Below are 288,358 nucleotides of genomic sequence, written 5' to 3'. Positions count from 1 at the left end.
TCAAGTGTCTTTATTAAAGCCATATTATCAACGGAACCTGTAAAACTTTGTCTATTTTCCATTGTATTTTTAGTAGTAGCACTTTCCTTTTTCTTTTTCTTTGAGGGAAAATAATATAGAGGAAAAAAAGGGAATGGAAAGGAATATTGGTGTCGTTGATTGAAGACGAGATGAAATAAGTTGCGAATCCCTTGGAGACGTGAGGACGTTTAATCTCAATTTTCCCTTGGCCACCTGGCATTAACTCATGGAAGTATTAAATGAATTGCGTGAAATAGACTGATTGATTCAGCGTGACATTGATAATGAAAATACAGAGCCTCTGATTGAGGTGGACTGCATTTTATAGTGCATTGTTAAAACTGTTTTTGTAACTACGTACGTAATAGGCATATTCCTAGTTTTAGTTAGATTTTAGGTCCTTTAGTATTTAGCAGTGCGCGCACTTTAGATTTAAGGGTGCGAACCTCGCTTTAAAGTGTGTCTCATTGTCTGATCAACAAGAATAGACACAGTTTAAAAGGGGGCAGTGAGATGATGGGCCATGCTAAAATGGCATGTTCATAATGATGATGTTTCCCGTATTGCAAAGAGCTTGTATCAACTTCAGCTCGATTAAGTTAAGTGTTTACTTGATTATACCAGAGAGGGCAGTTTCCTCGGTCATGAGAACCAAAGATAATTCTTTCGGCGAGAATGTAGCCTTTATCTCCTTGGAGCGATGTTTTCGCATTGTTATGTGTGTGGAATATAAATATGGACCCCACACAGATTGGAGTGACGTTTTTATGACATAGATGGGTTTTTAATAGATTTAAACTGGACCCATACTACCATCCTTCTTGTTGTTTTGAGTATTGATACTACAGGTATGGTAATTCTTGTTTTATATAGGTTCTACGGTGCCATTATGAAATTTTTCGCCATCATTCATAGCTGATTGATTCGCATCCTTCTGCTCGGCTGCGTGAATGGGCTGTGTGTTGGTTATTTTTATTGCTATTGAATTATGATGTTAGCTGGGTCTCTGATTGATTTTAATTATGTGCACTGCACTCCAAAGTGTTACGCCATCGAATGAGTGTGTGCCCTGTGTGTCGACGCAGAGATCCACTCGTGTCGTACGGAGTGCGTAAGCTGATGGGTTTGTGCGTGACTACTGGATCCCTATTCTCCTACTACTAATTGTCTGCCCGGTGCACGCTATCTGACATATGTGAGACCTATGTTTGTGACCATGAGAGTCATACTATATGACTTTGTGTTCAACTTATTAACTGGAGCAACTGCTCGTAATTTTGCCGATACCGGCAATGTCAGAATGTTTGAGTGTGTGTTTATGAGTGAAAGGAGAGGAAAGAATGACGTATCGGTTAGCTCTATTTGTATTTTCCGAGCCTCATGTTTGTTACCGGCACGCTGCTATTAATGTTGCTTTGGTCTCCGTCACGGCCTTTTGCCTGCCCCCGAGGCCGCCTTGTTTGTTTATTTATATTCAGGTTATATGTTTGCCTGTGATTCCCTTTGGGTTTGAATTTTGTTTCTTTGGTCCAGAGATGTTTCTCTCTGTGTTACGTGATGATCCTTCTCCTTTTATTATTATTTTTCCTGCTCTGGGTTTTTCCTCTTTCTTTTCCTTCTCCTTGCCGCGTGGGAGCTGTTGATCTGTGGTCATTGTTGTGACGATGTGGAAGTTAAATAGACTCGTATGTTAAATTTTTAATTAATCTCGCAGAAGGAATGACCGAGCTGATCCGTGTGGATTATATTCCTATTACCATATTATGTAGCAAAATTGTATTTGAGACGGTGGTCCCGTCGCACGAACAATTTATGCTTGGTTTCTTGAAAAGCTGTGCGCAGGCATGAATATCAGCTCGCCAATTGGATAAAGAGTACACAAGTACGTATTCGTGTTGTTTTTAATTGCTGGCTAAATCTTTTGGTTTCATTTGAATTTAATTATATCAATAAACCCTCATTTAAATTTATTTTGAATTTTAATGCTAGTAGTTTTAGTTCTCATTCCTGTTCCTTTTGAAATGAGGGACGTTTCTCTAAGATACTGTACCTTCCCTGAGTGTCAGTCGTTATATTGAGGATTTAAATCCAATGGGTTTCAGGTTATTTTCAAACTGTAGTATCACAGCCCACACCTCTAGGTCTACAAATAATACTAACTGGCGATTAGGATTAAACGGCTGCCACTAAATCCCCCTCACATTGTTGAAAGTGCCTAACAGTTCCATATGTCCGATTTATTTTTGTATTGTATTCTTTTGTATTCTCCTTGAACCTTATAAAATGTTATTTAGTCAGCTTGATTGTTAGCTGAATTCTTGATCTATCTCCTGTAAAATTTCCGAAGTCTGAGGAACTTCAAGGAATACATTTCGTAATTAATGCATGTTGTCAACCTGAACAAGATAGGTGTAAACAATTGGGAAACTCAACCTGTACAATATTATTCCTTTCTATTTTATTCTAAAAGGGGACATGTTTCGTCCCTTCCATGGGAGACATCTTTAACCAAAATATAATTGCAATTAAAATCACATGATATTCTTGGTAACACTAAAACAATGACTCGTAGTTTTTATTAAAACGTATTTAGTCTGAAGATGTCTCACATGGAAGGGACGAAATATGTCCGTTTTCAAAATAAAATTGAAAGGAATAATATTGTACAGTATTATAAAAGTGGAGTTACTCAATCATTAAGACCAGTCTGAGGAAGTTTGTAATTTTGGTTTGTGTGCCAGTTGATAACGCAAGAATTGAATTTCCTTTACTCCTAACCTTGATATACTTAAATTACTTAACTTACTAGCGTGGGTTGACGACCATAAGGCTCTCATCTGAGTCCTGACATTGCTTCCGCTTACTTTTACCAGGCTTCTCACTTTCATATACCCTATCCGATCTCCCTTGATCAACTCTTGTTCTTTTCTAACACCGGCCGTAGCAGAACACTCTAAGGCTAGGGAGTCTTTCATTTTCATGCCATTTATTGCCCTTGCCTTTCTTTTGCCGATATCTTAATTTTTGGAAATGTCGGATCCCTTCCATTCTTACTCTCTGATTAGAGTTCTATAGAAAATGGTTGCCGAGATGCACTTCCTCTTAGAACAATAACCACCACCACAAGCAGCAGACCAGAGCCATGTAACCAAACTCAAATGTTCAACATGATGTTCTGGGGTTTCTGATGATATTAGGATGTCACCAATATAAGCAAAACTGAAATGTAGCCCTTGTATGACTCCATTAATAAACCTCTAAAAAGATGATGGGGCGTTTCTAAGCCCATACGGATTGTAGTTGAATTGAAATTGTCTAAAAGGGGCGATTACGGCTGAGTTAACCTTATCTTCATCTGCTAAAAATACCTGACGGGTGGCTTGCCACATGTCTAATATAAAAATCACTATTTTACATTGAAGAATATAACTGAAGTCATCAGTGTGAGGCATGGTACACTCGTTGAGTCTGCGATAATTACCACACACACACATGAGGTTAACTCGTCAAATCGCAAACATATTGTACGAAATAGATCTATGTATTTACTTTTAAATTATGTTAGCTACATTACAAAAATCAATGCAAAACTCCGAATCTAGATGAAACGTGTTCCGCAATAAGTATACAGGGGTGCCACCTGTATGTGACAATGGTCAGCATTGTTACAGTTTGCAGCCTGCTCTAGCCTACTTTCAAGTGAGAAGACCACTGCTGCTCCTGACGCATATTGGATTGTCATGGATGCTCAAAGACTACGAGGTAACCAAATCGCGTAGAAGCTTACTACAGTTTAAGGCCGAACCTTAGACGTTTCCCTCTGCTTGGTGCTGTGACGGCAGTAATAGGAAACCATTGCTTCATCCACTGCAAGGTCACTTGGACAGTTTTCCTCAAATTACTGCCCAAAGTTATGATTTAGAAATTTGAAGTTTCTTGTACCTTGCCAAGTTCGTTATTGAGGGGGAGATTCATGTTATCCGAAGGATGAAAATAATGAAGAATTTCTGGAAATATATTTCTTCTCATGCTGTTGGAAACTATGTTATTTTAAACATCCATTTTTATTTCCAAAAACATTCTTATGTTTTCAGATTCGATTTGCCAGTCAAGAATAGTGCAGTGATATAAACACTTATGTCATCTGAATTTATGTCTAACATATGGTTCCTGTGCACAACGTATAACTTTGGCATTTTCACTATGAGGTTCTTCTTTTTCAATGAACTGTAACTCAAAACATTGAACTGGAGGCTGTTGCGGTCCGTCATATTCAGAAGGTTCCTCATGCACGTCACCTCACCCAACCGGAAAATAAAATTCCCCTCTGTAGCTACCCACAACTTATTGTATTTTTTCTTAGAATACGCTGGTTCATATATCCCAAAGAACCAGGCGCCTGCTGTATTTCATTAGAAGGTACCGGCTTACCATCATCTGCTGATATCACATTTATTTCCACTGAAACGCTCAACATTCTAACGGGATAGGGATTCAGATCGACAGAATTAGTTGCATCATCACCACTTTCCTCATTCGTAAAATATCCGACATTTGGCAGATTTATAGTAATATCATCTATAGATCTATAGATCTTCCAACATTTCTTGTACCTCATCCAATGTCGGAATGAAAAGGGAGAGAAACGTGACATGAAGATCAGGTACTATTCATAACAGAAATTGGACAAACAGGCCTTCTTTAAGTGACCAATGTTACCTACAGGTGACATCGTGCCTTTCCTTTCAATAACACATGCATGGTCCGACTCGTTGGCTGAACGGCCAGCGTACTGGCCTTCGGTTCAGAGGGTCCCGGGTTCGATTCCCGGCTGGGTCGGGGATTTTAACCTTAATTGGTTAATTCCTACGGCACGGGGACTGGGTGTATGTGCTGTCTTCATCATCATTTCATCCTCATCACGACGCGCAGGTCACCTACGGGTGTCAAGTAGAAAGACCTGCAACTGGCGAGCCGAACCCGTCCTGGGATATCCCGGCACTAAAAGCCATACGCCATTTCATTTTCAACACATGCATGAATTATAATATTATGCTTAAGAATGTATCACTTTCATTTCTGACCCTTTAAGGAGTATACAAGCATAAACTGCAAAATATAATTGCTTTTTATTACACGCTTTCGACGCCACAATAACGCGCAGTTGCTTCTCCGCGTCAATCCAGTCTGTTTCCTCTTTTACTTGAGAGCGACCTGACTGACCAGTGCAGGCTGCGAATATAAAAATTGTCTATTTTAAATTGCAAGACCTTTCTTTGAGTACTTCCGACAGGCAGAGAAGTTCAAGCAGGGAATATGATTAATATTAGGTGTCACCTATAGGTAACATTGTGATTTGACAGGTTAAGAAATGATTTCAGCTTCGTCATTCCAAAAGGAGAAATGCCTTTTCCTGAATGATTTTTAATAGCTCATTGACATCTTGCTACACAATCCGTTACTCCAAATGCAGTATACAGGAACGGACAGCCTCAAGCTTGATACGCAGTGTAGCTTCTTTCTTCGCTTTTGAAGAGAATTTGATGATACGCACTTTCTATGTCAGCGGGATGGGTTTCAGACGGCGATACCGTCACTTGGTTCATAACCAAAATTGCCGAGATATGAATGTCTGTGGTGTATGGTAAGAATTAGGAGATGAAAAATTGGGTACGTGTTGTTGAAACCGACATAAATCTGTAGCTCTCAAGGTACAGGTATACTGAAATTCAGGTTAAGAGCTTAGGAAAAGTATCCTTCCGCACGTGAGCACGTCCCTTCCCCCTTCCCTTCCCGTCGCCGTCACCGCCATATCAGCTTATTATTAACGTCGTGCGTCTATCTCACAAGTACTTCATTCTCAAATAGAAAAGCATGAAAAGAAACCAACTTCCTTTCACAAAGCTGTATTCGGATAACGTACCATACCAATTTATTCCTTTATTGACCATGTAAAACCTACAGATTACTGACGAATACCGAGGCAAGAGAAGCAAGGTTTATATTTATTTCATAATGCAATTTGTGTGAGGCACATGGGGACTTACAACATACTGTAAGTATACGATTCCACTCTCGTGAAACGACTGTCAGTGGCAGTTTCTCACACCTGTGAGTGGGTTTGCAAAATACAATGTTTCCAGGAATGTTGTAAATATTGCAGTCTCGTCATTCGGAAGGTAAAAACGAACTCACGATCCCCTCATGACAACATTTCTGCAGGTAGAGGGCGGTTACGAATATAAAGTAAAGTAAAAATTATTTATTATTATTATTATTATTATTATTATTATTATTATTATTATTATTATTATTATTATTATTATTATTATTATTACTATTATTATCCTATTCCCATACCGTGTTAAGGCCCTTTCTGTTTTATTTACGGCGAGTGCATAGTTCGAACTGAGCCTACTGACGAGCAGCCAAACACATGTGGCATGCAGCTTATTTGAGTGACTTTTTTTTTCCTTCACCTTGATTGCTTGTTTACATATTGAGATACTTTCTTAAAACTAAAATTCAGCGATTTTAGGGAAACGTGTGATCAGAAACACTCACAACATATATAAACAGCCACAGGAGAGCATACGATATAGCACCACAAGAAAACATAAGAATTCCCTTAAGACAATATATGATTTGTATTGAAAACAATATAACTTACGAGTGACGTAGCTAATCTCCATCCATTTCTTCTATTCCGCTGAGACTACCGCTCGACGATTCATTGTCACTATCAACGCTGATCACAAACCTATCTTCCTCTGCATCCATTAGGAAGTCCAGGTTCCACAATTTCGTCTCTTCTCCCATAATGTGACGGACGCAGTTCGCTCACTTTTCGGGTGTAACTTCGGCGATTCCTTCCTGTAGTAACATTTCGACATCATCAAGTTTAAAAGTGGTGTTGTTCAGGGCAACGTAACCCTTGACCTGGCTCCATATTAGCTCTATCAGGTTCAGTTCACAGCGATATGGAGGTAAACGAAGCACAGTATATCCAGCCAGTTCAGCAATGCTGTCAAAACGGTAACCTTCACTCTTATGTTTCACAGTTTGAATTAAACCCATGAGTTCTGCTTTTGTCCAGCTATCCTCGAAGTACACTCCCTTCTCCCTTAGGACCTTCTGCATGTCAATTTTCTGGGAAGACAATGTAGGGATCCTTTCACGCTTGACAGAGTGATAACTGGCGTTGTCCATCACAATCACACTATTCGGCTGAAGTTTCGGCAGTAGTTCTTTAAACCAAGCTTCGAACCTGGGACCTCCATTTCCTGGTGATAATCGCCACTGGACTTTCTGGCTCTAAATACAAGTCCCGCACCATCAACGAAACCGTTCTCGTTCCCACAATGTACTATGATCACACGACCCCCTTTTCCACTTGGGGCTTTCAACCCGGTACTTACACCACTAATGAAAGCCTGGCGTTTGCTTTTAATAGTACTGTCCTGCCATCCAGTAGTATAATAGGACAGTTCGGCGGCCACCTCCACCTCAGGCTCTCGGGAGAGGCCTCCACCTCCCGCGGGAAATTTGAATTTTGGTGAGAAATTTGAATTTTGGCGCGAGATTTGAATTTGTAAACAAAGCCACGTGCTTTTTGACAGCTGTCATCGACAACAACGCATCGCTAATCTCACTGCTGCCATCTTGACGGGCCTAAACCTCAGTAGTACCAACTTAACCTCACAAGCGCGAGATTTGAATTTGTAAACAAATCCACGTGTTTTTTGACAGCCACGTGCTTTTTGACAGACAACAACGTATTGCAAACCTCAGTGCAGCCATCTTGACGGGCCTAAACATCAGTGCTACCAACTTAACCTCACTAGCGCGAGATTTGAATTTGTAAACAAATCCACGTGCTTTTTGACAGCTGTCATCCGCCATCTTTAAACTACAGAGCACCGTGCTGCCCTCTTTAGCTAGATCCCTGTGGTGGCAGGCAATTCTACGTGACAGCAGCCATCTTTGAGCACAGTGTTGCCCTCTTTGTGGTGGCGGCAAATTCCACGTGCTCTACAAATTCACGTGCTTTTTTCTAGCAGCTGTCATCCGCCATCTTGCATCACAAACCCCAGTGCTGCACTCTTTAGCTAGATACCTTTGAAATGTGGTGGCGGCAAATTCCACGTGTTTTACAAACCTATGTGCTTTTCTGACAGCTGCCATCCGCCAAGCTGTCGTCCGCTATCTTTAATCTAGAGAGCACCGTGCTGCCCTCTATGTGGTGGCGGCAAATTCTACATGTTCTTGTTTGGAAACAAACCTATACGCTTTTTGACAGCTGTCATCCACCATCTTTAATCTACAGAGCACCGTGCCGCACTCTTGCGACCGCTATCTTTAATCTACAGAGCACCGGGACGCACTCTTTTTGGTGGCAGCAAATTCCACATCCACCATCTGAGAGCATTGTGACGCACTCTTTGTAGTGGCGGACAATTTGAAAGAACATGTCAAGGAATACCTTTGTTCTAAGAGAAAACAGGACTACAGTTCTGAACAGCTTGCATATGATAACGATTGTTATAACCTCCTTTACTTTGCTAAGGTATAGCTTTATCGAACATACAACGCGATCTTACACATAAGACAGCACGCATATCGCGTACCTACATGTTTAGACTTGAACACATACTACTATTTGTAGTTCGACGTTGTTGAACACTGCATTGTATGTCTAGAATCGAGCACTGTTTAGAAAGAAAAAATTATCTTCTCAACATACTTACTAAGCTGCTCTTCTTCCTCTATCAAGGTACATCTCTATAGAACGTGCATCGCAAAAGCAAGAGTATTGCAAGTTTAGACTTGAACACATACTAGAGTTCGATGTTGCTGATATTGCTCTTCTCAACATGAGATAGACGATAACATACTTACGAATCTGCTCATCACCTTTTTTCTTGACATACTTACTCTTCTTCCTTGACTGATATGCTATTGAACAAAACTCTATCTTGCAAATAAGGAGCGGGAGGAAGGAAATTCCTAATCTAAAATAAAAGAATATGCCAATTCTACATTATTTATTTACATCTTGTATGTACAAGTTTTGTCTCGAATCATTTTACCCTAGTGATGTTTGCGTACTTCTCCCATTCTCGACACAATTCTTGTATGTACAAGTTTAAACTTGCCGTACTACGCTCTCAGCGTACTTCTTATTATCTTTATACAATATGTAGAGTGAATTGTGATGTAAGACAGCTTAACGTATATATTACAAAGTACACACCTCTAGCATAATATTTACACACACACACACACACACACACATCCGCTTTAGGTAAAGTAGTACCCAGCAATACTACTATGCCCCCAGGCTAGAGTGTTGGTAGAATTTGGAATGACAAACCGTTTGCAATCATCATTATTAAGGGCTACCTTACTAATTAAATGAGTGTATAACTGGTGCTTCTTGCTTCTAATGACAGACATTTGCTTATGCAAAACAGGTGGATTACTTTTAATGCAATTGTTATAGTTTTCAAAACTTAGCTGATTCTGAACGACATTCTTTTTAACCCCCTTCAATCTCTTTATTTGTAGTTCATTTAAGAGTTTTATGCAATATGACTTGGATTTAGTACCTACAAATGAATGGATAATATTTCCAGCACATTCATCTTTCATTTTACCTAGAACCTTTTTGTTCACTAGCGGTAGATGATATTGATTATTTGCAGGATAGTTACTTGTATCAAACCTACCCAAGTCTGGCTTTATATCATTGTAATAGTCATCAGTTTTGATTTGATAAATAAGCGAATCGGTATCTGTGTAGAGCAAATGCACATTACGCACGTACTTCTTCATCATATAATGGTAATGGAATTCATACATGAGTGTTTTAGCCGATTCAAGTACTGCAAAGGCGACGTAGGTAGGTTTGTCATACTTAACCTTAACACGATTCATCTGTATAATAACTAAATTCTCATGTATGATAGTGCAGCTGTGGAAATTTGGTTTACTTATTAAATAGTTAGCACCATACCTTTTCTTAATATTTTCCCAGTATGTAATCAATTTTACATCAACGCGTTTGTCAACATTTTCCATAGTCTTACCAAACACACTGTTATTCATGAGCTTGTAGAAATCTTTTTCAAACTCGTTAACCGCATTCGTTCTTAAATTATTGTTCAGCCACGGTGGCTGATTAAATTCTAGTACGCGATGAATTTTGGATAACTTCAAACCATGCTGCAAACACTGTTTTAAATTTCGGTAATGAATGATATACTTAGATTTATCACACAAATTAGCAATTAGCATTTTCGTCGTTGATGCGATGTACGGGGGCTTCATATTTTCAAGGCAGAACGGTAAGTCATTATGAGAAGTGTGTAACTCTTTAGGATACTGTAAGTCAACTTCAAGGAAATAACCTTTATCAGCTTCATCGCCTAGGGCGTGCAGCTGTAAAGCATCAATTTCGCACTGCGTTAGCCAGCGGAAACCACTCACCTGTAGATGCTGACTCATCGCCCACCCATACTGATTATTAGCATCGAGATAAACGATATACTGAGATTCCTGACTAGAATCGAAACTCGGCATGTACTTATTTGCCTTGGAATACCGCCCACTGCACTGACTTAGACCGCCTCGAATAGACGATTTTATAAAGTGCACTATATCAATATCAGTTAGCAGTTCCAAATTCACCTGCGCGTATTTTAACATCGCATCCAAACTTAACCCAGGCGTAGTAAAATACTGACATGGGTCAAGGCTGTATGTTTTCTTGCAAACACAGCGAACATTTTCGAAAACATCAGCTAACAAAAGTACATCCGTCTTTAAATATAAGTCGGAGTATTCATCTAGCGTTTGAATGTGGAACTGCTCCCAGATATGTTGTTCATGTAAATAGTCATCGTCACTAATATCCGCTGAATTCAGCGAGCTGTAAAAGGATTGTTTCGATGGTAAAGGACGTTCTTCGAGGCGTTCTAAGCAGTCAAGATATTCATAACAAAAACAACCTTACGCCAAAGTAAATTAAACTGCGCTTCTTCAGGAAAAACGCGTCGAATTTCCGTAAATTGTTCTGGCTGTAAATGACTAGAAAGTTTATCGAGGCTACTCGCCATAAAGCGAAACGAGTCAAGGAATCTCAGTTTTATAGAATGCTCCTCATCTAATTTTACAGACCTTGCAAATGCAATGTACCGCTCTTTATTCTGAGGGATTATATCTACTTTTTCATCTGAAGCTCCAAATTGTGAAATGATGAAATGTGAGTCGTAACCAGATAAGTTATGAAAAATTACAGGGAAAAATTTAGGAACTCTGTACTTAAGATTACAGCTATTATGAGCGGCACATCTGTAGATACCAGTTAAATGATCATGATCAAAGACTTTAGGGTCATTTTCGGAAAATTTCCCATCACAAATGCTACATTTTGTAACACGTTCATGATCATTTAACTGAATTTCGGTGAGTGGCTTCATAGGAATATTACTATTTTGAATACGACCAAGACGAACTGCATCACTTTCAAGTCTTTCTAAAAATACTTCAGCAGCATCAGATCCTCGATACAGCTCTAACTTGTTAAGCGTACTATCATAACTACACTTGATGTAATACGCGAAGCTATACGGGACATGCATGTGCGTATTATTAGTGAAAGTGTTGCCAGGATTAGGTGAGCATGTGTTGCATGGCGTGAGAATGGCTTCAAAGTCTGCATAAATCACGAAAGGTACCCACATCTGCTTGTGAAAATTTGTTAATTTTAAAACATTATTGCCAGTAGTAGGTATCTCTGTATATACATGATTGCAGTCATTCCTGGAATGCTTCGTTAACTGATCTTCAGTTTTAAAATACTGCAAACATCCATCACATAGCCACTATTTACCATCATGTTTTGACAACTGACTACCAACAAGTCTACTCAGATTTTTTATCCAGCAAAAGTGGCTATTTTCACTGTTTTCGATATAGAGTAAGTTAACATGAGTACTCTTCTTATGACATGTATAATACAGAGGGCCTACAACAGACTTTTTCTCTACACCATACACATTAATGCTAATGTTATTTAGTTCCTCAAAGCGCTTAATATCCTTTAACTGCACAGGAAATTCTATACTATCGAAATTTAGCTGCGTTGAATAGTGTGGATATGATGATATTCTCTTAGCTACGTCTGATTTCGCAGGATTTAAAGCCGACATCACCGCGCATGCAAAACATGCTTCGTCGTTGTTTTGGATGTTTACAACAGCTTCTTTTCGCTGAATCCATGTCGGCAGCTCGATGTGCGATGAACCTCGCATGGGATTGTACTTATTGATGTTAACTTCTAGATACATTATTTCAACTAAAGCCCACCCTGATTCCTTTTCCTGAAATTCCTCGCTCTTAGTTGAAATAATGTTCGAGATATCCCTAAGTACATCACCAAAATTAGTTGACTGACTTATGACGAAATTTTTCGTATTAAATAATTTAATGTCCGTTATTTCCGATTCATCCGTGCTTTTAATGTACAAGGCGAAAAGTTCAAAATTAACTTTAAATACATTTTGATTGGACAAAGTTTTAGCGAGAAGCTGTTGTACATCCGGTTGAACACAATTTAAAAAGTTTGAAATGCTCTGAAACTTTTGACTGGCACGAATTCTACAACTAAAAATCCTGCTTTTAAATGCAGTATTAATTTCCTCGATGTTTGCATTACAGCCACTTCTACTAGCATTATTTTTATGCTCATTACTGCGTAAGTGCCCCTGAAAATGCGAAGATGGTACATCAGTGTTACAGTGCTCGCAGTGAATGGTTTGAAGTTCATGATTTTTTCTAGGTTTTTTACTACTAGTACTTTCTACAGCTACAGCAGTAGCTGTACGCTTTTTCCCTACTACTACCTGAGGGCAAGTAGATACTTGATGTACTTCTGCTAAGTGAGCCTGGTATTGCTCTACATTAGCGAAGTACAGCCCGCAAATATTACATAAAGTGGATGTTATGCTAGGGTGTTTTGATTTAACATGACGCGCGAGGTTATCTTCTCTCGTAAACGTTACGTGACACTGCTCGCAGTGTAACGTATTGGATGCCTTACTATCTTTTATTTTTAAATGGCGTGTAAGGGTATCTGCGAGCAGGGAAACATGTTGACTTCAAGTCCTGAAAAGAGAACAACCTTTTATGAATAGACTAAAGTTGCAACGTGCGGAAGAAAACCAAGTTTTAACTTATAGAAGTCAGACATAGTCGTAAATTTTAAAAAAGCAGGCAGACAGACATAAATTTTTTATACCTAACAAAGCAGAAGCACTTTTGTTCTTAAAACTATAGTAACTTATTGTCCTTTCCTCGAGTCGCAATGAAGATAACAAAAATTTAATTAATAACGATCAACCAGCATGAAAGATTGAAGAGAACAACTATTTATGAATGGAGATTAGCCTAAAGTTGCAACGTGCGGAAGAAACCAAGTTTCAACCTATAGAGGTCAGACATTTTTGTAATGTTTTAAAAGCAAACAGAAAGAGATAAATGTTCTATACCTAACAAAGTCGAAGCACTCTTGTTGTTAAAAATATAGTAACTCAATATCCTTTCCTCGAGTCGCAAAGAAAAAACGAAAATTTAATTACTAACGATTAACGAGCATGTAGGATTAAAGAGAACAACTGTTCATCAATAGAGATTAGACTAAATTTGCTATGCTCGGAAGAAACCAAGTTTCAACCTATTGAGTTCGGACATTGCTGAAAGTTTGAAATTATAAGATTAACCTCTTCTACAGCATGCTGATTGAAGAGAATAACTATTTATCATTAGACTAAAGTTACGATGTTCGGGAGAAACCAAGTTTCAACCTATTGTGGTCGGACATTGTTGAAAGTTTGAAGTTAGAAGATTAACCTCTTCTACAGCATGCTGATTGAAGAGAATAACTATTTATCATTAGACTAAAGTTATGATGTTCGGAAGAAACCAAGTTTCAACCTATAGAGGTCAGACATGGCTGTAAGTTTGAAATTATAAGATTAATCTCTTCTATAGCATGAGGATTGAACAAATATTTATCAATAGACAAAAGTTGCAATGCTCGGAAGAAACCAAGTTTCAACCTATAGAGGACAGACATTGCTGTGAGTTTGAAATTATAAGATTAACCTCTTCTAAAGCGTGCGGATTGAAGAAAACAACTATTTATCAATAGAGATTAGACTAAAGTTGCGATAGAAAAAGTTCGAAACATACCTTAAAATGTACGTGCTGCAAACTGTTACTCAGATGAATAAAATGCGTGCGTTCAAGCCTGAAACTCGAGCGATAATATTCTGGTCGTACCTAAAAAGTACAAACATATATGAATGTAGTGTAGGGTACGTCAGCTAGCCTAGCTATCTTTACAACTCAAAGTTCGAAACATACCTTAAAAATGCACGTGCTGCAGACTGTTACTCGGATGAATGAAATGCGTGCGTTCAAGCCTGAAACTCGGATGATAATATTCTGGTCGTACCTAAAAGAACAAACATATATGAATGTAGTGTAGGAATATATAAAAGGGTACATCAGCTAGCCTACCTACCTTTACAACTCAAAGTTCGAAACATACCTTAAAATATTCGCGCTGCAGACTGTTACTCGGATGAATAAAATGCGTACTTTCAAGCCTGTAACTCGAATGATAATATTCTACTTGTACCTAAAAATAAAATAAAATATATGAATGTAGATGTTTATTACCTAGCGTAGAAGTTACTTTGCAAACAGTAACTAACAGTTCAGGCTTACCTTAAGTTGAAGGCTGAAGAATAATATTCACAGCAGATAGTACTTAGACGGGGGATGTGCACGTAATAAACACACACAAAGAACTGTGAGCGCTTCACGCAGACTGCAGCGAGTAAATATGCTGCTTGTTACCAAGCGGATGTGAAAGTCGCTGACAACTGCAGTACAGTTAGAACTAAATGTTTATGCAATAAGAGCTCTCCTGAGGGTCTTACGCTGAGTTCTGCAGGCTGACGTATTTAAGCCGGGATCGAACCTGCTGTTGATGCCGAGGTGTCAGAATTTAAGAGTTCTGCAGTGGATCGAGCCTTGGAAAGTTAGCGCGCGATCCTCGACCTCTGGACTTAAACGGGAGGGTACTAAGCTATGCAAGAAGCCGACATCCGCGGTATTCCTTACCTGTAGGCACTTAAAGGTATTGAGCTAAGACCACGTCCGGCTAGATCATGTAATTACACGTTATGACAATCGCGCAGGTCCCTTGCTAGCATTTGCTATTTTTAGGGCTTCCGACAGTAGGGGTTCGAACCCGCTATCTCCCGAAGTAGCGAGAATGATTGCGGGTACAAGAGTGTTGAGGGTTATTCATCTGTCGGATGGAGGCGATCCTACTGTTACATATTACATTCTCAGGTAGTTTCGAATAACCAGAGGGCGTGCAAAAAAGCCAGCATTAAGTAAGGGCATATAACGCTGTTGATGGGGACGTTAAACCTTGTGCAGGCTCCTTCGAAAATGATTGTGAGTACAAGATGTTGATGGTGATTCATCTGTCGGATGGAGGTGATAAGCTATGTCAGGCTTCTTCGGTAGGAGTAGGCTATGTGCCAGCACCGAGTTTTACCCTCTCCCTACTGTTGTATATTACATTCTTAGGCAGTTTCGAATAACCAGAGGGTGTGAAAAAAGCTAGCATTAAGTAAGGGTATATAACGCTGTTGATGGGGGCGTTAAACCTTGTGCAGACTCCTTCGAAAATGATTGTGAGTACAAGAAGTTGATGGTGATTATCTGTCGGATGGAGGCGATAAGCTGTGTGCAGGCTTCATCGGTAGGAGTAGGCTATGTGCCGGCACCGGGTTTTACCCTCGCCCTACTATTGTATATTACATTCTTAGGCAGTTTCGAATAACCAGAGGGTGTGCAAAAAGCCAGCATTAAGTAAGGGTATATAACGCTGTTGATGGGGGCGTTAAACCTTGTACAGGCTCCTTCAACGGGAGTAGCCTATGTGCCGGCGCCGTGCAGGCTCTTTCGATAGGGGTACGCCATGTGCTGGTACTGGGTTTTAACATCTCCGTACAATCATAATATTGTATCTTAGGAACTTACACCAGCTAAATGCTACACGGCTAAGAAAACGCTCTTTGAGTTACAAGTAGCTTATCAGCACGCAGTGTCCTCGCTGTTCGTTCAAGGTTACTACAGCCGGATGACGAGTGTACAATTTCAGTCAACGCATGCATTCCTTACCTCGCTCTGACTGACTGCGCCGATACAACTTCAAAGACAGTGTTCTAAGCGGCGGAACAAAAAATGTAACCTGGTGTGAGCACATAGCCTACTCCTGAAGCTTAACACTGTAAATGTTAGGAGCTCCTTCTTTACAGCTCGATGTGGTTCCTAACGTAACAGGGCCGGGATAAAATATGTTTTACAGACGAGTGGCCCCTCCTGACGCAAGAGTTTAAATCGCAAGAATCTGTTTTACGGCCGATTGCCCCTCCTTACGCTGAAAGACCAGGATTTAGCCAGTTACCCTTCCTGATGTAACAAGACTAGGATTTATTTTTAGACTGCACTTGGCTAGAAATAGCTACACGAAATTATTATATAGAAAGAGAATTACCAGCTCCTACGGTTTAGTTTAGTCTGCTTGCCCCTCATCCGGCAGTCTCGTGTTCGATTCTCTTAGAACGAAGGTGCACCCCAAACACATCATTCAATCTTCTGATCATATGTTATATCGAGTAGAGTGTTCGATTATATTCTTAATCACTTATTTTGTAATATAATCTTCAAGTATTCGATAAAGCTATGCCTTAACAGAGCAGGGAAAAGGAGGTTATAACAATCGCTATCATACGCAAGCTGTTCAGAACTGTAGTCCTGTTTTCTCTTAGAACAAAGGTATTCCTTGACATGTTCTTTCAAATTGTCCGCCACAACAAAGAGTGCGTCACGATGCTCTCAGATGGTGGATGTGGAATTTGCTGCCACCACAAAGAGTGCGTCCCGGTGCTCTGTAGATTAAAGGTGGCGGTCGAAAGTGTGCGGCACGGTGCACTGTAGATTAAAGATGGCCGATGACAGCTGTCATAAAAGCGTATAGGTTTGTTTCCAAACAAGAACATGTAGAATTTGCCGCCACCACATAGAGGGCAGCACGGTGCTCTCTAGATTAAAGATGGCGGACGACAGCTTGGCGGATGACAGCTGCCAGAAAAGCACATAGGTTTGTAAAACACGTGGAATTTGCCGCCAACACATTTCAAAGGTATCTAGCTAAAGAGTGCAGCACTGGGGTTTGTGATGCAAAATGGCGGATGACAGCTGTTAGAGAAAAGCACGTGAGTTTGTAGAGCACGTGGAATTTGCCGCCACCACAAAGAGGGCAGCACTGTGCTCAAAGATGGCTGCTGTCACGTAGAATTGCCTGCCACCACAGGTATCTAGCTAAAGAGGGCAGCACGGTGCTCTGTAGTTTAAAGATGACGGATGACAGCTGTCAAAAAGCGCGTGGATTTGTTCACAAATTCAAATCTCGCGCTAGTGAGGTTAAGTTGGTAGCACTGAGGTTTAGGCCCGTCAAGATGGCTGCACTGAGGTTTGCGATACGTTGTTGTCTGTCAAAAAGCACGTGGCTGTCAGAAACACGTGGATTTGTTTACTAATTGAAATCTCGCGCTTGTGAGGTTAAGTTGGTACTACTGAACTTTAGGCCCGTCAAGATCTCGCGCCAAAATTCAAATTTCTCACCAAAATTCAAATTTCCCATGGGAGGTGGAGGCCTCTCCCGAGAGCCTGAGGTGGAGGTGGCCGCCGAACTGTCCTATTATACTACTCATACCTTAGATGGTGTATGTCCAGCGTTACACCAAGTTTCGTCAAGGTAATAAACCGTGCTCTTCTGTTTACGATAATCCTTGATTGACCTTAGGTACTTGTGACGCCACTGAATTAAATCCGCTCGTTCCAATACAGCTCAGGCACTATTCCGCCTCTTAAAGACAAATCCTAAATCCGTCATCAACCTCCGAATTGTACTCTCACTGAAATTAGGTAACTCGATATCCCTATTTACTGCAGTTGTCACTTTCTTAACAGTCGGAATTTCATTCTTAAGAAAAAAACAGTGCACTTTTCTCCGAACACCACTTAAAACAAAATCAGAATATTATAACACACGAACATTCTTCCCTTTGGACGCCGGTCGACCTTCCGCTGGAGACTTCGATTTTCCGTGGAGTTTAAATTCCGCACGAGCGGCGTAAACACTGTACACAGAAACACCAGCCAGCTGCGCGGTCTTTTTCACCATGTCTTCCACAGTCTACAGCGGATTCTCATCTCGTAGGCTACTGTATACATTTAAAACAATTTGTTTAGATTTCCTACTTAATTTTTCTCCAGTTTTATTTGCCTTAAAGTATTTCACAGGGGACTCCAGCGTCACTGCATCACACACGTCTTGCTCACAACTGGCAGCCATTATGAATACTGAACATGCTGTTGCATTGCAGCCAGAATTGCCAACTGTTTTCTTGGATCCATCTTCAACGTCGCAAATAGTATACGAACTTATCAGCAATGAAATGAACTCGAACAAAGCTTACTAAGTGCACAGTGCAATAAGATATCAATCTCATGTTAAATAATTATTATTTTGCTACATACACCACTTAGAACAGTAACTATTCATAGCTGTCTATGTATCAAATATAAGAGTTGGTAACGAGCCCGAATGGCACACAATCTGTGATATATTTTCCATACTTATACAGGGCAAAAATTTTTAATTCGTCAAGTCAGTTCACCAGATTATCTAACCAAACTGAAGGAAGCTCCTGACTTCAGGAACAAGTAACAAACCTAGGGAACTATTTGGCGCTGATGAAGCCTTTTCACCTACCAGAAGTCTGACTAACATCAAAGGAACCGCTAAGGTCTTGAGCTGACTCTCAGTATAGTGAAGTGAAAAGTGAGAGGGAAATGTTTATACACACTGTTCGTATAGAAGGCAAGTGGCCAATGCAAAAGTCTGTCCTAGTAAAAAAGTATTCACTAACATTTGCAAAATTTGTAAACTTTCAAGCATTGAGAAAGAGTCAAGAACAATAGCCATCACCAAAAATTTATGATAAATTTAATCAATTTTTCACATAAATATATAAGATTAGTTAAGTGCATGTAGTACTACGCATGTAGTGGAGCAAGCAGGGAATATGTATAATTAAAATAAAAAATGGGTAATGGTCACTCCTTTCACCAAAAACAATCAGATACGTAAAAGTCTAACATCGTCACCCTAAATGGAATTGGTGAGAGGAGATCGATTTGGCTACATTTGACGAGGGGAAGAGATAGAATGATAGACACCCAGCACTTGTTCAGCAAGTAGGGGCAGGATAGGCCAATGTGTGAATATGACAAGCAGATTAGAACAAACGTAGGAAGCAGCAGTTACCTAGAATTAAAATATTAATACAGGATAGGGTTGCATGGAAAGGTACATCAAGCACTGACCGATGACTCAAACAAGAACAACAAAAATAGAACAGCATGGCAGTCTTGCCGGCACATTTATTGAGAATTGCAGGTGACATATTCAGAAATTATGGAGGACTCCAGCCCAATGGTTTTGTGGCTACCTGGGCTCAGCCTATCCAGACCAGTGGTCTTGTCACTAGTCATAGCAGTGGTCTTGTCACTAGCCAGAGCAGTGGTTTTGTCAGCAGCGGTTATCTACGCTAAAATAGAAGGCCTGGACAAGCCGACAAATTTCTGGTGAACAAAGTTGTTCAGGCAATGGCCGCTTGGATCGCGTTTATGTTCTGTCGTTCTCATGTTCTCTTTATATCCTTGTATTGAAGATTCATACAATAACGCGAAATAATACATTTTAATTATCATTATGCCCGGTGTGAATCAGATATAAGTATATAAAACAACTTAGAACACACTACACTTCGTAGATTTCTTTCGTTTTGCACTTGTTTATCACACAATAATAAAGAATAGAGAAATAGGCCTAAATAGAAGTACTCACCCGATTTTCCCCTATTTCTACAATTTCAACACTTTCCTGCTCAGAGGCTTGCTCTTGAATTTGTTTAATAAATCACAGTTATTAGTCACTTTCTTTGCATTATTATCAAGAACAGGCCTGAAAACTAATGTAAGTATAACGTATGTGATGTGTGCTTGATCACAGTCGCGGCACTGAAACGTCTCTTTAAACTTTGGAGCGGTAAGGAATTTTAGCTTTCGGACAAGGTTACATTTTCCGAGATATCCTAACGCCCGCGTTGTAAGTATTAATACATTTTTAGGAAAAAGACGAATTTAAGTCGGCTCTATGTCGGGGAGCAGAATTCCCTTCAGAGCAGTTACACTGTAATCTGATTCGACAAAGTGCAAGCTACATATTCTGGAGTTATCATTAGGTGCCCAAAGATATCATTTTCTGCTGCCCTGTCGAGAAATAGCAAGCCTTCATTTCTCACGTAAACTCGGATCTTTAGGAAAAGATGAAAATATATATTTGTGTATATTTCTTCGCTGTGTCAGATGTGCACGCAACAATAAACCATCTTAACCTACAGAATGGAAAGAGAAACTTGATATTAATTGGCCCCAGTAGCTCTGAAATTTGGGGCGGTGGTTGCGACCACGGGCCCTTAGCTGAGTCCTGGCATTCTTCCACTTACTTGTGCTAGACGCCTCAGTTTCATCTATGCTATCCGAACTTCCTTGGACAACACTAGTTCTTTGCCTACCCCGAAGCTGTTAGGTTTCCAATGGCTAGGCAGTCTAATTTTCACGCCCTTCGTGGCCCTTGTCTTCCTTTGGCCGATACTTTCATTTTTCGAAGTGTCGGGCCCCTTCCAGTTTTTCCCTATGATTAGTGTTATATAGAGGATGGTTGCCTAGTTGTACTTCCTCTTAAAACAATAATCACCACCTCCACCTTGAGGGTCATTTGGAAGCACGTAACTAAACAAATGTTAAATGCATCGCAGCAACCATCCACATATTGCAAATCGTGAGACCAAATAAATTTTAAAAACGACAAAACCCTTCATATTTCATGTTAGATAAGGCCTTGCCTTATAAAATGAATTTTAATACGGTATGTCATTTCCTCTCTTAAAACATGTTGCAGTAATACACGCAATCATGGAATTTACGCCAAACCACGAGGTGGCGGCCTCGAGTTGACTGTCGCAATATTAGCGCCGAGAGGAACGACAACGCTGCCAACTGTTAGTTGTTGGTTTCATATGGTTATGCGGACAGCATTCGCCGCGGCGATAGAAAACGGCCTTTGGAAGGGAGTGTGGCCCCGAACGTATGCCTCGAGATTAGAGGACGATTTCAGGAAAGTAAAGTTATCGTACGCACCGTGAACCTTTTAAACTTCGCTGGCCAGTTCATAACTTTTTTATTCTGCACTGGACGGTAACAAGATCTCGGCATCATCCTAGGTATTAATGACGTCATCATCTTCCATACGTGAAACTATCACCGTTATAAGCAATAGGGTAAGGCGTGGAAAACAGTACTTTTGGTTGTAACAGTAAATGTACCTCTATGGTCGGGCGAGTTGGTCTCTGGAAAGCGTATTGTCTCTTCCACAGTCATTTTTAGGTGAGAACAGCAACGTTTAAAGTAACATGTCATGTAATAATCCTTGCGGCCCTCTGTAAATATCCACCTTGGTTTATTTTACGCATGTTTGCATAATATAGGTAATTTGCTTTTTGATAACTTTATTTATATTATTGACTTAATTCTAGGAATCTGAATGACAACAAAATATGTACCCTCGCAAATTCCTTCACACGCTAATAATATATGTACCGGGAGGTCCACCCTCCCCATTTATTTAAATGAAGCGCCTTGAGGAATGTCATATGATATACGAAGGTTGAAACAACTAGTGCAAAAGTTTGTACTTTTCTCTACAGATGTCTCTCCCAAGAAACTTATGTTATGCCCTCTAGTGTGAAAAGGAACTACTAAAATACTAAAGTATTTTTTATTTTAAGGTTTCCTAAACTCAGTTAATTATTCTTTGTTTTTTTGTGTATCACAGTTTGCGACACTTCTGTCTCTTCTCGCCAACTTGATATGATAGCCAATAAAAAATTTTGTGTATCTAATTTTCAACCAATCACCGTTTTCTTGTGCCTTCTACCTATTTAATTATCGACTAAAATTTGGAGGAATGTTGGGTCTTAACCCAGAGCTCTCTAGAACCTTCCTCTCAGGTATAAAAGCTAGCACGTTTTCGAGCTTCTTTGTCTTATTTATCGCCCAGGCTACTGTGTGTGTGTGTGTGTGTGTGTGTGTGTGTGTGTGTGTGTGTGTGTGTGTGTGTGTGTGTGTGTGTGTTAATACAGTTGGTGATGGCGTCTCGCCCATCATCGAGTACCCCCGCAGATTAAGGTAATGGCAGCTATTTTATAGCTATGTGATAGCCTCTAAAAGCTAGCTATCTTTCATAATGTAACGTTAAATTTCCAATATTTAGTAATGTAAATTTCATCTTCTAATGTAACTTTCAAACAAGCCTAAGAAACTTAGCCGAAATTCGGGAATAAGGAGTGTGACACACACAACTTGAATTCGAGTTGACTAGGTTTTTGTATCAGTTTTCTGTCTGTAGCTTTTGCGACTTAAATTTTCTTCAACTGGTCACCTCAGTAGTATAGGCTTAGCCTCTGTAACGTCGGGCCAAGAACCCAAATAGGGTTTTAATATTGTAATAGCGAATTTTAAGGAGTGCAAGTTTCAGCCTCCGTCTCATTTTGAATTTGAGCCTGTAACTTTAGCCTGTAGTTTTTTGTACTAAGGCCCAGTATAATGGGTACTTGATACCCCGGTATCATTTCTTTTGTGTATATAGGCAGACTATTGAGGCTAGAAAACAGCTAACACTATCTTATTAAATGTAGTTTGGGCCTAGAGAGGCCTGGGAAGTGTAAATGTTGTTGAGCAAAAATGCTCTGGTTATAGATGTAAAAATTTGAAGGTTGCCTTGAGAAGGCTGTAATTGTATAAGGTTTGGAACGCAGTCTCCTAGAAAAAGTTATTGAGCACAGATGGTTTTTCTATTCATGTAGTGATGTTAATGTGAACATTTGAATGGTACCCTTTGGAAGGCGTAACGTTGTGGTCTCCTAGATAATTTAGTGCTCTTGGAAGATTGTACATTGTGAATGCTCTATAAATGAAAATGCGAGACCTGTCTTCTTAACTATTGAGTGGATGGGGCAATAGTGCTCATGTAACATTTGTAAAATTGAGAGCTTTAAGCTCACATTGTTAATTGGCAACTGTTGTTGATTTTTCTGATTTTGTACCTAAAGTAACGATCTAGTTCTGTACATGAAGTGTTGTTCTGTCGCTGAGCGAATTGTTTTATTCAAATCCAGCGTCTGAAAGCAACGGCAGAAAAAGGAATATAGCTCTGATTTCAAAATATGAAATTAATATTTTAATTGCCGCTTATAGACCCATTCATGCCAGCAACTTCTTTCACCTCTGCGTTCCACAAAATTCCCGGATCAATATGCATTCATGAAACTCACCGAAACTAGAATCTTCGCCGTCCAAACATCAAGGGCATGCGTTTAGTGGTTGAACACCCTCAGTGCTATCCAACATCCAGATCCTCTCCCGTGATCACATTGAAACTCTCACAGTATAGATCAATTAATAAGCCACCTGGTACTGTATTTAGATTTGTGGAGCCTTCCAACATCCATATATGAAGTTTGTGGTTGGTGATTTCAACAGTCATAATACAACATGGCGCTACCCAGGTACCGACAAAAGCTGAGAGGCTGGGGTAAAATGGGCAGATTCGTGTGATCTAATTCTACAACACGATAAACATTCAGCATCATTCAACATTGCGAGATGGATGCATGGATATAATCCAGATATTAACTTACGGTATCTGCGTAAGCAAAAACATATCTCAGTTATCAGCGAAATCGTTTGGGGAAGCAATCCCTCATCGTCCTGTTATATGCCAGATATATGCTGCAATCTGACCGCCGACAGTTCCTTTTCATACATACATCTTCATTACAGACTGTTATGCTTTTCACCGTTCATTCTGCGACCCTCTGTGAATTTACTAAACGCCACCACAATCCTCCATTTACAAATAGTTCTGTGGCCTCGTCTTACAGTAGATCTATACGTCTTATCTTTAAATCATTATAATCCGAGTACCTTTTCGAAGAAGATATCATGTTATGAAGGATATTCGGGAGAAATTTGCCATTTCACTGGATGAGAACATTCTGAATATAGAGCATTTTCCTGAATCATATGATGATTATGTAAATATTGTGAAGAATTGTTCTCGTTTGTCAGTTCCATAAGGCTGCACACGATATACAGAAACTAGGGATATATTGAGAAATATTGTTCTCTTTGACAACGATCCTTTGAGTTCCGATACCGTCCAAACTGTGAAATGTGTCTTAAAAGCCATATCTAATAACAGGAGCGATTGAGGAGACTGATCTAAGGAAGCGTAGCCAGGAAGCTTGGGGCTTTCTTAAGTGTCTGAGTTATGACCCACCAACTAGAGAGGGTCATGCGAATGTAACAGCTAAACAGATTGTCTGCCAGCTCGTGGAAAATGGTAAACCTCACCATCGGTCTTCAAAATTTTACGGTTAGGAGATTTAGAGTCTAGTCATCTTATGCGGCTTTTTCCATGGCAGCCATTTACGGTTGTAAGAACAATAAGCCAGGAGGGATAGACGACAGCAGATTAACCACGAACCTACTACGTTGTCGTAGCAGGGGGATAGGTGATACTCCCACTTGCCCGTCCCAGCTGGCGGGTAGGTGGGTCCTACCTGGTTTTCCGGCCGACTTGAGCGAAGTAGAATGCTGTAGCTCCCGCAGATCAAACACACAAACCTCTTTGGGTAGTGGACGAATCCAAGGGCTGCTGAATTTTAAACCAAGTTACCTATGTTTAGTCCCATCATACTTGTGATTAGTACCACAAGCCGAGAAATACCATGGGTCTGTTGGAGGATCACTATGGGTTTACAGTACACCTGTATAGTGTCCATCACTCTGACGGAGGTTAACACTTGACCCCGATTCGGTTGAAAAATTCTAGGGAGATAAAAAGAGGATAACCTCGCTCGGTTGTTCCAGCATATGGTTTTGGACATCATGGATCTGCATTCCAAGGAACAACACGGGATAGTACGGTTCCCTGAGATTTGTACAACTTTGTGAGGATTACCGCGGGTTTGTACGGGTCCTGAGGTTAGTAGAACTGTGTGAGGAATACCACGGAATAGTACGGTTCCCTGAGATTTGTGCAACTATGTGAGGAACACCATGGGTTTGCGTTCGAGGAACACCACGGTATTGTACGGGCCCCCCGAGATATGTACAATTATGTGACGAACACCACGGAATAGTACCAGACCCTGTGATTAGTACCGCTAAATAAGTGCGTCCTGAGGAGCACCAGGGGTCTATGTTTTACCCGTCATTAGTACCCACTATTTGAGGAACACCACAGGTGATACGGGTCCCGATGATCTGTACCACCATGTGAGGAACACAACGGTATAGTACAGGTCCCTGAGATCAGTACCCCTATGCGAGGAACTCCACAGGATAGTAAGAGTCCCTGTGATTAGTGCTCACTATGTGAGGAACACCGTGGTATAGTACGGGTCCCTGAGACTTGTACAACTACGTGACGAGCACCATGGGTTTCGCTTCAAGGAACAGCACGGGGCTGGGTTTTACCCGTGATTAGTACCCACTATGTGGGAAACACCACGGGATACTACGGGTTCCTGTGATAAGTGCACTTATGTGAGGAGCACCATGGGATAGTACGGGTCCGTGAGACATGTAAAATTATGTGACGAGCACCACGGTTTTGCGTTCCGTGGAACACCACTGATCTGGGGTTTAACTGTCATTAGTACCCACCATGTTAGGGACACCACGGGATAGTATGGGTCCCTGAGATGTGTACAACTCTGTAAGGAACACAACGTGTTTGCATTCCAAGGAAAACCAGGGGTCTGGGGTTTACATACATGTCATTAATACCCACTGTGTGAGAAACACCACGGGATAGTACGGGTCCCGGTGATTAGTAGCCACCATGTTAGGAACACCACGGGAGAGTACGAGTCCCGATGATTAGTACCCACTATGTGAGGTACACCACGGGAGAGTACGAGTCCCGATGATTAGTACCCACTATGTGAGGAACACCGCGGGATAATACGGGTCCCTGTGATTAGAACCACCATGTGAGGAACATCATGTATCCGCGTTCCGAGGATCACCACGGTTCTGGGTTTTACGTGCGATTACTACCCACTATGTGATGAACACCATGGAATAGTGCGGGTGCCTCTGATTAGTACCACTATGTGAGGAACACCATGTATTTGCGTTCCGGGGAACACCACGGTCTGGAGCTTTCCTGTGGTTAGTAACTACTATGCGAGGAACTCCATCTGATAGTACGGGTGTGTCTGATAAGTACCACTTTTTGAGGAACACCATGGGAAATTGCGGGTTCCAGAAGTAAGTACCCACTATGTGACGAACAGCATGGGATTGCGTTCTGAGGAACATCACGGGTCTCGGTTTTACCTGTCATTATTTTTCCGGTGTCTGTGTGGATCACAGAGGTGGAAGAAGGTGCGGGCATGAATGGGTGGATGTGCAAAAATCTAAAGATGGATTTAAAACTTTAAAATTTGTAGATTCATTTCCTCTTTCTGAGCTTTCCTTTTTTAAAACTTAATATCTTGCCTACTAGCTCGAGAGTTAGCGTAACTTAGAGGATACAACAATTTACTTTATGAGCCGGAAGCTCCTTGTTTACAAATATTACATCAGCAAAACCTCTCCCTTTAACAAACAATCAAGGAGGCGGTTCTCCCAATGTTTACATCAGAATGAAGAGCATCCTTGCTCTACAAATTTATCCTTAGGAATCCGTTTTCGAAATTTCACATTTTCCAAGCCTATGAAAGGCACGCCCTACATTTTAAAAAATCCAACATTTTTCACTGTTGTAAGAGCTTTACAGTCTAATATATTTAGCATGAAAAGATTTAAGTTCAACAGGGGTACAAAGTATCCATTCTACGAGGTCTTGTTGGTAAAAACAAAAGTTTATGGTTACTGGCCCCAAAACAAAAATGATGAGGAGGCGAACGCTTGCACTCCTTAGACTTTACATTAAATACATAAAGCCCTATCGGGCTTACGGCCCGACGTTACAGAGGCTCAGCCTATACTACGGAAGTGATTACATGGAGAAAAATATTTACGTTACAGGAATTACAAGACAGATTTTAAAGGTAATGTACCAAGAGGAACTCTCCTTCGTCATGAACTTTTAAATTTACAATTCATACAGATCGATCTGCATATATTATATCTTTGTAACATGTGTGTTTTTTCTTCCTATCTTAATAAAGTACAAATGTTGTCCCGTTCCCTTATGGCCCCGGGGAAATGCGAAATTATTTCCGCCCTGGTGGCACCCTCCAAATTGTGTTGGCAAGCCTTCCTCCGACCTGCGCACTTGTCGTGTTCTCTCTCCACCTTGCCCCTCCTCGCCTCTGCCGAGGGATGGCACGGTGCTCGTAGTAAACTTCGTTCAGTTCGCTTGGAGCGAGCAAGCAGCTTGGTCATCCAGCCGCGAGCGTGGAGGTAGGAAAGCTTACCAACCAACGTTAGGCTTAGGGAGAGAGTTGCCTTATATTGAGAATGTAACGTGTTTGTTCTCTTGTTAATAGAGGCTAAGGGCCTCAGTAAATAGTAAGAGGGTTTGCTTTTGTAAAAGTTAATGTGTTAACGGGGTTTCTTTTAATTCAACATGTTGTCACTAAAAGGAGTTTGTTAAGAATTGAGAATTGAGAGTTGTAATATTTGAATTGTTGGAGGGCAGGTCCCCCAAATGAATACGGACTTTATTTGTGCGCACTTGTTATTGTAATAAATGTTTAGCATTACAACGACTCGGTTTTCGCTGACTGCGTTATGGCTCTCCTTGCCCGTCACTGGTATTCAGCCTTCGGTCTTGAAGCCCGCACCTTCCTTATTTCCACATCGCTGCCAATTTTACTTGGTGCAGCAGTCTGGTAGCAGAGCGTTTATTTGTGCTCCTACCAGTTCTTTCGGACAATTTTGAGTGTGCGCGGTCTCTCTCTCTCTCTTTCGATTACGGTGTTTCTCGTTCAGCTTGGTGGCCGGCGATATTTTTACCATGGCTACTCGAGACGTGGCATATCCTGGGTCTCTTAGAAAAGAAGAGTTGTTATACGAACTGTCAATTCGTAATGTAGAGTCTAAAGGGACAGTTAAAGCGGATGAGTTATTATTACGAACTAATTTAGATAAAATTGTTGTGGTACCCAAGCTCTCTGACGGTGAGGCTGCGAGTGTGGCGTCCCTTATTCAGGCCAATTTGACTGAAATATCCTCAATTATGGATTTTTAGAGAACGATGTAGCGTGTCTCCATCAGTTAAAACGAGTCCAAGGGCGTTTAACCCATTATGTTTATCGGACGGAAGATTTACTCTCCTTAGAATTAAAGGAGGAACTAGTAAGTCAAATTGGAGCTTTGAAGGACAAGGCGGTCCAACATTTAGGAAAGGTTGAGGCTTGGTTGGCCGCACTCTCCATTAAATCTAAACCTGTCACTCCTTCTGTTAATCGGGTTGACGAGGAACCCTATAAGGTTATTGCTAATCCTGAGTTGGATGGTGTGCAAGGCTTGCTGGAATCGCAGCAAGGTTCTTTACCTAGGATTCTCCCCCAGGCTAATCTTCCAGTTCAGCAATCGATCTTGCCTTCTGTGAATTTGCCCTTTTCTAGTATCCCTCACCCGTTAAGTAGTATGTTGAAAAACGTTCCTCGTTATTCGGTAAATTCTGCCGATGATGTAGTTACCTTTTTGCGATTTTTTGTGGAATTTCAGGATCATGCTCTTGTGTTCGGGCTAACTCACGTTCAAATATTGCAAATTCTTTATCCGTATACTACAGGGGTGCTTTCCAATAAAATAGTTAGTGCTATTTCTGATCAGTTGTCACTTCAGCAGTTTCATGCTTATTTGCTTACTCATTTTATTCCGGCTAGGGCTCTCAGCTCTCTAGTGCTGAAATTCTATTTCAGGGTTCAACGCTCGGACGAGCCTTTAACAGAATATGTTGCTGATGTTAAATTTTACGCTAGGGTGTTTGCGTTACATTATACAGAAGAGGAGATCGTTCTCACGATCGTAGAGGGCATTTCCCCGTTATACCGCTCCTGTCTTTGTTTTGCTGCTCAACCTCACAGTTTTGCGGAGCTCGAAGCGATAGTGGTATCGGCTGAAGGTGTTCGCCATGCGGACTCACTTCGTATTGCTAGTTTGCCCCCGGTTGGTTCTAATGACAGGGAGTCTGTGGTGGTTCGTAAGCCTAACTTATTAAGAAAGTGTTATAATTGTGGTGCTTCTAATCATTTGCGTAATAAATGCCCCTCTCGGTCTCGTAACAACAGTCAGGGTGCTAGTGCTGGTTCTCTGGTAGAGGTTCCGCCCAGAACCAGTAATATTGTATGCTTTCGGTGCGGGGTCGCAGGTCATCTTGCGCGACATTGTACCACCCATTCAAATAGCTCCTGACTACAGCGGGAGGTGGTGCAGGACAATGGTACCGCCTCGCCTTCCCCTGTTATTAATCAAACATCTTGTTCGTTTGGTGAACCGTCTCCTATTTGCCCTGTGGGCTGTTTAGAGATATGTACGGAAATTAAAGGTTTGAGTCCGTTGGTTGAGGTTGAAATAAACAATGAGCCCGTTTCGGCCCTTCTTGATTCTGGTAGTGTGGTGTCATTTATTAGTGAAAGATGGTTTGCCTTACATAAAGCTGTCGGTAAATTTCCTCATTTATCTCCGGTTTTGCATTCGTTTGCATCAGCCAACTCTTCCAGAATTGAAGTCCTGGGACTGGTAAAATGTAAAATTCGTCTTTCCAATTTTACTTGGAAATTTTCCTTGTATGTTGCGAGTAATTTACCGTATCCTGTCATTCTTGGTTCAAATTTTTTCGAACATTCTGGTTTAGTCTTAGATATTCAGGAGCGTTCATGTTGGTTTAAGTTTTCACAAATGAATAAAATACCTTTGCACATTAGTAATTCTGCTTCAGCGTCGTCGGTATCGCCGCCTCAGGACGAAGTGGTGTCAGATCTTAGCCATTTGACTGAGGATGAGGCGCAGCGTATTAGGGAGTTGTGCGAGGCCTACCCGGATGTGTTTACTGAGAAATTGGGGATGACGAATATCTTAGAGTATAAAATAGAGGTCACGGATTCGGTCCCTGTCAGATTTCCGCCCTGCCGTTTATCTCCTCCTAAGGTGCAGGCATTAAAGGGGATCATTAATAATATGCTTGAGGAAGGGATCATCCGGCCCTCTACTTCGGCTTACTCTTCCCCCATTTTCCTGGTGCCCAAGCCCCAGGGTGGTTATAGGCCTGTTTTGGATTACAGGGCTCTTAATCGTAAAGTGGTCTTTAAGTCTGTCCCGCTCCCGGATTTACATACGTGTTTTTCATGGTTCAAGAGGGCGAGGTACTTCACTGTCCTGGACCTCAATCAAGCTTATTACCAGATTCCGCTCGCGGAGGAGTCTCGTCATCTGACGGCCTTCGCGACGGACTGGAACCTTTATGAATTTTGCCGGCTGCCTTTTGTAATCTCGACAGGCGCCGCCGTTCTCACGAGACTCCTTGATCAGTTGTTTTCCGACATTAAATTTGATTTCCTTTATCACTATCTTGATGACGTAGTTTTGTATTCGGAGACGTTCGAGGATCATCTCCAGCACCTCGATGAAGTATTGTCACGCCTGAGGAAGGCTGGCTTGACAGTCAAATTGTCCAAGGTCTCGTTCGCCAAACCTCAGATGTCCTTTTTGGGGCATATTGTATCCTCTAACGGTGTCTCGGTCGATCACTCCCGCACTCAGGCCATTCAGGATTTTCCTCCTCCGCAGGATGTGAAAGGTGTGTCCCGCTTTGTCGGAATGGTTAACTTCTTCCGAAAATTCGTCCCGAATTTTGCCAGTCGTGCGGCCCCTCTTAATGCACTCCGGCGTAAGGGAGTAAGGTTTCAGTGGGGAGCTTCTCAGCAGGCTGCCTTTGACGATCTTAAGCTGGCCATTTCTAACGCTCCGGTGTTAGCTATGCCGGATTTCACTAAGGTCTTCATAGTGCAAACCGACGCTTCTTCGTCAGCTGTCGCAGCCGTTTTGCTCCAGGAATCTGAGTTAGGGAGACGCCCCATTGCTTATGCTTCACGGGCTCTTACCCCTTTAGAGGCTAAGTACTCCGTGTACGAGCTTGAAGGCTTGGCTGTTCTTTTTGCTCTAGAACGCTTTCGTGTGTACCTAGAGCATGTTAAGTTTGAGCTTGAAACTGACAACCAGGCGTTAAGTTGGGTGCTTGGGAAACCACGGAAAACTGGTCGCTTGGCTCGTTGGGCCATTAGAATTTCCGCCTTTCAATTCAACGTCCGTCATATTCGGGGCTCTGAGAACGTTGTAGCGGATACTCTCAGCAGGATGTTTTCTGAACAACCTATTCTTGATGACGAACCAGGTCCTTCTGAGTCCTCTCTAGCAATATCCTTGGTTGGAGCGATTTTATCTGATACCCCTCTCTTGTATCACGATATAGGTAAATTTCAATTGGAAGATCCGCTCTTGGCTCCTATCGTCCAAGACTTGAAGGATGGGAAAATTGTCGATCCGTATGTATTGAGGAACGGAGTTCTTTGTTGCCCCTCCCGTCATGATCGTAAGATGAAGGTTGTAATTCCATCTGTGTTGGTCCCTATGATCTTTAAGTATTTTCATGAAACACCCCTCGCAGATCATCAGGGAGTATTTAAAACAAGGGAGAAGATCAGAGAAAATTTCATCTGGAAGGGAATGGACGGAGACGTTCGCGAACTTGTTAAGGCTTGTAAGATTTGTAGGATTAGTAAGCCATGTGTTAATTCTCGGGTTGGGTTGCTATCCTCTACCCATGCTACCCGTCCTATGCAACGTCTATATATTGATTTCGTAGGACCTCTCCCGAGATCGAAATCTGAATCAAATAGGTTTATATTGGTCTGCGTGGATGCCTTCACTCGTTTTACATGGTTATTTCCGACGAGGATGGCCAACGCTGAAACAACCATTTGATGTTTAAAAACCATATTTTCATCATTTGGTCCTAGCCAGTATTTGGTTTCAGACAATGCTAAAGCCTTTACGTCTAATCTATTCAAGAACTTCTGTTTTAGCCTGTCGATTACTCACGTCACGACTTCCCCTTATCACCCCCAGCCTTCGTACGCGGAGAGAGTTAATAGGAATTTACGCTCGGCCCTCATTGCTTTCCATCACCACGATGTTCAGAGGTGGGACACCACCTTGCCGTGGCTGGCTTATGCTTTTAATACTGCGGTGCATGAGGCGCACCAGTTTCCCCCTTTCTCTCTCATGTTTTCGTTTCTTCCGAACTCGCCGCTTTCCAATTTGTGGCATATTGATGATTTGTTGCCTGAGAGGGTAGATCCTCTTAATATTCGCGCGAACTGGAAGAAAGCTAAAGAGAATCTTCAGGTCTCCTACCAGAGGAAGAAGGAGCGCTACGATAAGGGGCGTCAGCCTACCAGCCTGGCTGTCGTGGATGAGGTATTCATTAAGAATTTTGTTCCCTCTGGGAAGTTGGCACCCAGGTTTCGTGGTCCTTTTCGGATTATTGATTTTCTTACCCCGGTCACCCTGTTGGTGAGAGACCCCGCGACCGAGGGAGTTTTTCGTTTTCATCTTTCTCAGCTTCAATCTGCTCAATGAACTTTTTGCTTTAATTGGTTGGCGAGAACCGATACGTCTGCGGTGTTCATGTTTGCGGGGTTTGTTCCCCTGTTGTTTTGCTAACTTCTGTATTTCATAGGGAGTTGTATTTTACTTAATCTGTAAGAGTTTTTAAATTTGGTTTGTGAGCCCTCCTGCAGCCCTACCTAGCCTCCTACCTCCACGCCCGGCGCGCTGACCCGGGATTGTCTTCCTCCACCTTGACTCTTACATCCTATCGGCTCTTGTGAAGACAAAACTGCTGGCCTTAAACTTGTATGTTTCAGCATTATGGAGGTTCCATCTTCGCCGTCGCTCCGTGAGAAGGGCCCCTCATGTGGGCGTGTTTTGACATGCGCTGACTCCATCGGCCGTCCTTCCGGGCCGTTTTTCTGCATGTTGTATGTTTGGCGCTGGCTAGCATTCGCCGCCAGTTGTGGCACGCATCGTCCATCTGGCTTATTGCATCTTGGTGTGCCTGGTTGCCGTGTGTTCGGCATTCGTCATTAATTTCGAGCTATGCCAGTTTCGTCCTCACTTGGACTTGCAAGCCAGTAGCTCGCCCGGCGATTCTCCTTCAACTTATTCTAAACTTCGAGATGTGCATCTTGAAATATGGATTTTCACGGACTGGCTTTTATTGCCTTTCGTCAAGCTAAAAGGTGTTTACCTAATGAAATGTTAGGCCAGTTGTTGGTGTATCCTAAGCAAAGACTCTTTCTCCAAGTGTTTTTAATTGCTTAAGCAAACTGTTATTTATTTGTTTGGAAAAAAGAACCTTTTATCAAGAGCTCTTGTGATGTCTAAAGTAGAAGAAGAAAGACTTTTTCCAACCTGGTTGGAAACTTAGGGAGAGAGGTCTGTACCAAGAGGAACTCTCCTTCGTCATGAACTTTTAAATTTACAATTCATACAGATCGATCTGCATATATTATATCTTTGTAACATGTGTGTTTTTTCTTCCTATCTTAATAAAGTACAAATGTTGTCCCGTTCCCTTATGGCCCCAGGGAAATGCGAAATTATTTCCGCCCTGGTGGCACCCTCCAAATTGTGTTGGCAAGCCTTCCTCCGACCTGCGCACTTGTCGTGTTCTCTCTCCACCTTGCCCCTCCTCGCCTCTGCCGAGGGATGGCACGGTGCTCGTAGTAAACTTCGTTCAGTTCGCTTGGAGCGAGCAAGCAGCTTGGTCATCCAGCCGCGGGCGTGGAGGTAGGAAAGCTTACCAACCAACGTTAGGCTTAGGGAGAGAGTTGCCTTATATTGAGAATGTAACGTGTTTGTTCTCTTGTTAATAGAGGCTAAGGGCCTCAGTAAATAGTAAGAGGGTTTGCTTTTGTAAAAGTTAATGTGTTAACGGGGTTTCTTTTAATTCAACATGTTGTCACTAAAAGGAGTTTGTTAAGAATTGAGAATTGAGAGTTGTAATATTTGAATTGTTGGAGGGCAGGTCCCCCAAATGAATACGGACTTTATTTGTGCGCACTTGTTATTGTAATAAATGTTTAGCATTACAACGACTCGGTTTTCGCTGACTGCGTTATGGCTCTCCTTGCCCGTCACTGGTATTCAGCCTTCGGTCTTGAAGCCCGCACCTTCCTTATTTCCACATCGCTGCCAATTTTACTTGGTGCAGCAGGTAACAAAATCATAGTCACCTCAAGATCAAGTTGAGAGGGAACACGAGATAGTACCTCACTCTCTGTTCCCTGATTTCATGAAAGTTCTTTTGGCTTGATTGAAATTTACATTTAAGTTTGAAATCTACATTTTAGAAAATTTAAGTTGCATTACTGAAGATTGGAAACCTTCCCCTCGAACTGGCTTTAAAAGGCTATCACATAGTTAATTTTGAAATGCTATTACTTTGAGCTAGTAACCTCTGTAAGATGGACGAGACACTCGCCTCCTTTATCGACAAACACTCTAGACTGCAGTGATGAATAAGACAGCTTGGTACGAAAATGTGCCGGCATTTATACCCCCGAGGGGAAAGTTTCATTACACTCTGCGCTAAGTCCCGACACACCCCCAATCAAACAAATACCAGAAAATTTCCGACTGGTACGAAAATAAATGTACAAAATATTTCATTGGCCCACATCTTCAGTTGGCGGGAAGAGATGGTAGTGTTGTACATTTTAATACACTGAAAAGAAAGAATAAACAATTCTATTTAATAAACCTTAACGTACATAATTATTCTAAAATTTTAATAGTTCATCTTCACACCAGAGGGCATATCATAAGTTTATAGTAGCGACATCTGTTGAGAAAAGCCCAAACTTTTTGCGCTAGTTGTTGCAAATTTTTTATTACAGATAGCATTCTCCAAGGCTCTTAATTTAAATGTAAGGGGCGGGTGTACCTTCGATACATACCTCCCTCCCCCAAAAGTTCTTCCTTGGGTGAGAGTTTGACATTTTGCTTTTTTTAGAAAAATTAGAAGCTGAAGTTTACAGACAGAAAACTTCTTGATGAAAGTTCATTTGTAAATAATCATGTCGAAAACAAGCCTTGAAGTCTTTCTCAAGGCGTAGATATCCGGGATGTACCGTTCGCGTTTGACGGCAAGAGCAGCCGCCACAGCCGATACCCGGGTGGTGTCCCCCGGACCCCCCAATTGCCCTCAGTTACTCATCTCCGCTACCATGAGAGGGGTAGCCACGGTGATGGTCGCCACAGACCAGATATACAGACACTGCTCAAAGATGAAGTGGGCGATTGAGTTACCACACCTCAGCCCTTGCTGCAAAGGATGGTGCTCCAGCATGCCGTCATGAAGTAGACTGGGCCAGAGCACGGTTGGCCATTACCGCACACCATCATCACTTGCCAGATGTTGAGACATGACCACAGATGACAAAGAGGGCACTGAAACAATAATTTACTGGGCGACAGTAGTTTTTTATGGAAAGAGCGAATTGGTTTATATTTAATCTGCAGGTACAGATGAGGCGGGCGTCATCGAGAATAAGTGTGTGAAATCCAGGCTTGGTTTAGGAGGCGTGGAATGTAATAGCAGCCAGGCAACGGTATAACATAAACCTATTCTAGGGCAAGCTGTGTACACAGGTGGAACAATAAAAGGTATTACATTAGATTAGTGCGACAGAAGGCCTCAACTTTTCAATCTACAATTTTACGAATCTGAGCTGTTAAGGAAATAATTGTAACTACTTCCTCACTGCCATAACTTAGTGGCCTATACAGCAAACCAAGAGATTTATACCAGTTTAATTTTGGAGAGAGACACTAAATATTCGGTCAGTGGCTGGATTGCTCACAGAAATAATGACCGGTGTTAAGAAATTCAGAGTAACTCATGGCCAGTGAAATCTGAAGGTAAGCTTGGCTGCTGGTATAAAATTCTGAACAACGACCTGATCTCCGACATTTAAATTGTGGACCTCTGTCCACGATCATATCAATACTCAAATTTTTCATGAGAATTCTTGAGGCTACTTTTTCTTTGCTCGACAGGTCCCTGATATTATCGGGATCTATTGTCTCTGGCAATATCTCGTTGATGGACCGAAATTTTGACAACGGCGTGTTAGGTACAAATTTTAACATGGGCGAAGCAGGAGTAAACATTTGGGATTCATGAAGGCCGAATTTAGAGCAAAATGTAGCCAGTGTAGATAAGTATCCCGCCTATAATGATCTTCATGATGAAAATCTATCAGAGCAGATCGAAGATTAAGATTAACACGCTCAGCCAGAGATTGCTGAGGTAATAAGCAGAAGTAGTTACATGGGGTATGGATAAATCAAACAGAATTTTTGGAATAAGTTAGATGTGAAGACCTTTGTATTGTCAGAAACTATATATTGACAAAGACCAAAAGAATCAAAGGTAATATTAAGGCAAGAAATGGTAGACTGAGCGGTAGTCAGCTTAGTCGGAAATAACCATGATAATCTAGTGAAGCCATCTACACATACAAGGATGACCTTATTCCCGTACCCCTTCGACTGAGGGAAAGGGCCGACGTAATCAATATTCAAACGCTCCATGGGGCGAAATGTTGGAGGGGATGACAATAGCCCTAGCTTAGTAGACAATGTGGGCTTTCTAAGCAAGCAAGATTTATAAACTTTAACCATTTTTCTGATTTCGCCGTCCATACTCTTCCGGATAAACATTTCTCTGATTTTCTCTGTTGCTTTGAACATGCCTAAATGTCCCCTAATTGGGTCTCATGATAGTATTTGAAGATCAAGGGCTCGAGAACAGAATGAACAACTACTTTCATCTTCTGGTCGTGCCTCGTAGGGCAGCACAGAACCCCCTTCCTCAACACATAAGGGAAAGTAAGTTCCCCAGAAGAAAGGGTTTCCATTACAGGAGCCTGCACTGGAAATTTCCTTTGATATTTCTCGATATCACAAAACAACGTAGGGGTCCGTCAAAATTGCAATAACACAAGAAGGTATGGAAGTGGAAGGAGAAGAACTTCCCACCTGTTCACTGGTCTGAACATCACTAGAAAATATGCGGCTTAGTTTAATTAGTTTAGTAATGTTTTATTTTACCTGGCAAGATTAAGGCCTTCAGGCCTTCTCTTCCATCTAACCAGGAACTTAAATATACATATATTACATTGTATTACTTACAATAACTAGATCTAATACAAAGTAAATTAATAATAATACAAGGATGGTGAGATTGCATTAAGATGAAATAAATCAGATATAATAAAAGGATAAATTCTTAAAACTAATATCCTACATGTAAAAAAAGTGGCAGTACATAAAATTTGATTTTATAAACAAATCGGATAAGAATTTTAGACTCTCTATCAGGACATCCATAACAATAGAATGGTTGTAAGTAGCAGCATCAAGGTTACAGATTATCCTTACTGGTGCATAAAATGTCTCCAAAGTGCTTCCTTGAAAGTGCGAATAGAGCTTAACCCCCTGATACTTTCGGGAAGGAGGTTCCACTCACGGCAGGCAATTACTGTGAATGATTTATCGTAGATGGCAGTTCTATGGGTATGTACAGTAAAGCAAGGATGGAATTATTAGCAGATATGGTGTTAAGACTGTGATAAGAGGATAGGTATTTGAAATATGAAGTAAGGTAAAATGGCTGTGAAATATGAAGGATTTTATGGAGATGGCATAGGGTATGCACAGTGCGACGGATTTCTAGTCGGGGCCAAGATAGGTGGTTGTGTGAAGGAGTTACGTGGTCATAGTACCGTAGGTTACAGACGTATCTCACACATGGATTTTGACCCCGTTGTAATCTGCTCAAAAACTTGCGCCGAGCGTCTCTGTAAATCGCGTCACAATAGTAGAAATGAAGGAAAACCAGAGCTTCTACCAGTATTTTTTTTAGTTTTTCAGGAAGTAAGTATTTATACGCGCGCAGCATGTGCAAAGCAGAGAATGTTTTCTGAGTGATGTTCCTAATATGCGTTTTCCATGACTTTTACTGATGACATGAATGGTATGTTAGTATTACACAACCTTATAGATGGAATCTCTGGTCGATTGACCTTCGCGAGTAGTTTCGGGTGTCCAAGGATGATGGCTTGCGTTTTTGCTTGGTTTAAGCTAAGACCACATCTCAAAGACCAAGAAGAAAACGATGTTAGATACTGATTGATTTTGTCTATGGCCGAAAATATTAGATTTGGGGATGTATGGAGGTATATTTGTACATCATCAGCATAAATATGGTACTTGCAGTGCGTTAGGGTTTGGGAGACATCATTAATGTAAATAGAAAAAGGAAGGGGCCCTAACACCGACCCTTGGAGCACACCACACTGCACAGACCGCCAAGTTGATTTGTTTATTCTAAATGTACCACACTGCGGACGGCCATACAGGTAGGAATGAAACCAAAGGAGGGCGCTGTCCGAAAAATGGAGGGAATGCAACTTCGAGAGCATAATGTCAATGTCAACAGAGTCAAAAGCTTTGCTCAAGTCTAGGAGTATTAAAACTGTCACTTCCTTGTTGTCTATAGCTTCTCGGATGTCTTCTGTGACCTTCAGTAGTGCCGTTAGCGTTTCTAATCTGTTGGGTCGTAGCGTTTCTCAGCCTCTTATAGTTCAGTAGATTGTCAGGAGTGCAATGTTTCTTAACTCGTCTATAAGCAACATCGCGTTCAGCCATTAGTGCTCTAATCCCATCTGAGAGCGAGGGAGCTGGCTTCCGCGTAACACGAGCCTTATTTTCAGGGGCATGTCTATCGTACAGTTCAGTCATATGTTGATTGAAGAGTGTCACTTTGTCATTTATGTCTTTAAGTTTAAATACACTGACTGACAGAGCGAATGCAACACCAAGAAGGAGTGGTCAGAACTTTATGCCAATTTCAGGGTAGACTGACGTCACTGAGGTATGCTCATGATGTGAAATGCGCCGCTGTGCTGCGCACGTAGCGAACGATAAATGGGACACGGCGTTGGCGAATGGCCCACTTCGTACCGTGATTTCTCAGCCGACAGTCATTGTAGAACGTGTTGTCGTGTGCCACAGGACACGTGTATAGCTAAGAATGCCAGGCCGCCGTCAACGGAGGCATTTCCAGCAGACAGACGACTTTACGAGGGGTATGGTGATCGGGCTGAGAAGGGCAGGTTGGTCGCTTCGTCAAATCGCAGCCTATACCCATAGGGATGTGTCCATGGTGCAGCGCCTGTGGCGAAGATGGTTGGCGCAGGGACATGTGGCACGTGCGAGGGGTCCAGGCGCAGCCCGAGTGACGTCAGCACGCGAGGATCGGCGCATCCTCCGCCAAGCGGTGGCAGCCCCGCACGCCACGTCAACCGCCATTCTTCAGCATGTGCAAGACACCCTGGCTGTTCCAATATCGACCAGAACAATTTCCCGTCGATTGGTTGAAGGAGGCCTGCACTCCCGGCGTCCGCTCAGAAGACTACCATTGACTCCACAGCATAGACGTGCACGCCTGGCATGGTGCCGGGCTAGAGCGACTTGGATGAGGGAATGGCGGAACGTCGTGTTCTCCGATGAGTCACGCTTCTGTTCTGTCAGTGATAGTCACCGCAGACGAGTGTGGCGTCGGAGTGGAGAAAGGTCAAATCCGGCAGTAACTGTGGAGCGCCCTACCGCTAGACAACGCGGCATCATGGTTTGGGGCGCTATTGCGTATGATTCCACGTCACCTCTAGTGCGTATTCAAGGCACGTTAAGTGCCCACCGCTACGTGCAGCATGTGCTGCGGCCGGTGGCACTCCCGTACCTTCAGGGGCTGCCCAATGCTCTGTTTCAGCAGGATAATGCCCGCCCACACACTGCTCGCATCTCCCAACAGGCTCTACGAGGTGTACAGATGCTTCCGTGGCCAGCGTACTCTCCGGATCTCTCACCAATCGAACACGTGTGGGATCTCATTGGACGCCGTTTGCAAACTCTGCCCCAGCCTCGTACGGACGACCAACTGTGGCAAATGGTTGACAGAGAATGGAGAACCATCCCTCAGGACACCATCCGCACTCTTATTGACTCTGTACCTCGACGTGTTTCAGCGTGCATCGCCGCTCGCGGTGGTTCTACATCCTACTGAGTCGATGCCGTGCGCATTGTGTAACCTGCATATCGGTTTGAAATAAACATCAATTATTCGTCCGTGCCGTCTCTGTTTTTTCCCCAACTTTCATCCCTTTCGAACCACTCCTTCTTGGTGTTGCATTTACTCGTCAGTCAGAGTATGTCCTGCCATGCCACTGCAACTGCGTCTTGTAAAAGTTTATTCTTATCAATTCTTCGTAGATCTCTATATGAAATTATTTTCGGTTTGAACTTGGGACTTTTAAGAGAATAGGCCGTAAATATAGCATCATGTCGCGATATACCTGGGACACTAACTTGACCGTGATGAAGAACTAATTCAGGTTGGTTAGTGGCAATGAGATCAATTGAAGTGTGTGATGTGTAGCGTTGTGAGGGAGAAACGTTAAATTGCAAGCTTTAAATGAAGTTAAAAGTTGGGTTGTCTGAGGAGAGTTAGGTTCAGGAAGGTTTATGTTCATATCGCCCATTATAATTATATTTTAGTAATCTGTGACTAAATCTTGTATTTGAGTCTCTAGATCGCATAAAACCCGCTTTCGGTGGCTTATATACTACACCCAGAAGACATTTTACTTCACTCACAGTTATTTCCAGGAACATGAACTCAGGTTTTCGCTCGTACGGACCTGGAGACCTACAGATTATTTTAGGGTCATAACATATGCGGCAGTACCCACGGAGGGCTCATTTAATCTGTCGGATCTAAGAAATGTATAACTCGCCATCTGCATTCTTTCTATTGCGTGGTGCGGTTTTAACCAAGATTCAGATATTAATATTGCGTGGAAACTGGGAGGCATAAATAGGGCTTTTATTTCGTCCATTCGCGCCTCCGCAAGGAGGCTTTGAGCGTTTATATGGCAAATCTTACAGCATTACTGTACGGAAATGACATGAAATGTCGTATGGCTTTTAGTGCCGGCATATCGCAAGACGGGTTTGGCTCGCCAGGTGCAGGTCTTTCTATTTGACTCCTGTAGGCGACCTGCGCGTTGTGATGAGGATGAAATGATGATGAAGACAACACATACACCCAGCCCCCGTGCCATTGGAATTAACCAATTAAGGTTAAAATCCCCGACCCGGCCGGGAATCGAACCCGGGACCCTCTGAACCGAAGGCCAGTACGCTGACCATTCAGCCAACGAGTCGGACACTGTACGGAGAAAGCTGGTGGTTAATGATGTCCCTTGTCGACTGGGAATGGCAAGAAAGCTCAGATGACAATAGGTGTGTGTTGCCTGCACAGCTGGTTCCAGCGACATTCCTTCTGTGACTACATTTTCTGATACTCTAATATACCACACGTCGAATTGAAGGCTGAAATTCTGATAGCACGACTGGCGATACGTCCGATACTACGAGGCCTAGCTAAAACACAACTTAAAGCTTGGTTGTCTGTTTCTAATTCAAATTTGATATGCTCCAAATAAGGGCGGAACTTCTCCAAGGCAAAGTGGACGCCAGACCTTCTAATTCGTAGATGGAGTACATGGGTTCTCGAACCGATAAATTCCTAGACGCATAGGCATTAGGTCGCCTTCCGAGTTCCGTTTCTTGACGGAGGACAGCAGCAACAGTAGATGAGAAATCAGGCATGGCCAATACTGGGGGATTAAAAAAAGCTAACTTAATATCTTCAAAAGCAGCTTGCTGCGATGGCCCCCATACGAACTTGACACCTTTCCTACAGATTTGGTTTAGGGGCGCCGCCCTATTAGAGAAGTTAGGAATAAATTTCCTGAAAAAATTTACCATGCCGGTGGACCTAGCAATCCTTTGACGTCCTTAGGCTACTTGAAGTCACGAATAGCCTCTGTTCCCGAATGGTCCATAGCATCATCATCAGGTGACAGAATGTGCCCTAAGAATGACATAAGAGGCTTAGCAAAAGCTTCCATAGATAATGTAACCGTCAACCCAGCCTTACAAAGGCGATTGAGAAGTTCCTTCAGATGATCTAAGTGTTCTTCAAAGGTCTCCGAAAACACAACGACATCGTTGAAATAATGATAAAGATATTCAAGTTTGATGACGGAGAAGAACATATCCAGCAGTCTATTAAGGACATCCACGGCCGCGGGGAGTCCGAAATGCAGGGAGTTGTATTCATACAAATTCAAATCAGTGGCGAAACCCGTTAGATGTATGGATTCTTCTGCCAGAGGTATCTGATTATATGCTTGGTTCAAATCTATGTTGGTAAAGAACTTAGCCTTGCGAAACCATGATAAACAAGAATGAAGATCAGGAAGGGGCACTGATTGTAATAAGACCTTACGGTATGAAGCCCTGTAATGAGTGACAGGTGTGAAATCACCTTGAGGTTTCGGTACAAGGATATTAGGAGATGAATACGCCGACTTTGAAAGTCGAATAATACCGTCCTTTAACATTTGATCGATGATCTCTTTAAGAGCCTTCATTTTAGGTGGATATATCCTATATGGAGGAAATCGTACAGGAATCGAATCCGTTACCTCAATCTTATATTCAGTAAGGTCAGTGACTGAAAGGATTTCTGAAAATACGTCAGGAAAAGACAGACACAACCTTCTAATACTTTCAGCCTGGTCCTCTGGTAGATGCCTAAGATCTAACGACATCTCACTCTGGATAGGCGAAATAGATGGAAACGACAGAATTACAAAAGAAAAATACTAACGTTACTATCAAATTTGAATGTACACGACTTGCTTTGAATGTCGAGCACAAGTCCTGAATGAGACATTAAATCGGCTCCCAATATTACCGGGCAAGACAACTGCTTAGCCGCAAACAACTTATTTTTCCATGTAAATTTTGAGATACGAACTTGAGGAAAATTTGAGATATTAACTTTAGCAAAAACAAAGCCTAAAATTTCTGACGGTGTCGTATTTGCCGAATCACCTTTAATACAAGACAAACAATAGTCTGGAAATTTACTACAGGCTATGCACTTAGAGTACCACTTCTCAGAAATCATGGAGCTAACGCTTCCTGAATCAAATAGCGCAGTGCCATATTCTTTATTTACCTACATTTTCAGATATTGCACGAATTTTGCTGTCTCAGAAGCAATTTTAGGGCATTCCCTATGGCCTTCAAATGATAAATTACTGGAGGTTTCGTCCTTGAAGGATTCGTTGCCTAATTTAACGGGAGCTGAGCCTCGGGAATCTGAACATTGTGACACAGCCGATGACCCTAGCCACTTGCTATCACGTGAGTTATTAGAGGTAGCACAAGAAGTTGAACGGGATGGTGTGCTGTGTAGAGAATTGCAATTATTTGCTAGATGGGAAAACGATCCTTACTTAAAGCAACCTTGAGACGAGACTGCTCTGTTCCTAGTTCCGCTACATTTTACAAAGGGATACTTATTCCTAAGGTGTTCAGTCGATCCGCACACAAACGCATGCGTGTGTGGAAGGTTCGGCGAGGTGGTGGCCGAAAGCTCTTGGATAACGAATGGGTCTCTCTGGCCCAAGTTCGAAAAAGGTTTGAGGTATTGAAGATAAACTTAAGGACGACCTGTGAGCAGGAGAAGTTCCTTCGAAAATGGTTTGCACAATTTGATCCTCGGGAAATGAAGAGCGAGTACACTAGTATAAAATTTAATGTCCAACCTCTGTACTATGAAATAGTACTTCCGTATTAGGGATGACATTGCCCTAACTGGAATAAAATTAGCCAAAGATGGGCAAAGTAAATCTTCAATAGAACATCGGTCTGGTATTGTTTTCACAATTTTGTCCGAGAGGACACCTACAGAATATGGGCAAATAATGTGTAGAGAAAAAACCAAAGCATGGTCTTGAAATTGAACTAGGAACCTTGAAAAGAATATCACCTCATTAGTTGAATTAATTGAACACTTGGAGATGCCCTTAAGCAGCATGCCACGGGGTGGCGCAAGCTACTAAACCCTGTAGAAATAGTAGGTGACGGCATTAGAGATTGAAAGTTGGAAGTTGTTTTAGATGTTCATATGCTTGTTCCGATGGGGCCGACGTTTGTTGTGTAGCTACCGATTTCCTACTCTCAGCAGACCTACAAGAGTCATCTGGTGTTGTTAAGTTGACACTCTAAACATGGTCACATTTAGCACTAGCGGCCCCGGACAGCAATTGTCAGACAGGTGTTCGACTAAGTTACTAGCTTCATTAGCATGGCCATCCTTCAAATTTAGAGACAATAGGTCCTTATCACTATTGTAAAACTGAAATGGTCTAGCTTGAACTCTCGTAAATTGATTAGTAGGAGGGTCACTTACTTCATAGAAACTTACAACTGACTCTAGTTCTGTGTTATTACCAGTGATAGCGAACAGGGCCTCATTAATGTCCTTCTCCGCAAATAGGGGCCTACTGGGATACAAATGGGAAACTCTAAAGATTCTTTAAGCTTGTAAATATCTGCCGCAACCGAAGCACGAGACTGGACCTTCCTAATTAGAAGTTCATGAATCAATTCATCTTTTAGCAGGTACCCATGTGCAAGGACTTCAAGAGAACCAGACGTAGTGATAGTTGGTCTAACAAAATTTGAAAAATTCCAGCAACCAAGGAAATTTTCTAGATTTCGTTATCGATTTCTATGAGTAGCTGTCAAAAGGGGCTTTATCCAGACCCATTTAACCACGCTCTACTTCCACTTTTTCAGCGAATTGTGTGAATTACAGAGGTGAAAGAAGGTGCGTGCATGAATGGGTGGATATGCGAAAATCGAAAGATTGAATAAAACTTTATAATTTGCAATTTAATTTCATTTCTTAAGCTTCCCTTTTTGAAAAGTTACTACTTTGCCAAGTAATTAACAATAGATCAGGTACAATTCTATACCTCGAGAGCTTGCGACACAGATTTAGAAGGAACAACAAATTATATCATGAGCCAGAAGTTCCTAATTTACAAATTTTTTCATCAGCACAACTGCTCCCTTTAACAAACAATCAAGGATAAGGATCTCTCAATTTTTAGATCAGAAATTTAACCTTAGGGATCTATTTCCAAAATTTCAATCTTCGAGGCCTATCCAAGGCACAACCTATAACTAACAAAATCCAGCACCAATCACTGTCGTAAAAGCTCAACAGTCTAATATCATTAACCTGAAAGAATTAAGTTCAACAAGGGTAACAGGTACCCATTTTACGAGGCCTTTGGGTAAAACCAAAAGTTAATGGTTACTGGCCCTAAAACTAAAATGCTGAGGAGGCAAACTTGACTTCACATTAAATACATAAAACCCTATTTGGGCTTACGGCCCGACGTTACAGAGGCTAAGCCTATACTACTGAGGTGGCTAGATGGTGAAAAACATTTAAGTTACAGAAATTACAAAATACATTTTAAAGGTCACAAAATCATAGTGACCTCAGGTTCAAGTTGCGAGGGAGCACCTCACCCTCAATTCCCTAATTTTGGCTAAGTTCTATCGGCTAATTTGGGCGAAAGTCTGCAAAATGCAAACGGCCTAACCACCCAAAAGCTGGTTCTTTTCATGTGATTGTAAGATCTGCGACCGTGAAAGCCAATTTTGATATTCTATCTCAATGGGGAGTAATATTTTTGGAAACGGAGAATTCATTCTCCTTTAGCAGGTTAGCAATCCCTATTTGCTAACACGGCTGGACCATGCGCTTGGTCTGCCACTGCTGAGCAGAGTCCTGGAGGGGCGTGCCAATACAGCTAATGAGCCCAAATGGCAAGTCAGGGCGAAACTCTGCAAAATGTACACGGCCTAACCACACAAAAGCTGGTTCTATTCATGTGATTGTAAAATCTGCGGCCGTGAAAGCCAATTTTGATATTCTAACTCAATGGGGAGTAATATTTTTGGAAACGGAGAATTCACTTTCCTTTAGCAGGTTAGCAATCCCTATTTGCTAACACGGCGGGAACATGAGCTTGGTCTGCCACTGCTAAGCAGAGTCCTGGAGGGGCGTGCCAGTCCAGCAGATGAGCCCAAATGGCACGTCTGGGCGAAACTCTGCAAAATGCACACGGCCTAACCACCCAAAAGCTGGTTCTATTCATGTGATTGTAAGGTCTGCGGCCGTGAAAGACAATTTTGATACTCTAAATCCATGGGGACTAATATTTTTGGAAACGGAGAATTCATTTCTCCTTTAGCACGTTAGCAATCCCTATTTGCTAACACGGTGGGACCATGCGCTTGGTCTGTAATTGCTAAGCAGAGTCCTGGAGGGGCCTGCCAATCCAGCTGATGAGCCCAAATGGCACGTCTGTGCGAAACTCTGCAAAATTCACACAGCCTAACCGCCCAAAAGCTGGATCTATTGATGTGATTGTAAGATCTGCGGCCGTGAATGCTAATTTTGATATTCTAACTCCATGGGGAGTAATATTTTTGGATATGGTGAATTTACTTCTCCTTTAGCAGGTTAGCAGTCCCTATTTGCTAACATGGCGGAACCATGCGCTTGGTCTGTAGCTGCTAAGCAGATTCCTGGAGGGGCGTGCCAATCCAGCTGATGAGCCCAAATGGAACGTCTGGGCGAAACTCTGCAAAATTCACACGGCCTAACTACCCAAAAACTGGTTCTATTCATGTGATTGTAAAATCTGCGGCCGTGAAAGCCAATTTTGATTATCTGTCCTTTCTTCACTCTAATTGATAAATCGTTTTTTCCTGCCTTGCACCTCTTTCCTAAACTCCTTTATTGTCTGTTATTGTGGGCAGTAACAATACTTCCTTTTCACCATTAAAGGCACATGCCTGTTTCTAAACACATCGAAAATTGCTTTGAGTCCATCTCATAGGCCGTTTATATTTTTATTTACCTTTTCCACTGATCAGAATTGCTTCATAAATACTTCCTCGTGCTTCTATTTTCTACTATTTGATACTGCTTAGTAGTCTGGTCGGGGGGCGACTCCCAACACAGAAGGAGCAGAATTCCCCTCGCCGAAGACCGGGATAGGCAATATGCATGTCATCAACCTGGTCGACTGAGCTACTTTAGTGTTATGTAGTGATCGGCTTTCCTCCCCCTCTCTTCCTCTACACCACTTATCAGCTTATCCGGAACCTCGACACTTGGTTGGACAGAGTGGATAGCTTAACGTCCGGCTGTCTTTGGTGTACACTGAGCGAACCTCAGGGCCATGTGCACCTCCAGAAAGGGAAATCTTCTTCGACTTCCTGATCAGGAATCGAACCGACGTTCTTCCGGGTAATCCGACCACACCCTCGACAAGGCTGCCCCTATTGTTGAGCTGCTCACCAGTTAACACATTACTTATTTAATTTGTTTCTCGACTATTGAGAGGACTGTTAATTTAACACGTTGAGTGCCAGACCGATTTTCATAGGATTGCCGTCTAGTGCCGTGAGCTAATAACATCGAGTTACTCCCTGGTGCCAAAACGTTCACAGGCTTAACCAAGCAAATGATCGCTGAAAAGAGGATGTATTTATGATATATTAGGTTAAATTATTATGTATATTAGGTAAAATATTGCGACCCCATATGCGGTCGTATTGGTCATTACAAACTGTACACGTATACGCGCCCCCATATGGGGTCGTACTTATACAGTAGTTACTGACACGAACCTCGGTAATATTTACCTTTTCCTTTGCAGGGACGCGTTAAATGCTGTTGATTTTGAGAGACGTGTTAGCTTGTTCATACTGGAGCCGTAAAAATGTACGATCTCCGATTTTAGGTCAGGAAATGTTTGTAAATGACGATCTTCCGATTTTAGGTTAGGAAATTTTCGTATAGAATATAGTTATATAAAGTAATGAAAATCATGTGAATTTGATAAATTAGGATGTAACAGAATAATATTATAAGAAGAATTAGTAGTTTAGTAATACTGAACAAGTATATAATTTTGTTTGTATAAATTTTAATTTGAGTAAGAGAACCTAGCAGCGATGATTGTGCAACAAGGGACTATGACTATATCGTTGAAGACGGTCATAATTTTTGCAACAGAAACCCGGATTACAGTGGGGATACGTATGCTGAAGACAGTAACATCAATGTGGATGAACGTGCTCTGTACTGGGTTCAAAATCACTGTAACTATATACTTCGTCTACATCATCATTGTCCGACTTGTTCGATATATCGTCCAGACTATCCGCACTAAATCTTTTACTGTTCGATTTACTCGTAAAGACTTAAAAAAGAAAAGGAAACTCACAGCTCTGCACACTTACATAAACAATCCGTGCGCGAGATAGACAATGATTTTGTCACCCTACAAAGCACTTTGACGTACCCATATGGGGTCGTGCCAAAACAGAAATTGAGAAATGGAAGGTGGACTATGCACGTACTTAAATAGGCGACCAGCAGATGGCAGGAAGAGACTTTATAGAGCTTCGAAACACATACGTACTGCGCACCCAAAGGGTTCGCACAGTTCTCGAGTTAGAACGAACGTACGACCCCATATGGGGACGTGAAGTTCAAAAACTTGACTACTCTCACGTACCCAAATGGGGTCGCATGGCACTCAACGTGTTAATAGTACTTAATACTTTTCAGACAAAATATGGTGTGTATTACTTTTAGTCACTGTTCGACCTCCAAAATATGGAAGATATGTACGTCCCTCTACGAAAGAGAAATCAAGTTTATGTTTCCCTGCTGAAGTTGGCGTGCATCAAGATTCAGCCTTGATCCCAACACAATTCATCACTGTCCTAACAGAGCAGCTGATGTCAGAACTGCCATGGACTGGTTTGATGGCGATAATGGCATAGGAAAGGACTAGGAGTGGAAAGGAAGCGACCGTAGTCTTAATTAAGGTACATCCCCAGCATTTGCCTATTGTGTAAATGGGCAACCACGGAAAACCCTTTTCTGTGCTGCGGACTTTGAACCTATTATCACCCGAATACAAGTTGACAGCTATGCGACTCGTTCGGTACGCTCTAACTATGTTTATCGGTCTTGCTGATAAACGGTGCATAACTTTTATACAAGGTTTATGCACCGGTGATGTGCAATTTGTTACTAAAATCCGTGTGCAACATTCCTGTGTATACGTCTGTTATAGTTATTCGCTGAATTACTTATGCAGACCAGGACCCTGCACAGCAGCGAGTGACGAAAAAGGAACGAGTAATCAGTTATTTTAGTGACATTTACTGTCTGCAGTAATATAATCGTGTTGAAATATCCGAATTATCCATTGAGCACACATTGAAAGAACGGAAAATAACGTTGATGATCTCCACGATATTTTAATATAAAGTAAGGACACCACACCTTCTTTCACCCCTGTCCACCACGGACTCTTCGTAACAAGTGGTAGCAGAGCGTGGTTGACTGTTTATAGATAAAGCCCCTTTTGACGGCTGAACATACAAAACTACACCGAACTCTAAACTGGAAATTTTCAAAATTGTTAAAATCGAGCTCGATAGCTGCAGTCGCTTAAGTGCGGCTAGTATCCAGTATTCGGTATATAGTAGGTTCGAACCCCACTGTCGACAGCCCTGAAGATGGTTTTCCGTTGTTTCCCATTTTCACACCAAGCAAATGTTGGGCTGTGCCTTAATTAAGCCAAGGCCGCTTTCTTCCCACTCCTAGCCCTTTCCTGTCTCGTCGTCGCCATAAGACCTATATGTGTCAGTGCGACGTAAAGCAACTAGCAAAAAATTGTTAAATTTTTATCACCATGTCTGGTTTTCGTGAAGTCCTTGCACACGGGCATTAGCGCAAGGAGGAATTGATTTATGAACTTCAAAATAGGAAGGTCCAATCTGGAGGCACGGTTGTGACAGACATTGCCGAACTAAAGGAATCTTTAAAACTTCCTCTTTGTATCCCGGTATTTGGGAAGAAAGAAATTGATCAGGCTCTATCCACTATCACGAATAATACCACTGTGTTAACTTCGGCAGTTAGTTTATTTGAAGTAAGCGATCCTTCGAATAACCAACTTAAAAGTGTTGAGACTAGGCTATCTATTTCTATAATAGGGCTACAGACCTATTTTCTCTAATGCTAAAGGATGATCATGCGAAGGGGCTAGCAATTTGGTCGAACATCTCTCAGACAGGGTTAGTCATTTGTTGCCCGGGGCCGCTACGCCAGAAAACGAACAGGTTTCAATGTAAACTTGTCTACGGAGGACGAACCTAGTAGGCCGATTGAAAGTAGGAAATCGGTTGCCGCTCAACAAACTTCTGCTCCATCGGAAGTTAGCCAGGAGACAATATTCACCTATCTTTTTTAAGTACCGCAGCGTTTGAGCCTTCTCAACCTACAATGCCGTCCCCTATTATGTCTCCCGGCTTCAGCTGTTTGTTTCACCCATTGGCCATGTTGCTTAAAGGCATTCCAAGTTCTTACTAAATTCCACTAAAGAAGTACCTTAATTCCTAGGAATCTTAGTGGAGTTTGAAGATCATGCTTTAGTCTTTGCTTTGTCTCATTCTCAAATACTCCAAATTATTTACACTTATTCTGAAGGCGTCCTACCGGACAAAATAGTTACAGCAATAGCAGATCTATCATGGTTAGAAGATTTCCACGCCCACCTCCTGGCTAACTTTACTGTAACCCGGCTAGAACTACGTCATCTTTGATTCAGAAGTACCACTTTAGAGTACAGAGGTTGGATGAGAAACTTGCAGACTTTATTCAAGATATAAAGTTTTATACAAGATTATTTGCCCTTTATTTCCCAGAAGACCAAATTGTGCAAACGATTGTAGAAGGAATCCCGTCGTCTTATAGGTCATACCTATGTTTTGCATCTCGGCCTAAAACTTTCTCAGAATTGGAGGCAATGTCAGTATCAGCCGAAGGAGTAAGGTACGCCGAAACCTTACGAGTTGCCAGGGAGCTCCCTCCGTCATCTAACACTTCTCGGCTATCACCTCGCCGAACTTTTCCTACACGCAAGTGTTTTGCATGTGGAGTGGTGGAACACCTTAGCAACAAATGTCCCTTGGTAAAATTGAGCGGAACTAGGAACGGAACTGGTCGGTCCCATGGTTGGTCAAAGCGCTGGTCGTTTTCACATCCTGCTAAGAGTTGCACTTCAAGTAACAGTACCCTATCTTGTTCAACTTCTGGTGCTGCCTCCACTAATACAAGTGATAGAAAGTGAATAGTATCACTGGCTGAGTCACAGTGTTCATGTTCCAGAGGCTCAGCCCCGGTTGAAGTAGGCAACGAACACTTCAAGTATAAAACTTCATCTAACTTATCATTTGAAGGCCCTAGGGAATGCCTTAGAATTGCTCCCGAGACTCCAGGATTTCTACCATCTCAAAATCAAAGTAAATAACGAACCCGTCACGGCTCTATTAGACTCAGAAACACGAGTTCCATCATTTCCGAAGAGTGGTATTCTAAATTAAATACCTGTTCCAAATTTCCTGACTGTTGTTCCTCTTCTGTTAAATGTGTTTCGGCAAATTTTCACCATTATAAAATTTTGGCTTAATCCTTGCTTAAGTTCATATTACAAAATTCACTTGGAAAATTAAGTTACGTGTTGCTAAATAGTTGTCTTGCCCTGTAATGCTGGAGGCCGATTTTATGCCTCATTCAGGCCTTGTGCTCGACCTTCAGAGCAAGTCGTGAATATTCAAGTTTGCTAGTAACCTTAGAATTCCTCTGTTGAAATGTAATTCTGTACCATTTGTACCTATTTTGCCTACCCAGAGAGAGATGTCATTAGATCTTACGCATCTTCCTGAGGACCAGGCGGAAAGTATTTGAAGGCGGTGTCAGTCTTTTCCTTATGTATTTTCAGAAAACTTTGGCGTCAATGGCCTTACTGAATATGAAATTGAACTAACCGAATCTATTCCAGTGAGGTTTCCTCCCTATAGGCTATCTCCACAGAAAATGTAAGCCATTAAGGGAATCATTGATCAGATGCTGAAGGATGGTATTATTTGCCCTTCGAAGTCGGCGTTTTCATCGCCCATTTATCTCGTACCGAAACCTCAATGTGCTTTCAGGCTTGTCATTGACTACAGGGCTTTAAACCGTAAAATTGTGTAACAATGTGTGCCCCTTCCGGATCATCATTCTCGTTTTTCGTGGTTTCGCAAGGATAAGTTCGTTACCATCTTGGATCTTAACCAGACATATAATCAGATAACTCTGGCAGAAGAATTCAAACATCTGACGGATTTTGCCACTGATTGGAATTTGTATGAATACAACCGCGTGCCTTTCGGCTCCCATGGGTGCAGCTGTCCTTCCTAGACTGCTGAAGAGGGTCTTCTCCGACATCAAATTTGAATATCTGTATCATTACCTCAATGATGTCGTCGTGTTTTCAGTGATCTTCGAAGAGCAGTTAGATCATCTGAAGTAAGTCCTCAACCGCCCTCGGAAGGCTGGGTTGTCTGTTAAATTATATAAGGTAGCTTGTGATAAGCCTTCTGTGTCATTCTTAGGGCATATTGTGTCACCCGATGGCGTTTCTATAGACCAATCCACAACACAGGCTATTCGTGACTTCAAGCCTTCTAAGGACATCAAAGGAATCGCCAGATTCATAGGCGTAGTGAATTTCTTCAGAAAATTTATTCCTAACATAGCAAATAAGGCAGTGCCCCTGAACCTACTTCTTAGGAGAGGTGTCAAATTCGAATGGGGACCGTCGCAGCAAGCAGGTTTTGAAGACCATAAATCAGCTCTTTTTATCGCCCCTGTATTAGCCATGCCCGATTTCTCGAAGAAATTTGTTGTCCAAACTGATGTTTCTTCTTCTGCTGTGGCTGCTGTCCTTCTTCAAGAAACCGAACTCGGAGGGCGCCTATGCGCGTAGGACTTTATCCACTCAAGAAGCCAGTTATTCCATCTATGAATTAGAGGGTTTGGCGGTCTTGTTTGCACTGGAGAATTTTCGCCTTTATCTGGAAAATGTCAAATTTGAAATTAGACACTGATGACAAAGCCTTAAGTTGGGTTTTAGCTAGGCCTCGTCGTACAGGACGTATCGCCCGGTGGGCTATCAGGATATATGCATTCCAATTTGATGTACGACACATTAGGGGATCTGAAAATGTTGTTGCTGACGGACTCAGCCGTATGTTCTCTTATGATGTTGAGCCCAGTGAACAGGAAAATAATTCTTCTATTTCCCTAACCATACCTCCTAGTATTAATGCTATCTTGACGGATGACCCTATGCTATTTCGTGACATTGAGAAATATCAACGAGAAGATCCTGTGCTGGCCCCTCTAATTGAAACCCTTTCCTCTGGGGAACAGGTTGTCCCTTATGTGTTGAGGAATGAGGTTTTGTGTTGCCCTCCGAGGCACGATCAGAAGATGAAAATAGTTGTTCCAGCTGTGCTTGTACCGATGATCTTCAAGTACTATCATGAGACCCCATTAAGGGGACATTTAGGCATCTTCAAAACCAGAGAAGAAAGAAGAGAGATGTTTATTTCGAAGAGTATGGACGGTGAAATGAGAGAAATGATTAAAGCTTGTAAATCTCGCTTGCGTAGTAAGCCCGCCATGTCTACTGAGCTAGAACTATTGTCATCGCATCAAGCATCTCGCCCCATGGAGCGGGTGTACAGTGACTATATCGGGCCCTTCCCTCAATCAAAGGGGAATGGAAATAAATTATTTCTTGTATGTGTAGATAGCTTAACTAGATTTTCATGGTTATGTCCGACTAAGCTGGCTACCACTCAGTCTACCATTTCTTGTCTTAATACTATCTTTGCTTCTTTTGATCCCTGTCATTATATAATTTCTGATTATGCAAAGGCGTTCACGTCTAACTTATTCCGAAAATCTTGTTTCGTCTCTGTCCATATCCCATGTAACAACTTCTGATTTTTACCCTCAACCATCTCTGGCTGAGTGGGTCAATCGTAATCTTCGATCTGCGTCGATCGCTTTACATCATGAAGATCATTCAAGGTGTGAAACAACCCTGCATTGGTTATATTTTGCTTTAAATTCAGTCTCCATGAGTCCCATAAGTTCACTCCTTCGTCTCTCTTGTTCAAATTTATTTCCAGTACGCCGCTGTCTAATGTTTGGTCACTCAACGACATATTGCTAGAGACAATAGACCCAGATAATATCAGAGACCTGTAGAAGAAGGCTAGAAGTAATCTTAAGGATTCTCATCAAAAGGTTAGAGAGAGATATGATCGTGGAGAGTCCCACCAATTTAAATGTCTGAGATCAGGTTATGGTTGAGGATTTCGTACCTGCAGGCAAGCTTGCCCCCAGATTTCATGGGCCATTTATTATTTTGGACTTCTCAACTGGCGTCACTCTTCTGGTCAGCAACTCAGCCACGGAGAGGATATCTGGAGTACAACTTTCGCAAATCAAACCGGTATAATCTTTTGCTTTGCAATATAGGCCACTGAGATTTGGCAGCAAGGAATAATTTATATTTCGTTTGGGTGAAGTTCAATAAACAAATTGTTTTTATCATGTTTTAAGGTATATGGGGAGGCAATCCGCCCATATCCATTTCAGGGCATTATTTTAATTATGTACTTAACCTTGTACAACAGTCCCCTCTAGTAAAGTTTACCTTATACCGTCGCCTGGCTGCCATTATCGTGTCCCCCGCCTTCAACACCAAGCCTGCAATCACACACTCATCCTCTGTGCAGCCCGCCTCATCTGTACTCGCCGCTGAGAAAAATACACAACTGTCACTCTCCACAAAAACAATCTCTGTCGCTAAGTAAATTACTGATTCAGTACCCTCTCTGATATCTGCGGCGCGTCTCAACATCTGGCGAGGGATGACTGCGCGGATTAAGGGCCCACTATGCTCAGGCCCTGTCTCCTTCATTACGGCGTGCTGGAGCACCATCTTTTCCGGCGAGGGCTAAGGTGCGGTAACATAACCGCCCACATCATCTTGGAGCAGTGTGTCCATGCCTGCTCAGTCGCGACCATCAACATGGCTACACCTCCCATAGTAGCGGGAGATGTGTATCTGAGGGTTTCGGGGGGTCCTGGGACCCCACCAGTGTATCGGCTTCGGCGGCCGCTCTTGCCGTCAAAAACCTGAACTGTTCATCTTGTACCGGTACGGCTGCAAGAAGACTTCAAGACTGGTTTTCGACGTACTGTAATTTCTTAAAAATGAAATTTTCTAGAGAAATTCTGTCTGTACAACTTACTTTTTTAACAAGCAAATTTCATATTTTCACCATAAGGAGAGTCTTTAAGGGGGTGGTCTGTTCCGAGAAGTACACCAATCCCGTGCATTCAAATCAAGCGTCTTGTAAAATGATATCTTACACTTGAAACTTGAACCAACTAGTGCAAGAAGTTTGGACTTTGGTCAACATATGTCTCTACTAAAGTGATAATGTAATTTTGTATTTCTAGATTTCATAAACTGAGTCGATTGGGTTTCGTTTTGATTTTCAAGAGTTTACAACACTTCTTACTCTTCCCGCCAACTTCACATTTTGGCCAGTAGCAGATTTTGTGTATTTAATTTTCAACCAATGATCTTCTTCTTCTAGGTATTTTATTAACCAATTAAAATTGGGGGTGTGCCGGGATTTAGCCCAGAGCTCTCTGGAACCTTCCTCTCGGGTATAAAAGGTGGCTCATTTCTCAACTAGGTTGTCTTATTGATCGTCCAGTCGATTGAATGTGTGTTAAGTGGTGATGCGGGGGCGTCATTTATACTCTCCTTTATTGGTTCTAAGTTTGAATAGCGCAAAGACGCTCTTTGCCTTGTGATGGTTAAATGATGCCTTTTGGAAGGCGGTAACTTTGTGATGGAGCAAAAGTGCTCTTGGAAGAATTGTAGCTTGTAAAAGAAAATTGGGAAATCTGCCTCCTGGACTATTGAGTGGATGGAGCAACAGGGCTCAAGTAACATTTTTAAAAGTTGGGAGATTTAAACTCAGATTGTTGACTTGTCGATTTTTCTGATTTCTTCAAACTTGTAACTAAGCTAACAATCTAATTCTGTATGGCACCTGAAATCTTGTTCTGTCGCTGAGCGACTTGGTTTGTTAATATTTTGCATTTGATAAAAACCAGCCCAAAAGAAATATAACTTTAATTTTGAGGCTTTTAAATAATCCTTTTATTGTAGTAGGTAGACCTCTACATGCTTGCACCTCACCTCTGTGATGCAAAAGAATCCGGCAACAATTATTATTATTTATTCAAAATAAACTCCACACATGACCCAAACATGGGAATACGTCGTTGCTAGTGGTGGCTTGCATGACTTTGCATGTTTAGTACTTACTCCTTGTTTATAATAATCTATTTATATAATACAATAGAAAATCACTAAACGTTTGAAGAGATTCCCTTCTTATTATTATTTATCTATGAAAGTACTGAGTGTTTAGTGGAATGTTGATACCGGTAGTCATATAATAATTATAATTCTAAACAGTTTATTATTCATGAAAATGTATGAAACTGTAAATGTTAGTCCGGTTCTCACTTCTCGCTTTACTGCACAATTTAAACTCTTCTTTTTTGTTTCATATATTTAAGAAAATAAGTTCCCCGCCCCTTCAGGGAATCCTGGATCCGCCTCTGATCACCGCTCCCTAGTTCAACGTATTTCTCTGAATGTACCTCCCTATAACCCTCATGAACAATCCCCACTAGGTAACTTATACGTAGGTCTACGATTGCGGTACAAGTTAAGGCCATCTGAGCTCAAACCCCCATCTTCTACCCACCCAGTAGGACCTTCAAATCTCACTTCCAATTTCCTGCATACCCATTCCATAATCTCATTCATTTCCCCAATCATACTCCATTCATTATTCCTCCTACACAATATTCCACTAATAACTACGGTATCTCCGCTTCCTTAAAATTCTTGAAAACTACCGCCGTCTCCTTATCCTCCACCCGCACTTCTATTTTCCTCAGCATCTGCCTTAATAGAAAACTCGCCGGGCTGAGTGGCTCAGACGGTTAAGGCGCTGGCCTTCTAACCCCAACTTGGCAGGTTCGATCCTGGCTCAGTCCGGTGGTATTTGAAGGTGCTCAAATACGGCAGCCCCGTATCGGTAGATTTACTGGCACGTAAAAGAACTCCTGCGGGACTAAATTCCGGCACCTCGTCGTCTCCGAAGACCTTAAAAAGTAGTTAGTGGGACGTAAAGCAAATAACATTATTATTAATAGAAAACTCCGTTTCCCTTTCCTCTTGCACCACCCTGTAGCACTTCCCTGATCTCCATCATCTCTCCGCTGATCTTCCTGCAGAGACTCAACCCAACATCCCGTGGGCCCACTCCCTAAGGATAACCCATCGCCATCGTTTTCCTTGATTTTAAGATATTAGCCCATTTTTCATTCCTTCCCTTTTGCCTGCCTACCTGCTCTCTGAGGATCAACGACACCCACAGCATAGTTTGTCCGGGAGGGTGGGGGGTGGGGGATAGGCCTGGGGTATGTAGTATTTTTAATATTTTGGAAGATGAGTGGTGACTTGTATTCCACGGAAGAATACCACCCATGGTGTCCCCTACCACTTGTAGGTAATGCAGACTTTTAAATCATTTTCTTGAAAGAAAAACACCTTACTACCGGTACATTAGACTTTTCCCTTGCTTTGAGAGCTAGAGGAAGGGGGGCTGTGCACCCCCGTTGCCCACGGGCATGGGCGCCCTTGCTAAGGATCGGAAGAGCCAACGCGGGAGTGTCCGTTATGGGCTCATAGGCGGCCAGGAAACAAGAATAGGAAAAAGAAAATGAAGTTAATCTACTGAGCCTTGAACATTACCGACAATATGTAATTTTTTCAACTTAGCTCGGCTGTATCTGAGGTAGCTGGAGTGACCAAGGCCGGGGGTTCAGGACCGGATGCCGCGTGATTTTTTAGATTAAAATCCCAACGCAGTATCGACGGGGATTCGATCCTCAGTTTTTCCAGGTGGGAAGCCAACAGCTAAGCCACTGAGTTAATCACACCCACAATAATAATAATAATAATAATAATAATAATAATAATAATAATAATAATAATAATAATAATAATAATAATAAAACGGTACGATTTTATTTCTGTTATACGAAGATATGGATCGTAAAATTCAGTCAGTTGATTCCCCCTTCCATGGCTGTCCAGATACACGACGACTTATGGACCTGCTGTCGTATTCTTTTTCGCCCCTGAAGCAACTGACATCGAAGTTGTGTATGCCCGTCTGTTTATACCGGAGCTGTCTCGTATGTCCTCTTCGGCTAAACATTGCACCCAGTGCTCTTTTCAATAAAGGTTGTGCACGCTACTCTGGAGTTGTCACTGGTAATTCGACCTTTCCAGAATTCAGCCTGTTCTACCGACTGATACAAATCTAAGCTGTTTATGAGGAGTTCTTCTAAGTGATTTAACTACATTAAAATATCAGGTTTTGTCTTGAAGTGTGAGGTATGTTGTTATGTAAGTAGCGTATTAGCCAGTTGTACACCCAACGAGCTAGAAAGAGGACTATAGAGTGGCTATTCGACCGCCATATTTGAATCTTCTTGAACGCCGCGTCCGCCATATTATTAGCGATCAAAACAAGTGGGCGTGGCGATCGAGCTACAACTCGTTGGTGATTGAGAACACAAAGTGCACGAAAAGTAATCGTCACAATTTCTTCATTGCGAAAGTACTCAAAGGAGCATAATGTATTCTGCAAGTGCATACATAATTACGCATTAAACAAAGAAGAGAAATCAATGAATTTCCAGTACGCTTCCATAATTACAATAGGAATCAGATTAGGCCTACACTGTCATTAAGCATTACAACGCACGGAGAATGAAAATAATAGAACAAAAAATCACTGAAGGTACGAAATAGATAAACTCTAAATGTACATTAGCTGCAATAAAACCTTTTTTTGCTAGTGGCTTTACGTCGCACCGACACAGATAGGTCTTATGGCGACGATGGGACAGGAAAGGCCTAGGAGTTGGAAGGAAGCGGCCGTGGTCTTAATTAAGGTACAGCCCAGCATTTACCTAGTGTGAACATGGAAAAACCATCTTCAGGACTGCTGACAGTGGTATTCGAACCCCCTATCTCCCGGATACAAGCTCACAGCCGCGCGCCCCGCAATAAACCTATTACCGGTATTAAATGTACATTAGGCCAGCCCAACGATTTAGAAAGAAGACACCTCTTGATACCTCGTGCCTGTCAATAACCGACTCGTAAATGTATTTTTATTTTACAAAATATGGAATATACTTTCTTCTTCGCAAGTAAAACTGGCGTTTCATGTTCATTTTAAAGTTCTCCAGAAAAATGGTTTTATATTTAACTCTATTAAACAGACATAGGCCTATCTTTTAAAACATTATAAATTGCCTGGTCATGATTTAGGTGGTTTATTACAAAGGCAACCTTTTGTCGCTCATACATTCAAAGTTGTGAAATTTGCGGCACATTAGGACTCGGGCAAAAGGGAAATGTTCCATAAATTTCCAAGTTTTTTGAAAACATTGGACAAATGGCTAGGTATACTATTGATAGGGAAGCTGCCATTTGGGCGATCTAACACCTTCACTCACGTGCATCTCTGATGATCCTGATGGAATATGGTGGCAGTAGCATGGGCATATGACATGCTGAAAGCAACAAATACCGATTCTTCCAGCGAGTTGTTTCACTTTGTCGACCAGCAACAGTTTATTTCTCCCTGAAACTTTTTAAAATTTTGAAGAAATCACTCTCACTCACTCGAACACTAGCGACACACACTTTCACATCCGTGTCACAATTTGAATATGATCAGTAGCAGAAATGGGTACTCTTGCCATGCTTACCCAAGTCCTACACGTGCTGTCTATATACCACCAACCTTACAAGCGATGATGTTGAACTGATGGACAAGACAAATGCCTATCAGACAAATATCAAACCTGATCTGGGGTTAGATTCTCAGTGTATCTCAGATATTGGCCTATAGTACATACTGTAAATACGTCCCAGGTACCATGACATTTTTACCATGTTAAATCAATGTAAAACCATTTTGAGCCATGAACAAAAATTCCTTCATCTATAGTTCTTTTTGGTAGGCTACATTTATTTCAATGCAATACAGATCATGATGAACCAATCCAACTACTGGTGTGCTAGCTGTGGAGACCTTAATTTCAATCATCATTAATTTGCATTTAGAGCAGTTTATATGTTGAGTGAGGGCATATGATTCTGCTGATGGTGACTCATCTGTTGGATGGGGATGTCAGGCTTGCTCAGACCCCTTGATAGGAGTAAGATAAGTGCCAACACCGGGTTTCATCCTATCCCTACCTTCGTCATACGCATATGCACAAGTCGCCCATGAGCATAAGCTAGAAAGTCCTGCCTGCTTCTGGCCTCTCCAGAGACCACATAACATCATGTAATGGATTAGAATGAATTCCAATTTCATCCCCAGTGAAAGCATGGTGCCTTTATAATAATCTGCTAATACATTGACTGTTTCCTTCCTACTACTTACCCTAGTTAACTGCAAATACCAAACCACTTAAGCAGAAGTCATCAGACTGATGGCCATAATTGTAACATATTTATAATTTCATATTTTATAGCTTTGTACCGGCACTGTTTATCGTAGTGACATGCTGCTCATTTTGAGCCTTGCCTGTTGGCTCAGTTTTGACATAAGTTTTTCACTCACCTTTGCAGCTGCCCTTCAAATCTTGAGCCAGTAACATGCAAGATTTTGAATGAAACTGTAGCTTGATGATCTTGAAATCATGAGATTTAGAGTCTTGTGAAATTTTTACATTTTCTGTGTTGATCAATATGCTTTAATGTAATGTATTAAGGAGAAAGTAAGTCAGTCAGCTTGTGTTCTTATAACTGACACATCTGTCTGCATGTATGTATAAATATTAATAAAGAGATGCAGTTTTATTTGGTACACCTATCTAGTACTTCAACAAGATACTGCTAGTTTTACATAGAGAATGTCACAGAGACAGTCAATGTCCAAGCAAAAAGTACTTTTCAGAAAGAGGAAGATATTTGCTTGCTTCATATTGCAAATTCCAAGACAGGTGTTAGTTGGACCGTGAACTTATTTCAAAGTAAAATGTGAATTACAACAGTAGTAAAATGACTGGAATCTACTGAACGAAGGTTATGAACTTTAATCCTGATTCTGACACTGTGAAACAGTTGACAACCTACCCACACGCACAGGCTCATCAGTATTTTAAGGACCTAAAACAAATGGGTGTGGTGATGAATCAAGGACACAAGGTGCAGGAAAAATGAACAGTACAAAATTTTCTTCATTAGGAAAACAGTAAAGTCTCTAATATATTTTTAGAAAGCAGTAACAATACAAAATTGCTTATTACATAAAGGAAAAAAAATCATAATATACTCATCAAAAATGTTAAGGATATTTGCAGTTTACCTACCAATTTATGCTGTATTTATGGTTAGACTGGAATACATTGTGAAGAAGATTCAGTAAAAATTGTGACTGGCAATGGATTGTCCAGCTCCATGACTAAATAGTTAGCATGGTCCAAAGGGTCCGGGGTGTTCACCTTCAACAGTTAATTCCCATGATTCGGGGGATGGGCATGTGTGTGCCATCTCTAGCATTAGAATTCATCATAGGTAAGGCCCCATTCTTGCAGACACGCGAATCGCCTAACAGGCATCAAGTTAAAAGACCTGCATCAGGCCTCTTCGGAGGTCACACAACATAATTATTATAACGTACATTATTTAAATCATCAGAGGTGCCAACTTTGAAGTGGATTATCAGTAATTGCCCTCCGCCCCCAAGAAAAATTTCGAGTCAAGTCCAAAGCATACGCCTTCCTTCTTGATAATGACACACCCCTTTTGCCCTTCCCTCTAGCAATCTATCGAAAAGTATATCATATTACACAATAACATTTGCACGCAACCTGTTGGTTCTATGATAAAACATTCCTTGTAGTTTGTTTCTCACGCAGCAGCTGCTTTTCAGTGTAGTTTTTCTTGAAGCATCCTTCCAACTGTGATGACATTTTCGTTTTCTGAACCATAAGCGATACCAGTGCAGTGCAGATCTTTCTGTCAACTGTCAGGTACACTTAACACAGCAAATACAACATTACTGAAGGATTTGTAGAGGAGCTCCTTCATTCACAATTAATTTTACAACGCTTATGGGTAGCAAAAGGAAGTCACGATCGAATAAGTAACGTTGCCAACTCACAAGCACTGAAATAAAGTCGATTTAGGAGAAAGGCTCGAAAGGACTCAAAATTTTTCCTTTTCTTTTGTTTCCGTCAAAAAGTATTTTTTCGTCATAATGTCAGCTTTTCCGTAATTATTTCCCCTTTGACGGTAACTCCGTTATTGTGAGGTGAAATCCGTAATAATTACGGACAATCCGAAATAGTTGGCACCTCTGAATCATGGCAGCCCTGCCTTCTTCACAGCTAGGGGCATTTGACTAAGAATTGGTAAACAAACCCAGTACACTAGAACTGAAGTGGCGTACAAGCAAACTTGTCAGTGTGACTCGCTTTTATGAACTGAAATACCTCATCCTACACTGTCTACGGCAGATCGTATCACACTAGATAAGCTGATGATAACATTGTTGACATGAATCAAAGTGTTGGTTCCAAGTTGCGAGAAAAGTTCCAAGACCCCCATTCAGTAACAGATGGGCACTGCGCAGGCCATTCATGCAAATACCACCACCTCAAGAGCAATATATATGAATTTAAGCATGGAAACACCGTATACACACAGCTGCTACTCTGTGACACGAGCTTTGAGACAACAGAAGAGTTATTATAAGTACCCACACTGTGCACAAGACTCCATGGTGGGGAACTAATCAAGATAACCCCCTCAGGACTCCTCCACATGGTGGATTGCATTCGATGGGCTAAAGCACATCAGACTTGGGCACGAGATCAATGATCCAGAATGTGGTTCACTGATGAAGTGAGAATTGGTTTACACCCTGATGATACCTCCCCGCGTGTGTGGAGGGCAAGAGAGGAATGTTACAATGAATGATTCTCGGTAGAATGTCACCAACATCTTGGAGGTTCGGCGCTATCCTGGACAGGCATTGTTTCACCGCTGGTTCACGTTCTACGTGACGGCTGATGTGTACAATGCAACACACTCCAACCCATAGCAAGTCATTTTGCAGAGACTGTAGGAGATGTATTTACTCTATAAGACGATAATGCTTGTCCACATCGTGCAGCAGCTGTGAACATAGCTGGAAGGATATGTGATCGGCAGAATGGACTGGCCAGCGTCTTCCCTGGACAGGAACTGCATAAAGCATGCGTGATCCCTTCTTAGAGTAGGAATTTCAAACCATCAACATCCACCACTAACGATTCAGGTCATAAAACATGCTGCCATCAAGAGGTGGGATTGTTTGCCTCAAGAAATGTTCAATAATTTGGTAGTGAACATGTCCCGCTGCATTCAAGAGTGCCACAGGGTTTGTAGAGGACAAACACTCTATTGACTTGTGGATGCATTAAAAACTATCTTTAATTTGTGGGGTTTAGTTACAGACCAAGTGTTTTAATTTTCACTGGATCCTAAGTTATTGAGTATATTTTCATTGTACTTATTATTCTATGTTTCACATGAAGCAATATGATATCGGTTCTACTTGAAAGCAACAGAATCTGGTATATACTGAATATTTTTTGATTGGTGTGTATTTTTACACAGACGTTAACTATATATATACATAATAATTAATTACAAAAGCAATCAGAATACTCTAGCATTAAGTACATTCAGCAATAAAATATTTACAGAGAATGAAAATATTACAGCAAACATGAAAGTTCAAATATACATACACTAAATTTACAAACAAAAAATTATATTACACCTGCCAATAACCAACTGTTAAATGCACACGTGGAGCGAACATTCAAATAATATTTTCTCCCAAAAATATTATTTGAAAAAAAAAAAAGTAATGTACAGCAAGCATTATTTTCAGCTTATTAAGGACTTTCAACTTGTGAGGTTACTTTGATTTTAAACATGATTCTTCACTAGAAAATCAAGTAAAGGCAATATTTCAATCAAACAGGCATGTTTTCGGTTACACTTGGCTTTGAGGTAACAGTCTTTTCGACTGCAATTAGATGACCACATTGTGGCAATGACGTGCCTGGTGTCCAGGCTACTTGAAATTTCTGCTCTTGTTTTAATAAGTGAAGCTAATACAGGAAGCACGAAAAGGAAAAAGGGACTGAGCAAGTTGGCCGTGCGGTTAGGGGCGCGCAGCTGTGAGCTTGCATTTGGGGGGTAGTGGGTTCAAACTTTACTGCTGGCAGCCCACAAGATGGTTTTTCTCTTGTTTTCTTTTTTCTTTTTTTTTGCTATGGGCTTTACGTCGCACCGACACAGATAGGTCTTATGGCGACGATGGGATGAGAAGGGCCTAGGAGTTGGAAGGAAGCGGCCGTGGCCTTAATTAAGGTACAGCCCCAGCATTTGCCTGGTGTGAAAATGGGAAACCACGGAAAACCATCTTCAGGGCTGCCGATAGTGGGATTCGAACCTACTATCTCCCGGATGCAAGCTCACAGCCGCGTGCCTCTACCCTTTCCTATCCCATCGTCGCCAAAAGGCCTATCTGTGTCGGTGTGACAAAGGCAATCGAAAAAAGAGGAAAAGGTCAGGTGGTGACAGACATACAATAGCCAGTTATTCAGCTCCTCATGGGTGCAATGTTTTTCATTCCCTGCAAGCATTCTGGTAAGACTTTATACTGCTGCCAGGCAATGCCTATGGAATGTAAATACATGAGATACACCATAGGGTGGTCAAAAACAACATGAACCGGGAACATGAGCATTTGAATGTTGGTCAACCTGATAAATATTTTGAAAAAAGTAATTCAGTATCTCACGTAGTCCTTTTATCAGCTGTTGAAGGTCACTTCGCAAGCAAATTCAAATGGGCTATGCGAGGCAGTCGCTAAATCTCCACACAACTTGATACTGCTTGAAAGCACCAATCGAAGAAAAAAATTTGCTAGGGGAGGAATTAGACCCTGAAACTCTGAGCGGACAGTATCGCACCATAGCAACTATGCTAAAGTGACACCAGCTGAATCCATGGTGTGTGTCTTTGATGATGATTTCTCATCACTGGTACCTGAGGGGCAATAGAAAATGTTCATTAAGCAGTAGTGGACATGGACTCGCACTGTAACGCAAACCTAGTCAGTATCGACCGCCGTCCTGTCAGCATCGATTCATCAACTGGTGCTGTCAAACTGGTCTTAACCATGTGCAGATTTAGTAACACCTTCTCCTAAAGCCCATTTGAATTTGCCCATGACGTGATTGATTTGCTAATTTCGGCAGCTGCTAAACTGACAACAGTGAGGAATATGGAATTATTTATCAGTATGGCCAATACTATAATGCTAATGCACCTGGTTCACTTTGTTAACAACCACCCTATATATTCAAAAGCCAATTAAATCCACTTATCCTCAGCATAATACTCCGTATAACTCTCAAAGGCAACAATAATTTAAGTGTGAAAATCAACTTGTTGGAATAACAAAAACATGCCAAAGTAGTCGCAGAACATTGCCAATAAAAGTGCATGAAAGTGCTAAGAGAGTTGCAAAGAAACACACAATCGGTTTCTCAATCAGCTGAATCTCAAAGTTTGACTATTAGAAATCTAGAGCAGTTTCTAATTTCACACACATTACGGTCAAGGAAATGAACAGGTACTGTGTTAATGTGTATGGTTTAAGAAACTACAGATTCAAAGATGAAAGTGAGCAAAAACATGAGTCTCTGTTAAAAAAGGGCATGAGAAGTAAACACATTCGCTCTACTGAATTGATGGAGCCATTATTGATTCAAAGTATTTCAAAAGATAAATAATGTTATAAACATAACCATGTTTTTAGGAAAGGCCTTGTACATGAATTTATTCTTATAAAATAATAAAATCTATTTCCAGCCACAAGTTTTCTTAAATGATTTACTCCCCTATGTATTTCAAAGACTGAGCAAATCTTTTCAGAGTGAGGGGTCCAGAAAAATGTAGACACTCTTTGATAGTCAATATTAATGAACAAAATGACACACCTTACAATCCTTGCATGGAGGTAAGTTCATTTTCCGGGTTCAAATTGACCCCCATTACCAGCCAAACAACGTCGATGCCACTGAACTGCTGACCGAACTACGGCCGTCAGGGTTGCCAGTCTGATAGCCACACAGGATGAGGAAGCCTCGATGGCTTCTCGTAGCTCGTTCAGTATAGTTGGCTTCTATCGATAAACTTCATTTTTCAACATCCCCCATATGCAGAAGAGTTGTAAGGTCTGAAGGCCGTGGTGAGTACTCAATACTCCAAGTAGGCTCTGACATCTCTGTGGTAGTAAGGTGGAGCGCCATCTTGTTGTAGGTAATATCTTTCATTTCCAAACACCTCTTGGAAGGCAGGCAAAATTGATGTTCGTAGCACATGAAGATACACCTCACCAGTTACGGTACGTTGAAAGAAGAACAGGCCAATCAAACCGCGCAATGACAGACCATACCACACATTAACACCAGGTAGATTAACATGTTGTCCACGTGAACGTGAGGATTTTCAGAAGCACAGTACACGCAGTTGTGGCGGTTTACAGTACCGTTCAGTTTGAATTGCGCCTCATCTGACAAGACAATCATCCCTGCAAACCGTTTATCTTCATGAAGCATGCCTTCAAACCACTCGCAGTACTCCATCGTTCAATCCGGGTCGTCCTCGTTCATAGCGTGCAACGATCTTGGAACGTACACTTTCCACTTTACAGCCTTCAGAATTCATCGCACGGTTAATCGGCTTACCCTGCCTTCACGTGCACCCTGATTCACAGATTTTTTACGTGATCTGGTAAAATGTTGCAACACAGCAGCGCTGGAAGCTGGATTTGTTGATGTTTTCGGTCAGCCAGACCTTTTCTTATGCACATCCTGAACAGTACCGTCGGCTTCAAATTTATCCCAAATAAGATAAATTGCTGTACATGTTGGTGGCCGAGTACGCCATTGCCGCTGTACCTCCATGTTTTCATACTTCCAGTACCACTTCAATATGGCTTTGCGTTGTTCAAACGACAATCTTACTTCATTCATTGCTGCACTGTCATCTGCTGGAAAACGCAAGCCAAGATTGTTGCGCCATTCTGTTGAGAATACAATGGACTACGCTACTGTACAAGAATCGCAATGATATGTCATTTGTTCCAAAGATATTAACTATCAAAGTGTCTACATTTTTTTGGATCCCTCTGTAGAACTTGTGACTGGTAACAGTTTATTTCATAAAGAATTAATAAACTTTGCCTGTATTTTGACAAAGATTGGAAAAGCCTAGAAGATATTACAGAAAAAGAAAATCTCTCTCATTTCACATGGTACAGGTCAAGCTACTGCCCTTTAAATAATATTAATTTAGTAAACATCTGTCTCACTTGCTTTCCTCCTTCCTTCTCAGATCTGCTTCTACAAACATGATGCAGTCTACAGGTAAAATACTGATGTAAAATTAATTTAATGAGCGAGGCATAATGAGATTCCTCACCTGGTTCCACGGCAGTGAACAAATGATCAAATTCAAAAAATAAACAATTCGGCAACAAACTTAACACCTCAGTCTGAAGTTTTAACATTACTTTTCTTTCATGCTTTCCCAGTAGTTCATAATTATTTCTAAAAACTTTTTCAGCAATTTTACATAGTTTTACTACATCCTGAGATGGATTCACAAGAGAACCATTCACATTCTTTTCTACTGCTAATCTGCTTCCGTATGCACTGCTATTAGCCAATAGAACCTCCAAACATTGTAAACATTTCAACTTCTTAGATGCCTGACGAACTACACTCCCTGCAATGTACTCAACTACATTATCAACATATATACTAATAGAATCATAGTTACGACTAAAATAGTCGTGATCCAGTTCCAGTGCATTTAACATAAATCTGTTGTCGATTGTATTCTGAAGAGAACTGATACCACTGGCAGGGACAAGGACATCACAGTCAGAAAGTTCACAATTTGCACTTTCAGATGGCTGCACACGTGCAATCAAACATTTCCTGTACGCCGACCTAAACTGCAAAGCATTTGGATTATTCCTGTTCCCACCTCTAGAGCGTAAAGAAGAAAAAAATAATTCCAAATGATCTTGGCTCAACCTACGCGTCAGAAAATATTTCATAATAGGGTCATCATTCCAAACATATGCCTCAGCCAACTCCTTAACAGCCACAAGATCAACAATGAGCCCATGAATTGGCATTTTCCTATTTGAGTTGCAAACAAGTGTTCCATCTGAAAGTTTCAGGTGTTGTAGATAATTGATACAGTCCTTAATTTGATTGCAGACAGTTACTCTGTTCTTTCTGGAAATAGGAGATTTTGTGCCTTTACCCAATGGATGACAGGAATTCAAAATATCAAATATTAAATCAATAATCTTAACAAATTTAACAGTGGGTTCACATCCTGCAAATTCCTGAAACCCTAATGCATTACAGAAAGACATAGCACAACCCACTGACCTGCTAAATGTCTGAGCAGCAAGGGCAACTTTCATTTTTTGGGTTTCATAGTAGATATGTCGCCGTCTCAGTTTATTTGCAGCATGTAAACCCTCGTTTTCCTGGAGAGTAACTAGACTACAAAAATACTCCCATTTAATCTTATTTTCGTCACCGCCTTGAATAGTGCCATCAACAAGAACTTCCCTTTCTGCCAGCAAGTTCCGCATTAACTTTAACATATGTGCAGCGTCAAAAATACAATACACTTTTCTCTGCTGAAAAGATGGGTGAGGGAACCAGCACTGTACGTTATCACCAGAAAAAGTTACACCTAATTTCTGCATAACAGATTTATTTGTAGGTGTTCCATCACAGACTACACTTACTATACTGACTCCTGTTTCATGCAGTTTCCTAAGATACTGCTCTATTAAATTAGCTTTCATAGAAGCTGATGTGCCGTCTACAAGGCAATAACCAACAGGTATCTTCCAGTTACGATTTAAAGCCGTAACCATAAAAACAAGAGCTTCCCTGGCCAAGGGACAGTCATCACTTCCAATAAAACCCTGTCCTAAATTTACATAACCACAAATTTGATTACCGTCCCACACAAGATCTTTCTTTATTGCCATTTCATCAAACATTAGAGATGCAAGGATAGGCTCGGCACTTCCCTCTACCTCCTGTGTAATTTTCCTGAAACTTTCCTCTGTGAAGCCTGGATTACCATCCAGAACTGATGCCCAACGACGGAGAGTCCTTGGATGAGGAAGTTTAACGTGTTTCCTGAGGTACTGATAGGCTCGTGAGGAATAAAAATGTAGCGTCAAAGCAAATCTTCTTATCTCCTCAGTATAATTCTGTCCACAACCCTTGATCTGAAGTTCTAGAAGTTCCTTCAGTACACCTGTAAAACATTTGTCTAAAATTTCAGAGCCAGATTCACACAGTCTTTTATTAAGTCCTGAAATTAGCTGCTGGTAATTAATTATTTTACTCCTCTTTCTATTAATGTTCTGTTGAAGACATTTAATTTTTTTCTTTAAATTGGCATTTACTTCCATTGCATTGTCATACATTCTTTTCATTTTGCGTGGACTAGGGACACAGTACGCATGATCATTTCCTATGATCTTCAGTTCAGCACTTCCTGAAAAGAGGAGAAAAAAGTAAAAGTGAAACAAACGAATAAACACAATCCACTGTTACCAGTAGCATTACTATAGACAAATAAGGACTAGATCTTTCTACAAGGAAAAAATTGTCAATTTACTGGATATAGCAGCATTCCGAGAGACTACATCTCTGATGACTTGAAACATGCTAAAGGAAAGCTATACAGTATTCAGACTTTACAAAAGCATTTGAAAGTATTAACAGACAATACATTAAAACCATGATGATACGAAAGGACCACATATTGGTAATTACTAAAATAGTTAGCCTACCGTATTTTCTCATGTATTAGACCCCTTCGCGTATTACATCCCCCTTGGCTTTTCGAGACGAAGAAAATGAAAAAATAAAACTTGCACACAAGAACCCCCCCAGATCCCCTTTGCCTGTCCCTATATCACTGGTTTTGTCCAGGTCCTATCCTAATGTCCGCACGGCAAGAACAACTCCTCACGAATCGTGCAACAATAATCACTACCACCAGCTATCGAAGCACCACTCACTCATCAGTTCCTAAGTACAGAGGTTGACAGTAGGCTACAGAGCACCGCTTGGCAACACCCTTCCTGAGAAGGCCGCGAGCATGTAAACAAACGACAGTCGTTATGCGGGTGTGAAAGTCTTGTCAACCGGGCTGGAGTAATGATGAGCTCACATCTTGTGCAAGTACAGGGCTGCCATATTCGCTAAAAGTGAGAGAACCATCAATTTCACTCTCGCTTCTTGAAATTTTTATCTAACATATCCAGACCAATGGTTTTGTCACTATCTTACCGTAACCTATCCAGATCAATGGTGGTGTCACGCAGGGTACTAAAGGCCTAAGGGCTGGTAAGTGACTCTAACCTGCACGTCCCCCGGCCAATGGTCTAGTAACTAGCCGGACCTATCCAATCCAGACCAATGGTTTTGTCGCTCCTCGGACATAACCCATCCAGCCCAATGGTCTTGTCACTAAGATTGTGTAAGTTGGCAAGCCTGCCGAGTGTTACATGTGCCATCTCTAACCTCACTTTTACACACCGGTTATAGAAGTTTTACACCGAATACTGTAACAAACCATCCCATAGCGATAATGATGATAGGCCTAGACCGAACACTTCGTACTTTAAACCATTTGAAATAATTATTGTGTTAATGTCAATTATGTTAAATCGCATAGTTACCTGAATTGTTCAATTCCATATTTGTGGACGAAGATTCGAATAGTGGCGGCGTAGGACTGGAGGCTCTCGTATTGTTTCGTATCGTAGGTGGAGGTCTAGTACGCTGTATTTTCATAAGGTGACTCGGAAAATCAAAAACTGTAGGGATGGCTCTGGACAGCAAGCGTCTTCTATCATTGTTGATCACTATGTATTTTTCTTCAAAATGTCGTGAACACAGGAAACTGTGCTTTGTCGGAAACCATTTATCACGTTTCATATTTATTACCCATTGTTTCGTGAGTTCCTTATCTTTCAGAGGGAACCTAGAGAGAAAAGCATAGATTGATTTACAAACACTGACAACGGGGAAACATACTCTGCTAATGACCAAACATTGCATTCTTTACTAAAAAAAGCTTACCTGAAATATGATATATCCTTTGAGCTGCCTCTACGGAACGTGCAGTTGATTGCTGCACATATAGGCGGCATAATTTATGCAGTTAATTTATCAGATTCAGTGCAAATAAACCACGATAAGAACACACAATAACCAGAATAAACCGTAAAACACGGGCGGATATAATATGGCGTCGCTATTTTGCCTTGGCACCGCCTAGAGCGCTGTAGCAGACGTGTTAGCCACTCTATAGTCCTCTTTCTAGCTCGTTGTGTACACCTTATTTCGTTAATTGTGTTACAGATTTTCTTCATTGAGAATTGTGATTTCAATCACTTTACACTGTGTCCGCAACCTCTAACATATTGTCGGTAATGTTCAAGTTTCAGTAATTTACTTTTGCCGAACTTATAGATCTCAATTGAGAACCGTAAAAAGTTAATACGAATCTTTCTCAGTTTCAGCATTCTACATATTTTGAATATTTAATATTTTTAATTTTCTTAAATTTTAATATTACTTGAGCATTAAAAACGTATACCGTACGCGTATAACTAGCTTTCTTTCTGAAAACTTGTGGCCTTTGCGTTACAAGGGCCGGCAAATCTGTCCCTCGTGTTGTAGCAATTTATAGGAATGAGGAATTTTTCTGAAGGGCTACGCAGGCGAAAAATTGCGGATATTAGTTTCAGAAAGGAATTACAAGATGCAGTGTACCGGTTTGATTTTTAATTATTGTGTTGATGTGACGCTGTGAATGTTGTGTTGGCTTTACACTGTAGGCTGCGAAAGTTTGTAGTAGTGTTTGAAATCTTGAGTTGTTCCGTCTAGGATATCTGTAAGATTATCTGCATACGTAGAATTCTCGGTATATCAGTGATGTTATGGAGATTCTTCTGTATTACATTACTACACTACAACAGCTATATCCGGTATTTACTCCTGATATTTTAGTCAACAGTAGACTGCCTCTCTTTCGTAAACTTCCTAATTTATTGGTGTATAAAAGATCTTCTTCAGGGGCGTGTGGCGGTGAGTTTGCATGGGTTCGAATCCCATGATAGGTAGCCCTGAAAATCTAGTCCCTGGTTTCCCCATTTTCTTGTTAATTATCTTAATTACGCGAGTAGCAGGAATGGAAGAAAAACATTCAGGAATACATTCTGGCTCTGGAAATTGTAAAGAGTACCATAGTTACTTCAAAGTAAAATCAATAATATATTCATAGAATAAACAGTGATGGCCAGAATAAGTAGTGTCCCCTATGTTGCAATATACAAAATACAATTGATCATAGTTTCCTTAATAGATATATGTTTACATAGAAACATGTTTCCTGGCAATGAGTAAGAATCGACTCAATTGGCCGTAGGAACGAAGCTTGTGCATTACGTTTACTTTTATAGTAAAATATCACAAATTGACTAACATGCACTGTTATTGGCTGAAATGAATTCAGCGAGGCACCACTCGAGGTATTCAACAGAGACTAGTTTCTTACCACATGGGGAACAATAAAAACTGCTAAACATTTAAACCAGTTGTTTGACACAACTCCCTTCAATGCACACTCTGCTAAGTGACCCTCGATTGTGCCATTATACATGACAGGCACAGAAAAATAAAGAAAGTAAAGGTTGGTAGCATTGTTAGATGAAATGAGCTAATAGAAGTATTGTATAAATTTTTGCCTTCAGTTCAGCAGATTCTTCTTCTTCATTTTCTATTTCCAGTCTTTTGGGTAGAGTTATGAATTAACGACCTCCTCAGTTTTCTACCTCTCCACCACTCCCTTCCTTCCAATATTTTTTCTGCTTTTACTCCTCTCTTCTTGGTACTCACCTACTCCGTATCCATCCACCTCTTTTTGGGCATTCCCCTGATGTCTTCCTACTATTATTTTCTCTGTAATCTCTCGCTGATACTCTACCCTTTTACAGTATCATCATATGCCCATACCATTTCATCTTGCTGGTCTCTGTCTTGTCTTGCATGTTAGGGAATCCAATTTTCTCTCGATTTCTATGTTTCTGATATTATCTCTTCATATCCTCCCTGTTATTCCTGTAAGGAATTTCATCTTGGCCTCCTGGATTCTGCTTTCATCATTTTTTGCTGTTGTCCATGTGCCTGCTGTATATGCCAAAATTGGTGTGTAATACATTGGGTGCAAAATTTTCTTGCATACCTTTGGGACGTCCCAGTTCCATACAATAGACCTCACACATTAATAAAACCCCTTGGCTTGTTCAATTTTCTTTCCAGTTTCTTTATTTTTTCCTATCTTCTGCAATTACTCTCCCCAAATACTTGAAACTTTCCACAACTTCTAGTGGACTTCCATTTACTTCAATATTCCCACTTCCTTCTCTATTACCTTTCATCACCACGACTATCATAATACTTTTCTACACTTATTTTCATTCCATATTCCTCTGTCTCCTAATTCTGTACAGTATCTTGTTCCTGTACTTTCATTTAACTTTCTGCCCATATTACTATGTCATCTGCAAAGAGTAAGGCCTTTGTCTCTTTGCTTTCCATTTTTTGTTGTATACTCTTGCAGATATCATCCATGCTTGTAATTAAGAGTAGAGGGGATAGTTGGACCATTATTGGTCTGGATAGACAGGCTTGACTGACAAATCCTTGTTGGAGTCCTGTTTCTACTTTCAACCAGTTTGTTTGTATTACCATAGTCTCCATACTACTTATCCACTTTTCGTTTATGGCATCTATAATTGGTTCTTCTCCTCTCCCTGCCTTCTTTTTTATCAACGCATCCAAGACTACTTGTCATGGTACACTGTCATATGCCTTCTCAAGATCTATAAATATCACCACTAAATCCTGCCTAAATTCCCATCTTTTCTCCATCATGTTCTTTAAATTCAATGTATTGACAAACTTACAAATTATGTTACACTGAGTGTGGAGTAGTGCACTGTATGGAAGTGAAACATGGATAATAACTGGTGCCGAGAAAAACAGAGTTTGGGCCTTTCAAATGCTGTGTTATCAGAAGTTGTTGAAGATCAGATGGATAGAACAGGTCTCAAGTAAGAGACAGTGAATCAGCTTGATGAGATGAGAATGATTTGAGGGAATTTGATCCTAAGAAGGAAAATTTTGATAGAACATATCTCATGGCACTGTGAACTTGTTCACTTAGTTTTGAAGCGAAGTGTAAATGATAACAATGGTAGGAAGGTTACAAAATATGGGCCCGGTTGATCAGAGTGATGTGCAAATGGAATAGTCACTGAATTTTCAAGAAGTTTTGTGCATTTTGATCACAATCGTAGTAGGTTGCTGTGGTTTCAGTTCCATATAAAACTGTACGTTATATAGCTATGAATACGATATATGGTTTTACTAGGTATCCTTTGACTATGATCGCATTATCAATATATATGTTAAGTTAGATATCCTATGGAAGTGATCACTGTATTAGAAGTCATGTAAAACTGGAGGTCCTTAGCTATGATCATGGTATTAGTCATAGAAAACTTGAGGTCCTACCGGTATAATCATGAAATCAACGGGGACGTTAAATTTTGGGGCTTTTTGGTATGACCATAATATTGACAGTCATGTAAAATTACAAGCTTGTTGCTTAGTCTGTTGACAAATAACCTAATTAGCAATAAGGTAATATATTTTTCTGGCCTGTGTTTCAGTGTAAGGTGATTGGAAGTAATCAATATCCCCAGTACCTTCTAACTTCTTCAGTTACAGTGTGAAATGGACCTGGAAGTAAAGTTCAAAGGGGAACCAGCGTGGCTTGAAGGAACAACAAATGCGTCACTTGTAAGTCTCATTCTAGATAACTTTATAGAGATCAGAATTTAACCCTTATTAGATGAATAATTTTTTTTAATTTTTTTTTTTGCTAGTTGTTTTACGTCGCACCGACACAGATAGGTCTTACGGCGACATGAATAAGTTTGGCTGGCACATAATTTGCTATGTGCTTCCCCAATATTGACACCGGCAGTCACCCTTTGCTGCATGGGCATCTAAGTATGGTATGTCTCTGTTTTGTTTCTTTTTCTGGGAATATGTTATAGCGAACTACGCTAAACAGCCAACACTTAGGAACTAAAAACAACAGTATCTATGGGTCCAGCTAATGACAAAAACATTGTTCATCGGACAAGGAAAGGGGTTCTGGTGGCATAAGCCCCCAGGGTATAAGTCCAGAATCCGCCGGCACGGGCGAGCACGGGCTCCGCGGCCGCTGCTTGTGCGTCTATATGACGTGTTTGGCGAGCTGATGTTTGTAAACATGGCGGATAATTCGAAGGGACTTGTAGCGGCCGCTAAATGTAAGAATTAATGGTCTGTTATATTTAGCTGTTTGAGACTGCGTAACTCAATTTACAGGCACTAGACTGGGTTACAACTTGACTAGTTGGTTCGTGAAATAGGTATTAACGGTACGATATGATGGGGCTGACTTGATGTCGCGAAAACTTTTGGAGTATTAAGCACGTCCGGCAAGTACGAAAAGCATTGGTCTCGTTTGGTTAGGTCCGGCTAGTGGCAAAACCATCGGTCTGGGGACAAACAACGGGAAGCCCCCAGGTTAGAACCGCGAAGAGACCAACAGGTCTCTAGCATCCCTTACGAAAGCAATTGTGTTTCACCGAATACCACTGATAGTTTCAGGTTAGGTAGTGATCCACCGAAAACCACTGGTAGTGACAGGTTAGGTTGTGATCCACCAAAAACCACTGGTAGTGACACGTTAGGTTAGGTTTGGTTAGGTGCGACAGCATTGCTAATTGAACGGAGTGATCCACCGAAAACCACTGATGGTGAAGGTTAGGTTGTGATCCACCAAAAACCACTGATAGTGACAGGTTAGGTTGTGATCCACCGAAAACCACTGGTAGTGACACGTTAGGTTATTTTTGGTTAGGCGCGACAGCATTGCTAATTGAACGGGGTGATCCACCGAAAACCACTGATAGTGACACGTTAGGTTAGGTTTGGTTAGGTGCGACAGCATTGCTAATTGAACGGAGTGATCCACCGAAAACCACTGATAGTGACAGGTTAGGTTGTTATCCACAGAAAACCACTGGTAGTGACACGTTAGGTTAGGTTTGGTTAGGTGCGACAGCATTGCTAATTGAACGGAGTGATCCACGGAAAACCACTGATAGTGACAGGTTAGGTTGTGATCCACCAAAAACCACTGATAGTGACAGGTTAGGTTGTGATCCACAGAAAACCACTGGTAGTGACACGTTAGGTTAGGTTTGGTTAGGTGCGGCAGCGTTGCTAGTTGAACGGAGTGATCCACGGAAAACCACTGATAGTGACAGGTTAGGTTGTGATCCAAAGAAAACCACTGGTAGTGACACGTTAGGTTAGGTTCGGTTAGGTGCGATAGCGTTGCTAATTGAACGGAGTGATCCACGGAAAACCACTAATAGTGACAGGTTAGGTTGTGATCCAAAGAAAACCACTGGTAGTGAGAGGTTAGGTTAGGTTCGGTTAGGTGCGACAGCATTGCTAATTCAGCGACTGTTGTTGGAAGTACACTTTTGGTGATCACGTCACGAATGGGAAGGCGACACTATACATACGAGTATACTGCAATCACTGAGACAGGATATGAATATATGGGTACTCACCATAAGTTGACAGAGGAGTGGACAGAAGATGGACTTCTTGTGTTTACGTAGATGTACTCCCCTTAAAATTATAATTACTAGTATGGATACAGCACCAAACAGGAGTTGTTTTGGCTAGTTGTACTTCGTCTTAAAACAATAATCACGACTATGACAGAGCTGGACACACAACTCAATTGCTTTCTTCTAGTTGTAAGCCTACTTCCTCTTAAGACAGTAATCACGACTATAACATAGCTGGAGACACGACACACGACTGGTTTGTTTTCATCTGTTATTTAGTTGTACTCCCTCTTCAAACAATAATCACAGTGCCGGTATTGAAACTCGTGATTTGAGTTTGATGTATTCTTGTTCCTCGTAGAAGTTAAGTTGGCAACAGTTGAGAGAGAGACGACTGAGTCATCTTTTGGGGGTAATTATTAATTACTTTGCAATGCCATCTCTATTACTGGTAATGTACTATATGTATCTCTATATACATTGTTTACACCTCAAATTATCAAGTAACATGTTAGCTGAGTGGATAAGCTGATGGACTACGGAGTTGGAGATCGCTGGTTCAAGACGACCTATCGCCAGGAATTTATGACAGGTAAACTTAAGTAAAATGAGTATAGTATGCGAATATGTAAGTGGAATAAGTACGTATAAATTAGGTTAAATGGACGCCGGTGAAATACAGGCGGGAGTTGAAAGAAGGTGAAGACATAGAAAGTAAATGCGAAATATCTTCAGTATGTTTTGATTTCTCCCCACCCGAAACCCCTCCTACCCAGGAGGTCCCGTAAGTATGTCGTCATAGCTGTGCCGGCGAATTCTGGCCTTGTTCCAGCCCCCAGATAAGTGCCGCTGAGGGGCAATTAATTGGCGTCTAGCATTAGTAGGGAAACGGCAGTGCATTCTATGTTTGATAGTGGCAAACTGCTGAATTAATGTTGTAAACTTGATAGTGAAGGAATCTTGGTTAGGTCCATCTAGTGATGAAGTTGTGATAGGCAGTGTCTCAAGAGGCTCAGGACATTTCATGTGTTAAGTAACCATTGACGACTGTCTGTTTTAAAATGATTACCCCTGTTATTGACATTTATTTTAGGAGAGTGTGTGGTCATGTATTTATTCTGCTTGGTTTGGTATTGGCATCTTCATGGGATTGATGTCATTTCCTATGTCAGCCAATTGCAGTGCTAGTAGTTGCTGAAGTGATGGAAAATGGTGGGTGCTAGATTGAATTAGGTTATGGCCAGTAGGTCCCTGGCTCTCATGGAGAACATATGTTTTTCTCCAAATGAAATTGCAGGTAAGATTTTCATCATTTAAACAATCTTTACCTTGTCACTAATGTTAGGTGAGCACATATTAAAATTCTGCCTTGGCCATTTACTGTGAGTATAGCTCATCTAAAGCAGACACCCTGATGAAGGTGGAGATGAAGTGGAATATTTTTGAGAAGAAGCATGATTTGTTCACCATTTTTCCTTGCTCTGTCTGTTGCTACTCTAATCACAGTCCATTGCAATCTTCTGAGTGTAGGACTTTCGGTTCAGTGGCTCTTCATCTGATAGCTCCGTGGGTAAACGGATGACATACTAATTTCATGTTAGCAAGTGTGATTCGGGTTCGGTCTAGAGGTATTTGAAAAAGCTGAATTACCACAGCACATGTCTGTAATTATATTGGCATTAAAGTGAATTCCTGCACATCATTCTGGCACCTCAGAGTCTTTGAAAACCTTGAATGTTGGAAGAGAGATGTTCAATGAAAAACTGTGACTTGACAGTAATATTCTATTGCAAAAACTGTGAACTGCTAATTTATGGTTGAGATATTGCCCAAAAATAGCTTAAAGCTAAAATTCTGCAATTAATGCCTGCTGTTCTTTGAATAAATGTGTGCTTGTTGAGTTCTAATTTAAAGTGACTACGGAAGAGAATGGTGTCTGAATATATCCAAGATGCGAATGGACTGCTATTCAAGATCTCTGTCCTTGATATTTCTTGTCATTTTCCGTTTCAAACTTGAACCTTGATGTATAAGCACGTTTCTGATCAAGAACTCTAGGTTTGAGATTTCTTATAATGCTACTGCCTCAAACTTGTACTGATATCAAAATTATGTTAAAGAAATGTGTGCCGATATTGGAAAATGTTAGCGAGTGTGTTTAGGTTGGGGTTGGATTGGTCAGTACTTTTTACTATCAGTATCAAAATTACTTTGGTTTAGGGGTTGTGCCTTCTATTTTTCACCCCTGATTATAATGGAGGATGGTTGGCCCATTGTACTTTAAAAAAAAATGGTAATATCTTCCAACACTATTGCACCACCATTAGCACCACATGTTCAAAATTATTACTCCTATCGTAATTAGTGTTGAAGAAGATAAATCACAAATCTTTCATGGGTGTTTTTGAGACTGGATAAACCAGTCTACCACCCCCTGTGGGTGGGTGACACCAATGAACAATACACCCACGGTATACTCTGCCTGTCGTAAGAGACGACTAAAGGGGGTCCCAAGTGCTGTCAACGTGAGAGCATGGGTTGGTGACCACAGGGTCCTTAGCTGAGTCCTGACATTGCTTATAATTACTTGTGCCAGGCTCCTCACTTCCATTTATCCTGTCCGACCTCCCTTGTTCGACTCTTGTTCTTGTATGATTCTGACAGTATTAGAGCATTCGAGGCCTAGGGCATCTTCCATTTTTGGGCCCTTCGTGCCCCTTGCATTTCTTCCTCCATTACTTCAATTTTTGAAGTGACAGATCCCTTCTTTTTCTTCTTCTTTGTTTGCAAAGCAAAACCACGGTGCACCTCACATAGGTGTAATAATTACAGAGACTCATACTATCCCATGATGTTCCTCAAATAAGGGGTACAAATCACAGGCAATGCAGCCAACAGTGACTCTCATATAGCGGTACTATATGAGTGGGGACACAGACGAAGAATACACCCACAGTTTCCCCTGCCTCTCATAAGAGGTGACTAAAAGTGGTGACCAAGGGATGATTGAATCAGAACCATGAAACTACTTGTGATTACTACCACTGCACAGCGAAAGGCATGGGTCTCCTTCAATTGCGAGTAGTACCACTGTGTTAGGCACACAATAGGTTTGTGATTAGTAGCAGCAGAGAGCAGGTCACTTTTTTTTCCGGTACCTGTTATTAATACCACTATATACGGAACACCACGGGTTTACGTTGTCTGTGATTTGTACTATTATGTAAGAAACATCGTGGGTCTGGGCATGCCTGTGATCAGTACCACTATATGAGCATCACTGTTGGTCTGCATTGCCTGTGATTTATACCCATTATGTGAGGTGCACCATGGGTTTACGTTGCCTATGAGTGGCGCCATTATGTGAGAAACACCGTAGGTCTATTTTACCTTACGACGTACAATACCTGTGAGTAGTACCATAATGTTTGGAACACCGTGAGTTTATGCTACCTTTGATTAGTACTGCAACTTGAGAAATACCATTGTTCTACTTCACTAGCATTAAATGCCATTATGAGGGACCGTTGACCTGGATTTAGAACCCCTTTAGACAACAAATATCATCGATTCAGGATTGTGCTTTGAAAGCAGTCCCTTGGTCGGTAATATAGTTTTTGGGTCGAATCCACTGATTGTTTTAAATTCATATTCATCCATTCATTCTTCATCATGTTTTGGATTCTGGTCAGTGGATAAATTTTGTACTTTTAAATTGTCATTGCATTTTTTCTCTTTGGTTCCATTAGGGGCCCATGGCCTAGACGTTAGGCCCCTTTAAACAACAGGCATCATCATCATCATCGAACCAGTCCACTAAACAGAATGTCAACACAGGTGTGATTACTTTCTGTTATACTCACATCCACAATGTGCCAGAAGATATGTGTGTTAAGGAAAGAGCAGATTTGACTTGGCATACAAGAGATAAAAATAGCTCAAAATCAGAATGTAATGTCTCTCAAAATGAGTATTTTGCTCAGACATTGAATTCATTTAGAAAGGATGAATAGTGATTAGCTCATTTTATTCCTCAAATACAGGTCTGTGTCTATGTTACATATAGAACCATGTATAATGTGTCTAGAAAACATGATTTCTGAGAAAATTTTCTTCAATATACCCCTTCCTAGTGGGCTCTGGCACTTTGAGGATGTAAGGCACATTAAAAATTAACTTTTCTCTCCTGTTTTTCATTATTTCATTGTGTCATTTTGTGCATCATTTTTCATCCTTTCCTTCGTTCAGCTACTGTTCACTTTCTTCTATGTGGAATGGGTTATGTCAGTATATTCTAGAAATGTATCTCTTAATTCATTTTTATTAGTAAATTAACATATTAGAATGTAAGCTCTTGATCACAGTCCATCCCCCACCCCTTTAGTGCAAACAAGATTTTATGAATCCAAGTGAAACTGCAGATTTACACTCTAACACTGCTGACTCTCCGTTGATGGTGTTCTCATCGCCACAGTTCTTCACAGAATACTACATAATGTCCTGTTAGTAGTGCAACATTTTATTTGTTGTTGCTTTGAGTATGGGCTACATCATATCTTTCCCTGGTGTATGATTGTGATAAGCCTGCTTCTTTCATGTTTGTTTTTTTATTTTATAATTGGAGGCATTGAAATATGCTGTTTGAAACAGAACTACTTTAATGCTTTATGTAGCCCCTCTGAGCTTGGCAAAACCGGAGTAGAGTATGTGATTCACATATTTCAAGGTATTTTAGTATGTCTGTAAAGAGACTCTATGTTGAGAAGAAAAAAAATTAGAACAGTTTTAACACCTGGAAGTGATTCAAATAACCTCTTAAGATTTGATTGATGTAATAGGACATATGAAAATAGTTCATACGATGTAGTGTTTATGTCTGTGGTAGCTTCCTTCCAAATTCTGTGTGAGATGGCCCCAGTTCCATGCCCGGTAGTATATCTTCTGATATGGCTAGATATTGTTTCTCATTTTATATTTGATTCTCAGTCTCATCCTTTCTCTGACATTAGGCGTGAGCAAGAATAGTACCAACATTCTCAGTATACCCTTTGATTTTAAGAATCCCCTGCTGGTAGAAATTTTCCTTGAACATCAGTGAAATTTGGAAAGTAACTGTAATACTGGCAGGTAATGAATTGTCATGTTCATTTGTGAGCCGCACCCCCCCCTTACTATCGATAACACACCTACGCATAAAACAGCATCAGTGGGTAGGGTCTGACACATCCTACTCTGACGAGTCTAGTGTCAGACCTAAGACGAAACGCTGGTTAATAGAGCAAACGCTGGAAGAACCCTACATCTAATTTTTGATCTGATTTTTAAAACAGACATGTCGAAAATTCGAGGCCTGGACCCCGACTAGGAAAGGCTGAACACAGCCTTAAACTGGAAATGGTGCTCATATCAAAAAAAAAGACAGGAATAACACTAAGCTACTAGCAATAAAATGCCAAGTAAATTTAAATGAGGGCTTATTGTAACAATAAATTCAAGAAGGAAAAAGCAAAAAAAAGCCAGCAATTATAAAAATAATAATAATTAGTACCTTCATGTGCACATTCCGTCCAGTGGAAGTCATAACGTTAATGCCGTAAGCACAAACCTTTCAAACATCAAACTCAAAACATTCATAACATCGGCTCACCGTTGTATTCTCAAACTTGCTACATAAACTGGTGATGCGAATACAATCAGTACAGATCATTTCGGTCATTCTTTCCCGCGAGATTAATGAAATTTATTATGCACTTATCCATTATATTTCCACATCCATAACAATTACCACACACATCAAAGCTTTAACGCGGCATGGAGGGCAAAAGTTCAGAGAAAGCTGAGCAAAGATGCCAGAGATGGCAACGTAACAATGGAGAAACATCTCTGGAGCAAAGAAGCATAATTTAAAATCAAGGAGCTTCCCAGGCATGCGCCTGGCCTGAACAAGAAAAGAAAATGACGGCATCCTAGGCAAGCAACGGCCGCGATTGGAACTAAAGGGAAAATAAAAAATACCGTGCCGCAAACAAACATGAGGCACCGAAAGAAGATTGAAATATAAAATAAGCAGTTCGATACGTCATCATTTCTCCCCCATTCACTCACAAGCACGCTCGAAACATTCATACATTGCCGGAACGGCAAACAATCTGAGCATTAGCTCTCGTTAATAGGTTGAACACAATCCTTATTAGTATGACTCTCACAGTCACAAATCAGCGTCTCACATATTTCGGACATGAGGTGCACGGCACAGACAAACAGCAGTAAGATAATATATAGACCCTGTGGCCACACATAAACCATCTTCTCACACACTACATACGGCATGAATGGATCTCCATCCCGACACGCAGGGTGTGCATTCATTGACGGCTAGACACAATACCATGTTGTGCACCAAAGTAATTAGAGACCCATTTATTAACACATAGCAATCACATAGCATATTAACACTGCACACATGCGGCCCATTCACACAGCAGAGTACAAGGATGCATATCAACCGGCTATCGTTAGAAGAGGCGGAGGGCACTATTCATACATAGTAATAAAATAATACAAAATTTACCATACCTGCAATATCAGTATTCAAGACAACAAGAAGAATAGTAGTACGAGACATGTTTAAATCTGTTAAAGATCCATTTGTGGCATAAAAATGCCACTCCAATTTGCATTAGGTCCATGTTTTTACATTTCACACACTTAACAATGCAAGGCAAAGCTCCAAAGAGATAAACCCATTCTCTCACTGAAAGAATGATCTTCCGTGCTCGCAACAGATTTTTGATACAAACACGGAAACACTTATTGAATTGAGGTGAGGCCAATACAAGTTCTTTGCATTACGGGAAACATCATTAGAATGAAAATGCTATGTTAGTATGGTTCATTTGTTGATGACTAATTTGTAGGTATCTGTTGTGTGCATACCTAAATGTATCTTATTTTCACAGGAAAATATTGAACATGTACTATCAGAAGTGGTAGTTCTCAAAAATGAAGCCAAATCAGAGTTAACAGAGCCAGGGCCAACGGAGGAAAACTCTCTTCAGGTAATGTGCATAATTTGATAAGCCATCGTCAGATAATGAAAATAATTAGGAAATGGCTCAACAGACATCAGTGGCTGACTCTTCATTTCAATGCATACAATTGATAGTCATATGGAAAATATACCTTTTTATGATATTGACTGTTTACTTACCTAATTTTAACTTTTCCTTCAAGTTATTCCACGATCTTGTGTTATGTATTGTGTAGCAGTTAGGGTTGCTCCAAAAACCTCTACTCTATATCATTTGGGAGCTGGTATCATTCCTACTGATACTGTTGACTTCGTAAATATTTTCGAACACAGAGTTGCTATAACATACATTATTTTGTTACTGTTACAGGATATTTTACTAGTTGCTTCTAAATTGTAAGTTTATTGGTTATATTCATTATTGATTTCTAGATAATATAATTATTTGTAGATACAAGTTGAAGGTGATATGCTTGCTTACTGTGAGTGTTCTCTTATACACAAAACACATTGTAGCCATCATGTGGCTGATTCAAAATCAAGGACTTCTTATACAGCAATGTCATCCACATCACTCAAATCACCGACTGAATCTAACAAACTTTCGTCAGAACCACTCAGCTGTTCTGAAACATCCTCTATTTCCACACTCGATAACCCGCACTTGCATGATGAAGCCATCTCCACTCATGACTGACGAAATTCAAGACAGCGTTTGTTAGGGAAAAGGGACAGGAAATAACAGTCTCAAGAGAGCCCTGAATAGATTACATTTATGATTCTGTTGACAGCCAGGTTGTTTCTTGTGAGAAAATGAGGGTATAATGTAAGAAGTGCGTATAGTAGTCGTCAGATAGCAGACGAAAACAGTGCTGCACTGGTGGCAGAGATAAACATTCCCTGAAATATCACTTGAATTTTAGTGACAAAACACTATCAAAATAGTGATCAAAGTATATTCTTTGAAAGTTCGAAATGTTCGGTTCAAGGAGAAATGTGTTAAAACACAATCGGCTTTGATCGTAACCACTCTATTGCGGTAATGTACATGCATGTAGCTTGCGGGCAGTGCTGGTCACTACACCGTAGGCGATATTCACTGCATGACGAGCAGTGCTCAACACTCCCTGCTGACAAGTTAATACTTGCAAACTTATTAATTGTCAATACTTGCTAATATTATTATCACTAAACTCTCTTTCATTGACAAGTTTATGCAATGTAAACAAGACTGTACATATTTATGCATGTTTTATGCAAATTGATAGAAGCTGAGGATGTTCTTATAGAATAAATCATGCCATTTTTTGTATAATGGTGTGTATTTTTTGACAGGTATGTTTATGGTGTTGTAATTTATATTGAAATTATTGTGTGTTTGACAGACTGGAAAGTTTTTACGTTACATTTAACTAACAAGGGGGCATTCCCTACTCATCACCACCGATTTCGTTCAAATTTATAAAACATGCAGGGCCTGGCTAGAAATGAAAGTACCCGAAAAATAAAAATGTTGACGCTGCTCTCGCACCGTATAAGCCACTTAAGTTAGTGCGCACACCGGGCAGTATTGTGCGTAGCGGTATGAGCTCGGACTAGTAATTCGATGGTCGTGCATTCAACTCCCCGTGTGGAGACTTTGTGTTTTCTCAATTTTTGTATTATACCTTTATTTTAATTTTTTATTTTTATTTATATGCAAAAGGCATACACGACGTCATTTTTTAATGAGCGCATAATCGTAGAAAATGTGGAGTTGCAAACGTTTCCGACGTGTTCAAACAGAAATTCTTCTTTTTTCTCTTTTATTGGTTATCTTCCCTCTTTGGGGAATGTGCCATAAACGTGTATAGTCGTTTCACTGTAAGATTAGTTTTCACCTGAAGGTTGCTCCTGGGGGCTGTACACAAACAATAGGTTCTTGGCGCAGGTAGAAAAAAGATGTCCCTGACCGTTCGGGATGACACTTTTCTTTGCATTTTCTATGCCTTTTGCGTATAAATAAATAAATAAATAAATAAATAAATAAATAAATAAAATGAATTATTTGCCTCTTTGCTTAATTGAAAAATGAATAATATAAAAGTTGAGGGGAAAAGAAAACAACAAAGTCTCCACACGGGGAGTCGAACCCACGACCATCGAATTACTAGTCTGAGTTCTTACCGCTACACCAACTACTGCTCAGCGAGCACACAAACCTAAGTGGCTTATACCGTGCGAGAGCCACATCAACATTTTTATTTTTATTTTTATTTTCTATACGTTTGGCCATCTGGAGTTCCCACTTTGGGCAATTTCATTTCTGGCCAAGCCCTGCATGTTCTATAAATTTGAGCACAATCGGTGGTGACGAGTAGGGAATGTCCCCTTGTAAGTCTACAATTGAAAGTATAGCTTCATTCTTAACAAACTCCCCATTTTTTGCATCATTTTTTCTTCCTTTCCATAGTTAGGCTACCGTTTGCTTTTTTTCTGTACTGTATGGGATAGTTTGGTATATTCTAGAATTTCAAACTTTAATTAAATTTTATTAGCAAACTAGCAGATGTACCCACACTTCGCTATGGTATTCTATATTGTTTACAGATATTGAAGTAAATTACTGTACTTGCAGTGAATAAGATTTTTTAAAATTCCATGTCTCTTAGCATTATCCGAGAAACAGCATCAGGAATTCCACATACGTTGTTTCCAAAGTAGTGCGAGTTGCAAAGTTGTTACTATAACGGCAGGTCCACTTGCCTGCCACCATTCGCAATTGAGTTGGTAATTTTCATTATAATGGCAGGCCCCATTGCCTGTTGCACAGTCATAATCAATCTGGGGAGATTTTGTTGCAATGTTAGCCCCATTTCCTACTTCCCATAGATAACAATTGAGGAATTTTTATTATAATGGCAGGCACCTTCGCTACTACCCGTCAAATTTGAGTTGTGCTGTTATCAATATAATGACAGGCCCTTTTCCTAATGGCAGTAAGCTTACTGAATTGGTGAGTCTCCATTAAAATAGCAGGCCACTATGCCTAATGTCAGTCACATTTTAGATGGGTAGATTTGTTTATAATGGCAGGCACCATTGCCTACTGCCAAACACAATTGAATAAAAGAGTTTTGAAAAAATCTGCATGCACCCTAGCCTTCTGCCAGTGAAATCGAGAAGGGAATATTTAATTACGATGGTACAGAGTCAATGTGGGGAGTACTGATTACAATACTAGATGCCCTCCTGCTCAGAGTCATTATCGATTTGTAAAGTATTAATTACAAAGGCAGACACAGCCCTTCTAGATTACCAGAAATTGACTTCAGTGAATAAAGATAGATCAGGATACGAAAGTATGTGCTTTTATACTTTCATTTGAAGATTTACTGCTCTAAACTGTACATCATATCATCAAAGGGATTGTACGATAAGACGCCACATGTAACTTTCTAAATGGCCGGTCCTATGATGTTTTCGTATCTCATCAATTTATGGGTATGATTAGGTTAGAAATGTTGAATAGAGTGGCATTTGGGTAAGGCTTCCTCACAGGGCATTATTTTTCGTATACATATGTGACAGCTGCAAGCAGCGAATTTGGCTCACATATAGCTACTGGGTGGGCCAACGTTTGCTTAGAATTTGATGATCCTTTCTTTCAGATAAGTGAATCAAACTACCAATTACACTAGTAAAAAGTGCAAAATTTACATACAATCCTGAAATGGAACCAAATTTAACGTTTTAGTGATAGAGATACTACATACAAAATCATAGGACCAAAGCTGTAGATCACTCAAAATTGAGCAGAGATTGTGCCATCCGATTTTGTGATATGACACTGTTTAGCCACCAAATACCATCATTAAAGTTGCCCCCAAATTTTAATAATTTTTGGGGGTAAAAATGAAAAATTTAAACAATTTGAACTTGTCATAATTTTTCCGTCAGTTACAGGCTAAAAGCTATAAGTTTGCCAAAGTTCAATTTTCTAGCTTGTCTGGCAGATTGATTTGGGGGAGGGGTTTAAAAATAAGAACATTCAGGAAACTTTTGAGCATGTGAAACTTATAGGTTATCATTTTGGATAAATATATCCAACTGCGTTCCTTAGCTGAGCCCCAAATTTGAGACTCCCAGCAAGGCTCCCTCGGGGTATTTGGAAATTATTTGATTTTTTAGGGATCCTGAAGTCATCAGCTTTTCTGGTACCAAGTTTTAAGTTTCTAAGATGCCTGGAAATGCCTCATTAATTCACGTCTATTTTAATTTTTATACCTTCCCTTTATTATTATAGATCATGTTTCACCTCCTCCACTAGGGTTTCTAGGGGCGTCTTGCCCACACTGTACATTTTCTAGGTAGTAGGTAATATTTTTACACCTCCCACCACAAAGCATCCTGAACTTGTACTTTAAAAATATCCAGAGTGACACTATTCATCTCAGCAACCCCGGAAACTAGGGATCAATAACACCGAGCTTGATAGCTGCAGTCGCTTAAGTGCAGCCAGCATCCAGTATTCGGGAGATAGTAGGTTCGAACCCCGCTGTCGGCAGTCCTGAAAATGGTTTTCTGTGGTTTCCCATTTTCACACCTGACAATTGCTGGGGCTGTACCTTAATTAAGGCCACGGCCGCTTCCTTCCCACTCTTAGCCCTTCCCTGTCCCATCGTCGCCATGAGACCTATCTGTGTCGGTGCGACGTAAAGCAACTAGCAAAAAAAAATAGCATTCTTCCTCCCGTCTCAATGGAGTCTGAACGTGGACTTAAACGGTACTCAAAGCATCACAATTCATCTCAGCGATACATAAACATTGGTTTAGACTTTGACATCGGTTATTTTCTATTATTTTCAAATGCCATCCCGTCCCATTCCTCACCCCCAGGAGGGGTTGGTATGTTTTATCTCCATAGTGTTATTCTTCCAGATGGTAAATCATATGTGTACCAAGATTCGTTGAGAGTTATTCAGGAACATACCCACATACACCCATATGTAAGACTTAACCATCCAGAGTATCACAGTTCAACTCAGCGACCTCGTAAACGATGGTATTCGACATTAATATCAGTCATTTTAGTTTATTTTCATATTGCACCACCTCCACTAGGAGGGCTAGGGATGTTTTACACAACAGTATTTTTTTAGGTAGTAAGAAATATGTGTACCAATTGTTTATGTGGGGATGTTGGAAGAAACACGTATACATCCATAATTTCGGTTGTTTTGGGCAATTTCCTTTCCATCCCTTCTCATCTCCATGCCGATGTGGGCTAAAGATGGACTTCGGCAACGTCCGGAGTGTCACTATTCTTTTTAGCGACCACGAAAACTATGGATTCGACAGTATTTTCGATTATTTTTACATCTCAGCCCCTTCTACCCCACCCCTAGGGGTGCTTGGGTTACCATACCACCTCGCAGTTTGTCTCCTGGAAGTAAGTCATAAGTGTGCTGTGTTTGGTTGAAATCTCTCCTGTCGTCCAGAGAAGTATGGATTCAACACTAATATAGGTCATTTTTAGTTATAATTATATTTCGCCCCCTTCTTTAGGGCTTCTAGGGGTACCTTGCCCCCACAGTATTTTTTCCAGATAGTCGGCAATATTTTTACCAAGTTTAGTTGACACATATGCTGGAACAACATATAAACATCCATAATATGTGGTCATTTGGACATTTTTATTTCTTCGTCTGTTCTCTTTCCACTGCTGGTTGGAGCTTAACTTGGACTTATATGACGTTCGGAGTGTCACTATTTATCTCAGCGACCACGGAAACTACGGATTCGACACTATTTTAGATTATTTTTATGTGTCACTCCCCCGTCTCCCCCCACCCCAGAGGGTGCTGAATATGGACTGCAGAAAACCCAGTGTGTAACTATTCATCTCAGTTACCCCAAAAACTGTGGATTCAAAACTATTTTCGACTAATTTATACCTCTCCCCTTCCACAACCCCTATCTGTAAGAGATAAAAAGTCCGGAGTGTCACTATTCATCTCAGTGCCCCCAAGAACTATGGATTCGACAATATTTTTGATTATTTTTATGTCTGATTCCCCACTGGCCCCCACCCCAAAGGGGGCTGAAATTGGACTTTAAAAAATCCGAAGTGTCACTATTCATTTCAGTGACCCCGAAAACTATGGATTCAAAACTATTTACAGTACTATTATTTGTATATCTCACTCCTCCTTGCCCCCACCCTAAACGAGGTTGAAATCTGACTTTAACAAATCCGAAGTGTCGCTATTCATCTCAGCGGCCCAAATAACTGTGGATTCGACACTATTTTTGATTATATTTATCACATTCCCACCCTCGCCCCCACTTCAAACGGGGCTGAACTTGGATTTTTAAAAATCCGGAATTACACTATTCACCTCAGCGGCCGCGAAAGCTATAGATTCAACACTATTTTCGATTACTTTCATATCACCTCCTTCGACCTCCACCCATAAGTGATAAAAAGTCCGGAGTGTCACTGTTCATCTCAGTGACCCCGAGAACAATGGATTCAACACTATTTTCAATTACTTTTATATCTCACTCCCCCTTCCCCAGCCCAAAGGGGGCTGAAATAGGACTTTAATAAATCCGCAGTGTCACTATTCATCTCTGTGACCCCAAAAACTATGGATGCGACACTACTTTCTATTATTTTTATATCTCACTCGTCCCCGCACCAAACGGGGCTAAAACTGGACTTTCAAAATCCAGAGTGTAACTGTTCATCTCAGCCACCCCAAAAGCAATTGATTAAACACTATCTTCGATTATTTTTAGATCTTCCCCTCGACTCCCACCCCTAAGGGATACAAAATCTGGAGTGTCACTATTCATCACGGCGACCCCGAGAGCTATGGATTCGACGCTACTTTCGATTATTTTATATCTCACTTCCCCTCCCCGACACCATAGGGGGCTGAACTTGGACTTTCAAATATCTGGAGTGTCACTATTCATCACAGTGACCCCAAATATGGATTCAATGCTATTATCGATTATTTTTATAAATCAGCCCCTAGCCCCCCCCCACTCGCATTTAAGTGTGCTTGTGGTGTCTTTGCCCCACGAAGTTTGTCTTCTGATACACTAAGTCACAAGTGTACCAAGTTTGATTGAAATCGCTCCAGTGATTTAGGAGATGTAATACATAAATATCCACATACAGTGACATTGCTGTATATAGATCTGTAGATAGATTACATGGACTCGCCTTTGGTCATTGGGAACCCCCAGTTGCTCTTCGTTAGGAATGGGTGATAACTCGTGTCATTCCACTCTTGATATTCTATATGTTTCACAGTTTCGTAAATATTTTACACGTCTAATAGAGAGCTACATTCTTCAAACTGGGCAGACCTATCAAAGTTGATCCTATATATTGAAAGTACATCTCGATCACAGCTTGTTGGTTTGCTATTTTCAAATAACAGCCACGGTCATTCATGAAGCTCCTAGCAAGGGATGGTACTTTATAAACCATGGTGACATATTCCCATCCTCCTATATACAGCATTTCTTAACGGACTATCAGGATATAGTGTAAGATGCTGTTGCCTAGCAACAATTTGTCCATAAGTCGATTCAATCTTGGTGCGGCTTTGCAATTTAATAAAATTACATAAAATTACTCATAATAATAAAACTACCTATCGGATTTCGTTGAAAGCACTTCATAATCCCTCTCAGATGTAATAAGAACAAACTGTGAAAATTTCAGCGAAATCGGTCCAGTAGTTTTTGAGTCTATTAATTACAAATATACCAACATCCAATTTTATATATATAGATTAACTTATATTAGTATGTACGCTTTTGACCACAGGCCTTCCCCCACCCCTTTAGTGCAAACAAAGTTTTATGAATCCAAGTGAGAAATTTAAAGGTCTCGTGGTAGATCATGAAGGAGCTTCTGAAACTGCGGATGTACACTCCAACACTGCTGACTCTCCACTGATGGTGTTCTCATCCCCACAGTTCTTGACAGAACACTACATAACATCCTTGTAGTAGTAAAAGATTTCATTTGTGGTTGCTTTGAGCTTGGCCTACATCAGATCTTTCTTTGGTATATGACTGTAATAAGTCTGCTTCTTTCATTTTCGTGTATTATTTATACATTTGGAAACATTGAAATATGCTGTTTGAAACAGAACTGTCTGAATGCAATATAAAGCCCCTGTGAGTTTTGCAAAACCAAAGTAGAGAGTGTGATTGAAATATTTCAACAGATTTTAAACTCTCTGTAAATAAACTCTATGCTGAAAACATAGTATTAATATTTCTCACTATATGGCAAAAAAATTTGAACAGTTTCAACACTTGGAAGTAGTTCAACCAACCTCTATGCTTTAATTGATATGATTGGGCATATGAAAACAGTTAATATAATTTAGTGTTTATGTCTGTAGCAGCTTCCATCCAAAATTCTGTGCGAGATGGTCCCAATTTCATTTCAGGTAGGATATCTTCTGATATGGCTAGAAAATATTTTCCAATTTATGTTTGGTTCTCAGTCTTGTCCTTTCTGTGACTTTATGTGTGAGCAAGGATATTAACACAAATCCCAGTAGAGTTTTGGGTTTTAACAATCCGCTGCAGATTGAAATCTTTCTTAAACATTAGTGAAATTCTGAAAGTAACTTTAATTCTGGCAAGTAATGAATTATCATGCTCATTTGTAGGTCACTGTATTTGTTATGTGCATACCTAATATATCTTATTTTCCATAGGAAAATATTGAACATGTAACAGAAGTGATAGCTCTGAAAAAAGAAGGCAAATCAGAGTTAATAGAGCCGGGACCAAAGCAGGAAAACTCTCTTCAGGTAATGTATTTAATTTGATAAGCCATTGTCAGATAATGAAAATAGTTAGAAAATGGCTCAACAGATATCAGTGGTTGGCCCTTCATTTCAATGCATAGAATTTATAGTCCTGCAGAAAATACACCTCTTCATGAGATTGACTGTTTACTTACCTAATTTTCACTTTTCCTTCAAGTTGTTCCAAGATCTTGCATTATGTATATTGTAGCATTTGGAATAGCACTGAAGACCTCTACTGTATACCAATTAGGAGCTGGTATAATTGCTACTAATACTTTTGACTTCATAAATATTTTCAAACACATAGTTTCTATAATATACATTATTTTGTTACTGGTCCTGGATATTTTAGTAGTTGCTTCTAACTTGTTACCATGTTTTTGTAGAACGCAGAGGTGAAAGAGTTCGGGCGTGAATGGGTCTAACTACTGCAATCAAAAGTATAATTAAAAGCTTTAAAAATCAAAGTTATATTTCTTTTGGACTGTTTTTGTTTTGTTCAAATTTCATATTTTAATAACCAGTCACTCAGTGACAATACAGAATTTGATATACAGAATTACTTTGTGAGTTTAGTTACAAGTTTGGGGAAATCAGAAAAATTAACAAGACAACAATTTGAGATTAAAGCTCGCAACTTTTACAAGTTTTACTTGAGCTCCGTCCACTCAATAGTCCAGGAGACAGATCTCCCAATTTTCTTTTACAAGCTCTAATTCATCCAAGAGCACTTTTGCTCAACCATAAAGTTACCGCCTTCCAAAAGGCATCATTTAACCATCACAATACAAAGAGCGTCTTTGCTCACTGACGTTTATATTTTCCGGACCTCTCGAGGAATAATCTACATTAAATAATTCAAACAGAATTCACTGTCTTAAGCTCTAATGGTCAGACCATCTTACAGAAGACCAAGTTTTACAGGAGTATCGAATACTCATTCCACTTGGACTTTGTAGGTAGAAAAACATGTTAATGTTATTGACCCAAAAATCAAAATGCCGCGGAGGCAGACACTTGCACATCTTGAACTGACACTTAGAAGTTTAAAACCCTATTTGGGCTCACTGCCCTACGTTGCGGAGGCTAATCCCATTCTACTGAGGTAACTAGAAAGATACAAATTTAGGTTACAAGGCTACAGATAGAAAATGGTTACAAAACCTGTCACTTCAAAAACAAATTGTGTCACACTCTCTATTCTTGAACTTCAGCTAAGATCCTAGGCTAGTTTTGAGATTTATATTTATGAGATGGAGTTTCAATTATTGAAGATTGGCAATTAAAGGTTACATAATTAAGGACAAGAAACCTTCCCCTCGAGGTAGCTTCAGAGGCTGTCACGTAGTTAATAAATGGCTCCTATGACCTTATTTTGCTGGACTGCTCAATGAAGGGTGAAATGCCTCTACCTCCACTATTAGCACACACTGAGTACACTGGATGATAAAGAAGACAAGTTAGCTCGAAAAATTGCCAGGTTTTATACCCGAGAGGAAGGTTCAAGGGAGATCTGGGCTAAATCCCGACATACCTCCACCTTCCTATTGGCTAGTTATATGTACAAGAAAGCTCTGATTGGATGAAAATCAAATACATTAATTTTGCAATTGGTTTCTTTTGAAGTTCGCAGAAAGAGATTGAAGTGTTGACAACTGTGATACACCAAAAAACAAACAACAATCAACTCAGTGTGATAAACCTAGGAATAGAGAATTACTTTATCACGTCAGTGGCAACATCTGTGGACCAAAGTCCAAACTTTTTTCACTAGTAGTTTCAAGTTTTAGGAGTAAGATGCCATTTAACAAGGTGCTTGATTTGAATGTACGAGGTGGGTATACCCTCTCAGTACACAAATGAAACACCTTTGTAATTTTATTGATTATATTAATTATTGATTTTTAGATAATACAATTATTTGTAGATAGAAGTTGCAGGTGATTTGCTTGCTTATTGTGAGCGTTCACTTATATACAACACACGTTGTAGCCATCTTGTTGCAAGTGAAAAACTTTTTATTCTTCCTAATGTGGTCTGTGTTGTTACTAGCCTATTGTGATTTACAATATTACTTAAACTTGCAATGAATAAAGAAGACCTTCATGAGTGATCTTGCCTTTCTCTTTCATACTTCGTAAGGGACAGTGTTTGTGAATAGGCCTTGTATGTTCACCGTTACTTAACTGAACTTTCGTTACATGGATGAATCCATCACTACCAGGATTCACATTTAATCACTGCCATTGTCCACTGCATAACATGTGTGTCTTCTTCTTTGAGTGTGACTATGTTACTGTGGGGTGTTTAATTGGCCATTTACGGAGATATCCGTTTGACGATCTCTTCCAGGAGTTCTGGGTTACCTGCTGAAAATATAGACATCTGGGTGATGGGTGGGGAAATATAATCATGGTCAGGAGTGTTGTAATTGACTCTCCTATAAGGAAAAGGGATGTATTTGGGTAAGAATTGTCAAAAGATCATCATTTAACTTTAGTGAGGGGATGTGAGTATGTGTTGTAAGAGTGGTCCATTCTTTGCTTGTAAAGCAATAAGAATCCATCCCTCTTCTTAGGTGATATATCAGACTCTTGACAGCTGCTTCCCAGATTCCACCAATGTGTGCTGCTGCAGAAGGGATGAAATGCCATGTCAGTCCCATGTCTGCAGTTGCCGTGAAGAGTTTCAGAAAAGCCTTGATTTCTTTAGCTGCTCCAAAGAAGATTGTGCCATTATCACTGTAAATATTCAAGGGTTGACCTGTGTGGGAACTAATTCGACAAGAAGAGGTGAGAAATGTAGTTTTGTTGAGATCAGGTTTTATGTCTATGTAGAGTGACTTGGTAGATAGGCAGCCTCGTCTTGTTTGATTTCATGCCGTATTTTATGAGAATTGGGCTAACATAGTCTATTCTAGTGTTAAGGAATGGGTATGTCACTGTTACATGCACCTTTAATGTATTTCACAAACATCTGCATTCAACTTACAACACTTGAGACGTATAAGTGTGCGGCTTCTTTAATCTCGCCCTAGATGATGGGATCCAAAACTTCTCTCTCTGAGATGTATTTAAGAGTTGAGTGCCAAGTTGAAGTAGTCAAAGGTGTTCCGCCATCATAACTAGATTTGTGAGGTGATGATATGTATACAGAATGATCTAATATTTCTGCTCCAATAGAATTAGGGTATTGTACAGTCTTCTGCCGACAAGAAGATTGCCTTTGTGTTCTATCATTAGATTTATAGTCTGAATATGAGTTTATAGTTTCCTACACAACATTAATGCAACATTTGAGGGCAGGGTTCAACTACAACATGAACAGGGATCTTGAATTTCACACCGTGGTTTGTTTACAACAATCTGAGATAATTTGCAAACAATATGCAGCCACAATATGTACCTCACTTATTCTTCATACTTTTGTTATGAATAGATCATCATGCATGGCTGTAAGAAGTATTAGTGGCATAATTTTTTATTTGAGAGATTAATTTTTACATGTTTTCATTTTGCAGTACTCAAGGGATCTTGATTCTGCCATCTAGGACCATGCCAACAAGCTGTATTGTTGATGATTGTGTTCATTTGAAGTTGTCTGGACACTAAGTCTGCAGCTTTCTCCTTTGACTGAACATGGTGCCTCGCATTTGTATCTTTAGCAAGTTCAAAGTCAGAGCCTTTAATATTCCTTTTGTAGTCTTGTCAAGAGAAAGGCTCCACAAATCTTGCACATTGAAGGGAGAGTTTTTTAGCTGTGCTAACTTGCATTTTATATACAGTAACATTTTTGTCACTCGAATTCCATTGCTAAATAGTCTGACATACACACATAAATGCTATTTGTCATGCCCGCAATCAGATGATTATGGAGAAATAATGTTTTTGAATAGATGGCCCTACATGGTGGATGTAGTTGAGACTTATACCATTGTTAGTCTTGACAGAAGCATTGAAAACAAGTGCTCTTGTTGTTGACATTGACTGCTTTATGACAGGGTGATGTGGAATTTAATAGTGATTTTCTTCCTCTAAGGTTTCACATTCATTTCTTTAATGTGGTCAAGTGACTCAAATTCTCACAGGAATTTAATATATTCCTGGCAAAACTTTTCATTTCGTTTCAGTCTTTTTTTTTTTTTTCCAAGGACAAGACATGCTGAATTGCCATTCATTTTGATCTACCAAGTTTTAAATTATTTCTTAATTGGGAGTTCTATAATGTATCTGCCTGACGTGTCTGCATCATGTGTTGCTGGAAGTCTGCTTCACACTCTTTTTCTGTTGGGGTTGTCTTCTTGTATTATCCAAAATAGTTGAAATAAATGATATTGAAGTTAGATGAGAAAACCTATAAACAGGAAATTTTTTAAGTCACTAATTTTTCCACCTTGCACCAGAGTGCAATGATCTCAGTTTTTATAGAGACATCTAGGTAGAAACGTGAGAACTTCTTGATGTACACCAAAACAAAACAAAGAAATCCAGTCAGTTTAGGAAACTTTAAAGTAACATATTACTCCATCATTTAGTAGTGACATCTTCCGATCAACGTCCCAACTTCTTGTATTAGATGTTTCAATTTTTATATGATAGATAGCGTTCTTCAAGGTGCTTTATTTAAATGTCCGGGGTTGAGGTTTACCTACCGGTATAATTATTATTATAGTGTAATGTACATAGTATTTAGAATTTTACTCATGTACATAGATCACTTTTAAGGCCATACTTATATTTCCATTTACTTTGTTACTCATTGTGTTCTCTTCATTCATTACTTATTTTTTCAGTTTGCATCTTACTTTATCATTATGACTTGTCTCTTTTTTTTATCTTTACGCTCAAAATTTATTTTATTTATTCTATTTTATTTGTTGAACTGCTTTCTTCTTCATTATATATTTCCCAAACCTGTAATTTTTAGTTTATCTTTGATTTTATAATAGAATTGTATATTTCTTTTATTTATGAATTATCTGTAAATTAATTATGAGGTTAAGTGTAAGAGAGGCCCACAAGCCCTAACTTAACCACTGCTGAAGTCAATACAGTTGAAGGTTTGCCATAAAGCTACCTCTACCCATGATATTTACCCGTTTATACAGGGGAAAAGTATGCAGTAGAGGGTTATTGGAAGAGATTTCCAATCCTGAAAATTACTCCATAATAGCAATGCAATTCTCAATTCGATTTCACATAATTTCAAATAGGGAAAAACTCGCAGGAAATGTTACAATTATCAAACATTTATTTGTATTTATTTTGGGTATGGGACATTAAGTACCTGTGCAAAAGATGTCATAAGCTGTGCAGAAGAGGAATTTAGAGCACGGGCACATAGGTCTGAAGTGAGATGTCAGACTCTGTTACATGTGACCGCGGCTGCTGTAGTAAAAGAGAACGCCTGTGTTAATGACTGTGTTATTATAACCTTCGAAAATTCCTATATTAATCTGTGCAATATCCTTTGGTTACAGTGAGTATTCTTACTGAGTTATCTCTTATCACGGGCAAATTCGGGCATGAGAGTTTTTATCCATTATCAGTATTCATACACTACTTTAACATTTATATTGAATGCGATCGATCATCTTAGGTATCGATTCCTTGCTATGTAGGAGCAAATCGATGTTGAGCAAGCTTGAGGTCTTCTCACAACTCTGACTGGTGTACTAAACATCGGGATAACATGTTTTTGGTATAAGTGCAATGACAACAGTTGTTATCTCCTTCGATATAAAAGCTGAAGTAAATGATTGCTCAATGTTAATACTATGTACTGAAATAAAATAAGGTTGTGATACTTCTCCTTCTCAAGATACAGTAGTATGCATAACTAATTACAGAGTTTTGGTTAGATACTTTTGCGTCTTGTTAAATTTCAGAAAAGCTGTTGCCGTGTAAATTTATAGTAAAATTATCATTATTCAATAGGGAGCTTGAAATATGTTTTTGTATTACGTGCACGGTAAACCTAGGTTAGGAGACAGCGTTTGGAATAAGAAAATGGAAATGTTTGCCACAATCCTCTGGATTGATGCCATTACAGTTCTTAAGAATAAAACAGGATATGCGTGTTCAGACTATTGGCATTAGAAAATACTTGCTTATGAGTAAGTTGCTGCGTGGAAAATATCCGCAAAAATGTTTCAACAAATCGATTGCCATTTCATACAACTTTCAATGTGTTTTTGTTTGAGTTATTTTATCTTTCCCGACTGTCATGGAAAATCATGTATAACATTATAAGAAAAACCTTAACCCAGAGCGGTTTGCATTCACCGACAAAAATTTGTCAAAATGAAGAACAAACTGTAAGTACAGTACAGTGTGTAGGGTACTTATTTTCTTCTTTTATTTCTGTCATTTTGTAAGTAGGGTATGATGGTACAATTTATATTGATACAGGCAAAGATCTCTAAAAGTGTGTACTTCCTACTGAAACAGCCATTTCAGGTAAACCCTCATTTAAGGTTAAAAGCAAATGTTAAATGGGGGTTCTACTCTTGTATGTTGAATGTACCTTACACGTGATTGTCAATAGAGTTGTTTTCTCCATTCCATCCCATTTTGAGATTTGTATACTTCCTGTTGTACAGAGTCAACCTCATCTTGTAGTTTATTATCGGATACTTGGAGCTCGTCATTTTCTTCTCCTTCGACAGAAACGTGATCATCTTCAGTTTTTTGAAACACAAAATCAGGATCAGCCAATGTGTCATCAGTTTTGTCTATATGTTCACTCTCACTAATTTCATACAATATATTTTGTATAGATTTCTCACATAACTGCTGATGACCAGACATATTTGAACACGGAAACAATGAACAGATTATTACATTGCTTACTGCAGCACTCCCTAGTCGTGGAGGTAGTCGAACATTGTTTCTGTAGTGTCCGGTAGATAGGGCAGTATTGAAATTAATGGATGGGTCCAGTCTACACATTCATCATATATGTAATTTATTGAAAAGACAGAGTAGTTTGCAAGTAAAAAACATTTTTAAATCATGTTAATAACTACTAAACAAGATGAACAAATGCACAAGGTTTTGGGCATATACAGTCCATATTTTATCAGTTACAAGCAATTGTAAATGAAATCTCGGTCGATTCGTCCCCTTCAGTGCAAAAGGGGGTAAACAGGGTAGAAACGATCCTTAATGAACATGTCCAGATGACGATAATATTCTCTGAATTCATTATAATGCTACAGGTGGAGCACAGCTCATTTGTTGATTTGAGGATGTGCTTCACATACTGCGATGCAATCAGCTTAGGGCAGTGGTAGCAGTTATGAATTAAATTGTATTGTATGGTGACATTGGGTTCGATTATGGCAAATGTTTTTATGGTTTTCTTTTGTGTAAATTTCCTGGGAAAAGGTGATATATTGACATTTTTAATTCCAATTAGGCCTTAATTTTTAGTGATCATATTTTCAAAAGTGCCCTTGAAATATAGTCACAACATTATGTCTCCTTCAAAACTTGGTAATTTTATTTTTGGGAACCAGACCTTTTTCATAGTGACCAATTCTGTTTATTTAAATCATACTTTGCTTCAGTTCCATTATTATTAGGTACTGGATATATGGAGGTTACCATTTTTGCCTGAAGTAAATCTTAACGATCTTCAAAGCATTTTAATAGATGTCATATCAATGTCAGTGAGACACCTCTTCCTTTAAAGAATGGTTATGTAGTTGTACTTTCGCTTAAAAATCATTCACCAATAATATCACACCCCTTATTTTAAAGCATTAAGTCTGAAGTTCCTTGGAAATATTGTAGTTTTCTTACAAATATTCTCACTTCCTTCAAGTAGTTGCTATGTCTTCTACAGAGTATTGTAATGCACTGCTTGGTGTTGTGTGACATCTGTCTTTGTCCCTAGGCCATACAACAGCTGATACTCTTCCAAGATTCTTTGCAATATACATAATGTGTGGCAGTTGGTATCATTGCCACTTACTTTATATTACAGGAATTGCCCATTTCAAACAGTGGCTTGTTGTTAGGTCAGTAATGTGAATTTTGTGCCAGTTGTTCTTTCAGTCATTGCTGTTATGAATTGAGCGAGTTATCTTCACTATATAAAATTTCTTATACTAATCGGTACATAAGAGGATGTCTTTATCTTGTGGTCATCTGACAAGGTACTGTTTGGGTTGGACCAAACTGAATGCAATGGAAACTGTTAGAATTATCACTGAAGAGAGTTCTCTTGGAAGTACTTAAGATTGGTGACTTTTAACTGTAACCTGGATATGAAAGATATCGATTGTATTAAAACACGGTAAGATACTCAGTGGAGACATCAAGTCATCACCTAACTCCTGTAATTGTTACACACTTGTCCATAGCATGATAAAATGAAAGATTTTGAACACTGCTTGTGTTGTTTGTACTAATAAAATGTTACCCTAATAGCTTACATGTCTAAATATTGCCCCCAAACTACTCTGCACCCAACTGCTGAACACAGGTTTGTGCTGGCAACGTTTAAATATTTCAGGTATTCTTAGATGTGGTGGGACTTGGAACACGTCTGGCAAATGAAATAAAGTACAACAGGAGACTACATTTATTTTAAAACATAACTGCTCAAAAATCACTACAATTACAAAAATTAAGTCACCTTGATGTTGTTCAGTATTAAAGTCTTTTTGAATTGAGAATCAACACACACAAATTTCTATAGTATAAATATATATAACACTTTGAAGGTATTCTTCACTGTCCTTGGAAGGTATGGAACGTGTTTTAAGTAACACTGAAAGAAGAAGATATTAGTAGATACTCTTCACACGTTTGCCAGCCACTGCCACCACTTGCCCCTGGGAGAGCCCTCTGCCACATGGAGTGTGCTGTATAAGAGTGCATGCTTAACATCACAACCTTTCTTGGTGGAAGATTTGAAATGTAGGGATTGGCGAAGAGTGCAAGCTTAACCTAACATGCACAGATTCGACTTTAGGCCTAACCTCACAGGCCCTGGATTCAACCATAGGCATAACCCTACAAGGGCGTTACCTTTACAGACTCAAGTTGGATGCCCGACTGCTAGTGTGATCAGGGACATGAGTGCTAGCTTAAGCTAACAGACACAAATTTGATGCCCAGTTTAACCTTACAAGGGCATTAGACTCGAGTTTGAGATTCAAACCCAGGCATAAGCTAACTAGACAAGATGAGACAAGGTCCAGGGGATTTTGGATCTGTTCTTGGAACAAGATGGTGGCTACACACACATTGTTTTGGTTACCATATTTTTGTGGAACACAGGGGTGAAAGAATGTGCGGGCATTAATGGGTCTATCTACTGCAATCAAAAGATTAATTAAAAGCTTTAAATATCAAAGTTATATTGCTTTTGGACCTCCTTCAAACGTCATATTTTAAGAACAAGTTGCTCAGCGACAGTACGAGATTTCAGATACAGAATTACTTTGTGAGTTTAGTTACAAGTTTGGAGAAATCAGAAAAATTTACAAGACAACTATCTGGGCTTAAAGCTCCTACTTTTACAAATTTTCCTTCAGCATCATTGCTCCATAGACTCAAGAGTTAAGGAGACAGGTCTCCCACTTTCTTTTACAGAGTTGTAATGACACTTCCACAAAATAGACAGAGCTTCTACGCTCTATGAATATCTAGGAGACTACGCTGCCAAGCTTATACCTTTACTGCTTTTTCATGGCAACCTTCAACGACCAGAGCATACTTGCACACTAAATTTTGCACTTTCAGTTCTCTCAAGGCACAACCTACATTTTACAATACAGACAGAATTCACTGTGTTAAACTCTCACAGTCGAACCACCTTACAGGGAAACACGTTTTACAGGAGTATCGAATACTCATTCTCCCAGGTCGTTGTAGGAAGGAAAAAAACAAGATAAAACATGTTAACCTTACATTGCTCACTTTTTTATATTATTCTTAAAAAAGTTGTTTTGCTCTGAATAAATGGTTGTTAAACACTGTAAAAATACTTTTTTATCGAGCTCGATAGCTGCAGTCGCTTAAGTGCGGCCAGTATCCAGTATTTGGGAGATAGTGTGTTCGAACCCCACTGTCAGCAGCCCTGAAAATGGTTTTTCTGTGGTTTCCCATTTTCACACCATGCAAATGCTGGGGCTATACCTTAATTAGGGCCACGGCCACTTCCTTCCCAGTTCTAGCCCATTCCTGTTCCATCATCGCCATAAGCCCTATCTGTGTCGTGATGTAAAGCCAATAAGCAAAATAATTTTTTTTTAAATCTATGTACAAAAATACAAGGGATATTTTAAACTTTCAGTTTGTAGCATATCTGATACAATGCACATCAGTGCCACTTTTCACACATCACCAACCAATTCAGTTTTGAAGACACTATAGCCTTTCAATAGCTGTTCTAAAAATGAAATTTCTTAAAACATTGGTTGTTTTTGTTGAGACAGAGGTGAACTGCACATTTGGAACATTTGATGAATGATAAGCTCTTGCAGTTCAGCATTTTACACCTCTGTCTGGTGTCTTCATATGATGGCCAGTGGGCAACATAATCAGTATGGCATCAGATGGTGATGATACATATGCTGCTGGACCCTCTTCTTCTTCTCTTCAATTGACACCTCAACCAGGTAACTTCTTCTGTCCACTCGATCGTCCGTAGTTGCAGAGACGGAATGCAATTTCAGCTTAGAAGTCAGACAGATGCAGCACTTCAGATGCATTCATCTCTTTGCACACTCTTTTGTAAAGGAGTCAGGCATTGACTACTGTAAGATCAAATAAGTGATAGAACAATCTGATGTACCATTTTCTGGTCCTCATGATGATTTTATACTGTCCAATTGAGCTGTGTATGTATTCGAATTTCTTCTCAGTATTCAGTCTTTGACGCGTGTCATCTGAAATTCCCTGAGGATCAAGATTAATTTCATTTGAGCAGTTTCCATCTGGCACGAAACCTCCATCACACTGATGTGCCATAAAACCTGGTTCAATCCCATCTACCCCAGCTGCTGTATTTTCTTCAAAATCACATATTAATTCTGTCCCATCCTGCACACACACACTTCCGAAAATAAACCGCTAGACGAACATGGTTCATGCTTTTTGTCACTAGAATGCAGGTCTAATAAAATACATGTCTTTGCGGGTTAGTTGCCAAGCGAATAATGGAATGTACTGTACTCCTGCGAATTGTGACATTATGGTGTTGTGAATAATTTATTTTACTCAACACAAAATTGCGTATTTTGATTCCGGATGGTTTCTAAGCATATTTTTGCATGCAGGAACAGTTGCACCCCAATTGTGTCTCATACAATTGATATTATTTGTTTGTATCAGGGGAAGGTTGTACAGGATTAAGTAGAGAGTCAAAATCAGACCTTAAATGGATTTTGGAGGGACATAATGCCTCTCCATATACCTTACAACAAGATTAAAAACAATTGGTTTACTGAACTGTACCCTAGAGATATATAACTTGTTCATCTTGTTCATTGCTGTCATAACTTAGTGGCTCATACTACAAAGCAAAAAATTATATGGGTTTGATCTATGAGATGTGTACTCTTTTTATCCTCTCAGTGGCTGGGTTGCTGACGAGAAGAGTGACATTGAGTGTCATTGAGTGACCAAAGAATAGACAACGGCGTGTTTGGAACAAATTTGAATATGGGAGAGTCAGGAGTGAACTTGTGGGACTCGTGAACGGCTGAATTTAAAGCAATAGATTACCAATACAGTGAAGTATCTCACCTAGAATGGTCTTCATGGTGTAAAGCGATCAACGCAGATCGAAGATTACGATTGACCCGCTCAGCCAGAGACGGTGGGTGTAATAAGCAGAAGTTGTTACATGGTATATGGACAGATCGAAACAGAATTTCCAGAATAAGTTAGATGTGAAAGCCTTTGCATTATCAGAAACTATATATTGGCAGGGACCTAAAGAAACAAACTATTGAGAAACGAAATGGTAGACTGAGCAGCAGCCAGCTTAGTCTGATATAACCACGAAAATCCAGTGAACCCGTCTACACATACAATAATGAATTTATTCCCGTTCCCCTTTGATTTGGGGAAGGGTCCGTTTGCTTTAACCATCCATATGTTTCCAAATAAACATCTCTCTGATTATTTTCCCTGTTTTGAAGATGCCTAAATGCCCTCCTAATTGGGTCTCATGATAGTATTTGAAGATCATTTGCACAAGAACGGTTAAAACCACCACTTTCCTCTTTTGCTCGTGCCACGAAGGGCAAAACAAAACCCCGTTTCTCAACTCATAAGGGACATGTTCCCCAGAAGAAAAGGTTTACGTTATCGGAAACAGAACTAGATCTTCACGCTGATATTTCTCAATGTCACGGAAAAGCTTAGGGGCAACTGTCAAAATAGCATTAACACCAGGATGTATTGGCATGCGAAGAGAAGAACTATCGTCCTGTTCACTGATCTCAACATCACGAGAGAATATACGGCTTAGTCCATCAGCAACAACATTTTCTGAACCCCGAATGTGTCGTATATCAAATTGGAATGCTGATATCCTGATAGCCAAACGGGCGATACTTCCTGTACGACGAGGCCTAATTATACCCAATGTAAGGCTTGGTTTTCTTCTAATTCAAATTTGATATGTTCCAGATAAAGGCGGAACTTCTCCAGGGCAAACAAGACTGCTGAATCCTCTAATTCATAGATCGAATACTTTGCTTCTTGAGTCGATATAGTCCTAGACGCATAGGCGATGGGCCGCTTTCCGAGTTCCGTTTCCTGAAGAAGGACAGCCGGAACGGCAGATGAAGAGACATCAGCTTGCACAATGTACAAATAGTTAATTTAAGATCTTCAAAATTGGCTTGATGCGACGGCCCCCATTCAAATTTGACGCCTATTCTACGCAGAAAGGTTCAGGGGCGCCGCCCTGTTAGCGAAATTAGGAATAAATTTCCTAATGAAATTCACGGTACCCATGAATCTAGCGATTCCTTTGATGTCCTTAGGAGGCTTGAATTCACGAATAGCCTGTGTTCTGGAATGGTCAGTATAAACACCATCGGGCGACACGACATGCCCTAAGAACGATATTGAAGGCTTAACAAAATCTCCCGTACATAACTTAACAGACAAGCCCGCCTTCTTAAGGCGATTGAGGACTTCTTTCAGTGATCTAAGTGGCCTTCGAAGGTCTCCGAGAACGCGACGACATCATCGAGGTAAAGATACAGGTATTGAAATTTAATGTCCGAAAAGACCCTATCCAGCAGTCTAGTAAGGACAGCTGCACCCGTGGGGAGCCCGAAAGGCACGCGGTTGTATTCATACAGATTCCAATCCGTGGCGAACGCCGTTAGATGTTTTGATTCTTCTGCCAGCGGATTTTGATTACATGCCTGGTTAAGGTCTAAGATGGTAAAGAACTAAGCCTTGTGAAACCGTGAGAAACAAGAGTGAAAATCTGGAAATGGCACAGATTGTAACACTACCTTACGGTACAAAGCCCTGTAATCAATCAAAGGCCTGAAACCACCTTGAGGTTTCGGTACCAGGTAAATGGGCCATGAATATGCCGACTTAGAAGGTCGAATAACACCATAATTTAACGTCTGATCGATAATTTCCGTAAGGGCTTTCATTTTCGGTGGAGATAGCCTATAACGAGGAAACCTCACTGGAATAGAGTCGCTTAGTTCAATTTTATATTCAATAAGGTCAATGACGCCAAGGGTATCTGAAAATACTTCGGGATAAAACTGATACAACCTTCTAATACTTTCAGCCTGGTCCTCAGGTAGATGCCTAAGGTCTAACGACATCTCAGTTTGGGTAGGCAAAACAGATGCCAATTATACAGAATTACATTTCGACGGAGGAATTTTGAAGTTACTAGCAAACGTAAATGTGCACGAATTGCTCTGAAGGTCGAGCACAAGACCTGTATGGGACATAAAATGGGCTCCCACTATTACAGGGCAAAATAATTTAATTTTCCAAGTGAATTTTGAAATATGATTTTTAGCAAGGATGAACACATTTAACAGACGAGGAACGTTAGTCTGGGAATTTAAAATTGTTTTTTAATTTAAAATACCACTCTTCGGAATTGATGGAACTCGGACTTCCTGAATCTAATAGAGCCCTTACGGTTCGTAATTTACTTCAGTTTTCAGAAACGGCACGAATCCTGGAGTTTCTGCTGCAATCCTTGGGTATTCCTTTGGGCCTTCAAATGATAAAACGATACATTTTTATCCTTGAAAAATTCATTGCTTGATCCACGGGGGCTGAGCCTCTGGAAGACGAACAGAGTGACTCAGCCGGTGACGCTAGTCACTTCCTGTCACTTGCATGCAAGGAGGCAGTGCCAGAAGTTGAACAAGATGGCGTGCTGTTGCCTGAAGTGAAATTCTTAGCAAGATGTGAAAACGACCCGCACTTGAAAGAACGCTGAGACAGACCAGCTCCGTTCCTAGTTCCGATCGATTTGACCAAGGGGCACTTATTGCTAAGGTGTTCAGTTGATCCACATGCATAACACTTGCGTGTGGGAAGGTTTCGGCGAGGTGGGGGCCGAGCACTGTTCGATGACGGTGGGGGCTCCCTGGTGACTCGTAAGGTGTCAACGTACCTCACGCCTTCGGCTGGCTCTGCCATTGCCTCGAGCTCGGAGAAATTTTGAGGCCGAGATGCAAAACATAGGTATGATCTATACGGCGGAGAGATTCGTTCTGCAATCGTCTGCGCACAATTTTGTCTTCTGGGAAATGAAGAGCAAATACCCTTATATAAAACTGTATATCTTGAATAATGTCTGCAAGGTTCTCATGCAAGGTTCTCTGTACTCTAAAATAGTAATTTTGGATTAAAGAAGACATTGCTCTAGCCGGAATGAATTTAGCCGAGAGATGCGTATGGAAGTTTTCTGTTGAAGATGACCAGCTATTGCTTTAACTATTTTGTCCGAGACGACGCCTACAAAATAATGGTAAATTATTTGGAATATTTGAGAATGAGACATAGCAAAACTATAGCATGGTCTAACTAAAATCTTAAAAACGAAATGACCTCATTTGTCCATTAATGGAAAACTTGCATATGCCTTTAAGCAGCATGGCTTAAGGGGTCGTGCAAGCTGCTGGAACCGGGTGACATAATAGGGGGCTGCGTATTAGGTTGAGAAGGTTCAAAGACTGCATTAGTCATAAAGATCGTTCGAAGTCGTCTTGGATGACCATACTGTTTCCGATGGGGCAGATGTTTGTTGAGTGGCAACATATTTCCTACTCTCAATCACTCTACTATATTCTTTCTCCGTAGACAAGTTTACCATAGGAACCCGGTCGCTTTTAGGACAACAATTGACTAACTCTATTGGACATATCGGAGATGTATTCCAGTAGATTAATTGCTTCCTTAGCGTGATCATCCTTCAATTTTAGAAACAGTATGTCCCTAGCCCTATTATAGAAATGAAATAGCCTGGCCTGAACTCTCTTAAGTTGGTTAGTAGAAGGATCACTTACTTCAAAAAGCTAACTACCGAAGCTAGCTCGGTGGTATTATTCGTGATAGTGGACAGAGCCTCATCCATTTCTTTCTCCCCAAATACCGGGTACAAACAGGAAGCTCTAAAGATTCTTTAAGTTTTGCTTTGTCTGCCACAACCGTGCCTCCAGATTGGACTTTCCTAATTTGAAGTTCCTTGCGCAAGAACCCGGGTGCAAGGACTTCACGAGGACCAGACATGGTGATAGATTTTTTTTTACGGAGCTCGATAGCTGCAGTCGCTTAAGTGCGGCCAGTATCCAGTATTCGGGAGATAGTAGGTTCGAACCCCACTGTCGGCAGCCCTGAAGATGGTTTTCCGTGGTTTCCCATTTTCACACCAGGCAAATGCTGGGGCTGTACCTTAATTAAGGTCACGGCCGCTTCCTTCCCACTCCTAGCCCTTTCCTGTCCCATCGTCGCCATAATATCTATCTGTGTCAGTGCGACGTAAGACAACTAGCAAAAAAAATTAAAAATTTTCAAAATTTCTCGCGACCAAGAAAATGTTTAGCGTTCGAGATTGGTTTCTATGTTTAGGCATCAAAAGGGACTTTATCTAGACCCATTCAACCGCGCTCTGCTACCACTTGTTACGAAGATTCTGTGGAGGACAGAGGTGAAAGAAGGTCCGAGCATGAACCAAAAGATTAATTACATGTTTTAAAATGAGAGTTATATTTTTCTTAGGCTGTTTTTTCAGAAGCTACATTTTAACAAAAAACAAGTCGATCAGCGACGTTACAAGACTTCGGGTACAGTAGTTTGAATACAAGATAAGAGAAATAGAAAAATCAACAAAATTTGTCACTTAAACATCCGAGTTTGGAAGCTCCCAATTTTACAAACATTACTTGAGCACTATTGCTCCGTCCACTCAGTATTCCAGGAAGCAGATCTCCCAATTTTCATTTACAACGCACAATCTTTCGATAGTACAACATTACCTCCTTCCGAAGGCACCATTCAAAATTTACCCTAACACATCTTCAAAAATAGAAAGAGCATCGATGCTCTATGGATCATCTCAAGAGACTGAGCTTCAAACCTTATACCATTGCTGCCTAATCAAGGCCACCTCCAACAACCAGAGCGTCTTTGCTCATTGAAATTTACATTTTCTGGGCCTCTCGAGGCACAACCTACATTCAATAATTCAAACAGAATTCACTGTCATAAACTCTCAACAGTTTACGTACTTAACAGAAATGACAACATTTTAAATAGTTAAAAAATCATAATCACCTCGATCTCAAGTTGATAGGGAACTCGAGAGGGTGTCGCACTCTGTTCCCGAATTTTTGTTAAATGCTTTTACAGCTTGTTTGAAATTTACAGTGGAAATGGAGAGTTATATTTTGCAAGATTGGAAGTTTTAGATTACATGATTAAAAATCGGAAACCTTCCCCTCGGGTTAGCTATATGAAGCTATCACATAGTGATTAAATGGCTGCCATTACCTTACTGCGCTGAACTGCTCGATGGAGGGTGAAACACCCCCGCCTCCACTATTAGCACACACTCAGAAACTGGACGATCAAGAAGATAAGTTAGCTCGAAAAATTGCCTGCTTTTAAACCCGAGGGGAAGTTTCTAGAGGGCTCTGGTCTAAGGCCCGACACACCCCCAATTTTTGTTGGATAATCAAATGTGTACAAGAAAGAGATGATATATAGAAAATTAAGTACCTAAGAATTTTGATTGACCAACATCACAAGTTGGCGGGGAGAGATACGAGTATTAACAGTTTTAACTTCCCGAAACAAAAAGATAATCAACGCAGTGTAGTAAACCTAGGATCAAAAATTACTTTATCACTTTTGTAGCGACATCTATTGACCAAAGTACTAGTAGTTTCAAGTTTTAAGTGTAAAATGTCTTTTTACAAGGTGCTAGATTTGAATGCATGGGGTTGGTTACCTCTCGGTACATTATTATCGCAAACTTTTCAAACGTTCAAGTGTAGTTAGTAAGACGTAAAGCGAATATTGTTACGTCCCCACCTTGAAAGGAAGTCGAACTTGATGTTTTTCAATTAAACATACAAGATTTTAATGTACAGTCATTTAGTTAGCATGCTTGTGTCTTGCCCAAGTAAAGGAGCCTCCGGTTCGATTCTTAGTCTAGTTGTTAATTTTTAAATTTCTTTTAGCTCGAAGGTTGTGTGTTTTGAATTTAATGCACAATCCTTTATTTATTATGATCCAGGAGAAAGTGTACAGAGTTTGATTCCCAGGCGCCTGGTGATTTTTTAATTGCTCGTAGCTCTAATATTAGGTGCCAAGTTACGTAAACATTACTGCAGGCAATTACACGTCTCCAGGGTTCAAATCTGCAGCCCAGAGCTCAATGCGGGAACGATAAACTTTGTATTCCCTGTCGTAGCACATAAGTTGGTCCAAGTCTAGCCAACATGCTCGAACTGCCAATGTTCTTTAGCTGAGATGTGCATACTAGGCTAATTGCGGAAACAATGAACTTCGTATTTCATGTCTTAGCAAATACTTCCAATCTAATCAGCATGTTCCTACAGACAATTTTATTTTACTGAGATGCACATATGTCACGACCTCACTTTATACTAAATTTGTTGCATTCTCTCTCCACATTCAGTTAACATATTTTTTGCTAATCGTTCACACTTAGTCTTCAGTGAAAGAAAAGCTCATCATCTATTCTGGGTCAGGTTGAGGATTTTTTACATTTCTTTACTTGTTATGAACTTAAGATCTTTAGTTCTGAGTCCAAATGAGCTCCAGGTTTGGGACCCCGAATCAACGATTGTTTCCTTGGGTCAAAATTATAAGTTTGAATTTTCGGAGTTAAATATTTGAATAACACTTCTTTGTATCCAAGCGAGCTCCAGGTTCAGATCCTAGTTCTGTTGGTGATTCTCAACTTTGAATCTTGTAACGCTAAAGCTAGATGTTTTAATGAACACATAAGCTGTTAATGTACAGTCCATTAGTTAGCTTGCTTGTCTGCTTCCCAAGTGAATGAGCCCCGGTTTCGAATCCTAGTCGGGTCGGCGAATTTTATATTCCTTGTAGCTCGAAGGTTGGGTGTTTTTAATTTAACGCAAAATCTTTTCGTTACTATTGTAGTCATCAGTCAAAGGGAAAGAGTGTCGAAATCGCTTCCCAGTCGGTGTGGGGATTTTTATTTTCTCGCAGCTCAAACATTAGGTGTATTGAATTAAATGCACACTTACAACGTGTAGTTGTTTACTTAGCATGATACTCAGCAGTCCAAAGGGAAGAGCCCTGGGTTCCATTCCCGTCATGTGTGTTGCCAACATTTTGTCTTCAGTTCTGAGCATTAAGTTTCAGTCTCTTAAGTGATATTAACAGTATTATAAGCTACTATTAAGTCTCTAGAGCTGAAATCTCTGAGCTCGAATTGTTACTATCAAAAATTTAGGGTTCCAAATACTAAAAAACAACTGCATGTTATGCACCAGCTCGCACGCTAGCATCCTTAACTCTGCAGCCGCTCAGCTTTACAAAGTATGTCCCTACGAGTAATGTACTTGTATTAAACCTTTCACCATCTCCATAGTCCCATACCATCATCTTGTTTCATGTTCAGCTCTGAGCCTTAGACCAAAGCTTATTCACTTTTTCCCTTTAGTTTTTTAGCCCAACCAATCTCGATAGCTACAGTCGCGTAAGTGCAGTCAGTATCCAGTATTCGGGAGATAGTGGGTTCGAACCCCACTGTCGGCAGCCCTGAAGATTGTTTTCCGGGGTTTCCCATTTTCACACCTTAATTAAGTCCACGGCCACTTCTTTTCCACTCCTAGCCACTTCCTGTCCCTTCGTCGCCGTAAGACCTCGTAAAGCAAATTGCAATATAACTTTTTAACCCTTTTGCCAATTTAACCTTTGGCCCTTTTTTTCATTTACTCCCTTTGCCCTTTTTCCCTTTCGCCTTTTAAGACTTTTGCAGATTTGTCCTTTTCCCATGTTGACCTTTAGCCATTTTAGTCACTCAGCTCCGTGACCTGATGTCATCTTTCAGCGTTATGCCCCTATGAGTATAACACATGTATTAAGCTTTAGGGATGTGGCGACCCCATCGCCCAATGGGCAACCACTGCAATCAGCCTCGCGAGTACTGGCGGGTAAACCGTAGACTTAATTTACATGAGGAAATGCATGTCAGTCACCGACCATCTAGTGTATAACAAAGTATTGACGTAAATGTCCTTGGTAGGCCTAGTAAGCCAGTGGTAGCGTCTTCGAATTGCTTTCACCAATCAAAAGAGCCTCGGATGGAGACAAAAATAATACCGAGTCTTCGAGCAGATCTGGCAGGTATGATGGCCAACATGGCTCCGATGAAGACAGATGTGTCCGATAAACAATGGAAGAATTGGGACTGTGAATATTTTGACCCTCACTGGAAAAACTGAAGAAATTATCGAAATGATGACGAAAAATCTATCCATATTGGGAATGAGTGAAGCAAAATGGAGAAAGGCAGGTGTCAAGATTCTCAGAGATGGCTACAAATTAATGTGGGGTGAACGCGAGGAAGAGGTCAGAAATGGTGTAGCTTTCCTGATAACAAAAGACATGCCCGCCATTACTGAAGTATCCTATAAGAATGGTAGGAGCATTAAATTATCTGTGCAGCTGGAGTCCACAATTTACACGGTAGTGCAGGTATATGCACCTCAGGTTGGATTTAGTGCTCAAGAGAAGGAACGATTCTGTCAAGATCTAGAAGATATAATTGATGAAGAAAATGTCATCATCATTGGGGACTTAAATGCACAAGTTGGGACAGACAGACTTGGTTATGAGGAAATCATTGGACCACGTGGGTTTTGGGAACAGAAATGCAGAAGGCGAACAACTGCTTGATTTGTGCAGATGAAATGGATTTATCTTCAAAAATAGCTTCTTCCAAAAACAAGACATTCACAAGATAACAAGATATAGCTGGGATGGAAAACATAAATATGTCATTGACTATGTCATCATTAACAAAGGAGGAGGGAAATATGTAACTGGTGTCAAAGTTATCGCCAGTGAGAGTATGGACAGTGATCACAGATTATCGATTGCAGATGTAAATCATGTAGCTAACACAACGCCGAAGAAAAAAAGAAAACGTAAATTGAAGACTTGGAAATTAGAAAAAGCCAAGCTGAGGAACAATATAAAGATACAGAGACACTTACCGAAAGGGAAAATGAATATAGTAGAAGAGGAATGGAAAATTTTTAAGGATACTTTGGTGGCTGAAGCTAAAAACCTACGTGGAGTAACAGGAACGACCATGAAAGAAAATGAGAGACCTTGGTTGATTGACTATAAAGGAGAGAAATTGGGCAAGGAAGATGCTAGACGAAGAAAAGCAAAGAATTGCACAAGATCCAGGTGACCAAGAAATGACTAAACTCCAGGAACTCTACAGGGCAAGAAAAATTAAACTGAAGAGGATAGTAAGAGAAGAGAAAGAGAAAAATCGAATGAGTTTGTGGAAAGGTTGGAAGAGGACAACAGAGGAAATAAGAAACTTCTTCACAGAGTAATTGAAAACAAGCGAAATAACCTAGAAGATATCAAGGTTATAGAGCAGGAAAGTGGGTCAGTAGTACGAGAAGAAGATGGAATGAGGGGAGAATTCAAGACCTTCCTTGACAAGCTCCTGAATGGAGAGGCATCAAATGTAATTCAAAACAGAGAAGTATCTTGAAAAAGTGAAGAGCCCAGTAAAAACATGGAGCCACCAATCACATGGCTAGAGATTGAGAAGAGCCTTAAAAGTATGAAGAAAGGGAAAGCTGCAGGAATAGACGAGTTAACTGTGGACATGTTGAGAGCAAGAAGAAGCCCGGCAATCCAGTGGCTATGTAAGTAGTATAATAGGAGAGTTCTGCCGCCGCCTCCTCCTCCGGGCTCCCAGGGGCCCCTCCGCCTCCCGCGGGAAATTTGAATTTTGGCGGGAAATTTGAATTTTGGCGCGAGATTTGAATTTGTAAACAAAGCCACGTGGTTCTTGACAGCTGTCATCGACAACAACGCATCGCTAACCTCACTGCTGCCATCTTGACGGGCCTAAATCTCAGTGGTACCAACTTAACCTAACTAGCGCGAGGTAAACAAAGCCACGTGCTTTTTGACAGCCACGTGCTTTTTGACAGACAACAACGCATCGCTAACCTCAGTACTGCCATCTTGACGGGCCTAAACCTCAGTGGTACCAACTTAACCTCACTAGCGCGAGATGAATAAAGCCACGTGCTTTTTGACAGCCACGTGCTTTTTGACAGACAACAACACATCGCTAACCTCAGTACTGCCATCTTGACGGGCCTAAACCTCAGTAGTACCAACTTAACCTCACTAGCGCGAGATAAACAAAGCCACGTGCTTCTTGACAGCTGTCATCCGCCATCTTTAAACTGCAGAGCACCGTGCTGCCCTCTTTATCGCAGTAGCTGTAAATTTGTCACCTGTCATCGGCAGTGCTGCCATCTTGACGGGCCTAAACCTCCGTGGTACTAACTTAACCTCACAAGCGCGAGATGAACAAATCCACGTGTATTTTGACAGCTGTCATCCGAAATCTTTAATCCAAGCACCGTGCTGCCCTCTTTATCGCAGTAGCTGCAAATGCGTCACCTGTCATCCGCAGTGCTGCTATCTTAACGGACCTAAACCTTAGTGCTACCAACTTAACCTCACTAGCGTGAGATAAACAAAGCCACGTGAATTTTTTGACAGCTGCCATCCGCCGTCTTTAATCAAGAGAGCGCCGTGCTGCACTCTATGTGGTGGCGGCAAAGTCGAAGTGCTTTACAAACTCACGTGCTTTTGTCATCCGCCATCTTTAATCCAGAGAGGACCGTGCTGTCCTCTTTGTGGCGGTGGTAAATTCCACGTGCTCTTGTTTGGGAAACAAACTCACGTGCTTTTTTCTGACAGCTCTCATCCGCCATCTTTAATCAAGATAGAACAGTGCTGCCCTCTTTACCTACTTACCTTTGAAATGTGGTGGCGGATAATTTGAAAAATGCTTTTTGACAGCAGCCATCTTTGAGCACCGTGCTGCCCTCTATGTGGTGGCGGCAATTTGAAAAATTCTGCATGCTCTTGTTTGGAAACAAACCCACGCGCTTTTTTGACAGCCATCACCCGCCAGCTTTAAGCAACAGAGTACAGTGCTGCCCTCTTTAGCTAGATACCTTTGAAATGTGGTGGCGGCAAATTCCACGTGCTCTTGTTTGGAAACAAAGCCACATGCTTTTTGGACAGCTGTCATCTGCCATCTTTAACCAACAGAGCACTATGCTGCTATCATGCGGGCAATTTCGTTAGCTGTCATCCGCCATCTTTAATGAACATAGCACCGTGCTGCCCTCATGCGGGGCAATTTCGTTAGCTGTCATCCGCCATCTTTAATGAACAGAGTACCGTGCTGCCCTCATGCGGGGCAATTTCGTTAGCTGTCATCCGCCATCTTTAATCTACAGAGCACCGTGCTGCCCTCTTGCGACCGCCATCTTTAATCTACAGAGCATTGTGCTGCCATCATGCGGACAATTTGAAAAGCTGCCAAGAGCGCATCGTGTTAGCATCTTTATTCTTCGACATGTGGTGGCGACAAATTCCACATCCGCCACCTGGGAGCACCGTGCTGCGCTCTGGATCGTAGTAACGGGAAATTTAAAAAGAAGCGATTAAGAATATAGTCGAACACTGTACTCGATACAACATATGATCAGAACATCGATTTGTTCTAGGAGAAAACAAGACTACAGTTTTGAATAGCTTGCGTAAGATAGCTATTGTTTGCTTAGCTTCAACATGTGATTAGAACATTAAAACATAGCAATACTAGAATCGAACACTGCACTCGATATTGTTAACCTTAAGATGTGATCAGAACATTAATTGATGTGTTCAAAACACTAGATAAGTAATCAAGACTAGAATAGAACACGATACGACATGTTGGAGAATACATTTATACATATCGCGTAACTGGAGTGATGCATTTTTAGACTTGAACACATACTGCTGTTTAAAACCTATTACAACTAGAATCGCGTACTATAGTTCGATGTTGCAGAACACAGCATTGCGAGACTAGAATAAGCACTGTTTAGAAAAACAAAAAATTCTCTTCTCAACATACTTACTGAGCTGCTCTTCCTGTTCAGTCAAGGTACATCTCTATCGAACGTGCATTGCAAAAGCAAGATTGTAAAACATCAGACTAGAATCGAACACTGCACTCGATGCTAACTTCAACATGAGATTAGAACATTAAATCAGGTTCAAACATAGCAAGACTAGAATCGAACTCTTCCCACTTTTTCAAGGTACACCTCTATCGAACATGCATTGCAAAAAAAAACAAGATTGTAAAACATAACAAGACTAGAATCAAACACTGCACTCGATGTTGTTAACTTCAACATGTGATTAGAACATGAAATGAGATTAAAACATAGCAAGACTAGAATCGAACACTGCACTCGATGTTGTTAACCTTAACATGTAATCAGAACATTAATTGATGTGCTCAAAACACTAGATAAGTGATCAAGACTAGATTCGAACACTGCACTCGATGTTGTTAACCTTAACATGTGATCAGAACATTAATTGATGTGTTCAAAACACTAGATAGGTGATCAAGACTAGATTCGAACACTGTACTCGATACAACATGTATTTAGAACATGTTAGGGGATACCTTTGTTCTAAGAAAATCAGATTGAAACATAAGAAGACTAGAATCGAACACTGCACTCGATGTTGTTAACTTTAACATGTGATCAGAACATTAATTGATGTGTATAACTTCCTTTACCTTTACTTACTCTGTCAAGGTACATCTTTATCGAACATGCATTGCAAAAGCGAGAGTGTGCAAGTTTAGACTTGAATACATACTACCGTTCAAAAAAACATATATATACATACTATAGTGCGATGTTGTAGTACGTACATTGCAAGACTATTATCAAGCACTGTTTAGAAAAAAATCTCTTCTCAACATACTTACTGTGCTAGACGATAACATACTTACGAATTTAATCAACACCTTCTTTCTTGGTCTTATTCTTCTTCGAGAGGAAGGAGTATGAGGAGAAGGTAATAGCTAATCTAAAATAAAAGAATATGCCAATTCTACAGTATTTATTTACATCTTGTATGTACTAGTTTTATCATGAATGATTTTACTTGTAGTGAAGTTTGCGTGCTTTTGCTTTCTCGATGCAATTCTTGTATGTACATGCTTTTGCGCGTCAATAAAACTAATAACACAAGATTTGTTCTCTATGCCGCGATATATAATGAAAATAGAACGTTGATTTAGTTCTTCTATTTCTAAATGAGATAGCATGCTAAATCTATTAGGTAAAAGAACTTGAAAATCTTTGCAGACACATACAATCCTTTCTCCAAATTTCGTTTTTAATCTTCGTAGTGAAATTACTTTAAATTGCTCATTTAGCGGTAGACTTGTTAGCGGCTTGGTAGTTGGAGTTGAAATATGACCTTGCTGGTTAATCTTCTCCATGGTTTTTCTAAAAAGAACAAATATATAAATGTAGCGTTAGCACTTGCATCACACATAGTAATAATAGGATATAAAAGGGTAAGTGTGCAAGGCTAGAGTTACGATGTTCGGAAGAAACCAAGTTTCAACTTAGAGAGTCAGATATAGCTGTGACTTTGAAATTATAAGATTAACCTCTTCTATAGCATGAAAGATTGAAGAGAAAACCTATTTATCTTTAGACTAATGTTACGACGTTCGGAAGAAACCAAGTTTCAACCTATAGAGGTTAGACATTGCTGTAAGTTTGAAATTATAAGATTAACCTCTTCTATGGCATGCAGATTAAAGAAAATAACTATTTATCAATAGATGTTCGGACGAAACCAAGTTTCAACCTATAGAGGTTAGACATTTTTGTAAGTTTGAAATTATAAGATTAACCACTTGTATGGCATGAGGATTGAAGAGAATAACTATTTACCAATAGACTAAAGTTACGATGTTCAGAAGAAACCAATTTTCAACCTCTAGAGGTCAGACATAGCTGTGAGTTTGAAATTATAAGATTAACCTCTTCTATAGCATGAAAGATTGAAGAGAGCAACTATTTATCAATAGACCAAAGTTACGATGTTCGGAAGAAACCAAGTTTGAACCTGTACAGGTCAGACATTGCTGTAAGTTTGAAATTATAAGATTAACATCTTCTATTGCATGAGGATTGAAGAGAACAACTATTTGTCATTGCTGTAAGTTTGAAATGGTAAGATTAACCTCTTCTATGGCATGCAGATTAAAGAAATTAACTATTTATCAATAGACTAAAATTACGATGTTCGGAAGAAACCATGTTTCAACCTATTGAGGTCGGACATGGCTGAAAGTTTGAAATTACAAGCTTAACATCTTCTGCAGCATGTAGATTAAAGAGAACAACTATTTATGATTAGACAAATGTTACGATGTTCGGAAGAAACCAAGTTTCTACGTATAGAGGTCAGACATAGCTGTGAGTTTGAAATTATAAGATTAGCCTCTTCTACTGCATGCTGATTGAAGAGAATAACTATTTATCATTAGACTAAAGTTACGATGTTCGGAAGAAACCAAGTTTCAACCTATTGAGGTCGGACATGGCTGAAAGTTTGAAATTATAAGATTAACCTCTTCTATAGCATGTCGATTAAAGAGAACAACTATTTATCAATAGACTAAAGTTACGATGTTCGGAAGAATCCAAGTTTCAATGTATAGAGGTCTGACATTGCTGAAAGTTTGAAATTATAAGATTAACCACTTCTACAGCATGTAGATTAAAGAGAACAACTATTTATGATTAGACTAAGTTACGATGTTCGGAAGAAATCAAGTTTCAACCTATTGAGGTCGGACATAGCTGTGAGTTTGAAATTATAAGATTAACCTCTTCTACAGCAAGTATATTAAAGAGAACAAATATTTATCAATAGACTAAAGTTACGATGTTCGGAAGAAACCAAGTTTCAACCTATAGAGTTCAGACATATCTGTGAGTTTGAAATTATAAGATTAACCTCTTCTACTGCATGCTGATTGAAGAGAATAACTATTTATCATTAGGCTAATGTTACGACGTTCGGAAGAAACCAAGTTTCAACGTATAGAGGTTAGACATTGCTGTAAGTTTGAAATTATAATATTAACCTCTTCTATGGCATGCAGTTTAAAGAAAATAACTATTTATCAATAGACTAAAGTTACGATGTTCGGAAGAAACCAAGTTTCAACCTGTACAGGTCAGACATTGCTGTGAGTTTGAAATTATAAGATTAACCTCTTCTACAGCATGTGGATAGAAGAGAATTACTATTTATCATTAGACTAAAGTTACGATGTTCGAAAGAAACCATGTTTCAACCTATAGAGGTTAGACATTGCTGTAAGTTTGAAATTATAAGATTAACCTCTTCTATGGCATGAGGATTGAAGAGAATAACTATTTACCAATAGACTAAAGATACGATGTTCAGAAGAAACCAAGTTTGAACCTGTACAGGTCAGACATTGCTGTGAGTTTGAAATTATAAGATTATCCTCTTCTATATCATGCAGATTAAAGAAAATAACTATTTATCAATAGACTAAAGTTACGATGTTCGGAAGAAACCAAGTTTGAACCTGTACAGGTCAGACATTGCTGTAAGTTTGAAATTATAAGATTAACATCTTCTATTGCATGAGGATTGAAGAGAACAACTATTTGTCATTAGGCTAATGTTACGACATTCGGAAGAAACCAAGTTTCAACCTATAGAGGTTAGACATTGCTGTAAGTTTGAAATGGTAAGATTAACCTCTTCTATGGCATGCAGATTAAAGAAAATAACTATTTATCAATAGACTAAAGTTACGATGTTCGGAAGAAACCAAGTTTCAACCTATTGAGGTCGGACATGGCTGAAAGTTTGAAATTATAAGATTAACCTCTTCTATAGCATGTCGATTAAAGAGAACAACTATTTATCAATAGACTAAAGTTACGATGTTCGGAAGAAACCAAGTTTCAACCTATTGAGGTCAGACATAGCTGTGAGTTTGAAATTATAAGCTTAACATCTTCTGCAGCATGTAGATTAAAGAGAACAACTATTTATGATTAGACTAATGTTACGATGTTCGGAAGAAACCAAGTTTCAACGTATAGAGGTCAGACATAGCTGTGAGTTTGAAATTATAAGATTAGCCTCTTCTACTGCATGCTGATTGAAGAGAATAACTATTTATCATTAGACTAAAGTTACGATGTTCGGAAGAAACCAAGTTTCAACCTATTGAGGTCGGACATGGCTGAAAGTTTGAAATTATAAGATTAACCTCTTCTATAGCATGTAGATTAAAGAGAACAACTATTTATGATTAGACTTAAGTTACGATGTTCGGAGGAAATCAAGTTTCAACCTATTGAGGTCGGACATAGCTGTGAGTTTGAAATTATAAGATTAACCTCTTCTACAGCATGTATATTAAAGAGAACAACTATTTATCAATAGACTAAAGTTACGATGTTCGGAAGAAACCAAGTTTCAACGTATAGAGTTCAGACATATCTGTGAGTTTGAAATTATAAGATTAACCTCTTCTGCAGCATATCTATTAAAGAGAACAACTATTTATCAATAGACTAAAGTTGCGAAGTTCAGAAGAAACCATGTTTCAACGTATAGAGTTCGGACATGGCTGTGAGTTTGAAATTATAAGATTAACCTCTTCTATAGCATGAGGATTGAAGAGAACAACTATTTATCAATAGAGATTAGCTTAAGGTTACAATGTTCGGAAGAAACCAAGTTTCAGCCTATAGAGGTCAGACATACCTTAATATCATTGCGCTGCAAACTGTTACTCGGATGAATAAAATGCGTACTTTCAAGCCTGTAACTCGAATGATAATATTCTAGTTGTACCTAAAAAAGGAAAGAAAATATATGAATGTAGATGTTTATTACCTAGCGTAGAAGTTGCTTTGCAAACAGTAACTAACAGTTCAGGCTTACCTTAAGTTGAAGGCTGAAGAATAATATTCACAGCAGACAGTACTTAGACGGGAGATGTGCACGTAATAAACACATACAAAGAACTGTGAGCGCTTCACGCAGACTGCAGCAGGTAAATATGCTCCTTGTTACCAAGCGGATATCAAGAATTGCAGACGTTTGCAGTACAGTTGGAACGAAATGTTTACGCAACAGGAGCTCTCCTGAGTGCCTTACGCTGAGTTCTGCAGGCTGACGTATTTAAGCCGGGATCAAACCTGCTGTAGATGCCGAGGTGTCAGAATTTAAGAGTTCTGCAGTGGATCGAGCCTTGGAAAGTTAGCGCGCGATCCTCGACCTCTGGACTTAAACGGGAGGGTTCTAAGCTACATCCGCGGCATTCCTTACCTGTAGGCACTTAAAGGTATTGAGCTAAAACCACATCTAGCTAGATCATGTAATTACACGTTATGACGATCGCGCAGGTCCCTCGCCTAGCATTTGCTTTTTTTACGGCTACCGACAGTAGGGGTTCGAACCCGCAATCTCTCGAAGTAGCGAGAATGATTGCGGATACAAGAGTGTTGAGGGTGATTCATTTGTCGGATGGAGGCGATCCTACTGTTGCATATTACATTCTCAGGTAGTTTCGAGGGCGTGCAAAAAGCCAGCATTAAGTAAGGGCTGTTGATGGGGACGTTAAACCTTGTGCAGGCTTCCCCGAAACCGATTGCGGGTACAAGATGTTGATGGTGATTCATCTGTCGGATGGAGGCGATAAGCCTTGTGCAGGCTTGATCGGTAGGTGTAGGCTATGTGCCGGCACTGGGTTTTACCCTCTCCCTAATGTAGTATATTACATTCTTAGGTAGTTTCGAGTGTGTACAAAAAGGCAGCATTAAGTGAGGGCGGTTGATGGGGACGTTAAACCTTGTACTGGCTCCTTCGAAAATGATTGTGAGTTCAAGATGTTGATGGCGATTCATCTGTCGGATGGAGGCGATAAGCTGTGTGCAGGCTTCATCGGTAGCAGTAGGCTATGTGCCGGCACTGGGTTTTACCCTCTCCCTACTGTAGTATATTACATGCTTAGGCAGTTTCGAGGATGTGCAAAAAGCCGGCATTAAGTAAGGGCTGTTGATGAGGGGGCGTTAAACCTTGTACGGGCTCCTTCAACAGGAGTAGCCTATATGCCGGCGCCGTGCAGGCTCTTTCGATAGGGGTAGGCTATGTGCTGGTACTGGGTTTTAACCTCTCCGTACAATCATAATATTTAATGTTAGGAACTTACACCAGCTAAATGCTACACGGCTAAGAAAACGCTCTTTGAGTTACAAGTAGCTTATCAGCACGCAGTGTCCTCGTTCAAGGTTACTACATCCGGAAAATGAGTGTACATTTTCAGTTAACGCATGCATTCTGCACCTCGCTCTGACTGACTGCGCCGATACAACTTCAAAGATGGTGTTGTATGCGGTAGAACAAAAAATGTAACCCATAGCCTGTTCCTAAAGCTTAACACTGTAAATGTGTGGAGCTCCTGTTTTTACAGCTAGATGTGGTTCCTAACGTAACAGGGCCGGGATTAAAAATATATATTACAGCCGAGTGCCCCCTTCCTAACATGAGATTTTAAATAGCAAGAATCTGTTTTACGGCCGGTTGCCCTTCCTGACGCTGAAAGACCGGGTTTTAGCCAGTTACCCTTCCTGATGTAACAAGACTAGGATTTATTTTTAGATTGAACTTAGCTAGAAATAGCTACACGAAATTATTATATAGACAGAGAATTGCCATCTCCTACAGTTTGGTTTAGTGTGCTTGCCTCTCACCCGGCAGTCTCGGGTTCGATTCTCTTGGGATTAAAATATGTTTTACAGCTGAGTGCCCCCTCCTGACGCAAGAGTTTAAATCGCAAGAATCTGCTTTACAGCCGATTGCCCTTCCTGACGCTGAAAGACCAGGATTTAGCCAGTTACCCTTCGTGATGTAACAAGACTAGGATTTATTTTTAGTCTGCACTTGGCTAGAAATAGCCACACGAAATTATTATACAGAAAGAGAATTGCCGGCTCCTACGGTTTGATTTAGTGTGCTCTCCTCTCACCCGGCAGTCTCGAGTTCGATTATCTGGGGAAAAAATATGTTTTACAGCCGATTGCCCTTCCTGACGCTGAAAGACCAGGACTTAGCCAGTTACCCTTCCTGATGTAACAAGACTAGGATTTATTTTTAGACTGCACTTGGCTAGAAATAGCCACACGAAATTATTATATAGAAAGAGAATTGCCGGCTCCTACGGTTGGGTTTAGTGTGCTTGCCTCTCACCGGGCAGTCTCGGGTTCGATTCTCTTAGAACGAAGGTGCACTCCAAACACATCATTCAATGTTCTGTTTATATGTTGTATCGATTATATTCTTAATCACTTATTTTGTAATATTATCTTCAAGTATTCGATAAAGCTATACCTTAACAAATCAGGGAAAAGGAGGTTATAACAATCGCTATCTTACGCAAGCCGTTCAGAACTGTAGTCTTATTATTTTTTCTTTCAGAACAAAGGTATTCCTTGACATGTTCTTTTTAAATTGTCCGCTACTACGATCAAGGGCGCAGCACGGTGCTCTCAGATGGCGGATGTGGAACATGCCGCCACCACATGTCAAAGAATAAAGATGTCAACACGATGCTCTCTTGGCAGCCTTTCAAATTGTCCGCCACCACAGAGTGCAGCGCGGCGCTCTGTAGATTAAACATGGCGAATGTTGATTTTGTCACCACCACATAGAGTGCGGCACTGCGCTCTCTTGATTAAAATCGCGGATGACAGCTGACGGAATTGCCCGCAAGAGTGCGGTACGGTGCTCTGTATTTTAATGATGGCGGATGACAGCTGACGCAAGAGTGCGGCACGGTGCTCTGTAGTTTAAAGATGGCGGATGACAGCTGACGCTAGCGGGCAGCACGGTGTTCTGTGGTTTAAAGATGGTGGATGACAGCGCATAGGTTTGTTTCCCAACAAGAGAATGTAGAATTTTTCAAATTGCCGCCACCACATATCAAAGGTATCTAGCTGAAGAGTGCAGCACTGAGGTTTGCGATGCAAGATGGCGGATGACAGCTGTCAGAAAAAGCACGTGAGTTTGTAGAGTACGTGGAATTTGCCGCCACCACGAAGAGGGCAGCACTGTGCTCAAAGATGGCTGCTGTCACGTAGAATTGTCTGCCACCACATTTCAAAGGTATCTAGCTAAAGAGGGCAGCACTGTACTCTGTTGCTTAAAGATGGCGGATGATGGCTGTCAAAAGAGCGTGGATTTGTTTCCAAACAAGAGCATGCAGAATTTTTCAAATTGTCGCCACCACATAGAGGGCAGCACGGTGCACAAAGATGGCTGCTGTCGAAAAGCATTTTTCAAATTATCCGCCACCACATTTCAAAGGTAAATAGCTAAAGAGGGCAGCACTGTGCTCTCTTGATTAAATATGGCGGATGACAGCTGTCAGAAAAAAAGCACGTGAGTCTGTTTACCAAACAAGAGCACGTGGAATTTGCCACCGCTTCAAAGAGGGCAGCACGGTCCTCTCTGGATTAAAGATGGCGGATGACAAAAGCACGTGAGTTTGTAAAGCACTTCGACTTTGCCGCCACCACATAGAGTGCAGCACGGCGCTCTCTTGATTAAAGATGGCGGATGGCAGCTGTCAAAAAATTCACGTGGCTTTGTTTATCTCACGCTAGTGAGGTTAAGTTGGTAGCACTAAGGTTTAGGTCCGTTAAGATAGCAGCACTGCGGATGACAGGTGACGAATTTGCAGCTACTGCGATAAAGAGGGCAGCACGGTGCTTGGATTAAAGATGGCGGTTGACAGCTGTCAAAATACACGTGGATTTTTTTATCTCGCGCTTGTGTGGTTAAGTTACTACCACTGAGGTTTAGGCCCATCAAGATGGCAGCACTGCCGATGACAGGTGACAAATTTACAGCTACTGCGATAAAGAGGGCAGCACGGTGCTCTGTAGTTTAAAGATGGCGGATGACAGCTGTCAAAAAGCACGTGGCTTTGTTTATCTCGCGCTTGTGATGTTAAGTTGGTACTACTGAGGTTTAGGCCCGTCAAGATGGCAGTACTGAGGTTAGCGATGTGTTGTTGTCTGTCAAAAAGCACGTGGCTGTCAAAAAGCACGTGGCTTTATTCATCTCGCGCTAGTGAGGTTAAGTTGGTACCACTGAGGTTTAGGCCCGTCAAGATGGCAGTACTGAGGTTAGCGATGCGTTGTTGTCTGTCAAAAAGCACGTGGCTGTCAAAAAGCACGTGGCTTTGTTTACCTCGCTCTAGTTAGTTTAGGTTGGTACCACTGAGGTTTAGGCCCGTCAAGATGGCAGCAGTGAGGTTAGCGATCCGTTGTTGTCGAAGACAGCTGTCACAAACCACGTGACTTTGTTTACAAATTCAAATCTCGCGCCAAAGTTCAAATTTCCCGCGGGAGGCGGAGGGGCCTCTGGGAGCCCGGAGGAGGAGACGGCTGCAGAACTGTCCTATTATACTACTTATGTAGAATCCTAAATGTAGTATGGCAGCAAAGTACCATGCCAGAAGACTGGTAGAAAGGTATAATTGTACCTATATTCAAGATAGGCAGCAGACGGAAATGTACCAACTTCGGTGGCATCAATCTACTCTCTCATGGACTAAAAATTCTGGAATAAATGATAAGAGGTTTGATTACGAGTAATTGTAGAACCACGTTTAGAAGAGGAACAATATGGTTTTAGATCTGGAAGATCAACAACAGAACTTATATTTGCTGACAGGATGCTAATGCAAAAAAAAAAAATGGGAAAATAGAAGCCTTTATATCTACTGTTCCGTGACATCGAAAAGGCCTATGACAGCATATCAAGGGAGCTTATTTGGGAGTGCCTGTGGAAGCTCAAAGTTCGAGACAGTCTAATTTCAAAAGTTCAGGTGCTTCACGAGAAAGCTAGAAGCTGTGTACAAGTCGGTTCTGGACTGTCAGATTGGTTTGAGACATCGGGAGTACAACAACGTAGTGCTTTGTCGCCCCTATTATTTATCATTTTAATGGATACCATATTAATGGCGCTGAATAAAGGGCGACAGGACTTAAAAGCATTTGCATTTGTCGATGCTGTAGTAATTTTGGGTAACTCAGAGAATGTTGTGGAAAAGAGATTGCAGGGGTGGAATCAGGAGTTAGAGAGATATGGATTAAACATCAACAAGGTTGAAACGGTAATGTTGAAGCTGCAGAATTGTGACAGTCAGCCAGAAATCAAGCTAAATGGCACTAAGCTGGACAGTGTCACAGAATATTAGTACTTGGGTAGTATAGTGTCCAAGGATAAGTTAGCTAAATATGAAGTAAATAGTCGAATCAGCAGAGCAATACATTTTTACCTCCAAGTAAGACAGCTACTATCTGATAAACAAGTTCCACTCAAAACCAAGATGACACTGTATAAATCATACTACACCCCTATCCTCACATACAGCCTGGAAACCGCTGCATTAACAAGAAAGGACAACTCGAAATTTCAAGCAGCAGAATTGAAGTTTCTACGCACAATGATCCAGAAGACTGGAGAGATAAAATCAGGAATGAAGAAGTCAGAGAAGACGTAGGACTAGAAGACTCCTTACTCCAGAAAGTCCAAAAGGCAAGACTGAAGTTGTTTGGTGAGGTGAAAAGAACGAGTGCCAACAGTTCTGCAAGAAAGCAGTACGAAAGAGAAATAAGAGGAGAGAGACCAGTGGGCATACCTAGAGTAAAATGGACAGACGTAATAAAGAAGGGTGTAAAGGAGAGAGGTCAGAATTGGGAGCGGATTGTGAACGAAGAATGGTTCATGGACCGAACAAAATGGAAGGGGCTCGTATACTACACCTGGAAGTTGCTTGCTTTGGAAAGGCCAGAAATCTCATGACATCAGAGATGTCTATTAACTTATCTACCAGGGTACATCCAGCAGGAATGGTGTTGAGCGCAAGCCTTCAAGATTGAGTTGCTGAGGTTCAGTGCTATTCAGAGGGCCTTATGTCAATTACACTGGACTTTGCATCCTCTCTGTCACAATCTGGCTGTGATGACCTACATAAGGAACATCATTAGTGGGAGCTACGAGATCATGTTTCAACGTGTCCTGAAGATGAGTTCCCACTTCTCTCTGGTGATCTTAATGTGCATGTTGGTCATCCTAAGAATTGTTTTACCGGGCGAGTTGGCCGTGCGATTAGGAGCGCGCAGCTGTGAACTTGCATGCGGGAGATAGTGGGTTCGAACCCCACTGTGTCGGCAGCCCTGAAGATGGTTTCCCGTGGTTTCCCATTTTCACACCAGGCAAATGCTGGGGATGTACCTTAATCAAGGCCACGGCCGCTTCCATCCCATTCCTAGGCCTTTCCTATCCCATCATCGCCATAAGACCTATCTGTGTCGGTGCGACGTAAAACAAATAGCAAAAAAAAAGGAAAAAACTTCCATGGTGGTAATACCTACGGTATCAGATATGATGATGGAACTCATATTTTAGATTTTCACCGAGGCAAATGACTTGGTTTCTGGTAATATGCCAATCACCTACTACGCTGACGTAGCAGGGGGAGAGGTGATACTCCCATGTGGCGCATCCCAGGTGGCGGATAGGGGGGTGCTAACCGGCTTGCTGGCATATTTGAGAGGAAAAAAACGTCTCGCGGAGCAAACACACAACCACCAGTGGGTGGGGGGCGCAGACGAAGAATACACCCACCAAAAGGCCAACCAAGGGATGATCGAATTACAACCATGAGACTACTTGTAATTAGTACTACCACGCGGAGAATACCATGGGTCGCTTTTACTTGCGCGTACTACCACTATGTTAGGTACAAAATAGGTTTGTGATTAGTAGCAACAGAGTGCGTTGCCGACTTTTATAGTACCTGTGATTAGTACCACTATATGAGTGACACCCTGTTTCTGGCTTGCCTATGATTTGTACCATCTATATGTGGAACACCGCGGGATAGTGCGGGGTCCCTGTTGTTAGTACACCTATGTGATGTACACCATAGGTTTGCGTTGCCTGTAAATGGCACCGTAATGTGCGAAACACAATAGGTCTGTATTACATGTGCGAATTTCATTACCTGTGAGTGGTACCATAATGTGTGGAATACCGCTGGTCTACGCTACTTTTGTTTAGTACCGCAGCATGACAAATACCATGGTTCTACTTTCCTAGCGACAAGTACCATTATGAGGGGCCGATGTCTTGGATTTTTGACACCTTTAGACTACAAGCATCATCGATTCAGTACTGCTCTATAGAAGTAATACTATTTTTTTACGTCAGCTTCTGTGAATTTGAGGCATCGTGGGTCGGCTCCACTGATTGTTTTAAATTCATATCCATTCATTCATTCATTCATTCTTCTTCCTCGCGTTTTGAATTCTGGTCAGTGGAGGAGAATTTTGGACTTTTAATTTGTTATTACATTTCGTCTCTTTTCTTACCTTTAGGGGCTGATGACCTAGATGTTAGTCTCCTTTAAACAACAAGCTTCATCACCATAATCATCTAGTAATACGTTCTTCAAAAGTGCATCGATCACCTCATCACCTATACTTGTGGTGACTGCAGCAACCAAATTGACCTTATCGTTGCTCGGTACCGTGATCTCCGACTAAGAAAGGATGTGAATGTCATGTCATCTGTGTACCACCTCAGCATAAGGTGGTCATAGCGAATTTAGTGCATCGTAGATTTAGAGGGATAAATGCCCCCGAGAAGAACAAGTGGTGGAAGCTTAAATACTAAGAGGAGACCGTAGCAGACAGCATAAAAATTCCTCTCGTTGACCTGAATGCAATTGAGAACATGTCTACACATTCTACAGATCTTTCACTGCAAACGTCACAGTAAACTTGTGTACAACGTAACCTAGTCCTTACTGTATTAAAAATCAAACGTTCGTGTGGATGATTCCCGTTCAGGATGTGGTGTAGAAAAAGACTAAAGCATACTGTATATAAACTGGGTTTCACAAAAGACTACAGAACACAGGGAAGGGATTGTCATTGCCGAACGTGTGTCTAAGAAGCCTGTCGCTGAATCGAGGGGCACTCTCTGTAATGACCTGTGTACAATGTGTATCTGAACGATACTGACAAAGAAATCAGGCAAGCTCGTCGTGTGATGATGAGAATGATGGTGCAGTTGGATTGCTGGGGAAATGTTTCTATTTGAGGAAATTAAGTGACGTTGTTACTTCCGTGCGCGCAGTTCAAATGACGAACTTGGTGTATTTGCTATGCCAAAGAGCGAGCCACTGTGCGTCGGAAGAGGGAAGGGAGGGGAAGTGAAAAGTGAGAAGTGGGAGGCACAAGTTTCTCGTTCATTTCGCATAGTCGCTTCCGAGCTCCGGTAGGCAGTGTACAGTTTGTTCTACACAAATTGACTACTATGTGAACCCCAAGAATACAGGCAGCTTTGCAAGCTGTTTGCCACACACTACACATCCTGGACAGAGTCCAAAGTCACTCACTATCACACCATTGTGAACTATGCACCAAAGTAGGAGGGTGCCATATTGAACATCTACTGTAATCAAACCACTGGGCGTTTTGATTCATTCGTTCAGTATTTCATTGAATTTACAATGTTGTGAGTGAAGTAATACACAATCGCGATGCGGCGACGTTTCATCTTCGAGCATTTTAATTGATAGATAATTTTACTGCGACAAACAGAAGAGAGGAGAAACAATCTGGTGCTTTCCTTGACTGACAAGTATGTTTTAAATACAGTGTGTTCTTTACTGTGTGTGCAGTTACGGCTATTTAATAAATGAACTGTGGATATTGCCTGTTAGAGACAATCATATAGAAGTCGTATGAGGAAGCATTATCTCTCTCTGTCTGCGCCATAGACTCCACAACCCCTCCGTACACTTGTCATCCCTGAAACACGGCAGCAGCTCGTCAGTTTGAATCGCGCACCTGGAAGCAACAATTTAACATTATTTTCCCAAAAAGAATCATTTTACCCGCCAGTTTGATTGATCCACTATTCTTAACATAACAAAAAGAGCAGCCTTGATTTTTGTCCATATAGTTCTGATAAACACTGTACACCACTGAACTCAAAGGAAGGAGAGAAGAACTATTTTCCAGCTGACCAAAATTGACACAAGTATTGAGCACTCTGTGTGCATTAGAGGCAAAGATGAACAGTGATTACAAGACAAACAAGAAAACCTCAAACATTCGCAACAACATTTGTAGAGATTTCCTGCATTGAATTCCCACATCTTTCTATTTCAGATGGTAAGTCCCACCTTATGCATCACATCAAAGGAAGTCGATAGTGCCATAGGAGTATGAAGAATCAGAAAACACCAGGACCGGATGACCTTCCAGCAAACTTCTGGAAGTTGTAGCAATTTAAGGAACTCATTATCAACTGTCTGACAAGCGTGTTCAGTGCCAGAGTTGACTCTGGCTCTTTTCCCAGTTATTGGGCTACAAACATATTTGTGCCTATTTTTAAACAAAATGACGATCCAGTAGAATGTGCAAATAACCATCCAAATCGCCCCCAATTGTAGATGAGAAGATCTTTGGGATTATCCTTCATTATTGACTGAGTGAAATCGTCGGCATTATTGATAACCAGTGCATCTTCATTAAGGGTGCGGGAACAACTCATGCAATTTTCACTGCCAGACTGCTAATTGAAAAGCACAGAGCATCAGCAGGCAGTGTACGTTGCTTTCCTTGATCTTGAAATGACTCGACCGTGTTCCACACCGTGTGATCTGGTCTGCACTCATGACCCTGGTGAACCAAAAATGCTCATAATTTGGATCAAGATGCAATACACAAACACCAGAAGTTGTGTATGTTGCGCTTTCAACGTCTCGGAGAGCTTCTCAATGAAAGTTGGTGTGTACACCAATGTTCCACTCTGTCACCATTGCCCTTTGTTCTCACCATGGACACCACCACAAGGGACCTGCAGAGGAGTGCTCCTAAGACTCTCTTATATGCAGATGACGTTGCACTTGCTGATAGACCCAGAATAGGACTGCGGTATCAAGGTGAAGATTGGTATACCTGTTTCTCACAATACAACCTTAGAGGGAACAAAAAGATGAGTGAATACCTGGAGTCATCCGAACCGTCTAATAGCTCCATCCTAGTTGATTCATGTATGTAGGATCTTGCCTACAGACTGACAGTGGGGTAGTTGTTGAAATGAATATTATGAAAAAGGCAGCATGGATGAGATGAAGGGAACTCATAGACACACTCTGTGACTAAAGAATGCCACAACATCTGAAGTCCAGAATATACTGCATGGTACGTCTTGCTCCTGTGAAGGTGTTGAATGTTGACAGACTGAGAAACGTATGGAGTAGCAATTATACAACATGGGAATGTGTATACTCCGTTAGTCGATGGGCATCGCAGTCTTGCATCACGTAAAAAAGACACCGTGCACCAGCAAATGGACATCGCACCCGTCACCAATGGTATGCAGTATCTGACGCAGTGGATTTGTGTTAGCAAAATGGCAAGTTGTTCACGTGATGCCTGTTCAGCAGGTATTGGTGACGATAAGTTAATGCAGTATTGGGAACAATGCGAAGTTAACTAGGATGATTTACGGGATAGCGATGGTGAATATTGTTCAGAGACCAGCGACGGAATTATCCCGGACACGCCCCCGGGATCCCCGCAGGTAAGGAAATTACGTTTATTTGTTCCTAACGGCACTGAAGCTACTGTGAATATGATGCTAGATGATAATGTCTCTGGAGAAATTTATTTAGATATTTCTCCCAATGAACCCAACAACATTCCTCAACCTCCTATTTCATTCACGGAACTTCCTGGGCCTAAACATGCCCCTCCATCTGAATTTACGCCCATATCATGCTGCAATTTATTTTTCAGTTTCTCCTAAACCTTATTTTCCTCTATCATTACGTAAATGCTGGTCCCCGCAGGCCAAGTGTAGGGTACCTGTCTCTCACCTGGAGCTCATGGGCTTCGATTCCCGGCCAGGTCAAGAATTTTTACCTGGGCCTGAGGGTTGTTTCGAGGTCCACTCAACCTAAGTGACCTTAAGTGATTGCAATTGAGGAGATATCTGAGGGTGAGAGGGCAACCCCAGTCTAGAAGACCAAGAATAAAGACCTAGAGGATTCGTCCCACTGACCATGCGTCACCCCGTAAACTGCAGGTCTTCGAACTGAGAAGCGGTAGCTTGGTAGGCCAAAGCCCATTAACGCTTTGGTACCACAGATTTTTAATTATGTGTATTCTGTTGTATTGTAAAATGTTCTTTTTCAAATAGAGACTGGAACCGAAAACGTGAAAAGCTTTTTCTTGAAAACAGAACTATAGTATCAACTATTTTAATTTTTAATAATTCAGAATTATTTTCATACTATTTAGTCCGCAAGTAGAAAATTTCTTGTCAGTACTTCCAATACATCGATAAGTATATGTGACTTATATCGGTGAGTAAAATTGTCTTGTTTTTACTAGGGACATATATTTGAATTATTACCTTTATGTTTTTATTTTTCTCGTTCAGAGTAATTATTTTACAGTATTATATTTAGAAATACATAATTCCTCATTACGTCGTATAATCCCTTGTATCGTAATGAATTTTCAAAGTAGATATTGGGAGAGAAAGTGCGAAAATATTTTTCTATTCCTAAAAATAAACTATATCGACAGCTATAACAGCAACAATAAAACGTTTCTGATTATTTTTGTCACTGTAAATCAGTTGTTTATTCTTTGTTGTCGACATGTAGAAAATTTATTGCCGGTATTTCCCTCTTCCTGCTGATAGTGAGTGGCCGACCAGATCGGCTCCTGGCTTCAACAGGGTTAATTGATTAGTGTATGTATGAAGCAGCTATACCATTTGAATGGAGAATTAGTGTAGTAACACCCTGTGTATAAGAAAATGTGATAAACATAAAGCCAATAATTACACACTAGTCATCTTGACTGGTGTTGCATACAAGCTCTTGGAATGCATTCTTTCTGATTATATTATACACATTTACGGAATTACCAACTGGTTCGGCAGAAGGTAGTTCAGGTTTAGGCAGCATTATACCACTGAAGCTCATTTTGTAGATACCAGAAGGATATAGCAGATATATTAGATTCAGGAGGTCAAATGTATCACGATTGACATATCTAGGGCTTTTGATAGGGTGGATCTTTTGAGACTGCTAGATAAAATAGTGAATAAATGGGTGGCATTAAAATGTAGCCAAATTATTAAACTTTTAAAAATTTAGAATTGAACACATAAGAAGTTACCAATTTTTAAGTTTATGACTTTAGTACTTGGTATGCATCTCCTCAGCTTTTTTTTTTTTTTTTTTTTTGCTATTTGCTTTATGTCGCACCGACACAGATAGGTCTTATGGCGACGATGGGACAGGAAAGTCCTAGGAATGGGAAGGAAGCGACCGTGGACTAAATTAAGGTACAGCCCCAGTATTTGCCTGGTGTGAAAATGGGAAATCACGGAAAACCATCTTCAGGGCTGCCGACAGTGAGATTCGAACCCACTATTTCCCGGATGCGAGCTCACAGCTGCGCTCCACTAACCGCACGGCCAACTCGCCCGGTCTCGTCAGCTTTAATGAGTCACTTGATTCGACTGGGCATACCCTGAATCAGTATGTAACACTGACTTATTAAATCGTCATCTTGAGACCAGATCTGAACGAGCTTCTCAGTCAAGCCAATTTTCGTCGTTACATTTGTTTATGGACTTATTCTTTGCTGTCGCCCAAATATTTTCTATGGGGTTCATATCTGGACTGTTTCTAGGCAAATCAAGCACTTTTAAATTGTTTTCCTTAACAAATTCCATTACTTTTTTCGCTTTGTGGCAAGGAGCCCATCCTTGCATAAAAATAAATTCACTTAGGCGAAACCACTCTTGCACCTGAGGTAGCCAACGGAATGTTCACGTCTCATAGTTCCTCCTACAATATTAATCGTCCACAGCCGTACCAAGACGACACACTCCAGACAATCGCTGAAGATGGATGCTTCACTCTCCGCTTAACACAATCTGGATGGAATGCTTCTCCTCCTTTTCTTTTGACATATTGGCTTGTCTCTTCTTCGACAGTAAGTACCGATTCATCAATAAAACAAACCTGAAATAAATAGAACAAGTAAGCTTAGCATTCAATTTAATAAACTGTACAGTTTTAATGAAGAATGCCTTACTTCTACTGCACTGTACGGTTACAGCAATTAGATTGCGTTGAAAATGGAATAATGAATGGTAATTTGGGATTTACAGTTACTGTCATTGACTTGCTTTTTCCAGTCATCAGATGTCAAATTCTGTAGATTTTTGGCCCACTCGAACCTCTTTGCAGCCATAGCAGGATTTTCTTCAAGATCGTCTTGCTTCCATTCCAGCATTAAACAGGTCTCGTACCGAGCTTGATAGCTGCAGTCAGTTGAGTCCAGCCAGTATCCACTATTCGGGAGATAGTAGGTTCGAAATCCACTGTCGGCAGCCCTGAAGATGGTTTTCCGTGGTTTCCCATTTCCACACCGGGCAAATGCTGGGTTTGTACCATTAAGGCAACGGCCGCCTCCTTCCCACTCCTAGCCCTTTCCTGTCCCATCGTCGCCATAAGACATATCTGTGTCGATGCGACGTAAAGCAACTAGCAAAAAAATCAGATCACATCTCACAGTCCTGGCTGATACGAATGACCATTACTCTTCTAATTTTTTACGTAAATCCGAACTAGTAGCCTTGCGATTGTTTACTAACAAATTAATCAGTTTTCGCTTACTCCTTGGGGTTAATCTCTTTTTTTGCCCACAGTTTCCAACACGTTCCCGTCGTCTTCACATTTTTAAATTCTGCTAACAGATTGCTGTGATATTTGCGATCCAGAAGCTATCTTTTGCTGTGAGTAACGTTTCTCATCACGTAGCTCTCTGACAATGCATATCATTATTGATGAAAGGTCCTTTCGTCTCCCCATAACTTAAAAATTTGACAGTTCTCTAGAACCTCTCCTAAAAATATCAAATTAACTCGTGAATAATATCAATAATGTAACTTACAGAATGCAGAGTCTCAACAATACGTCATATTATTTACTTCCATACAGCAACAATATGCAGATATAGAAGATAAACAACAGAACATGAGCACTGACAAAAATGACGCAAAACTATCTGAATAATGAAATTACATTGTAGTTTTCACTGTAGCTACTGTATAAAAATACATTACTGAGGACGGGGATATCCCACGGGGTAACTTTACCACCAAACATGTTTAAGGATTAGGCTATGAAGGTCGATAATTTACATAAGGTAAAAATATACATTTTACCCTAATAATTAGGCCACATCTGGTGTATTTCTAGAAAATAGACCTCTGAGAATTCTAGTACGTGAAGCTTTATTTGATCCTGTAACAATTATGGGATTGGGTCCCACAGGGCAATATTATAGGACCTTTATTTCCTGATATATATAAACAATATGCATAATGAGCTTTAATCAGAGATAGGGCTCTTCGTAATAAATAAGTTTCAGGATTGTGAGTGAGTGCAAAAAACCTTGAGAATATTATAGGCTAAGATAGACATCGGGCAATGTTTTGTTGGCAAACGGGGTGAAAAGTCATGTTGTGAGTTTCACAAATAGAAAGATTCCTCTCTGATTTAATTATTGTGTTGATGGGGTGAAAGTTCCCCATGGGGATCTCTGTAAATGCCTAGGTATTTATAACAAGTGTACTGGGAGGTACACCTCAACTCCGCACATTTACAAAAGAAGCGCCTTAAGGAACTCTATCTCTCATGCAAATCTTGAAACCACTAAGGCATGAAGTTGGGACATTGACCAGAAGATGTCACCACTGAATAATTTAGTGATATTGCACCCGTCCACCTCCCGAGTCCCAGACTAGCATTTATCTCAGGGGTGTCGGTTCATTATTTAAATCATCAAATATAAATATAACGGCATAATAGAACACGGGGATGAACGGAGCAACTTAAAATTAAAAGGGGGAAGGCTCGATTGTAACTTGAATTTAAGGACTCCATGATAGGACTAGGAAGTGACTATTACTTTAAAAAGGGCATCATCTAACTACAATAAAAAGATTATGAGAGTGGTTTCCTTTGAAATAATTTGCCAGAAGGAGCGGTTTATTACGCCATTTGACGTATAAAACTTTGATACACGTGGCAACAATATTTGAATTTACACACATGTTACATATATAAATCACTTGCCATACCGCAAGTGGTATCAATATCTTGCTGCGTTGCTTCTGAAATAAAATGACATTTTGGAGGTATAATTTACGGATCGATTCCATTTGAATCGAACCGTTACTCAAGGATATAGCTTCCTTCTATCGGGAGCCCGAGCATAACCCATGTTACGGTCGGCTTCCCGATTTAACTAAGATGATGTACTCCGGCTATGTACATTTTTCCGAGACCGGTACTCGGACTGGGTAATGTTTCTCGTGAAATGCGAAAACTGGATTCCACGGACAGTTCCTATCTTACGATATCCAGCTGATACCATACCAATGAATTAGCATTTACATTTTATTTACATGTGATCTGAATTGTCACCAGTTAGCCTCAGTAGACTACTGACACAGATGAGATAACGAGAAGCGGTGGGAAATACCGTGGCCATGGCCCCCCCTCGCATCGCGAGCGAAGTAAACAAACACGCAAGTATGACTGTAACATCGTCCCGTACGGAGACCGTACAATAAAGAGGTACCAAATGACTCTAATATTATCATTCTCATTATTCAACATACGAATAGAGGGACGTTGTCACCAAATAATTTAATCCACAAAATTATCATCCTCGAAATTATTATTATTATTATTATTATTATTATTATTATTATTATTATTATTATTATTATTATTATTATTATTATTATTCAACGGTTCCTGGCACTGTCACGTTTGATTAATATCATCATTATTATGCGGGATGCAAACACAAATGGTTATTACTGTCATTATTATTATTATTATATCCCTCTCGTGGTTATTATTATTATTAATGAATAGGTGACTCAAGATATTATTATTATTATATGAATAGGTGACTCAAGATGTTATTATTATTAATGGACCGGTCATTTCCGCCAAAATAATTATATTAAGATATCGGTCGCAATTACAAATATTTCACTGATCAACCAACGACATCATTACAGTTATTATTATGACAATTATTATTAATCTGACCGCGATGATTTAACATCGTCCTTACATTGTTATTATTATTATCGGTTGCACATTATCATTTAGATTCCCGTTTAACATCCTTATCAACGCTCAATTAATTTAGGCGGTCCAATCCTTTATCTGCAATATTTATTATTATTATTATCACGACATCATGATTGTCCTCATTCGTTATTACAATGAATACAATATACGACCATTTCTGTGGAATCTGAACTCTCATTATCCTTAGATCCGTTGTATCTCAACGAATAACTGTGCAGTCTATTTATTTCGTACATGCTGTCACGGGTTCGAATTCTACCCGCTGCGTAACTCAGTATTTCTCTGTGACACTGCCCGTACATTTTACACTCATATCAATATCCTAAGTGTCTCTCGTACGGAATTTATTTTCCTCTCTATCTCAATATTCCTCGATTCATTTATTTATTCCTCACAGAATTATCAACTGACTTATTTATTCATTTCGGACATCGTACGACCTTTTATTATCTGACTGCAAATTCTTTCACATTTTCTATCTCATTTGGATCTATGCCTTAGTTCATTCTCCACAAATAATCGTAACATCTTGAAATTATATTTACCAAAATTTGACAATCATGGTCTCGTAATATTAGCACTACATGTTCCGGCTAATGAATCGCAACTTCAAAACGCGACATTTATACGTAAAAAAAAATTGGACCGTAATTTAAACCACACGTTCATTAACATGTACGGATTATTAACACCGATCTACATTTCAATATTATTAATCGATCAAATTAAATTATCACGCACTTTAATTCCAAATTAAAACGACCTCCCGTCATTAAATGATTCCCAATAAACTCAACACTTGATCACATAAATTATTATTATCTCCAAATCATATTTAAAAAAAATATCTTCTTCAAAAAAAATAGTTATATTATTTATTTATTATTATTATTAATATTTAAAAAAAATAATAATAATATCGCCTGTACTACGGTAGTCCACTCTTATTATGTTTAACGCATAACCCCTTTTACAAATTCGATTTATTCTGGCACTAAACACTCCAGATATGATTTACTTGGAAATTATTATATTAATCGCATCTCACAAATTTAACAACTTCACTTTGAAAATATGACCATATTAATTTCAACAAAACACTCTTGGTATGGCGAGGCTGGATTTTCCTTCCATGTCATTAAATGGCTCGTTAAAATTGACAAAACATAAAAGCACATATCGGGTCTTATTTAACTAGCATAATCAAAATCAAATGTAAAGAAATTTATCGACTACAAAGAAAATATGAATGCATGCATGACTTAACGTACTACACTATATATACAAATTTACATCTCCAACAAACTGAATACATAAAAGACCCGATTATTTACATTATTATGATTTACTACTGTCCGTGCTACAAATTTAGGATGGGGTCGTTAAGCGACCCATCTTGTTACAGAAGGTAACCAAGTATAATCAAATTATTCCCATTTTTCCCATCACGATAACATTTCCCAAATATATTTTACAGTTTAGTACTCATCTTAGTTATCGGTATTCCATTGCAGCTTTGCAGACGAGAGGCTTCATCCAGCCCCTCTCTGCGTTTTACTCCTCCATCCTTGATGGCGTAGTTTCACAAAAGATTTCCTGGCACATTATTATTATTTTACACTCATATCTTGATTACCACAAACCTTCACCATTTACTACGTTAACACTGTATACTTTAATTTGGATACAACAAATTTCTATCCTAGACCCAAGAATTTAATATATTTACACTATTTAATCTTCGTCCACCTACCGCACAATGGACCTGGACACGTACGACGAGGTGTCAACTATTTCGCCCGTCGCGATACGCCCGATTTATACGGCATTCTTGACGTGTTCATTACATCGGTTCGGTATAGCTAAGTACAGGCTACTACTTCCTTAAAGTACTGTTCGTCACACAGTCTATTATGTACGTACTTATGGTGATATATTTTATCCTACTCCCTTGCAGGGTAATTACTTTACGTCACTGATTATTCATAAATAACAAACACTATCCTACGTTAACTATTTCCAGATTTAACATGTTGCTTGAGCGCGATCACACTTTACAAACACTGGCGGATGCTCGCGCCATTAGATGACTGTACGTCCGTAGAATTCTAAGTTACCGGCGACCAACAGTTCAGCTCCCGATATTCAATGCACGTGTGCTGGCGACCGTCAATTCAGCTCCAACGATTCAAGACAAGTGGCTAGCGACCGTCAATTCAGCTCCGTATATATGGATGAAGCCTTTTTCCCGCGGATTCGTTGACGTCATGCCCCTTAGGGAGGGGGTGGATTTTTAATATCGGTACTTGCACTCCGAATTGGAAGTTAAAATTTACATCAAATTAATCCACTCCGCTAGCATATCTGCTGGATAAAATATGAACTCCAGGTGATCACAGATTTAGGAGATATGGGTGGATTTCGCTCCTCACATTTCGCGCCTTTGTAAGCGTCCCTGACAACGTGGTCTTCTTTCAGCCCATGAGATTCAAGCTGTCCGGTTTCCAAGAAATCCAGCCTTCAATTTATTTAATTTGCCATTAAGTATTGATTATTTTTCCATGCGTGACATCTAATAAATTCAGTACATTCATCCGCGTACTCATATTAATTTATTACTGAATACTTTTGTAATTACGAAAATATCTCATCCATCATTCCTTAAGATGGTATCACTGAGTCTCCCATCAAATTTTTACTATTGGCCGGCAAGCGGTCACGTGATTTAAATCTCCACCTGCTCGAACTTAGGCTAGCGAACGTACACTCAGCCGCTGTAATTTTCCATGAGGTCATGGAATTTCCGTCCTACCAAAAATATCCCAAGGTCTTACTCATGTGGTGAGTTTTCTTTGTATGATTCTCCCCCTTCCTCTTTCTGACCAAGACTTATTTGTGGACTCTGTATTTACTTGTACGCCAACTAATGATATTCCCTGCTGTGAAGTAGCTAAAAGTTGTCGGGTTGAGCTAATCCGTCAGGCTCCAGTCTGTCGTCCTTCCTTCGCTCCGATTTCGACATTACCTAAACGAAATATTTTCAAATACACTCCTCTGTATTTCAATAAATGTATCATATTATTTTACCGATCAAATCATGATTGATTATGGGCCTAAGTCACTCGGGTTCATCTTCCTCTTGCCCAGGTAAAAAAAAATCTAGTGAGCATCATGAGATTTTTTTATTTTATTTTATGATGTGTCCATATCATCACTATCATGATTTGACATTGGATCCTCTGTTCTGCGACGGCTATTGATTTCGTCTCTCAACATCTGGTTCCTGAACCTTAACTCCTCGTTCTGTCTTTCGATTTCATGGATCGTATTGACAAATTCCTGCACGTCGCTGTCTATCTCTCCACACTCTGGACATGGCCTTGCTTCAATTGGTGTATGGATTACTTGGACTTCTTCTTCCCTTCCGTCATCTTCATCCTCTTCTTCGACATCATCTTCTTCCGGCTCGTCATCTGCTTCCTCTCGTTCATCCTCTGCTTCCCTGTGGTCTGCTGGCGTGTGGTAAAGCTTTAAATTTGCAGCGTTATAGATGTTCTCTGAACTTCCATCCAAGCTCTGAACTTTGTAAGCATTGTTGTCATAAGTTTGTATAATCTTGAAAGGTCCCACGAACAATTTGCAAAACTTGTGGTACACCTTCTGCTCTGGGTTAGATACACTAGGCTTCTTCACTAGAACGAGCTCGCCAACCCTCAACGGACGGTGGAATCGCTTATTCCTTAACCTTCTCAATCGTCGTTCGGCTTGTGCCTCCAAATGTTCCCGTGTCTTTCTGATACAAATTTCGCTGGATACGCGTGGATCTACAGGACATGCTACTGCATCGTGCCATGGCCTGGCCGGATATCTGTTAAAGTGAACCACTTCCGGTATCTGTCCTGTTGCTTCGTGGATCGTGGTGTTAATACATTTAGTTATAATGGGCACCACGTCAATCCACCGCCAATGTGCCTCGGAACAATAGATCCTGCAGAATTTTGCAATCACTCGCATGATCCTCTCTGATGGATTCGATTCGGGATGGCGAATCGAACTAAGTACATGCTGAATGTCTAGTTGTCGTAATTGATTTGCAAACGCAGCAGATGTGAACTGACTACCATGATCAGTAAGGATCTTCTTGGGCTTCCCCATCTGTGGAATGATATGTGAAGTAATTCCCCGTAGTACAGTTTTAGAATTTGCCTTTTGCAGCGGATACAAGGCTACCAATTTAGAGAATACATCTAAACTAACAAGGATGAATTGGTTTCCCCTACGGGCCTTGGGGAGTGGTCCGTACAGGTCCATTGCGAATATCTCGCGGGGTTCAGTAGGTAACAGTGGGCGCGGAGATTGCTTAAGTAAGTATGGATTAGGTTTAATCCTTTGGCAGACGTCACATGATCGTAGTACATTTCGGACTGTTTGGTTCATCTTGGCCTACACGAATGTCTCTTGGATAGTTGCCAAAACCTTCCCTATACCTCCGTGTCCAATGACCCGGTGTACATGGTTGACTACCGGTATTTGCATTTCAGATGGTATGACTATGCGAAGTTTCGTGTGTTCCTCATCCAAAAACTTATGAAGAACCCCATTCAAATAATGGTAGCTCGCTGATAATTTACTAGCTCTGTCATACTGTGGATTGTCTGGCTGCAATGTTTTGTTAAAGAACTCTATCATCAAGTTAGTGAACCCATCTCTCTTCTGTATTGCTCCGATGTCCTTCAGATTCCTTAAGACTTCCTGATCCTCTTCTATTAACTCAATTTGGTGGATTACGACTTCCTCCGGGTTTGGATGTCGACTCAATGTGTCTGCCAAAATATTGAGTTTCCCGGGGCAATGTTCGACTGTTAGATCAAATTGCTGGATAAATAATGCCCAACGGCTAACCCTCTCGCTTGCCATATTGGTCTTCATAATGAACGTCAGCGCTTTGTGATCGGTACGGATAACAATGTGAAAACCATACACGATCTTCTTCCAATACTGCAAAGCGCTCACGATAGACAGCATTTCCAATTCTGTGATAGTGTACTTTATCTCATGCTTCCGCAATTTCCGGCTCATGAATGCAATATAGGTTTTTATGCTTGGATCATTTGGGTTTTCCTGCAGTAATACGGCTCCTATACCTATGGTTGAGGCGTCTGTTTGAATTATGAATTTGAGGCTGAAATCCGGGTATCCGAGCTTAACATTATGCAGTAATCGTTGCTTGGTCTGAGCGAACGCCTCATCACAATTATGGTCCCACTTCCATCGATTATTTTTCTTAAGCAGGTCCTGCAATGGTGCTACTACGGTTGTGTAATCAGGGCAATGATCAGCGAAGAACTGACACATTCCAAGGAACTGCCGAACATGTTTTACTTTAGTAGGCTTAGGAAACATCCTAATGGCCTCAATTTTGACTGGGTTTGGTCGCACACCATCTCCATCTACAAGGTGACCCAAAAATAACACCTCCTTCTGACAAAAATGTGATTTCGATAGGTTGACCTTGAAGTTATGCCTTCCTAAATCGGTGAGGACTTCATTAATATTTTCCAAGTGTTCCGAAAGTGTTCTTGTAGCTACCAAGATATCATCCACATACATGATAGTCGCCTCTTTGACCTTTGGACTTAGATTGCGGTCAAGAGCTCGAATGAGAACCGAACCCGCATTCTTAATACCGAATGGGAGACGATTAAAAACATAAGTCTGTTGATCGAATAAGAATCCCGTCAACAACTTAGATTTAGCTTCCAACAGTATATGATGAAACGATGACGTCAGGTCAAAAGTGGTAAAATATTCCATATCTTTAAATCTCTTCAAGATCTCTTTAATAGGCGGGGCCTGCTCATACTCTGGGACTAATCTCTCGTTGATAGCACGTGCATCAAGGCAAATGCGCACTGATCCGTCCGGTTTCCTTACTATCACTAAAGGATTCAAAAATGGCGTCGGTGACTTCGAAATCAATCCACTTGCTTCCATTTCTCTAATAGCTTCGCGGACTTGGGGATAGAATTTCTCGGCAATTGGATATAATTTCTTCTTATACGGGGACCAATCATTCACGTTTAATTCGTATTCAAAATTTTCAATTTTTCCAGGTTTTGCGCCAAACGTGTCGCTATGCTTTGTTAAAATTTTGAATAAATCTTCCTTCCCCTCGGGACCTATTACAGCTGCATTAACTTTATCTGCTATAACCTTCCCACAGTTGATTTCACCTTCCTGCAATTCTGCCGCAAATAGCTTATAATCATCAGAGGTCACATGATCATCCGTCTCACTCATGACACTTTCGTCCGTCCTAAGCGGATTCACGACTTCGGTGTTCCAAATTTCTTCATGCTCTCCTATCTCCGACTGAGGGTTCATGGTTGTATCCTCAATACCTTCCCTGTGCTTAAATCTGACAGAGTTATCCCCCATATCAATCACAGCCTGGTATTCAGTCATAAAATCGGCCCCTAGGATCAAGTTATAGTTGATTTTATTCATGATGATAAATGTATGAGCAAATTTTGAATTTCCAATTTCGATGTCCAATAATGCCTGGTTCTTACATATGACGGATTTATCCGGGATAATTCCACGAATCTTCAAATTTGAAACTGGGATAATCGGGATGTTTACTTTGGATTGTAGTTCATTTAACAGAACTTGGGATACTACTGATACGCTGGCGCCTGTATCAATGAGTGATCGAACCCTCACGTGGTTGATCCTAGTGTATATCACTGGTAGTCTCTTAATTTCCTTTGAAATTTGGATTTCGGGATCGTCAATTAATTCGTCAGAGGTCACAACCCATGTATCGACCTCTGCGATGATCCATTCTTCAGTTAAAATTCGGCGTTTTTTTTTTCGCCCCGAGCCGTTCTTCAGATTCGAACGTCGGTGCATTCGGGTTTAGGTCGCTGCCCCCTTTCCTTGCTCTTTGGAATTGCAAGCTCTCCGCTCCTGTCGCTTCCTCATCACGGCCTCGATCATGGATCGCCTCCTTCCATTTTCTCTTGTTCAGCTCTTCTATGTACCGCCTAGACTCTTGGTATCTGTCATCCTTCTCCTGACGAGATCCTCCCTGGTAATATCTCGGGTTCCCTTGATTCCTAGCTGGATACGGCCTATAATTACTTCTCTGGAATCCACGGTATCCCCTGTCAGCTCGAAAATTTCCTTGGTTTGTTTGCCGGTTGCCTTCCGCAAAATTCCTTGGTCTCGTCCATTGTCGCGGCTTCCACTCCGTATTATATGCTCGACGAGGTTCTGGATCAGTACTAGTTCCCTGGTTCTTCGTACTAGTGGTCTTCGGTTCGATTGTCCGTTCGATATTATTCACCTGTTGGTCCCTGCTCCTGATTTGTCTCGGGTTCGAATGATGCGTTGTGAGGTCTAATTGACGTAATAAAGCCTCCGCTTCGACAGCTGTCTGGACATTTGACGCTATCATCATTCGTTGGACCTCGAATGGCAATTGCTTTCCAATGGCGCTAATCAATTCTGTTTCGCTCATTGGATTATCAAGCTCCCGTAGCTTGTGAAATTGTGCCACAAAGTAATCAGAGAATTTCGTTGGTGAAGATGTTGCATATCGTCTGGAGTATACTTCCAGCCTTAACTCCTGCTGTTCCTGAATACTCCAGAACTTTTGGAGAAAAGCCCGCCGAAATCCTTCAAAATCTTCAAAAGTATACAAGAAAGCCCTGAACCATACAGCTGGTGCTCCGTCTAGGAATTTCTCGACTGTTCGCAGTTGTCGCTCTACTGGTATTTTATTCTCACTTATATAACCGGCGACTTCCCGGATGAAACCTTTCGGGGTGACATGCCCACGGGCATCGAACTTTGGTGGCTTGTCATCAGACATCTTAATGACGTGTACCACCGATGTCGGGATAGCACTTGATGACGTAGACGACCCATCTCTGTTTTCAAACTTGAAACCGTGTGTATCAGCATGGGATAGGCCTCCTTTCTTATGAATCCCCTGGTTATCATGGGGTTCGTATTCGCGATATTGGAGGTTAAAATCTTGGCTAGACGCTGATGGTTCCAACCTAGCCTTCAACATCTCCAAGTCTTTTCGGATGTCATCCATTCCGTCGGGATTACAACTTGACATTTCTTTTGTGCCGGAATTTTGCCCATTATACGCCTTGCATTGTTCTAACAAGCGAACTTCCGTGTCGGCGAATGATTGGCCCTGTTCAATTAAGTCTTCCGTCCGCTGGAATAACGCTAAGTTTGCGTCTTCGCACTTAGTTATTCTCTGGCTACGGTCTTCTAAATTTATAGTTAGTTCTTCGACTTTGTTTTTCAGTCCTGCTACGATGACAAGTGTACGTGCGGCTTCCCCACGTAACTCGTTCATGCCCTTGTCATGCTTGTCCAAGGTGCCAGCTATCTGCGCGCATTTTTCTTCGACTTGTCCCCGGACGATGTCATTCTCCTTCCTACACTCATCCCGAATTTCCTCTATGTGTGATTCTATGTCTTTTCTGTCAGTTAGTCGTAGAGCGGCGAGTTCCTTGACACTAGCGTTCAATTTTTCCTTAATTTCTGCGCGTTCCATTTGAGCCTCATCTCTAACGCGGTCAACCTTTTCATTAACGATGGTAATGTACGCATCCATGTGCACCTTTAATTCATCTTTCGCGAAGTGACATGCTTCCTGGACTTGAGTTAATTTGTCCCTAAGTTCCTGTCCCATCGCTACGCTCGCGGCCTGAACTGCATCTATTTGTGCCTTGAGTTCCGATTTATTTACTTCACAAGCAGCCTGTACTTGGTCGATCTTATTCTCTAGTGAAACACTCGCGGCCTGTACTTGGTCGATTTTGTCAACAAGTTCATGTTTAGCTGACACATTATCGGCCTGCATTTGATCAACTTTATTTTCTAATGAAACACTATTAACCTTCATTTGTTCTGCAAGTTCCTGTTTAATTGAAACACTATCGGCCTGTACTTTGTCTATTTTATAAATAATTTCCTGTCTATCAGAAACACTATCGGCCCGCATTTGTTCAACATTCATAGTTAAATTTCGTATTAAGTCCTCTAACGTGAGAGCTTTCATCTCTCCCTGTCCTTCTACCACTATGTCCTGGGATCGCTCCCCACCGTCGTCAGACATTATAACTTTTCTTGAGAAAGCAAAAGGGCCGATCGGCCTCTCGCCTTGCTGCACACGAAGGAATACGCTATTGGGTCTAGGCCCTATCCTATGACATTATACCCCTACACTAACTTTCATTTAACAAAAAAAATTTTGACTATAGAACTTGTTTACATTTGCAGGTCATTCAACTTGAATGCTGGCTTGCGCCTAAGATTTCACAATAAACCGCTCCAATATAACAACAACAACAACCTTAAAAACAATGATGAAGTTGGAAATCTCCTGCCCTGAAATACGTTAATTTTAATTTATACCATCTCAACCTCTTTTTAAATAATAACTTGAACTGGTGCTCAGTAATATTTTTACCATTTCAAGCCTTCCTAAACAACTGTTTATAATATTCATCTCATGTCCAATGACATTTAAATGGAGTCCTGAATAACAAAAAAAAATATTAAATTCCATATGGGAAAAAGAGAAACATCAAATCTTCGAGCTTATTGAATTTTGAATCATTGCCAAACTTGAAGAGATTAGCAATGGATTATATTAATAACTAGCCAAATCTAGCTCCGTTCGAAACTAACCTTACTCTAGCATGATATTACGTTACAAGTGAACACACACTTGACCGTGATGCGGTCATCAATTAATAAAAATCAAAATTTAAAACTATAAAATTTTGAAAAAAAAGTATAAAAATATAAAAATTGATTAGCAATAAAATTTGCCTCTCTGCCGTTCTTAAAGCAACACTTTGCCGTTCTTAAAGCCCCACTTTGGGCCAGCCATTTTGCACCCGTCCACCTCCCGAGTCCCAGACTAGCATTTATCTCAGGGGTGTCGGTTCATTATTTAAATCATCAAATATAAATATAACGGCATAATAGAACACGGGGATGAACGGAGCAACTTAAAATTAAAAGGGGGAAGGCTCGATTGTAACTTGAATTTAAGGACTCCATGATAGGACTAGGAAGTGACTATTACTTTAAAAAGGGCATCATCTAACTACAATAAAAAGATTATGAGAGTGGTTTCCTTTGAAATAATTTGCCAGAAGGAGCGGTTTATTACGCCATTTGACGTATAAAACTTTGATACACGTGGCAACAATATTTGAATTTACACACATGTTACATATATAAATCACTTGCCATACCGCAAGTGGTATCAATATCTTGCTGCGTTGCTTCTGAAATAAAATGACATTTTGGAGGTATAATTTACGGATCGATTCCATTTGAATCGAACCGTTACTCAAGGATATAGCTTCCTTCTATCGGGAGCCCGAGCATAACCCATGTTACGGTCGGCTTCCCGATTTAACTAAGATGATGTACTCCGGCTATGTACATTTTTCCGAGACCGGTACTCGGACTGGGTAATGTTTCTCGTGAAATGCGAAAACTGGATTCCACGGACAGTTCCTATCTTACGATATCCAGCTGATACCATACCAATGAATTAGCATTTACATTTTATTTACATGTGATCTGAATTGTCACCAGTTAGCCTCAGTAGACTACTGACACAGATGAGATAACGAGAAGCGGTGGGAAATACCGTGGCCATGGCCCCCCCTCGCATCGCGAGCGAAGTAAACAAACACGCAAGTATGACTGTAACATCGTCCCGTACGGAGACCGTACAATAAAGAGGTACCAAATGACTCTAATATTATCATTCTCATTATTCAACATACGAATAGAGGGACGTTGTCACCAAATAATTTAATCCACAAAATTATCATCCTCGAAATTATTATTATTATTATTATTATTATTATTATTATTATTATTATTATTATTATTATTATTATTATTATTATTATTATTATTATTATTATTATTCAACGGTTCCTGGCACTGTCACGTTTGATTAATATCATCATTATTATGCGGGATGCAAACACAAATGGTTATTACTGTCATTATTATTATTATTATATCCCTCTCGTGGTTATTATTATTATTAATGAATAGGTGACTCAAGATATTATTATTATTATATGAATAGGTGACTCAAGATGTTATTATTATTAATGGACCGGTCATTTCCGCCAAAATAATTATATTAAGATATCGGTCGCAATTACAAATATTTCACTGATCAACCAACGACATCATTACAGTTATTATTATGACAATTATTATTAATCTGACCGCGATGATTTAACATCGTCCTTACATTGTTATTATTATTATCGGTTGCACATTATCATTTAGATTCCCGTTTAACATCCTTATCAACGCTCAATTAATTTAGGCGGTCCAATCCTTTATCTGCAATATTTATTATTATTATTATCACGACATCATGATTGTCCTCACTCGTTATTACAATGAATACAATATACGACCATTTCTGTGGAATCTGAACTCTCATTATCCTTAGATCCGTTGTATCTCAACGAATAACTGTGCAGTCTATTTATTTCGTACATGCTGTCACGGGTTCGAATTCTACCCGCTGCGTAACTCAGTATTTCTCTGTGACACTGCCCGTACATTTTACACTCATATCAATATCCTAAGTGTCTCTCGTACGGAATTTATTTTCCTCTCTATCTCAATATTCCTCGATTCATTTATTTATTCCTCACAGAATTATCAACTGACTTATTTATTCATTTCGGACATCGTACGACCTTTTATTATCTGACTGCAAATTCTTTCACATTTTCTATCTCATTTGGATCTATGCCTTAGTTCATTCTCCACAAATAATCGTAACATCTTGAAATTATATTTACCAAAATTTGACAATCATGGTCTCGTAATATTAGCACTACATGTTCCGGCTAATGAATCGCAACTTCAAAACGCGACATTTATACGTAAAAAAAAATTGGACCGTAATTTAAACCACACGTTCATTAACATGTACGGATTATTAACACCGATCTACATTTCAATATTATTAATCGATCAAATTAAATTATCACGCACTTTAATTCCAAATTAAAACGACCTCCCGTCATTAAATGATTCCCAATAAACTCAACACTTGATCACATAAATTATTATTATCTCCAAATCATATTTAAAAAAAATATCTTCTTCAAAAAAAATAGTTATATTATTTATTTATTATTATTATTAATATTTAAAAAAAAATAATAATAATATCGCCTGTACTACGGTAGTCCACTCTTATTATGTTTAACGCATAACCCCTTTTACAAATTCGATTTATTCTGGCACTAAACACTCCAGATATGATTTACTTGGAAATTATTATATTAATCGCATCTCACAAATTTAACAACTTCACTTTGAAAATATGACCATATTAATTTCAACAAAACACTCTTGGTATGGCGAGGCTGGATTTTCCTTCCATGTCATTAAATGGCTCGTTAAAATTGACAAAACATAAAAGCACATATCGGGTCTTATTTAACTAGCATAATCAAAATCAAATGTAAAGAAATTTATCGACTACAAAGAAAATATGAATGCATGCATGACTTAACGTACTACACTATATATACAAATTTACATCTCCAACAAACTGAATACATAAAAGACCCGATTATTTACATTATTATGATTTACTACTGTCCGTGCTACAAATTTAGGATGGGGTCGTTAAGCGACCCATCTTGTTACAGAAGGTAACCAAGTATAATCAAATTATTCCCATTTTTCCCATCACGATAACATTTCCCAAATATATTTTACAGTTTAGTACTCATCTTAGTTATCGGTATTCCATTGCAGCTTTGCAGACGAGAGGCTTCATCCAGCCCCTCTCTGCGTTTTACTCCTCCATCCTTGATGGCGTAGTTTCACAAAAGATTTCCTGGCACATTATTATTATTTTACACTCATATCTTGATTACCACAAACCTTCACCATTTACTACGTTAACACTGTATACTTTAATTTGGATACAACAAATTTCTATCCTAGACCCAAGAATTTAATATATTTACACTATTTAATCTTCGTCCACCTACCGCACAATGGACCTGGACACGTACGACGAGGTGTCAACTATTTCGCCCGTCGCGATACGCCCGATTTATACGGCATTCTTGACGTGTTCATTACATCGGTTCGGTATAGCTAAGTACAGGCTACTACTTCCTTAAAGTACTGTTCGTCACACAGTCTATTATGTACGTACTTATGGTGATATATTTTATCCTACTCCCTTGCAGGGTAATTACTTTACGTCACTGATTATTCATAACTAACAAACACTATCCTACGTTAACTATTTCCAGATTTAACATGTTGCTTGAGCGCGATCACACTTTACAAACACTGGCGGATGCTCGCGCCATTAGATGACTGTACGTCCGTAGAATTCTAAGTTACCGGCGACCAACAGTTCAGCTCCCGATATTCAATGCACGTGTGCTGGCGACCGTCAATTCAGCTCCAACGATTCAAGACAAGTGGCTAGCGACCGTCAATTCAGCTCCGTATATATGGATGAAGCCTTTTTCCCGCGGATTCGTTGACGTCATGCCCCTTAGGGAGGGGGTGGATTTTTAATATCGGTACTTGCACTCCGAATTGGAAGTTAAAATTTACATCAAATTAATCCACTCCGCTAGCATATCTGCTGGATAAAATATGAACTCCAGGTGATCACAGATTTAGGAGATATGGGTGGATTTCGCTCCTCACATTTCGCGCCTTTGTAAGCGTCCCTGACAACGTGGTCTTCTTTCAGCCCATGAGATTCAAGCTGTCCGGTTTCCAAGAAATCCAGCCTTCAATTTATTTAATTTGCCATTAAGTATTGATTATTTTTCCATGCGTGACATCTAATAAATTCAGTACATTCATCCGCGTACTCATATTAATTTATTACTGAATACTTTTGTAATTACGAAAATATCTCATCCATCATTCCTTAAGATGGTATCACTGAGTCTCCCATCAAATTTTTACTATTGGCCGGCAAGCGGTCACGTGATTTAAATCTCCACCTGCTCGAACTTAGGCTAGCGAACGTACACTCAGCCGCTGTAATTTTCCATGAGGTCATGGAATTTCCGTCCTACCAAAAATATCCCAAGGTCTTACTCATGTGGTGAGTTTTCTTTGTATGATTCTCCCCCTTCCTCTTTCTGACCAAGACTTATTTGTGGACTCTGTATTTACTTGTACGCCAACTAATGATATTCCCTGCTGTGAAGTAGCTAAAAGTTGTCGGGTTGAGCTAATCCGTCAGGCTCCAGTCTGTCGTCCTTCCTTCGCTCCGATTTCGACATTACCTAAACGAAATATTTTCAAATACACTCCTCTGTATTTCAATAAATGTATCATATTATTTTACCGATCAAATCATGATTGATTATGGGCCTAAGTCACTCGGGTTCAATATGTTATTGTGAAGTTGCCTAAACTGACTGGATTTGTTTTCTTCTGGTTTACGTCCAGAAGTTTGAACTCTTCTCCATAGATGTCATTACAAAAAACTGAGGTAATGAACTCTGGTGCAAGGTGGTAGAACTAGTGATTTAAAGAAGTTTTGTGTTCTTATGTTTTCTCAACTAAATTAATGTTCATTTATTTTGTTATATCAAGGTTTACAACACTTCCTTCTCATCCCGCCAGCTTTTGAATCTGGCCAATTAGAAAATTTTGTATTTATTTTTCAGCCTATCACAGGCTTCAGTAACTTTAAAACTATCCAATAAAACTGAGAGGGTGTGTCCAGATTTAGTCCTGAGCCTTCTCGAACCGTCCCCTCGTGTATATAAGCTGCGGCTTTTTCAGGCTACCTTGTGTTATTGATCGTCGTCTTACTGAGTGTGTGTGTTAAGACAGGAGGCAAGGCGCCTCATTCTTCGCCAGGCAGTACACCAGCCCAGATAATGGCCACCAGTTTTCTATCTTTGTCTTTATCTTATCCGAGGGGCAGGTTCTAACTTTAACTATGTAACGGTTTGATTTCTAAAATGTAAATTACTTCTTTCTAATGTAAAATTTCATAAAGTCTTAAACTGTAAATCGGGAATAGAGAGTGCGTTACCCTCTCGAGTTCTCCTTCAATTTATCCCGAGGTGACTAAGATTTTGTTACTGTTTCTCTTTCTGTAAGGCATTAAATTAACCTTTCACTCTTGTCACCTCAGTAGCTTGGGATTAGCCTCTGCATCATCTGGCCCAATTAGGGTTTTATACTTGGTTTTCTAGGAGCGCAAGTGTACGCCTCCATACATTTTGTGTTCGGGCCAGTAATTTAACCTGTTCTTCTTTCCACGATGGCCCAATAGTTTAGGTAATAGATACCCCTGTATCAACTAAATTGTAAGTGGTAGGTTGTGCCTAGAGGGGCCAGAGATTATAAGATTTTTGTGTAATGTTGCCTTGAGTAGGTTGTAAGAAATCGGGAGCTAGTTTCCTTTTTTGGATTCGGAGAGTTTGTAAACTCTTTCTGGTTTTTATGTGCTACTATTAGTGCCTTTTGGAGGCCGTAAATTTGTAACGGTTGGAGCAAAGTGCTCTGGAATTAGGATATTTCTCTCCTTGTCTAAATAACACAATATTTGCGAGGTTGTAAATTTGTAAATTAGGGACTTGAAGCCCAAAAAGTGTTAAATTTCCTATTCTTGGGTTTTCTATTTTATAGCAAAATTGACATTGTCCCTGATACACTTTTGTTAAGTTTGGTTTTCTGGAAATAAATATAACCTTTATTTAAAGTTTTTAAATTAACTTCTGATATCGTAGATAGACCCGTTCAAACCAGCACCTTCTTTCACCTCTCTCTGAACCACGGAAACTTCGTAACAATAAGAATAGATGTTCATTGTGGTAATCACATAAACAGGATTGAAAATAACATTTACATATCTCTTAATATGATTATGAGGTTATTTAGGGGTTGTTAAAGAGGGCATATAAATCTCCATCAAGGCCACAATGAGAGTAGGAGACTGTCACCAGTATTACTTGATTAGAGAACATGAAATAATCCACAGAAACAGCTCCATTTCTTGTGGGTGATTTCTAGCAAAAGAGTTGTTTTACAGAGATGTTGCAAAATTTCGGCTGGGAAGACTCTGAGAAAGGAGACAAGCCGTTCGATTCAGCAGTATGTTCTGAGATGTCATTGGAGTGATGGCTTGGAAAGACATTAGTTGATGAATAAATTTGTCATGTTCTTTAAATGTTGGAAAGATCACAGCATGAAGGTAACTTGGGATTCAAGGGGACATATTTAGGCAAATTTTCAGTTATACGAAGATGATTAAGTGATTGAAATCATTTACCAAGGGAGTTGTTTCATACATTTCCATATACTTTTTGTGCAGAAACAACCGGCAGCCCTAAATGCTGTTGATTGATTGATTGATTGATTGATTGATTGATTGATTGATTGATTGATTGATTGATTGATTGATTGATTGATTGATTGATTGATTGATTGATTGATTGATTGATTGATTGATTGGTTGATTGATTGATTGATTGATTGATTGATTGATTGATTGATTGATTGATTGATTGATTGATTGATTGATTGATTTTATGTTTCTGGCCTTAATGTGATGTACAGGGAGGGATGATGGAATTTTGTATGGTAATGATTTAAGCACTGTCCACTTGTTGAGAAAGTGGTAGGAATAATGTGTTATTATTTTATATTACAGTGAACTGTTTTTGGGAAAGAAAATATATAGTAACATGGAAATCAAGAAAGAGGTGACAAGTCATGCATAGAAAGATGGGAACAGGGGAACATGAATATAAGAATATAAGGAAAATAGCTAGTCATTGTGGAAATGGGGATCAACAGAAAGAGAAAGAGAAGCAAGGAATGGTATTGGGTAATATTTTGGAGATAGAATTTATTATGATTATTGTTCCGAGGGCAATGTGGAACGCAGAGGGGAAAGAAAGTGCGGACATGAATAGGTCGAAATTGAAAAATCAGAAGATCAATTGAAACATTTAATACTATAGATATATTTCTTTTCTCAGCTATCTTTTGGTTTCTTTTCAAAAACGGCATAGTTAAGGTACAAAAATTCATAAGATAAGGTAACAGTAGTAGAGTATCGAATAACAGCAACTTTGAACTTGAAGCTGCTTAATTATTCCTTCTCAATGAGCACGGCGGCTCCTTAAGAAAATAGTCATGGAGACGAACCTTCCAATATACAATATTTCAAGAGCACCTTTTGCTCTACAAGATTATCCAGGGGTCTATGAGACTATTCTCCTAACAGTATGACTATAGAGCCTTATGAAGGCACCATTCAACCTTTACACTTATAATCTGTACATGAATGGAAATAGCATCTATGCTCTTTAAAATTTACACTTAGGAATGGATTTCCAGAATTTTCCAGGCCTGTCAACTGCTTAACCTACATTTTACAAACTCAAACAATATTTGCTCTCTTCTCTGCTCAACAGTCTACCTTTTTAGATAAAAGAAATGACACAGGGGTATCACGTACCCATTCTACCATGTCGTGTGTGGAAAAACAATAGGTTAAGTTACTGGCCCAAAAATCAAAATGGGGATGAGGCGGACACTTGCACTCTTTGAAAATCGCAATGAAGTTTAAAACCCTATTTGGGCTTATGGCCTGAAGTTACAGAGGTTAAGCGTATACTACCGAGGTGACTAGATGGAGGGGCTTTAACTTAGAATGTTCATAAACTGAAAAAGGCTGCAAAATCATAGTGACCTCCAACACAATTTGATAAGGGAACACGAGAGTGTATCGCACTCTCTATTCTCTGATTTCGGCTAAGTTCTTTTGACTTTTTTGAAATTTACATGAGGGGTCTTGAAATTTACATTTCAAAACAATTAAAGTTACATAGTTAAAGATCGGAAACCTTCCACTCGAGCTAGATTTCAGAATCTATCACTTGGTTACCAAATGGCTACCATTACCTGAAGCTTATGGTCTACTCAATGATGGGCGAGACGCCGCCGGCCTCCTCTATTAACACACACTCAGTAGACGGAACGATCAATAAGACAACCTGGTCGAAATATGTGCTAGCTTTTATACCCCAGAGGAAGGTTCTAGAGAGCTCTGGGCTAAGGCCCGACCCACCCCAAATTTTATTGGGTAATTACGTAGATACAAGACAGAGTCTATTGGCTGAAATATATACGAAATTTCCTATTGGTCAACATTTGAAGTTGGTGGTAGAGTTAGAGATGTTGTCAACTTTGAATCATCAAAACAAAGAATAATCAGTTCTGTTTATGAAACATAGAAACACAAAATTAGTTAATAATTTTTGTAATAAATCTTCACACCACACGGTATAATATAAGTTACATTAGAGACATCTGTAGGAAAATATCCAAACTTCTAGCACTAATTGTTGCAAACTTCATATAACGGACGTCATTCTTTATGGCGCTTCATTTGAATGAGCCTGGTACAATGATTATTTATTTTCCTTCGATTGTACATGTACACATACACGGAAGTGCCTCCGTCCCCACACGTATGTGTACATATACTCTGCTGAATATTCACAAATATGTAGGCAATTTTAAATTTTCATATTTACAAATGTGCCTCCTTTTCTATTGCTACCTTGTCTACTGCTATTCTACAGTGTGTTCCGTTTCAGTTTCTTATCTGTCTTATCAGTTGCCTGAAAAACAGTGGGAAAAGTGACTTGGGTTAAGACGCAGCAGTTCATTATGCAAGTTAGGTTCCAAGAAGGGTAAAAAATAAAATAAATAAATGCAATGTAGATTTCAATCTAATAGCAGTTGTATAGTTTTATTTGAAGTAATTCCACATGTTGTATATGAATTGATTATGTTTGTTAATACAGAAGATATTATGAGTAGAAGTGTGTAAATAATGTAAATTTATTAAGGATGAGCTGTGCGTTTAATAAAAAAATCGTGTAAACTGTATAATACTGTATTATAGGAAATAGTCTTCTTCCCTGTTCATTTAATATTTAGTGATTGATAATAATGTATTTTTGTGTACCATTTGCCACTAAGATAGACGCATCTTTTGCATTTAAAGTGGTTTTGATTTGATTGCTCCTTTCCATTCTTATATTTTTAAAATGGGAGATAAATTAATTATACTGTTCTTGTGCTACTGTGAACTTTATTTCCTCACCTGTTTCTTATTTAGCCCTGTATATTTTTATTCCCTTACTTCTTTATTCTATTTTTCTTATTTCTTACTTATAGCCTTCTGAAGATATTAAGGAGGAAATATTCATAAAAGAACATACTGATGATCAGCTTTTGCCATACATCAAAGAAGCAACAAAGTACGTACCCTACAAATCCTATACAGTACCTAATATTTTGGACAAATACAGTTGTGTTCAGTAGTGGTTGATTTATCATCAGAAACTGGCCATTTTCATCAGTTTAATCCTTTTTTTTACAAGGTTACCTTTAAACACTAATATCTTAAAATTCTATTTAATGTTCTGTCATATAGTTTTATTGAATATATATGTACAAAAAGAATCTCTGGTAAATCTAGATATTTTTGAAGTGTATTTGTTTACAGTATCTTTAAGCAACCATGAAAAATGTGCTCTTTCTTTCACTGTCACTGCATCATTTATTCATCACATTCTTATCATCTGAAATGCCGTCTGCGACTATTACCACCAGGTATTCTCAGTAACTTTGTACGTTCGTACCAACAGTGAGACACAGAAAAAGCCATGTTTTTAGATTACAAACTGAATCTACAAATTCAAAATTGTTAGGTTTTATGTACATTGTAAACAATATAATAATTTTAAACTAACATAATTAGGTTCATTAATCAATATAATGATGGCTAAGTTCAATAGTGCGATAACTCAAAATGTCATTTTAAAATTATTTATTTGGTTAGATTATATTTTTTATGAACTTTTCTGTTCTCTTCTTTGTTAAGTCAAATTCCTCCATTTATGGACGCCAAAACAGATTGTGTTGTAGAAACGAAGTGATCAGATCAGTAGTGCTACATCGTAGATATCATAGTTTTTCAAATAAAATATCCATATTGTTGTAAGCGTAAAAATATATTATGGTATTGAATTTATGTTTTCTCCAGTGTTGTGGACACACTTGCTGATTGTCACCAATTCCCACTACACATGTTCAGTGAGCTCATTGTCAGTCAAGTGTTTATAGTGTGTTGATTGCAAACACATTTACACAATTAGTATAAACTTATAAAATGGACAGCTGCAAGTGAAGTTTTAATATTTGTGCAGGTTACCTAAAAAAAAAAAAACAGCCTGTTGCCATTTCTTGATGGATGCAGTATTTTTGTATCCGTCTCTTGGCACAGGCCAGAGCAAAATGTAGCTTCCACCGAAGTTCCAGTCTCATCCTTGGCTGTGACAATATGAAAGCTGCTAGGGTATGGGTGTTGCTGAGTAATTACATTTGGGGCACAACTAGTGTCTGAGTGTTATGAAAGGTGTTGCTCATAGGACCAGTCGTGCTGCAGTGGCACCTTCTGGTCCAGTGAGGAAAGCAATGGCAAACTACCTCACTCCTCATCTTGCCTAGTACTCCTCATTTGGGCTCTGCCATTGGTTTTTGCAGTTTCCCTATAACTGCATAGCCTTTGGTGGTGCTATTTGAGGATCCAACCAGCCTCTGGGCTGATGACCTAACAGACAGACCTAAAAAAATCAGAATTCTTCAAGTGAGTGAATTTATTATCACGTAAAAGTAGGTAAATAATAATGTAATGATATAATGTTATTTCAAAATTGTAATTTTTATCATTGACGGTACAAAGTAGCACAAGTGTATATTAATGCAGTAGTGTTTTTGAACTGTAAGTGTGCCGTTGGACTATTTGCTAATTAATTTCTTGCTCTCACACCTTTGTTGGTTACTGTGTGAAATGATCTTTGATAATTCCTGGGAAATTGTTATTAAATCACGAATTGATGCTCTTAACCGAGCCCTTGTATCGGCAGGTCCTGCAATGACTAATCATAGCCTAAGGTTTGACTTCAAGCCAGATTAGTGACGGAAACTACGAATTCTGAAAGGTTTATTTGATTTTATGGGTGATTAGAGTTTTCTCAAGTGTTATGCGATGCATTGAGTTGTTCCTACTGTACATTCACAACTAGTGGCAAGAAATATTCATTTCAGTCCTCAGAACTGCCCAGTACTAGCTTATACTCTCTCATTAGTCAGAGTAGAACCATGCACACAACTGAAGATAGCCAAAATGCGTCAACACTTCGAGGTTCAAATTCTGCTGTTGCTTTGTAATTCTTGTGTAACAGCACACAATAGGCTATATTAGAAGACAATCTTGTATTATGACCACCAATAAAAATGTTGCTTATGAATACTTTTCACACACGAAATGCATATTTCTGGTTTTGGATGGAGTTTAAATTAGCTTTCTTCCTAAACATATCTTTTGCATAGGCACTCTCTAACCAGTAAGGCAACAAGCCTTTTGTGTGTTTTCTTTTCCTTGGTACGTAAGGAAGAGTCCATTGCATATGTAGCTTAGTCCATTGCATATCATAGATTTCAGATGCTTGTGAAGGATTCAGTTGACGGGGTCTTATCTACTGCTTCCTACATTGTTTGATATCTCTCATGAGGTGCTTTGTTATCCTGACTCTCATTTCAGCAGTCTACAAATATCATTCAGCAATATAAATTACTTCCTTTAAAAGGTCTAAAAGGTTTGGCATGTCAATTTTTTACTGAATTATATATGAACAGTTTTATGATTCATAAAATTTTCTTATCGCTGACTAGTGGAAAGACACATATGTGTGAGCTTACCAATTAGTGATGAGATTACCTTCCATTAGTGGAGCGACACATCACCTTGGAGCTAAATAAATAGTAATGAGGCTAACTTCCGTTTGTGTAGAGACACATGAACCTGAACTAACCACTTAGTGATCTGGTTCCCTTCCAATAGTAGAGTGTCGAGTGTCACATGGCCCTGAGCTGAAGACTGTGTGCCACTCCTCCATACTTACTTACTTACTCCTCGGCGTTACAGCCCTTGTAGGGCCTTGGCTTCTCTGACGATTGTAGCCCAATCTTCACGATCTTCTGCACGCCTCCTCCATCTTCTTATTCTCATCTTTCTTAAATCCTTCTCCACATCATCCAGCCATCTTTTCCGGGGTCTTCTTTCCATCTTCTGCCACCTGGATTTCCTTTATAGATCATCTTGACAGCCCTGTTATCTGGCATTCTCTCCACATGTCCCAACCACCTTAATCTGTTGCTTTTTATTTCGGTTACGATACTTGGATGTCCGTAGAGTTCATCCAATTCCTTCTTTTTCCTTATTTTCCACAATTCCTCTTCCTTCACTGGGCAAAATTCTTTCTCAGTATTTTTCTCTCCCATCTGTTCAATAGTTCTTCATCTACTTTGGTCATTGTTCATGTTTCAGAGCCATGAGTTACCACTAGTCGTAATACTGTTCGATAGACTGTCAACTTTAATCTTCTACCAAGGCTGCGTGATCTAAACACTTTCAGTAAAGCTAAGTAAGCCCTATTGCCTGCAACAATCCTCGCTTTTATTTCCCCTTTCATGCCATTATCTTTTGTCACAATCACTCCTAAATACTTAAACTTTCCACATCTCTCATAGTTAATCCCATTTAATTTTGTGCACTTGTCTTCCCTAACTACGGTCCTCCTAGATGCAAACAGGTAATGAGTTTTGGCATTATTCACTCTTAGGCCCATTTCTCCTCCTTCCTTTTCTAATCTATCCAGTCCTTCCTCTAGGTCTTTCAGTCTTCTAGACAGCATATCATCATCATCAGCATAAGCTAGATTCTGTGTTACACGGTTGAACAGCGTACCGCCTGGCTTACCGACCTCGACCTTTCTCATCACACGCTCCAAAACCACATTTAAGAGCAGGGTAGATAACACATCCCCTTGCCGCAAACCTTGATTTACTTCAAACTCTTTAGTAAGATTTCCTTCTATTTTAACCATGCATTTAGTACCTGTTAGGGTCATTTGTACCAGTCTTATCAATTTAGTTGGGAACTCCGTGTCCATCATTGTTTGATACAGTTTCCTCCTTTTCACACTATCATAAGCCTGCTGAAAATCCACAAACAGCTGATGCACATCCACATTATATTCATAGCATTTCTCCATTATTTGGCTGACAATGAAGATGTGATCTGTTGTTGATCTACCCTGTCGAAAGCCACTTTGGTAGTCTCCTAGTATCTGCTCAACCAGTGGAGTGAGTCTCATAGACAAAACCTTGGCTAAGACCTTATAAACCACACTAAGCAAAGATATACCTCTATAATTTCACAATTTGCTTTATCTTTCTTCTTATGAATTGGGCAAATAATCGCTAAGCTGCAATGCTCTGGCATTTGTTCTGTTTCCCAAACTTCCGCAAGTATTTGGTGAACAAGTAGCGTCAACTGTTCACCCCCGTATTTAATCATCTCAGCTGAAATGTTATCACTTCCTGGAGCATTATTATTCCTCAAGTACTTAATTGTCGTCCTCACTTCTTCTATAGATTGTACAGGCACTGGTTTTAAATCTAGGCTAGGATCCTGCCAAGGCTGCCCATCCTCTTCTTCCAATCTCACCGTCTCTGCAGCCACATTCAACAGTTCACTAAAGTATTCCGCCCATCGGTCAAGAATCCGGTCTCTTCCCCAATCATTTTTCCTTCTTTATCTCTACAGAATACAGCATGTGGTTGAAAACCTTTCTGTACGTCTTTTATTTTCCCATTGATCTTCCATACTTCTTGCATATCATATTGTTCCTCCAAATCTGTAATCCATTTCCTCTGTGTCTCTCTCTTCTTTCTCCTACAAATTCTGTCTGCCTCTTTCCTCTTCTTCCTAAATTTTTTACATATGTTCTTGTTTTCCTGCTAAACATTTTCTTCCTTGCTTCATTTCTTTCCTCAACTGCTCTTCTGCAATCATCATCAAACCATCCTTGCCTTTCAGTCTTACTTCCACTCCTAGTACTTCATCCGCAATTTCCTGCAATGCATTCCTCAATAAAATCCACTTTCCTTCGATGTTTTCCACTGCCCAGCTTTGTTGTTTAGCCTCCAATTTTTTCTCCATCCTGGATTCATATAGGTGCGCAGTTTCTTTATCTTTCAATTGTGAGACCATGTATCTCCTTGGAGCTTTCTCTTTCTTAGCAGATCTGTAAGTTGCAATACGTTGCCTGTATTTTACCCGTATCAAGTAAAGGTCCGAATCACAATCAGCTCCCCTACAAATGTCAACTTGTAGTATGTCAGATCCATGTCTCCGATCGATTACTACATGGTCTATTTGATTCAAGGTGACACCATCTAGTGAACACCAAGTGGCTTTCCATATATTCTTTCTCTGAAACCATGTACTCTTCACCACAATCGAGTTTCCCATGGCAAAATCAATTAGCCTCTGTCCATTATCATTTGACTCATCATGCAAACTTTCCTTCCCGAGCTGTTTCCCTATAGGCTGCTTCTTTACCCACTTTAGCGTTGAAATCTTCAAGTATGATTAAGTATGATTTCTACATCTTGTCTTGAGATGCATTCCATTTCTTGTTCCAATTGTCCATAGAACATATCTTTCTCCTCATCCTCAGCCTCCTCTGTAGGTGCATACACACACACACAAGGGTGATATTGAAAAAATTGGCCTTCATCCTTAGAGTGCATATTCTTTCATTTACAGGTTTAAAATTCAAAACTGCTGACTTATATCTGTCATCCACTAGGAAGCCTGTGCCACCTACTGTACCTCTGGCTCCACCACTATGCAGCACTGTATATCTACCACTTATAAAAACACCATTTCCTTTCCGTCGGACTTCCTTAATTGCTGCTATTCCAATATTATATTTCTCCATTCCTTGTTTCAGACTGTTTAGGGCTCCTGGTTTATTCAGGGCTCGTACGTTCCAGGTTGCTATATACATATCATATTTCCGTTTGCATCGTCCATTTCCTCGCGTGGGTCGTTTACCTTTGTCATCAGTCCAGCTGTTCTTGTCTATGAGTTTCGTAACGAGTTGTTATTCCGATATAGGGTTGTTAGTCCCATGATCAACCCCCAACCTGGAGTACCAGGGTATCCCTCTTAGTCTGGCCTATCACGTTTGACCTGTCCGGCTTGGGTGGCCCTACCAGGAGCTTATGCTCCCGCCGGCATAGCTCTCAGGATCACTTAGGCACGCAAGCTCCCACATCGCAACAAGATGAAGGTACCATCGTGGGAGGCCACTCCTCCATGCTCTTCATATTTATAGTCTTGATTGATTATTCTGATCGTCTGCAACTTTGATGGATGTAAGCAGAAATATGAACTGCAAAATTCCATTCAGGCTAGAATACACTGATGGACTCCCCTCTTGTTTGTACTCGTAGAATTTCACCGGATATTCAAACTGTCACTCGCGATTAACACAGATAATCCTGAAATTCATATTTTGTTGAGTTATATATTTTTCTTGGTATCCATTTTTGTAACTTAAACACGAAATCCAGAAGCGATTTTAGATATTCTACATAGGCTTTAGTGGAGAGAATTGAACATCCTCAGTTGAATGACAGGATGTGTAAAATATCCATTGTATCCCGTTTTTACAACAGAATATTCATCAATCTGCTTCTTGTTATTCTGCTTCTTTAGTGTTAGTCCTGCCTGTTGGCAGGGTCCGGTGTTGTGATTCATTGTCTCCAGTTAGTTCGGTCTCGGCCCATGTCTGCATGTAGTCCCACAGCTTTCAGGCCGTTGTGCATTTTATTTGTCCTATGCTGTCTAGTTCGTCGCTTGCGCCTCTTATCACCGATTTTCTACGTATACGCTGACTTTCCCAATATATCGTCCTCTGCACGCAACACATGCCCAAACCTGCGCACACGCATTTCCTCAATTTTCTTCTGGATTGGTGCAATGCTAAAACATTTTCTAATACTGTAACATCATTTGAAATGTGATCTACTCTTGTTACGCCAACCTTGCACTTCAGTATCTTCGCATCCCGGGTGCTTAGTTGGCGTTCTACCTTTTAAGCTAGCTGGCATTCGTTGCCGTAGAAAACGACAGGACGGGTGACAGTTCGGTAGATCTTAGATGTCAGATGGTCTTTCATTCGATGGTCGCAAGGGCGCCCGTTGTCATTCTCCACTTCAGTCAGGCTTTGAATAGTCAGGCTTTGAATATCCTTAAGTTGACTTTATCAGTAAATCGGCCATCATCAGAGATTTTGGGGCCAAGATACTTAAATTTCTATGCTCGTGTTGTACCTTCACCTTCAACATGCATGGTTGCAACTTGTCGATGATGTAATGTCATGTATTCTGTCTTCGGTTTGTTGAGGCGCAGGACATATTGCGCTACTCTATTGTTCCAGTCCTCTGTTTGACGCTGGAAATCAAGGTTATTCTCTGCAGCCAAAATGACATTTCCATAGAGAAGTGTCCATGGTGTTGGACTGTTCAGGTCTGATGAAATGGTGTCCATCACAAGAATGAACAGCAGTGTTGATAAGGCGGGGCTTTGGTGGGCTCCTACAATTATGCGGAAGTCCTCAGACGCTCCTATGGCAGCTTGAACATAACTCCTTGGTTCTTCGTAGAGCAGTTATACCCTCTCAACAAAGTGCCCTGGAATGCCATGTTCCTGTAGCTCTGAATGATTAGGTTATGTGGTACCCGATGGAAGGCCTTCTCAGGGTCCAGAAAGTCGCGATTAAGCCTCTTATTCTTTTCACAACGTCTCTCAAGTAACAGCCCTGCAGCGTGGGTTGCTCCTGTTGGGCCACAATTTTACACAAATCCAGCTTGGCTTCATGTATGTTTGGCTAAATCGCTAAACCTTTTGTCGAAGATATGCTCGAAATCTGTCATTGCGTGGCTCAGAAGTATGATTGGGCGGTAATTAGAAAAATCGGCAGGGCTCCCCTTATCTTGAATGGATACTCCGTCGCCAATCTGTTCGTTTTTGACCTTCTTTGATGATCTGGTTGAAAATCTTGCTTTCGCCACACTGCTACATCCCCCTGTTGTGAGAAACAAAACTCTGCCGGAAGATAATCGGGAAAGATGGCTTTCCCTGGTTTCATTTCCTTTAGCATAGCCTGACTTCGGCGACGTCAATTTCCTACATTGGACCTTCAACTGCGGAGGTGATTGGGATTGGTAGATATATAAATTATAAGATAGAAGTTTTGTCAAAGTAGTTCCGCCAGTGTACTCGCGCTTCCTGCCAGTCGAGTAGCAAATCGTCTGTTTGCTCTGATGCCGTAAATACGCTGGACTACTTCTTTTTGTGATGCCTCGATTCGACTAGCCGTTAAATATTTCGCTCGTTTTCGCGCGTGTCAAGTTTCACATATAGACCTGCTTACCAGTTTGCTTTTGTTACAGCAACGATCTCCTTCACTTTACTAGTGGCTGCTTTGTAGGCATTCCAACGAGCAACAAACTCGTGGTACAGCTGTTTCTTTAACCCTACTGCATTCTTAACATCGTCATTCCGAAGCCACGTGTCATGGTTAATCCTTCGTTGTCGCCCTGACTTAATTGTTCCAAGAATAGAGCGTGCGGCGTCCGGCTCATTTCAAATATGGTGATTTATGGCACTGTAACTTTTGTAACAACGTTGGCCTCCTTCTTCAAGCGCCACATTTTGATCCCACTTGGTCCATTTCCTGCGAAGTATTGGGCTCTTGGTGACTTTATCCGCAGCTTACAGATGACTGGTCGATGTTGCATCGCAACGGTTTCGTAAGGAACAACCGTTGTCTCTAGAACACCTTTGATATTCCTTCATCTCAAGAGGATGTAGTCACTGTGAGTTGGATGGGAGCCACTGTAGTACGTGACTGGATGATTATCACGCTTTTTGAACCGTGTGTTTGCGATGATCAGTTTCTGCATAATCGGGAATTTGTTGACCATCTTCGTTCTTCTGTCCGTATCCATGTCCGCCATGCATTGTGTGTTCTTTCCTCCGTCCGACACGTCCATTCTATCACCTGCAACGATAAGATAATCAGGGGTCTTCTTGCCAGGCAGTGCCCAGAAGGCACCTTTGTTTTGCGTGCCCTGGCCATTTTGGCTGCGTTCCACTGCAAAAGTAGAATTTATTTTTCTCCCCATGTAGACGAGTTACACCAAGCGATTGTCGTACTTGTGCACTTCGGAGACTAAACCTTCAAATTTTGCTGATATAACAATGCCAGAACCATTAGTTGTTCTTCGGATTCGGTTGTACATCAGTTAGTAACCGCACCAAATTTCGCGTGATTTTTCTCCACTCCATCTTTTTCCTGCACCTCACATATGCTTATATGTTTTCTCTCAAGTGCTGTGGCTAATTTGCTACTTCATCCAGGCATAATTCAATGAAGGGATACAGAATGGGGGTACTCGCTTTCTTAGTCGTCACGACCCGTGCGACTGCAACCCTCGCATTATTTTCATGCTGACTGGTCCCTGCCAACGCGCGTCCCTTCCAGAGGGCGCCCTAACCTTGGTTCCGGTTCCATGATGCTTATTTCTGTAATGATGTGACGGTATTATTTTACGGCTGGCTTGTCTTGAAGCATTTTAGAGCTCATGACAGCAGGTAGTTACGCCGCTCCGGACAAGGGGAACAGACGCCTTTTGCAGCCGCTCATCTAGAGAAGAAACGCTACGCTCCTTTCTGCATTAACATCCAGAAAGGTAGAGCACTTCTTCTGCCAAATGCTTCGTACCCAACGTCTAAATTTTCACGAAGGTTGCCATTAAGGTTTTATATTCCGCTCAAGTCTGCCGGCAGGCCAGTGGGGAACCTGTATCCATCACCTTGGTCGCGTCACGTGTTACAGCAATGTAGCGTGTTCATGGAGAATATTTTTCAGGGCAAAATGAAATACCATTTTACTGAAACTCTAACCGTAAACCAGATAATTCACTTAAGACAAAACTCACACTGTCACGTAAAGAAGAATGGCCACAGACTTACGCACCTATTGCTTGGCGTGATATGCCAGAAAACGTATGACATAATATTCAGTGTCATACTTTCTGCCCTCAGTTGTCTAATGGTATCAACATCAATATATTTTGTGATGATCAAGAGGTCTAGCTTGTCGTATCTGGAATCAATTTCCCCCTGTTGTTTGTCCACTTATTTTCTCCCAAGAGTGCTGTAACAACACTTGTTCGAGCCGCCCACTACTATGCGTGTGAGGAAGTCATACGTACGACTGGGAAAGGTGAATTCAGTGCACAGAACATGAAGTGGGTAGTGCCACTTTGTGTTAGAATGTATTTTGGCCTGCGTGATTGATTTTCCCATGTGCCAATTTGTGTGTATTACTCGCTCTTCTTTCCTAGAATATATAGAACTACTCTGCGGTCGGAACTCAGTCACAGACTTGGATGCTTTTCAATGATGTTATCATTCCACTAAAAATAATCACCGTTTCCGTGATCTTTTGAATTAAAAGGAATATCATTCTTTCTTTTGCATAACAGCAATATCCACTACGGTGAAATTCCATGTCCTGTCATCTCGAATTTTGGTTCAAGCCTTGATTTTCATGCTCCTTCTCGCTGTACTGTTAAAGGAACACTATTACAATACTGAAAGATATGATAGCTTGCATTTGGGTTCCAATTCAGGTATCAGAACATTGTAATAAAACGCTACTAACAAAACCCTATTCTTTGTAGTCTGCATAATGTCTATAACAACAGTATATGGAAGAAAAAAGAAAACATTCAGTGTTCTGGAAATTGCCGTCATCTTCTTGGTATATTCCAGCTTTTCCAGAACTTCATCAGGATTAGTGGTTTCCATGTTGCATTCGGCCTCTGTTGAAAACAGTAATTAACGTGTAGACTGATGTAATACATGGTAGTAAATGAGAACATCCTTGTATGAACCTACAGTCCTATATGCAGGTCGGCTGTGTTTGACTGCACAACAAAGCTATGTAATAAGAAATAACCACACTATAACGTGATAGAATGCTACAATGTTCTCAACTTTGTTAATATCTACAACAATGAGATTCTCTCAGAAAACTCAACAACAAGGGCTTTTGCAAAAATGATTACTTGCCTGCCACAAAGCGCAGAGTGGTTGAAGAAGATCAAAACTTCAAAGCATATGCCGTCCTTTATTTAGGAGAACAGATATATTCGGATTTCAATAGATAAATGTGTGCCGTATTAGAGAGCTTATATTTCTCCTTTTAGCTGGACCACATCTCACGCATTCATTAAATGAGGTTGTCTATGAGCTCGTACATATCTAAATCGTCAGAAATTTTTTGCGTGTGATATCGTGATTCGAGAGAAAAGTCGTAACACATCCTCGTAACAAGTGAGAGCTTTTGAAATTAAAGTCTACACCCTGACTTTGACCTCAGATTATGTTTACCCTCAGAAATGTGATGTTCATGAGTAACGAGCTCTCTGAATGTGATATCAGTGAGTGGAATGTTCAGTAGCAATTCCTTTTTGTCAGAGTTGTAGTGAACTTGGCTGGTGAACTATTGGTCACGTGGTTTTAATTTCTTACTGTAGATCGAGTCCCGAGGTGAGCAACGTAGATCATCAACCTCCGGATGGCGGAGCACCTGGTTTTGGGTGCAATGTGTGCGGTAAAGTCCTGGCACGGAAGTTGGGCATCTTGCAACATCTGAAGGAACACAAAGATGATTGTCCCTTCAACTGCGATCACTGTCGAAAGCTCTTCGACTGCGGAAGCAGCTTGTCGGAAACCCTCATGATCGACCCGCTCCTAGTGCGTGAAGTTTGTCATAAAAGCTTTACAAAGAGGAACATACTGACAGATCACATCACGTTGCATACAAGTAATATAGCAAATGAGTGCTCAGTATGTCATAAAAAGTTCAAGAATTCGTTCTCCTTAAGTAACCACCAATGGTTTCATACAGGCTTGAATTTTCACTGTTGCGGTATCTGTAGTAATTCCTTCAGCACCAGAGAAAAACTAGCAGTGAATATGCCACCTCACACAGGCGAGAAGGCATACTGCTGCAATGTCTGTGGTAAATCCTTCAGCCGGAAAGCTCACCTAACAGACCACACACGAACTCATATAGGCACGGACCCATTTTCCTGCAATATCTGTCGTAAACTCTTTGCCGACCGAAGTACATTGTGGAAACACAAGAGGAATCACACGAGAACGAAGCTGCACCCCTGCAATATCTGTGGCAAATCCTTCAGTGACAGACGCGCCGTAACTCTTCACATGCGGACTCACACAGGCGAGAAGCCATACTCCTGCAATATTTGTGACAAATTCTTCAGTCAGAAATCTAATCTAAAAGTGCACACTCGAATCCACACTGCAGAGAAGCCTTACTGCTGCAATATCTGTGGCACGTTCTTCAACAAGAGTGGAAGCTTAAGATTTCACATGATGGCTCATACGGGCGTGAAACCATTCTGTTGCAATGTCTGTGAAAAATCCTTCAGTCGTAAAGCCCATCTAACTGATCACATGCGGATTCACACAGGCGAGAAGCCATTTTGTTGCACTATCTGTCGTAATTACTTCGGCCACAAAAGTACACTATCGAAACACATGAGGAGTCACACAGGCGTCAAGCTATACAGCTGCAATATATGTGGGAATTCCTTTAGCTCCAGTCGCGACACAACACTTCACATGCGGACTCACACTGGTGAGACGCCATATAGCTGCAATATTTGCGGCAAATTCTTCAGTCGGAAAGCCAATCTAACACAACACCTGCGGATTCATACAGGAGAGAAACCTTCCGTTGCAATATCTGCGCCATGTTCTTCAACCGTACTGTAAATTTAAGATTTCACATGCGGATTCTTACAGGCCTGAAGCAGTACTGCTCTTCTGTATGCGGCAAGTCATTTGGCGGTAACACCCACCTAGCCAGTGTTGTGGTTTACACGGGCGACAAGCCTCACTGCTGATATATCTGTGGTATATTATTCATAAGGTAAGTCGACCTAGCATTTCACATGAGGACTCACACAGGCGGGAAGCCATACAGAAGAAATATCTGTGGCAAAATCATCAGCTATAAGTCCGTTTTGACAGTTAACATTCGGACTCCAATAGGTGAGAAGCTATACTGTGGTAAGTCATTCATCTGTGCATCCGTTCTATCACGTCACGTAAGTTTTCACACAGGTGACAAGCCGCACTGCAGAAATATCTGTGGCATGACTTAAGCCAGAAAGTGTATTCAATTATTCGCAACTGATGCACACGGGTGATATGGGACATGATGCTCAGTAATGCGTTGAAATATTTAAGGAAACATGTAACTTAACAGTGCACATGTGAATCACATTGGAGAGATCCCGTTCTGCCCGGTGTATTGTGGCAAATCGTTCGCACGCAGCACAACGCCGTCGGAGCACATGGATGAGACGTCGCACGAGCGTCACATCACGCCGGGATGAAGTCACACGGGATTAAATAATGTTATTTTGGTTTACCTCCCACTAACTACTGCAGGAGAGTTCTGAGTTTCACAACACCTTCCCCGATTATGGAGATGTAGCCAGGCACAAGCCATCGCACATAGCAGAGAAGTAATAAGTTCTTCAGCCAGAACAGCACTTTTCCGGCACACTACGTGAGGTACACCGGAGAGTGGTCCTTCGGTTTCTGCCGTTTTAGCTGAGATAAATTTTCAGGTAACATAATACCAGGTCCGTCTGCGAAAAGAGGAAAGGATATTTCATTGAGTTATCTCCTCATCAGTCACATATATTTGACACCATCCATGGGCGTTGTGTCCGTCAACCTGATCTGAATGCAAGAAAGTTCATCCTCAGTGGCCGTAGCTATTCATGAAGAACACGTAGTTTTCGAGGAGGCATCTGTACGCAAGGACTCGAATGTCGACACCTGTAGTATACACATAATTAATCTCATAATGGGACCGTATTGAAGTTGATATGTTAAAGTTATGAATTTGTATTTTCAACCACCTGATTATACTATAATCTAATTGTTATATAATGTATTGTCTAGGTGATTGTAAATAAAATCGTATAATTTTGACCTGCAGTATACTCGTGCATACGTTTCTCCATTTTTGAATGCAATGGGTATATCATAATGTACTGACTAGGCGGTTATAAATACAATTGTATAATTTTAACCTGCAGTATACTTGTGCATAAGTTTCTTCATTTTTCTTTACAGGGTGGCAGAGAATTGGCCACTCGCTTTTCTCTAATGAAACCTCAAGTTTATATCTTAATGTTGCATGTGTTGAAGAGACATAGTGAGTACTGAATGCTTTTTGTCATGTCAAACTGATATTTGCCTGTTCCAGGTCTTAAGCATGAATTGTTAACTCTTGTGTCTCAGGGGGTGCTAATGGCTCTATATCACTTCCAGACATGACTATCTGCTATCAAGGAAGACCTACTCACTTAAATTAAAAGCTTACATAATGTGATATCTGCATTCAATCAAAAACAATGAAATATGATGGCGGGTGTGTTTATAAATTTGGCCATAAGCAGTGGTTTCTGGTCAATGACATTAATATAACGCTGCGGTTGTACGATTTCGGGATGAAATTAATGCCTACCTTCAAACTGTGCGTTATGCTTCCGATTTCCCGATCATCTAAATATCCAGAATTGATCTCCAGAACTTTTCTAACTTAGGCTCTCTACTAACTTCCCGGCTCCGTGGTGTAGGTGTAGCGTGCCTGCCTCTCGCGCGAAGGACCCGGGTTCAATTCCTGGCCAGGTCAGGGATTTTTCTGTCGACCTGAGGGCTGGTTCGAGGTCCACTCACCCTACGTGATTGGAATTGAGGCGCTATCTGAAAGTGAGATGGCGGCCCTGGTCTCGAAAACCCCGAATAATGGCCTAGAGGATATGTCGTGCTGACCACATGGCCCCTCGTATTCTGCAGGCCTTCGGGCTAGGAGTGTTCGTTGATCAGGCTAGAGCCCTTTCCAGGGCGTTAAGTGCCGTGGGGTTTGGTTTGTCCACTAACTGACCATCAGCATAGGACGAGTTACCTCGACCCTCAATTGAATATGGGTAACCTCCAATTCACATCACTGGGCTATCATGGTGATCCCATAAAATTATTTTTAGTGTTAAAGAAACGTGCCTGATGACCAAAGTAACCCTCGTTGATATCAAGTTGATTGAACGTGGCTGTTGACCAAAGTGACCCTTCACTGAAATTAATTGAACGTGCCTGGTGACAAAAATGACCCTCCAAAATAAGAGGACTTGGAGTGCCTGTGAATTAATGGTGTAATGTTACACAACATAAGGTAGTATTATTTATATTAAATATATGAAGATATATCATGCACCAAAACAACAGGTTGAAGTCGATGATTGGAATTAATCCATGAAAACTTATGAAATGAAATCCTATACTACATGTTTACCCATGCTATCATTTTATTACAATGTTCAATCAAACCCCAAAATAAACTCCTAATTATTATTTGTCACGGAGTTCAACTACATCCCCTTGTATAGTCACACTAAAGTATAAACACGCAAAATATTACAATTCCTCTATGAACAACTTGCCCATAAATCATGGGTGATCCATGAACTAATGGAATACCATGTGGTACTGACTCTTTGTGTCAAACTAGAATACTCACCTCTCATCTAGGGCCAGTTGGCTAGCTACATCTTTTCACGGTCCTAGCATGACTTAAGTCTCCCAAGAATCCCTTCCATGCACTTCAAACACCATCCTACACGCCATCGACAATACTTAACACCTAGCTGAACTACGAACATATCAAGAAGTGTCCTAAGGACATCCTTCCCCCACCAAAATAATTATTTAAATGCTCAGTGGGAACATCGACTATGACTGTGTTATGGAAACATTGAAACTGGAATACAAAGTCGAATGTTCCGAACTGTTACTGAGAATCTACTCTATCATTTTCCTATGCAACAGAATTGAAATTCAAATAACTGCCCATATATTTTAACATGAATAATGTTGTAACACGCCGTTCTATTTCCGAACAGGGTCCGCCTCGTATGAACGTGAACACCTGTTATCTTGTCAAACAGGTTTATACCTGCCGCTCTCCACTGGCTTACAAGTAAGCAAACAAATCTTGCCGCGGACGGCCTTGCACTACAGCACAAATCTAGGTCCAAATCCTTCTATTATCAGACAATTTATATGTCAACATTATTGCCTTCAAGGATGAACTCAAGTCTGATCGGATCTGTGGAATATGCGATTCACTGGGACTAATGGAGATATTAGATGAACAAACGATCCCTCTGTATATAGGATCCTATCAATGTTCAAATCACGGGACTTACCATATTTCAAAACCTTCTGTCCTGACGATTTTCCCGCTGGCCTTTTTACAAAGAAACCTCGGTATTGTCTATATTATTACCTCTGGAATATCTACTAGGAACATGTCTCACTAACTGAGTCGCATGTTTTCATAACTACACGGACAAATAGAACTTATCTACCATCGACAGTTATGGACAGTTACGAAGTTTCTCACTTCACTTGGAAATACAGTACTCTACACGCATATGACACTAATTTCAAAATCGACCCCAAACCTCATTAAACCGAACCCTGTGATATCACCTCCTGACAAGCTTATGGCAGACTTATCATTCACAAAACAAAGCAAACCACACGGATAGTAACTATTACTCATTCCATCTATTATTATTATTATTATTATTATTATTATTTCAAAATGTTGTGCCCAACTAAAGAGCGCGATTGTACTTATTTTGGGTATGACTGTGCTTTCTTCTCTTCCCAGATTCTCTTCTTCCCTCGCTGTGTTTTCCATCCGTTTCTCGGTACATACAGTGGTGTTCTCATCTTGGGTTTGTAGCAAAATGATGTTTGTTCACCAATTAACATACTTGAAATTCCTCTAAATTTCTCAAGATTTCATGTCAACATAGTAGAATTAGTTGTGTATGCAAATTGGAAAGTTTCGGTCAACTTGCAACTTGTAAATGTCAAAAATTTTAATAATTATTTATTTATTTATTTATTTATTTATTTATTTATTTATTTATTTATTTATTTATTTATTTATTTATTTATTTATTTATTTATTTATTTGGCGTATGGCTACATCACAAAAACCAATTAATATTTACAATAATTATCTCTTACTAATAACACTAATAATAACAACAATATTTTATTCCATCATGCTAGTAAGCTGAAGACAGGGGAGTATTCGATTCTAAAACATCTCAGCAGTATAACTAAGGTTTTTATCATTACAGTTTGACTGAAGATATTTTCTGGCAAGCTAGTTAATAATGAAATTCCTATAAAATATTTGGTCTTCACAAATAGTCTAGTTATTCTATCCAACAATAAGCAAGAATGAATTCAGTCCTTGGAAAATCTCCATGCAATTGCATCCAAAAGAAAACCAAATCTCATATAAGAAAACCCTATACATGGAATGATCTACTTGATACTTATAGAAACAAAATCACGTAACTCAGTTTGGTAAAATTCCTCAGGTAAATTATTTCAAATACTTGGGGAAAACATCCAGGCATCTGCATTAAATCGTGATAAAAAAAAAGTACACATAGCAAAATACAACAGACAACGTTGTAGAAGTTACTGGAATACATAGACCTTATTTTTCTCTTATCAGCTCCTATTTTCTGTTCATCGTCGTCCTCTGTATGTACGGTTTTACTGGTTTATATTACGCAAGTTTGCGTAATATTATTTTGCATTTTTATTATTTTATTTCTATTTGTTACCGTGTTTTTGTGGATCGCAGAGAGGTGAAAGGAAGTGCTAGCTTAAAGAGGTCTATCTGCGACAGTAAGGGATAAATTTAAAACTTTAAAAATAAAAGTTATACTTATTTTCAGATATTAAATTTTAACAAAACAATTCGCTTAGCGACATACCAAGATTTCAGGTACAGGGGTAGTTTGGTACTAAGCAGGAAAAAACAAAAACCCAGTAAAGGTTTGTTACAAGTTTGAGCTTCAAGCTCCTAATTTATATAAAGTCCCTACATCACTACTGTTGCGTTTAGTTAGATAGTCAAGGAGACGAGTCTCCCAATTTCTTGTACAGCATATTTAAATGACACAATTTTCACGAGCACCTTTTAATCCGAAGGTTACAAGTTACGGCCTTCTCAAGGCCCCATTCAATATTCACTCAAATATCTTTTACATTACAAGAAAGAGCCTCGAGGCTTACAACCTACTTGTCTTTTAAGTTTACGTAGAAGAAATAATACAGGGTATCGAGTACCCATTCTACTGGGCCTTAGTGGAAAGCAACTGGTACAATTACTGGCCTAAAAGCTAAAAATGTACGGAGGCGGTAACTTTCGCTCCTTGAAATCAAAGATTAAAACCCTACTTGGGCTTGTGGCTGGACAATACAGAGGCTACTCCCAAACTACTGAGGTAAGTAGATGGACAAGTTAAGTTAATATTTACAAGAGTGAAAACAGTTAGAAAATCGTAGTCACCTCAAGATTTAATTGAAGGGGAATTCGAGAGGGTAACGCACTCTCTATCCCCGGTTTTAGTTAAGTACTCTTGACTTACTGGAACTTTTACATGAGAAGAAAGAAAAGTTTACATTTCGGAATTTTACGGTTACATAGTTAAAGATAGGAAAACTTACCCTCGAGTTAGCTTGCAGAGATAACTACAGAGTTAGAAAGATGGTGGCCATTACCTTAGCTGATGATCTGGTTGCCGATGGATGAGGCCTCCGCCTCCTCCCATAACACACATACGCAGTATCAAGATGATCAATAAGACAAGTTAGCTCAAAAAAAGCGTCAGCTTTTATACCCGAGAGGAAGGTTCGAGAGGGTTCTGGCCTAAAACCAGGCACACCCTCTCTCCTTATTTGTAGATATAGTAGGTACAAGATAAATATAATTGGCTGAAAAGTAATTGCACAAAATTTCTGATTGGCCAGAATGCAAAGCTGGCGAGATGAGTAAGAAGTGTTGCAAACCTTGAAATATCAAAACAGAAAAATCAATTCAGTTTAGAAAACCTATAAATACAAAATTTCTTCATATTTTTAGTCGTTCCTCTTTACACCAGTGTGCATGACATCAGTTTTTTAATAAAGAGCTCTATGAAGAAAACTCCAAACTTCTTGAAATAGTTGTTGCAGACTGTGTGTGTTCTTCCAGGCGTTTCATTTCCTCCCGGTACACTGTAACCCTTTCAGACCTGAAAAAAACTGGCAGAGTGAATTTTCGTTTGTATGTCAAAACTGACTAAAATGCTCTTAAATACTTATATTTTAGTTTATTCTACAAATGAAAATTAACATCTGAGAAAAAGCACCCACCCGATTGTGCGTGTCAGGACTTAATTCACTACTTACAAAGAAAGAAAAATTACCCCAGTGCATGTGAATACATAGTACATGATCAGATGTTCTATTTTACAGCGTTGGAACAAGTAAAATCTTTGTTAGAACACAAGTATATATTATATATTGCATACTGCCTTTACAGCCCTTTGGCGGCAGCACCTTGTTGTCAGACCTGAAAGAAAACTGGAGGTGTGAATTTATGTTTGTACGTCAATAATTTACTAAAATGCTCTCAAATACACGTTTTTACAGTTTATTTTACAAAATAAGAACTATCGTCTGAAAAACAGCACCCACACAATTGTGCGTGGTAGAACTTAATTCACTAATTACAAAAAAGAAAAAAAAGATTCAGATCAGCACATGTGAATATACACATGTACATGATCAGATGATCTATTTTACAGTGTGGAAATCTTAAAACAATTAAGATCTTATATATTACATTTCTCACGTAGAATACCGGATTCTGTTTTCACAGTGCTTTTTGTGGCAGCACCCAGCACTCCCGCATGCATTGCCTGTAGGAAAACCTAGCCCGCACAAATGTGCATATCAACATTCAAAACCTCATGAAATTACGTACGATGGTAGAAGTTTAGAATTTGCGTTTGCTAAACAATTTACACACGTCATAGATTACATTCTGATATCCAGTGAAGCTTCTAGATTAATATGAATGCAATAAATAAATATTTACTTTAGGCTTTACTGCATCCCGCCCTCTTGCCAATGAACGTCATTTTTAAACTCTACTTCCTGCTACCTGGTGGCCAAGCGCTAAATAAAAACAACTGAAGTACATGCTACGTGTCCCGCTCCATTAATGCAGTCCAGTCTAGCGCCAAGAAAACGTCAAATAAGCTCAGACATAAATAAAATACGAACCCACACAATTGTACCTACACGTAGAGACAATTCGCGACACTTCGGGATTTAGCCTAGTTAAAATGGGAGACAAGTCGAAAGTGGCGCTCCTCGTGGCTTGACCTGAAAATTCGCGCTAAATTCAAATATCAATGGAAATGTATATACGGAAATGGATAAATAACGTCTGGAAAGAAAGTGTTACTAAGATATTAACTTCAAAGTTGCTAAAGCAATTCTGGATAAATGAATGAAGAATTATTTAACAGGTTATTATTTAAAGACTGAAATCAGACATATAATCAAGATGTGAAATGGACTGTTATGAAAGGGATTGATCTTTCATTTATGCATTACCTTTTTAGCTTTTGAATTCCTGCCTGAACGTTCACGGCTAGATTTTTCGTTTTTCTCATTTAAAAGTATTGTATCGTATTAAAACACGTGTCAACCAAAATATCGGCACATTCCTTACACACATGCTTCAATGAATTTACATTTAAGAGCTGGACAATTTTCCTTTTAACTTGAAGCCTACTAACAGAAAGAAAATCTATAAATTTAGCCTCAAAAACATTCAAACTTTCCCTATAAGCAATACTTACCATAATGCCATTATATAAGGGTAACGCAAATTTGCATCATCAGATTGTTTCAACAAAATATGTACATTTCTTAGATCACCGATATTTTCTTCAGTGCTTGACAACGCATTACGGCATTCCTAATGGGGTAACTTGGAAGACAACCAGCCATACTCATATCCACATTTATTTTCCTGAATTAAATCTAACCCACAGATCACACCTACAACAACACACTGGTATTGAAGTTTAACTGCTGCACTAAACAATAAAATATGCTAGTTAAAATATGGGTCGAGCAGGTCAGAAGATTATAAAGTACTATAAAAATCTCTTTGTCACTGGAAGAATATATATGCAAACACAATATTACTTACATTTCCTTGTCACGAGGTAAACGGAAGAAAGACCGCGCATTCTTCCCTACTTCATAGTTACTGCAGCCAAACACAGCACATACCTTTCCCCTCTTGTTGAAGAGATATCAAGGAATGACACACGCTACTATTTAATTATTTCAACTCACTGAAAACGCATAAATAACACCAAAAACTTCACACACAAATACACGTGCTCTTATGACAGAATCTGTAGTTCTCACGTCAATCCGCTAGATAGAGCTCTAATAGCTGTCCCTCGATATCTCGCTGAGTGTCGCGTATTGTCTCTACTGTATTTGATGAAAAGGAACGTCCACGTATTCTTGAGATGCTAAGGGTTCCTACCTTATGAAATCAGATGAAGATTCTGAAGCTGATCCCGATTTTTTACATATGCACTGAACGTGAAACACATAGAGCAGATATTGCAGCAGAAAGTAGTGCTACATTATTTCTTGGGAAGGACAGGGTAATGGAGTGAAAGAAAGAGATGCCCAGTCGTTGAGTTAGAACTAGATCACATAATATTGCCTCGCATATTCCTGGAGTAAAATGAATTTTAAAACAGTGAATTCCCCGTATGTCTCAGGAAACATGCCATACAGAGCGCCTACAGTAAGAATTCTGACAGCGATTCGTTCTTTAGATTCTCATCAGTGATATGTTTTCTGATGCCCTTGGGACTGAAAAGTTATAAAAAATCATAAATCAAAACATTTCTTAAGTCTAGGCTACGTGGAACTTCAAAACACGTTACAATGGACAATTGGGTTAAGAGCTTCAAGTTAGGAAACACGTTGTTGACGGGATACAAACTGACTGTAAGAAGGAACAAGAAATAAATCACACCCGAATTCAGCAACAATACACGGCGACAATATTTTAGTAGCACTTCTTGATTCCTAAAAGACTGCACAATAATCAGTTATATGCTGAAGAAGAGAACCATGCACCACGATGGTAAATCTGGCGAGGCACAGACAGACAATGATCCGTGCTCGACCAAATGCTTACTTTATGTGACGTAGTGTGACATTTTCCTCAGATAGTCTTTGCTTCACGGAGAACGGAATCTGCATCTGTAATTATCTTGGAATACGACGGAAAAACGACATTTCAATATGGTAATTTATTTAAATGAAAGAATTACTTATAGAACTTTATAAAATGGAGCAACATTTGTAAATCGACGGCATGATTTATAAGGTAATAACGAGAAAGTGGGACACGACAGACGCGGCACATCACTCACTCTCTTGTCTTGGACGTGGAAGGAAGCAATCGTATAAGCTGAGCGTTTATTAATATTATTATCGCCTGAGGATCGTCGCCGATATTCACGACAGACGCGACCGGTATTCTGTCGTACGGTCGGAGTTATGGAATTTAATACTAATCTGAACTGCTTGCTGTTAATTTCAAGATTGGAATTACAGTTTCTCTATCTATAAATACTGAGTTTATTAACTGTTATTTATGCTTGCTTGGCCAAGAAGCCCCAGGGGCTCTGAACTTTTGAGCTGGGTTGGCGACCACGGGGCCCTTAGCTGAGTCCTAGCATTGCTTCCACTTACTTGTGTCAGGCTCCTCACTTTCATCTATTCTATCCGACCTCTCTTGGTCAATTCTTGTTCTTTTCCGACCCCGACGCTATTAGGTTTGCGAGGACTCGAGTCTTTGATTTTTATGCCCTTCGGGGCCCTTGTCTTCCTTTGGCCGATATCTTCATTTTTCGAAGTGGCGGATCCCTTCCATTTTTCCCTCTAATTAGTGTTATGTAGAGGATGGTTGCCTAGTCGAACTTCCTCTTAAAACAATAATCACCACCACCACCACCACTTGGTCAAGAATAATGTCACAGTGCGCGACGTTCAAGATGTATATTTTCTTTGTGTGTGTTACATCAAGATGAATTATTATGTGAGGGACCAGGACAACGTCAAGAAGAACTTTCCCCTGGAAAGGCACGTGAAGAGGAACCATGGCATCCGCATCACATCTAAAATTAACATATGTGTTAAATGTAAATGGGAACTAGGCTTACGTCCAACAAATCACTTGTGTAGATTTTCCACTCCACAGGTCCCCCTGTGGGTAGGGGGCGGTAGAATGACACCCACGGTATCCCTCCCTGTCGTAAGAGGCGACTGAAAGGGGCCTCAGGGTCTCTGAACTTTGTAGCGTGGGTTGGCGACTACGGGGCCCTCAGCTGAGTCCTGGAATTTCTTCCACTTACTTGTGCCAGGTTCCTCACTTTCATCTATCTTATCCGACCTCCCTTGGTCAACTCTTGTTCTTTTCAGTCAAGACGGTATTATGTTTGGCGGCCTAGGGAGTCTTTCATTTTCATGCCCTTTGTGGCCCTTGTTTTCCTTTGGCTGATACCTTCATTTTTCGAAGTGTCGGACCCCTTCCATTTTTCTCTCTGATTAGTGTTACACAGAGGATGGTTGCCCAGTTGTACTTCCTCTTAAAACAATAATCTCCACCACCACTCCATAGGCAATACGGCGCACTCGTGAGAGCTCCACCATCTTCGGCTATGCCTACACATGTGACCAGACGTTCCCGACCGCCGGGGGACTTCGGAATCATCTACCCTTGCACCGTGACCAACAAATTCGCAGTCAGAATAATGTGGTTCTCCCGGAGCCGGCCACGAGGAAGACTCGCAGAACGAGGGGTGGTGTGGTCTTCAAAATTCAGATCTGGCTGAAGTCCTAGCTGTGCCCGCAGCGGATCGGGCTGAGGTACCAGCTGTGCCTGCAACGGAACGGCTGTATTCCTAGTTGTGCCCGCACCAATCCCGAGCTCATCCTATCTTGTGGACATCGGGTCGGGTGACGTTCCTGTGGACTATCTAACACAGAAGGTCTGTGATAATGACAGCCATCCGTTGCCAACAACGTCTGGACCGGCCACGGCTCCCTCGAGTAACTCTGCTGACATCAATATCGGTCAAGACGGCGATCTGATTCCAAATCATACTCCTGACATTGACGTCATTTTCAATAATTCAGAAAATACCACCATTTCTGAAGATGACCTGACCTTGAGGGAGTTGCGTGGTACACCTCCCGATTCTCTGACTCTCCCATCTTCTAGCGCCCCCGAGGAGAACGCCTTACCTCGAGAGGGTTCAGACTCTATGGCTGCTAATGATGACATTCAAGATCTTAACGGTGACAATCAGCCTGGCCAAGAAGATTTTTTCCTATTGGCGTGGATAACAAGTCACCTCTCTACGTCCATGTTCCTGCTTTGGATGCTGGAATCTTTGACACCAACTGGCAGAGATTTGAAGGGAACCTTCAAAAACGTCACCGAGGAAGCTCAGAACATGGCCAAACCCCAGTCCACCAAGGCGACTCATCAGAAAATAAAAAGACCCAGAATACCCGAAGTATATTCAATCACTATATAGGAACAACAGAAGGAAAGCTATGCGGTTTATCCTGAGAGACGAAGTGCGGAGGTGTAACATAGATAATGAGACTGTGACTCAGCACTTTAAAGAGACTGCTGAGGGAAAAACAAGCAGCTTATCTGACTTCAATTCTCGACCACCATAGAGTACCCCATGCGTGAATACCACCAGAATCACGCCACATGAAGTACAAAGTCGCCTACAAACATGTGAAAACACAGCTCATGGGGACGACTGTATTACTTACAAACAATGGAAGGTGGTCGATCCTGCCTGTACACTGCTGGCCAGAATATTTAACATCTGTCCAGATGACATCACCAACTGGCGACCCAGTGCCATCATGCGGACCATTTATAAGCTATACTCAGGTGTGTTGGCCAAGAGAATAACCACCTGGATGATAGACAACAATGTTTCAGCGCCAGCACAGACAGGTTTTCTGCCACATTACGGAGTTTTTGAGCATAACTTCACACTCAAAACGAAATTTGATAAGGCAAGATGTGAGAAAGGCCAGTTCCTAGCAGCTTGGCTGAATTTTTCTAATGCCTTCTGCTACGTGCCGCATGACGCGATGTTTGCGGCCCTTGAAAGAAGTGGAGCTGGCACTAAACTAAAGAAGATTAGTAAAGATATGTATACGGGTTTTTCCACCCGTACACAGACTGGAAATCAGGTGACAGAAAACATTTACACCTAATGTGGAGTAAGGCAAGATTGGCCTTATGAATGGACTTCTCTTTAACCCTTTTATTGACCCCGAACATAGAGCTATTGAGAGAGGGAATACAGACCATCCGATTCTGGCCTATGCTGATGACATCGTGCCATTATCCGACGACTCGATAACGCTGCAAAACAACATTAATGTCATCAATACTATGTCAAAGAAATCAACACAAGTCTTACAGCTTCAAAGTTCTTCAGCCTACACCTGTCTGGTGAGACCCCTGAAGGAACGAGAAACTCCATTTTCAAAATTGACAATGAAGATCTAAAGGCTTTGAAAGATGGAGAGTTTGAAAAGTTCCTTGGGAAGCCTGTTTTATTCCGCATCTCATCCGATACGAAAAAACTAGCTGACCTCATCTCTATGGCACAGAAGATCTTACATTCCAAGTTAGAGTTATACTATAAAGGCCGAAGTTAAGAAGACCCTGTACCTATCCCAGGGGGCCTCTAAGGACTATTTATATGGTCCTACAAAGGCAGATTGTCTTGGATTACCTGTTGCAGAGAATGATTCAAATTATCACCTGATCGATAATGCCTTCAAGGTTCTGACTTCAACTTACATCTGTACTGCAGAGCTTGCCTTTGAGGCCTGAAGACCTTAGTCCAGAAGAGACTTTAAAGACTTGCCCTTTATGAAGACGTATCAGCCTTCCTGAAAGGCCATAACGAGGGCGAGTTCAGATGGAACTCTAATCCATTACAATATGTCTGAACGCAAGCTCGCAAGGCCTCGAGAATAAATCAGATTATATGGAGAAAGGAGGTTACCATATATGAAAAGACCATGTTAAGCAATGATCGTCATAAGGCGCTAAAGACACTCAGAATAAACCAGTAATGGAATGCGTAGCCGCAGACACAGCTAGCTCCCACTTCTTGAGAACCGGTCCGTTTACCAGATTTGCAGACTGGAGATTTATCCACCGAGCTAGGCTGAATTTACTACCGCTCAATGGGAGTCGCCGTTCTGCATCTGATGGCAACAAGAAGTGTAGAAGATGCGGCTACGGGAATGAGACTCTGCCTCATAAAGCTAATGATTGCATGAGATACTCTGTATTTTATCTGCGGAGACACAATGTTGTAGTCTCCAGGGTCAGAAGGGCAGCTGCTACAAGATACAGTATCTTCAGTGATAACCAAGTCGTGCATGACAACCTACGCCCAGACCTGGTTAGTGTCAAGGATGGTAAAGCCTTAGTGCTGCACATTTCAATTCCATTTCAGAACAGTCAATATGCTTTCGAAGATGCCAGACTGGCCAAAAGAGAGAAGTACGCGACCTTGGCGACGGCTCTTCGTACACGTTTTACATCGGTGGAAGTCACTGCCATCTTAGTAGCACTTGCTACTTGTATACGGACAGTAAGTCTCAGCTTTCAAATGTTAAATGCAAGAAGTTCATATGTCTGCAAAGTCATTTGTAGAGAGCGCCTACAGTAATAATTCTTACATCGTTTCACTCTTTACCTTGTTCTCACTGATATTTACTATGTTTGCTGATGTCCTTCGGAGTGGAAAGTGTGAGAGACTAAATTGCAGACGCAGTGTGACACTAAATTTGTAGAAACGTATACATAATATTTAGTAGTGTAGATTAGCAATTTTATTCTGTAAATGATAAATATAGTAATAATAAACCAGAAAACATATGTCTAAAGTACATTTAAATAGCCTACGTCATTTTAATATCCTGAACCGTAGTCCACAAGAAAGTGGGGGGGGGGGGTGCACCATGAGGGTCTCAGGGTAGCAATGGCGCTGGCAGGGGCTACCTAGCCCACATCTACAGAGGGATCAGCTCTGTAACACAAGGTAACTTATAACAAGTACTCACCAGCTCCTTTCGCTTCACTTTTCTTCCAACTGTACTCTTCCGTTTCTCAGCAACGATCGCAGATTGTTTTGCTACAGAAATATTTTGAGAATACGGTAATTCGGATGCTGTTTATTTGGTAATAAGTCCCTCGATGTTGTTTTCACGGTATGAAGACGCTTCAAAATGAATTATTTATGAAAAGTTCGATATCAAGATCATCGCAACTCGTAGAGAATGACAAATTGACTTCCTTCTTGAACTTTATTTTCCTGTCTTTCCCGATGCATGGGGACGTAGACTGATTCTTTCCCTCAATAGTTCATTATTTCTGTTCATTTCCTTGAGCGGACTCTGTGTCATGCCACCTATACTACTTGAGCTTTCATTTCAGCTTCCAGAGCTTGTGTAGATGTCTGCAGTAGTGTAAATTTGGGAGTTCTGACGCCACCTCCACGTCCGGCCCACTGTACGAGGCCTCCACCTCATTGACTGTGCTGACTTAGAGTCACATGACGTCACTAGAGGGGCTGGCTACGTGTCCAGGCTTAACCTTACAGACCTAGTTCTCGACCCTGGGCTTAATAGCATAAGACCCAATTTCGATGCCAAAAAGTACAAGCTTAACCTAACAGCCACCGTGATTAGGGTTAAGAGGGGAGCATAACCTAACAGGCATGACGTGTCTAGACTTAAACTCGCAGATCCCTCGTTTGACTCCAAACCTAAGGGCGTTAACCGTACAGAACCTATTTCGAAGCATAAGAGTGCAAGCTTTAAAATAAGAACTCAAATATCAACACACGCGCTATCCGCATAAGAGAAGAAGCTTAACCTAACAGACTTCAAGTTCTATACGCAGGCTAACTGCAGGCTTAACGTTACGCTGACCACGCGTTAACCTATCTTAACCTCCTAAGACATGGAGTTGAAAGTGGAACAAGTTGGCTGATCTAAGGCTTCATACGTATGATTTTAGACATCAAGTTCTATGCCCAGGCTAACTGCAGGCTTCACGTCACGCTGACCATGCGTTAACCTAACTTAACCTTCTAGGACATGGAGTTGAATGTGTAACATGATGGCTGCTCTAAGGCTTCATATGTATGATTTTAGACATCAAGTTCTATGCCCATGCTAACTGCAGGCTTAATATCACGCTGACCACGCTTAACCTAACTTAACCTCCTAGGACATGGAGTTGAACGTGGAACAAGATGGCTGCTCTAAGGCTTCATATGTATGATTTTAAACATCAAGTTCTATACCCAGGCTAACTGCAGGCTTAACGTCACGTTAACCATGCGTTAACCTAACTTAACCTCCTAGGACATGGAGTTGAACGTGGAACAAGATGGCAGCTCTAAGGATTCATACGTATGATTCTAGACTGCTAGTTCTATACCCGGGCTAGCTGCAGGCTTAACGTTATGCTGACCACGCGTTAACCTAACAACCTCCCAGATCTTGGAGCTAAACGTGGAAATAATGGCGGCTATAAGGCTTAACAGTGTGCTTTATTCATAGGGGCGTAACATTGGAATACGACTTAAGGGAGTTTGGAGCTGAAATTAGAAAAAGATGGCGGCTATAAGACTTAATACATATGCTTCATTCATAGGTGCCGAACCATTGGAGAGCGATTTATGGGAACTTGGAGCTAAACTTGGAAGAGTATGGCTACTATAAAGCTTAATAGCTATGCGTTTATACTTCATGATCGATACGCGGGCTAACTGCAGGCTTAAGGTTACGCTGAACCTGGAACAAGATCGCTGCTATCAGGCTTAATACGTATGCTTTATTCTTAGGGGCGTAACATTACAAAGCGACTTGAGGGAGCTTGTAGCTGAACTTCGAACAAGATGGCGGCTATAAGACTCAATGCATGTGCTTTATACATAGGGGGCGTAACACTTGAAAGTGATTCAGTGGTGCTTGGATCTGAACTTTGAAAATTTTGGCGGCTATAAGGCTCAATAAATATGTATAAATCATAGGGGCGTAATATCGGAAGGTTACTTCGAGGGTTCAGATCTGGACTAAGAACAAGACGGCAGCTGCACGTGGTGTAACATTTAATACATGTACTTTATTGACAGTGGGTGTAACAACGGGAAACACCTTTGGGACTCGAAGCTGAGTAACTGTATAATTATTCCTCCTCATACTCCTCCTCCTCATAGACTTACACATTCTCCTCCTCATAGTTTTAGATTTCCTGATTCTCCTCCTTCTCATCATAGACTTAATAGCGAATGACTATCTCCCCTCCTCCTCATAGACATAGACTTCTTCCCATCCTCCGCATAGACTTAGACTTCCTACTCCTCCTCCTCATCATCATCATCACAGACTTAATAGTGTATGACTATCTCCTCGACTTCTTCCTCCTCCTCCTGAGTGCAAGCTTAACCTAACTGGGCTGAGCATGTAACATAATAAGGCCACACGGTTTTTGACACGCAGTGATCACGTGGTCATGGGTATGCATGTGTAAACTTGTCCGCTATTAGGCCCTCTCTCTTGCAAATTCATGTCTTTATGTATACTATCAGTAGGCATTGTTTTATTTAGTCGATAAGATACTGTAACATAGAGTTGATCGCTTTTAAGTTCATCATGACAAGGACATTGACAGTTGATGTTCAAGGCTTTAAAGTGAACGGAAACAAATTCGTGTACAGAGAGGTGGCTGTGTTGGACTGCACAGTGTTGTGGGCACCAAAAGTCGTGAGTTTAGTATTTAGCCCAGCTTCTTCTTACTGCTTGCAAAGGGTTGAAGATAAAAGGCTAACACAATGGGCGAAAAACATTTAGGACTTCGCTGGAAAGAAGAAGTAATTCATCGCTTTCTACCTATGATAATGAACGCTTATTTGTCAAAAGAGCCGACTTTGTTTTTCTACTGGTTGTGAAAAGAAGGAATGGTTGCGTGAGTATCCACCATCAAAATGTGAAATTATCGACATGCATGAATTAGGATGTCCACCATTTAAAACTTTTCTCAAGAAGCATAGTGGAGAAACAAGTAAACAGCCTTCACGACATGTGTGCTTGCTTTTGATTGGTTGTGTCGTAGTGCATGCCCGGAGGTGAACAACATATGTAAACTGCAGTTTTTTCGACTACGGTGACGTAGTATACAGTAACATGAACGTCTCACTTTCCATCAAGCTCCTAAAGGCACATAACGCATGTGTTCGATTTATTTCAGATATACCAAGGTTAAGCCATATTTCTCCAGCATTTGATAGACTTTCATGGCTATGCTTAAGAGAGCGACGAAATTTACACACTGATTCCCTGTTACATCGTATACTGAACCTGAACACCCCTGAATACCTTGCCACACATTTCCATTACCTAGCATCACCTTCTAATATTCGTACCAGATCATCATCCACCTCAGTACTAAGCATTCCCATTCACCACAGTAGATCATTGGTAGTCGCCGCCAGCCGTCCCCACCTGCTGAAATTAGGAGCGTGTCAAACCACCTCCGCTTTAAGAAACTCTGTCAAACCTGGTTAATAACTAATAATAATAATTATTCGTAACATAGTAGGATTAGATCATAGCTAAGTTATTAGGTTAATTAAAACATTTGATTGATACCTTAAGATATTAAATTATAGATGATTGAGTGTGTATTTAACTCTTCATGTAGGTGTATGTATGGTTGGACAGAATAGCAGGCTTCATAGCCTGAGTCCCGCCATATAAAACGAGACAATAAATAATAATACTAAGTGTAACGAAGTTGAAAAGGCAATCGTACAGCTTTGTGCTAGCAAAAGGTAACTAAACACTTTTACTGAAGAAGTTTTGAATGCATTAGCAAAGGCATTTTTGGTCAATGTAGCTGCGAATACTGTAAAGAAGATCTGGGATAAGGTGCCTGGTGAGTGAACTCAAGATCATGTTTTGTCAGAGATTCAAAAGTGTAGTTTACATCAGTGGCGAAGCGTGAACTAAGTAAGGGGGTAGACAGAGATTTCTTTTATTTAAACTGTTTTAATCATATTATTATATGGAATTTTGTTTTCGACGCATACATCTGTATTCAGTATTATATTAATGACTCTGAAAATAAGACAAACCCTAAAACAACCTATAACCCTACGTGCACTTGCTTTATTTTTAAATATAGACGAAATAGGCCCCGGGAGTTGTCAAATAACAACATACTTCTAGAATAAAAATAGCAATATATTTCATTGTTATGTAGATTTAATAAGAGAAATAAGAAATAAATAGTTGTTCGTACAAGTCACCTTAAACAATATTCTTGTAAATGAGTTTAATCCGCCTGTCCTTCATTTCGGCAAATATATCTATTACTCTCGTCTTGAAGTCAGGCGTCTTGCTAAGATTCCACGGAAATTTCTTCTCTATAGCTAGAGAAATACGTTTTAATTCATTTGAATGCACTCATAGCGCGTTCACTAGAAACTGACTTTAACGGAATATACAGCATCAACTTAAGCAATCTTTTCCGTATGCGTACTCTAGAATACCTTACTAAGACTGGAAGCCAATAGTTGTTGGGGTTATAATACCGCAACTAATATTGGCGGGCAAGAAAATGCACGTACTTGAAGGGTTTTGATGCTGCCATTCATTTATTAGGTGTAAGTTTACTATACTTCGTATTTAAATATTATTAATTTATTTTTAGACGTGTCTTATAATAAAGTCAATACAAATTAATAACATTAAAAGCATGTCTAAGCTGGTAGCCAATAAGAACACCTTTACAAGAGAGACCCAAATACTAGCCAATGGGAGCAAGAAGAGACGCTGGTAAGTCTGTCTACTGGGCGGAGACATCTCGCTATAGGAAAGTCATTGTTCCACAGTCAGCACCTACAGATAGCGCTAGTGTTGCTCTATCTGAAACCTTTGAAAATCAAAGGGAAAATACACAGAATGGACAGCGTCTACTTTCGCCTACGTGCTTCGTGTAACTAACGCGAGCCTTAGCATTGCCGAAGTGAGAAGAAAATAAGTAAAGCGGGGAATACAATAACGTCACGAATCTGGAAATAATTAATGTTCTAAAAAGTAATTGAATTAACTACACAATATTTCTTTCACAAAATGTTAAGGGTACACGCTGTCTACCCTGTCTCCCCTGACGCTTCGCCCCTGGTTTACATCACGAATATGTGAGACTTTCAGTGAGACAGTGCCGTACGTGTCAACTGTATTACGGACCTAAAACAAACGACTTGGCTTCTCACAACTGCGGAAATATTAAGCAAGCAAAGGTGAAGAAACGTGCTGGGAGAGATGTGAGGAAGCATGCTGGGATGGACTAATCAGTAAGGTGATTGATCTCCTCACTTTTGAGCTTCACCTTCCTAGTTACCACACTGTGGCCCTCGAACTCGACTTACCACGCGGTGATCCTGGTACTAATATGTTAGATGCTCCCGTGACATTGCTTATCGTCAAAATAAACATGAAATAAGACTGCTGAAAATCTGCTTCGTAAAGTTATGGAGCCTGTGATGTCACCTAATGCTACAGTTGCTGAGAAGAAAGCAGCACTTGTCGTTGCTGGGGCAATGAAAGCGAAACTCTTGCTGGGTGGAGGTCATAAAACACAAAAACGGCAGAGAAATATCTGAGGACTAAACAGGTTTACTTTGGTGAATGGAGAAATTTTACATATACGCTGAAATAAATAACATTTGTAAAACATAGTGCACGTGTTGCTTGATTACTCTTTTAACTTCTCTCTTGTCCAGCACTATTCCAAATTCTAACTTAACTAGTAGTAGTGATGTTGACAAACGAGTTTATACAATCTTAACTAGTAGTAGTGGTGTTGACTAATAAGTTTATGAAATAGTAGGGAGGAGAGGTAGAGGTTCTAGAGAAAAAAGAATATTAAACAAACGTTTTAAAATACATCCTCTTTATTAATCCACGAATTGAGTCTGTTATTAAAACCAAGCCATTAGACATACGTTTATTACCGCGACAACCAATAACACGTTCTATTAAATAGTGATTAGGATGTTCTCTTCTGTGTAGAATCCCCCTTTGGTAGGCTGTCGTGAAAGATCGTGTAGTAAGTTGGTCACTGGATTAGTAAGCTTAACTCTGCAGATTTGACAATTTTCTGTGCTCCAGTTAGGGTTGTATGCTTTTGCGAAAACTGACTTATGTTTGCTGATGGGAACATAATCACCTTTTTGATAGCGATGGCGGTATGGTTCAGCTGTTTTGATTATTAGATGAATAGCGTTTAACCGTTGTGTATTGTTGGTAACATGACGTGGCTTGCAGATAGTCCGATGAGGCGTATCGTTGTAAGTAGACACAAGTCTAGGTAGGAGATCAAATCCATCGATGAGAGCCTTGAGCTATAAATTCTCGCCACATCATAGGCTTGATCGTCCGATTAAAGCGTTCCACAAGGCTAGCTTTGAGAATGTTGTGCGTAGAATTGTGATGAATGCCGATCATTGGCGTATTCTGGTATTAAGACGTGGGCTACCACTAGATTTAGGTTACACCTTTTCGATAGTTGGTTTAGGGAACGTCAAGCCTTAAGCTTTTTGACCTGCAGCCAATAGCCAGCGGAGAAGCCTGCTGTGTTGACAAGGCTGCTTTACAAGCTGCTGCCCTCTCCTCTGCCACCGCCAATACTCACCCCTGATCAACCGAGTTGGTAGCCTAAGGTTTAGCAAATTGAAGTCCAGCTTTGAGGCTAAATGGATAGAATGCTTGCCTTTGGTCCGACGGCCCCGGTTCAATTTTCAGAATCAACCCCCCCATACTGTTAATTCCCCTGGCTTGGGGACTGGGTGTTTACACCGTCTTTGCCATTCATTTCATTCTTATCAGGTCACCACCAAGCCTATTCATATGCCATGCACCATTATTATTATTATTATTATTATTATTATTATTATTATTATTATTATTATTATTATTATTATTATTATTATTATTATTATTATTATTATTATTATTATTATTATTATTATTATTATTATTATTATTATTATTATTATTATTATTATTAAACACATCAACATAATCGTTAAATAGAAATGTTGAATTTTACAGTGGTCGCACCCATCGTTCACTGGTTAATTATCTTCCTCGGAAGATCAATGGTGGTGTACGACCCATGATCACGGGTTCGATTCCAACCAACAAAAGAGAACACTAAACCTGAAAGCTTGCATTTCATTTTAGCAGATCTGCCTATAAAAATAAAACTATATTACTTCTATAAAGCAGGCCTGCAGTGTCTTCCTACAATGATGTAGAAGTAAACGGGAGTGAAATACCAGCACTCCGTTATCTATATAATGAAGTCAGAAGGATGAGGCGAGGGAGTATATACGATGATTAACGCATCGTTGATTGTTAGCAGTGGCGATCTGACGGACCGAAGCCTAACACACCCAGCCTCCGCCGGTCCCCGCGCCTATAGGCATACAGCAGCAAGCCGCGTGAGGCGTGTCGAGGGGAGCGCTACGAGAGTCTGGGCTGCAATATCAGTCTCCGAAGCCTTGTTCTCAGAAATACGTGCGACGTCTTTTCTCATTGCTTTCAAGGTTTGTATATGGAGCAATGTATCAGATGCTTACAATATAATGCGCTTTAGATTTCCTCGCTCGCATTTGAGGTTTGGGCTTCACTGATAACCTTGGTAGCCCTCAGTATACGCCACTGATGCCGATTGACTTGAGATAAGTAGAAGAAACGTTGTTGTAAAACTCTTTACCATGATCAGTTTGGAGAAGCCGTGGGTAGCGTTTTGATTGTTGAATAATACGTTGAAATGAGTCTTTGATATGAGCTGCTGTCTTAGAACGCACCGGTTGTACGAAAGCGAACTTAGAGTAAACATCGATGAGAGTAGGTAGATACTTAAACTGTTTATTGCTAGAGGCATACGGAATAATTTCTACTAAGTCAGTTTGCCATAGGTTATACTTTCCACTTGTGAAGACACGTCTGCAACGGTAGGCGCGACGAGCTGGTTTATGTAACTCGTATGCGATGCTTAGTTTTACAGGCGAGGTCTTGCTTTGAGGAGCCATTATTCGATAATGCCAGCATGACGTAATTCCTCTTCTACTTCTAGAATCTCTAATTCATGACCTGTGTGACCGGCATGTTGAGAAGTTGCAAACTTTGTACGAGTAAGTTAGGATCGTTCCAGTACATTAGGCCTACACGGGGTAACAGAGGCTTGTAGACAACATTAAGACCATGTGCACACAGTTGATTCGAAAGAAACGGCTTAGATATAAAATCGCGATACTTGCGACTCTTATTTGCATTTAGAGCTCTTGTCCCTATTTAATTACGTCGAGTAGTATTAGTAGCAAAAAGTATTTAGATAATCTTGCAAAATTATATCTTTGTCACGTATCCGAGAAAAAGAGAGTTCTAAAAGACCTTTAGTAGGTTTATAATTTACACATTTTACGATGAGACTGTTAGCATTTATCTTTACACTTGCATTACCTATCCGAAAACAGTCGTTTTCATTGCGAATACCGTAGGTTGTATCGGTTTGCCCTGTAAGGATTTTTTTCTGTGTTAGGTGCAGAAAGTGAGCCGTAGGTGTTTCGAATAAAAGTCTCTAATTGATTATGAGACTCCGGTGTGATTAGCACCTCACACAAGGAAGGTAAATCGTGTTCTGATGTATTAGGTGTTTCAGCAACAACGTCTGTAGTTAAAACTTAACTCGCTGGCGTGGTAAACGGACGTCAAGATCATCATCTTCGTCCTTACACTGCTTCTCTTCATCTTCATCTTGAATCTCTTCTTTTTATTTTTCTTCTTATTCTTCAGACTTCCCTTCTAGCTTCTCGTTGTTTTCAGATATTTGCATAGTACCACAACTTGAAGCAGACTCAGAATATGACGTAGAATTAAAAATTACTTTTAGCGTTGCACGGAATTGCGTTTTCGAAAAGAAATCAGTGTCTGCTTGAACAAATTAAAGCTCTTCAAGTTTACGTCGAATATTGTTTCGCGCATTGATAATAGGTTGAGTGATCTCTTAACTTGATATGGACTTGATGTCGGGTTTAGATCAAGTGCAGTGTGTAGCCGCTGTCTTGATGCTTGTAAAATGATAATGCGATATCGTCCGCGATGTTCATTACTCTCTTTATCAATAACTAAGAAGCCGTAACCAACATGTAGCGCACAGTCGTTTAAAGTCTTTGAATGTAATATCAGTGTGAACATGATCGTCATACACATGTCGCATAGTGAGTTCATCTTGTCGGAAAAGCACAATAATATTAGCGTTGTCACGTATCAACTGCTTAGGCACACGAGAATAGATTTGACATAAATAAAAACAATCTACATATTTATGACGTCGTTTACTATTGTATACACGAAAATCATCCTGCCGTTCTCTAGTGACATCATCAAAGATCATAAGGGAATTTGGTAGCACATCATGTGGTATCAATACTTGCTCACGCGCATTTAATTGATAATATTTCAAACTAGCTTTTACGAGATTTTGCATAATAAGTTGTAGAATAGTAAATAGTGGTTGATAGAGTGACTTTGCGAAAATGTAAATGTCATTTAAAAAGGTTATAAGTGTAAGTAAAACATTTGTCTTGCCGCATCCTTATGCCCCAGTTTTGAACATCGAACTTTAGAAGGAAATAATGCTCCATGACGACTTTGCGTAGTTGTAGCAGAACTCGGTAGGAGATGTGACACTATGTGACTGACGGGTGCAGTAATGTGTCTTGCTGCTTCATGATCTTCATGCTGACTGAATAAAGAAGTGGCACATCACAAGAATACATAAAGAATGACGTAACACAAGTAACTATCAGTTCGTAAATCGCTCTTGGCAAGAGAAGTCGTGTCGAGAATGGTGAAACAAAGGTATCCTGATATTATGAAGAATAAAACTGAGACTGTTGGATGGAAAGAAGTTGTAAAGGCTGCGGGAAAAGCTACTCGAGGAAAACACAATCCACGAGTACCTGTTACCAAAGCACTACGTGCAGCTAGAGCGGGAAATTCTCCTGAGAGTAAAGCAATGTTTAGCAACCATGCTCGAATTATTCCTGCACCGAAACGAGGTAGATTCCTTCCAGGGCTGTTTTCTGGACTAGCAGCTTTAGGATTCCTGCTAGGTGGTGCCAGTGCTGTAGCAACATCTGTTAAAGCTGTGAAAGACGTGAGGCAGAAATTGAAAGAAAGTGACCGTCATAATAAGACGATAGGAGCCGTTGCATTGCGAGGTAAAGGTTTGCACATACGCTAGCGCCGTACAAGATAGGTCTTGGTATCTACATATCGCCATATAACGCCTACTGAATGCACTGCCACATCGAGCTCAGTCCCAAGAAGTAGGTGCTACGTATACTAATCAACAAGGAATTCACGATTTCGCTGTGTGTATATGCGAGATCAGCTACCAGCATGCCCTAACGGAACCTTGAGATTGCTGTAATCAACTTAGATGACAGTCGTGGGCCCGGAACTCATTACGTTGCCTTCGTAAAACATAACTGTAAATTGTGGTATTTCGATAGTTATGGAGACTAACTCGCTCCATCTGAGTTCATACAATATTTCGGAAGCAGTGCAGACATTGTTTACAATAAAGGCGTGTGCAAAAATTCAATACACGCATGTGTGTGCGGTAATGTCCAATGTTCTCGTATTAAACCCAGACTGCAGACGAAAGGCATTAGTGTGCACGTGATGATAATCGTTGCAAGAACGTTTACTGTACGTGGAGAAGGACTTTAAACAACTGACTATTTTAAACCACCGATTGAACTCAATCATCGGCTACATAGTCTTGGGCTAGTATCATCCGAAAGCTACAATAACATCTATAACGTGCGAGATGGCTGAAACAAGTTCTACTACGACGAGTACATCCTAACCCTACCGTCAGGCACTTATTCATGAATACATTGAAAGTGTGTTGATTGAACCGTTTGGTGATGAGAGTTTTAGTAACTCTTACGCGGATACCGTAGTTCAAAGAGGTGCGGGCAAGAATGGGTGGATATAAGAAAATCGAAAGATTGATTTAAAACTTTAAAATTGGCAGTTTTATTTCATTCCATGACCTTTCCCATTTAAATCTTTGATATTTACACCTTGCTGAGCGAATAACAGTAGACAAGGAACGAGGCTAGCTCGTAATCTTGCGTGACAAAATTGTCAAAAAAAACCCTATATTCAACATGAGCTTGAAGTTTTCATGCCGAAGTAAACTATTGCGGGCGTGTTAACCGTGCGTTTAGAGTCGCGGGAGGTAGTGTGTTCGAACCCCACTGTCGGCAGCCATGAAGATGGGTTTATTTTGCGTGACTCACCTTTTCATATAAGGCAAATACAGAGTCTGTACCTGAATTAAAGCTACGGCTATTTCCTTCTCAAGCCTAGGCCTTTCCTATCCCAGCGTCGCCAAAAACCCATCTGTGTTGCTACGACTTAAAGCATATAGTAAGTTGACAAGGCAAAATTGCTATTAATATATTGAAATAGTTCACAAAAAACAGACTGGACCGATTTGCTTCATGTTTGTTGTATTCTCTCCGTAATTACTTGCCGGATAATCATGAGACGTTGATAGGTTTCTAATATCAACCAACTATGGGTGATCATAAAACCAAATCATTAAATGATCACTCCAGTAATTGCAGGGGGAGACTTACCCTAAACCGCAATAGAAATATTATAGGAAAATTAATCTCCACAATTGACAACTGTTTTGACAACACCAAGTATGTCATACTTTTTACAAGAATGCAATTGAAGATTGCACAATTACATCTTCAGACAGGGCACACTTACATTCATTGAATTCGTCTATATCAGAAAGTGTATTTTCAGCTTCCGCAGTGGACTTCAACTTCGAAATCTGTGTCAATCAGCGGTAAAAGTCTAAGAGGTCCTTGTTCTTTTCCTTGGAAATCGCAAGTGCGGTGTTGTAAACATATTCGGCTGTAGTTTATTCGATACAAACAGATTTGTGTCATCATTCAGTGTGTATTCTGATGTCAGTCGAACTGAAGGATTCACCTGATGAAGAGAAATTTCATATCTGATTGCTTTTTCTTCTTCATCCTTGGCTAGCTTCAGTTTCATTCGTAGAATTCCACACTTGTGACAAGTTTGAAAGATATTCCCTAGAATATAGAGTGCGAGTACATAGTGTTCTTCTTGTGTAATGAGAACGAACCTCAGCCACACATCGCATTACCAGGTGACTTTAATGTTGAAAACATTTCTTAGCTGACAATGTGGCGGTCCCCGAAAAGTATGCAATTTCCTCAGTTGTGCCGGGAGTTGAGGGGCTAACGTGTTATGTTGTGAGCACTGTAGAGCTCTATGAAGCTAAGAAAGCAAATTTCGAAAATCACTTCGAGCCCAAAATCGCTTGGTTCGTTACTAGTTTTCTTTCTTATTCAAATCCTAGCCGAAATATTATTTCTGTAATGCGTTCCTTGGTTCTATACCGTCAGGGATTTCTGAAATATCCGCACCGAAGGCTTAAGTGAAACTCTGTATAACCACCCATTAGCGCTCGTAGTGGTAGAAAAAGGCAAAATGCTAATCTAATCGATCGGATAACGGTAATTAAACAAAGGGTTGCAGTTTTCAGGAATAAATATAGAATATATTCTCATAGTTTATTATATTTTCTTTACTTAAAATTCGTATCTCATATCCCTAGGATGATTTCACTATCGAGCTGCTTGCTTGAAGGCCTATAACTGTGAATTTTTCCTCTGTTATCTTCTTGCGTTATGTCAGATGTAGAAGTACTTGTGTTCATTACTACCAATGTGTTCATGAAACACCCCCTGGACTCTTTTACTCATACCCTTTCTGTCTTAAGATACAAAGCATACGGCAGGATCACGTATTCAGTATCATCTCTGCTGCCAAGAGACTAATATTCTCTCAATAATCATTCCCGTACGTCTTCACGAAGTCTCTCTTTACACTTTGCTCGACAGTCTCTACTGTAAATAGTTCCATTACTCTGGCTCTAAGGTGGTATAAGATTTTCTCTTTCCGCTGATTTCAACCTGCCAGCGGCATTCTTCTGGCGAGAAAACAGATGGAAAACATTAACATATTCTCCACTTGAGCTTTCCGCTTACACAGGCCGAAAAATCTGGATGGTTTCACTAGTGTCATTCACTTCTTCACTTTCATATCTGGCCATTGGCTGCAACACCGCCAAGCTCAAATGATCATTGTTATACTCCTGAGCACGTATGCCCATACACTAAGGGTACAATCTTACTCCTGCTCGCCTGTAATGTAAAGGTAGTGATTTGTAGTTACTTTTCTAACTGTTGGGTTTTTATGCAGTGTCGCTAACCACAACGTTTAGGGACCCTACTTTCCGATACGACGTCTGGCACGTTGGCACTATACAGTCAGGATTGCCACAATTATGTATTGCCACTGCAGTTACTAGGGTATATTGTAAATCTGTTCGGCTAATACCAGGTGACTTTGTGACAAATGGCGATCGCATTTTGGTTTCATTTCGTCCAATACTTACGTACAGAATTCAATTAGGATGTCTAAGGAGCACGATCAAGGACTCCTACGAAATGAATGCAATGTTACCTCGTTCACAAAAATCACTTCAGACATTGCTACGGGGTATTGAAAAAGAAAGGCGATGAGTTGTCACTCGTAGTGATGTGGACCTTATGGCAAGAGTTTCCCAATTAATTAGGGAAAGTGTTAATTTTAACTTTATTTCTGTGATTAGTTTCTGATAATGAGAATCAGTTGAAATGGAAAAATATCTTTATGAACCTGACCTAAACATGTCATATCTCGACTTCGATACGGTTTGCAGTCCTAGCCTTTGTGCATTTTTATTGACTCACGGCATATGTGTATGCAATATACTTGCTCATGTGTATTATTACAGCGAGGTTTCATTTAGATTCGTATTCTGTTCACTGGGTAACATCTGCCACCTGGGCGACTGTCCTAAATGCTTCCAGGAATGCTGGGTGGTTTGCACACCATTTCCAGAGGTGAAAACCTCCACTCTCTACTAAATTAATAGTTTCAGACTGCATCTGAAGATCATCCTGTATATTGTCACAGCCGCTTACTAGGTCATCAGCATAAAAATCTCTGCGAACAAATTATGCGTCTCTGGGGAAGCTCGATTCTTCATCTTCAGCAAGTTGCTTCTGCGATCTGGTAGCTAGGAAGACTGCTGCTGCTGTACCATATGTTACAGTTGCCAGTTCATATTGACAGCGTGGGTCCCTAGGTGATTCCCTCCAGATAATTCGCTGATCGTTACTATCATCTGCATGAACCATGACTTACCGATAAATTTCAGCAATAACTGCAGTGAAGGCAAAGATATGTATTGAAATCTTAGAATAATAGTGTAAAGATCCTCTTGTGTTTTCGCTCCAACCATTAATATATCATTAAATGAAATATTGTTAGAAGTTTTAGCAGGTGCATCAAATAAAAGAGTCATTTTTGTAGCTGAGGTACTAATTTTAGAACCTGAATGATGGGGTAGATAATAGCTTCCTCCTTGATTTCCTGAACTTGACCATATGCCCCATGGCCTCGTACTCGTGATGAAGGTTACAGTACTCGTGCTGAACTGAGGGCTGCCTACTGAACGCCGTTCTAGTTTCTCAGAACCTCAGGTTTCTGCTTGAGGGATATCTACATGTAGCATTCCTAGTGGTATCCTCTGTAAAGTGCCTTTCTGTTCCTCTTTCTTCTCTTCTCTTCTCTTCTCTTCTCTTCTCTTCTCTTCTCTTCTCTTCTCTTCTCTTCTCTTCTCATGACTGGGGTCGTAAGCTCTTCTATTTCCCAGAACTGTTGTAGCTGGGTGTCTAATCTGTCCACTGACTTCAAGAAACCCTCTGATAATCGATCCTAGTTCAGTGTCTTGAAGAATAGGATAATCTGGTGGCCGAGTTCATAACATAATGAAAATAAATGTTCTGCGCCAATTAACAACTCAATGTCACCTGGCGGGAAGAACTTGAGGTCAGTGAGCTTCAAGTCAGTGAGCAATTTCCAACGTTCATGCTGAATTTTTTTTTTTTCGCTAGGGGCTTTACGTCGCACCGACACAGATAGGTCTTATGGCGACGATGGGATAGGAAAGGCCTAGGAGTTGGAAGGAAGCGGCCGTGGCCTTAATTAAGGTACAGCCCCAGCATTTGCCTGGTGTGAAAATGGGAAACTACGGAAAACCATCTTCAGGGCTGCCGATAGTGGGATTCGAACCTACTATCTCCCGGATGCAAGCTCACAGCCGCGCGCCTCTACGCGCACGGCCAACTCGGCCGGTCATGCTGAATGTAGAGCTAACCACTCTACCCCACCAAGTGCCAAAGTTACGGGTAGCGGAAGCCTTAACCTTTCACCCTTCCAATGGCCCTCATGGCTTGTATGGAGATGACTTGCTTTTTTGCTTTCTAAATACATGTTTATTATATTTGCTTATTCATACTCCCTGCTTTGTAATTCAGTGAGCATGGAATGGATCTTGATGTTGTAAATTACCGTATTTTTATTTTTATTGCATACTTTTGTTGTTACTATTACTACACAGCTCTAAAAAAATGTATTCATACTACTTACTCACTTTTCGTTCATGGCTTTTATAATTGGTTCTTCACCTCTCCGTGCCTTCTTTTTTATCAATACACCTGAGACCACTTGCCATGGTACACTGACATATGCCTTCTAAATATCAATAAATATCATACTACTTCGCAAGCACTATCTAACCTACTATACTTCAAGAAATAAACAAGAAAAGGCTCTTTATCTAGTGATACTCCAACTAACATGTTTTCTCAAAAATTATATATGGCAAGATTCAAGATTTCAAAGCTGTTAATACCGTGTTAAAACCTTTGGGGGTGGCGGTCTGTACCGGGGGTAAACTTTCTCCGTCCAGTTAAGCTGCGTGTACGTGGCGAGGTGCAACTGTGAGCTCGCATCCGGGAAGTATTGGGTTCAAACCACGCTGTCTGCTACCCTGAAGGTGGTTTTTCGTGGTTTCCCAATTTCCCACCACGCAAATGCTGGGGTGTAACTTAATTAATGCCTCGGCTGCTTCCTTCCCATTTCTTGGGTATCCCTCTCCCATCATCGCCACAAGAACTATCTGTGTCGGTGTGAACTTTATATAATGCTATGTAAGACACTTGAATGTTCAATAATTAGATGCCTCTACCATCGGCCTAATTGTCCCCTCTGCCGGGATTAAGGGCAATTAATTTCTAAGAGAAAGCTAATTTTCAGAGGTGGCTAACCCTAGTTTTGATGATCGTTTTGTTCTTGTGTTAAAGTTGTCAACGCCTCTACCTCGCCTCACAATCTCCTGAATCTATCAGCCAATTATAAATTTTGTGAATATTTTGTCTACCCAAATAAAATATGGGTCGTGTACAAGCATCCAGCCTATGTGTAAATGTTTCTGGAATTTCCCCTCGAGATACTATAAACCTGGGCGCTTTAAGGGCGTATTGTCTCCAGTTTATTGTGTGCAGCGTATACTAAAGTGGCACAGGTCGCAGATCGGCGTTTGAGAGGCCCCGCAACTCAAGGTAATGGCAAAATTTTCTTAACATGTGATAGCTCCGGCAGAGTGGAAGGTTTCAAAGCTCTTTTATCTCATGTACATTTCTAAACCTGGTGTTTGAAAATTTAAAATTTTTTCCAGTCTAAGGACTCTGTTTTATTCCCTACTGGGAAATATGTAACGTAAGGGGACAAGAGTGATTACCCTCTGTTGACTAACATTCAACTCGGTATGGGATGACTAAAGTTTCTTATCCTATAAAATTATTAACTGTTTTTGGTATTTAATGTTTATCATATAGTCACCCTGGCGCAGAATAGGTTTAGCCTCTATATATTTGGGCCATGAGCCCACTTAAGATTTTAAGAGTTTTCTAGAAGGAGTGCAGGTTTTTCGCTTCCCTGCATTTTGTTTTTCCCCGATCATTATCAACCTGTTCCTTTTTATATTATGGCCATTTATTATGAGCATTCATTGTCCCTCTTTATGTTTCCGGTGAAGAAAATGAAACTAATTGAACTGAAGTGTCTCTAAATACCGGTACCTCATTTGAAGATTGCCATTGTGTGCTATAAGAAATGTATGTCTCTGAGAAGCCGGACTGTATTAGAGTATGGAGCTCAGACTTTTAGCTTATGGCAGTTAGTGGAGCAAACCTGCTTTTATAAAATAGTGTTCCGTTTCAGAAACATAATACTCATCCCGCGTGTATTATCATGCTGATGATTCTCTCTACTTTTGTACCTGATTTGGGACTTTAAGACGTTGTTGCTGGAGCTGATGAGATCATTATTGTATTTTTTGGCTCAAACAGATTTTCTATTTACCACATTTTAAATAAGAGAAACAAGGAGGAAGGAACAAAATTTCAAAATTTAGTGCATTAAATTATGGTCTTGTAAAATATTTGTCCATCCATTTACCCCAATACCTTCTTATACCTCTGTGATCCATGATATTTCCGGAATAATAATAATAATAATAATAATAATAATAATAATAATAATAATAATAATAATAATAATAATAATAATAATAATAACTGATGCTTCACGGTGTGGGTTACCGTAGTCACGTTCTAGTTCGTGAACCATGGGTAACGGCTGAGTGGCCTAGTAAGTGGTCCTGAGGGTCAGGATACCAGTTGCAATGGAAAAGAAATGGGTTCTCGGACATATTCTGTGCAATGGCCCTTCTTGTGTCCGTTAAAGAAGAGATCCTCATTCTTACTGTGTGAAAGTCGGGTAGCATCCTGCTTCATGAATTTACCGAGTTCAGAACGTTTTATGCAAACCTCGGACCTATGGCAGTAATGGAGTCCCAGTCTGATTTGACAGGTGAGGGACTCCTTTCAAACAACTTGTCAAACGAAATGAAATTCGTATTAATGGGGCTAATGGAAGAAAGAAAGTAAAACTGGCTGATTCAAAAAGAGGATGCATCCGGATGTACTGGATATTCGGGTAAGAAGAGATAACGAGGAAGGGACAGGAGATGATAAAGGGTACTTGACGGCTGTTAAAAAGGCAAGGGCAGAGTACGTAGAAGGACTGTTTATGTGGAAAAACTATTGTACGCAGCATAGTTTCTTTTAGGCACGTAAATAAGCGAACGGTGTGGGTATATTTGACAGTTGGAAAAATTAGGACGAGAATTGTCTCAGTGTATCCACCATGTGCGGGTGCAGATGAGTATGAAGTTGACAAGTTTTATGAAAGATCGAGTGACACCGTAGTCAGGGTCAGCAGCAAGGATGAGGAGGGTGCTAATGAGCGATATCAATGGCTGAGTTACAAATAGAATTGAAGTATTCGAAAGGGTGATTGGTAAATGTGGGGTATACAAGGAAGCTAAGGGGAATGGGAAGCGTTTGTTGGACTTCTGTGCTAGTTTGTGTTTAGCGGTTACGAATACATTCTTCAAGCATAAGGCTATTCACATGGGGGCTAGGGGTACCAGGTCCATAAAATAGATTATATCTTAGCCGACATTAAATTCAGGAAGTCTATTAGGAGATTTCGGGGATTTTTCGGTGATACAGACCACTATCTGATCTGTAGTGAACTAAGAATCTCTAGGCCTAGGATAGAGAAAGTGAAATCTGTCTGCAAACGAATAAGAGTAGAAAATCTCCAGGATGAGGAAATTGGACAGAAGTACATGGATATGATTAGTGAGAAGTTTTGAACAGTGGGCAGTAAGGAGGTTAAGGATATAGAAAGAGAATAGGTGGCATACAGGGATGCTGTAGTAGAAACAGCAAGGGAATGCCTAGGAATGAATACGATACGTGTAATGGTGAGGAAAAGTGAGCATCTTGGTGGAATGATGAAGTGGCAGCGGCTTGTCAACGTAAAAAGAAGACTTATCAGAAATGGCTCCAAACAAGGGCCGATGCAGACAGGGAATTGTACGTAGATGAATGAAACAGAGCGAAACAAATAGTTGTTGAATCCAAAAAGAAACCATGGGAAGATTTTGGTAATAACCTGGAAAGGCTTTGTCAAGCACCAGCGAAACCTTTCTGGGCAGTAATAAAGAATCTTATGAAGTAAAGGAAAAAGGAAATGAACAGTGTTTTGGGTAATTCAGGTGAACTCAGTAGATCCCAGGGAATCATTGGAGAGGTGAAGGGAATATTTTTTAAATCTTCTCGTCTTAAAAGGAAATCTTCCCTGGTGGTGTCGCTAACAACCAAGCTAATGGGTAGGAAGAAAGTGATGTTGGTGAAATTACTCTTGAGGAAGTTGAAAGGATGGTGAATAACTCCATTGAAATAAAGCAGCAGGAATAGATGAAATTACACCCGAAATGGTGAAGTATAGTGGGAATGCAGGGATGAAGGATTGAAACAACTATCGAAGTGTCTCATTCATTAGCATAGCAGCAAAGTATTCACTGGCATCTTGGAAGGGAGGGTGCGATCAGTGGTTGAGAGGAAGTTGGATGAAAACCAGTGTGGTTACAGAGCACGGAGGGGCTGTCAGAACGCACCAGGTAAATGTAAAATATTACGATATGAATGGATAGTTGTGTTTATGTTTCGTAGATCTAGGAGAAAGCATATGACAGGGCACCGAGGGAAATGATGTTCACCATACTGGGGGGGGGGGGGTTATGATATTAAGGGTAGGTTATTAAAATCAATCAAAGGCATTCATGATGGCAATTGGGCTGCAGTGAGAATTGATGATAGAATGAGTTCTTGGTTCAGGATACTTACAGGGATTAGACAAGGCTGTAATATTTCACCTTTGCTCTTCGTAGTTTACGTGGATCACCTGAAGAAAGGTATAATTTGGCAGGGAGTGATTCAGTTAGGTGGAAATGTAGTAAGCAGTCTGGCCTCTGCTGACGACTTCGTCTTAATGGCAGATTGTGCCGAAAGCCTCCAGTCTAATGTCTTGGAACTTGAAAATAGGTGCAATGAGTATGGAATAACAATTAGCACCTCCAAGATCAAATTGTTGTCAGTAGGTAAGCAAGTCAACAGAACTGAACGTCAGATTGGTGATACAAAGCTGGAAAAGGTAGATAAGTTTAAGTATTTTTGTTATGTGTTCTCCCAGGATTACATGCCAATGTATATAATCAAAGACAAGACTTATTGTATTGATTAGGTGGTCAAATTAATAAATTAACTTATTGTTATTATTTCCCCCCCAGGATGGTAATATAGTAGGTGAGATTGAATCAAGATGTAGTCAAATACAGCAGAGGCAATACGCGACACTTCCGGATTTAGCCTTGTTTAAATGGGAGACAAGTCGCAAGTGGCGCTCCTAGTGGCGTGACCTGAAAATTTGAGCAAAATTCAAATATCAATGGAAATTTATATACGGAAATGGACAAATAAATTACGTCCTGAAAGAAAGTGTTACTAAGATATTAACTTCAAAGTTGCTAAAGCAATTCTGGATAAATGAATGAAGAATTATTCAATAGGTTATTATTTAAAGACTGAAATTAGACATATAATCAAGGTGTGAAATGGACTGCTGTCAAAGGGCTTGATCTTTCATTTATGCATTACTTTTTTAGCTTTAGCATTCCTGCCTGAACGTTCACGGCTAGATTTGTCTTTTTTCTCATTTAAAGGCATAGTATGATCACATTAAAACGCTTGTCAACAAAAATATGCGCACATTCCTTACACACATGATTCAATTAATTTACATTTAAGAGCTGGACAATTTTCCTTTTAACTTGAAGCCTACTGACAGAAAGAAAATCTATAAATTTAGCCTCAAAACATTATAATTTTCACTATAAGCAATACTTGCCACAATACCTGTTCATTAGGGTAAAGCAAATTTTCATCATCATATTGTTTCAACAAAATATTTACATTTCTTAAATCACCCATATTTTCTTCAGTGCTTAACAACGCATTATGACATTCCAAATGGGGTAACTTGAAACACAACTAGCCACACTCCTATGCATATATATTTTCCTGAATTAAATCGAACCCACAGATCACACCTACAACTACACATCGGTATTTAAGGTTAACTGCTGCACTATACAATAAAATAATTTATTATATATTTTTAGTCAGTTCAAATGTGGGTCGCGCAGGTCTCAAGTTTAAGAAGTACTATAAAAATCTCTTTTTAACTGGAAGAATATATATACAAACACAATATTTTCTTACATTTTCTTGTCACGAGGGAATCTGAAGAATGACTGCGAATCCTTCCGCACTTGATAGTTATTGCAGCCAAAGACAGTACATATCTTTCCACTCGTACTGAGAGGAGATATAAAGGAATGACACACGCTACTATTTACTTATGTCAACTTAATACAAACGCATAAATAACGCCAAAAACTTCACAAACAAATACACGTGTTCTTATGACAGAATCAGTAACTCTCAGGTCACCCCTCTAGAGGGAACTCAAATCGCTGTCCCTCGATATCTCGCAGAGTATCGCGTATCGTCTCCACTGCATTTGGTGCATTAAAGCTAATGCAGTGAGCTGGCATTTGCAATAAAGAGTGTTCTGTAGGAAGGAAGTCAGCTTCCGGACGAAACTTCCTCTACATCGGTGTGTTTTCAGACCATTTCTTCACGAGAAATATATCTTATTCATGAGTTAGAAGTAACAAACATGAAAATAGCGAGAATTATTGCTTTTACAAATAGGTGGGAACAATGGGAGGAGAGTACTGGAAACAAGCAGATAAAGGCTAAGTTAGGAATTAACTCGATGTATGAAGCTCTACGCGTAAACCATCTTCGGGTGTGGGGATATATGCGACGAATGGAGGAGGATAGGTTACTTAGGAGAAATTTTTTTTGCTATTTGCTTTACGTCGCACCGACACAGATAAGTCTTATGGCGACGATGGTATAGGAAAGGCCTAGGAATTGGAAGGAAGTGACCGTCGCCTTAATTAAGGTACAGCCCCGGCATTTGCCTGGTGTAAAAATGGGAAACCACGGAAAACTATCTTCAGGGCTGCCGACAGTGCGGCTCGAACCCACTATCTCCCGATTACTGGATATTGGCCGCACTTAAGCGACTGCAGCTATCGAGCTCGGTACTTAGGAGAATAATAGTCTATATTATGGAGGGTAAGAGGAGTAGAAGGAGACCAAGATGACAATGGGTTGACTCAGCTTTTAACGATTTAAAGATAGGAGGTATAGAACTAAATGAGGCCACGGCACTAGTTGGAAATAGAGGATTGTCGCGACGTGCCGTTTTGGTAAACCCACAGAGGCTTGCAGACTGAACACTGAAAGGCATAGCGGGGCTATATGTATTGCCGTTAGTGTACGAAGAATTGGATCGTAAAGTTCAGTACATGGCTGTCGACGGTACGTCAAGACCTACCGTCAGTCGGGGTGACAACGGTCCCAGGGGTGACTGTGGTCAAAACTGAGGGAAAATCTTATTGAGGCATATTTATATATTATATATTTTTAAAATCTCAATTTTCAAATTTCCCTCTAATGTAAGCACATTTTTCTTTCCATAAAGGGGAAACTTGTGATTCTAACCTTAAATGCGTTTTTCTGACTATCATTTGTTTCAACACTTATTTTTTTTACAAAAACAACACCCCAATTGCTTTACGTCGCACCGACACAGATAGGTCTTATGGCGACGATGGAACAGGGAAGGGCTAGGAGTGGGAAGGAAGCGACCGTGGCCTTAATTAAGGTACAGCCCCAGCATTTGCCTGGTGTGAAAATGGGAAACCACGGAAAACCATTTTCAGGGCTGCAGACAGTGGGGTTCGAACCTACTATCTCCCGAATTCTGTATACTGGCCGCATTTAAGCGACTGCAGCTATCGAGCTCGGTGACAAAAACAACAGTTGGCTAAACTGTTCATTGTTGCTCCTAGGTCATCACTTCTAAATGTCATCTGGAAGTGTTGTTTACCTTTGTTTACTCCTTGTGAGGTATGTATGTAATTTTATCTTTATAAGAAATTGTTTTGTACCTTAAAAGTGCAAATTTATAAACAATAGTACAATTGTCTTGTTTTTTGGGGTTACTATGGTCATGAGTATCAACTCATTGCAATTGTCTTATGGGTTATATTAGATTACTCTTGTTAAATATTGTATACAATTAATGTATTAATTTTATGTTTTATTATTCACTTGTTTGTTTCATAATCATGTTTGTGTCCTTTTTATTTCAGTATTAGTGGCAAAATGGTGAGATCTGTCCTAGAAACTGACAGTAATTCTTCAGTTGTTAGTGACATTGCTGAGTCAGTTTTAAGTTTCTTGGAAGAAATGCGCTATTCAAAGTAGATAAATGGCCCCACAAGAAATGAGAGATGTTTTGTTGAGCCAGGAAAAAGTGTCTCTTTGGAGGATACTGAACCTTGTCCAACTCTTCAAGATCAGTTTCAAGCAGGAACAAGTGGTGAAACATCAGTGCTACCAGTCTTCAGAAAGAAGCAGAAAGGCATACAAGAGAAGATTCATCGGACTCTGAAAATGATGTTGAAATTCATTTAAATGGAAGTGATGAAGAAACTTGGGAAGAGATGAAAGTAGGCATGATGCCAGAAGAAGGAGAAGAAGAAGATAATGATGAATGCTGTAGGAAACCAACAGCAGGAGACTATGTTCTGGTTGAGTTTAGTACCAAAAAAGCAAAACTGCATTACATAGTAAAGTGATAGATGATGATGATACTTGGCAAGAAGATGAAGTGAAAGTTACATTTCTTAGAAGATGTCATGAATATTTTGTGTGACCAAAGGAAACATACATTTCTGTTATCAAAGTGAATGAAATTCTTAAAATACTATTGCCTCCAGTTGAGCAAATGTGGGGGTAAGCTAAGCTTCTATATACAGTTTACCAGTGGCGAAACTACTTGGAGTCATTTGAGGCAATGCCTACCCCTGAGAAATACGATTAAACATAACTATCGTAACAAATGTATCTGCCGTTGTTATTGTGTTAAATCAACAATAATCTCTTTTTGATATGTGCTACATGATGACAGCAGATGATGTGCTTCGCTGATCGCCCCGCTAGATGGCGACAGCAGACTACTTGTTCTGACAGGGAGGCAGTCTCTAACTTGTCTCACCCAGGACTTTTTGTTTTATTTCCCTTCCGTCAACTTGTGATAGGCGCGGGGGTGGTGGAGGAAGGGTACGTTTACTGCCCGCACTCCTCCCGCCGCTAGGTCTTGAGCCCAGAGAGGCAAGTCTCTTTGCTATTTGAGAGCGTAGTAACTCCCCGCGCGAAGTTGACAATGAAGTACCCTACAGTTAAGTGTGTGCTTTTCTTTTGAATTAGTAGACAATCCATGCATTATTGGCTGTATTTGTGACAATTCAGGCATAGAATGTTAATTGTGTAAAACGAGACAATAATATCAGGCAGGCTCTTAATTCACAATCTGAGAGCGTTTCATTCATTTTTAGTAGATCCTCAAAAAGAGTTCATCCTCTGGAATCCAAAGGGTTCTGACTTCCACAAGCATGCGCTACCCGTTGGAGCTTTCACTCGAGAGCAGTCCACACAATATTTTCACACTATGATGATCTAAAACAGGTTTTTGAAGACATTGCAGAGAATGATGAGGGTTGGGACAGGGAGTCGTAAAATTCTGCTGTAGGGTTGCTCAACATACTCAAGAAGGCCCAATTCATTTATTTGCTCTCTCTCCGTAGATCATTTTTTTTAATACAGACCATATCGTTGCTCTACTGCAACATAAATCCACACCTGATGTAATTCTGTGCAATACTGAAATTAGAAAAACCACTGTATCCTCAAGGTCCTGCGATCAGAATATCCAGTATCATCTTGCGTTGTAAAATGTCGCAAAATAAATTACGAGATAAATGTAGACGACAGGACATTCCAAAAGCTCAAAATGTTAACATATGAATTTTTGACACCTTAATTATGCAAATGGAAATACGGTTTGGCGATTTTGAAAGCATCCAGTTTGAGTTGTTGGATCCAACTCAGTTCATAGTTTACAAAGAGAGCTTCCCTGCTATTAAACTGAACAGTCTTATGAACATTTACCGCTGTTTTAATAGGAAAGGACTAGAAAGTGAATTGATTAAGATTTATTTCGATATAGAAAAACATTTGTCCCCTAAAACTTTTACATTACATTGTCCTCAATGACCTCGAACCAGTGTATGTGGAAATGTCTTATTATCATTATTATTATTATTATTATTATTATTATTGCTCTTTGTTTTACGTCGCACCGACACAGATAGGTCTTATGGCGACGATGGGACAGGAAAGGCCAAGAAATGGGAAGGAAGCGGCCGTGGCCTCCATTAAGGTAGATTTGCCTGGTGTGAAAGTGGGAAACCACGGAAAACCATCTTCAGGGCTGCCGACAGTGGGGTTCGAACCCACTATCTCCCGGATACGAGCTCACAGCTGCGTGCTTCTAACCGCACGGCTAACTCGCCCGGTTGTGGAAATGTCGAAATTGATTCCTTTAATACTAACATTTCCTGTGACTACTGAAGGGAGTATGAGCACTCTGAAGAGGATAAAAACATACTTGCGTAATTCAATGAACAACAGTGGCGTATGATGGGATCAAGACGTGGGCTACCACTAGACTTAGGTTACCCCCTTTTCGATAGTTGGTTTATTGAAAGTCAAGTCTTCAGCGCTTTTGAGCTGCAGCCAGTAGCCACCGGAAGTTGCCTGCTATGTTGTCAAGGCTGCTTCACAAGCTAATCCCCAGGCTTCTGCTACTGCCAATGCTCAACCCCTGATCAGTTGGAGATGGTAGCCTAAGGTTTAACAATTTCAGGTCCGGCTTTTGTGGCTAAATGTGTAGAATGCTTGCCTTTGGTCCGATGGCCCCGGTTCAATTTTCAGGATCAACCCCCTCATACTGTTTATTACCCTGGCTGGGGGGCTGGGTATTTATGACGTCTTCGCCATTCATGTTATCCTCTTTAGGTCACCACCAAGCCTATACAGATGCCATTCACCATTGTTGTTATTATTATTATTATTATTATTATTATTATTATTATTATTATTATTATTAAATAAAAATGTTGAATTTTACAGTGGTCGTGCCCATTTTTCACTGGTTAATTAGCTTCATCGGGAGGTCTGTGGTGGTGTCCGATCCATGATCACGGGTTCGACTCCAACCAACGAAAGAGAACACTAAACCTGAAAGATTGCATTTCATTTTAGCAGATCTACGAATAAACAGAAAACTACATTACTCCTATAACAACAGCCCTGCAGTGTCTTCCAGCTTCCTACAAAGATATAGAAGTAAACGGAAGTGAAATATCAGCACTCTGTTATCTATATAATTAAGTCAGAAGTATGAGGTGAGGAAGTATGTACGATGAGTAACGCATGGTTGATAGTTAGCAGTGGCAAACTGACGGACCGAAGCCTAGCACGCCTATCCGCCCTAGTCCCTGCTCCTGACTGATATACAGTACATGGTTGATAGTTAGCAGTGGCAAACTGACGGACCGAAGCCTAGCACGCCTATCCGCCCTAGTCCCCGCCCCTGGCTGATATACAGCAGCAAGCCGCGCGGGGCGAGTCGAGGCGAGAGAGGCGAGAGTCTGGGCTGCGATATCAATCCCCGATGCCTTGTTATCAGAAACGTGCGACGTTTTTGCTCACTGGTTTCAAGTTTTATACACTGACTGACAGACAGAGCAAATGCAACACCAAGAAGGAGTGGTCAGAACTTTATGCCAATTGCAGGGTAGACTGACGTCACTGAGGTATGCTCATGATGTAAAATGCGCCGCTGTGCTGCGCACGTAGCGAACGATAAATGGGACACGGCGTTGGCGAATGGCCCACTTCGTACCGTGATTTCTCAGCCGACAGTCATTGTAGAACGTGTTGTCGTGTGCCACAGGACACGTGTATAGCTAAGAATGCCAGGCCGCCGTCAACGGAGGCATTTCCAGCAGACAGACGACTTTACGAGGGGTATGGTGATCGGGCTGAGAAGGGCAGGTTGGTCGCTTCGTCAAATCGCAGCCGATACCCATAGGGATGTGTCCACGGTGCAGCGCCTGTGGCGAAGATGGTTGGCGCAGGGACATGTGGCACGTGCGAGGGGTCCAGGCGCAGCCCGAGTGACGTCAGCACGCGAGGATCGGCGCATCCGCCGCCAAGCGGTGGCAGCCCCGCACGCCACGTCAACCGCCATTCTTCAGCATGTGCAAGACACCCTGGCTGTTCCAATATCGACCAGAACAATTTCCCGTCGATTGGTTGAAGGAGGCCTGCACTCCCGGCGTCCGCTCAGAAGACTACCATTGACTCCACAGCATAGACGTGCACGCCTGGCATGGTGCCGGGCTAGAGCGACTTGGATGAGGGAATGGCGGAACGTCGTGTTCTCCGATGAGTCACGCTTCTGTTCTGTCAGTGATAGTCACCGCAGACGAGTGTGGCGTCGGCGTGGAGAAAGGTCAAATCCGGCAGTAACTGTGGAGCGCCGTACCGCTAGACAACGCGGCATCATGGTTTGGGGCGCTATTGCGTATGATTCCACGTCACCTCTAGTGCGTATTCAAGGCACGTTAAATGCCCACCGCTACGTGCAGCATGTGCTGCGGCCTGTGGCACTCCCGTACCTTCAGGAGCTGCCCAATGCTCTGTTTCAGCAGGATAATGCCCGCCCACACACTGCTCGCATCTCCCAACAGGCTCTACGAGGTGTACAGATGCTTCCGTGGCCAGCGTACTCTCCGGATCTCTCACCAATCGAACACGTGTGGGATCTCATTGGACGCCGTTTGCAAACTCTGCCCCAGCCTCGTACGGACGACCAACTGTGGCAAATGGTTGACAGAAAATGGAGAACCGTCCCTCAGGACACCATCCGCACTCTTATTGACTCTGTACCTCGACGTGTTTCTGCGAGCATCGCCGCTCGCGGTGGTCCTACATCCTACTGAGTCGATGCCGTGCGCATTGTGTAACCTGCATATCGGTTTGAAATAAACATCAATTATTCGTCCGTGCCGTCTCTGTTTTTCCCCAACTTTCATCCCTTTCGAACCACTCCTCCTTGGTGTTGCATTTGCTCTGTCAGTCAGTGTAAATGGAACAATGTGTCAGATGCTTACCTGATAATGTGCTTAAGACTTCCATCATTCTCAATTGAGGTTTGGGCTTCACTGATAGCCTTGGTAGCCCTCAGTATACGCCACTGATGAACAATGAAAGACTCGGCAGTCTTCGTACCATTTCTATCGAGAAAATGCTTGTGAAGAAATTGGTGAGTGATCAAGTATTGAAGGACCGAGTGATTGACCATTTTGCAACCAAGACAATTCGACGTTTTGAACTACTGTACAAGAAACTTTAAGGTAAGATTTACTGCCTACCCGTTAATAAACTAATAGCTTCGCCGCTGCAGTTTACTGGCTTCAACTTGAAATGAGACAATTATAAATGAAAAGGACATATTAAACACATTTCCAAATTTTGCTTTAATGTTTGTCATAATTGTAATTTTTTAGCTTTAGACTATAGTTAAATATAATATTCTTACATTAATATGCTTGTAAAAACATGTCCTGTGTGACCATAGTCACCCTCTACTAATTCCTGCATAGGCTATTTAATAACAATTCTTGAGTGATTGTAATATATGGCCATAGTGCCCCACCCCATGGGGTTACTATGGTCACTACATTTTCAGATGTGAGATAATTACCGGATGTTCGAAAAATGTATTTTAGTAAGGAGATGATACCCAACACTTTATACTAAATCATATTTCATTTTTACATGGATATCTCATAAAATGTGCAAGATATTCACAAAAAACTGAAAAAAGGTGACCATAGTAACCCCAGTTGGCGGTATGGACTTGCTTTCGAGTTCTTTCTTTCTTTATTTATTTATTTATTTATTTATTTATTTATTTATTTATTTATTTATTTATTTATTTATTCCACCCGGAGAGACTCCTCTCTCATACATCCTCTTTGAGCACCCAGTGCTGCCGGTGCTCTTTACAGTAAGTGTCCCATACTGCAGTTGTAGACATTACGGATATGTTAAACTACAACTCTACCCACAGTTTTTTTTTTTTTTTTTTTTTTTTTTTTTTTTTTTTTTTTTTTGTATATAAGAGTGTTACAGCGTGATTTATTACAAGTTTGAAACTGGGTGATATAACAAGCCCATTCACATTTCAAGAGAAGAAGAAGTGGCGTATACTCTGCAGTTATCACTAGTAATACATCCTTTCCTAAATTCAGCCTGTTTTACTGACTGTTACAAATCAAATTTGTTCTTCAAGAGTTTGTTTTAAGTGATTAAACAACATTCAAATATGTGGTTTTGTTTCGAAGTGGCTGGTATGTTATTATAGAAGGCGCATATTAGCCTATTCTACAGCTCATTCCGTTAAGTGAATTACGGATTTTCCTCATTGAGGAATTGTGATTTCTATCATTTTAAACTGTGTCCACAACCTCTAACATATTGTCGGTAATGTTCAAATTCAGTATTTCAATTTTGCGAAATGTATAGTTCTCAGTTGAGAATATTAGAAGTTAATACTAATCTTTCTCAGTTTCAGCATTCTACACATTTTTAATATTTAATGTTATTAACCCTGGAATGGCATGATGCTTAAAACTTACATCATTGGTATGATGTATTTTTTACGATCTTGAGAAAAAACACTTTTTTTTGGTAAAATGGAAATGAAAAATCAAAACTTATATAACATATTTTAATTTTACACACTTTTAAAAGATGAAAATACATTGAATATAAAAGAAAAGTTTATTGAGGAACAATGTCAAGCATTGTCTAGTCGTCGACGTCACCTAGCAGTTAAGTCCGTCTGAAAAGTTGAAAAAAAAATTGAAATTAGTATATTTAATTTTAAAAAATAAATTGTATGTTTAAACAGAGGGCTAAATGATCAAAAAGTTTTGGTAATAGCTCAAAATAAATCTTACTTGCAATGATATGATGTCTTGATGATTCTGCAGTTGATTGAGGCGCTGCAGATTTTGCAGATATCACCGCGGTGCTCCGCGCAGAACGCAGTGTCGCACTTGCTGCAGTAGTTGGCTGTCATTCTTCGCTTTTCAGCTGGGCACAGTTTACAAGTTGTTCTCTTCTTATCCATCCTAGTAAGAGCTGGATCTGCTGCTTCTTTTCGGCCAAGAACACTGAAGACCATACTTCTTAGCTCCCTCGGAAGATTTCTGATAGTCAAGCGCTGTTCTAGCCATGGAAAAACCAACTGTTGATACAACTGATTCAAATAAGCTGATCTTGTCATGGTTTGTTCTTTTCTAGAACTCAAGACCCTGTTCAAAATAATAAGTGAGTTAACTCCTCCGATGTCGATCAAGTCATAAAAAATGCAGAGTGGCCATCTTTTTGTTTTCCTTGCACTAGATCTGACTGAAACCATTTGGTCAAGAGTATCTACTCCTCCTTTGGTCTGGTTGTAATGGTCAATCATAACTGCTTTGCCACTTGATTCACTCCCTTGTCTTGGTGCATTGTGGAAATAAGGCAAACTACCTTGTTCTTCTTAGCCTTGTGCGATAGAAGTATTGTCGTGTTGCTGAACAGGTATTTTGCATCACCAATGTCCCTGTTCTTCGTTGATCTCATACTCAAAGGTATTTCTGGTTTGTTTAGGCGGATCGTTCCTAAAAGTGTCAGCTTGTAAGGAGCCTTGAGCAATTCATCAGCCAACGGAACGGTTGTGAACCAGTTATCCATTGTTATGTTGCGGTTCGATCCATGAAATGGAGCCGTTAACTTTTTCACATAGTAGTGGGAAAGAGGGCCTTCGACAGTTGTATTTTGTTTCCCTAAGTATGGCTCAGCAACTAACATATACTTAGAACCAGCATCACAAACCATAACAATTTTTAGCCCATATTTAGCTGGCTTTTTAGGCATATACATTTTGAATGGACTTCTGCCTCTAAATGCAAGCAGCTGTTCATCAATGGTGAGATACGGGCCAGCCTCGTAGTTGTCTATGCATGATTTCATGAAAGCTTCCCAAAGGTCCCTTATAGGTGCGAAGCGATCCGTCGCTACTCTCTCAGCTCGGGTAGTTTTGTCATCGAATCTGAGACAATCTAATAAAAACTGGAATCGCTTTTCACTAAAGCAAACTCTGTAAACATTACCACTTACAGAAGGATCAAACATTATTGCTGTATTTAGGCTATTGTCCTTGTGGAGAGCAGAGAATATTAGAATTCCCAAGAGTGCCTTTATCTCTGTGGGAGAGGTTTGACTGTTTGAAAACTGGATTGTTTTGTAGTTGGCTTGCTTTCTCACTATTTCTTCATTTGTATGAGTAACGATTGAGTTCACCATAGTGTCAGTAAAGAACAACTGAAACGCATCTAAAGGGGTTAGAACATCCTTACCACTGCCTTTAGGCCGTTGTCGGATATTCACAATATTTCTAGGGGTATTTCTTGTACTTACGGTTGGAGGATTTTCAGTCCAGGAATAACCGTTTTTTCCTTTGATTACTTTTGTCGTTCGTTGTGGAGTCGAGCTTGCAGATCCTGAAGAACCAATAATAGTAGTAGTAGCAGCAGCAGTAGTATTACTACTATCAAGTCTTGATTCATCAGATAGAGTTGTAACCGATTTTGTCCCACAACTACCAGAGGGACGAGGGGTGTCAGGAACTTGTGTAGTAGTGCTGTGTGGGCCAACCACTCCTGATGTGTACATTGAATTCTTTTCATTTGATGAATGACCACGACGTTTTCTCTTCAATTGTTCACGAAATTCATCATCTGAGGATTCATCTGAGGTTGAAGGTATATAGTCGTCACTCCCAGAGTATGCTAAAATGTTATTTTCTGACTCAGTTCCGCTATCTCCTTCATCTTCATCGGTATCAAAACTATCATCATTTAAAAGTTTGTCAATGTCCGATGATGACAAAGCCATTTATAAAAAAACTAGTGGTCTAAAAAACAGCGTAAAACTCGCCAAAAACAAATAAAAAGATATACTTAATATAGCCTATGGTACTAATTTTCAACACACTAAGTCAACAACAACAACGACGAATATTTGATCTAACAATTAAAGTTAAATTGAAACACAACACTATGCAAAATAGTTATACCATCGGTATGATATCGTAACATTCACGAACTGACGCCAAAAGCTCTAAAACAAGAGCTTCCAGCACGACGGTTGCACGTGCACTGACCTTGTGAGTTAAGTGGGGAAAGACATTGGGAGGGCCGGAAAAGTCCGCACAGAAACCTGTTCTATGCAATCAAATTTGTGTTACGTTTCGTAAAAATTACGACGTCATACCATTCCAGGGTTAATTTTCTTAAATTTTATTTTTTATTAAGCATGAAAATTGAATACGCATATAACTAGCTTGCTTCTTAGAAAACTCCCTACCGAGCTCGATAGCTGCAGTCGCTTAAGTGCGGCCAGTATCCAGTATTCGGGAGATAGTACTATCCGCACACTTTATCTTGGTGCATTTACATCCTAGTGCTGAATGGGTCGACCTCGGCGATCTTCGAGATTCATACTGGCAATGTTTGAAACACAAACTATGAATCGCTTAAGCATCGTTGCGCGACATCTGGCGTAAACTTTACGTACTGGTACTGTTGTTGTTTACACATCAAAGTCAAAGTATAGAATTCATGCTAGGAACAAGATTCGCATCGAGAGATATGTTATATAATGTGTATGTGACATAGTTGTTGGCTTAAGATGATAACGGTTTAGAAATTTCATATCGATCGATCATATTCTCGATTCAATTCAGATTTCATTTTCATGCAGTTGGCAGCACCAGGCAGCACTATCGATACCGGGACAGCTCGCTCCTTACTCCTCACCCCGTACACAAATGCATCAAGATAAAGTGTGCGGACAGTAGGTTCGAACCCCACTATCGGCAGCACTGAAGATGGTTTTCCGTTGTTTTCCAATTTCACACGAGGTGAACGCTGGGGCTGTACCTTAATTAAGGCCACGGCCGCTTCCTTCCCATTCCTAGCCCTTTCCTGTCCCATCGTCGCCATAAGACCTACCTGTGTCGGTGCGACGTAAAGCAACTAGCAAAAAAAAAAAAAAAGATAAAAAAAAGATTAAAAAAAAGAAAACTCCCAGCGTTTGCGTTGCAAGTGCCTGCAGGTTGTGTGTACTAGCCAGGGTGCGAAATTGTGGGGGGGGGGGGGAGGGAAGGATGTCTCCCCCACCGATGATTTCATCTCGGAGGTTCCCCCAACTGAAATTGCCCGGGGGGTTTCTTTCATTATAAAATAAACAGGAAAATTTAGAACCGATAATTTATTACTGAAATTAATGATTTTTACTGGACATATTTTACTAAAAACATCAGAAATAATTCAAATGTCTGCCACACCTTGAGCAATTAAACAACGCAACAGTGGCAACTCCACACCTGCAGCCTGTTGTTGATGTTTCGCGCCGGCAAGTCCATCCTCCCTTGTCATTGCTATAAGTAGCTCGAGTTTACACCACTCCTGTACTTTTTGGAGTGGGTGTGTTTCCTATAGGTATCAATAGGACAATATTAACTTGAGCAGGGTACAAACTGACAAATTTGTTCATTCAGCACATAGCCCTGGTAGAGGAAAGTTCCATTAAAAAGCAATAAACCATGGAAACTCGCACCTCGTCTGGACTTTCTTAAGATAGCGAGTGTCTCTTAAACTTCTCAGCTGATTGGAATAACGTTCTAATGTTTATCATTCTCCTTATAACAGCAAAATTCGAACAAAAAGATCTCAAATTTACATTTTTCTGGGTGGAGAGGGTAATTAAAATACAGGGGAATATACCCCCCCCCCCAGGTACTGCCTGAAAAAATTAGTAGTTAAGCCCTATGTTCCTTCTCCCCCCCCCCACTTCTTTCTGATTTCACACTCTGGTAGTGGCAATATATCCTATATCTAAATTAAGTGGAATGAGGATTTTTTTTTTCGAAGAGCAACGCGGATGAAGAAATGCAGATGGTAGTTTCAGAAAGAAATTGCGATATGTAGTATGTAATTTTAATTATTATTTTGCTGTGTTACTTACCTTTTTGTGCAATTTAATAGTGATGCTATGAACGTTGAGTTGTTCTTTACTCTGTATGCCGCGACATATGGTAGTAGGATTCAAAATCTTGAGAGGTTACTATTTAGTATATCTGTATCTTGTTATATCAGTGTTGTTATGGAGATTTTCCTGTATCTCATCATTACCCCACAGCAGCTATATCCGGTATTTATTCATGACAATTTAGGTAACAGTAGGCTGCCTCTCTGATTTATTGGTGTGTAAAAGATTTTCAGGGGTGAGTGACGGTGAGTTTGCATGGGGTCGAATCCTATGATCTGCAGTCCTGAAAAATCTTTCCTGTGGTTTCCCCATTTTATCATTAAGTAACCTTAATTAATGCTGCTGCATACCTAATCTTATCCCTTTCCCTTGTAGTTGTTAGTGCTACATTAAACTACTAGCAGGAATGCAAGAACAATCTTCAGGAATAAATTCTGGCTGTTGGAAGAATAAAAGGTAGTTGCTTGAAAGTAAATTCAGTAACATATTATTAGAATAAACTGTGATGGCCAGAACAAGTAAACATGGCACTCTTCAGTATTGCCCCTCCGGTGAAATATACAAAATACAAATGATCGTAGTTACCTGAATAGATATGTGTTTACTTAGAAATCTGTTCCCTGGCAATACATAAGAATCAACTCAATTAGCCACAGGAATGAAGCTTGTATTACCTGTAGGAGAAATTTTAGTATTCATTGTTAGTGCAGTATGTTTACATTTACAGTAAAATATAACAAAGTGACTAGTGAACACTGCTGTTGGGTGAAATGAATTCTCTGAGGCACTACTCGAGGTATTCAACATAGATAATTTTTTGCCACCTGGGGAACAATAAAAACTGCTAAACATTTAAACCACTCGTTTGACATGGAACTCCCTACAAGGGGCACTCTTGTAAACACCACTCGGTTGTGTCATTAGACAAGACATGCATAGAAAAATAAAGAAAAGGCCCTTAAGTAAAGGTTGGTGGCATTTTTCAATGAAATGAGCTGATAGCAGTATAGTATAAATTTTTGTCTTTATTTCAACAGAATTTTCTTCATTTTCCATTTCCAGTCTTCTGGGTAGAAATGTGAATCAAGAACCTCCTCAGTTTTTCTCTCTCCACCACTCCTTTCCTACCTCAAATTTTTTTTTCTACTTTTACTCTACTTTTCTCAGTACTCTCCTTACCGTAGCCATTCACCCCTTTCTGGGCATTCCCCGATGTCTTTATCCTATAACTTTATCTGAAATACTTACTGTGGAACTCTATCCTCTTCCATTCTCATCATGTGTCCATACCATTTCAGCTTACGGGTCTCTCTCTTGCCTTTCAGTTCAGGGTATCCAATTCACTCCCTCATTTCTATGTTGCTGACTTTATCCCTTTATGCCCTCCCTATATTTCTCTAAGGAATTTCATCTTGGCCTCTTGCATTCTGCGTTATCATGGTTTTTTTGTTGTTGTCCATGTGCCTGGTGCATGTGTCAAAATTGGTGTGTAATACATTGGGTGCAAAATTTTCTTGCATTCCATTGGATGTCCCAGTTACAGACTATACATTTCACACATTGGTAAAACTCATTGGCTTGTTCAAGTCCCTATCCAATTTCTTATTTTATTTACCCATCTTCTTCAATTATTCTCTCCAAATACTTGAAACTTTCCACAACTTCTAATGGTCTTCCATTTACTTCAATATTCCCACTTCCTTCTCTATTACCTCTCGTCACCACTACTATCATACTCTTTTCCACACTTATTTTCATTCCATATTCCTCCATCTCCTGATTCCTTGCATTATCTTGTTCTTGTGCTTCCATTTCATCTTCTCCACATATTACTGTCTCATCTGCAAAGTGTGAGGCCTTTGCCTCCTTGGTTCCCATTTTTTGTTGTATACTCTTGTGGATTTCATCCATGATTGTAATGAAGATTGGCGGGAATAAAACACATACTTTTTGAAGTCCTGTTTCTTCTTTGTACCAGTTTGTTTGCCCTATCACAGTATTCATACTACTTACTCACTTTTCGGTCATGGCTTTTATAATTGGCTCTTCATCTCTTCCTGCCTTCTTTTTAATCAATGCATCCGAGACCACTTGCTATGGTACACTGACATATGCCTTCTCAATATCGATAAATATCATCACTGCATCCATCTTAAATTCCCATCTGTTCTCCATCATGTTCTTTAGGTTCAACAGATTGAAAAATTTTAAAATAATGTTTACACTGAGTAAGGAGTATGATACCGTATGGAAGTGAAACACAGATAATAACTGGTGCCAAGAAAAAAACAGAGTTGAAGCCTTTTAGATGCCATGTTATCTGAAGTTCTTGAAGATGAGATTGATAGAACATGCCTCAAATAAAGAAATAGTGAATAAGCATAATGAGAGGAGAATGGTTTGAGCTAATTTGCTGATTTGATCCTGGGAAGGAAAATTTTGATAGAACATATCTCAAAGAACTGTGAACTTGTTCAGTTAGTTTTGAAGCTGATTACAAAAGATAAAAGTGGTAGGAAGATTCCAGTATATGGACCCGGGTCATCGGAGTGATATGCAAACCATACAGTCACTGAATTTTCAAGAAAGGTCATCTTGTTGTGGTTTCAGTTCCATATAAAACTGTATGTTAGATAGCTATTAATATGATATAAGGTGTCATGTAATACTAGGGGTCCTATGACTATGGTCTTGATATTGACAGATAAGTTAAATTATATTGTGGATGTGATCACTGTTTTAGAAATCATGTAAAACTGCAGGTCCTTAGCTTTGATCGAAGTATTAGTCATAGAAAACTTGAGGTCCTATACGTATGATCACAATATCAACAGTCATGTAAAATTTTGGGTTTTTTGGTATGATCATAATATTGAAGGTCATTTAAAATGACAAGGTTGTTGCTTAGTCTGTTAACAAACACCATAAGTATCAATGACATTAATAAGGTAATATATTTTTCTGGCTTATGTTTCAGTATAAGGTCAATAGAAGTAATCAACCTTCCCAGTACCTTCTAACTACTTCAGTTTGCAGTGCAAAATGGACCTGGAAGCAAAAATCAAAGAGGAACCAGGCTGGATTGAAGGAGAAACAACGGCATCGCTTGTAAGTCTCATACCAGATAACTTTATAGGGGTCAGAAATTAACACTTAATATCTGAATAAGTTTGGCAGGGGCATAATTTTCTATGTGCTTCCTCAGTATTAACACCAGCAGTCACCAATTGCTGAATGAGCATCTATGCGTAGTACAACTCTGTTTTTTTTATTTGTCTGGGAATACACCACAATGCGCTACACAAAGCTGCCAACTCTTAGGAACTTAAGGTTAGGCTTGGATTAGTCTGTACTTTTTACTGTCAGTATTGAAATTACTTTGGTTTAGGGGTTGCACCTTTTTTATTTTTCCCCATTGATTATAATAGATGATGGTTGGCCGATCGTACTTTTAAAAAAAAACTAATATCCTCCTACAGTACTGCATCACCATTAGCACCACATGTTAAGAATTATAACTCCTACCATAATTAGTGTAGAAGAAGTTAAATCACAAATCTTTCATTAGTGTTTTTGAGCCTCGATACACCAGTCTGCTAAACAAAGTGTTAACACGGGTGTGATAATTCTGGGTTACCCTCACATCCACAAGATATTATGTGTTTTAAGGAACTAGCAGATTTTTGCCTATGACATACGAGGGATGAAATACCATAAAATTTGAATGTACGTTCTCTTAAATAAATATTTTGCTCACATGTTGAATTCTTCTAGAAAGACAGAATAGTGATTAGCTCATTTTATTCCTCAAATACAGGTCAGATTCTAAGATATATTCAGTAGAGAACCATGTCTAAGGGCTCTAGAATGTATGATTTCTGAGAATAATTTCTTTTATATGCCCCTTCTTAGTGGGCTCTGACACTTTAAGGACTTCAGGCACATTAAACAGAATATTTTCTTCTTCATTGTCATTATTTCCTTGTCCTTTTTGTGCATCCTTTTCATCCAGTCCTTAGTTCAGCCACTGTTCTCTTCTGTATTGAATGTGTTAAGTTGGTATATTCTAGAACTTGTTACTTAAATTCACTTTTATTAGTTACATTAGAATATGAGCTTTTAATCCCAGTCCCTCCCCCCTTTAATGCTGACAAGGTTTTATGAATCCAAGAGTGAAATTTAAATGTCTCATAGAAGATCATAAAAGATCTTCCGAAACTGCAGATATACACTCCAACACTGCTGATTCTCCACTGACGGTGTCCTCATCCCCTCAGCTCCTCACAGAACACTACATATCATGCTTATAGTAGTAAAATATTTCATTTCTAGCTGCTTTGACTTTGGGCTATATCACATCTTTCACTGTTATATGACTGTGATACGTCTGCTTCTTTCATGTTCATGTTTTTTATTTTACACTTGGAATCATTGAAATATGCTGTTTGAAACAGAACTGTATTAATGTTTAGTGTAGCCCCTGTGATTTCAGTAAAACCATAGTAGAGAATGTGATTCCATTATTTCAAGTAATTTTAATCTGTCTATAAACAAACTCTATGCTGAGAACAAAAAATAATTTAGAAATGTTGTAATGCTTCTAATTGGTTCAAACAACTGTTATGATTTGACTGATATGATTGAACATATGAAAACAGTTAATACAATTTAGTGTTTATGCCTATGGCTGCTTCCTTCCAAATTCTGTGTGAGATAGCCCCAATTCCATCCCTGGTAGTGTATCTTCTGATATGGCTAGAAAATATTTCGCATTTTATATTTTGTTCTCAGTCTCATCCTTTCTCTGACATAAGGAGTGAGCAAGAATAGCAACACCTTTCTCAGTACAGCCTTTTGTTATAACAATCCTCTGTTGGTAGAAATCTTCGTTAAACATTAGTGAAATTCCGAAAGTAACTGTAATACTGGAAATTAATGAATTAACATGCTCATTTGTTAATGACTGTATTTGTGGATGTGTGTTATGAGCATACCTAATATATCGTATTTTCCACAGGAAAATTTCGAACATGTATCAGAAGTGATAGCTCTGAAAGAAGAAGTTAAATCAGAGTTAACTGAGCCAGAGTCATCGCAGGAAAACTCTCTTGAGGTAATTTATATAATTTACTTTTTTATGAGATTGACTGTTCACATACCTAGTTTTCACTTTTCCTTCAATTTGTTCCGCGATCTTGCGTTATGAATTGTGCAGCAGGTAGGATTATTCCAAAGACCTCTATTATATGTCATTTGGTAGCTGGTATCATTCCTACTAATACTTTTGAATTCGTTAATTAGTTTTGAACACCAAGTAGCTGAAAGGTACATTCTTTTTTTACTGTTACAGGATATTTTACTAGTTGATTCCAAATGAAACACCTTTGTTATCTTATTGATTATATCAGTTATTGTTTTCTAAATAATACAGTAATTTGTTGATACAAGTTGCAGGTGATATGCTTGTTTACTGTGTTTGTTCGCTTGTATACCACACACATTGTAGCTATCTCTTGGCAAGTGAAAAATATTATTTTTCTCCGTAATGTGGTCTGTGATGGTACTAGTCCATTGTGACTTATAATATTTGTACTGGGAGGTGCACCTCAACCCCGCACATGTAAAAGAAGAGCCTTAAGGAACACTATCTATCGAACAAAACTTGAAACAGCTAATGCATAATGTTGGGACATTGATCAGAAGATGTCACTACTGAATAACTGAGTAATATGTTATTGTAAAGTTTCCTAAACTGACTGGATATCTTTGTTTTGTTTTGGTGTACATCAAGAAGTTTGAATATTTCTCCATAGATGTCCCTACAAAAAGCTCTGGTGCAAGGTGGAATGATTAATGATTTAAAAAAGTTTTGGGTTTATAAATTTCCTCAGCTAAATTGACTTTCATTTATTTTGATACTTCAGTGTTTTGCAACACTTCCTTCTCATTCCGCCAGCTTTGAAGTCTGGCCAATCACAAATTTTCTGTATTTATTTTTCAGCCAATCATAAGCTTCTTGTAACTTTTTGAGTACCAAATAAAATGGGAGGGTGTGGTCGGATTTAGCCCAGAACCTTCTCGAACCCACCCCTTGGGTATAAAAGTCGCGGCCTTTTCTAATTAACTTGTCTTATTCTCGTCAAATTTCTGAGTGTGTGTGTTATGACAGGAGGAGGGGTGCCTAATTCTTTGGCAGGCAGAACGTCAGCCTAGGTAATGGCCACCAGTTTTCTATATCTGTAGCTGTCTCCTCAAACTCACAGCTGTAAGGGATAGTGTTTGTGAATACGCCTTGTAAGTTCACCATTATTCACCTGCACATTCGTTACATGTATGAATTCATCATTACCAGAATGCACATTTGATCACTGTCATCATCCACTTCATAGCATGCGTGTCATCTTCTTTCAGTATGACTATGTTGCTATGGGGTATTTCATTGCCCATTTATTGAGATATTCATTTCACCATCTCTTGCAGGAGTTCTGGGTTAGCTGCTGAAAATATAGCTATGTGGGCAAGATTGTGATGAGAGGGGAAGTATAATCATGATCAGGGAGTGTAGTAATTGGCTCTCCTATAAGGAAATGGGGTGTAGTTAGGTAAGAAGTGTCAAAAGGGTTTAGGCAGTTTGGTCTTGTTCAATTTCACACAATTTATTTATTAGAACTGGGCCAGCACAGTCTATTCTAGTTTTAAGGAATGGGTATGTCGGGGTTAAAGGCACCATTTGTGTATTTCTCATTAATTATTCCTCTATGTAACACTTTGACTAGAGTAATCCGGATCCTGATTTTTATCCCTCAGGCATGAGATCACGGTTGATGATGCCCATGCAATGGGCGAAACATAAATTAGTATGACACAATGTAACACATGAGATGTGTATGAGTGTGGCTTCTTTCGGTTCCCCTTTCTGAAGAGATCCTAAACCTTCTCTCAGAGTGTTGAGTGGCAGGATGAAGTAGTCCAAGGTGTTCTGCCATCATAATTATACTTGTGAGGTGATACAGAATTTCTAATGTTTCCAGTGCACTAGTGTTGGAGTATTGTGCAGTCATCCACTGACAAGAAGATGGCCTTCGTGATCTATGATTGGATTAATAGTCTTTACACGAATTGTTAGTTTCCTGCACAATATATTTTTTTTTTTGCTAGTTGTTTTACGTTGCACCGACACAGATAGGTCTTATGGTGACGACAAAATATTAATATAATATTTGTGTACAGGGTTCAACTCTGATACAAACAGTGGACTTTAATTTCCGTATTGAAATGTACATTAATTCAACAATGTTACAAAGGTTTATTGAAATCCACGTATTCAATATGCATTGGGGTCTTAAAATTAAGATTTATATATTGTAATACTAATTTAAGGGGACATGTTTCGCCCATTGTTTGGGCATCATCAGCCGTGATCTCATGCCTAAGGGATTAAAATCACGATCCTGATTACTCTAGTCAAAGTGTTACATAGAGGACCATGTGTTATAAAAGGAGGAAACTTGTAAGTTCACAAACGACAATTTACACAATAAAGACACATCTAAAAAATATTTAATGAGAGGATGTGAGTATGTGTTATAAGTGTGGTCCATTCTTTGTTGGTGAAGTGATAAGTATCCATCACTCTTCTGAGGTGATATATCAGACTCTTGACAGCTGCTTCCCTGATTCCACCAAAGTGTGGTGCTCTCAGGTGGGGCGAAATGCCATGTCAGTCCCATGCCTGCGGTTGTGTGAAGAGTTGGTTTTCTGAGGGTTGTTTTACAGAAAGTCCTTGATTTCTTTAGCTACTCCGAAGGAGTTTGTGCCATTATCGCTGTAAAGCAACTGTAATACTGGAAATTAATGAAATAACATGCTCATCTGTTAGTGACTGTATTTGTAGATGTGTGTTATGAGCATACCTAATATATCTTATTTTCCACAGGAAAATTTTGAACATATATCAGAAGAGATAGCTCTGAAAGAAGAAGTTAAATCAGAGTTAACCGAGCCAGGTTCGATCCAGGAAAACTATCTTGAGGTAATATACATAATTTGATAAGCCATCGTCAGGTAATTGAAATGGTTAGAAAATGGCTCAACAGATATCGGTGTTTGACCCTTCATTTCAGTGCACATGATTGATAGTCCTATAGAAAATATAGTTTTTTATGAGATTGACTGTTTACTTACCTATTTTCACTTTTCCCTTGAGTTGTTCCATGATCTTGTGTTATGAATTGTACAGCAGTTAGGATTATTTCAAAGACCTCTACTCTCTATCATTTGAGAGCTGGTATCAATCCTACTAATATTTTAGAATTCGTAAATAGTTTTGAACACAAAGTATTTATAAGGTACATTGTTTTGTTACTGTTACAGGATATTTTACTAGTTGCTTCCAAATGAAACACCTTTGTTATCTTATTGATTATATTAATTATTGATTTCTAGAAAATACAGTAATTTGTTGATACAAGTTGCTGGTGATATGCTTGTTTCCTGTGGGTGTTCGCTTAATATACTACACACATTGTAGCCATCTCATGGCAAGTGACCTAATGTGGTCTGTGCTGTTACTTGTCCATTGTGACTGATAATTTTACTTAACACTTTCACATACCATTTAACTGAACTTATTTATGCCTTGGTGTACCATTTATTTTCATTACTTTACATGATATTTTCACCGACACTGAAAAAGCATGCTTTACAGCAAAATAATGAGAGGAAATATCCAAACTGCCAGTCTGAGTGGCTCAGATGGTTAAGGCGCTGGCCTTCTAGATCCTGGTTCATCCCGGTGGTATTTGAAGGTGCTCAAATACGACAGCCCCGTGTCGGTAGATTTACTGGCACGTAAAAGAACTCCTGCAGGACAAAATTCCGGCACTTCGATGTCTCCGAAGACCTTAAAAAGTAGTTAGTGGGACTTAAAGCAAATAACATTATTATTATTATTATTTGAAATATCCAAACTACTGTCAGATGTACTTTGTGAAGCCTTTATGAATATGGTAGATCATAAAACAGTCACATTCATGCATCGCCACCTTGCACCAGTGGCATTCAAATGAAGATTCCTTCCTCAGATCCCGTGTCACACAGACTTTGCATCTCTCTGATGGGATAACCTTCTTCGTTGTTGGGGGTATTTTGGTCGGAAAGTGCCCCCAGTGACTCTCTTGAAGCCTCAGTGATGTATCCCCAGGGCTTGCGTGCCTTATTTTGGATAGTCAGGCAAGGTCACACTTGCCAACAGCTGTTCGGCCAAATTGATCCGGAAGGTGGTAAAGCCTACTCGGTTCTTTTCAGGGTTGAGGAGGGTATGAATGATGTTGGAATTCAGAAGTGTCATGTCTAGCATGTAGAAGTATATTTTTTGTATCCTTTTACATACTTATTCATCAAGGGGAATGATGCAAGTCTCTGGTCATGGGAATCAACACCACCCTTTCCACAGTTGTAGTCAACAACAAGATTGGTCTGAATTTCTTCTTGCCATCATACTTTACCACTTCTAGGTAATCTGGCCTTCATTTCATCCACAGATACAGGAAACCAAAGTTCCTTTCCAAATGACATTACCCCATTTATATCCTCGGCAGCCGATACAAGACATTTAGTTGCATAAGCATTTACCTCATTGGTTAGATGTTCCCGAAAAGTCTGCTGTTAGAAATTCGTTCACAACTTGTAGTTCGTTCGGGCATTGTCCTAGGTGCCTGTGGAAAACACTATTTCACCACTTGCGATGCATGAATGATACTCTGGAGTATTACTTACGTGCTCCCAGTTCAATTCCCTATCTTGTAAAACATGATTAGAAGCCGCTGGTGCGGCATCAGTTGTAGGCCTAATATTCAGTGACATATTTAACGGCAAAACAGCACTTTGTTCACCCCTACGAGCGCTAAAGTTTCTATCACACGAACTACTTTCACTACTTTCCATATCCACTAAATTCTTCGTCGCTTATTTCTATATCAATGTCATTCTCTTTTAAAAATTCCCATATAATCGCTTCGTCACTCAACATGGAGGCAGCCATGATTTCGCTTATGATGAGGTTGCTAAGATACTGGTTATTCTTTCCGCAGAATAAATGCACAGACGTGTTTATTGAATACATCAATGGAATAAAACAGTGATTCCATCTGTCAAGAGGTTACCTTACTAATATCAAATCCTTCACAAAGGAAACCGGCTTGGAGTGGGTCCGGAAATAAACACTATGCGTGGATGGAGCAATCCGTCTTTGTACCGGAGTGCAGTCAAGAGCCAGGACGGAGAGATCCGTCAAAGTACGTCAAGTGGTTAAACATACAATGGAATAAATAAGCCATTGAAGAGTTATCTTGCTTTCCTGTTTCATACTTCATAAGAGATAGCGTTTGTGATAGGCCTTATAATTTCACCTAAAAATTTGTTGCATGAATGAATTCGTCATTACCAGGATGCACATTTGATCACTGTCATCATCCACTTCATAGCATGAGTGTCATCTTCTTTCAGTATGACTTATGTTGCTATGGGGTATTTCATTGCCCATTTATTGAGATATTCATTTCACCACATCTTCCAGGAGTTCTGGGTTAGCTGCTGAAAATATAGCTATGTGAGCAAGGTTGTGATGAGAGGGGAAGTATAATCAATATCAGGGAGTGTAGTAATTGGCTCTCCTATAAGGAAATGGGATGTAGTTAGGTAAGAAGTGTCAAAAATGTCATCATTTAGTTTTGGTGATAGGATGTGAGAGTATGTGTTGTAAGAATGGTCCATTCTTTTTTGGTGAAGTGATAAGAATCCATCACTCATGTGAGGTGTTATATCAGAATCTTGACAGCTGCTTCCTAGATTCCACCAAAGTGTGATGCTGCCCAAGGGATGAAATGCCACATCAGTCCCATGTCTGCAGTTGTGTGAAAAGATGGTTTCTGAGGGTGGTTTTGCAGAAAGGCCTTGATTTCTGTAGCTGCTCCGAAGACGTTTGTGCTGTAATTACTCTAAATGTTCAGGGGTTGACTTCTATGAGAATTAAGTCTATAAAGTGCAGAGAGAAATGTTGTGGTGAGGTCAGGTATCATGTCTATGTAGAGAGCCTTGGTAGCTAGGCAGTCTGGTCTTGTTCGATTTCACACAATTTTTCATTAGAATTTGGCCAGCAGTTTTAAGGAATGGGTAATTCTGGGTTGCAGGCACCATTTGTGTATTACACGTTAATTGTTCTAAGGTATCTGCATTCATCATAGAACACTTGAGACTTGTATGAGTGTCACTTCTTTCTGTCCCCCTTGCTGATGAGATCCTAAACTTGTCTCTCAGAGAGTTGAGTGTCAGGATGAAATAGTCAAAGGTGTTCCGCCATCATAATTATATTTGTGAGATGATACAGAATTTCTAAATATTTTACTCCACTAGTATTGGAGTCTTCCGCCAACAAGAAGATGGCCTTCTTGATTTATGATTGGATTTATAGTCTTCATACTGTATGAGTTGATAGTTTCCTACACAACATTAATCTAACATTTGTGTAGAGGGTTCAACTCCTATACGAACAGTGGACCTTATTTTCACTCCGTGGATTGTTTACAACAATCTCAGATAATTATATGTTACAAATCTCATGACTGGTCCGTATTGAAATGTACATTAATTCAACAAAGTTATAAAAGTTTATTGAAATCCACGTATTCAATATGCATTGGGGTCTTAAAATTAAGATTTATATATTGTAATAAGCGGAAAGGAACTGGCCACCCCACCGCACGTAAACTCCAGCTCAGGAACACCTCTGCGGAGGTTCGGACCTGCCTTCGGGGAGAACAACCCCTTTATATTGTAATACTAATTTAAGGGGACATGTTTCGCCCATTGTTTGGGCATCATCAGCCGTTGATCTCATACCTAAGGGATAAAAATCAGGATCCTGATTACTCTAGTCAAGGTGTTACATAGAGGAATGTGTGTTATAAAAATGAGGAAACTTGTAAGTTTACAAACGACAATTTACACAATTAAGACACGTTAAAAAATTCTTTGGTGAGAGGATGTATGTGTTATAAGAGTGGTACCTTCTTTGTTGGTGAAGCGATAAGAATCCATCACTCTTCTCAGGTGATATATCAGACTCTTGACAGCTGCTTCCCAGATTCCACCAAAGTGTGGTGCTGCAGGAGGGTTGAAATGCCATGTCAGTCCCATGCCTGCAGTTGTGTGAAGAGTTGGTTTTCTGAGGGTTGTTTTGCAGAAAGGCCTTGATTTCTTTTGCTGCTTCAAAGAAGTTTGTGCCGTTATCACTGTAAATGTTCAGCCTACAGCCAGCAGCGCATAAGCTCAATGTTCCAGCCATCTCCTCTCCTCCGCCACACCCCCTTCTATCAATTACACACAGATACAATACAAGAAGTGCAACTGTCATTGGTTCTAATGCTGCAGAGGCAACTACTTCCCACCAGAAAGGTCGACGGGGTGAGTAATTTTATACACAGCATTTTTCGTCAAATTTTACCCTTTTTGCTCTAATCTTAAAAATCCTTCTAGCCTCCTCTCATTACAGATTCTTCAGCACACATCCCTCAATATTCAATTTCAACAATGAAGCTGTAGCCATCTTCTAGTACAAGCATCCCCATTTGACTAATAGGACAAGAGGAGGCTATCACATCAGCTAGTAAAGACACACACGACAACACACAGTCGTGAAACCTTTTTCACGTTTTCAAAAAAAAAAAGAAGACTGTGGTCTCACCAAACAAATACAAATACAAAAACAGTATTCCACCCATATGGAATACTGGTAACCGGGGAATGTCAGAGAATTCTAGAAATAGTGGGAAAACCAGGAAATGTCAGGAAATTCAGAAAATAATCTAGAAATTCGTTCTTCTGCCAGATAAAATTGACATACCCTATTTGTCCATTAATAGAAGCACATTTTTCAATTTTTGTAAGAATAATCTTGGGCATGTCTTTTATGCCAGGAATAAATTGTAAAGAAACCTGAATAAACATTAACAAAACCAAGTGTGATCGCGAATATGAAGTAACTGATATCTTCAATAGCTATATGAATAGCATATAGCAAGCAGTAGCGACTATGTTCGATCGAATTTTCAATGTTTTGATCTGCTTACTATTGTATATTCTGTGTTGTTGGGGAATGGTGAGGCCTATATTGCGTTCTCAGTTTTCTAATCGCTTAATTGTATGGCTTCCACAGCAAAATATGCATATAGACAAAATTCCACTACCCAACAAATGACTGTGTTTGTTTACTATGTAATGACGTGTGCGATAGTCACTACCTCACAAAATGTAAAAAGAGAAAAGACACTGACTCAATGCAGGAAAGTGTGAAATTCGCTTAAACTTAATACTCCTTCAATTGCTCATTATTATTATTATTATTATTATTATTATTATTATTATTATTATTATTACAATTATTAAATGTGCTGATGTAGGTAAACCTTGTGTAAATGTGTAATGCAACGTGACACTGTTCGAGTCGTGCCATGTTGAGATTCTAACCTATCTGATGAAATGGTTTGTGATGGACGTCATTGAGTGAGGCTCCACAGTAATCAAGTGATTTGAAGGTGTTGTACATCAGTGGAAGTGATAGAAACTTGCGGAAGTGTTACGTTTGTATTTACGAATCGATATACCCATATGTTTTGTCGGTGTTGATCTTTTTCTTCCAAATTTGCAATGTAAAGAAAGTGGGGAAACAATGGAGTTGGAAGCCCAGTCACTACCAGTGCTGCCAACGTAGACTGCCTCGTGAAGTGTGTGCTGGAAGAATTCATTAACTCGGACAGCTTCTTTGAAAAAATTGTGCAGGCCATTTCGCCCCACATGACACAAGTGGTTATAAAAGAATTTGAAAAGAGTTTAAATTTTAACATCGAAGCATTTTCAGAGTTAACTGAAAAACATGATAGGAAGGAGGCAGAAATCCGCAAACTGAAGGAGGATATGGATGCCAAGTTCAATTCATTGTAGTAGTACAGAAGGAGAAATAATGTAAGAAATTTCGGCATCCCTGAATGTTCGAACGAAAACTGTGATGAACTAGTGCTCAACGTGTGCAAAGTAGTATGTGCAGATGTTAGACTTAATGACATTGATAGGTGTCACAGAGTAGGACCTTGATTACCAGAGAAAACAAGGCATATCCTACTGAAATTTGTGTCTTATCGGTCACAGCAGGATGTCTTCACTAGGAAAACTAATCTGAAAGGCTTATCGACAACAATCCATGAAGATCTTACGGCTATCAGAATGTCCATCTTGAAGCAGCAGTCCAGTGTTTTGTTCTTACAAACACTTGGACTGACTCAGGAGACATCGTAATCAAGAAGGCGGACAGGATGGAATTAAGAACTTCCTATGGCATAAGCTTCTGTTGCAGTGCTGCCTTATCACTTGACAATGTGAGTCAACTCCCATCCTTTACCGTAAGTCGCAGCTGAGAAGCTAGCTTTTTAAATTTTTTTTCAAGTAACCTTATCTATCTATCTAGGTATCTTTCATCTATCTACGTATCTATCCATTTACCAAATTGATTTATCTATTTATCTAAATATCTATTCGCTTATCTGTTTTCTTATCCTATCACCTGTCCATCCACTTACTCTTTAATAAAATTTTCCTATCTGGATCTAATTTGAGTCAGGCCTCTGTATTACGTCTACATAGATCTAACATCAACACTACATAGAATAAGCTCCTACTTGAGTATTCTGTATGCCTAATCTGCTGTTGCACGTTATCACTATTATTATTGTTATTTATATTATTATTATTATTATTAATTATTATTTAATTATCTAAAATACATTAATTGCTGACCGGTCTTAGGATGTAGTCGCATGCTGTGTTCTAGTTAATTTCATTTTAGCAGTTGGTAATGCATACCACAAACAGCCATAATCCCTGTGACCATAGCAATACTTACCTTGTCGCACTTCCCCTTCTGCACCCATCCCTTCAACCTGTCTATCTGCTAGTCCATTGACCCAAACTCCACCCCTTGAAGCTACAACACACATTCTCCAGTGAACCCTAAATAGACATAAAAGCGCACTTGACATATGTCACCTTAATGCCCAGAGTTTAGTTTCTCAAACTCGTATGGATGAACTAAAAGCGATTTTCATACCACTGTCCTTTCATATAATCTTATGCAGTGAAAGTTGGTTGAAAGTCAAATATCAGGCTAAGAATCTGGACTTACCTGCCTACTGCCTTCTGAGGAATGACAGACTTGGCACAGGGGGAGGTGGGGTCTGTGCTTTTGTCTCTTCGTGTTTGAAACTTCAAATTATCTGCCAGTCTCCTCAACAGTATGAGCGAAAACCATAGTACATGTTCATAGCGATGCAGGTCTCCACTGTGAAATGCTTAGCAGGTGCTGTATACAAGCCGCATAAAGCTCATCATCTGAATGACTTAGAGACTGATCTTAACAGACTGTTACCTTTATGAGAACATGTTATAATGATGGGCGACTTCAATACAAACCTTCTATATCCAGATTCATCTGAAACCATCCATCTATTGAATACGTTTCAGGCATGCAGTATGTCGATCCTGCCACTTTCCCCAACTCAGCACACTAAAACCACACACATTACTGGACCTGATAGTAACGAACCACCCTGAAAGTGTATTAGATCATGGGCAGACATCTGCTCCCAGACTGTCAGCCCATGACACTATCTTTACGTCTTACGCAAGGCAGTGCCCCAGACATAAACCTAAGTACGTGACTTACAGAGACTATAGCCTTACTGACAATGAAAACTTATTGGAAGACTCTTTCTCAATGCCGTGGCAGGACATAACTCATAAAAATTAACATTGACGACATGGTCACGACTTTCAATAACATGATACTACATACTTTTGACAAACACACCCCTCTATGAACAGCATGCACCTGTAAAAGACTCTCTCCATGGCTAAATGATGATATTAGAGCAATGATGTCTAAGCGGGATGCAGCTCATAGGAAATATAAACATTACCCGAAGGAGGAATCCATATCTCTTACAAACAACTACATAATAAAACGACTCAGACAGTAAGAAACGCTCGACTACATTATGCCCCTTGACCTTATGAAACCCTAGTAAGACCCGCAATCTTATGGAAGTCAACGCGAATATTTGGCTTAAATAAACCGTACAAAGTAGACAATTTGGAGATTTCTCTTGATGAATAGAATGATCACTTTGTATCCTCCTATGTTCAATTAATCGAAGAAGCAAAAGAAAATCTTTTGAGGGCAAATAACAACACACCACCCATAGGCAGAGACAAATTTTATTGCAGTTATGTCTCACCCGTGCAAGTGAAAGCGGCTATCTTGCGAATTAAAACTGAATCCACAGGGGTGGGCAATCTATGTATTACAAAGCTAAAGGAAATTCGATGCCATTATTACAGTATTGACATTCATATTCAACTTCTCCCTTCAAAACAGAGTATTTCCAAATGTCTGGAAAATGGCCCTGGTACATCCTTTACTGAAAATAATATCTCCTACCCTAAACTGTAATTTCAGACCTATTAATATACTGTCTATAACAGCCAAGAGACTGGAACACATGGTGCATAATCAAATCACGAACTATCTCAACGACCATGACATACTGGACCCACACCAGTGAGGCTTCTGCCGAAATCACAGTTCATGTTCTACCTTACTAAGCATGACTGAAAGACTGGCTGCTGATGAGCAAAAAGTGACAATTCTAGTCTTATTGGACTTCAGCAAAGCATTTGACTCTGTAGACCATGAGTTGCTCCTATCCAAACTTTATCGCCTAGGGTTCTCCTACAGTACTCTGAGATGGGTGGGAGCCTATTTACATGAACGTCAAATTGTCGTCAATCAAGGTACCTTTTCGTCATGGCCATATGTGAAAACAGGTGTCCCGCAAGGGTCAACCCTAGCAACCTTGCTATTTTCTGTCTATGTCAATGACTTAGCCAAAGAGCTGACACATTGTAAATGTCACATTTATGCTGACGACGTACAATTGTACATCCATGCAAAACCAACAGATGTTTTAAAAGCAATTGAGCAAATTAACATGGATCTAGAGCCCATAAGCAAATGGTCTTTCCAGCATGGACTTATTATAAACCCCCAAAAATTCCAAATCATAGCATTTGTCCATCCAAGACTTATTTCCAGTAATTACCGCATGTCCATCCCTGATGTATGACTTCAGTATGAAGCTTTACCCTCTTGCAAGAGGGTAAACAATCTCAGAGTGATCATTAACCAGCACTTCTCTTGGACGGATCAGACAATATCTCTGAGTAGACGATTTTTGGCAATGCTGCACATGTTAAACAATTTCAAATTTACTTTCCCGTTCAGTTTAAAGATGAAACTAGTTGAAACCCTCGTTCTTCCAATATTCAGTTATTGTGATTTAGTTTACAAAGACATCAAAACTGACCTTCGAGATAAACTACAATGTGCACAGAATGCCTGTGTAAGATTTATATGTAATCTGAAAATTTCATATCATGTTACCCAGTCTTACGTCGACCTCAGATGGCTACGCTTTGAAAACAGATGCAAGCTGCATACCCTGACTTCATTGCACCAAATCTTTACCTTACAATCCCCATCCTACCTGTACGAACGATTCCATAGTTTCCCTGAACACCATGTTAAAAACATCAGAGCGCTGAGCTCGACATTGCTCGCTATTCCTAAGCATGAATCCTCAACCTACAACAATTTCTTCACTGTTGTGGCCAGCTGTGAATGGAACTTCCTTCCGCATGAGGGCAGAGGGATATCACACCTGGGAAGATTTAAAAGTATGTGCTCAAAATATCTCTATGAAACAAGCTCGTAATGCGACAGATTTCTTTTTTCTTCATCTTCTTCTTCTCCTTCTCATCCTAGCCTTTAATCTTCGTCTTCTTCTTATTATAAGATCATTCATCAGTAGCATTAGAGAGTACTCAGCTGTGGTTCCCTGCATAGTTAACCTTATCCCGATACCCATTTTGTAATGTTTTTTGCCGACAATAAAAACCCGAAAATTGTAACATTTGTCAGTGTAATATATTTCTGGAATTGGACAAATTAATTGCAAATATTAGGTTTGTCTGTATTATTATTATTATTATTATTATTATTATTATTATTGCAATTCATTGTATGTTTATTTTTTAGCAGTTATTATATTATTATACTTAGGAAATGTAAATTTATATTGTGTTTTATAATAGATATTTTATGTACAGTAGCATAGTAATTTGTTTGTCTCTTTTTAATTCAGTATTCAGAAATTTTTATTTTATATTATTTATGTATTTCACTGGTTAAGTGTACACGTGTCCCTAACTTTGCCAGTTAAAATAAACCATATCTATCGATCTATCTATCTATCTATCTATCTATCTATCTATCTATATATATATATTTATCTATCTATCATGCAAGGTGTTCGGAAGCTTGAGGCATGACTAGTGGTTTGTGATATCACATCTAATTTTGTGAATACAGAACAAGATTTATAATAATGTGACATCACATTGTAAGGTGAAGGTTGTTTTTTGGTTTGGAGTTTTTGAAGCATGATTCTGTGTATTCAGTCTTGATCCAACCAATTCCAAGCTGCCATTCATATCGATTTATATAGTTTAAGTGCAATCTCGAAACCTGGCTGCCAACTATATTGTCTACAATACATCGCCATGTGGTTAAGCTACCTGGTTTGGCGTTTACGGTATAGGTTTAATAGTCTTCAATGTAGATGTAATTTTATTTACGTCCGTGCGTTGGTTAGTGTATTTTTCGTCTGTGTACCATACCTGAGTATGGTTCATCAAAGACAAGTGAGAAGAATGTCACTCCGCTAAGATTGGCACCATGGCCTCAATCAGCCAAAACATCCTATGCCAGTCATTAGCTGCAAATAATTTATTTCTTTTATTTGTAATAATAATGTACATATTCTTATTTTAGTGTTGGATATTGTTAGAGGGTGCACACACTATGTTAGTGATAGTGAAGTAGATACTATTTTGAAGCTGTACAGTTTGGGATTTTTTTGCCTCTGGTTTTCCATTCCACATATTTGTCAACATTAGGTAGGTTATCTATAGCACGTTCAGTGACTTTCGAATTTTCAAGCCATCTTATAGCACAGTATTTCAAAGGAAGTACGTTTGAACCTGAATAATGTCTTGCAGGAAGTATCAAAACAAGAAGTGAAGTGCACGAAGAAACTCTGCAAATTTCTACTGGGTTTCTTTTACTGGCATTTTATATGAATTGTGCACAGTATGCAAGCCAGAAGGTCCAATGTTCACTAAAATAGGAGCATCTGGATCATCATTTAATAAATTACCGATATCCTGAAGGAACTTTTTATTAACATTTGGACCATCCATTGAAATTTGTTAGAGTTCTTTAGATTGAGTCCTTGCAGTGCTTGCAAAAAAAAATTAACAAATTCTAGGAGGTAGAGTGACCAAGAAACACGGAATCAAAATAAGATGTGCATACCTCATTAGTATCAGGATTGGAACAACGAGCTACTAGATCCATTTGGCTCATCTGAGAAACTTTATTCAGTGACTCGTCAAAACCAATGGTGAAACGTATGCACATACTACACATCTCAAGTACTTGTTTATGAAAATAGGGAGCCAAACCATGAGTGATTGTATATGCAAATTTCGTTCTGTGCAGTTGAACTTTTGAAGTGATTTCAGAGTATGGAAACATTACAGGGAACATACATACACTAGCTTCACTGGCTCATAAATAATGGTGTTGCATGACAGTATGCATGCACCATATAATCTCAGCTTTGGTTACTTGCTCTCTTGAAAGGTAATTCTGTAGACATCTTGCCTCTGGTGAACCTTCTGTAGTGGAAGTAGAAGAAGAAGTGGAGTCATATGTGATAGAGTTCATTGTGGTAGCTGTGGTAGGCAGAGGACAATTTGTGTTTGCAGCCAGGGTCTTATGGCCACTTTGTTGCTGAAAGAATTAGAAGAACAGAAGCTCAACAGTCTTTGGTGTCTATAGACAAAGGAATTTCTTCACTGCAGCAGTAATGGTAATCAATTCTTTTAAAATCTTAAATTGAACTTAATTAGAATAAATTCAACTTCCAAGTTATAAAATTTAATTTTCACATTAATTGCTCATTTATTTTTTGGATGTTAAGCTTTCAAAATGTATTTTAATATTGCTGTCATAACTGGAAACTTCCTTAAAATTTTTTTTGTCATTGTGTGTCAGGGAAAAAACTGGTTTTTATGTCTGGAAAACAGATAAATATCAGGGAATTTCAAAATCTGGATTTGGTGGACACTCTGTTTAATAACATTAACAACTCAATCAGTCACACAGCTGTACACTCTCTGATAACACTACAAGATTCTTACAAGAATATTCAATGTCATCTTTCAATGATAAAACAACTTAAGGTCCATAGTAACCATTCTATGACTTCAAATTGAGTTGCCTTAAACCAGGTTACATTTATATTTTAAACTTGTAACCTGAGGCCATAATTTTAGCCATAGACATTCTTATTGTTCATGTAAATGTAGACAGATTGGCAATTTTTAAAATTGTTTTAAAGATATCAATGTAAAACTCCACCAACATTAACCATTATTCTCACACATTTTTTAGAAATGCATTAATTGTGTAAATTGTCATTTGTGAACTTACAACAAGTTTGCTCATTTTTATAACACACATGTTTCTCTATGTGACACTTTGACTAGAGTAATCAGGATCCTGATTTTTATAATTAGGCATGAGATCACGGGTGATGATGCCCATGCAATGTGCAAAACATATCCCATTAAATTGGTAAGACAAGATGTAAATCTTAATTATAAGAACGCTATGTGTACTGAATAGGTGGATCTCCAATAAACTTTTGTACCATTGTTGAATTAATGTGAGATAATTCGTAAACAATGTACAGCTACTCTCTATACCTTGTTTAATCTTGCAACTTTTATTATGAACAGATCACCATGCATGGCTGTAAGAAGCATTAGTGGCATTTTCTCCTGCAGGACTACATTCCGGTACTAGATTTCTTTTTCTTATTAGGTATGCGTGTAGAATATTCAGTACAAAGGTGGGTTGGATCCTCTAAATTCATACTTTTGTGTGTGTGTGTGTGTGTGTGTGTGTGTGTGTGTGTGTGTGTGTGTGTGTGTGTGTGTGTGTGTGTGTGTGTGTGTAATGCAGGCTACTTTAAGTTTATTAAATTTGTTAATTCGCAGCTGGGACAGGGATTCTATTATTTATTACCAGGTAGGTGATTCTGATAAGACGCAGACTCCTGCAGGACTAAATTCCGTCACCAGCTTTTTTTCTTATTGGGTATGCATCTTGAGTATTCAGTATGAAGTTGAGTTGGATCCCCAGAAATTATTATTATTATTATTATTATTATTATTATTATTGTCGCCGAGTTTTCGTGGATCACGGAGAGGTGAAAGAAGGTGCTGGTTTGAATGCGTCTATCTACGATAGTCAAGGATTAATTTAAAACTTTAAAATAAAGGTTATATTTCTTTTCAGATATTAAATTTTAACAAACAACAAATTTTCATGTACAGAGGAAGTTTATACAAAATATAAAAACAGAAAACCTACAAAATATTAATTACAAAATTCGAGCTTCCAGCTCGCTATTTACAAGGTCCCCACGCCACTACTGTTGCGTTTAGTTAAATAGGCAAGCAGACAAATCTCCCAGTTTGATTTAGAGGAAATTTTAAATTACAATTTTCAAGAGCACTTTGCTCCGAAGGTTACCAGTTATCGCCTTCCAAAGGCACCATTCAATATCACATAAATATGTATACATTTGAATAAAAGAGCCTCAATGCCCTACAATTCTACTGAGGAGACTACACTCCCAAAGCCTTACAGCCCTTAACTTTTACACTAGTGATAAGAGCGTCTTGCTCAATCATATTTACACTTTCTGGCCTCTCTAGGCACAACCTACATTTAACAAGACCATTTCAATTGATTATACAAGCCAAAAAAAAAGTATGGGGGCGGAAACTTGTGCTCCTTGAAATCAAAGATTACAACTCTACTTGGGTTAGTGGCACGACGATGCAGAGGCTAATCCCACACAACTGAGGTGACTATATAGAGGAAACTCAAGTTACAAGGCTACAGATAGAATGTGGCTACAAAAACATAGTCACCTCAAAAACAAGTTGATGGGGAACTCGGGAGGGTGTCACACTCTCTATTCCCGAATTTTAGTTAAGTACACTTGATTTACTGAAACCTTTTCATGAGAAGAAAGAGAAGTATACATAACTGCTGAAATGGAAAATGGTGGCCATTACCTTAGCTGATATTCTGCCTGCGGATGGATGAGTCCCCCGCCTCCTCTCTTAGTACACACACTCAATAGCACGACTATCAGTAAAACAAGTTAATTCGGAAAAGCGTAAGCTTTTATACCCGAGAGGAAGGTTCGAGGAGGCTCTGGGCTATGATCAGACACACCCCATCATTTTATTGGACAGTCAAAAAGTTACAAAAAGCCTATGATTGGCAGAAAAATAAATACACAAAATTTTTGATTTGCCAGACTCCAAGGCTGGTGCGATGAGTAAGAAGTGTTGAAAACCTAGTAGTATCAAAAGCGAAGAAAGTCCGTTCAGTTCAGGAAACATATAAACACAAAATTTCTCTAAATTTCTAGTTGTTCCACTTTACACCAGAGTGCATGACATCAGTTGTTTAATAGAGACATCTGTGGAGAAATATCCGAACTTCTTGAAATAGCTGTTGCCAACTATGATACCGGTACACCAAAAAAGGAACAAAAGAAATGCAGTCTGTTTAGGACACCTAAATATAACACGTTACTCTATCACTTTAGTAGCGATATCTGTTGACCAACGTCCCAACTTCCTGCACTAGTAATTTCAATTTTTATGTGATAGGTAGCGTTCTTCTATGCGCTTCATATAAATGCACGGGGTTGAGGTGTACCTCCCGGTACAATTATCATTATTAGCGTGTGTGTGTTTTGGCACTTAACAGTTTAATTGCCTAGCTGAGTAGCTCAGGCGGGTAAAGTGCTGGCCTTATCCTTCTTATTGTGCATGAATGTTGAGTATTCAGTACGACAGCAGCTTGGATCTTCAAAATTATTATTTCAAACTTTTCCAACGTTCGAGTGTAGTTATTAAGACGTAAAGCGATTTTTTTTGTCAACCACCCCCACCACCCCGTGAAAGGAAGTCGAACTTGATTGTTTCAATTAAACACACAAGCTTTTAATGTAAAGTAATTTAGTTAGCATGCTCATTTCATGCACGTGTAAAGAAGCCATTGGTTCGATTCCTAGTCTGGTCGGTGGTTTTTCAATTTCTTTTAGCTCGAAGGTTGTGGGTTTTGATTCCTTTAGCTGTTATGTTAGTTTGATTCCCAGGCGGCCTGGTGATTTTTTATTTGCTCGCTTCTCTAATGTTAGTTACCAAGTGATGTAAACATTACAGCAGGCAATTACACGTCTCCATGGTTCATATCTGTAGCCTAGAGCTCAATGCGCGAACAATAAACTGTGTATTCCCTGTCTTACCAAATAAGTTACTTCGAAGTGTAGTCAACTTGCTCGTACCGCCAATGTTCTTTCGCTGAGATGTGCATACTGGGCTAATTGCAAAAACAATGAACTTTGTATTTCAGCAGATATTTCCAAGTCTAATCAGAAAGTTCTTGGAATCTATCTTTTTATTTTTTTGCTAAGACGCACGTATGTCACGACCTCACTAAGTACAGAAGTTGTTGCATTCTCTTTCCACATTAAATTGACATAGTTTGTGCTAATCGTTCACACTTAGTCTTCAGTGAATGAAAAGCCCGTCATCGATTCCGGGTCGGGTTGAGGACTTTTAACATTTTTTCTTCTTGTGAACTTAAGATCTTTAGTTCTGAGTTGAAGTTAGCTCCGAGTTTGAGAACCCAATTCAGCGATTGTTTCATTGCACAGAATTAAAAGTTTTAATTTTTGGTGTTAGATATTTGAATAGCACTTCAGCCTTGGGTCCAAGTGAGCTCCATTTTCAAATCCTAGTTCTGTTGTTTTTTTTACCTTTGAATCTTGTAACGCTAAAGCTAGGTGTTTTAGTTGACTGAGCACAGAGATTGATTATTACCTTAAACTGCGCTTGTCGCCTCATGTGCTCAATAATATACTCTCCATAATGCAGTTTTCGGTTCTACTTCCTCACCGTGCTCGATAGCTGCATGCAGCTATGAGCATAAAGGCGACGTGCTCTAAGGTTATCAGATCCTGGCCCTCACCACAGGTGTTATAAATGGCCGAATTAAATTTGGCTTTTGCGGCAATCTCAGTGTTAACTATAATTATGCCATATTCGGATACAATATGTTGTAGATGAAGAATTTCTTTCCACAGTATATACTACTGTATAAATTATACAGAAATATTAAAAGTGTATTATTTTGATATTTTGATGGGTTGATATTTTGTAGAAATCCTATGTGTGATGTGATAATTGCATTTTTGGATTAAATTGTTGTGTAGAACTTTAAAGTGAAACTATCTGTAGGTTTGTACAGTGCTTACGCAGTGTCATTCTACATTATTAACAGTTTTCTGATATGCCTAGCTATCTTTTAGCTGTTAATTTTAATACTGTAACTGGTTTTACTGTAAAATAGTGATAATCATTTCATTTACTACTTGTTAATTGATAATTCATCCAAGTGTCATTGAAATGTTTTTGATCCAACCCAATCTCTTCCCTTTGGAGATAAACTTACCCATGAGAGAAACACTTCTCTGAGTGTTAGCTTCCAAATATTCCATGGAATAATTACCACCTCACCCTATTCCTCATGGTAAGTCCCGTCTTATGCATCACATCAAAGGAAGTAGAAGGTGCCATTAGGATTGTGAAGAACCAAAAAGCGCCAGGACAAGATGACTTTCCTACAAACTTCTGGAAATTATTGACATATCTAAGGATTTTCATGGGGTAGATTTCAGTAAACTACTGACAAAAATTAGTGTGGTTGGGATAGATAAAATTGTGGCTAATGGGTGACTATAAAGACGTGGCCAAATTATTAAACATTAAAAAAATGAGAATTGAAAACGTAAGATGTTACCAATTTTTAAGTTGATGACTTTTTTTTTTTTTGCTAGGGGCTTTACGTCGCACCGACACACATAGGTCTTATGGCGACGATGGGATGGGAAAGGCCTAGGAGTTGGAAGGAAGCGGCCGTGGCCTTAATTAAGGTACAGCCCCAGCATTTGCCTGGTGTGAAAATGGGAAACCACGGAAAACCATCTTCAGGGCTGCCGATAGTGGGATTCGAACCTACTATCTCCCGGATGCAAGTTCACAGCCGCGCGCCTCTACGCGCACGGCCAACTCGCCCGGTAGTTGATGACTTTAATACTTGGTATGCACCCCCTTAGCTTTCATGAGTGACTTGCTTAGACTGGGTATACCCTCAAACAGTATTTTACACTGACTCTTTAAATCGTCATCTTGACACCAGATCTGAACGAGCTTCTCAGTAAAGACAATTTTTGTCGTTATATTCGTTTATTGGACTTTTCTTTTCTATCGCTCAAGGATGTTCTATGACATAAAAATAAATTCACTTTGGCCGAACCACTCTTGCACCTGAGGTATCAAACGGGTTCTTAATGCTATATTGTTCACGTCTCATAGTTCCTTCTACAACATATAATCGTCCACAGTCGTACCAAGAAAACACATTCCAGACCATCACTGAAGATGGATGCTTCACCCAGTCTGGATGGAATGCTTCTCCTCCACTTCTTCTGACACATTGACTTGTCTCTTCTTCGAGAGGAATTACAGATTCGTCACTAAAACAAACCTAAAATAAATAAAACAATTAAACCTAGCATTAAATGCAATAAGCTGTACAGTTTGAAAGGAAAATTTCATACATTTACTGTACTGTACAGTTACACCACTTAGATTGGGTTAAAAATGGAATAATCAATGATAATTTAGGAATTACAGTAATTGTCATGGTCTTGCCTGTTTCCATTCATCAGATGACCAACTCTGGAGAGCCTTGGCCCACTGGTTCCTCTTGGCAGTCATAGTAGGAGTAATCTTCGCTTTTCTTTGAGGTTGTCTTGCTCTCATTGTAGCATTAAACAGCTCTCGTCTCACAGTTCTGGCTGGTACAAATGACCCATACTCTTCTAATTTCTTACTTAAATACAAACTAGTAACCTTGAGGTTGTTTACTGGCAAATTAATCAGTTTTGCTTCCTCCTTGGGGTTAGTTTCTTCTTTCGCCCACATTTTCCAACACGTTGTTGACAATTTGTCTTCCCCTTATCTTCACATTTTAAAAATCTACTTACAGATTGCTGTGATGGATGCAATCTAGAATCTATATCTTGCTGTGAATAACGTTTCTCAACAAGTAGGTCTCTGATAATGCCTTTCTTGGCGAAAGGTCCTTTCGTCTCCCCATAACCTCAAAATTTGACCGTTCTCAAGAATCACTCTTAAGAAATATCAACTGATCTCGTGAATAGTATCAATAATGTATGTAACTTACAGAACGCGCAGTATTAATAATAGGTCACATTATTTACTTCCATACAGCAACACTATGCAGATATAGACGATAATCAACAGAACATGTTCACTAACAAAAATGGCACAAAACCATATGAATAATGAAATTACATAGTGGTTCTCACTGTAGCCACTGTATGAAAAAATACAATAGTGTGGTCAGGGATATCCCAAGTGGTAACTTTACCACCAAAGGCTATAAAGGTCAATAATTTACATAAAGATAGAAATATACGTTTTACCATTAAAATGTGGCCTCGTTTGGTGTATTTCTAAAAAATAGAACTCAGAGCATTAGAGTAGATTAAGCTTTATTTGATCCTATAACAATTATGGGATTGGGTTCCACAGGGCAGTATTATGAGACCTTTATTTTCTGATATATATAAACAATATCAATAATGAACTGAAAAGAGTGATCAGGCTCTTTGTAATAAATAAGTTTCAGGATTGTGAGTAACTGCAAGAAGTACCTTGACAATAATTTAAGAAGGACATCGGGCAATGCTATATTGGTAAACGGGGTGAAAAGTCAGGTTATGTGTTTCACAAATAGATAGAGACCACTCTGGTTTAATTATTGTGTTGATGGGGTGAAAGTTATTCATGGGGACCTCTGTAAGTACCTAGTTATTCATAATAAGTATATATCTTCATTGTGGTAATCATATAAACATATTGAAAATAAAATTTACAGGTCTCTCAATATGTTCATGAGGTTATTTAGGGGTTTTAAAGGAGAGGGCATATAAATCTCCAGCAAAACCACAATGAGAGTATGAGACCATCAGCAGTATGTTACTTAAGTGGAGAACAGGAAATAATCTACAGAAATAGTTCCATTTCTTGTGGGTGATTTCTAACAAAAGAGTTGTGTTACAGAGAAGTTGCAAAGTTTCAGCTGGGAAGACTTGGAGAAAGGAGACAAGCTGTTCGATTAAGCAATATATTCTGAGATGTCATTGGAGAGATGGCTTGGAATGACATTAGTTGATGAATACATTTAAGTCATGTTCTTTAAGTGTAGGAAAGTTCACAACATGAAGATAAGTTGGAATTCACAGGGACAAATTTTGGCAAATGTTCACTTATAGGAAGACGATTTAGTGATTGAAATAATTTACCATGGGAGTTGTTTCATATATTTCCACAATCTTTCTCTATATAAACAACCAATAGCCCTAAATGCTGTTGTTTGATTCATTCATTGATTGGGACATTGATTGATTTATATTTTTGGTCTTAATGTGATGTACAGAGAGGAATGATGGATATTTCTATGCTTATGATTTAAGCATTGTCCACTTGTTGGGAAAGTAGTGGGAATAATGTGGGATTATTTGATATTACAGTGAAGTGTTTTCGGAAAGAAAGTGTATAGGAACATGGAAATGAACAAGGAAGTTACAAGTCAAGTCGGTATAGAAGGATGGGAACAGGGGAATGTGAACATAAAAGGATGAAGAAAATAGCTAGTCATTGTGGAATTAGGGATCAACAGAAAGAGAGACACAAGCAAGGAATGTTATTGGGTAGTGATTTGGAGATAGTGTTTATTATTATTATTTGAAAATCCACAGCCTGTTTCCAGTCATTCGACCAGGTCAGGGATGGAATGAATGAAGCCCCTATCTAGCGGCGAGGGTTGGAATCGTGCCGGCTGCCGAAGCCTGTCGCACTCCTCTGGGGCGATGATTAATGAATGACAGATGAAATGAAATGATATTGGAGTGTGTTGCTGGAATGAAATATGACAGGGAAAACCGGAGTACCCGGAGAAAAACATGTCCCGCCTCCGCTTTGTCCAGCACAAATCTCACATGGAGTGACCGGGATTTGAACCACGGAACCCAGCGGCGAGAGGCCAGCGCGCTGCCGCCTGAGCCACGGAGGCTCTAGTGTTTATTAATATTATTATTTATTTTCCTTAAATTGTACATGTACACATACACAGAAGTGCCTCCACCCACACCTGTATGTGTACACATACTCTGGTGAATATTCACAAATATGTAGGTAATTTTAAATTTACATATTTGCAAATGATCCTCCTTTTCTATGCTACCTTGTCTACTGATATCCTACACAGTATTCCTCTTCATGTTCTTATCTCTCTTATCATTTGTCTGAAGAGCAGTGACAAAAGGAACCGGGTTAAAACGCAGCAGGTCATTATTCAAGTTAGGTTCCAAAAAGGGTAAAGAATAAAATAAATAAATGCAATGCAAATTTTGATCTAATAGAAGTTGTACTACTGTTATTTGAAGTAGTTGAACAAGTAGTACATGTGTTGATTATGTTTGTAATACAGAAGGTATTATGAGTAAAATTTTGTAAATTATATACATGCTTAATAGAAAAGAAAGTGTAAATTTTATAATACTGTATTTTGTGAAGTAGTCTTCTCTGTTCTTTTAAAATTTAGTGCTTGATAATAATGTATTTTTGTGTACAATTTGCCACCAAGGTAGACTCCTTTCTTGTATTTACATTGATTTTGAATTGATTGTTCTTTTCCATTGTTATATTTTTAAAATGAGAGGTATATTAATTTTAATATTTATTGTGCCACTGTGAAATTTATTTTCTCAGCTGTTTCTTGTTTAGGCCTATATATTTGTATTCCTTTACTTCTTTATTCTACTTTTCTTATTTCTTACTTATAGCCTTCCGAAAATACTAAGGAGGAAATATTCATAGAAGAACATACTGATGATCAGCTGTTGCCATACATCAAAGAAGAAACAAAGTAAGTACACTATAAATCCTATATAATATAGATATGTTGTACCTATTCACAGTTGTGTTCAGTGTTGGTTGGTTTATCTTCAAAAAACTGGGCATTTTCGTCAGTTGAATCCTTTCTTTACAAGGTTTCATTTAAATGCAAATATCTTAAAATTCTATAGGTTAAAATCATCTTAAATATTCAAGAACTTTAAGATCATATTTAATGTACCATCATGTAGTTTTATTGAATATATATCTACAAAAAGAATCTCTGATAAAGCTAGATATTTTGAAGTGTATTTGTTTACAATACCTTTAAGCAACTATGAAGAAAGTGTTCTTTCTTTCACTGTCTCTGCATCATTTATTCATCTTATTCTTATCGTCTGAAATGCCATCTGAAACTATTGCCTCCAGATATTCTCAGTAAGTTTTTGTACGTTCACACCAACAGTGACACACAGAAAAAGCGACGTTTGTAGGTTATAAATTAAATCTACAAATTCAAAATTGTTAAGTTTTATGTACATTTTAATATATCGAACTAATATAATCATTTTCATTAATGAATATAATTATGGCTGAGTTCAATAATGTTATAACTCAAAGAATGTCATTTTAAACTATTTTGTTAGATTCCTTTTTTTTATGATCATTTCTGTTCTCTTATGTGTTAAGTCAGATTTCTCCATTTGTGGACGCCAAAGCAGATAATGTGTTGTAGAAATGAAACGTTCAGGTCAGTAATGCCACATCTTCGATATCATAGTTTTCAAATAAAACTTGTGCATTATTGTAAGCGCAAAGATATGTGGTATTGAATTTATGTTTGTTCCAGTGTTGTGGTCATACTTGTTGATTCATTTTAGTCTTCATTGTCAGTCGGGTGCTTGTTGTGTGTTTATTGCAAACATAGTTACACAATTAGTATAAAGAAATAAAATGGACAGGTACAAGTGGAGTTTTAAATTTGTGCAGCTTGCCTAAAAAATTCAGAATTCTTTAAGTAAGTGAATTTATTATCTCATAAAATTAGATTAATAGGGGTACATTATTACTTCACGTCCGTAGGTTTACCCTCAAAGTGCCCTACACGTGACCCCCGGGTGGTGCTAAGAAAGCAATAACTGTGGCTGCTGGACCTGCCTCTTTAAAGATCTCCCAACAATGACAAAGTTATTTCATGGAAATGGCTCTTCTCATAGCTACCAGACAAGAAACATTGGACCTTTCATCCATGTCTTCCAGCTTAATGTAGAAAGCAACAGCGGAGCAAAATGTGACTACCTATCCAAGGTTATCCTGGATAATAATATAGATGTTGTGGCTATACAGGAAACCCATACAGCCAATGAAGAAGAGTTTCTGAAAAGGGGCCGCATTAATGGTTACACAGCTCCTGGTGCAACATATCACAGTGCACATGCTATAGCTACTTATGTTCGTAATAATATCCAGGATGCCTCAGTGCTCTTTCAAAACGAAGACGAAGACATCCATTGTGTTGCTGTGCGAGTGGCAGATGTTACTATTTTTAACTTTTATAAACCCCCAAACGCACAGTGGCCAAGTGCAGTACTACCTAATGCTCAACACACTGTAGTTTACATAGGCGACTTCAACAGCCATCACGAACTATGGAAGTACTCGAATAACAGTGAATGTGGAACGAAACTCGTAGAATGGACAGAGATGAACAATCTCCATCTGATGTTTGACCCAAAAGATCTTGGTACTTTCCAATCAGCTGCATGGAATAGGGATTCCAATCTTGACCTGTGTTTTGTTAGCTGCAATGAGGGAGGACAGCCCTTACATACCAGTCGTAAAGTGTTAAGATATTTTCCCTACAGTCAACATCGCCCCATTATAGCGGATATTGGCATCAAAATTCCTGTTGTACGGTCAATACCACATGCTTGGTGGAACTTCAGAAAAGCAAATTGGTCAACATTCACCACTGAACTGGATAAATGCGTTTGGTGGATTGTTCCCAAGCACAACAATTACAAGCGTTTCGTAGGTGCAGTTATGATGGCGGCTAAGAAGAGTATGCCTGGAGGCCATGAAAAGGAATACATTCCTGGTTGGAATGTTGAGACTGATGCGCTCTATAACGAATATCTGCAGACTGGTGATGAAGACATAGCTGATGAACTTCTTTCCAGCATGGATACTACCCGGAGAGAACGGTGAATTGAAACAGTGGAGAATATCGACTTAACTCATTCCAGTAGAAGAGCGTAGGGTCTCCTCAGAAAAGTTGGAGGAAGGACACCTTTGGTGAAGCAAGAGCCTGGAGTTATTCTGGATGAAGTAGCATCTCACATTGTCAAAACTTCCCAAACTCCATCAGATAAGAAACATACCAGACACATACGGCGCCAGCTCTAAACTCTGAAATCAAGAACACCACGCTCATTAAGGTATTCACAACCGCTTACGGTGCAAGACATCAATGCTGCTCTCAAAGATGTTAAAGCAAATGAAGCTCCAGATTTTGATGACATTCATCCAGAATTTCGCATTCATTTAAGGAAGAATGCAAGAAGTTGGCTGGCAAGTTTTTTACCGACCTTCTACAGAACAGACAACTCCCGGTAGAATTCAAACGAACGATAGTGATTTCCATCTTGAAACCAGGTAAGCCTGCAAATGACCCAACCAGTTATAGACCAATTGCCCTTCTTTTAGACAGGCTAATCTACAACGGAATCAGCGCAACTATTTTCCAGCATATTCCAATTGATCAAGCCGGATTCAGGCCCAATCGCAGCTGCTGCGATCAAGTGCTTTCCTTGACATTCCACATGGAAGAAGGTTTCCAGAAACAACTCAGGACCTCAACTGTATTCATTGATCTTACAGCAGCATATGACACAGTCTGGAGGGAAGTATTAATTTACAAGCTTCTTCGAATTGTACCCTGTAGGACCATCGTGCAGGTTATAAGCAATATGCTCAATGACAGAAAATTTTGAGTGTGTATGGGAAATAGTATGAGTAGAGAAAGGAAGCTCAAAAATGCATTACATCAAGGATCGGTACTGTCTCCCCTACTGTTCAATTTGTATGTCTCCGATCTCCCAGAAACATCATCACAAAAAATTTGTTATTCTGATATCATAACACTAACCACTCAACATCGAGACCTTAGTGTGACAGAACAAGTGCTACAAAGAGACCTGATTTAACTTGAAACGAACTTCAAGAAATGGCAACCGAATCCGAACCCTAACAAAACAGAAGTGTCATGTTTTCACCTGAATAATCGCCAAGCTGGCATTAAACTTCACATACGTTTTTGTCACCATGAACTTCGGCACAGCAACTATCTCAAATATTTGGGGATTACACCTGATCGTACACTATCTTACAAACAACATCTTATGAATCTGTCCAAAAAGCTCAAAACACGTAATATTATCCTTCAGAAATTATATGGCTTAAGTTGGGGTTCATCAGCAAAGACTTTAAGGTCTTCTGCTATGGGACTGTTTTCCTCGTGTGCTGAGTACTGTGCACCAGTTTGGCTGGATAGTCCATATACAAAACTCACTGATACTCAACAGAATGCTAGCGTGCAGTTAATATCTGGTACTATCCAGTCCACACCCCTTTATTGGCTCCCAATTCTGTCTGGTATAATGCCGCCTGATTTAAGATCAAATGCTCCCATTTGAGAGTTCAAGAAGATAGAAATGAACCCTCAACTGCCTGTTTTGAATGATATTCCTGTTCTCAAGATAACGAGGTTGAAGTCACTACATCCATCTTTGCATGATGCTGTCACATTGGCTGACGGGAATTTTCACCCTTTAGAAGAATGGAGAAGTCGCTGGAAAGTTGCCACAGACAGTTCCTTACGCAACATCTTTTCTGGTGAACATCTTCCTGGTGAACATCATCTACCGCGTAAGATTTTGACCACTCTAAATCGGATGAGAACGAATTATGGATGATGCAGGGATGCCCTTGATAAGTGGAAATATATCTCATCACCAGAGTGCGAGTGTGGTGCATCTCGGCAGATGATCCCCATATTGTAAGTGAATGTACACGACGTTCCTACACAGGTAGCCCGAGTGACTTTGTGGAACCAGCAGGGGAAGCCATACAGTGGATCACCCAACTGGACATTCTGCTTTAAAACATGTTTCTTGTCTATGTATATTTGTAAATATTATATATTTGCACATATGTATCTAACTTGTTGCCCTATCCTAATAATAATAATAATAATAATAATAATAATAATAATAATAATAATAATAATAGGTAAATAACGTAGTGATATAATATTCTTTCACAATAGTAATTATTGTCACTGACCTTACCACAAGTGTATTTCCTCTTTTAAAACATTTAATGCAGTAGTGTTTTTGAACTGTAGTTGTGACATTGCTAATTAATTTTTTGTTGTCATGCAATTATTGGTTACTGTGTGAAATTATCTTTGATAATCCCTGGGAAATGATTGTATAGTTTGGGTTTGGTGCTCTTAACCAAGCCCTTGTATCGGCAAGTCATGCAATGGCTAGTCATATCCTAACGTTTGACTTCGAACCAGATTTGTGACGGAAACTACAAATTCTGAATGGTTTATTTGATTTTGTGTGTGGTTAGATTCTTCTCGACTCTTATGTGATGCACTGACTTGTTTCTACTGTACATTCACAAGTAGTGGCAAGAAAAATTCATGTCGGTCCTCAGAACTACCCAGTACCAGCTCACACTCTCTTATTAGTCAGAGTAAAACCATGCACACAACTGAAGATCGACCAAATAGTCAATTCTTCCAGGTTTAAATCCTGCTGTTTCTTTGTAATTCATGTGTAACAGGACACAGTAGGCTACGTTAGAGAACAATCTTGTATTATGACCATCAGTAAAATGTTGCTTATGAATGCTTTTCACACACAAAAGGCATATTTCTATTTTTTGATGGAGTCTAAATTAGCTTTCTACTCTCTAAACATATTTTGTGCAGTGGCACTCTCGGACCAGCAAAGCGACATGCATTTTATGTGTCTTCTTTTTCCTTGGTATTTATGGCAGAGGACAGTCCATTGTCTACGTAGCTTAGTCCATTTTACAACATAGATTTTAGATCCTTCTGAAGCTGCAGTCGACGGATATTATCTGCTACTTCCCACTTTGTTTTATATCTCACCTCAGGCGCTATTGTTTACTCACTCTCATTTCAGCAGTCTACAAGTGTCATGCCGCAACTTAAATGACTTCCTTTAAAATGTCTAAACTATTTGCCATGCCAGTTGGGTATTGAATTACATAAGAACACATTTTAAGATTCATAAAATTTCCTAATTGCTGACTTGTGGACATACACGTATTTGTGAGGTTACCAATTAGTGATGAGATTACCTTCCATCTGTGGAGACACACATCGCCGTGAGCTAAATAGTAATGAGGCTTACTTCTGTTTGTGAAGACACACATGGTCCTGAACTTAGTTATGTGGTTTCCTTCCAGCTTTAGAGCGTCTAGTGTCACATGGCCCTGAGCTGACCACTTTGTGTCACTCCTCCATGGTCTTCATATTTATAGGCGTGATCGGAGTGAAAATAACAAACTGATTAACATGATCGTCTGCTGTCTATGACGTATGCAAGCAGAAATATGAATTGCAAAATTCTATCCAGGCTAGAATACACTGACGGACTCCCCTCTCTTTGGTACTCATAGAATTTCACCGGATATTCAAACTGTCCTTCCCATTTAACACAGATATACCCAGTTTTTTATTTTGTTGAGTTATAAGTTTTTCTTCACATTGCATTTATAGGAGTCATTTAAACACGAAATCCAGAAGCGTTCAGCCATTCAAACACTATTTTGTGAAAATAAGTTTTTATAGATATCGGACATACGCTTTAGGGGAGAAAATTTGAACATACAATAAACTAATTTGAATGTTAGGATGTGTAAAATATCCATTGCATCCCATTTAACAGCATATTCATCAGTCTGCTTCTGGTGGCAGTGTCCGGTGTTGTGAGTCCTTGACTCCAGTTAGTTCGGTCTCGGGCCATGTCTGCATGTAGTCTTCCAACTTTCAGGCCGTTGTGCACTTTATCAGTCTATGCTGTCTGGTTCGTCCCTAGCGCCTCTTTTCACCGACTTTGTGTGTATAATCTGACTTTCCCAATATATCGTCCTCTGTACGCAACACATGCCCAAACCAGCGCACCCGCCAATTTTCTTCTGGATCGGTGCAATGCCAGAACGTTTTCTAATAACATCATTTGAAATGTGATCTCGTCTAGTTATGCCAGCCTTCCATCTAAGCAACTTCGTATCCATGATGCTTAGTTGGCGTTCTACCTCTAGAGCTGGGCAGTATTCGTTGCCGTAGAAAAGGACAGGATGGATAACGGTAGGACAGATATCAGTTCGGTAGAACCTAGTTTAGAGATGGCCCTTCGTCGAAAGTTCGGAAGGGCGCCTGTTGTCATTCTCCACTTCAGTCAGGCTTTGTATATCCTTAAGTTGACTTCTTCAGTAAGTCGGCCATCATCAGAAATTGTGGAGACATTATGCTTAAATTTCCCTACTCGTGTTATATCTCCAACGTCAACATGCATGGTTCCAACTTCTGGACGATGTAATGCAATGTCTTCTGTCTTGTTCTTGTTGAGGCGCGGGGCTTATTGCGCTAGTCGATTGTTCCAGTCTTCTGTTTGACGCTGCAGTTCAAGCTTATTCTCTTCAGCCAAAATTATATCATTTGCTTAGAGAAGTGTCCATGGTATTGGACTGCGCAGGTTTGTGGTAATTATGTCCGTCACAAGAATGAACAGCAGTGGTGATAGGCCGGGGCCTTGATGGACTCCTACAGTTATACGGAAGTCATCAGACGCTCCCGCGGCAGCTTGAACACAACTCATTTGTTCTTTGTAGAGCAATTATACCCTCTCAGCAAGGTGCTCTGGAATGCCATGTACTTGTAGGGCTGACTGATTAGGTCATGAAGTACCCGATGGAAGGCCTTCTCAGTGTCCAGAAATTTGTGATGAACCCTCTTATTCTTTTTACAGTGTCTCTCAAGTAACAGTCCGGCAGCGTGGGTTTCTCCTATTGCGCCACAATTTTACACAAATCCAGCTTGGCTTGTTATATATTTGGCTAAATCGATAATCCTTTTGTCGAAGATTTGTTCTAAGTCTCTCATTGCGTGGCTCAGAAGTATGATCGCGCCGTGATTAGATAAATCGGCAGGGCTTCCCTTATTTCTGTATGGATACTCCGTCGCCAGTCTGTTTGTTTTTGAACTTCTTTGCTGATATGGTTGAAAAGTTTGCTTTAGCCACACTACTGCATTCCCCTCACTGAGAGAAACAAAACTCTGCCGGAAGATAATCGGGACAGATGGCTTTCCCTGGTTTTATTTCCTTCAGCACAGCCTGGACTTTAGTGACGTTATTTTCCTACATTGGACCTTCAACAGCGGAGGTGATTCAGATTCGTAGATACGGAAATTCCATGATTGAAATTTATTCAAAATAGTTCCGCCAGTCCAGTAGCAAATCGTCTGTTTCCTCGCTGATGCCGTAAAAACGTTGGACTTCTGCCGTTTTGCGATGGCTCGATTGGACTAGCCGTTAAAAATTCCACTAGTATTCGCGCATGTCAATTTTCACATATAGACCTGCCTACCGGTTTGCTTTTGTTACGACAAAGACCTCCTTCATTTTACTAGTGGCTGCATTGTAGGCATTCCAACGAGCAAGAAACTCATGGTACAGCTGCTTCTTCAATCGTACTGCATATTTAACATCTTCATTCCTTAGCCATATGTCATGGTTGATCCTACGTTGTCGTCACCCTGACTTAATTGTTCCAGAATAGAGCGAACGGCGTCTTTCAGTTTAGTCCGGCTCACTTCAACTATGGTGATTTTTGGCTCTGTTACTTGTGCAACAAAGTCTCCTTCTTCAGGTGCCACCATTTGATCCCAATTTGTATATTTCCTGTGAAATATTGGGCTCTTGGTGACTTTACCCCCAGCACAGGTGACTGGTCGTTGTTGCATATCAAGGATTTAATAAGGGACAACTATTATCTCTAGTACATCTTCGAGATTTCATCCTGTCACAAGGATGTAGTCAATGCGAATCGGATGGGAGCCACTGTAGTACTGAGTATATGAATATCACTCTTTTTGGACGGTGTGTTTGCGATGATCAGTTTTTGCATAATCGCGAATTCGTTGGCCATAGTCGTTCTTTTCTCCATGTCCATGAACGCCATGGACTGTTTGTTCTTCTTTCCTCCGTCCGACACGTCCATTCAGATCATCGGCAGCGATGAGATAGTCAGTGGTGTTCTTGTCAGGCAGTGCCCAGAACGCATCTTTGGTTTCCGTGCGCACGTCAGTTTTTGGAGCGTTGCGCTGAAATATTAGAATTTCCTTCTCTTCCCAATGCGGACGAGTTACATCAAGCGATTGTCAAACGCTTGCACCTCGGAGATTGAACCGTCAAATTTTGATGATATGGCATTGTCAACACCATGAGCTGTTCTTCGGCTTTCATTGTACATCAGTTGGTAACCACACCCCTTTTGCGATGACTTTTCTCCACTCCATTTTTTTCCCGTACCTCACAGATGCCTACAAGCCTTCTCTCAAGTGCATTGGTTTATTTGCTATTTCATCCAGGCATAATTCGATGATGGGTTACAGAATGGGGGTACTCGCTTGGTTAGCCGTCACAGCCCGTGCGACGCTAATCCTTGCATATTTTTCATGCTGTCTGTGTCCTGCCTCTCACAACATAAGGTAAATGTAAAGAGTGTTAGCACGACCAGGGATAAAATAAGCAAAGGACTACTTACGAATTATCCCAACAAAAGGCCGTCGCTGATTGAGGAAGTTCTGGACACAAGAGGCCTAGCGAATCAACTAAAATAAGCTTAATTAACTAATTGGCTGAAATAATAACTCAAATTAAATTGATCAAACAAAATTTAATTAGGTAAATAATTTAAGAATTTTCGACCTCGAAACTAATTTCTTTTTAAAAAAAATCAATTACCACTGCACAATGAACGTGAACACCTTTCAGAATAATTAATCAAGGATATCAATTGAAAATAAATTATTTTAACACTACTCCAATTGCCAGGAGGCAGAAAATCTTTTGAACAATAAACAAACGTAGATCAATAGAGATTAAAATCTTAAGACAACTATTACTGAAAGAAAGCTGAGTTTTCCTTAATGAATTTCTCGGTTACTCCAGGGCTGCATTAAAATTAAATCAAATCCACGAAAAAGCATAACTTCAATTAACACCAAGAAATCATTCGAAACATGGACATAAATCCATAAATAGGATAAATAACCCTAATATTCTCCAAGGTACGGTAGCTTAAACCAAATGAGTTAATGAAACGTATCAGAAAAACCTTCCACATGCACGAAGATCCCCTCCAGAAATCAGCTGAAAATCAAGTTACCAATAACAATTCGATACTCAAATGTCAAATTCAACACAGCATGGCCACGGTATGCTTTCATTCTGTTACACAGAGTGTAACAGATGACGAGCACCAAAATTAAAACAAGCACTTGAAGTACCGAGGAAGTCATTAGAAGCCCTACATTAAAGGCACAATGTTTCTCTATTAGTAGCCCGACATTTGATTGAAAATATTATTATAATAAACATAGCTTGTTTTGTGCACAAAACCTTAATTAACTAAAGTCAAGAAGATAAACAAATGCCATAATGACCATTACAACTTGAAGCCCGAAAATATTACCATATTACAAGATTATTATGAGGACCTGTTTTAGGAAGTCAATTTCTTTTAAAACCACATGCAGAATTTCAATTTTGAGGTTAAATATCTCCGCGTATTAACACTATTAACTAATCCATTCCTTGGTAGCTTAGTTCAGTACAGAAGATGGATGCAACTTACTAACGAGGTCGAAGGAAACAAGATATATTAAATATTCTAAAAGGATAACCAAATGTTCAGGCCTATCGCCTAGATGGACAATCCATCATCCAGGGTCTAATTTTGCGACTATCTCCTCTTCTTGCATCATGATTTTCTACTCTTCTTAAGGCACAATCAGCAGAGAATAGGTTCCAGCGTCTTCAGGTTAGGAAGCAAAAATCACAACAACTGCTATCTGCATTGTCGACTGACTACGACTGAGAAAGCTTCACTTCTAGCGCCCAGATAACAGCACAACTTAGCTACCTCGCTGCTTAAATTCCAAGTCGACCGCTAGATAGCACACCATCACCAATTAGAGAAAGTCCATTGAATCCTGAAGTTTGAATACACGGTGGGCCAGACAAGAAAATGGACAAATAATCAATATGCATCGTATCATCGCGAAGATTAATTTTAAATCCATTACAGCCTCCACCTCGAAAGCATCAACATGGGGTGGGGTATAACAAGCAGGCATAGGTGAAAACCATCAGTTGTCTCAAGTATGTATGTAAGAAAAGTTCAATCTTCAATAATTTAACATAATCACGTCTCAAAGTGAGCAGAGGTATACTTGGGTGATGTATAACACAGTGATACAGACCACTCACAGTTGTTTAGTGTTCAATTAAGTCCATGTTTTCACGCGCAATATCATCAGCACGCCAATTTTCCTTGAAATGTTCAGATAACACCAAGGTTGCTAAGGTAATCGGAGTTCGCTTAATCACAATAAATTTTCAGAGGCACAACCTACACAAGAAAACAGGTCTTACAATGTATTAAACATAGCATAATTCTCATTCGAACTTAATTCAGGGGCTTCAATTATAGGGAATGACAAGACTTCATGAGTGATAACCATATTACCACATAAATATGGTGAAGTAAGTCAGTGCAACAAACATTAGATAATTCTTTAAGTAACTTATCACACCAATCGCTTTATCATCAGTTTCAACCGATCAGATCAGAGTACCACAGCAAGAGCCATAACCTGAATATCAGATCACTAACGTAATTATCACATCAAGATTAGGTGTAGCGAATAAATCAATATATCAATAAAGTTATAATTTTAACAGACATATCTGTGAAGTCAAAACCTCCCAAACAATAGATGATACACTTATTTAAAAATTTCAGATCATTTCTTGGTTTAAATTAACATTCCATTCACACAGCTTCAACTTCCATAGCCCTGCTACACATATACTCATTCCAAGCAGAAGGTGAAAAACTAGAAACAATAATAAATAGAAGGATACTGGATAACACGTTTAGAACAGGAAGCTAAGCAAGAGTAGAAGATATGAATGTTTAGAGCAATGGTAAAAGGTTAATTAGAGTTGGAGACATATGCACAATTCAGATGTAGGGTACGCGTAAGGTGGGTCATCAACAACCGAACTATCAGCAATTACCAGGCAATCAACACACAATATCACACCTACACCGGGACAGAAAATGACCAGGAGAAACATCGGAGACAAACCCATCCTGAAACCACATAATCCTTCTACAAGGCCCCATATCCAGGTAGAGGATCGATGACTGCAATACCGTCTGAATGAGCAGAATAATCCCACACTTATTCTTCTGCATCACAGAACGATAAGTTACTATACCTTATGACACCATTCAGATGAAGTTCCAAAATAAAATGCACTAGACAGGCAGGTTAATTGAAATGAACGTTTAAATCCATAAGCTTAAGTAAGATTACCTCAGATGAACAAGTAATGGCAGAGAACATAAGAAGTTGAACCACGAGTCAGATGACATATTGAACCCTTGAACTTACCATTCCATCGTTGGTCGGCCACGGCTGCTACAGTAGAACAATTTAGAACTCTTAAATCCTGGGTCGTTGCGGGAATAAATTCGGTCACGATCTTAACCAAACGATGGGGTTCAGAAGAGAGCCTAACTACTTGAAATGAGGAGCAAAAATGTGCTTACTAACTTTTATTAAATTGAAATAGCACGATAACATCATTAATTTAATATGCATTCTTGCAAAATAAAAAAAATTATAAATTATCGATTTTTGAATATTCCAAACACAGTCACATTACATAACGTCAATTTGTTTCTTGCAATGTCGAAGAGTTGCTTCGGAGAAGCTAATATGTTAGAGGACAGCGAAACTGAAAAACTGAAAAAGGGAAGACCTGAAAACCGGGCACCTATTATTCCAAACGAGAACTGAGAGTTAATCCACACGATCCGTGGAAAATCTGACTTTCAACAAGTAGAACGCCTGATTTTCTCTCAATTAAGGTTATCCACCAGTCGAATACCCTTAACGTATACGGAACACCCGCCGAATGGGCCCTTAATCGAACCAAACTGACTATCAGTTGCTTTGGATAGGTTGCGAGATATTATGTGAAAGCATGGTGTTCACTACAAGTTAACAGCATCATTCACAATTGAAATAAAATCCCACCATGTATTTGTCATTCATGACACCCTTAAGTGATAAGGTAATCCCGATGCTAAATGTGCATCACCCCAAACAGCTGTTCGGAAGGAACCAACAACAACAGGATCCGAGAGGATCTTACGTTATGTCGTTCTAAAGGAACAAAACTGCGAAATGCAGGAAACAATTACTAATCATGCATTTAGAAGAAATGCCAAACACTGAAGATAATTAAAAAGTGGAAAGTCACTTGAAAAATATTATTATCGAACCGATTTTCAGGTTCGAAATGGGTTTATTACCAGTCCACGCTAAAATTTACTACAACTTTAAGGAATTCTTTCCCTTTGGAAAACAATGCTACCAGTACAGATCTCTCTATTTACTGTCTGTCCCAACACACTACTTGTAAAGTGATTACTTACTTACTTTAACTATGAATAATAATGAAAGTACGACAAGATTGAAAATAAATTATTGTTACTGGCTGACGAATCGAAACCGCATTCGCAACTCAAGTCTCACACTAATACACTGAGTGTCAATATGCACACTATCAAACGAGAACGGACGTCAAAATGAGAAAACAATAAAGTCCGTAGAAATTAAATTAACCTCTCGAAGTCATTAACGCTTAACACGCACGGAGAATCACAGTAAAAATATTTAATCTATATCGAGCCGATATCCAACACTTGGACAACCCTCACTCGTCAATAGCGGTCCCGTTATCTCAATGGAGAGCTACGCATTGACCCTCTTCATAAATCATATCGTACTGTAGATGCTACCTTCATCCAGGCCGCTTCAACAAAAAAACAAAAGAAACATCTAAACTGAGACTTGAGTGTGTACAGCTGCCATCCCAGACCTATCGTCGGGCTCACTTGAAATCTGTACATCATAACACTAATCATTATGTACATGATACCTTCCAAATTCTATCGTCGGGCGTGAACTAGGACGTCTCATCATCAGTGACTCCAAGAATAACATGTGACGTCCTAAATCTATCGTCGGGCGTCAAAGTGGGTCGTACTACGCCTCCCTTAACATATCAGGCGAACTAGCAATTTCAAACGAACTCTGACATTTAATACTAAATCTGGTCAGACAAATAACGCACGACGGAACCACGTCTCTTACTATCAAACGAATGCAAGTCGAAAAATACAGTAAGTCTCTACCATTACAATACGTGAACTCAAAAATAAATATACGTGACGAACGATTCTCCACCTCGAACACAATCTCAGCCTGTGCACTGAAGTGTTAGGGAAGCAAATGAAAATTCCCAACACACGTTTACTATTTAGTGGATGCCTTCAAAATAATAATCATCACTACCGCATTCGAAATTCACAAATCACCTATCATCAATTCCCACTATTTATCAATGACCTCTCCAGTGAACAAATTCAATACAACCCAACCATGGGTCCAAAGTGCTCTTTGATCCTTGAGGTCGCTCATTATCTTATTATCCATACGGGCTTTACGTAACAAAATCACTGGACGTTTACTACCAAGACTTTAACAGTTTACTAGAGTCGTTTTCACTTGGGATCTTTCTATAAATTTACGATGCTTCACACCATAGTCGTCTCAAATTCGGATTGATTGCGGAAAACAATACAGCCTGCCTCAACACAGCCTGTTTCCTAAATACTTCCTCTTTAAAAATATAGCTTGTCTCAAACTCCTTCTCCTCGCTTTATTCCAGCGGTATCACTTAAAATCCGAGCTTCATTTCATCCATCTCTCTCATTTCCACATACATATAAATTCGTCGCTCTCAATCCCTTTTCCTTCAAGACCCTTTTTCATACTTCGATCCCCTGGTGAAAACGACAACCATTATTAAACACATCTCTTACTTTACTATTATTACGACTTCTGGACCCCGAGAATCCAAGAGCAAATCGCGACTTTTCGTATCATTGATATACACGATGTCTCAAATTTTCCTTCCCATTACTAAATGTGACTCTAACAAATTTCACCGAAATCATCTAAATATGCCTGCGGTCCTTGAAAAGAAATTATACTGGTTAAATGCACTTTAACGTAGAAAAATTTCCTTATCCCGCGCTAGACATTGTTATTATTATTATTATTATTATTATTATTATTATTTGTATCAATTTAGGAAGGCTCGGCTTGTGCCGGTAACATAATGGGCTGACTCGGCCTAAGCAAGGAGTCACCCTCTTGATTATGAAACTACAGGTACATATATGTACAAATATTTACAACAGAAATAATTACAACATATACATTTATACAATAAATACAAACAACTTCAGACTTCTTATGTCCCCGTTTTGGGAATCTGTTCTTCAGTATTACTGGAACTGCGGCCTGGAACTTCATGCTGTTTGGCGTGAGTCAGAGGAAAAGTCGTTCCTAGGAACTTTCTCACAATGTGGCAGGTGCTCAGGAGGGTGGCTTTCTGTAGTTCTACGTATGTGTGATGATGCAGGTTTAATGCGGCCAGAGAGCTGTGCAAGCATTTTGGAATAACACCGGTACATGATATTACTATTGGAACTGTGGTGACTGATTCTAGTTTCCACAGGCGTTGTATTTCTATTGCCAGTTCTGTGTATTTTGATATCTTTGTGGCTATTGTTGTTTGCAGATTGGAGGTATTTGGACAAGCAATTTCTATAAGGGATGCGGATCTTTTTGATTTATCGATTAGAATAATATCTGGCCTATTGTTGCTGAGCGTGACATCGGTTATGACTTCTCGGTCCCATAGTAGTTTGTATGAAGATTTTTCGAGAATGGGTGGAGGTGTATATTTCCAATATGCAGTTGATGACTGAAGAAATCCACATTTTACAGAAAGTTTCAGGTGAATGATTTTTGCTACCTGATCATGTCGGTGCTTATAATCGGTGTTGGCCAAGTGTGGGCAACCAGAGATGACGTGCTGTATGCTCTCTGTAGTTCTGGAACAGCGGCGGCAGTTGTCCGAGAAAACTGTTGGATCCTTCATGATAAATTTACGGTAGTTCCGTGTAGCAATTACTTGATCTTGGATGGCCAGAACAAATCCTTCTGTTTCTGGGAAAAGACCGGAGTAGGTCAGCCAAGCGTGCGACGCAGATTTGTCGATATGAGGCTGATCCAGTTCATGGGGGTATTTCCCGTGAAGAGGTTTTTGCTTCCACATGGCCATATTCATCTCTTTTGTAGGTGGGGTAGAAACAGGCATTTCTGGCGACGACAGATTGAGAGGTGTATAGTTTATATCGGCTCTGCAAACAGCATGATGAAGACACGATGTATCAGATCTCGAGTGGAAATATTCTCTTAGACTTGATATCAGATTGCTATGTAAATTGACAATGGATAAGAAGCCCCTACCACCTTCTGATCTCGGGAGTGTAAGACGTTCGGTTGCAGATTTAGGATGGTGCATATGGTACCGGGTGAGTGAAATTGCTGTTTTCGTTTGTAACTGCTGAAGTTCTGTTTGGGTCCATTTTATGATACCAAAGGAGTATGTGAGCAGTGGTATTATTATTATTATTATTATTATTATTATTATTATTATTATTATCGACAAACATTTCTGGATTCAACTGACATCTGAGATTAAGATATTCGCCACGACTAATTTACACTTATAACGTTCCAAAAATCCACGCTTTGGATGATATCTCATCGAACATTTAACACCAAAATTTTAAGCGTCGCATTTTACCGTTCTTGACATGAACTTTACACACTGAAATTTTCACACGCGGACCAAAAATTACAACACCTTTCGCCTGATAATTACGAATATCAACCCGACAATCATCTGGAAAATTTGTTGGGACAGAACAATAACTAACTAACTACAACATAATATAAAATAGACAGACCTGCACAATGGTGACATTCCCAGCATTCTGGTTACATCATCACCAGCTGACCTCGGGCTTAGCCGCTCATTTTCACAGATAACATTTTCATTTCCAAAATCTCACTCATACAAACACTACCCTTCACACACACGATATTAAAATTACCACATAAATCAGGCACTTTCTCTGTAATTTGCACCACGAACTTCCCTCGTTCTGCAGTCGACTACAACTGTCTGATGCGTTCCCAGAGTGGTTTCTCTCCGTTATTTCAATAAAAACAGGTGTTCAGCAGATAAAGGGAGCAGAACTACTCTGAATAGCTTCCCCCAAACCCTCTTCACTTTCAAGCGTACATGAGATGATATAAATAAAACTTGCTGTGTATATTTCAACCAGCCTACACTTTCCTAGTTCGTCGGCAAACGTTCAGAACTTTTCCAATCACTTTCTCTTCTTAACCACGTATATGGACCGTAGCCACGGACATGTATTTAATTATTTGTCGGTCAATCTGGCGCGAATTTCCAATGACGACGGGCACAAGTTCCAGATCGACACTGAAAAATCTACGGTGGGGGGGTTTCTTTTATAATCTCAGAAGGGACGCTATCCCCTCTATGAGGCTTGATTGTGTAATCTGCCAATTTTGCGTCTAATAGACCGATTTTTGATGAGACTTGTCCCAGAACTCCGGACAGACTTGCACTTATTTTAGATGTTAATTTTATAATTTTTCTACACTCACAACAGGGGAAATAAATTATTTCTGCCCGTGCGTTTCGCGGGTTTTCTTCCTCCCCTGACCTTGGCACGTGTAGCTAGTTCACTGATCTGATACTGACATGTACTTAGGCTTAACTGCATTTATGTGTTTCCCTGGTGTCTCTGTCTTCACGTAGGGTGTACGAATAATTTTGCTTATTTATTTCTTTATTTACTGTATTGCCAAAATCCCTCGTTGTATAGAATTCCATGAATTTAAAGAATTGTCGGGCACTCGAGCTCCACCGAGGTGTCCCGGCAATTCACGAGCTTGCCGTGAGTGAGAACCTTCCCACGCGACATCGGGCTCTTAGGAGCGCAACATGGCTGCCCTTAAACATACAGTAGTTTCTTAATACCAAATAAATATTGAGAAAAAAAATTATTTTTCTCACCGTAGAATTATGGGTTCATAATCCACCTTCAACGACGAAATGTTTACCCAGAAAAGGGAAATATTTAAATATATATATTCCTTCAAAATTCTGAATTTGTACATGGGAATTTTGATACAAATGAACCATGATTCTACGTAAAATTTCCCAGTCGATCTCACTCTTGACGTAGGGCTCTGTTACTTTCACGTATTTCCCTGTTTTCTTCTTCCAACAATAGAATGGCGTTACAGATGTCATCAATAAAGTCTTCTCTTAAGAACGAACAATTTAAACATTCAGCGTCTTCCTCTTCTTTACTCCCGCTGCTTGCCTGTCCTTGGAGTGGTGCCTCGACCTGTCTTCCTCTCGACGTGACGATCATATTTACGGGTTGCACTTCTTCTTCTTCTTCTTCTTCTTCGGTGACCATTTCCCCAGCTGGTAAGGCTGCGTCATCCTGTAGTGGAATTCTTTCTTCTGCTCTATGATAAACCTTTAAATTGGCTGCATTGAATATAGCTTCGCTGCTGCCATCCAGACTCTGAATTCTACAGGAATTATTCCTGAAACTTTTGACCACCTTGAAAGGCCCAACATATAAGGGAGCAAATTTAGCATAGATGTTTTCGTCGGTTTTGACATCATGGGTCTCCTGACAAGCACCAATTCGCCTTCCTCTAAGGGACGGTGGAATCTCCGGTTCCTCACCCTGCGTAACCGGCGGTCTGCCTGCCGACGTAGATGTTCTGCCGTACTCTGAATACATAGTTCCTGTGACGGGCGGGGATCGATGGGACACTGGATGACCCCATGCCAGGATCTCACAGGATATCTATTGAAGTGCACGATAGAGGGAATCCTCCCAATAGATTCGTGTATGGTGTTAATTACACAAGTTACTATTAGGGGTAGCACATCAACCCACTTGAAATGCTCTCGGGCGCAATAAATTCTGCAGAATTTTGCAATTACTTGCATTACCCTTTCGCTAGGATTTCCCTCAGGATGTCTCACGCTGCTCAGGATGTGATGAATTTCCATATTCTGAAGGGCAGTTTTGAACGGTGCAGAGGTGAACTGGGGACCATGATCTGTCAGAAGGAATTTCGGTGTGCCCATTTCCGGAATGATATTTCGGGAAATACACCTCAAGACTAGCTTAGTGTTAGCTTTTTGCATGGGAAACAGAGTCGTATACTTGGAGAAAACATCGATGGTTACCAGCACGAACTTGTTCCCACGCTTTCCTTTCACGAGCGGCCCATAGATATCCATCGCGAACAGCTCTTTAGGTTGCGAAGGTAAGAGAGGAATAGGCGCCTGCCTGATCAGATAAGGGTTTGCCTTAACCCGTTGACATGTATCGCATGTGATGATGATGTGTCTGACATTTTCCCTCAAATTCACCCAGGTGAACGTTTCTTGGATGGTTGACACAACCTTATCAATCCCTCCATGACCGATAACCCTGTGTACGTGCCAGATTAATCCCTTCCGAAGCTGCGGTGGTACCAAAATTCGGGATTTCACGTGATCGCTGTCCACGAATTTTACCAACATGTTATACACGTACAAGTAGTTGTTTGACAGTTTTTGGATGGCAAAGTACCGTTGATCGTCAGCCGGAAGTGTCCCTCGGAGGAAATAAATCATTTTTCCGCAGAAAGGATCTCTTAATTGCAAGTCTCCCAGTTGTCTCAACTCTGATAGGAAATCGTGGTCTTCCTGGACTAAGTCCAAATGATTCACGGCGTGTTCTTCCTCATTAGGATTTCGGCTTAACAGGTCTGCCAGGATGTTCGATTTTCCGGAACAGTGCTCAATTTCGAAGTCAAATTGTTGTATGAACAGGGACCACCTAGCCACTCGTTCACTAGCGACAGCTGTTTTCATTATAAAGGTCAGTGCCTTGTGGTCGGTTTTAATGATCATGTGAAAACCATAAATCATTTTCCTCCAATGTTGCAATGCCTGAACAACAGCCAACATTTCCAATTCGGTCACGCTGTATTTGACTTCGTGTGATCTCAGCTTTCGGCTGTAGAAAGATAAATAATTCCTATTATGAGGCTGGTCCAAACATTCCTGATATAGGAGTGCCCCGATTCCTACGGTCGATGCCTCAGTCTGTACGATAAAGGGTTTCTCGAAATCCGGATACCCTAGCTTAACGCTGTTTAGCAAGAGCTCTTTGGTCTTTCTGAATGCCTCCTCGTGCTCGGGACTCCATTTCCACCTGTTGTTCTTGTGAAGCAAGCTCTGAAGTGGGGCTACAACCTCCGTGTAATTCATGCAATGGTCCGAAAAAAATTGCACATTCCAAGGAATTGCCTGACGTTCTTAATTTTGAGCGGTCTTGGGAACTTGTCTATGGCTTGGAGCTTCACCGGGTTTGGGCGAACACCTTCACCATCAATGACATGGCCGAGAAATTGGACTTCCTTTTGACAAAAATGCGATTTCTTCAAGTTGATTTTGAAACCTCATGCCCTTAAATTCTCCAGTAGTTTCCTCAAATCCCTGATATTTTCCTCAAAACTTGATGAAGCTAGCAAGATGTCATCGACGTACCGAGTTGTAGCGGCTTTAACTTCATCAGTTAGACATCGATCTAGGGCGTGTATGAGAGCTGCACCGGCGTTTTTCAACCCGAATGGGAGACGTTTGAAAACATACGTCTGTTGGTGAAAAATGAAGCCAGTAAATAATTTAGACTTGAGTTCCAAACCGATGTGATGATACGAGGATGTCAAATCTACGCTAATAAAACGTGATTTTCCTCTAAAACGTTTGATAACTCTTTAATCGGAGGGGCATGGTCATGCTCGGGGACTAAGCGCTCGTTGAGATCACGTGCGTCCAAACACGCGCAGAGACCCGTCCGGTTTTTGAACCCCGACCAACGGATTCAAATATGGAGTGGGCTGCTTGGAAATTAGCCCGTTCTCCTCCATTTCCTTAATAATCTTTGCAGCTTGAGCATAGTATTTGTCCGGTATAGGGTACGGTCTCCTCTTAAACGGTGTCCAATCCGTAACAGCTAGTGCATATGTGAAATTAGGGATTAGACCCGGCTTGGAATCGAACACAGATATAAATTCCATTAAGAGAGCTCTAAGTTTTTCCTTCTCTTCTACAGTACCAGGGCATTCCGCGACCTTTAACCCAATTAAGGCCTCGTAATCGGTGTCAACCTCAGCTTCCAAGACGTCATGTAACTCCTCATGATGAATCCCTTCGTCATCTACACTGTCAATTTCACCAGCGACTCCCTCTAATGAATTTACGAAGTCTACACATTGGGCCTCCTCTTCGCCATATTCTAATGTTCTATCTTCTCCCAATTCCTCGTTTAGTGTAACGACTTCCGCTCCCTCTTCTTTCCTGAACTTTATCTGGTTCCTGCTCAAATCAATGACTGCGTTGGTCTCACGGATAAAATCAGCCCCTAAAATTACATTGTAGTGCATTTTGGACATGACTACGAATGCATGAGCGAAAGTGGAATTTCCAATTTGTACGTCCAAATAAGTTTGTACCTTACAAACAGCAATTTTGTCAGGAATGACCCCTCGAATTTTTACATTTGACACCGGAATAATTGGCAATTTATTTCGTTGCCTCAAATCGTCAAAAAGAGCTTGGGAGATGATGCTGATACTGGCCCCGGTATCTACCAAACTTTTGACATGAAAATTATAGATGCGGACATTTATTAAAGGCAGTTTCTTTACTTGATTGCTCTCCTGTTTTAAGTGGTCTTCCACCTAGTCATCAGAGGTAATGATCCACGAATCTATCTGTGCGACCACCCACTCATCTGACGTCTCTTCTTCAGAATCTGGGATGAAAGACTCTGAAATTTTTCCTACTGGGAATTTGAAGTTTTTTTTCTATCAAGAGTCGACATTGACTCTTGCTCAAAATTCGGCGCAAACGGGTTCAGACCGGAGTTTCGCTGGTCTTGCCTATGTGCCTTCTGGAATTCCAGACTTTCAGCCCAGAAACAATCGGTGTTGACTTCCTAGCGCTGTATAGCCACCTTCCATTTTCCCTTTCGTGGTCCTTCCTTAACCCGTCGGCGTACTGAACACGTTCGCGGTACCTTTCATCATCATCACGGCGGAAGTTCTGGGTTCGATTATTTCCCCAGTCCCTGCGGTTATTATATCCATTTCGGAAATTCCTCTGGGTTTCTCCGCCCCCATCGTATCGCCTCCAGTAAGGGTTCCTCCTTTGCGGATAATTCCAATTACCCCTACGCCTTTTCCAATCCTCATTTCGTGGATGCGAGGGTTCCCAGTTATTACGAAACTCACGCCTCCACTCAGTCGGCTGTGGTTTCCCCTGATCAGGTGCCTCTTGACTTTCCTCTGGAACCTGGCTAACAGTGTTTACATGTAGCTCGTGTGATCGTCCCCCTCTGTGTGCTACTTGATTATGGGTATGATCCAGTTGCCTAAGGATCATTTCTGCTCGCATGGGGGTCTCTACCTTTGATGCAATGAGCATCCTTTGTACTTCGGGAGGTAGCTGCTTTTGGATGGCCTGGACCAATTCCTGCTCCGAGGGCGGCGCCTCAAGTTCTCTGAACTTTACCATTTGTGCAATAAAGTACTCGCTGAATTTAGTAGGGCCTATTGCAGTATAACGACGTGAGTATAGTTCTAATCTGAGACTCTGCTGAATTTCCGTACTCCAAAATTTATTTAGAAACGCCCTCTGGAATTCATCAAAGGTGTCAAAGTGGTATCGGAAGCCTTTGAACCATAACAGTGGTGCCCCCTCTAAATATCTTTCAGCTACCCTTAACTGACGTTCCTCAGGAATCTTGGCGTCCCGGATGTACTCCCTGAGATCCTTAAGAAATCCCTTCGGCGTGGTATGTGGACCTCCATTAAATTTCTTAGGCTGGTCCTCATGTAACTTAATCATGTTAATAACGTTTGTGACCCCTGAGCCTTGAGATCGACTGGTATCTACATTCGAGCTCTGACCGTTATTATTCACATGACTAATATTTGGCAATTGACCACTGAGGTCAGAGTTAACAGCTGTCGAGGTTTGACTCAATACTTTGTCCACCTTGGACTGCATATCTACCACGCTGCTAATCCAACTGCTCACCTCGCTCTTAATGAACCCAACTTTCTTGTCCGTTTCTTCCTGAGCTGACGTTATTTCCCTTAAGTCCTGTTCTATACTAATTTGCCTGTCGTTGAATTCCCGGGTCTGATCATTTTTCATTTCAACTAACTCCTCTTGAATTTCTTTAATTAAAATTTCGGAGTCCGCATTAGCCACTTGGAGTTTACTAATTGCTTCCTCATTAATTTGCAACAGTTTTTCTCCATGGTTTCGGTTTTTGACAATACTTGACTATCCAATTCCACACCAATTTTATCTACCTTGTTGTTCAGTGACTTAATGTCCGCAGATACTAATTGACGTTGTTCTTCTATTATGGTTAGCGTTTTCCCCTTTTCCTTATCAATGGAATTCCGCATCTCTACGACCTGTTGTGTAATGTCGTCCTTAAATTCGACCTGACTGTCGATCAGCTGTTTGTGCGCTGCCTGGCTTTCCAGTAAATGCTTGTCAAGTTCCTTCCTCATCTCCTCCTGACTATCGCATAACCTACTGTACATGTCGTGGCTTTCGTCAAAACGCTTGTCCATATCGGTTTTTAAACTGTCATGGATTTTGGAAAACTGCTTATCAAAATCGTTCTTTAAATTGACCTGCACTTCCGCAAATTGTTTATCAATTTCATTCCTAATTTCCACTTGGCTATCATCAAAACGCTGGTTGAGTTTACCTATCTCACCCCTAACTTCCTCTTTAAGTTCGGTGCACATAGTGTGTGTCTCATGAACTACGTTCTTCAATCCAGCCTTCAACTCATCACTAGACTCTTTACACCTAGCCTGGGTATCCTCAATACTACTCTTTAACTCCTCACTAGTGTCTTTCAAACTAGCTGCCAAACATTCACTTTGAATTTTCATATCCTCCCTCAAATTCTCACTCTGGACTTTCGCGTCCTCCATCTTACCATCAAAACTCTCTAACATTTGCCCTTTCGTATCCTCCATCTTACTATCCAAACTGTCTATCTTACTATCCAACCTCTCATCACGAACTTTCATGTCCTCCCTCAATTTACTATTCATCTCTTCCATCACCTGCCTTAGCAGATCCACGGTCACCTGACCTTCCATCTCACAATATCACAAAGAATACAATAATGAGTACGCTGGCTGTTGATGCAACCAGAATACTCCAAACTACTAAGGAAAGATACACTATCTACTGCGTTTTCACATACAAACGCTATTATGATTTAATACCGAAACTGACAACATTCCAACAGTTGTCTTATAAAAATTTTGTTTATGTGGCTGGTATCACAAAATTGTTTAATAAAAAGAAAATCTGAAGTTAATAAGTTACTCTGGATAAATATCCCAAATAGTTTCGCTTCCGTAAATTAATTAAATAAAGAACATGTTAACGCATAAACTTTGAATGTAATTCAGCGTTACCACTTCCAGAATTTATATTGGCAACATGACATAAGCTTCAATAAAGCTTTAAGTACTGGTTTCCTAAAATGCATTGTGACTGTTATTATTATTATTATCTACCAAGTAGTTACGCTCCTCGTTAAACGTGATAATATCTAGCACTCTCATTGGGCATAATTCGTTTAACCCTTTCAGTCCCAAATTATTTGTTTTAGAACACAGTGATCATGTTTAATAACAATTTTCAAAATTTCCCAAACAAATTTAGAAAATCCAGCATGTTGCTCTAGATTAACATTGGGACTCTGTGGTAACATTCAAATGCGACATATATATTTCACAGAGGTATTTACATGGTGTTCTTCTGTACACAAAATTACATCTAGCGAACAAAATAAGCTATTTTTAACATTTTATCACGATATAATTCTACAAAGGTAAATAGAATAATAAATTAAGCCTCAAAAAGTAATGTTTCTTCAATTACTTGTTATGAAATTCGAAGTAGTAGTTCTTAGCTCCTGTCAAGCACAAATTAACACTACATTTAGAGCAGGTCAGCTGGGTGATTCCGCCAGGACAACATTTACATCAGCCTTTCCTTTTTTCATACTGAGGCAAGTGTGGATATGCATCATACCTTACATCATCGACTGGTCTTGGAGCAAACTTTTCTCGACTGGGTTCTGGAATTGGACTGTCACTTGGTCAGCCATGCTCTTGATTCAGAACTTTCCCTGCCCTAGTCAATGCTTGAGATATTTCTAACTGAAATTGTACAAGGGAATACATGCATTTTTCTCCTTGGTGCTTTTTTTATGTTTACCGTACAGTAGCCATCCATGACTACTGCAACAATAATACACCAAAACACAATTCTCATATACTAATTGACCGTTCTAATGTCTATTTTGTATAGCTCAAGCAGCATATCTGCTAGATCTACTCCCCCCATGAATTGATTATATTCTTTCACCGCCGGGCTGAGTGGCTCAGACGGTTGAGGCGCTGGCCTTCTGACCCCAACTTGGCAGGTTCGATCCTGGGTCAGTCCAATGGTATTTGAAGGTGCTCAAATACGTCAGCCTCGTGTCGGTAGATTTACTGGCACGTAAAAGAGCTCCTGCGGGACAAAATTCTAGCACCTCGGCGTCTGCGAAAACCGTAAAAGAGTAGTTAGTGGGACGTAAAGCAAATAACATGATTATTATTCTTTCACCACTTGGGGACATTCTATTCCCACAGTTTTCTTTTCCGACTGGCTCCATCGTTGGCATTTACGTATCTACTGGGTCTACACGGATATATGTAGAAATGAAATGGATTGCCTTCCTACTGAACCTCGGAATGAGGGCAATGTTGTGTTCCTCTTCCACTCTGTAGTCATAGGTGTCTCTTCCTTTCTTCTTTAGGTCATTTTCAGACATAAGCGGACATTTCCCCATTCTGTCATTCAGGATGGTACCAACGCAAAGAATACCCCTTACTTTCGGGACAATAGCTAACTGTAGGGAGGAAAACGACTTGTCAAAGTAAACTTTAAAATGTTTATGATCAGGAAGTTCACTTGTGAGAGCCATTACAATGTCGCCAGAAAAACCTAGACCCACATCTTTGCAACTACCCTTCCCGGTATAAAATTCAAAACGATACTTGGGACGGTTTTTTTCTTTTCTGGGACATGTTCACTTATCTTGTTGTCTAAACTTCCTCCAGCACATTGTTCTCCATAATCTGGATTTGCATCTGTGACCTACAGAACAAATTATTAAATCAAGGCGAGTATGATGTTCATAATACACTATTTATATATAGGCCTATATAGTTACAAAATTCATTACTTGAATCACTATCTTCAAAGTCAGAGATTGTCCCGTCAATAAGCTTCTCTAGAATATCCTCTATTTCTGTCTCTTTCAGTGCCCTACCAAAACACTTCATCTTGCTCATTATTGTTTTGAGGGTAGGATTTGGTAACACATTTTACCCCTTGAGTCCCAATGTTGCTTTAGATTAACAACAACTTCAGGTATATTTATAACAAAATGATATTGCTAAATTTAAGTGTATGTGATACACACGGTATTTTGAAAGGTTTTTACACAAAACATAATAAATACACTCCTAATTCAACACACCCTCACTTATAAAATGCAGAAAGTGAACACCAAGACATCATCCTCCATGACCATGGAGTGCACCTCTGTCAACTTTTTTATCCAAGATAAATTATATTCAACTTTTCTGCCATCTCTTGACTGATTATGGAAGCTTATATCTGTAGTTAATTCAGAGCAACATTGGGACTTAGGGGAAAGTAATAAGCTTAGTGCATGTGTGCACTGAATATCATGTTAACCTAAAGCAACATTGGGACTGAAAGGGTTAACTGTGGCTCAGCCATAGTTCTCACCCGCTTGTATTATTTATAATGTGGCTTAGGCCTCAACATTATTTTATATTTTTCTAACATTTATTTGCAATATATAATTTCATTATCGTTATCGTGGCATCGTATCGTTATCGTGACTTTGGGTTCCTCATCGTTATCGTAACATAAGCCCTAACGTTGATGGCGCCACTTCTTACGGAACCCTTGAACTTACCATTCCATCGTTGGTCGGCCACGGCTGCTACAGCAGAACAATTTAGAACTCTTAAATCCTGGGTCGTTGCGGGAATAAATTCGGTCACGATCTTAACCAAACGATGGGGTTCAGAAGAGAGCCTAACTACTTGAAATGAGGAGCAAAAATGTGCTTACTAACTTTTATTAAATTGAATTAGCACGATAACATCATTAATTTAATATGCATTCTTGCAAAATAAAAAAAATTATAAATTATCGATTTTTGAATATTCCAAACACAGTCACATTACATAACGTCAATTTGTTTCTTGCAATATCGAAGAGTTGCTTCGGAGAAGCTAATATGTTAGTGGACAGCGAAACTGAAAAACTGAAAAAGGGAAGACCTGAAAACCGGGCACCTATTATTCCAAACGAGAACTGAGAGTTAATCCACACGATCCGTGGAAAATCTGACTTTCAACAAGTAGAACGCCTGATTTTCTCTCAATTAAGGTTATCCACCAGTCGAATACCCTTAACGGATACGGAACACCCGCCGAATGGGCCCTTAATCGAACCAAACTGACTATCAGTTGCTTTGGATAGGTTGCGAGATATTATGTGAAAGCATGGTGTTCACTACAAGTTAACAGCATCATTCACAATTGAAATAAAATCCCACCATGTTATTGTCATTCATGACACACTTAAGTGATAAGGTAATCCCGATGCTAAATGTGCATCACCCCAAACAGCTGTTCGGAAGGAACCAACAACAACAGGATCCGAGAGGATCTTACGTTATGTCGTTCTAAAGGAACAAAACTGCGAAATGCAGGAAACAATTACTAATCATGCATTTAGAAGAAATGCCAAACACTGAAGATAATTAAAAAGTGGAAAGTCACTTGAAAATATTATTATCGAACCGATTTTCAGGTTCGAAATGGGTTTGTTATGCTTAATAAAATTACCAGTCCACGCTAAAATTTACTACAACTTTAAGGAATTCTTTCCCTTTGGAAAACAATGCTACCAGTACAGATCTCTCTATTTACTGTCTGTCCCAACACACTACTTGTAAAGTGATTACTTACTTACTTTAACTATGAATAAAAATGAAAGTACGACAAGATTGAAAATAAATTATTGTTACTGGCTGACGAATCGAAACCGCATTCGCAACTCAAGTCTCACACTAATACACTGAGTGTCAATATGCACACTATCAAACGAGAACGGACGTCAGAATGAGAAAACAATAAAGTCCGTAGAAATTAAATTAACCTCTCGAAGTCATTAACGCTTAACACGCACGGAGAATCACAGTAAAATATTTAATCTATATCGAGCCGATATCCAACACTTGGACAACCCTCACTCGTCAATAGCGGTCCCGTTATCTCAATGGAGAGCTACGCATTGACCCTCTTCATAAATCATATCGTACTGTAGATGCTACCTTCATCCAGGCCGCTTCAACAAAAAACAAAAGAAACATCTAAACTGAGACTTGAGTGTGTACAGCTGCCATCCCAGACCTATCGTCGGGCTCACTTGAAATCTGTACTTCCTAACACTAATCATTATGTACATGATACCTTCCAAATTCTATCGTCGGGCGTGAACTAGGACGTCTCATCATCAGTGACTCCAAGAATAACATGTGACGTCCTAAATCTATCGTCGGGCGTCAAAGTGGGTCGTACTACGCCTCCCTTAACATATCAGGCGAACTAGCAATTTCAAACGAACTCTGACATTTAATACTAAATCTGGTCAGACAAATAACGCACGACGGAACCACGTCTCTTACTATCAAACGAATGCAAGTCGAAAAATACAGTAAGTCTCTACCATTACAATACGTGAACTCAAAAATAAATATACGTGACGAACGATTCTCCACCTCGAACACAATCTCAGCCTGTGCACTGAAGTGTTAGGGAAGCAAATGAAAATTCCCAACACACGTTTACTATTTAGTGGATGCCTTCAAAATAATAATCATCACTACCGCATTCGAAATTCACAAATCACCTATCATCAATTCCCACTATTTATCAATGACCTCTCCAGTGAACAAATTCAATACAACCCAACCATGGGTCCAAAGTGCTCTTTGATCCTTGAGGTCGCTCATTATCTTATTATCCATACGGGCTTTACGTAACAAAATCACTGGACGTTTACTACCAAGACTTTAACAGTTTACTAGAGTCGTTTTCACTTGGGATCTTTCTATAAATTTACGATGCTTCACACCATAGTCGTCTCAAATTCGGATTGATTGCGGAAAACAATACAGCCTGCCTCAACACAGCCTGTTTCCTAAATACTTCCTCTTTAAAAATATAGCTTGTCTCAAACTCCTTCTCCTCGCTTTATTCCAGCGGTATCACTTAAAATCCGAGCTTCATTTCATCCATCTCTCTCATCTCCACATACATATAAATTCGTCGCTCTCAATCCCTTTTCCTTCAAGACCCTTTTTCATACTTCGATCCCCTGGTGAAAACGACAACCATTATTAAACACATCTCTTACTTTACTATTATTACGACTTCCGGACCCCGAGAATCCAAGAGCAAACCGCGACTTTTCGTATCATTGATATACACGATGTCTCAAATTTTCCTTCCCATTACTAAATGTGACTCTAACAAATTTCACCGAAATCATCTAAATATGCCTGCGGTCCTTGACAAAAAATTATACTGGTTAAATGCACTTTAACGTAGAAAAATTTCCTTATCCCGCGGTAGACATTGTTATTATTATTATTATTATCGACAAACATTTCTGGATCCAACTGACATCTGAGATTAAGATATTCGCCACGACTAATTTACACTTATAACGTTCCAAAAATCCACGCTTTGGATGATATTTCATCGAACATTTAACACCAAAATTTTAAGCGTCGCATTTTACCGTTCTTGACATGAACTTTACACACTGAAATTTTCACACGCGGACCAAAAATTACAACACCTTTCGCCTGATAATTACGAATATCAACCCGACAATCATCTGGAAAATTTGTTGGGACAGAACAATAACTAACTAACTACAACATAATATAAAATAGACAGACCTGCACAATGGTGACATTCCCAGCATTCTGGTTACATCATCACCAGCTGACCTCGGGCTTAGCCGCTCATTTTCACAGATAACATTTTCATTTCCAAAATCTCACTCATACAAACACTACCCTTCACACACACGATATTAAAATTACCACATAAATCAGGCACTTTCTCTGTAATTTGCACCACGAACTTCCCTCGTTCTGCAGTCGACTACAACTGTCTGATGCGTTCCCAGAGTGGTTTCTCTCCGTTACTTCAATAAAAACAGGTGTTCAGCAGATAAAGGGAGCAGAACTACTCTGAATAGCTTCCCCCAAACCCTCTTCACTTTCAAGCGTACATGAGATGATATAAATAAAACTTGCTGTGTATATTTCAACCAGCCTACACTTTCCTAGTTCGTCGGCAAACGTTCAGAACTTTTCCAATCACTTTCTCTTCTTAACCACGTATATGGACCGTAGCCACGGACATGTATTTAATTATTTGTCGGTCAATCTGGCGCGAATTTCCAATGACGACGGGCACAAGTTCCAGATCGACACTGAAAAATCTACGGTGGGGGGTTTCTTTTATAATCTCAGAAGGGACGCTATCCCCTCTATGAGGCTTGATTGTGTAATCTGCCAATTTTGCGTCTAATAGACCGATTTTTGATGAGACTTGTCCCAGAACTCCGGACAGACTTGCACTTATTTTAGATGTTAATTTTATAATTTTTCTACACTCACAACAGGGGAAATAAATTATTTCTGCCCGTGCGTTTTGCGGGTTTTCTTCCTCCCCTGACCTTGGCACGTGTAGCTAGTTCACTGATCTGATACTGACATGTACTTAGGCTTAACTGCATTTATGTTTTTCCCTGGTGTCTCTGTCTTCACGTAGGGTGTACGAATAATTTTGCTTATTTATTTCTTTATTTACTGTATTGCCAAAATCCCTCGTTGTATAGAATTCCATGAATTTAAAGAATTGTCGGGCACTCGAGCTCCACCGAGGTGTCCCGGCAATTCACGAGCTTGCCGTGAGTGAGAACCTTCCCACGCGACATCGGGCTCTTAGGAGCGCAACATGGCTGCCCTTAAACATACAGTAGTTTCTTAATACCAAATAAATATTGAGAAAAAAATATTTTTCTCACTGTAGAATTATGGGTTCAATATACCAAAATAAACACATTAGTTAAGAATGTTTCCCAAAATGAGTTGTAGATACATAAAATGAGTTTTCACCAAATCCACCTTGACACCAAGAGAAAATAAAAAGGCAATGTACAACCTCCTCAAGGTGTCCAGACTACAACAACCCACATAATAAGTAACTCCAATAACAACACATCACCACTCAAATGACCACGAGTGCCAATGTGTCAGCCTCGAAGGTAAAGGACATACAAATCCTCGACAGCATCCCACAAATCACAGAGTGCCACCCAATATCATCACAACAACCGCAATAACCACCATCATGACTTCAGAGGAACACAGTCACCTCTCAACGAAACCATAATGCCACCCCAACATAATTCCCAAAATCAAACCCATAATACCAAAACTCACATTCAAAATAAGGATCATAAACCATATCCTACAGGTCAAAAGGAGGTACACTGCTTAGGTCATGAATCCTTTAATTATCTCAACATCACTTCACCATAACGGACGGAAGAAGGAAAACTCGAAGTACATTACATGAATCTACAACTCCAATTAACAATATACTGGAAAATAAGTAGTAATTTCCCTCCAAACACCTTAAAAAATGATGATAACAGCGATGAATAGCCAGAATACAAGATTACCTTTCGACCCGAAAGGCACCTGGTAACTGAACTAGCTTGCGAACAGAAACAATTTTTCAGAATTTAACACCAAACCAGGCTACAAATCAATACATCGAACCCTAAAGAGGTACAGCAACCGGAAGGTCAGGAAATTAACCCAAGATGAAACTAGGAATCAAACGACCCTTACGAGTAAAACATGAAGATCATCAAAATGAAAAATCTATCCCTAGGAACCCTAGGAATTAAGATACAGTAAAACACAAGGTTCTTGCACACTGCAAACAGAAACTCATCCCCAGCTCCGGGCGATAGAAATTCATAACAATTGATTTCACACGGATCAAACCCCAGATTACCCCAATTTCAACGCTTACAACCAAAATTTCCCACGGACAATCATTCAGGTCCACAGTTCCCGAGATACACACGTTTCTTAATAATTATCACTGCAAGAAGATATCCACACAAGAGAAATTCTCGTCAGATGCCAGACACATGAGAATTTGTTTTTAACAGCACTACGTTATGGAACGCAGACAGCCAGAAAATTGGTAACGTATACATATTTCATCAAGATTTCACATCTTGGAACCCAGAAGTGCAAAACAGATAAATAATATCACCCAATTTTTTTTTAAATATGCATTACATCCATATCATAATCACCTCAAAAAAATTCTCTTTTTTATATATTACGTCAAGGTCCACTAACAGACTTCCATCATCCACCGCTGAATCATAACACCAAGATCACATTACCAAAACCGTGAACCCCATCAATTCTCAATTTTCAATCTTCTATCACAACAGGTCCCAATTAAATTCACACCGATCATACTTAACAATGATAATAACAACATTATTTTAACTTCCATCAATTGATCACCGAGTGTTAATTTCACAGATGTACCCTACTTAAACAGGATGAAACATCTAATACAGTCTTTCCTACATTTGTCCACATCGACAAGATTCATATTCACAAAGGATGAAAATTATCAAGATCCAGACACCCCAATACACAGCTTCCCAACATCCATACGGACAGAACAATTTTTCGCACTTCCATCACCCATTTAAATCAAGCAATATCCCGATAAATTACCACCCATCACAAATAAGATTTTGAATTCAACCCCAGACACACAATATATCAAGCCGCTTTCACTTGGGATAAATGAACTCTCCGAATTCTTTTCGCCACAGGATCATTGACAAGCATAGATACAGGGCTCAAAAACTGCAATATCGTACAAGGTCCCTGAAATCTAGGAGCAAATTTTGAAGAAAATTTATTCATAGCCTTGCTGACAGGATAACATTTTACGGAGACTTGGTCTCCAACATTTAGCTTGGTGGGTTTTCGGCCTTTGTCATAGTTCTTTCGTACCTTTTCATACGACACAGCCAATCTCGTTTTGGCCTCATCCCACACCTTTCGCACATCACGAGGAGTAGAGACTTCAGGTAGCAGTTCCTCAATTCGAAGGAGATTAGATAGAGGAGAAAATGGAACAAAACTAAACATTAATTCCATAGGAGTTTTGCCATGAGACTCATGGGCAGCAGTATTAAATGCATACGACAACCAATGAAGACAGGTATCCCACTTGGTATGATTCGAGTGGTGGTAAGCTATGAGAGCAGACTTCAAATTTCTATTCATTCTCTCGGAATATGAGGGGTTGGGATAATATGGAGTAGTGGTCACATGGGAGATACACAAGTCAAACAAGTACTTCCTGAATGAATGACTAGTAAACCCAGCAGCATTGTCAGATACAAGAAACTTAGGAGTTCCAAAGGAGGCAAAAATAGAATTTAAACAGGAAATAGTGGACTGCGAATTGGTCGCTCTCGTCGGGAAGATCCAACAAAACCTGGTAAAGCCATCAATGCACACCAATGCATGAGTATTTCCTCGACTGAAACGTGGAAAGGGTCCAACATGATCGATAAACAATCGCTCCATAGCTCTGGAAGCTTGAGTCGATGACAACAACCCTACCCGTTTGTTTAGGTTAGGTTTACTAATGGTGCAACTTTTGCAAGACTTAACCATGGATGTGATATCCCGATCCATGTTTTTCCAAATAAAGAACTCCCTTATTTTTGACCTAGTTTTGAAGTTTCCCAAGTGTCCACCAACCGGACTATCATGGTAATACTGAAATATGACAGGAATTAAAACCTTGGGGACAACAATCTTTATACTTTTATCATAACGAGATTAACAACAGAGTACCCCCTTCATCAAGGAATAGGGTTTGTTAATTTTACCAGAATTAATCTTTTCCAGAATTTCCTTTAACAGAGGATCATCGTTTTGATGCAGAGCAATATCTTGATACAACATTCGAAGATTAGTCAAGATAGTATTCACATTCACCAAACCAACTTGAGATATACAATTCACTTCCAAGTTTTCACAACCATCCTGCTCATCAAACATGCGACTAAGCCCATCAGCGATTACATTTTCCGTTCCACGAACGTGCCGAACATTAAATTTGAAAGCAGAAATTCTCAGCGCCCACCTAGTTAATCTCCCAGTTCTTTTAGGTCTTTTCAGAACCCGGGAAAAAGCCTCATTATCGGTCTCTAAATCAAAATCAACGTGCTCCACATAAACACGGAATTTCTCCAACGAAAATAGCACCGCTAAAGATTCTAATTCATACACAGAATACTTCCTTTCCAGAGGGGAGAGGGCTCTAGATGCATAAGCGATTGGACGTCTACCCATTTCAGACTCTTGCAATAAGACTCCGGCAATAGCCTTGCCTGAGGCATCAGTCTGGATAATGAACCCTTTTTCAAAATCAGGAATGGCAAGTATAGAAGCATTACTGAGAGCTTTCTTCAAGGTTTCAAAGGTTCTTTGTTGTGGTTCTTCCCACACAAATTTGACATCTTTTCTACGTAAGGAATTCAATGGAGCAGCAATTTCAGCATAATTAGGAACGAATTTCCTGAAGAAATGAGTCATGCCAATGAATCTGGCGATTCCTTTTATATCCTTAGGGGTTTTGAAATCATGAATAGCTTGAGTACGGGCTTGATCAATTGAAATACCCTGTGACGATACTATATGTCCCAAGAATGAGATCTGAGATTTGGCAAAATTGGTTTTGGAAAGCTTGACAGTTAAACCTACTTTTTTCAATCTTTCAACTACCTCTTGCACATGCTTGAGATGATCTTCAAAATTTGCATAATATACAATAGGATCGTCAAGATAGTGAATAACGTACTTAAATTTCACATCTCCAAACACAGAATCCAGTAATCGAGTTAACACAGCCGCTCCCATCGAGATCCCAAAAGGTATAACCGTGTATTCGTACAGATTCCAGTCAGTGGCAAAAGCAGTGTAAGGGATAGATTCCTCATCTAGAGGTATTTGATTGTATGCCTGATTCAAATGAAAGGTTGAAAAGTAATTAGCACCATGGAACCAAGAGAAGCAAGTATGCAAATCCGGTAAGGGCACAGACTGCATGACGATCTTACGGTTTAACTCTCTATAATCCGTCACTGGCCTGAAATCTCCAGATGACTTGGGTACCAGAAACATCGGAGACGAGTATGGAGATATAGAAGGTCGAATAACACCATCCTGAAGCATCTTATCGATTATTTTCTTTAATTCAACCATCTTAGGTGGTGATAACCTATAGGGCGGAGATCTAACAGGAATCTTGTCCGTAATATCAATGTGGTATTTAAGCACACTGGTCAATCCCAATTTATCAGTGAAAACTTCAGGATACCCAGCACAAAGATCACGAATTTTACGAGCTTGATCGAGAGGCTGGTGATCAAGATCTAATTTATTACCTTCGCTTTCCTCAACATCCTCATCCAATGCACAAGCAGAATACCTTTGAAACACTACATCTTCATGAAATTTGAAAATTCTATTAGGACAAAATTTGAAACTAAAATTCCTATCTTGTAAATTCAAAATCATTCCAACCTTGCCCATAAAATCAGTCCCTAAAATTACTTGATAACACAAATCAGAAGCCACGAGACAATCTGTTTTCCAAGTAAACTCGGCAATTCTAATTTTGACAGATATACAACCTAGAATTCTTAATCTGCCTCCATTAGCAGTCACACAATTAAGTTTAGAAGTCCTAATTTCAGGTAATTTGCAACAAACCTTCATCCTCGAATACCAAGTCTCACTCATAAGTGACACATCACTACCGGAATCAATCAATCCCAATGCAGGTTCGTTATTCATTTCAAGACAAATGGTTGAGGTTTTAGAAGCAACATTATTAGAAATACCTAACATTCGAGGTAAAGGAAACTCATTATTCACATGACCTTCAACCGACCAGCTCTCATTATCTGCATTGGGCATACAACACGGTCATTGAAAATTACTATTGTTTACCTTAGGGCACTGCCTTTTCATATGTGACTTAGATCCGCAAACATAACAACTACCATTTTGTCTATGACTCAATGTATCTTTTCTTCTCTCGGAAGGGCATTTATTTCTCAGGTGATCTCTAGATCCACAAGCGTAACATTTTTTGAAGGAAAAAGAAGGCACAGGATGAGTGGAGACATTGTTAGAGCGAATTGAAACACAGGGAGGGGGATACCTAGTGTGCCGGGACTCATCTCCATGTTTCACATCTTCGGCAAATGTACAAGCTTCAAGTTCTGAAAAATTACTCGGGCACTTAGTCAAGGATAAAAAGGACCGATATTGAGGAGTAATGCCTTTGATTATACGAGCTACCATCTCTTCTTCCGGTACCATGATTTTAAAAACTTCGCAATAAAATTTCAAATCCAAGACATAGGCCAATAGATTTTCATGCAAGAACTGCGTCCTATAACAATGTTTTGGAACCAGACTTTGTAACGCAAGGGACGGAATAAACCTTGTCAAGATTAACTCGTGAAATTCATTTACACTTAAATTACTGCTAATAGCCTTAGAAATTTCTCTTTTAAGGACACCTTGACAGTTGGGAAATAACACTCTAAAAATCCCCAGAGCATCCATGCAATACACATTAGCCGGCTCAGATAATTCTACCAGAAACCGCAGGAATCTGATTGTTTCGTCAATGGAATCTACAGAAAAGGTCTTTACATTTTTGAAATGATCTTTAATTGAATTGGGAGCCGAACATGACCTAATCAACTAAGTCCGCAGCAATGAGATGAGGACGGATTAGTGACGGTCTGAGGAGTAATTAACTCATTAGTTGCACCAAGTTTGTTACCTTCATTAGTTTCAATCTCATCACTTAATGACAACTGACCAACCTTCTTCATATTAATCATAAAATCCAGTTCAACCGAAACATTAATTACTGAAGTCAACAACGAAGTGCATTGAGACATCAATTCACCTTCAGGTCCAAGAGAAATCAAATCTTGCACCCTGTTAATAAAGTGATTGGTACGGGCTTTTCATCTTCTCAATTGGTAATCTGATGGACTACACTCTTTTAACTGTTTTATAAACACTAATAATTCGTTAATAGAACTGGACATTGCATGCACTGACTTACCCACGTCGATGCTCATGTTACCTGGATTTACAGGGGAATCAAGGGAAGTCAGAAGCAAGGTAACATCGCCTTCCACAGATCCGGTGGACATCAAACCGCGAACCTCGAGTTCATACAACAGCTCACCCTTCCGTAACATTCTTGGCAACAATACAGCACGTGCACCCATTTTGATATGAAGCAGAAAATCAACAAGCTATCGCCCAACGTAAGTCTGTCTTTCTCTTTACAACTTTAAATTCTATCCTCAAATCCACTTATTATTCCAGCCAATTTTATACTTGTGACCCGGTGAAATAACCAACAGCCACAAGAAACAAACAGGGAAAATATGCCTCAATAAGATATCAGAAAGTTAGCTGTACACCAAACCAGACAGTCAGATACCAAATAATACCAAATAACAGAACGTAGTTACTAAGGCAACCACGCAGCTGCTAACAAACACACTCTCACAACATAAGGTAAATGTAAAGAGTGTTAGCACGACCAGGGATAAAATAAGCAAAGGACTACTTACGAATTATCCCAACAAAAGGCCGTCGCTGATTGAGGAAGCTCTGGACCTAAGAGGACTAGCGAATCAACTAAAATAAGCTTAATTAACTAATTGGCTGAAATAATAACTCAAATTAAATCGATCAAACAACATTTAATTAGGTAAATATTTTAAGAATTTTCGACCTCAAAACTAATTTCTTTTTTTAAAATCAATTACCACTGCACAATGAACGTGAACACCTTTCAGAATAATTAATCAAGGATATCAATTGAAAATAAATTATTTTAACACTACTCCAATTGCCAGGAGGCAGAAAATCTTTTGAACAATAAACAAACGTAGATCAATAGAGATTAAAATCTTAAGACAACTATTACTGAAAGAAAGCTGAGTTTTCCTTAATGAATTTCTCGGTTACTCCAGGGCTGCATTAAAATTAAATCAAATCCACGAAAAAGCATAACTTCAATTAACACCAAGAAATCATTCGAAACATGGACATAAATCCATAAATAGGATAAATAACCCTAATATTCTCCAAGGTACGGTAGCTTAAACCAAATGAGTTAATCAAACTAATCAGAAAAACCTTCCACATGCACGAAGATCCCCACCAAAAATCAGCTGAAAATCAAGTTACCAATAATAAGTCGATACTCAAATGTCAAATTCAACACAGCATGGCCACGGTATGTTTTCATTCTGTTACACAGAATATAACAGATGACGAGCACCGAAATCAAAACAAGCACTTGAAGTACCGAGGAAGCCATTAGAAGCCCTACATTAAAAGCGCAATGTTTTTCTATTAGTAGGCCGACATTGGCTTGAAAAATATAATAATAATAATAAACATAACTTGTTTTGTGCACAAAACTAAAATTAACTGAAGACAAGAAGATAAACAAATGCCATAATGATCATTACAACTTGAAGCCCGAAAATATTACCATATTACAAGATTTTTATGAGGACCTGTTTTAGGCAGTTAATTTCTTTTAAAACCACATGCAGAATTTCACATTCGAGTTTAAATATCTCCGCGTATTAACACTATTAACTAATCCATTCCTTGGTAGCTTACTTCAGTACAGAAGATGGATGCAGCTTACTTACGAGGTCGAAGGAAACAAGATATACTATTAAATATTCTAAAAGGATAACCAAATTTTCAGGCCTATCGCCTAGACACAAGGCACAGATTAAGAAGCAATAATCAGAACAACTGATATCTGCATTGTCGACTGACTACCACTGAGAAAGCTTCACTTCTAGCGCCCAGATAGCAGCACAACTTAGCTACCTCGCTGCTTAAATTCCAAGTCGACCGCTAGATAGCACACCATCACCAATTAGAGAAAGTCCTTGGAATCCTGAAGTTTGAATACACGGTGGGCCAGACAAGAAAATGGACACATAATCAATATGCATCGTATCATCGCGAAGATTAATTTTTAATCCATTACACTGCCAACGCGTGTCCCTTTCAGAGGCTGCACTAACCTTGGCTTCGATACCATGAGACATATTTCTGTAATGATGTGACGGTATTATTTTACGGCCGGCTTGTCTTGAAGCATTTTAGAGCTCATGACAGAATGTAGTAACGCAGCTCCTGACATGGGGAACAGATGCCTTCTTCAGCCACTCCACTAGAGAAGAAATGCTACGCTCTTTTCTGCATTATTTTTTAGAAATTTAGGGTACTTCTTCTGCCGTCTGCTCCGTACTGAACGTGTCCATCTCCGCCAAAGTTGCCATTAAAGGCTTTGTACGTGTTTGGTAAGCGAGAGCTATTTTACTTCGCTCAAGATCATCGGCAGGCCAGTGGGGAACCCGTGTCCGTCACCTGGGACGCGCCACGTGTTACAGCAATATAGCTGGTTCGTGGAGTATATTTATCAATCCAAAATGAAACATTATTTTAATGAAAAACTAATTGTTAACCTGATAAATCTCTTGTCACAAGAATCACGTAAAGAAAACGGTTACAGACTTTGGCACTTTTTGCGTGATATGTTACAGAACGCAGTGTCGTATTTTCTGCCCCCTATTGTCTAGTGGTGTCAACATCAATATCTTGTGAATTGATCAAGACGTTTAGTCTCTCATATCTGGAATCAATGTCCCCCTTTTATTTGTCCATTTATTTTCTCCTAAGAGTGCAGTAACAATACGGTGTCGAACCTCCCATCATTCTTGTGAGCCAGTTATGCATTCGACTGAGCCATGTGAATTCAGTTCATACAGCATGAATTGGTAAGTACCAGTTCATGCTACGATATATTTTAGCCTGCGTGATCGATTTTCCCATGTGCCAGTTTTAAGTGGATCTCACCTTCAACGAAGACATTTTTTTCCCGCCCTTCTTTCGTAGAATATATAGAACTATTCTGCGGTGGGGTGACAGGCACAGAACTGGATGCTATCCAACTATGTTATCAATCCACTAAAAATAATCACGTTGCCCGTGATCTTTTAAAATAAATGGAATATCATTCCTTCCTTCACAGAGCAGCAATATCCACGACGGTGCAATTCAACGTCTTGTCATCTCGAATTTTGGCTCAAGCCTTGATTTTCATGCTCCTTCTATCCGTATTGTAGGTATATTTGTGTGACAAAATAACATTCATAAAATATTAGCCACCGAGCTCGATAGCTGCAGTCGCTTAAGTGTGGCCAATATCTAGTATTCGGGAGATAGTAGGTTCGAACCCCACTGTCGGTAGCCCTGAAGATGGTTTTCCGTGGTTTCCCATTTTCACACCAGGCGAATGCTGGGGCTATACCTTAATTAAGGCCACGGCCGCTTCCTTCCCACTCCT

This window comes from Anabrus simplex, chromosome X (genome assembly GCF_040414725.1).
Source record: "Anabrus simplex isolate iqAnaSimp1 chromosome X, ASM4041472v1, whole genome shotgun sequence".
Classification (NCBI taxonomy): Eukaryota; Metazoa; Arthropoda; class Insecta; order Orthoptera; family Tettigoniidae; genus Anabrus; species Anabrus simplex.
This window is presented reverse-complemented; position numbering follows the sequence as displayed.